This window comes from Pezoporus occidentalis, unplaced genomic scaffold (assembly GCF_034315485.1).
Source record: "Pezoporus occidentalis ecotype Australia unplaced genomic scaffold, CSIRO_AGI_Poc_V1 ctg166, whole genome shotgun sequence".
Lineage (NCBI taxonomy): Eukaryota > Metazoa > Chordata > Aves > Psittaciformes > Psittacidae > Pezoporus > Pezoporus occidentalis.
The window spans coordinates 629576-917933 of record NW_026913488.1 but is presented as its reverse complement, the minus strand read 5'-3'; positions in this window follow the sequence as shown (position 1 = coordinate 917933).

Sequence of the window (288358 nt, the reverse complement as noted above, 5' to 3'; positions counted from 1 at the left end):
TGATTTCTTCCAGGGGAAAACTTTTATGGTCTTTCTGGCCAGTCAATTGGAGTATTTTTTCTGGCATATAGCATCACTTCATCTACTGATCTAAAATGTATCAATACATTAGATAAATAGGTCAATGTATTTTAATATTTACTGTCTATAATTTTGTCAATGGATTGAGTGGATTTTTCCAAGTGATGAACAAGAGATATCAGTTTTGGTTTTTTGAAGGTGAATGAACTGATACAAGGAAAATCAATATAATTTTACCCCGGGGGATACAGTCTGAGCAGTACCCAGTGAGGCCACTCAGGTACGTGTAGGTACCATTTTATACTTTTAAATTGAAAAATAAGCATATAACCAGCACCTGAACCACTCATTGGGAGCCCTCACCTCTTCTATTTTCACCTCAGCAGTACATGTACTATGGATTTGTCTATACTTAGATTCTTATTTGTCTTTTCCTCCCAACACATAATCAGGTTGGCACATGGGCATATAGGAAAACAAGCTTTAAAACCCAGCCAACAACTATCCATCTTTCTTTTCTTTTAGGACAAGAAAATAAATGAACATGCTACTGGACATGGGAGTTTTCTAATAAATCTATTGAAGAAAAAATATATTTTCATTCAAATTTCTGAGCTCCCAAATCAGATTATTTTTTGTTTACTTGAGATTTCTGTCATAGAAGTTTATTAAAAATGTTCAGCTGTAATTTCATTTTCCTCATTTTATTTCTCCTTTTCCCCATTGAAAACTGGGGCATGGGGCAGATGAAAGATAGAAAAAAAAGGTATAAAAAAATGGGTGGAGGGATGAAATATCCACTTGAAAAAGGGAAAAATTTGAGGAGAGACAAATCAGTATGAGGCAAAATAATTTTCTCCAAAGCCCTTTCTTAGTTTTGAAAAGGAGACAGTTTTATTAAAAGCATCTTTTGTTTGAAAACTTCTGTCTTATTTTGCTTTTCTTTCACTGTTGATTTTGGCTACATCTCAAAACCTTCCCCATGTGTTACCTGCTGTATTGTGGAAGCTGGGCTTGGATGCACACTGGCTACCTTTGCTCATGATATCTTGTCTTCTGTGTTTTTATTGAGTTGGTTGTTGCATAGCCCCAGGTCTTGCAAACTGTTCTTTACTACTTGAGGTTCAGTGACTGTGGCTGATACTGTACCAAAGTGTCTAAATCGCAGCATTCGGTGCTGAAAAATAACTGAAAATGGTGATCACTGTCCAAAAAGTTGTGCTTTTGAGTGATAAGCTGAGATATCTAGCTTTGGAGAACTTTTTTGCCTGTGTTTAGAAGCTGCTCCTTGTGGGTTTGGTAAAACCGATAACCTCCAGTTTTGGGTCTTGCTGCTTTATGCAGCGTCCCCAAGCAGGATCAATCCCTGCATGTCAGCGTTTCCACAGCCTGACAGTAATCAATGTACATTTTAATTGGATCAGATAGTCTTCCTTTTTTTTTCCATTTATGAGTGACAATTTCTCTTTCTACGAGATTGAGTTTTACATTCACCTGTTTGGGAAGCATGAAACTGCTACCCAGCATGTCATACAGCATCAGGATTGTCTACTGTCTTGCATGAGGTTATTATGACAGGTTCCTGTGTTTTTGTGGCCTGGCTCCATGAAGCGTGTCACATTTGATGAATGTCTGACAAACGTGAGTTGCTATTTGTAGGCGTGATTTAGATGGGAAGGAAGTTTTGCTGGGAGAGCTGTTCCCCCTGGATGTGATCTGATTCCAACCCTTTCAGTTCAGGACAGTCAGTCTGCAACCCTGACTGAATGATGGGTCAATATCCAATAACTCATGATCAAAACCTGAAGTCTTCTTAGTCAGCAGAGCTTGGGTTTTCTTCAGGGGATGAGAACACTGTGCAACCACTCTGACAGAGATGCTATTTCCATTTTCATTTAATCTGAGGACACTACAGGCAAAGCTAACCTCGCATGAAACCTTCTGTATATTAATTGCCACAGCAAGATAAAATATAATAGTATATATATTCTTGTGCCCAGCCAGTTAATATCAGACCTGATTCATTTTTGGTCAAAGCTACTCATTTAGGGTTGGGTTTTCTTTAGGATGTGTGTTTTCCACTTAATTGATCTATACTATCTGCAAGTTAACTTCTTTCCATACAGCTATGTGCAGGAATATTAATAATGACAAATTGATCTAATCTATCGCCATTCACCATGGTATCCAGCTACAAAGCATGAAAATTTATGATGGTCAAAAGATTTTGCCATAAAAAACCCTGCTGTCTTCTGCCCTGTTGAGCCAGCATTGGAGATTTCTCCGTCTCCCTGGTTAGAATGAGTCAGGTGTCAGACTTGACTTAAGCTTTGCTTTGGGGACAGTATCTTTCAAAGGTGTGTGACAGAGTATTTCCACATTTGGCCAACATCTTCCTAAACTGTTCAGACCATATTAATCTTAAATTGCAGATTTGCCTTCTCCTTTCACGGCTTATTTATTTTACAGAAGGCATCTCCTATTGTTTAATGATCAAGCGATTTTTCAGGCATATCATTTGCAGTAGTCAGCATTATTTACAGAAATCTGTCATTTCTCTGATACTGCTTTGTTAAGCTTGTCTTGGAGAAATTAGTCCAGGTGTCTGCCAGATGAGGATGGGAGAAAAAGATTTTGCAGAACTTTTGTCCTTCTGAGTCCTGGACTCTAAAAGGGAGAACAGCACCAATGAGGAACTTGCATGTGGCAACATGGTGGTAAGGCAAAAGAGCCTTGAGGGTGTGAAAACAAAGGGCAAACAGCACTAATTAGAGCTAAACACAATGTGGGGAGTTATTTAATGACCAGTATTTCTGCTAACTCGGAGGAAAGTGCCAAATCACATCGTGAGTTGACCAAACACTGGACTTACAATTTACATGTCCCAGTTGACCATTCCTTCTTTTTAACAGATGGAAAGAGACTCTGTTAACAATAAAATTTTTGATCACCAAGTTTCCAGGGTACATCTGGGATAAAGGCAGCTCTCCCATGAGAAGGAGAACTCATTTTGTTTGTACCTGTAAACAGACCATGGTCTGACATTGTTGAACAACTAATGCCAAAAGCCATCTAGCTTTGCACCTTGTCCTTTACATTTCTTCCTGTTTTTAACTGTTACTCATTTTTACAGCACCTCAGGTGTGTAAGGTTTTCTGAGCTATCATAAAAGCCAAGCGGTCCCAGTCCATTAGTGACGCGTTAAAGCTGTTTGCAGTTTTATGTCTGCTAGTTTAATCGACTTTTCTGCAGACTACCACATGGTGTTCCTTCCATTATATCACACTGAGGTATAGCAAGAGAGCATTCAGCATCAATAGGATCAAAGTACAATGAGCAAGTGCCATATGAGAACTGAAGAGCTGCTATATGAAAAGCATTTCCCTTTTAAGTTGGTTTTAAGAAGTGGTTTTAAGAAGTTTAAGACCCTCTCCTGCCTCTTGTTGTTAAAGGTAGATCTGAGTGGGACACTGCAGCTTTGCATAAGAATCAGAAAACCTCCCAGAGAACAACAGGTATCACATTAGAAAGGAACCTACAGCTTGCTGCATAGCCATTCTGACAGCACAAATTGGATAACTAAAAGAAATGTGTTACAGCTAAAGTCAGTGGTAGAAAATGGGGCCACCAGTGACATTGTCTCAAATCAGAGCCATCTCCCTGGCTGAGAAGAGTGGAGTCAAGAGATAGATAGTTCTTGAATGGGGAGAGGAGGGTGACACACAGCTTAATGACTGCAGTGCAAGACTGTGGGTCCTCCATTTGCCTTTTGCTTAAAGAAAACTGAAGTCAATCCTGTCAATATCAAACATTAAATCATCAATTCTGGTGACTCAAATGTGCCTGAGAAGTCCCAGAGATCAGATCTGGGTCTATGGTGATATATATGGTCCCCCTATAATTAGAGGGATCCAAGCTACGTACTAAATAAGGGAAAAAACAGTGTTCTTATAGTAGGTGTAAAGATCGTTAAGGAAATTCTTCACAATCAGGAAGGCAGCCTGTATCATTGTAGATACTTCTCTGAAAACATTGGCTCAGCACTCAGCAGTAGTTGAAATAGTTAATAGCATGTTAGTAATGAATAGGAGAGGAAATGGTAACTGAATGGAAAAATCCTGTGCTTGCAGGATGTTAATAGATCTCCCTGATAAATTCTGGGCAGGAGGGAAAACGGTAGGCTACGAGTCTAAAATGCTGCATGCTGTTATGCTGTTTTACTTAATGCACTTAGCAGAGAGCTCACTCTACCATTCTAGTTCAGCAGCACAGTTTCGGGAGTAAAAATCTGCCTGATCAAACTCAGTTTGCTGACAGTCTTGGACATAAAAACTGCCTGTGAATATCAGCAAGGTAGTAAAAAACAGACAAGAGACAGGAATCATTTGGGTCAAGTCTTGCAGAACTAAAATAGCAGAATGGGGGTCAGGTGTGGAATATGTAAGATGCATATTTTGCCTTTTGGCACCATAAAAACGGGAGAGTTGGCATTCAAAAGAGAAGTGTTGATAAATCTGCCTTGATACAGAGATGATGAAAATTTTTCCTATCATGTAGGTAGATTGTAGGAGCTCTGAATCTGGTTCTCAATCTGTTATGACAGTTTGCATCATTGTTGCTCCATTTATTCCAGGTTTATGCTTCAGTTAGCATAGGCAAGCATGAGGATTCCCAAAGTCCTACCCGTGTTACTAAATGTTCTCAGCATTTCTGCATTCACCCATGTGCGTCTGGTGCATATCCTGTGGTTCTGTGGGCTGAGATGCCTTACTGCTATTTCCCATTGAGTTGTTTCATTATTTATCTGTCCCTGGAGGAGGATTTGTGGAAACGACATTGGAGAACTGTCAGCACTTATATGTTCCTGTTTGCATCCTCTTGGCAAAGTGAGTTCCAGATCAAGCAAAGCACAGCTCAGACTGGAAATCATATCCCAGCTAAGCGTATGTACAGAGAGCAAAGACCACACACTTCATGGTTTTACACGCATTGGGGAGGAGGAAGGGAGAAAAGCAGAGAGTGTAGGCTGCAGGTTCATTTTTTGTCTAAGAGCACAGTGCAAAAATAAGATGTAGCCTTCCCTGGGGAGAATCAGCAGATGACACATACATCATCTGTGAACATTTCTGCAGTAAGTGCGAAGCAAATGGATTTTCCTTCTCCCAGTTCATTTTGTTTTCCATTTCATTCTGACTTCTGAAAGGCCAGAAGAAACCTCAGGAACTTCAAAACTGTATCATTATCCTGGACAAAGGGTAGGAGAATCTCATCTAGTGATAGGTACTAAAATTGAAAAGCTAGATGAATAAATAATAGAATCATAGAATGACAGAATGCTTTGGGTTGGAAGGGACCTTAAAGATCATCCAGTTCTAAACTGTGTCACACCCTCTTGTCCTGTCACTACCTGCCCTTGTCAAAAACCCCTTTCCAGATTTTTTGTCTTCCTGAGTTGGACAAAGGACTGGGGGGGGGGGAGAGGGGGGGGCCTCCCCAGAGTGCAGCAGAGAGGGAGAATCCCTGAATCCCTTCCCTGAGCTGCTGCTCATGTTGTGGGGGTGCAGCCCAGCACACAGCAGGGGGGTCTGAGCTCAAGCACACACTGAAGCCTGGTCATGGAGAGCTTCTCACTGACCAGCACCCCCATGTCCTTCTCCTCAGGGCTGCCTCATCCATGCTCCACCCAGCCTGTGTTTGTGCTTGGGATTGCCCCGATCCAGGTGCAGCATCTTGCACTTGGCTTGGTTGAAATTCATGAGGTTCACACTGTCCCAACCTCTTGAGCCTGCCTGGATCTATCTGGATCTCATCCATTCCCTCCAGTACGTCAACCACACTGCACAGCTTGGTGTCATTGCAAACTTGCTGAGGGCACACTCGATCTCACTTAGTCTTGACAAAGTAATTGAACAGCGCTGGTACCCACTGCAATCCCTGAGGAACATTACTTGTCACTGGTCTCTGCTTAGAGATTAAGCCATTAATCACAACTCTTTGAATGCAACCATCCAGTCAATTCTCCACCCACTGGTGGTCCATATGTCAAATCTGTGCCTCTCTGGTTTAGAAATAAGGATGTCGTGTGAGACAGTGTCAAATGCCTTGCACAATTCCAGGTAGGTGACATCAGTTGCTCTTTTTTTAACCACCAGTGCTGTAATTCTGTCACCACGATTTGCCCTTAGTGAAGCCACGTTGGCTGTCGTCAGTCACCTCCTTATCTTCCATGTGCCTTACTGTAGTTTCGAGGAGGATCTGCTCCATGATCTTACAAAACACAGAAGTGAGAATGACTGGTCTGTAGTTAACTAATGATCTGGGGACAGAAGATGCAGAAGTGTGGATTCTGTTTTTGTGCTGGTGGTCTTGAGTGAGCAGCTGAGCCACTCTAGTCCTAGAGTGACAAATCTAGGAAGATTTGTAATGAATACAGTTAATATTGGAAAAGCAGTAGGCAAAATGTCATGCAGCCTATAAACACACAGGGAAAGACTAAGACAGCTAACTCGAGTATCTCAGAACTTGGAAAAGTAGAAGCCTGATAGCAGCAGTGCAATACAATTCAGCTCTAGATTCAGACCCTTAGATGTAAATGTTTCCATCTGTGCTGTAGGTCTGCTGTAGTCAGCACAGTACAGTCAACAGTCTTAAGAGATATTCTTTTAACTACCTGATACTGTTGGTGATGAGCTACTGCTAGGCAAATGCCGGTATAAACCTCAGGGTGGGTTCAATAGCACTCCATATGCTGCTGACTGAATCACGACTGCATATAATGAAAACTCAGGCTGCTAGGCTCAGCTGTAGGCATTTCCAGATAGACTCAAAGCATGAAAGCCTAAATCTGGCCTGACATGTAACCAAGGTCATAGTAACTTCTCGATAACTAGGGGGACCAATCTCTCATCCGTGATCCAGAAGTCAGCTACGTGGCAATCATCAGGAGCTAGCCAGAAGGAAGGCGGAGGTGCAGAGTATGCCCATAAGGTTTCATACTGCTGGCCTTGAGTTTGTGAGTTGCCCCTCTTTACTCAGAATGTCCCTCTTAGCAGGGAGTTGAGGGTGACGTCACACTTCCAATTGGTGTCAAGCTCTCCCAAGAGACAAGTGTACTCCTTTCCAGCCAGTGGAAAACCCTGAACTCCACAAGTGAATCCTTGGCTTTAGGGAAGCTGGTGACCTACACTTCTAATTTCTGTGGGGCAACCTCTCCAACCTATGAATTAACTTAACGGCAACACTAACAAGTCAGATGGTCAGTGTTAGGAGCCTGATTTATCCAGTATTGCTGTCAGCATGTTACATATCATGTAATCTATGTTGGCTTGGAACAATCAACACATTGCTCTCGAATTTGCTTAAAACTGTTGGAGTTGAACCAGTCATAGCAAGAGTGCAAAACAATTGCAAAATTTCCCCTTAGGTACACAAACTCCTCCCTCCCCCTTGCATGGAAAGCAATGAAAGTAATGGCTAGATTCCTGTCTCCCAGGTGTTTAATGAGGTTAATGGGCCCTTTATAACCAGTTTGAGATCTTTGAATGGAAAATGTTACTGCAGGCCTAGGCATTCCATTAGTATTCTTTCTTTTCCTTTTTGAAAGGGGAATGTACCCTTCAGAGTGTTCTGTTCTGCAACTGCATTGTTGTGGTTGTTGGTGTATAAAATTGGTGCTTGGTGTGTATAATTTATAGCCTCTAAAAATGATAAATAGCCTGAGAAAAAGGAAGGATTTGTGTATTCAAGTCCTAGGAGTTTCAAGAAGGAAGAAGTTTGGGAAATTGTAACTTCCCACAAACCTGCTTCTTAGCAGTGATGTTTCTACTTACACCACTGGACTGTAACTTTGAAGTCATCCTAACTCTGATCTGGCCGGTAGAGTCCATCCAGGCCTGCTGCAGTCAGCAGGAACAGAAGATTGGGACATTTTCTAGAAGATGTCTAAAACTCTGTGGGTTCAGATGTCACTGGCATTACTGCTATTACCAAGATCTTTTTTTTTTATGGGGATATACTAGAAATTACTATATTTAGGCCTGGAAAAGTGATAAAGATTGTATCTATTAGAGAAATATGGCTTTGGAACTTGCCTCCTGTTGGAGTCAACTAGACTCAACAAGGCTTTAAACAATGTTCAGTACATTTTTATGTGGGACTAAATCATAAGCTTTCCTGAGAAAATGGGGAACTGGACTGGATTCTTTCCAGGCTAGTCTTCTGATCTGATGCACCTAATTTGGATACTGGCTCTCATGTTTAATGGGCTGGCTCTGTTACGTCGGACTCAATAAAAACTGCAGCTGTCCAACTAATTATTAGCACATAATGTATTTGGTGATTGTTGAGGAACAGTGTCAAAAATGTGTTATGAATCGGATTAACTTTACAATGTTCTCTAATCGCTATTCCAGACTAAAGAGGAGGAAGAAAGACAAGCCAAGGCAAGACAAGGAAAGATTTAAGTAAAATCTTGTTACTGTCATCAGTAACAAGTAAACACAGAATCACAGATTGGTCTGGGTTGAAAGGCACTTTAAATGCTTGCAAGCCCCTGCCACGGGCAGCTTCCACTAGAGCAGGTTGCTCCAAGCACCTGTGTCCAACCTGGCCTTGAACACTGCCAGGGATGGGGCAGCCACAGCTTCTCTGGGCACCCTGTGCCAGCGCCTCACCAACATGACGTGAGTTTTGTTTTTTCTGTTTTGGAAATGTCTTCAGATTTCTGTGCACTTTCACTGTTATTACTCCAAAGAAAATTTAGATTTTTAGATTTCACTGATATGTTTTCATAAAATGCTGAGCATATCCATAATGTTAATGGAAGTAGAGACTATTCAGCAGCTCAAAAGTTCAGGCCCAAAATGGTTGCATTTGGTTATATAAAATGCATCAACCTCCTAACCTCATTTTACAAAAGTTTCACATTGTTATGAAATCAGCTTAAATGATTCTGTCTTAATGGAGCTCTTGAGTAGTGGTTACCAGAAGCTCTTTCACAGGTCAGCAAAACACTATTATGTTGATAGCTCCTGCTGACAGAGACTAGCAAGAAACAAGTCTTCACAGATGATGAAATGCATATTTCATTGGAAGAAGTAGAAATGTTATGCTGTATTTCAACTTGCTCAGACCTACACTGCAACATTTAACCTTGTGATTCCGTGTTCTTCCCTCTGTAAAAGCATGAAGTATTTGCACAAAAAGCACTTGTTTTGTCATGAAAATGGGATGAATATATGAATCCAAAAGAAGTTTTCTAAACTTGCCAGCATCATTATTTGCAGAACTCAGAAAATTCCAATTATAAGAAAAAGGTATAGGGGCAGCTGCATTGGCTTGGCAACTGCAATTGGTATAAGAAGAAATTCCTACATTATCCTGTTAGACCTTGTGCATCCAAATCATGTCTAAAACCAACTACTGATTTCAAAACCTGTTAGGAATTTTTGGTAAAAAGTTCTGCTTCATATGAAGGTCTGTAGGAACCTATCAGGTTTATGTGGCTGGTGGATCAAGGGAGGAGAATGAGCAGATGTCCCAGGTCTCTGAGGTCCATGCGTGGAAGGGGATTGTGTGATGTACCTCATTTAAAGACATACAAGTAAGTGCTGATGGAGGTGGCAGCATGTTCCATTACTGTTTTCCATGTCACAGACACCTCAGGGCATAAACAGTTTCCATCAGCTATAATGAACATAGTACATAAACAGTAAAATGATCACTTGCATCTCAACATTCAAAGGCAGAAAAACTGCTTTGTTACCTCAGCATTTGGTAGTGTCCAAAGAAGACCGAGTGAGGCTCTTTTAACAGTGGCATAGAGCAATTTAGGCTTACAGGCAGCATTTTAAACATACCGAACTCATACAATGCCAAATGAAAGCAAAGGTAGGCACTGGATTGTCATAATTTACTCAGCTGGTCAGGAGCCAAACTCAGCCCCGGGCTTGCAGAGCAATGTTATGAACTCCACGCACAGATACACCAGGGAAACGGGTCTTACAGTGAGTTCCATTTAGGTTCCAAGTGTCATTTGAAGCTTACAGAAGTCAATAATTAATGAGATGCCTGGCCCAGAGGTAGGTGTCTGTATATGTCTTGGAAGGTTTAGCTTCCCAAGCTCATTCCAATTTCTTTTCCCTGTGTGCTTTGAATCATCTGGGACAATTTTGGGTGTTTAAGAGATCCACATCAGTGTCACAAATGGTCCAGTATTGATGGGGACCTGTAGTTTTTTGAGGCAGCAGTGACAGCCAGGGGCATCTCTTGGGACATTTCAAATGGACTCAGATTTCTAGTCATTCAGTTAAGAAAGGGTGCCCTTCTTTGGTCTCTTCTCTACCATTCCTAAAGTACCATGAGTGTGTTTTGTTGCATTAACAAGGACTGTATTTCAAATATCATTCTCCTTTTTTTTTTTTTTTAATTAATCTCCTGGAGGTTTAAAAGGTAAAATGGAGCTTTCCTATTCAACTGCTTGAGTTCAATATTTGCTTGCACACACAGGGTGCGATTCTTTTCTCTGTGGCCACAGGCTCACTGATGGCAGCGTAGTCTCTAACTTAGCTGTTCACTCTGTTGTCTACACATATATATAAAAGGAAGAAAAAAAGCTGGCCTCCTGCTTCTGGCTTTGTTTCCATTCATTACTTGGTCTCCTCTCCCTTAGTGGGAATCACTAAACAACAGTAACTCATTTGTTCTTAAACTTTAGGTGACCATGAGCAGAGTAATAAAAGGGAACTTTTATAAAATTACTGTATTCAGGAACCTGCAGGGGAGAGGGAATTAACACTCTTACACCACTGACCCGTTTTTATTAATGGTTTTATGTAGGTAACATCTAAAAGTCAACAGAGGCTCAGGAAGCAAAAAGGGGTAAAAAAACAATTTGTTCCTCATTAAGGTGCTAGAAAAGTCCAAGATAAACCTGTTTAAAATTGATCTGATAAGCTGGGGAGCTCTGGTTCACTGATGTGCTTTTCTCTGCTAATGGTCCTTTGCTAATATTTATCCATTACTGTGAGTAACTATTAATCTCCTAAGTTGAGAAACAGTACAAATGCAATTTCTAGAGCATTTAACCTTTCATGTTTGGTGCCTCCAGAGTTTGGGTGGAATTGGATACCAAGCACTACATTTAACTTAGTTTCTATGAGCTTTAAATTGCTAAAATAATTGCACAAAGAGTATTTAAAACTAGATTTTCTTTTTTTTTTTCTCTTGACAAAAATATGATATTTTTTCCCAAGCGTAATGAAGTTGAATTCACTTTTTCTTTCCCACTTGCTAGCTTCAGTCTGTTACTGAAGCTCCCTCAATTGCCATGTGCTTGCAAGTATCATTTTTTTCCTCCATAATTTGACATCAGAAATGGCCACAGAGGTAACAGCTCAGCAGCATGAATGTCTTTCTAATGATCTCTTGGAGAAAAAAGGAGAAAAAAAGTATCTCACTACAAGCCTAATAATTCTAATATCCAGCAATAAATCTTGATTTAAAAAAAGAAAAATTTCCATAAACTTCCTCATATATGCAACCACTCAAGTTTATCTTTGCACATCAGAGGTTCTGATCCTTCCCTTTTTCTCTTCCTCTTTTTTTTTTTGTTTTTTCCCTTTTCCATCTCCCCCTTTCCCCCCCATTCTATTCTGGCCATGACAACTAAAGGCTTTTGAAAAAATGGCTAAGGCTCTGAACAAAGCCTGTTGTTGCAGGTAATTGTTGAAATATCAAGGGTATTCCGTCCTCCATTACTTAAGCTTTCATTTGTGGCTTTCATGGTTTTGAGGAATGTTTATGGCTGACAATCCTTTCTTTACGGCTCTATCCTTCAAGCTCTGGCTGATACCGCTGAGAATGACCGCATGAGTGACTGATAAAATGTCAAGATGCCATTGTTTCCAGGAGAGTGTTTGGAAGCAATAAGATCCGTTTCAATTTATCTCATCCACCTGACTTTAAGGCTCTAGGTTTTACTTCTTGGACTGCTACAAGAGAAAAAAAAAAACAAAGCTAACCTCCCCCCACCTCTGATGAGCAAAAAACTTGTGGCTTTCACGTGCTCCAATGTAATATTATGCAGATGGGTTATAATGGCAGCAGTGCTGTGACATTTGAGCCATATTTCACAGAGCACATCGGTACAATATTTTGGACTTAATTAATAATCTCTGTGAAAGCTGGTTTATGGGTTGTAATAACCGTATTTTTAAAACTTGTGGAACGCCACAACAAAAATGCAATCCACAAGGCAGATGGTGAAGCCGGGTCTGTGGAGCAACAGAACAGAGAGCTTCACAGTGAGTTTCAGAGAGTCTTCTGCTAGGATTTAGCCCTTGCCAAAACTGCTCCGCATCTCAAATGGTCTCCAAGGGTCGCCAGACTAGTGATAAATCCAGGTGAAGAGGAGGCAGCAAAACAAACTGCCAGATGAAATATATTGAAATATGAATTAATACTTTGCATAGATGGTTTTCCAGCGCCATTACTCTAAAGCTGTTGCAGTCATTTAAAATTAAATAGCAATCACTTGTTGTAATTCAACTGCAAGCTTTCTGAAGTTGCAGTTTTCTGGGATGTGGATTGGAGTTTATACAGGGCCTAGGGCAATGTGGGGTTTCTTCCTGTCTGGTACATGTGGGAAGAAATGGCACAATCCTGACAGTGTTAGTAATAGTGGTAAAACCACACACCTGTGGTGTAAAAAGCCCATTCCTGTTTAATGTGGTGCTGTTCTAGTGACGTTTTGGCCTCCACTTCTATGTGTCATGAGGCAGTTTGTGGTCCTTCCCTGTGGAAGGCAATGAGCAGCTGAGCTAAGCCACATCCATGACTGAGGATGGTACTGGAGAGCTGATGGGTGCTCAGATTTGCCCTTTGTCAGGACAGAAAGGTGGTTCACATTGAAGAGAAAACCTGCTGCTCTTACTCAGCTTTTCCAGAGGCATTTCAGATACATCCTGTCCAATGTGTAAGGTACTCATATGCTACAGTGATTAATCTGAGCTACAAGAATGTAATTAACTGTCATTTAACTAACAACTGCAGTTAAACTAGCATTTAAATTTGCCGAGGCATGGATTTGATAAAAGGTCCTGAGGTGTGGCAGAACTGCTGAGGCTCACAAAAAGCTGATCCCAGCCTGGCTTAAATTAACCAATCTGGTTTTTAAACCTCAAACTGGTTTAAAGAAAATAATTATTCTAGTGAGACTCCCCATGAGTCTGTACCTCAGATCGGCTTCTAACTCACCCTGTTTTATTAAGAAATTGTAAAACTGGGCTGAAGACTGAGTGCTGTGCTCATTTTCCAGGCAATTTTAAAGAAGGCATGTTTTCCTGCCAAAGAAACACTGGGCTGCTTTTTGTTTGAAAATAGAAGGAAAAATAGAAATGGAAAGAACCTCAATCTCCTTTTGACAAAAAATAGTTAGTTTTCATGAAGCTGTTAAGCTTTTTTATGAACAAGATGCTTTATAACAGGCAGATTGGCTGCCACCAAGCCAAGGATTAATTTAGGTCAGCCTTAGGAGTATACTTTTAGCTGTACAAATCAGCTGGGATGATTCAGTGGTGCCCCACACAATGAAAAGGAGCTGCAAAATGCATCTAATCAAATTGTTTACACCCACTGTGAATGCCCAGGTAAATGATAGCAGCAATGGAATAGCTATCCAGGGCAGTGGAAAGTCAACACTAACTAACCCATCCCATCACTTTATTTTCACCTTTATGAGCATAATGTGAGCAGAACCAAATTTAATGCTTCAAGTGATGGCACAGGATTGCCTTAAACATTAAAAGAAGTCTGCTTTTTCTTATCTATTTAATTATGCATACTTGCATGTTGTAAATACAGCTGTGTAAGTAGCCACACCTATTTCCTGAGTGTTGTGGTGGGAAATAATCTGAGTTTCACTGCTACAGGCAGCACAGATGGGAACCAGGACCAGCCCAGTGCATGGGCAGGGACAGGAGGAATAGCTGAGCATCTGCTGGTTTAAGTGATGGTGGAGGACATTTATAGCAGATGTGGTAGAAGACTTCGATAATTAGCTCTGCTGAGAAGGACTAGCTCCTTAAAGAGTGTTAACTGCTGACCCATACAACTCTTGCTTTTGCAGTAACTAGACCGGGTTTTCACAGATTGAAGAATAAAACTGGACCACCAGTAATCTGCAGCCTACTTACTTGCTGCTTACTCAGGGATGGCCTTGTTTACAGGTAATTTGACAGATGAGATGGGGGAAGACTCATGAAGTAGCTCAAACTGTTCTCTTGTGCCAGTGAGCATCACACTCTTTGCAAGGTCTGAATTTCATCTGCTGTCATCATCTAGGCTGCTTCGTGTCTCTGAAGACCCTCTCAGTCTTCCTGAATCTTGACTTGCTATGATGTTAAGTAAAACTCTCTTCTGTGAGAAAGAGTGACAGTTCAGGCAAGCTTAAGCATTCTGGCTGTAATTCTCAAAAGATTGTTTTCCCTGCACTCAGCTTCTTAGGGTCTCCAAAACTGGTTTTATTTTGTCCATTTAGAACACAAAAACGTCAGGTTATGAGCTCTGAATGACATGTGAGGTGATCAAGTTCACTTACTGGATACCATTTTTACCTTCCAATGACATTTTGGACAGCAAGTAGAAGTCCTGTCAATGTTTCTTAGAGAATCTGCTCATAGATTTCTGGTCTGATTTTGCAAACTGAAGCAACTAGATAAGCATTCAACCAAAAGACTTCTCTGAACATACAATGGAATTCTAATGGTGATTACTCATAATTGAATGGAGAAGTCTCCTCCAGTATCAGGGGCTCATTTGCTGTACCAGACAGATCGGATGAAAGCAGGTAGGTGAAGTGAAACTGGCTACAAAGCAAATTAATGACAGAAACAAGATTCCTGACTTCTACTCCTGTAACTTGGTCAGTGAAGCATTACTTACCTTCCAAGACCAAATGCCTATGCTTATGTCACCTCCTACTTCATGGTACAAAGGTTTCACTGAGGCTTGACCTATACTGGGGCTATTAATGAAAACAAAGGTACAGGTTAATCAACAAAACAGAGTTTCAAACTTTTTAAGGGACATCAGTTGCTGTTGCTGGGCTTGATTCTGCCATCTACGACCATGCAAGTCATCCTGGTTAGTTAGGGTGGCAGAATCTGGTCTAGGAACATTTAGCCCTTTGCCAGACAGTAATAATTTACTTCCTGGGCATGTGTCATCTCTAACCAGATGCACTTTAAAATAGAGTAGTCCCTTAAACTACAGAAAAAGTTGTTGGGTTGTTTTGTGTTGTTCTTTTTTTAACTTATGTGAGTATAGAAGAAAAAAAAATAATTGAAAACCACTTACCTGGTCAACATTATTTCATAGGGTGCTGAAGTATAAATCAGACATAGTGCGACCTTCATAGAAATTTCAGATTTATTTACAGTGGTTTGCACTGATCGCTTTATCTACAAGGAGCTCAGTTTCCCCTTGGTGACTCATAAGTAATGTGGTCCACGCAAACTCGTGTAAATAGATCCAATATTTCAAGGAAGGTCATGCTATATACTTTCTTTGTTTCTCAAGAATAGATGATGGCTTACTGCAGGGCTGATATGACATTTATCTTCATGAGTGAGGAGGTTGATTGTGTGGCCCAAAGGGCAGTAGTCATGGCTGGTGGGCACCCAACGGGAATGAAACACACCCCATAAAACTCTCTCTATTTTTGTGTCTACATGATGAAAGCTCCTTAATCTCCTGATAGTCTGCAGAATACACTTAGCGGTAAAGAACCATTTTCTTTCAACATAAGAAAGAGAAAGGAGATAAATCCTTGTAATTCCAGGCTTGAGAAGACCTCGACCTGCTGTGGGAAAGGAATAAAGTTCCCTTGTGGGAGAAATTTCTTGAACCCTCTTCTGATGCCTCTTTGGTTCTTGTCAGATGGCATATGGAATCACATCAACCATTGGCTTTATGCAATCCAGCACTGCCTGTATCCCCTCTCTTCTGCAGACAAATTCAGGTCTACAGGTTGGGCATATCACCTGGAAAGGTGTAAATCCACAAAAACGGATTCAAAGCCCTTGGGTTTTTTTTTCTTTCCATTTCATTTGCATTGTTGTGATTATTATTTTAGAGTCTTATCTTCTCAAATAGAATGACATTACAAGACATGTAGCTTACCATAACACAACGTGCTGAACAGTTTCCAGCTCACTGTCACAACACCCATTGGTTAAGAACGTGGCCCAGACCTTGTTCGCAGAAGGATCATCTTCAAATATAGTGAAGAACATAAGCATCCACTATCTCCCTCTGCTGTGTTTTTGAATGGACACGACAATGCCAGATTCCTTGGTATAGGTACATATAGCACATGTCTTCTGCACATTGAAACAGCACATAATGCTGACAGAAGTGGATGGTTTATAACTGCCCTGCTAGGGCAATTTTTCCCTCACAGGAGTCAGCTGAATAGACTGAGTCTTCATACAAATGATGAATCCAAATTGTCCACCAGTTAAAAGACATACCTACATAGTGTAATGATTTTCCTCAAGGTATCTAGGTGGTGGTATATTTCATCATCTCAATGATGTCACATTTATCAAAGCATTTTCACCAGTAATCCAAATGTTATGTCTTGCATTCTCTCTTAATTTTTTTTTTCTATATAAAATAATGAGTTGGTTTTTTGGTTTTTTTTTTAGGTTTGTTTTTTTTTTTTCTTTGAAGTAGCAGTTCTGGAAATCAGGATTAAAGTCTTTGTTTTGTAACAGATCTTCTGGGTGAAATTTGTGGAATTCTTTAAATTAGAGCACTGCAAAGAGCACTTCCAGGTAGTTGGTACCCGTGGCTGATTTCTCTGTGCCTCAGTTTCTCATATGTATCTATATTTTTAAGCTATATTGTTATATCCTATCCCTTATTTCCGTTCCAATTTAAATCTTCATATTACCTGATAGACCTCGTTTGTGCTGATCCTATTATAAGGGAAGCTAGTAATAAAACTACCTATCACCCAAAAGAGAGATTTTGGAAATGAGCAGTGGTGTACAATAGCAAGAGTATAAATCTCCATTGTGTTAACAACTTAATCCCTATAAATAAAAGATTATCACCGTGTCCTCAGGCCTCTTCTAGAATACTTTTAGGACTACATCTGTGAAAGAAATAAGATGCATAATACCATTAGCTTGCTGTATTTTAATCAATTCTTGCTCTGCGTGTTTTCTGATCAATGGCTGCAGCACAGACTCCTCATGTAGGAATTTTGTCACTTGGTCCATGTTTATTTTTAAGAGATATGGGCGGAAAAATTAAAAAGGTCAGCCCCACAAGGCTGTATTCCATTGTTCAGGAATCCCAGCCAGGTCTGACAGCTGGTGAGGAGAAAGGTCAGCTCCTGCTGACTTTTGCAGTGGTGGGAGAGAGTCATGGAGAGCATGAAGATCAGCAGGTGAGTGTGGTGCTGACAGAGACAAAATAGATGACTTTAGGGTGAGGGAACATAGAAAGATTATTTAAAAACCACCCAAACCAATAAACAAACAAAAAATCCACAAAATACCCCAAGATTGCAGTTCGGGAGCTGCCTGACTGACCTCAGAAATGTCAGCAAATAGGGGAGGAGTGGCCAAAGTAAGCAGGTAGTTGTTAGAGGATTTCTCAAGATGCAGAGTACGTAAGTACTATGATAGGTCTGTTAGTGGTGAGGCTGTTGAGACTGACCTCGCACACACGGCATCTGCTGAGGATTCTGCTCTAATTTCAGCAGGGAAGATCAGTCTTATTTGGATTCACTTGCAAAGTAAATGGAGCTTTATGAATCTTGCAAAGTGTTTCCTGTGACTGGTCCTTTAGAAGTGGAGTGAATACTCTGCATCACCATTCGGCACCCTGTGGAGCTTGCTGTCTGCCAAAAAAAAACACGAAAAATTGAGTTTCACAGGCACAACTACTTGCAAGTTTATCTCAGGGTGGGTGCGTGACTTTTCTAGTTGGCAGGTTTGTAGACAAAACATTATCTGTGGCCAGGTTTTTGCAAATGGCATGTTATAGAGGTTCTGACGTGTCTGGTCCTGGATGCTTCTAAAGATCAGGTAGATGGCTGTCAGGTCCAGTAATACATGATTTTGGCAGATGAGGCTTTACGTATACGAGTAACTACATAAATAATGATGCTTTACAAGCCAGTATCCATTGGCAAGACTAGTGGTCACCATGACAACGCTTTAAAATAAACATGGGTTGTTCTGAATGTGGGGTGACGGGTCATATAGTAGCTTATTATAAGTATGGCAAGACAGACCCTGACCACAGCTCAAAGGCCAGTGCTGGCTGGCATCCTCCTCCCATCCCTGGTGCAAGTCTCCAGCTCAAACTGCAGGCTGCAGCACATCTTTGCTGCCCTGTGACCCTGTGCTAGACTCACCAGACCACGGTGGGCTGCAGGGTCACGGTGGTGGACAGAGGCTGTGACAGCATGCTTCACTTCAGTGTCAGGAGATGAGGTATCAGGAGATGACTGCAAGGGATGCTCTGAACCCTGGAAAAGTCCCACAAAGTTCCATCCTGTTTGTCCACTTCCCAGAACTTCAAACTCTCCTTTCACCTGGTTATTGCTATGAGACATGATTGCCTTTGCTGGAAAAATAACAGAATTGAAAGGGCAATCATGTGGCTTATTAGCACAAGCACTGTCCTGCTATGGCTGCCTCTGATGCTGTGTTTGCTGGGTTGGTGTCAGCTCCTTGTCACTGGCATGGCATTGCTTTGTGCACATGAGAAGCGCCTAGGAGATTCTGGTGACAGAGTGGGTGCATACGTGCTTCAACCGTCTCCTGCTGCAGGACCCACCAAGCAGAGCTTTACAAAGCCTTACACAAGCATTAGAGTACCTTATAGCAAGAGACTTCTAGTTATCAGTTTTGTGGAGATACAGAGTTAATGCCGGAGGAATACAGGGTAAGCAAAGGACAGATTTGACCCAGTCTATCTTGGGTCATCACAAACCTCTCCATAAATCTAGAGCAGATAAAAATAAATAAAATAAAACAAAACCCCAGACAACCAGAAACCACCCCAAAACCCTGTGCAGAAGAAAATAAAAACAGATGCACAAGCTGAGCATTGGGGATGCTGAGCAGTACAGCCCATACAGGCATCATGGATACAGCAGATAGCTGCGTGCAGGGAAGGAATGTCTTGCAACACAAAGATGCTCTCCTGCCTGCCTGCGGAGCATTCAGCAGCAGGCGGGTTAATTTAGCAATGTCGCACTCAGAGCATATCCGAATGTTCCACTGGTCGCTCTTGAGTTATTCTGTGTCTCAGGTGTACTCTTCAAGTGTTTTAAAAGGGGTAATGATTTTTTTTGCTGGTAGCGAGTACATCCAGGCAGATATAATTTTAATATAAAGGGGAAGTTTACTAGAATAGAATTTAAGAATATTAAAAAGGGATTTGGTTCCGAAAGAAATATTAGCAGTAAAGGCAAGGATAAGGATTTTGGAGAAATTTAATTAAAATTTAATCTTCTTTCTAATTAAATTTCCTTTTAATTAAACTTAAAATTAAATTCGCTTTGTTTAATTGGAGGAATTTAAAAAGTATTACCTTAGAGTGTCAATCATTTTTTTTTTTCACGCTTTAAGAAAAAAAAAATAGTTTACTCTGGTTTGTCTAGTTTAAAAGATGAGATTTCACACTGAGTGAAAGGAAAAAAAAAGTAATAAAAACATAACATTTAAATGTAAATCAATTTACTCCTCAGTTATCTTCGACCTCCTTCCCTTCTCCCCCTCTGCCATCCCTCTTACCTACCATACTGTAAATAAGGACAAAATGTTCTTCCCTGTTGGGAGCCTGTGTGTGTAGGCAGGGAATGCCCTAACCCTTTTGACATCTGGCCATTTACTTGTTATGGGACAGAACTGTGGGCTGTGACAGCTCTTTGCTCTGCTTGATGCCATTGACTGTTTTCTTGCTTTGATAATCATAATTTCTCCTTTTTTTTTGTTTGGGACTTTTTTTCTCTTTCTTTCCTGGGAGTGGTGGGGAGGCTTGTGGATGAGAAAAGAAACAAAGGAAAAGAAGGATCTTCTGAGCAAGTGGTGCCCTGACGTGGCTCTGTGACACAGAAGTCCCCTAATGCCCTACATATTGCAGTTGCCTCTCAAACTCCACAGCCTCCCTCCGTTTCCTCCCTGGTCTCCAAAATGCCAGAGCATGCCTCATTTCACCTTAAATTCTGCTCCTCCTGCTTTCCAGTTTGCTCTGCTCTCTGCTTGCTCTCAACTCCTCCCCTCTGCTGAAAGCCACCTGGGCAAGGCCATTAGTGACCTCCTGTCCTGAGCTAAACCAAAAAATGATTTGTCTGGTCTCAATTTTCTTGATCCATATTGCTTTCTTCATCTACTTCCTCCTCCTCTGTTTCCACTTCACTGATGTGGATGACTATCACTGTAGATCAATGGATACCTTTCCATGGCTCCTTGCATGTAATTCCCCTGCTTATAGATTGGCATCTTGCAGGCTTTTGTGAGATGCTCTATTTTAACACCCTCATCCCTCCTTTTGGCCTCATTGAAGTCCACAATTACAGCCATATGATGGGTCCCACTGCCTCTGCCTTTACCTTTCCCCAGATGCAGCCCCCCTTCCTCTCAGACCTCTCCCCATCTGCATTTCTTCTGCTCTCATTTTTTTCCTCATTTGTTCTTAACCCCTTTTTTATCATTATTTTCTTTGCTCTTTTCTGTACCTTTGTGTTACAGGGTGTGTGCTATTCACTGCATTCAAAGGCAACAACATGCAGCCAAACTTCAGGCTGTGGATCCAGTGAACCTGGGGTAATCAGAGAGGTCTCTACACACTGCACCTTGCAGCCACCTCTCAAACCGTGCAAAGGTACAACTTTACCATTGCTCTACAGACAAGCCCTTGGACCTCAGTAATACCTTTTTGCCTACCTCCTTAACTTGAAAAACCCTTGAAACAATCTCTAACCTCAGAAGAAGAATGATACTTTGCCTTTCATACCATCAAACCCAGCTTTTCCTCAGCATCAAAGCTATCCTCGCAGCATCAAAGCTATCCTCGCTGTAAACTGAAGCAGGTTTAAGAAGCTGAAACTGTGCCCTTAGAAAAGATGTAGCATACAAAGAATAAAAGAGGCAAGACCAGAAACTGAAATGTCACCAGTAAACTAATGGACAATCATTTTTGTGCTTTGCTGTTTGTGCTCTGAATGGTTGATAGCATGGAAATATGAATCAAAGTAAGGTGAGCGGGATGTCACAGTAATCAAGATGGGAGATAGTGGAACTGGATACTGTCTAAGCCTGAATTTACCAAATCAATTGATAAAAACCAGTTTTCTCCATAATAATATAATCAGTCTCCTCTCTAAATATTTCAGGTGCTGAAATTGCCTTCTGTACTTGCATTTATAATAATAAGAAATAATAAAAAGCTCAAGCAGAAGGATTAAGCAAGAATGAGCTGCATGTACGTGCTCTATGCAAATTGGTGACACCTCTGTATTCATAATTCATTGCAAGTGGTTGAAGGTAAATAGATTTTTATTTTTATTCCCTGTGAATTTCTCCCATAAGCTGGAACTATCTCTTTAGAACATTCGCCCCCCACCCCCCACCCCATTTTATTTAAGTTGAGAAAGAAAGTAAACAGATGACTGTAGCAGCTCCTGATCTCCCATTGTATGAGAACCAGTGTTAAGACCCTATTCAGGTGAATCCTTTCTGCTTGCCTCTGTCTCAAAGCAGAGCTGGGGCTGAGGACCCAAGGACGGTGAATATAAGAGGGTGGCATCCCTCCCCCAAAATTACATTGGTTTAAAGGGGAATTTGTGAGAGAATGGTGTATTAGATCTCCCTCATCCTCACTCATCCTCACTGTGTTTTCTATATTAAGACCTATTGTGATTTCTTTAAACAATTAAGCAAAACCATAAAAGCAGAGCAGACCAGGGAGTCATGCAGAGACATAGTTATGAGACCACAGTACGTCCTTAGCAGGAGCATTATGCATAACAGGGCTTGGGAGCAAGAAAGAGAACAAAGAATTCAAATAAACACTTTTATCTTGATGACCCTTAAATGAAAGGACAAGGAAACAGTATGATCAGCTAGCAAAACATTGGGAAGATAAGAGCCCTTTGTCAGCACTGAGGGCCTGATTCTCCCTTCCTCTGTCATTTGCATCTGTGCAAGGAGAATGACAAATTGCAGCAAAGATGCTACCAAATCTGATCAGTTTAAACCAGCCGCTGGCTTTGCATGTGCCTTAATGGCAGTACAAGGTGAACAGAATTGACTCAATCCCAAAAAACGATCAGTTGATCTGAAGTCCGAGCTACAGTTGTATTAAATATTAAAATACAATTTTTCATCTTGCTAGAATTGAAACAAAAAACCCAGTGCTGTAATATAATGCTAAAGGGAATATTGAAATATCATTACACACTTTAATAAAGAGTTCCTCAAAAGTACATATTTAATTTTCAGACTTCTGTTTCCTTTTTGATACCTTAGGATAGTAAGATATTTCTACCATGAGTTGTTTTCTGTTTCAGAGAAGTTTAGTTTCATCTCAATTATCCACTAAGTAAAAGCAAAAAAAATACCCCAAAGCCCCCAAAAGCCCTTTACAGTATTTCCAGAAGACTAATATAAAGCAGATGTATCCTGCTGAGTTCACAGTATATTTTAAACAAAATGACCCCAGTGTTGTTCTGGATCTTACAAATGATGATATATATGAATACCTTTCCGTGGGGGAGCATTCTCAGGAGTATCCAGTGGGTCAGGCTTTCCTTGTTTGAAATGGTAATCATATGCATGGGGTTGTTTTTCAGTTTCATTTAGGTCCTTTTTAAGTGTTTATTTTTGCAATGCGTTGTCCTATATTTTGTTATCTTTCCTGTACATTTCTTGAGTCTAAAAATAATACATGGCAATATTTAACTCTTGTTGAGCACTGACTGTGACAGTCCTCAGAAATATAGGTGCATATTTGCCACTGCCATGCTGTAAGTCTCCAAAGGTAAATCATCAGGTGTAAATAAGGCGTGAAGGAACACCTGCCCAATTTCCAAATGTAATGTATGATCTGATTCTAAATAGAATATGAAGTGCAATTTCTGGGAAATTTAAGTAGCATGAGGGCCAAACCCAGAACTCCACCCTTTCTCTACCACCAGGTTCCCTCTGAGGTCCCTAAGGATGGGATAGAGCCTGAATGAGAATTTAGGTGTCTGTGTCTGCACCTGAATTTAGATGTCTACAGTATGTCTGTGAGTGGTATGCAGTTCTATCAATCTAGCTGAGTTGTACCCAAAATGTCTAAATGAGAGCACTCCTCCAACTCCCAGGCTAGGGAAAGTGGACATCCCACCAACCCCCTGCTGTGATCTAAAAGCAGTCAAACTCTGCTTAAACCTGTTTGTATTTGACACGAAACGCAGGAGTCTTTTTTTCCCAGATTTCTATTTTTCACCCATCCACAGGTCCCATTCTGAGATACTTGGGTGTCCCAGCCTGATGAACTTCAGGACCTACACAATCCCATCATTCAAACAGAATTGCCTTCAGCTCCTACAGCAAAAGTAGTGTTCTGCTTTGATGTCTACCTGGGGTTGGCTTTGTCTATAGAATAGCCTGGTTGCCCTGGTCAATAATCACAGAATCATAGAATCAGAGAATGGCTTGGGTTGGAAAGGACCTAAAGATCACCTAGTTTCAGTCACCTGCCACAGGCAGGGACATCTTCCACTAGACCAGATTGCTCAAGGCCCCATACAACCTGGCCTTGAACAGTGCCAGGGATGGGGCATTCACAGCTTTCTTGTCTTCAAATTTATCCATAAATGTGTGAGAGAGAGAGTCAGGCCCAGTAATATGAAGTGTATTTGTTGCAGCAAGTACATCACTGCTTGTAGTGGACCAACTGTAAGTATTTTGGGAACTTAATCCTCTAAGATTTATAAGAAGTCAGTATTGACTTTGTGCCCCATCCTAGGAGGAGGCAATTAGTGAGGACTGGCTTGCATCCATAGCTTTCAAAATGCCACCGACACTCAGCACAATTTGGACACAGGGAATATATTGTGAGTTTGCGATACAGATGCTCAAACTAATTATCTTTTCTAATTTATCTTTTTTTTTTCTTAGTGAGAGACATAATTTGTGTCCCAGATAATAATCTGGTGATCAGTCCCGTGATGTGAACCTCTCTCAGTTTCCTCAATATTTCATATTATTTGAGAATAGGTCTAAGCCACCAAATTAACGTGAGCATTTTAAAGATTATTACTTTTTCTCTTGCTGATCTGTATCCATACCCATATCAGCTGGGATAGAAGGAGGATAGACATTTAATTTTACATATCCCAGTTTTGTGCCTTGACTGCAAACCCAAATGCCTCCTTCGCTCCTGGTGGTGTACACAGAGGTGGGGTACTGACAGCAGCCTTTAATAGACTTTCAGAAAGCACAGCGGAAAAAGACCTATGAGGTCATCTAGTCCAGTTCATAGCCAGAGCGGTAATTCAGGCTGTTCTCACCAGCAGAGGTGATAGTGCTCAGTGGCAAGTCAAACATAAATTCCAAGCCAAGGATCCCTAAATTTTGCTGTACAAGTTTCAAGAAGATAGAAAGTCCAGAGCAGCAGCAGCTGAGTATTTAACTACATTTATTTGACCGTTTAAGTACAAGAAGGCTTGTTTGCACATTTTATTTATTTTATTTAATAATAACTGCTCATGTGTTTTGGATTCCAATTACAAGAAGCCACCTTTTTCTAAGGGGTCACAGAACTTTGAGTGGTGGGCTGGGGACCTGAGAACTGGGGTTCAAGGATCACATCAGTATTGGTGTTTGACTACTGCATCATTAAACAGAAATAGTTTAATATAGGCTACATATCTGATGTCCTTAGGTTTTGGAACTATCTGTTTTCATTGACGTGATCATTTCCCACTTACTGAAGCTGATGTATGACACTGCTGAAGATTCAGGCAGGTGTTATTACATCAGATCCCACTCATCTTTCATAGCAGGTTTTTGTGTGACTTTTTCTTCCCCCATGGATATGAGCTTTGAAATCTTTTCTCTGTAGAACCAAACCGTGCAGAACAGAGGACAACTGTCTCAGCACTCTCTGCATAGGTATTCAAAGGCCTCATGGAAGCCCATACACTCAGTTCTGTTCATCAAACCTGTCTCCTCAGGGTTTAGCTGTTCCAGCAGTATATGTATGTGTATATGTATATGTATATGTATATGTATATGTATATGTATATGTGTATGTGTATGTGTATGTGTATGTATATGTACGTTTTTTTTCCCATATGTGTGCAAGAGATGAGTCACCCAATCCCCAGCAGAGTGAACCCAAAGCTTTCCCAAGTGAAACAGTGGAGAGGAGGGGAAGGAGAGGAAAGATCTCCCTCTTTCCCTGCCTGGCACAGTGGCTGCATACCCACGCCAGGCTGTTCTGGGCTGAGTGGCTGTGCTATGCTCTGGCTTTGCCTGGAAACCTCACATTTGTTGAAATGAGCATGCATATTTAACAGAAAAAAAGGAGTGTATGGGGCTGATGAATCACATTCTGTCAAAGACTCCAGACACTGAGGTGGAGCATTGCTGAGTGTCTGGAGCTCTTTAATCTTTTGCATGTTTTAATCTCTTACAGAATTTTCCTTAATGCCATAAAAATGTTCCTTTTATCAGGTGCTTTCCCAGCTCTTTCCCTTTCACCCACCCAGCTCTGCTTCTCTCCCCACCTCTCCACAGGCACTTCCTGATGCTCGTCACCCCCTCCTTATTTGACATCCCAGCTACACACTTAGTTATTCTTCCACAGAAATGCTACAATTAGGGGCTTATTCACAGCTTTGCTCCATGACACAATATTACTGATTTACAAGTGTGTGTCCCTGGAGATCAAGGAGGTGACTGGTGTCTGTTCGCCTCGTACTGCACCTGCCATATTGGGAAGGATATGGAGAAGGGAGGCATAAGCCAAGCAGAGGCCAGTTAAAGCCTAAACCTCCTCCCCACCCGTGGTTCTCCTGCTCATCTCTGACTCACAGACAGATATGGTCCCAAACTGGGAGGTTTTACTTTGGTTTTGTGAGCCAAGATTTGTACTGACAGAAACACAGTGCTGGGGAGGGAGTATAAAGTGGGAACTGTTTTCCTTGAGGGCCCTGTTCCAGGCTTGGATTTATCTTGATGGTGTTTGCCAACCAAGGCCACGACCTAAGCTTGCCAGGGAAAGATGTTCTCTGAAGGGCCAAACACAAAATAACAGACTTGTGACTATGGTGAAAAGCTCATTTAAAAGCAGTATCAAACCATCCCATACCAGGCTGAGAGAGGGATGTATGTCAGCATCTGCCCTTGCAGCTGCAGCACGACAACAGAGCTGACCCTGCTCTTGTCCTGGTTTTGGCTGGGATAGAGTTAATTTTCCTCCTAGCAGCTGGTGCAGTGCTGTGCTTTGGCTTCAGTCTGAGAACAATGCTGGTAACACACTGATGTTTTAGTTGTTGCTCAGTAGCACTTACCCTGATCAAGGACTTTTCAGTCTCATGCTCTGCCAGTGAGGAGGAGCACAAGAAGCAGGGAGCAGGTAGGGACAGGACACCTGACCCAAATTAACCAAAGGGGTATTCCATACCACAGCATTTCATGCCCACTATAGAAACTGGGGGGAATCACCCATAAGGGTCCCATTGCTGCTCCAGTTGGGGTTGGCATCGGTCAGTGGGTGGTGAGCAATTGTGCTGTGCATCACCATTTGTTTGATTTTGGGTTTTTTTGTTGTTGTTGGGTTTTTTTTTGTTTTTTCTCTTTTTTTTTGGTTACTTCTTTTGTCATTATTATTAGTAGTAGTAGCATTAGTGTTATATTATACATTATTTCAGTTGTTAAACTGTTCTTATCTCAAACCCCAGGTTTTAACATTTTTTCCTATTCTCCTCCCCATCCCACTGTGTGGCTATAGGGGGAGCAAGGAAGTGTCTGTGTAGTGCTTAGCTGCTGACTGGGCTTAAACCAGGACAGCTCTGAACAAGGTCTCATGCTAAAGCCCCATAACGAGACCAGGGCTCAGATCAGCCCTGGGCAGGTCTCTTCTGTGCCATGGGCACTGCGACAAGGCCACGTGTCCCACGACCCATTACACATTCACTCATTAAGAGATATGAGCACTTCAATCAGTCACACAGGCAGATTAATTGGCCATATTTGTATTACTTAATTAAGCAGTGTTGGGTGCTGGAGCTTTACTGTCTACACCAATAAATTGACAGTGCATTTTTATCTCAGGCAAGCATGCACTCCCACAAACTGTGTTCGTACACTTTTTGGGGTCATTCAAAAGAGGCAGTCAGGATGCAGCCACATGGAGGGCTGGAGGTTTCAATACTGATGGGACCCGTTGCATGCCAGCTGGCCTCGGTGTAACACTGTGGGATAGGCATATTTAATTTAATAGCATTGACAAAGAAGTCACACAACCTGGCTTTTCAACAGCCTAATCGGTTTGGACAGAGGACCGCTCCAGCATGGCTATATTGACTCTGGTTCAAAAGATGGCTCAATTGGTCCTGTCTCAGATCTTTACCCAGACTCCAGTGCCGTGCAGACATGGCTTTATAACTCCTGCTTTCCATTTCCAGAACTAAACTCAGAAGTCAATGATGATTTTCTTCAAAAGCCTGGGATACGCCCTTCACCTTTTGCCTCTGTCTTGTTTGTTAAATTCTTGAATCTTTTTTCTTTCATAAATTGTGGGCACTACTTAAAGGCAAGACATGAATTTAGCTTGCAGTCCCAGGGACATCAAATACCAGCTCTTCTGCAAGGGAGAAAGATGTTTTTCATAGCAACCTGTAAGGGAAAATCTTGTCTCCCAGTGCATACAGAATAAATGCAGTTTTAATGGCTTTGACTTTTGGAACGGCAGCTTGGTGAGTTGTAATTAGGGCTGGTCATTTGTTTTTAATGAAATCATTTTCCAGAGGTGGGGGAAAAAAGATGCAGCTTTGCCCAAATCAAAACGTGTTGTGAAAATGTGCTGATTTCAGTGACATTTTTATGGAAGTAAATCCAAATGAATCATTTCAATCTTCTTCTTGCATTTTGATAATGTCAGAATGTTTCATTTCAAGAATATTGAAACATTTCATTTTATCAATGCAGTAGGAAAGAGCTGTGGAGCTCCAAGTAATCTTGTCCTCAGGATTTGTAAAGCAGAGAGTTTAAAGTAACAAAAGATGGCAGGACCCAAACCTGTTTTTCTGAAGCCAATTCAGACATGATTGGCCCTGTATCAGGTTGATGGGCTCCTTCGACAGGTCATGAGAAAGCTAGAATGAATGAATGCAGAATGACTGGAATTTCAAAAAATATTATTTTTTTAATTGAAAAAAGTAATAAAAAAACAAGTACAACAGATAACAGGCAATTAGCATTGTTTTCACTTTGCAAGTGTTTCTCTCTATGCCCACATGCTTCTTTTATTGCTTAATGAACCTTGCTTTGAAAGGAAATAAACCCAAACAGATCCAATTATTTTAGAAGATAGAGAGCTACTCAGAAATAGCCATCAACCTTCCACTTCATGTTTTACCTCGTTCTGAGTTCATTTTCCTGCACAAACATTGGCCATCCTCCCTGCCAATCTGTTTCAGAAAGCTTGACATTGTGCAAATGCCTACAGATGTTCCTATTTGCCATTAGTGTATACTGGTATTAAGTTACACCAAGGTATTAGGTGTAACCAAGATAATTTATAGGTGACCAAGAGTCTTATAAGAGGGTAGGTAAAGAAAAACCTAACCCATTAGAAATTAATGGAGGTAAGTGACCTAAGCACAGTCCTGGAAAAAGGAATGAAAGTACTTAAACCCTGTAATTTAAAAGAGGTTATTAAAGGATTGTTCTGAATGGAGAAATCAATGAACATTAGGAATCTTAAATCACAATTAAATTCTATTATTTGTCAGCATTAACCCAAACAAGCTTGTTTTCTTTTTAGCTGCCATACTTTAAATCATTTAGGAACTATCTGGAAACACTGAAAATAAATTAAAGTACAATAATGCATTTATTGTATCATCAGGAAAGTAAAAGAAAAATAAAAAAAAGTTTCAAACAAACTTTGCAACAGTGTTTGGTTGCAAATATATCCATGAAGTCAGTGGCTTGGGATATAACTATCATTGCACACCTCATGTGTACATAAGTATCTCCAAGTTACCTCTAAAGAAGCTTACTCACACCTGAAGAGGGCACAGTTTGACCTGGGCTTAATTCAGCATCTCACATGGCTTTAGTGATCCATATTTCATTGAGTGCTCCCACAGTTGTACCCCTGGAAGTGTCCAAGTCAGTGAGTTTAACCCTAGTTTAGGCATGATGACATAAATCACACGGAGCTGTGAACCCAGGGCAAAACTGGTCTTGGTCTTGTCCTGAAAGCAACATCATACAAGTAAGTATGTCTTTCCTGGGGTTTTGACAAGTCTGCTTCTTGTCCTTGCTTTAAAATTTTGGGAAAATCAGAGAAAAAGTGAGATCAGAAACTACTGAGCTGAAAGATATCATTACATGGAAAAGATTAGAGCAGAGTTTGTTGTTGGCTTGATCCAGAAAGGTTTGTAGTCTCCCCTTGTACAATTTCACTGGTGGAGTGGCATACCTCTTTTCGGATAAGGGTGGATTTAAATATGAGCTTCTGTCATAGTTGGTTGGTTTGGCATCTTGATGGAATAGTTCTTTCTGAGTTGTCAGTTTATGAATATATAATCCTTTAAGGCACATGTAATAGGGAATTAATTGCTTTTGCTCTTTGGGAGGACACATTCAGCATATCTTTAGAGTTTTAACACTTTTTTCTATTCTTTCCATTTTCTATTTAATTTCATCAGTTATTAATATGAGTGGAAATTCTATTTGAAATAGGTCAAAATAATCTTATGTCCTTTTTTTTTTATTTTCAAATAGTCTTTCTAAATATGGAAAATTGTTGGAAAATTTCAGACCTTAATAATCACTAATGTTATTGTCCATCTATAGCAATCTACAGAACAGAGACTCTTTATTCTCCTAAGTTTATTAAGGAGGCTATGGCTTACATACCAAATGCATAATGAATTCTGCTATGAATAACAATATGCTAATGTTCACATAACTTCTTATATTAGTAACTAATGATCACCTCTAATAACACTGCTATATTTGTATATAAACCACCTTCCTATTTATATAGCAATTGCATCATGTGTCTGCTATTTGAAACTTTCATTTAAATACAACACATTTCCAAATAAGCAAATGCATTTATGTATCCAGGTGCAAGCAGACACAAATTCATTTCACACATCCACTAAGCTGGGGAGATGGTGGTTCACATGGCACTGGGCTCTGTCATCTGGTACAAGCTCATGGCTTCTGAAAGACTGTGTCCTAGCATGGCTATACAGCTTGTGCATCTGACTTAGCTTCTTTATGGCCACTTAAGTGTGCCAGTGGCCTTCTTCATTTCTTTCTGTCTACAAGAAAGTAAAAACCTGCAATGTGAATGGGAAATAATACACGGAGGTAAAGTGACTTGATGCTCCCTCTGCCATTAGGGTTTTCTTACAGCAAGAAGAGACAGAGTCACATTTTGAGGGAGCCATTTGTACCAGGGAATTCCTTTTTCTGCTGGTTCCCACCTGTGGAGATGCAGTTGGTTGACGGCTAATGAACATATGATGGTGGGAACACAGTGAGACGCCATATTACTGTTGTGGATAAACAAGGCTCAGAGGGTAATGGAGAAGAGCAATTATCTGTGTTTTCCTTACTCTTATAGGAAAGCATTTGAATGTATTGAATCCCTTTTAGAAACATTGATAGAGCTTTTCAAGAAATTTTACAATTGCTTTTTCTTGTGAATTTCATGAGGAGAGATACAAGACAGAAAACTCAGCTCCTGTGGCCTTGGAAACCAGATTATATACATTTTATGTCTATGAGATACTAGGAAAAATAATTTAATAACATTCCTTAACAAAAATGAGATTTTTTTTCATCTTTCTGTGAGGAAACAGAAATTGCCTGTGAATTTCTGTAATAATACCAACCTCTCATTCAACAGAACACTTAATAACATAATAGCAATTCTTCTAAACCTGGAATTAAATATTTATTATTCCTTAAGCATCACATATATAAAGGTATTTATAAACACTTCTTCAAATTTAGGGAGGGGCCATGTAACTTTGTCCCAGCCTAAAATAAATCATTGTAATTGTGTTAAAATGCATTGTCACATCAAGACAGAGGGTTAGGCCTCCTAACAAAGCCGTTGCTTTTTGACTTTACCATTTTGAATCATTCAGTTTTGACTTTCAGGTTATACTAAAATGCATCTTTGATATGCTAGGCAGAATGAGCTGCTTAAATCTCTTACAAGGCATTTCTCTAAACTCTCTAATATTTTTTTCTGGCTCTTCACTGCATCCTTGACAATTTCTCAGTATCTTTTCAAATGTGTACTGATATCAATCTCACCAACGCTGTAAACAGAAGTAAAAATCACTTCTCTTCATAATGATTTTGCATGCTGCCAAATTCTCTGGACCCACTTGTTGTTTCTTATTTTTTGTTACTCATATTATAGAGTGGATTCATGGATACCCCAATGGACCTGAAGGGCAGTGATTTGCCCCCCAGAAAAAAGAAAGTGTCCAAAGCAGGAATTCACACAGAGATTTTTTCCACCAGACCCAGAATCTTGAGAAATTACAGCACAATGTGTTTAATTTCAAAGTACAGTGCTCTGGGCCAACACCAGCACCACTGGAAATTGATCTTCCCTCACCCTCCAGGGCCTGTCTAGAGAGATACTGCTCTTCTATAAGACTTGTATGTATGTATGTATGTACGGATGGATGGATGAATGGATGATTCCATATGGATACCAGATACCTTAGTGCATCTCAAATGTCATAAGCCTCCTCTGTTTATACAACCACACTCAGACCTTTGGTTTGCTTTGCAGTCAGGGAAGAGACATAGGAAACTCCAAGGCTGGCTTAGCCTTCCCTGCTATTATTTACTTTGTGCCTGCCATCTGGTAGCCTCACTTGCTACATCTCAATTCTAGTGTTAGAAAGAAGAATGAAGTTTTTCTCTGCTTACCTTTGCCATGTCATCATCCCACTTTTCTTTTTTTCCCCAGGGCTGACTCTCAGTCTTTTTTGCACGAGTTGTTTCATAACTTTCATCGTTCTTGTCATCCTAAAGCATTCCTTGCCATCAAATGATTAATCCCCCTGAAATTTAAGCACAATAATGAATTTCAGATGTCTGTCAGATTTAAAAAAATAAGAAAAAGAATCAGCAGTATTATCACTTTTTGAAGGGAAGACTCTTCAGACTCCCCTGAAACCCACAGGACTCCTTCCCTTGACTTCAGTCTATGAGCTCAGCACATGCAGGCATAGAGTCTGGTCCTGGAGTAAAAAAAGTGCACTTCAAAAGTGCAAAGAAAGCAAAAATCTGAGACTTCCCCATTACGGGTTTAATCCGGATCCTTAGACATTAATGATAGTGTTTCTTTTTACATCAGGGTTTGTTGGACGAGGCCCAGGCTGTCTGTAAAAATGCTGAGCATATCTTTTATTGAACATTTTGTTATTTAATGCGCCATTTTCTGATGTATATTTGATAAACAAATTTGTTACCAGAAGCGTTCTTGTTACCAGTGACATTTAAACACAAATGCAGATTTATATATGAGTAATTGTGTTTCAAGAGTAACTGTGTGCATAAGTCAGCATTTTGCAAATGTTACAAAAATGCACAAGCCCAAGCAGAAAAAACTACTTGCCCATCTTCTGCTACATTTGATGTAATGAAAGGTAATTACATCCTATTCACACATTAAAGGAAAGCACTCAGCTTGGATAAGGCTGTGATTGGAAAATCTGTTGGAGCTAATGGAAGTCTTTCAGTTGGTTTTGGTGAAATGTGGCTCAAGCTTTTAGGAGGAAAGTAAGGTTTCCCAGAGCTGCTGAGAGTTCTCTTGGGATTATAAATGAGGGTTCTCACCACAGTACTCAGGTGCTGTAGAAACATCTCCTCTTCTGAGAGTCTTGCCTCTGGCACTCATCTTCTTGTGGCACTAACATAAAGAAGGTGCTGTTGACTCATATCTACAAGGGGTGAAAATCCAATTTCACATATGTCCTTGCCACATAAAAACATTTAGAAAAGAAATACATGTCCTTAAAATTATATCAATTCACCTTACGTGACTAAGAAAGAGGCCATCTCTAAAGGATATTGATTAAAATGGAAATTCATTCAAATAAATGGATTCTTGGCTTGAAATAACCTTTACAGTAAGTGAATGGTCTATTTTGAAAGTATGATGGGTGTTCTGTGGGGCACTACTCTATCTTAATTTTATTTCATTGCTATAGTTTTCTCTGTTTATGAAAATGCTATGCAAAGTGAGATCTATGGATTTTAGAATAGGGAGGAGCAGGAAATTTTGTTTTAAAAAGACATTTGCCTTTCCATTTCTCATCATTCTTTAGTATCACCAAAGACTCAAGAGAAGATGAAATTTCATAGGTACCCTATCAAACACAAAATAAAAACAGTCCCTTCCCATGAAAGCTCATATTTTAAATGAGTAAGGTAAAGATGGGACCAAGGAAGTAGTAGAATTCCTGTTGTAGTGACAGGTGCCAGGAGATCTTTATCTGGTCAAATCATAGAATCATAGAATCATAGAATCATAGAATAGTAAGGGTTGGAAAGGACCTAGAGATCATCTAGTTCTAACACCCCTGCCATGGGCAGGGACACCTCACACTAAACCATGCCACCCAAGGCTCCATCCAACCTGGCCTTGAACGCCACCAGGGATGGAGCATTCACAACTTCCTTGGGCAACCCATTCCAGTGCCTCATCACCCTAACAGGAAAGAATTTCTTCCTTATATCCATTCTAAACTTCCCCTGTTTAAGTTTGAACCGCTTACCCCTTGTCCTATCACTACAGTCCCTAATGAAGAGTCAATCCCTAGCACCACAGTCGCCCCCCTTCAGATACTGGAAGGCTGCTATGAGGTCTCCACACAACCTTCTCTTCTCCAGGCTGAACAGCCCCAACTTTCTCAGCCTATCTTCATACAGGAGGTGCTCCAGTCTCCTGATCACCCTCATGGCCTCCTCTGGACTTGTTCCAACAGTTCCATGTCCTTTATATCTTGAGGACACCAGAAATGTACACAATACTCCAAGTGAGGTCTCACAAGAGCAGAGTAGAGGGGCAGGATCACCTCCTTCAACCTGCTGGTCACGCTCCTTTTGATGCAGCCCAGGATACGGTTGGCTTTCTGGGCTGCGAGTGCACACTGCCTCCTCATGTTCATTTTCTCATCAACCAACACCCCCAAGTCCTTCTCCACAGGCCTGCTCTGAATCTCTTCTCTGCCCAACCTGTGGCTGTGCCTGGGATTGCTCCGACCCAGCTGCAGGACCTTGCACTTGGCAGGGTTAAACTTCATAAGGTTGGCACCAGCCTATCTCACACATGTGTCAAGATCCCTCCAGATGGCATTCCTTCCCTCCAGTGTATCAACTGAACCACACAGCTTGGTGTCATTGGCAAACTTGCTGAGGGCACACTCAATCCCACTGTCCATGTCACCAACAAAGATGTTGAACAGGACCGGTCCCAACACCCATCCCTGAGGGACACCACTCGTTACTGGTCTCCAGCCGGACATTGAGCCATTGACCACAACTCTTTGCATGCGGCCATCCAGCCAGTTCTTTATCCACCAAGTGGTCCATCCATCAAATTGATGTCGCTCCAATTTAGAGACAAGGATGTCATGTGGGACAGTGTCAAACGCTTTACACAAGTCCAGGTAGATGACATCAACAGCTCTACCTCTGTCCATCAGTTCCGTAACCCCATCATAGAAGGCCACCAAATTGGTTAGGTAGGATTTCCCCTTAGTGAAGCCACCCTGTTGATTTTCATGTGCCTTAGCATGCCTTCAGGGAGAATCTGCTCCAAGATTTTGCCAGGCACAGAGGTGAGACTGACTGGTCTGTAATTCCCTGGGTCATTCGTTTTCCCCTTCTTGAAAATGGGGATTATATTTCCCTTTTTCCAGTCATTGGGAACTTCACCTGACTGCCATGATTTTTCAAATATGATGGACAGTGTCTTAGGAACTTCATTTGCCAGCTCCTTCAGGACCCAGATTTCCTCAGGTGCCACGACTTGTGTACATTCAGTTCTTAAGATGGTCTCATACCGGATCCTCTCCTACAGTGGGCGCAAGGTCTTCATTCTCACAGTCCCTGCATCTGCCTTCCAAGACTTGGGTGGTGTGGGCAGAGCATTTGCCAGTGAAGACAGAGGCAAAGAAGACATTCAGAACCTCAGCCTTCTTCAAATCCAGGGTAGCCAGTTCTCCTGATAGATTCCAGAGGGTGCCCACAATGTCCCCAGTCTGTCTTTTTAAGGTCCTCCCCTGTACCCTGGAGAATTGATGAAAAGGCTATCTGAGCTCCAGAACCCCTAACCACCTCTCCCAGGGCTCTGTAGTCCTTCCTTATGCTCCAGGCTACTGCTATCTGTATCACTAGCACCCACATGGATCACTAGAAGTGAGTAACAGTCAGTGGGACTTACTAGAGCAGGCAGCCTCTCTGCAACATCCCTGATCCGCACCCCTGGTAGACAATGCACCTCCCTTGAGACTGGGTCAGGCTGACAGATGGGTGCCTCTGTGCCTTTCAAAGCAGAGTCCCGTACTACTACGACCTGCCGCTTTTTCCTGGCAGCACCAGTAGCGATCTTCTTTAGCAGTAAACCAACTTGTTCTCCTCGTGTAAGGGTGTTTCCTTCTCAGCCGCCTGCAGAAATGCAAAGCTGCTCTGGGTGGGGACATCAGATTTAGAAGGACGCCCTTTGCTGTTAATTCTCCTCCTCCTCTTTTTTTGTTACTATTTCGAAGCTCCCTGGGTTAACGGCCTCCTTTTTTCCTCCATGAGCTACAATGGACGTTTGAGGCCCCTGCACAGTTTGGGCCTGGGGCAAACAGTCCTGCTTCCCCTCAGCTTCCCTGACATCTCGCAGCCTATTGACAGAGTCCCGCAGCTCAGCCCCTGCTGCAGGAGCACCTCCACCAGGGAACACCGAGTGCAGCCCTGCCCATTGTGCACCCTCCCCTCACCAGACCGGTGCAGGCACTCTCTACACCCCGAGCTCTGCACTGCAGCCTCCCCTCTCATCGGCTCTGTCTGGGTGCCTACGCTGCCACCGCCGGGGCAGCCAGCGCAGAGCTCCCGGACCGGGCCCTGCTCATACGACAGTGCTCACCAGCCCGCTCTCCTGCCCGCGCCAACGGCCTCGACCCGTTCTGTTTGCCGGGCTCCTGAACACTCGCGCTCCCTGGGCAGGTTTTTACCCCCTCAGGGCTGGTGCCGCTCCTCCTGGCTCCGCCCCCTGTGAGTCCCTGCTCGCCTCAGCGGAGCTGCCGGCTCCTGGGCAGGTCCTGTCGAGGACTTGAGGCTCCCCCGGTGGCTCTCGCCGCTCTGAGCTGAGGCTTCTGGACGCTGAGCTTCCCCCGCTCAGGTGCTGAAGGCGTCCTCTCTCGAGCTGCTCATCTCAGCAGTTGACCCAGAAAAATCCAGAAAAGCCATCAAGAATCTTAATTAGGTAAATCTCAGCTGCGCTTACAGTGAAACGATTTTACAGCAAATTTCTTGATAAGCAGAGAAAAATCTAAAGGAGCCATTAGACAATCATGGAGTTATGGGGGACTTATATATGTTCTGAGCAAAGCACTTCTGAAAGGCTGGCCACGGCTGCACCAACATGAACCAGGTAGTCCCCATCATCTATGTCCATCCATCTCTTTTGCATTTAGAAGCTGGTCTTTGCAGTTGAGGCTGAACTGCTGTGTAGGTCCAATGCAAGTAATACAGATTAGAAAATGCAAAGTCTTAGGCTGTTGCTCTTGGATGCTGAGTGTCAAGCGTCATCTTCCAAGTTTCCTTGGTACTTCACTGGGGAAATTAGAATCATAGAATCACAGAATCACAGAATGGTTTGGGTTGGAAGGGGACTTAAAGCTCGTCCAGTTCCAACCCCCTGCCATAGGCAAGAGCACCTTCTGCTAGAGCAGGTTGCTCCAAGCCCCGTCCAATCTGTCCTTGAACACTGCCAGGGATGGGGCAGCCACAGCTTCTCTGGGCACCCTGTGCCAGTGCCTCAGCATCCTCACAGGGAAGAACTTCTGCCTAAGAGCTCATCTCAGCCTCCCCTGTTTAAGGCTGAAAGTTTTGAAATAAAGCTGCTTGCATGTTTTCAGACATCTGAGCTGTAAGAAAAATGCTTTTACATCAGTGTCAGAGACAGGAACTTGAATTCTGCAGGAGCTGTCTGGTAATTTGTTCAACCCTTTCCCTGGATCAGGCCTCACTTTTTTTTTGCAGAAATCTATACAGGGACTGGGAACTGAACTCACAACTTCCAACAGCTATTTGTTCAACATAACAAACTCCAAAAACCAGAAGCAGAAGCAACACTGGTTATGGGTAGGAGAGAGTGTTTCTCCTTGCCACCTAGCAATGTCACATGGCAGACTAGAAAGAGGGCTCTGAGACTGACTTTCATCCTCAAGCATGGACTGCTAAAAGCTCCTGTTGGAAAACTGGACATGATGTCCACAAGTACTATTCAAACAGGAGCAAGCTATTGCCTGTGCCACTGGGTGTTTGCCTGATGTTAGTATATGATACAGTTAGTTGGTTGGTTGATTTTCTGCAACATGATATCTCTTTACTGCCAAAAGACAAGGATGATCAAACATTCCAGATCCTGAGCAAGAATATGAAAGTCTCATGCTGGCACTAATGCACAATTATAAATTAGAGCTGAAAACAAAATATAGAGAAGAATAAAGTAGAGCTTGAGGAGGCAGATTTGTAGAAAGATGTAAGTCCACTGCTTCATCCTTGCCTTCAGAAACTGTCTGCACTTAGGGGGCTTAGAAAGCCCCAAAATGCCAAAATCCTCATGAACTTTAAGGACAGTCCAGGCAGTGTGGACTCTAGAACACTTTCTGATAGATTCAAGATGCTCCAAAATGTATTAAGGCACCTTGCATCTGTGTTTCCAATTAACTGGGAGGATCCCCAAAGACTTTATGAACATTGCAATGGTAGAGCACACAAGAGGTTTTACTGTAACAATGGACACTACACAATTTGGGAAAATTAAGGCTCTTACCAGTGAAATTTGCCAGTAAATGAGTTTGCTAATGACAGCACCAAGGGCTGCACTGAAACTGTGGGTCTAAATGTCCAAATACTCCTACTCTGTCCTGTTGTGCTACCCCCATGTGAGACTTCCCAAGCAAAGACAAATGCTGCTATACATCCAACCAGTTTGTTATACATCCAACCAGTAGGCTTTTCTAGCCTACAATTCTATCTGCATTGAAGCAAGTGCTAAGGAAACTGTCTGGCATAAAGACATTTGTACTTATTTATAAACTGGTAACTATTTCTAGGCAGATCCTTAATCAGTGCACTGATCATGAGAAGAGTTGAAAGCAGTACTCAGATGCAATTTTGGCTTTAGTTTGAATGCACGCGAGAAGAAAATACACTGCCCACTGCATGATGCTTCTGTGACCATAACATATGTATCCTAAAGTGACCTTGTGTACCAATTATTATCTTGGCCTTTTTCCAAATTTGATATTACTTGTAAGGTGAGTTTCTTTGACAAATAGCAATACTGCTCAGTATCTACTGGTGTTTCCAGGCAAAGATCTTAAAATACTTCACCAAAACAGAAACTATTATTCTGAATTTCTGAGTCTGCAAGCCATAGTATCACCATTTCAGAAGTAAACAAGTACCAGAAAGCATTAAACAGCATTTCCAAACATATAGACTGTATCAAATATAGAATCATAGCATTGTTTAGGTTGGAAAAGGCCTTCAAGGTCACTGAGTCCAACTGTTAAAGCAGCTCTGCCAAGGCTACTACTAAACCTTGTCCGTAAGTGCCACATTTACATGTGTTTTAAATACCTTTAGGTATGACAACTCCACCACTGCCCTGGTCATCCTGTTCCAATGCTTGATCACCCTTTTGGTAAAGAAATTTTTCCTAATCTCCAATCTAAATCTCACCTGGCACAGCTTGAGGCTGTTTCCTCTTGTCCTAGTGCTTGTTACTTGGGAGACCGACGACACCTCACTACAACCTCCTGTCAGGCAATTGTAGAGAGCAATAAGGTCCTCCCTGAGCCTTCTCTTCTCCAGATTAAGCCCCCCAGGTCCCTCAGCCATTCCCCATCACTCTTGTGCTTCAGGCCCTGCACCAGTTCCACTGCCCTTCTCTGGCCCTGCTCCACTACCTCAATGTCTTTCTCATAGTGAGGGGCCCAGGGCTGAACACAGGATTCGAGGTGCAGCCTCACCAGTGCCCAGTGCAGGTAGATGATCTCTGCCCTGGCCCTGCTGTCACACTGATATTGATACAGGCCAGGATGCTGGTGGCATGCTTGGCCATCAGTCATTCAGTCTTGGCCTTTCATACCTCTGGCCATACCCCATTGACCCAGTCTGTCCAGATCCTTCTGCAGAGCCCTCCTGTCCTCAAGCAGATCAATGCTCCCACTGCCCAACTTCCTGCTGTATGCAAAGTTACTGAGGGTGCACTCGATCCCCGCATCCAGACCTTTAACAGAACTGGCCTCAGTACTGAGCCCTGGGGAACAGCACTTGTGACCAGCTGCCAAGTGGATTTAATTCCATTCACCACCACTCTCTGGGCTTGGTCCAGGTTTATACACATCCAAGCCATGAGCAGCCAGTTTCTCCAGGAGAATGCTGTGGGAAATGGCATCACAGGCTTAACTAAAGTCTGGGTAGACAATGTGTCATGCTGTGTGATGGCACTCAAAATGATCTGCTCCATAACCTTCCCTGGCACTGAGGTCAGACTGACAGGCCTATAGCTCTCTGGATCTTCCTTCCAGCCCTTCGTGTAAATAAGCATCACATTTTCTATCCCCCAGTCAACTGGAATCTCCACAGTTAAACCAGGACTAATGATACATGATTGAACATGGCTTCTCTGTTCACAAACAACTGGTCCAGCAGGTGCCTTCCCTAGCTGGGTCATTCTCTGAGTCAGGAAGTTCTCTTCCACAAACTACAGGAGCCTCCCAGACTGTTTCCTCTTTACTGTATTTCCAGCAGACATGGTAAATTGAAATCCCCCTTGAGAGCAATGACTAAAGATGATGAGACTTGCCCCAGCTGAACATTAAGGAATACTTCATCTGCTCTTCACCCTGACTGGGTGGTCTGTAATAAACTCCCACCATGGTATTTGCCTTTTTGCCTTCCCTCTGATTCTTACCCATAAACACTCAAGCCTATCAACACTATCATTAAGCTCTATGCAATCAAAACACTCCCAAACACATAGGGCTGCCCCACTGCCCAGTCTGTCTTTCTCTCTGATAAGGAATATATCCTCACATTTCTAATTTTGCTTCAAACTCTTGAGAATTTTTTCCCCAAGGCAGGAAGATAGGTGCTGCAGTTTTAGCAGATGACTTCCTGGAAACAAAAATGTTAAAATAATGTTTCATAAGAGACAGGAAGAATCTGAGAAGCACCCTTGTTAAATTTATGAAATCTCTCATATGAATCCCATATGAATAAAGTGGCTTGTGGGCTTGCAAATATTAATCAGCCCACAAGCCTTTGAAATAAATGCATTTATGACTGAAGGTGCTCAAAGTTGTTTCCTGCACTTCTTTGCAGAAGGAGGGGAAAAGAAGATACACAGATTAAAAAATAAATAAAAAAAAAAGCAAAGCAAAAAAAAAAAACAACAAAAAAAAACCCCACAGCTGTTTGGGCAAATTTCATGGGGGTGTACACAGGGGATTTTTCCCTATTCTTAAAATACAATGTAGAGAAGGTATATACTTCAAGCTCTGCTTTATTTTCACTCATAGTTCAACTCCTCCAGCTCTCTTCTTTTCTCTGAATTCCCTCTAGTTTTCCAAATTCCTTTGATAGGCCATGCCCAAGAGTCTCTACATTCTCAGCTGTGGCTGTCCCCCCAGCTTGTATATGTACATACAGAAAGTATAGATAAATACATTGTGATTGTGCAGCTGTTGCTATTTAGGTTATGACAAAAGCTTAAGCCAGGAGCTCCTAGGACCAGTAACATAAGCTTTTACAACTTGTTCCATAAAATGGTTCAGTACCACAATATTCAGCTTTGCAGCATCTGAAAAAGATACTGAGTCCACAGTACTCTGGAGTCTCAAGTTCGTGTACAAAGCAAAGGGAAAAGCACTGTCAAGGAAACGCTGAAGCAAGAGAAGGGAACTAAACGCACCCAGACCTGGGCCTAGATGACCAATGAAGGCCAGCCTTTGCCAGTAAAATGCAACAGTCTTTGCCAGTATAAAACCTTGATTGCTCAATAGCTTAAGAGTGCGTGGAGACCTCATAGTAGCCTTCCAGTATCTGAAGGAGGCCTACAAGAATGACAGTGAGGGACTGTTCATCAGGTAGCTGCAGTGATAGGACAAGGGATGTTGGGTTCAGTCTTAAACAGGGGAAGTTCAGGTTAGATACAAGGAAGAAATTCTTCCCGGTGGTGAGGGTGCTGAGGCCCTGGTACAGGTTGCCCAGAGAAGCTGTGGCTGCCCCATCCCTGGCAGTGTTCAAGGCCAGGTTGGATGGAGCTTGGAGCAACCTGCTCTAGTGAAAGGTGTCCCTGCCCATGGCAAGGGTTTGAAATTGGATGAGTTTTAAGGTTCTTTCCAATAATAGCCATTTTATGATTGTATAATTCTGATTCATTCCTCTTGGAAGAAGTTTCCAGGTTTCCCAAGGAGGAAATTGCTGTGGTTATTGGGCTATAGGAGCAGTCTTGGGTTGTTTTTTCCAAGTCAGGAATGGAGAAGGAAAGTTTTGGAGAATAAGGTGGAGGGAAGCTGAAAGGAAGCTGCATGAGTTGGCTGTGGGTCAGGTTCTTTGTAATAAACCAGTGTTCAGAGTTTGGTGTATTCAATACAGAAAGCAATGTAAGAGAATTGCAAATTTTCACTTCCAGACTACCTTCGTCAGAACTGTGGGTCCAAACGCATCAGATAAAGAAATGATAATAGAGCAACCCTGTGGAAAAAGACCTGGGAGCGTTGGTCAATGAGAAAATGAACATGAGCCAGCAGTGTGCACTCGCAGCCCAGAAAGTCAACTGTATCCTGGGCTGCATCAAAAGGAGCGTGACCAGCAGGTTGAAGGAGGTGATCCTGCCCCTCTACTCTGCCCTCATGAGACCTCACTTGGAGTATTGTGTGCAGTTCTGGTGTCCTCAAGATAAAAAGGACATGGAACTGTTGGAACAAGTCCAGAGGAGGCCACGAGGATGATCAGGGGACTGGAGCACCTCCCGTATGAAGACAGGCTCTGAGAAAGTTGGGGCTGTTCAGCCTGGAGAAGAGAAGGCTGCGTGGAGACCTCATAGCAGCCTTCCAGTATCTGAAGGGGGCCTATAGGGATGCTGGGGAGGTACTCTTCATTAGGGACTGTAGTGACAGGACAAGGGGTAAACGGTTCAAACTTAAACAGGGGAAGTTTAGATTGGATTTAAGGAAGAAGTTCTTTCCTGTTAGGGTGATGAGGCACTGGAATGGGTTGCCCAAGGAAGTTGTGAATGCTCCATCCCTGGCAGTGTTCAAGGCCAGGTTGGTTGGAGCCTTGGGTGACATGGTTTAGTGTGAGGTGTCCCTGCCCATGGCAGGGGTGTTGGAACTAGATGATCTCTAGGTCCTTTAACTATTCTATGATTCTATAATTCTAACTGAAATCTGTCCTTCTCCTCCTTAGTGAGCATTGTAGCCATCACTCTGGGGCGTACACATGCAGTTATGCTTTGTTCATCCTTACATCCATCAGGTGTACACCTCTGTCCTGGGTTCAGCAGTAGCAGTCATTTTTCCCCTTCTTGGTAGCTGGTGCAGTGCAATGTTTTGATTTTCAGCTCGGGGACAGAGCTGATAACAAGCGATGTTTTGGTTTGGCCAAGGACTTTGTGAGCCTCATGCTCTGCCAGGGAGGAGGGGAAGCCGGGAGGAAGCAGAGACAGGACACCTGACCCAAACTGACCAAAGAGGTATTCCATACCACAGCACGTCATGCCCAGGATGTAACTAGGAGTTAGCCGGAAGGGCTGGGAGACTGCAGGGTTGGAGGAGGTATCGGTCAGAGCTTGGTCGGGCTGGGGGGGCGAGTTATCGGTCGGCTGGTGGTGAGATGATGTATTCTCTTCCCTTGTTATTTCCTTTATCATTATTATCACTGGTGGTAGCAGTAGTGATCTGTGTTATACCTTAGTTACTAAACTGTTCTTATCTCAACCCGTGGGAGTTGCATTCTTTTCGATTCTCCTCTCCGTCCCTCCGAGAGCAGGGGGAGGGCAAGAAAAAGGGGGGGAAGTGAGCGAACGAATTACCTGACTGGGTTTAAACCACGACAGTTCTTTTTTGGCGCCCAACGTGGGGCATCGAGGGGTTGAGATAACGACAGATCTGACTGGATTAATAGTCACTCGTCACAATGCTGATTTATTGGCTCTCAGAGTTGTTCTTGTTGATCTCACAGCTTCAGAATGTTGTAACTTACGTAGAGCCGGTATTTGCTGTGATAGTGTTTATCAAGTATGGGGCCTGGGCTAAGGTTCTTGTCTCACTGTGCTTTATGGCAATGGCTTGTAATACGGGTGGGCTCCAGCAGCAGGGCGGGACGGACGTGGCCGTGGACTTGTACCTGGCCGTCCGGCTGCTCTTCACCGTCCTGGCCCTCACCCTACTCTCCATCTTCGTGAGGCTGCGGGGAGCCGAGGGGGAGCGGCCCCGGGAGCCGGCGGCTGCTGAAGCGGCCCGGGAGAGCGGCCCCGGGGACCAAGCGGCGGCGGGAGCGGGGCCGGAGGCCGCGAGGGGACGGCTGCCGGTGGAGGAGGTCGGGGCGGTCGAGGAGAGGAAGGAAGGGGCTGCCGAGCAGCGGGAGAAGGCGGCGGAGGAGCCGAGCCCCGCGGAGGAGCCGAGCCCCGCGGAAGAGCCGAGCCCCGCGGAGGAGCCGAGCCCCGCGGCCGAGCCCAGCCCCGCGACGGCCGAGAGCGTTTCCCGGCAGCCGCCCGCCGAGCCCCAGGAGGATGCAGGAGACCAGGCAGCATTTCCCAGCAAGGCAGAGGAGGAAGATCTGGACTCAGGAAAAGAGAAGCGGGCGGTGGGAGAGCCGGCAAGCACAGCAGCTACACCAGCCCCAGTGACAAGTGCAGCAGCTACACCAGCCCCAGTGACAAGCACAGCAGCTACACCAGCCCCAGTGACAAGCACAGCAGCTACACCAGCCCCAGTGACAAGTACAGCAGCATCGTTTGAGAGTTCTGAAGGTTTTGAATGGCCTTTGGGCATCCTTGGGACCTGCCTGCTGATTGTGATGGGGATCAGCATGTTGGCACACACACAGACTGTGTGCTACCCACAACCATTTTGTCTGATCTCAAAAGTTAAGCAGAGTCAGGTTTGGGTCTTGTCTGGGGTTAGATGAGGATATAGGGGGACCAAGAGGTTTTCCCCAAGGCTGGACAGTCATGAGTGGCAGGGTGTGTGGGACAGTATGGGCAAGTATCTAGTCCACTGGGCCCCTCCAGTGCTTTGGAAGCATTGGAGATGGAAGGCAGCTGTATGGAGTCCCCAGCAGCAAGCTGCAGAAACTGCTGAAGGGGACAGTGAATTATTTTGAGCCTGGTGGGCCCAATGCACTTCAGGCCATCAGAGCAGAGATGCAACACAGAGATGGACTTATGATCGAGGGGTGGACTTAGCAATGGACACTATTGCCCAGGTTATTCACGAGTGTGAACACTGCACACAGTCTCTCCTGCTCTGAAAGACTGTTACAAGAGATGGAGCCTGGCATCATGGACCAGATGGACGCAGCAGCTTTATAGGGACTGGTCCATGCACTTAGATAAGAGTGATGGTATATTGAAAAATGTGGGACGTGAGCATGACGTGAATGGTATGGAATAAGGGGTGGATAATGTCCTGGGTTCAGCAGTAGCAGTCATTTTTCCCCTTCTTGGTAGCTGGTGCAGTGCAATGTTTTGATTTTCAGCTCGGGGACAGAGCTGATAACAAGCGATGTTTTGGTTTGGCCAAGGACTTTGTGAGCCTCATGCTCTGCCAGGGAGGAGGGGAAGCCAGGAGGAAGCAGAGACAGGACACCTGACCCAAACTGACCGAAGAGGTATTCCATACCACAGCACGTCATGCCCAGGATGTAACTGGGAGTTAGCCGGAAGGGCCGGGGACTGCAGGGTTGGAGGAGGTATCGGTCCGAGCTTGGTCGGGCTGGGGGGGGCGAGTTATCGGTCGGCTGGTGGTGAGATGATGTATTCTCTTCCCTTGTTATTTCCTTTATCATTATTATCATTGGTGGTAGCAGTAGTGATTTGTGTTATACCTTAGTTACTAAACTGTTCTTATCTCAACCCGTGGGAGTTGCATTCTTTTCGATTCTCCTCTCCGTCCCTCCGAGAGCAGGGGGAGGGCAAGAAAAAGGGGGGGAAGTGAGCGAACGAATTACCTGACTGGGTTTAAACCACGACAACCTCTCAGCTCTGTCCCCATGGGCACGGTGGAAAGTCTGGTGTATACAGTCAGAGTGTGGGCCCTTGGAGAGCAGCATGTTGGTCAGGGTACTGAGGTCTGCATCCTTTGAGGTCTGGTGACCTGCAGTGCCTTGAAGACCAGGAAATGAGTCCTGAGGATCTAAAACCACAGGTTCAGCACCTAAAGCTATACTTAAATACACTGGTGCTTTTGGTTCTTCAAATCCCAAACTGTGTACTTTGGGGCTGTAAGACATTCAAGTATTCTGTGGCCTGGGAGAGGGGTAGGTAAGGTGAACTGGACTGGTGGCTAGACTTCTGCATAAGCCACTGTTTTCATAGACACATCACATTGCAAACAATATTTATTTCATCATCCATTATCCTCTCTAGACTTTTCTCAACATTACAGCTCGCTTTCAGCTTTTCCTTCCAGATGCCTTTGAGTTTCAAATTGTCTTCCCCAAGATTGATCTAATTTTGTTATTTTCTTCTCTTATTTCTAATTTCTCTAAATCTGCCAATATTATTGCTCTACCCTGACGGGGCTCACTACTCCTCCCAGTTGAACATCATCTGTAAGCTTCATTAGCATGCTGTTTGCTGTCTCGAGCAAGGACTGCTTATTTTCTTTTTTACCAAGTGATCAAATTTCCCCTCATCATTCCTTGCTGAGCCATAACCCAGCCTTCACATCTGCAAAAGCTGGAACCAAGGAGCAAACTGCCTTCCTGCCAACACTTTAGCAGGACATCTGTATTTTGTCAAAGTCCCCGATATTACCATGCAACAAGGGTAAGTAATGCAAGTCAAGAGTGAACCTTGTCAAGTTTGGACATGCAACTTGGGGCTGTACCAGGATTAATTATGCCTTCTGCTGCTTTACACACTCATGTCATCAATAAATTCTAATAAACAGGAGTAGGATGTTCTTATTCATGTCATTCCAGAGGAATTAGAACACAGTAGTGTTATTTAGCAATGCAGATGTTTTATTATTGTGTTGTTTATGTGAAAGTGGATATGACATGAAGAGGTATATCAAATGAGCAATAGAGAGAAGCGAGCTGTGCTCCCTTTTTGATTATGCATATTTATTCATACTGCAGAAGTTACTGCATGTAGCAGAGTCTTCAAAGATGGATTGCTCAGTTTGGAAACCTAGCCTCCTCTCTTCCACCCCCCCCCCTTTTTTTTTATAAAGTTTAGATATGTCAATACCTTTGTACAGTATTTATGAGTTCCTTCTTTAAATTGCACCTTAATTGGTTTAGTCACCACAATTGCAAAACAGGAACCTAATCACCAGAAGCTAAGTAAGCAGAAAAAAAATAATGATTTGGAGCTGTCTGTCTGCTGCTGCCTAACAGACACACTGGGCACGGTTTAAAGCTATAATTGCATTGTGGCACTGGCTTGCTGTTCCCAGCACATGCATAATGTAGCTCCTAGTTGTAGACTGCCACATATCCTGCTGTATTTACCCTCAGATGCCAGCAGAGAACATGCCACCCACAACTGCCGCTTCCCAACAGTGTAAAACTGTCACACTTTCAATTAGATGCCCCAAAGCATTTTATTGCCCACTGGAGGGCATAGTCATACCTTGATGGAGGAAGATTATGGGCTAAATGCATCCATAATAGTTCTCCGCAGGCTGCAGCAGAATTACTTTGGGTATGAATTTGGATGAATTACACCATTCATCCTGTTGATCATAAAACAGGGCTATGCACTGCTTCTTTCTGAGGGCACAAATTCTTGACCACAAACAGTTAGGCCAGTATATGGCCTTATTACTTCCCTGAAGACTTCCACAGCCAGAAAAGACAAAAAACAGAGGTCGCAGGGTATCTTGTTGCCCTCTTGTAGCTGTCTGCAGCTGTGTATTGCTGTGCACGTAGTCACTACAAAGACTAGCTCTGCCTCCGCAGACTGTGGGCAAATCTGCCCCTCCACTTAATTTTTCTTCACCTTCCAGGTTTGTGTCTCTATGTACTGCTGCTTGCTCACTCACAGAGGCACTCCATGCAAAACTTTCATGGCTATCATCTAGGCTTAGAAAATTGATTGTATTTGAGGGAATTAAAGATGTATTGCATTCCAGTAACCTCTCTTAAAGCAGTGTTGTGCAGTTTAAGCCATCTCACATAAGCTCATGACTGGAGAAGGCTAAGAGCATGTGTGTGGATAGGAAGTTGTTAGTGTGTGAACAGCCATGCTGGCAGATGGCTAGCAATTTGCTAAGCCAACGTAACTTGATTGTATGTCTAAATCTGTGCATGCAAAAATGTAAAGAAGAAAATTAATAGTGTATATCTCAATAGTGAAAGTTTTATCAGCATCTAGCCAAAGAGAGAGACAATATTTTGGAAAATGGGTAGGAGAAAGGTGTATAAATGCTTATAATCAAGAAATGTTAGTCACACTGAAATGAAAGCCACTGAGCCCAAATTTAATAGCACACATAAGCACATATGTGGTTTCGGGAATAAGCAGAGCCTCTTCACTTGCTTCCAACTGAATACTTAAGATTTGCATGTGTGGAAATATCTTAAGTTCCTTGAAGGGAATTTCCATTAAATCCTTCTCCAGGACAGGCATGGCTCAGCTCCCAGTCTGGATACCTAAATGAATCTACCCCTGTCTGCAGGTATCAATATCGAAGTGAATTTCATGTCTGAGGTCCTACTGGAGTCAGTGGAGATTCAAGCAGTGAAAACCAGAAGTGTTCCTCTGATCAGCTGGTAAACATCCCCTTCCTGATGACCTGAATCACTCTTGGTGTGCCTCTACCTACTAGATTTCTGAGAAGAAACCCTAGGGTAGACACCTATTTCATAGATATGTGCATCTGGTGGTCTGGAGTTTGTGAAATCTTTCTTTCCCTCTTTATTTCTTTCCCCCCTCTGAGATGGCATTTATTCGTATAGCTTCTCTGTGGTGACACTTCAAGTTTGCTCCAGAAATTGAATTAGGCATCTGAACTATGTCTGAAGGGGTTTATATTGCTAATGTACTTAGGAACTTTGCTAAGCCAGAGTTCAAGATACACGTTTAAGTCCTTTACGAGATCAGGGCCTTGCTTAAATAAATGTGTGTGTTAATTTGAGCCTAATTGGCTGAATATTAACACCATATGACGATTAAGAATCGATTTAGTTTTAACACAGAGCATCATGTGCATATCTAATTTAGAAAGCGCAAAGAAATTGAATGCAAACAAGTCTGGGACTGTATCAGTGAAGTTACAAATTTAAACACACAAGAGCCAGGTTACAGAAACAGTGAGGTTCCTCCAGCGTAGCAATAATAATTCAAACATATTGTATCTATATAATATTTTTATTACCAGTCATACTATTAAATGCATACTTAAATCTACGCACGATATGCAATGTGGGCAAGTCTATTGTTACTCTGAAAACTATAGCTTTTTCATTTCCTAATTGCAGTTTCATGGCACTGCCAAGGTTTTGTGTTTAATTTATATAGGGATTTCTATGGTCCTTAGAGCTGTTAATAGAATGGATTCACAAAGACCCCTACTATAAAGAAGGCAAGACTGGTAAGAATGCTATTCATCATACCACCTTTCATCAGCAGGATTAAAAGAGTTTTTATCTACATTTTGCAAAAGGGAATGGAGTCACAAAGCAATGACCTCATTTACCTACTGCTGAGCAGCAGGCCAGTGGAAACACTAATAATAAAATCAAGGCCACCCAGGTCCTAAACCAATGCCTCCAGTGAGGCACAAGATAGGTTATGAATCAGATATCTATATATATTTATACATGACTCTACAAGGACAATATAAATGCACAGGGCCAGGACCAAGGCAGGTCTGCTCCTAGGACCAGCTGCCTTTAGTAAATATAGATGTAGCCTCTCAGTCTGACCAGTTCCTTAGGTGCAGATCCAGTGCTTATGCAGCGTATATAACATGTCAAACGTGCCTGCATGTATCTCCACATAATCCATAATTGGCAGAATTTCAGCTTTCTTTTGAAACTACCCTTTTTTGTTTTGCAAGCAAACAAAATCCTTTCCAATCATGATGTAAATGAAACTTGTAAACATTTCTGTAGCCTCAGGTTTCAGGCTGTGTGAGTGCCAAAAATATTAGCTTAGTTAACAGTATAGTTTTATGGCTTGGCACCCATTAGCAGAACACCTAGAGACATATTTTACCCAATTTGTGCAATAACAAAGGTATGCAAGGGCTTTCTGGAAAGCTAAGGAGAGGAGTGTGAATCTAGTAAGTCCCAAGAAAGAACAGAAACCATAAAGTATCTGTGTCTGACCACAGCAAAGAACTTGCACAGGGAGAAGCTAATGGGAAAAAGAGCTAGAGATCCCAGAGCTAAAGATTCGGTGCCAACCCACAACTGACACAAAGAGTTGTGGGGGCACCTTCAAACACTACATGGTGGGTATTATAATGTCCCACGAGTCCCCTCAAGGATCCTACAGTAAGTTTGTTCTGTCTCATGAGAAACTGTCTCTTCTTATTAGTTACAAAGTTCTGACTGACTGTCCTCAGGCTCTGAGTGGTCCCTTCAATGACCATCATTCAGTGATCGGAGAGCCTGGGTGACACGTGTTGATGTTGTTATTTGCTGTTCCTTTGAGTTTGTGAATCTGGGTGTTTAATTTGTTACTTCTGTTTGTTGTCCTAGTCTGTAATACTGAATGGCATCAACCAGATTCCTGCAAAAACCAGACGTGCTTTACTCCACATATCCATACATGTACCCTGAATTAAAACTATTACGTGTGTGAGAGGGCTGAGTCTTGATGCCTTACTGGCACTGTGATAGGTTTTCCAGAATGATGTTCAGTGTCACTGTTTAGACTAAATACCATAAAATGGCATTTACCTCATCCAGATGTAGACGAGACTATATGTCTCCCTGGGGTGACCTGGACCTCTTGGAAAAGGAGATAGCCTGTGCTTCCAGCTTGCTGTTGGGCTTCTCAAGCGTGAGCAAATGCATGGGGTAAAAGCTCATCAGAGGAGCTCCCATCTGGCCAATGTACAGGCATGAGCTCAGACTCGAGGGAGGAAGAGATGGCACTATCTCTGAAGCCAAAGTAGCCTATCTATCATCTTGCCTGAGCTTTCTAAGCCTGTGGCTTGGTGCTGTTCCAGTGCAGAGCAGCTGAGTGCTACAGTACACCCTGGGTGGTCATTCTTTAGCAAGGTTGCAGTGCCAATGGTTAGTTCAATGCTCAGACTAGATTAGCTCGGCTGGCAATGGTGCCAGCTCCTGGGCTTGTAGCAACCAAAATATCAGCATGTGTGATTCATGTCACCTAGCCTTAATCATTTGAAGGATTGGCATCTAGTCTAGGATGATCATGTGAGCTTCCTGTGGGTTTCTTCTCCCTTAAAAGACAGAGGAACCTTCCAATGACTTGTCCCACCCTGAGGGAGGTGATCTTGTTTAAACCATCTTGTAGAAATTGCTCTCTTTCCTTGCTTATACGAAGTGCTAAGATAGCTGTGATTAGTTGACCTATTTCACAGTGCATAGCAAAGTGAGATGAATCCCACCTTAGACTAAGAATCAGATGTTAAAACTGGGGAGTCCATGGGAGCTTCCAAATCTGTATGCTTTGTCTAATCATAATAAGGAGCACCCTGCTTTATTCCCTTTAAGCCAGTGGTTAATGTTTTGCCATGCGTTTCCTTTTGCTCAGTCGCACAAAATGAGTAGTTATATATCATAGTCACTGTTGCACCATGCCTCTATTTTGGTCAGATTTTCAGACATTTCCTGGTAAACAGGTTATAGCTTTAAGAGATGAACATAGTCCCTAAGTTCAGGTTTCTAAATGGGAAGAAAGTAAGAAATAATAGGTTGTCAGCTTGCTTTAAAAAGGTGCATGCATCAGGAGAGAAAATAAAGACGCTATTGCCGTGCATAGGAGACTTCAGAAGCATTCAGATAATACTTACATCTGCTTTAATGATTCCATTTAAGCTGTCATTTTCAGCATTTACCTAGCAGCATTCAAAAGCAGCTACACTTACATGTTCTCAACAGACTCAGTGCCAGTCCCAGATAGAAGGGTGGGGGAGCAAGGGGGGGGAAGGAAGAAAAGAAATGAAAATGGAAAGTGCCATACAGTATGTTTCAAAGAGCAAATTTCTTGCAGGAAATTAGCAGTAATTTTGGGGCCACTGCTATTGAACAGAAATAAGTTTCAAGAGAAAAGTGAGCATACTCTTTTTTTGTAAGAAGTAGCAAAAGGCAGAAGTAAAGACAGGCCCATTACAAGGCTTAAAGGGGCACAGACAAATATTTTGGAACAGGAGCTCTGGAGTCAGGGTCCTTTTCTCTGTAAGACCCTACATAAATAACTTCTCTTCTTTCACCTCAGTGTTTCCGTGTGGTTTGCAATAGTGGGAACAGTGAAGCCATGCTTGGGCTGGCTCTGGGGAGCTCAGGTTTGCCTCTGCAGGTTGAGCCTTGTGGATGAAGCTCTGGGCTGCAGTCTGGTTTTGGTTCAGTGTTGACACAGCTTTCCTCCATGGCCTTGGGCAAGCTGCTTAATCTGCTTGTTATTTCCAGCTTTGACAGAGGTGGTCTAGACAAACATTAGCTCACATCCCAGCATCTCAGCTAAATCCCTCACAAGCCTTGTTTGTATTGCAATGCTAACCTATTCAGCTGACTCTGCTGCAAGAGGAATAATATCTAATGTAAAGGCTATCTGAGGGCCAAAGGGGTGCATATTGCCCAGAGAAGCTGTGACTGCCTCATCCCCTGGTGGTGTTCAAGGACACGTTGGAGGGGCTTGGAGCAACCTGGTCTAGTGGAAGGTGTCCTTGTCCATGGCAGGGAATTGGAACTGAGTAAGCTTTAAGATCCCTCCCAACCCAAACCATTCTGTGATCTATGATCATGAGCTCGATAATCTTCACAAGACTTAGCTGGACTTCAAACTCCCATCTGCAAAAATGAGTTGAGAATAACATCCCTTGAATAACATCCCCTTTGTCAGGCTGCTCTCCACACACCTCTTCTGATTTTGGCATGTCAACACTACAAGACTTGTACAAAGGCTCTATGCAAATCAATGTAAAGCTTAGGGGACTCCTGGATTTACAGGGTTGGTCCTGTGAGTTTGTGTCCCCTAAAGTGGCCTTAAACCATTCAGCCTAGAAGTCAGGCTAAACCAATTTCCGTCTCATCTTGAGTCTGTTCATGGAAATGTTTGCTTTGCTTTTAGGAAGTAGCTCTTCACTTTCAGGTTCCTAAGTAGGAAAAGCATGAGATAAGCAATTCGTTCTCATTTTAAACCAGGGGAAATAGGAGGCTCAAACACTATAAGATGTTTCTCTGTATCTAAATAATAAAACAGATGAAGAAGGTAGATGTTACATATTTATTGAAACATTTCCTTACCCTGTAGCTCTTTGAAGAATTCATTTATAACCAGACCTTTTGGAAATTGAAGTCCTGTGTTTATGGAATAAGAGGGATAGCCGAGGTTAAATACCAAGGGACCTCCCTAGGCCATGGGGACATTAATGGCATCCTGCTGCCTGCAAGACACAAGCTCCAGCTATACAAATGTGTGAAATTAGCAAAACCACTTTCTTTTCTTTCTTTCTTTGGATCCCTTCCAACACCACCTCCGCCTTCTCTCTCTGGATGTAAACCAAAGACAGTAGATGCTACAGTGTGTATCCTCAGGAGCACCTCTGCAGATTAAACGCCCGCAGCTATTGTGCATCCAAAGTCTCTGCTGAAAAATCCTTTCTGTGACAGAGGAAAATTAAAAATCTAAATTCAGAATGGAGCCAAATTACCTACTCTTGCTACGGGAAGTCCGACATATCATTACAAACTGGTTTACTTGTCCGTGTCCAATTTAATGTGCCTGGCTTTTCTTATGGGGGGGGGGGAAGAAAAAAGAAAGAAGCCACAAAGCAAAACAGAAGAAAAAAAAAAGCAGGTAATGATTTGTTACCTCTGTAGGAGGTGTGAAGTGGACATAGTAATGCGAATTGATGGGGCTTCAACCACAGGAGATGGGTAGGGATTGTAGGTTCCAGAGCTTCATATTCAACCAGGAAAGGGTTATGAGCCACTGCCTGGTGTTTCCCCTGGAGTGGCCGCTGGTAGCTGCTTCAGAGGCAGGCTTACGAAACCCTGCGGAAGGCAGATATGGAATAACGGGCCTACAGGGAAGTTTCTTCTCCAACTTCTTTAATTAGAGGCTAGCTAAAAGCCTTGGAGGGGGAGGGTTTATATCCCAAGACTAAGCAGTGATGAGAAAGAGCTGCTGGTCTCTGTCTGGGTCAGGAAGTGGCAAGAAATGTCCCTGAAAATCTGTTCCCTGTCAGAAGGATTGCTTCTCCTCCCAGCAAGGTCGAGTCCTCTGGACCATGCACACTTCTCCAGAGCAGTTCAGCCCTTCCAGGGGCACAGCCTGGGCCTTTTCTCAGGTCTCTACTTCTCTGCAGAAGCGGTTGTGACAGCTCCAGTCCATGGCTGGCCACTCCAGGATACAGAAAATACCTGAGAGAGGCAATTCTCCCCCTCTACTCTGTTCTCATGAGACCCCACCCTTCCCACGGTCCTGGTCCAGCTATGGGGCTCCCAACACAAGAGGGACATGGAAGTGCTGGAGCGAAGCCAGAGGAGGCCACAGAGATGCTGTGAGGGCTGGAGCAGCTCTGCTCTGGAGCCAGGCTGAGAGAGCTGGGCTGGGTCAGCCTGGAGAAGAGAAGGCTCCTGAAGGGGAGACCTGAGAGCAGCTCCAGTGCCTAAAGGGGCTGCAGGAAAGCTGGAGAGGGGCTTGGGACAAGGGCCTGTAGGGACAGGCCAAGGAGAATGGCTTTAACCTGCCAGAGGGGAGGCTGAGATGAGCTCTTAGGCAGAAGCTCTTCCCTGGGAGGGTGCTGAGGCACTGGCACAGGGTGCCCAGAGAAGCTGGCTGCCCCATCCCTGGCAGTGTTCAAGGCCAGGTTGGACACAGGGGCTTGGAGCAAGCTGCTGTAGTGGAAGGTGTTCCTGCCTGTGGCAGGGGGTTGGAACTGGGTGAGCTTTAAGGTTTCCTGCAACACAAACCATTCTGTGATTCTGTGATTCAGTGAAAATGGGTATTTGGCTGGTCATCAAGGTTTCATTACTTATGAAGTGCCCTATATCACCAAGTAACTGACTGTGGCAAAGCTGTTGAGGCAGTACTGTACCACAAGCAAGGACAATCTGTCCCTGTTCAGAGTTCATCATACCATTAGGAATGAGCTAGGCATAGCATCTCTCCTACCCCTATGGTATCCTGGGTCAGAACACTGTATGGAAGATATTTCAGTCCTAGATGTGGTTTGCAGAGCTGATGATTAGATCAAAATGCTGGTTTTCATCAGAAAACTTGAGGTCTGTTTGACATGTTGATGGAGCAGTTAAAAGTGAAATACAACTTTTCAATAATGTGCAGGCAATTTAGTCTCAAATTTTCAGAACAGGAGGCATTTTTTATTCTTTCAATGTAACTTTTCACAAGGACTCTCATTGTTATTGTACAGCAGCTTTTAAAATGTACAAATGTTTTAAAACCAAACTGAAATATTTCTATTTACTGTCATTAAATGTTTTTATTGACCAAAACTTTTGTTTTGCATTAATTTTAAAGTATGTTTTTCTAGAAAAAACATCCTTTTTTTTTTCAGGATTGGAGATGGGCTAACTGCAATTCGGAGCAGAAAAACAACTGTGGCAGACTTGCAATGTGTTTAATAGAAGGGGACATCTGGTTCCCATGTAATGCTAATTTAAATTATTCAGCACTTTGACAGGTGGAGCCTGGAATGGAAGGGGGTGGTGAGGAGTGTGGGAAGCATAGAGGAGACTGATAGGGTGTTAAGGATGGTCAGGTCATGGTAACAGGGAAATCTTTCCTTTTAGGAAACAAAATGTTTTAACAAAGTTGCTTTGGTTTGTTCTTCATCAAAATAAAGATTTGAGAAAACTATTTGTGATTGACTTTTTGGAGAACTCGGTTTACAGTGATATAAATATGTATAAAATCAATTCCCGGTTTCATCTGTTTAAACTGAATGCAGGCCTCTTTAAGAAACTATTCATAAAATAAGACAGAACAAAACAAAACTGCAACACAGAACAAGCAACCAACCTCCATTCTCCTCTAAAATTAGACTCAAAGCACACTCTTTGAGTACAACAAAAAAAATCTGCAAGTGCTTTTTTAACTAAAAACCCTGTCTTTCTCTTGGGAAAACATGTTTAGACAAAAATACATGGGCCAAACTGATAAATACAATTGACCTGCTGTGATGTTAACTTAGAGCTCATCTATTTCATTTCTGATGTGCCACAGCAGCATTCATTTGCAGTGAGTGCTAGCTACGACCCTTTCATTAGTGCTGCAGCGGCTGGATTGCAGCTTCGGGCTGGTCAATGCAGATGGGCATAGGCTGACCTGGGCTCTTCTGCTCTTGCTTCTGCCTGTCCAGCTGTGAAATAATTAGCTAACGGCAATGGGCTCTTATTGTGAAAGGCAGGACATGTTAACCCAGGTACAGTGCTGGCATAAGTACGAGGCTTCTGAACTCAAGGTTTACATTGTGACTTGATGTTGACAAAGGAAAAAGGTAATTTTAGTTAATCCTGGTTATTTACTGTAATCAGCCACTTTTAAGACCATTTTTGAGAATCTAGCCAAGTATCTTCCAGTAATGAATTATGCATTTCAATAAATGGCTCACTCTCTCCTCCATGATTGCTAATTTGGGATCTGGGTCACAAAACTGAGTGCAACCCATCGGGATTCACTAACTCTGACAAGCTCAGCCCCATTGGGTCACTTCTTCATTCAAAGGCCGGGAGATGAATGGGTTGAGGCAGATGCTGCTCTCTCTGAAATGAGCAACTCATCCCACACAGGGCTTCATGAAGATGATGAGTCTGTACCTCCTACATCTCAGTGCTGGGAGGCACTTGGATCTAACAGCAGGTTCAGCCCAATTTTTATTTCTTTATCTTCTTATTTTTCTAATAAAATTGTTTAGCTGCAAAATTGCACATCTGAATTTAGGTTGGCCTTTAAAGTTTTCTGAGCTCTGTTGGCTGCATGCTTGCTCCCTCCCTGTCCTCTCTCTAATTTTGTTAATCAGGAGCCTGCTTGCACCACACAGTTCATAACTGCCTGGGAGAGCAGTGACAAGTAAATTTCAATCTCTCAGCGGAGCTGATATTCTTAGAGCTGCAGGAGCAGTCATCATGAAGGGGAAAGCTGTGAACGCCAATAAATTATTGAAGAAAGCAGGAGAAATATTTCTTTCTGCTGACACATTTGCATTCACCTTTGGGAATGTAATCATGGGAAAGGTAGACAATCTTTTGTCATAGGGACCTTTCTCTTGGAGAATTCAGCCTTTTAAAACCTTAGAAGGGAGCCTGCAAGCTCTCAACATGGAAGGGATATCCAAGCTATAGGACATCTTCAGACAGGCACGTTGCTCAGAAATGACAGTGGAACTGAATCAGCTCTGCTGCACATTAAAACATGCTCGATGATACAACAGGAGATTTGCTGGGTAGGCAGTAAACTTCTCTGGCTCCCTGACCCTTGGGACAGGATCTGCTTAGGAGTGGGATTGTTTTCTATGAATTAAACAAGGCAGCATTGAAAAAAAACAACAGTCAGAGCATAAACATGGCAGAATGTAAAACTGGGATGAGAGCAGGAGGTGGAATCCAACAGGGACCTGTTAGTCTAAGGCAGAGAATGAACAAGGGCATGTCTGCCAGGAAGGACCATTCCCTCTTGGGCTGTTTGGGGAATGACTGGGGCAGGACTGGAGAGCTGTGATTGTTCAGGGGTTGTTTCTTCTCACCTGAAACTCTGGCTCTCCCTCCTCCTGCCACCACTGACAAACATGAAGCTGCCCAGGCCTGGCAACAAGGAGGATTTGTTCCTCTGAATTTTGAATTCTGCTTGGAAAGACATCAAATTAGCACTGATGTTTTATTTCAACATCAGAAACAGCAGGGAAAAATACCCAGGAGCTCCCTGGATTTAAATCCACAAAATCAGCTCCAGTTTTGTTTAGACAATATGAGTGAATAACCCCCCTCCTCAGCATCATATTTGGCTCAAATCACCAATTTACTCATTTACAAAAAATCTAAAACTGCCCCTCCGGCAAATTAAAGGATTACGTCAATCACTCAAGTCCAGTCTACCTGACAACAGCACGCAGCAACAGGGCAAAAGGTTTGATGCTCTGCTGGAATGTGATAAGGAGAAAATGCCAAATGACACATAGGCAAAGTTATTACCAGTGAGATGAAGACAAACTGGAGGGAGTTCAGAGAAGTGCAACAAAAATGATTAGAGAGCTGGAGGGGTTGATTTACAAGGAAAGTTTTACAAGAACAACCGTCAATATGCACAGCAGGGCTGAGCAACATTTGAGGGGGAAGAGAGAGCCTGTTGCAGACGTCTGAACAGTGAAAACATCCAGGGAGGAATGGAATTACCCAAGGGGGAAATAGCTAAGATAATGGGCTGAAATTAAGAGAAAGAGGATAAACATCAAAATAACTTCTCAGTGGAAAGACTGTGTAATAATCTAATATGGAAAGACGTAGAAGTCCGAACCAAACAAGCTATAAATTCCTTTCCAGAGACTCTGCGGATACAAACAGCAGCAGCAATTACCTTTAGAAACCGAGTATTTCTAAGCAACAGGTATCAGAGCTTTCAGAAGAAGGCAGGTGTGAGAAGCGGTTTAAAAAGCATGGTTTCCAGATAACCAGTGATAATTTTCTTGTTGTTTAAAACCATGTCAGGTAGGAATCAGAGAAGGCTCTTACCTTCAGTCTGGTGGGTAAAGTGAACACATTAGAAACCCCCAAAGGTGCAGCTTTGGCAATCTGGTCACTAACATACTCCTCAACGAATAGTTTTCTGGTTGAGATAGTTTGTTTAAATCTGCTTCCAGTCTGGAGTGACTGGAAATCAACACCAGATAATGACTGCTTGGTAGAAGATGTGAGTTAATGCACTCAGTTGAATTTCTACTGGATATCAGACATGTGCTCACATTAGAAATGCTTTGAACAGCAGGATCAGCATTAAATTAACATCTATGCTGACAATCTTTCCAAAGAAATCCAGAAGGGGATGGACACCAGTAATGAACTGCATGTTCACCTTTGGCATGAAGTCATTAGCAAGGTAAACTTTACCTTACAGGCTCTGAACCTTGTCTCTACCACCACATCACCCAACTCCTGTACAGGATGTTAGTTTGCAAAGCAAAACATTTAGGATATTTACTAAAACGTCTGCAATTAGAGAAAAGTTACATTACAGAAATGTGGGAGTTTTTTGTTGTCGTTCTGTTGGGTTTTTTAGATGTTATTATTGTTTAAGTAACCATTTTTAAACTGTTTCTTGACAGGGAAGGCATGAGTTGTTTGTTGCATGTGGCCTAACACATCTGCTTGTATAACTGGTAGTAATAGCTGCAAGGAGTAAGGAAGCAGCATGGGAATCTCCTACAGAGTGGTATTTGAAGGTCTGGCCACTTAAGCCATTTCTAGTTTATTGTTGTTACACTTTGGTGTGGCTTTCCAGTAATTTATAGGGGTGTTTGTTGAGTTCATGAGCTCTTGAGACCTGCATGCAATAAAATAGTGATGTACTTTCTCTTGACTGAAGGCAGAAGCATATATCATTGCGTGCAGTGGGCCTGATATCATTTTATGTGGGATGGGGAAAAAGGCTATAAGGCTTTAGCCTAGTCAAAAGAAGGGGGAAAGTAAAGAAAAATAAAGGACAATAAAGGACACTGCACTGTGAAGGGCACCATTATGTTTCTAGTCTCCTCAGCTTGACATGATAAGTTAGCAGGCAAAGAATTTGGTAGGTTAATCTTATACTTTACTAGAAGATCCAATATTAGTTTATAATCTCTTTCTGGGCTTGATATAAAGCCACAGAAGTTAATGAGCAGCTGTTAGATTTATCCTTATTTATATACACATACATATTCCCATAAATTTTCATCTGTATTTTTAACATTTTGAAGATGTAGAGTACTAATCCTTTATACCCTTGCAGTGTTAACAACAATATCCTTTTAAATTTAATTAACATTTTAAAAAGTTCCCTCTTCCTCTACCATTAGCCTCTTGCCCTCTACTAAACAATAACTGATGGATCAGACTTAGTTGGTTAGCTATGCAGAACAGGAAAAACACCAAAAGAGTGGGGTTTATTCTTAGAATAACTTTTTTCTTTCCACCTACAGGCATGTCTAGATATACAATGGTCAGGCAGCATGCAGAACAATCCTGTCATGTAGGAAAGAGCTCCAAATGAGCATTAGTTCCTAAAACTACTGGGTGCCTCGGTGTAAAATAAATATAAAAATCTCCTTGCAGAAGACAAAGCCAGCAGTGCCTTTGCTGGTTTTCTTAGAAGTCTAAGCTCACTCACATATCAAGAAAAAAGACCCAGGAGCCTTTCTGATGTGATATCACCTGGTAGCATGGCCTGCAACAGTGATTTAAAGACAATCTTCAGATGCAGACACTACTGGATCCCAGCTAATGACAACCCAACTAATGACCCCGCAGCAACTTCCCACAGAGGCTGGAGCAGAACTATTGTGGATTTGCACATCTGTGTGAAATAGTAGGTGACTTCAGTGGAGCAAATATTTCTGTTGGCCAAATATTTCCGTTAACTTGCCATTGCCCTGGGACAGAGTGATGTGGAGGCATCACACTTGGTCACCAGCACCAGCTCCTCCATGGCATCAGCAGAAGGTGATGCTGGTCGGGTCATAGACCCTTCTCAGCACTCTGGGATCCCAGCAGTAGGATCACAGGCATGTGTGTCTGGCTATGGGCCATTTGGAGGGAGGAGGAATGAGTGGAAAGATTTTTTGTTTGTTAAATTCAGCTTGGGATTTCCCTGTGACTGCTACCAGTGGAAAGTGTTAGTATATGAATTATTTAATATAAACTCAGGGACTGTAGTAAGTCTTCTGACTGTCTGACTTCTGCAGAGATTTCTTTAGCTGACAGTTTATATTCCTCTGTGACAGACGCATTTTCCAATCTTAGATTGTACCTTGTGCTGGCCCAGAAAAGGCAGGTTCAGCATAAAAGCAGGGAGACCTTAAGAGAAAAGGGCTCTTGTGTAGAGAAATAAGTTAGGACTTAAAGCTCTTAATTTCTGTTGTTAAATCAGTTTTAAGACAGAATTAACTCATAATTTAAATTAAAGGTCATCTTCGATCTGTCTCCATCTCCCTGCTTTCTTGTTATTCCCTTTGTTCAGGAAAGGAATAAACCCCGTATTATTACTCAGATGTAAAGCCTTAAAGGGAGCACAGGCTATTACAGATTCATCAGCTGTATTTTGCATCTTTATCTGAAATCAGGGAGCCTTTCTAATACCAACTGCAAACACACATAAGTACAAATAGATGTTGCTTTGAAGAACTTATAAAGGTAAATGGACAAGAGGCAGAAGAACGGAAGCAGTTGCTGAGATGGGGAATTGAGGCGCAGCAAGGTTAAGTGGCTTTCTGGAGGTCGCTCAGGAAGGCTAACATGGAGCTGGGAAGAGAACCAAGCTCTTCTGAGTCATCATCCCCTGACAAGGCCATCCTTCTTCTTTTCCTACTAAATGGAACAATCCTGCATTGGTTGTGGTATAACGGTCTACATGACCGGGTAGGTCTTTTCCATTTCCAATGTCTATGATGAGAGTAATTCTGCTTAATGGGGATGCAGTCAGCTGGTGCCAATGGTTAAGTGTTGCTTAACCAGGTGTTAAATAGGTATGAAATTCCAAGCTCTGGGCTTTGAATGCAGAAGTTGCCAAATGAAAATGAAAATAAAATAAAATAAATAGCAAAGGAGGGGGCGGGGGAGAGAAAAAGGAAATGCCTTGGAGTATCAGATCCACATGCTTACATATATTCAGTCTGTTGTTTTTCCTTCAATTTCCTTATTTCCAAAGGGGTTTAAATAGCATGTTTACTTAATAGGGCTAACAGACTATACAATCCCAGCTCTATTTAAACAGATTCTTTCTGCTTTCTCTCTTTAAAAAGTATGCTTGATAGCTGTTTTTTTATCATCTGTCACTTTCTCTTGCAATGTCACCTTTAACTTGCTATTGAAACTCACTGTTCTGGTGAAGTCTCTCTGCTTTCCATTTGACATGTTTATTTAATGTCTAGTAACAAAACTAGCAATTGTATGCAGGCATCAGGCAAGTAACAGACTTCCATCTCTTTGCCTGAAGTTATCATAATGCTTTGTTTAGCCATCCTAGACATTGCTGTAGAAATCATATCTTGTGCCTTTATACATGTTACTTTTATAAAGGTTTATATGGCACATATATAGTTCATACTTGAGATATGTTCAAGATGACTCTTCATCTTCACTGATTTTTCTTTTTTAGTGGGTAAATCTCACAAAATCCTTTGTCTTTCTGCTGGGGAATCTCACATTGGTCCATTTCTCACTTTTCATCCCTTCAGTGCTTTAAAGTTTGACACATCTGAAATCCATAAATTATTTCACACACATCAGTGTTTCTTCCCAGGTTAAATTATTTAATGGCATTGTTTTATTGAAAGGTTCAGATTAGCTGCTGACACTTATTGACAGGAAGAAACACATCTTTCCACTGGGATAAAACATATTTTTTATTAAAGAAAGGAGGGATGCAGGATTGGGTTCCTGTCTTCTTCTCACATGAGAAAGAAGAAATGAAGACATTTGTCCCTTTAAATGACAGTGTGCCACTGTGACATGTAGCACTGTCCTTTATTCTCTTCCCCTGTCTCTTTTTGTCTCCAAGTCCTTTATTTTAATGTATTCATTTCACTTTTTCTATCCTTCAGGTCCCAGCCTTAATCCCAAATAGTAGCTGCCCCATGGAGAGAGCAAGATTAAGAGATATCAGCCGAAGAGAGGAACTCTAAGCTTTGATTTTGGTGGCTTTCCTTGTGTAGCTGGAGCTGGCTCCCCAGGATTTGCAAAGCCCTGCAGCCATGTTGCTCACCCATCCCAAGCCAAGCCCCATATTGGAGTGTTTTCCTTTCCCTGTGTGGATTGGGACCCAGATGCAAAAGCGATGCCATGAATCTAACTTGTGTTCTGCTTTTCCTTGACAAACAGCAGTTTGATCTCAGGTTGCTCAAAGAATTTACTACTGTTCAGTGTGTGAAAGTAGAAAAAAGCCCTGCAAAAGTACCCCTGCAGGCTCAAGCAAAAGGGAAATAAAGCACACACATGCACACACATTCAGATATATGTATGTGCCTGTATGTATATAGACGCACACACAAGCACACATATACATAAGCATTGTAGCAAACAACACTTTTCTTCCTTGAATTCAGCAGACCCATTCTAGCTTCACTGTACAAAATTCAGCACTTGACTGCAATGCTACACAAAACAGCACAGATCTCATCATAAGGGTATTATGAGATCAGTTTCCTTATTGCTTCTTTCAGAAATTAGTTTGGAAGAACTGGCTGAGTTTGGGAATTCATGCCAAAACACCTCCAGAAGCACTGGGGCAGATCCGCAGGAGATGTAAATCAATATAAACCAATGGACTGGGGTGGTGATGCCCTGCTCTGTACCAGCTGAGGCTCCTGGCTGTGTGTCCTCATTGAGAGGGATGTGATGGGGTGAAAGAAGCCTTTTTTTGGTGATTCGGATCTGTGTGAAGGGAGGGCAGCAGATGGTCTCTGCGGGGAAGGGAAGAGCAGTGATGGAAGATGTGGTGGTGGCTGGTCTGGGCATTGCTTTGGGGTCCCAGCCTTAGTCCATAGACCTAGTCTGGTTTACAATGTTATTAGGTGAACAGGAGGAGGAAAGGGATAATCTTCTATCCTTGATCTTTGCAGCAGTATCTGCTGCACCTGGGACACATATTTCCATCTCCTTGTATGGTTTGTCCCTGCCCAAACAATTAAAATCTGTATGAAGCTTGTAGCTGAAATAGCAGTGAAGTTCATGCTGGTTATGCTCCAGGTATGTTGCTGCAAACCACCTCTTGCACCTTTGGCACATGCAAGAGCCTTTCTCCAAAGCACGGGAAAGGAAACACAGAAATGCATTATTGACAGCCCTTTTGATTCAATAAACCATAACAAAAACCAAACTTACATCTTTTCTACAGAATTTGTGTCCCTTCTCTTGACCCAGGAAACATTTTGGTTAGTGAAAGCATCTTTCAAGCACAGAGCTCAGTGACGTTTTTACTACACAGAATTTTTTTGTCTCCCACTTTGTTTTTAAATTGAAAGTAAAAGAAAGAACAGTAAAAGAAGAGTTTTCTGGTCTTCTGTCTTTTGGAAGGTGGGTTTGAGTTTCTTCTCTGTCTGAGAGATATAGAGGCTTGATGCTGTGTGTCCCATTCACACTAGAGTGCTCTAGCTATGGAGGTACTGCTGGGTATAGCTAGTGACAGACCCATTTTCCTTCCTGTGAGTGAGAAATTCTACCCTTAACAAAAAAAAAAAAAAAAAAAAAGCCTTTCTCCTGCATATTTTCATTAAAAACCCCATATTGGAACAAAACATGTTCTTCTGATATAATCCTGGCCATGGGTTAGGAAGAAGAGAGGTCCCTGGGTGATGGCACAGCCCTACAAGGACCCAAGCCCCATCTTTTCTTGCTGAGAGCAGAGTATTCAGCCACAGCCAAGGAAAGAGCCTTGTGTACATGGTACCCTGCAGGATGTGTCCCTGAGAAGAAAAGCAGAGAAATGAAAGAAGTGGAAAAGGATGCTAAAGCTGCTCTCTCTTTCTCCACTGATTATGTCTGTTCTCTCTCTGATCTGAAAGGAAAACATCTGTATTTCTGTAGGACAGCTTAATGCATCCATGATCGGATAATGTGCATTACTGCCTTCTTTACTATTCTCAGAAGAGTGCTCTAATGCCCTGCTTATACATAGGACACACACATCTGTGAGGAAAAATACTGTGTCCTTTGGTTTCATCTTGGATTTGTTTGTAAAGTAAGTCTACGCTTGCAGCCTGCCTTGCAGGAGTGCGGATGGGAAAAAACATCAGAGCCCATGTCTCCCTGACTTTTAGGTTAAAAATGACATTAATATGGCAAAGCTTCTTTCAGGACTTCATCGTTTCCACCAGCGGAAACGAGACGAAGGCCCCAGTCACATATGTGCTCAGACGTGCAGGAGCAAACGCCAAAATGAATTAACTGGAATAGCTCTATTAATTTATGCCTCGGCAGTAATGACCTTAAGACACAGAAGAATTATATATTAATTTGTTTCTAGTGTATAACACTGCTAAGCTAACACATTTAGGAGAATACACTTCCCTAGCCTCCTGCTGCGGAGGTAAATGAGGCAGTGTCTGCTGGTGACAAATCAGACCAGCTTTCCACTAGATGGCAGCTGGTGCTTGCACATCCTCCAGGCATATTTTGGTGCAACAAATCCTTTTTCAGTGCTAATCATCTCACAAGCTGGAAAATGGGCCATTTCTCCCCTCCCTCTCCCCCTCTTTGTTGCTCACTTATTGGGGAGGAATGGGAGAGGAAAGGGGAGAAGGGGGGGGGAGGGAATGATTTGACCGGAGTGGGTTTGTATCAGTCCTCCATCTGCTGCGGAGCTGGCCTGCTTGATATTGTAAGCTGGCATTGGCACCGCATGTGCAATGGGAGAGATAAGAGCATGTGTGTGTTTGTGAGTGGATGTGGGCAGGGGGAGAAGGGGCTGAGAAGTTTTCCTGGAGGGGTTTGCAGCGGGAATGGGAGGCAGGCTCAGATCCTTGAGCTTGTGCATTTTTGAGCATGGGTTTGTGCCCCCATGAAGGCATGGATGGGGTGGGCGAGAGAAAGACATGGGTAAGACGGGGAAGACCAATCCTGCATGATGCCCTGCCATCTGCATTAGCCTGAGGGATGCCAGTGTCACAACAGTGGAGTCGAGTGTCCTAAAGTTTGGGATTGCACAAAGATGCTGTCCCCATGCTTAACCTCACTTCTGGCCAGGCAACAATGGGGAAGAGAAGCCTCAAGACTGATAAAGAAAATTTCCTGCTTTCCAACAGGCCAGTATAAAGCACTTTAAATTCATTTTTCCCCTTCTGCCCAGTCTGCCTTCCCAGTCCTAAATAATAGTAATTTCTACAGAAGTTTCCACCCTGCAGATTTTTAATATAAGAATGATCTCCACCTTGCACAGAGGGAAACTGAGGCATGTGTCAATGCATTGCCCAGAGATGTACAAAAGTCTTGTGGCAGAAACAGGGCACAGCCCTACTCTCTTGTTTTTCTCACCACTGCATGAAGGGCATTGCAGCAGACCGAGGTGGAGAGGTCTCTAGTACTGCAGCCTTAGGGAGGAAGACAACAAGACAACACTTACAAGGTTCCCTTGAGGGAAAAGGAGGTACACAAAAGTGTTGTCGATATGGAGTATTTTCTTTTCCTCTGCTATGGGAGATCAGGATGGTCAATTTTCCTGTGTCCAACAAGCAGGTTGCAACCAGCATTTTTTCTCCTGAGCTGGTATCATCCCCAGCTTCTTATCCCAGCCCTTGCCTGGCCACACTGAAGTTTCTACCCCTTTCTCTAGACCTGCTGCTGCTGCATTGCCAACACCAGCCCTTTCTCTCCTATGCATCACCCTCTGCAGCATTTTCTCAGTTAACAGATTGTCACAGTTTTATTGGCCTTACCTCCTCCTCCTCCAAAAAACCCCAAACCCAGCCACCAAACCCCAACAACAACATCTCTGCAGCTTCAGGGTTGCTCCAGCTCTTTGGCTGCTTCCGAAAAGTTCTGTGCATCAGGCAGGAGATGCTGCGACATGCCAAAACTCCTCTGACTAATTCTGCCTTGACTTTCCCAATTCTTCTCTCGTCTCCTGTTGTTTGTAGTTGAGTGCCTTCCACTCGGTCCCAAGACGGCTGATATACCCCCTCGGGGCATTGCCAGCTGCCATATATGAGTTTCTCCTATAGGGATTGAATGAAAACATACACTGTGCTAGAGTGTTAACTTGTAATGCAGCTATCAGCAGAAGTACATATCACTCTGGGTGGCATTAGTCAATTATGACAGAAAGCCCATTGGCAACACAAGTCAATTGATAATAAAGCATAATCTCTCTTTCCCCCATCACATATTTACCAGCCATGAACTACTGTAGCATATTTCTTATTCACAGATGAATGCTCCCACCATTCAGATGGATATTTTTCAGCGCCAAGTGCAACCTAAAGGGTTAACGGCTTCAGTGCAACGGTCTGAGGATAAAGCCACTGCAGGTGCACAGCTAAACGGGAAGTTAATTGGGTAGCAGGTGAACATAAACAGAGAGCACAAAGGGTGTGGAAAAGGCTTTAGTGAGGAGGAAGGACCAGTGGGAATGCTGAGCCGTAGAGCCCCAAAATAAAGACGTATTGAACTTTCCTTCCCCGTGCCGCAGTCTTTGTTGCACACAGTCTCTTCTCTTTGTATATTGTTTGACTCTCCAAAATGCTGCTGCTCTTGCTGTCGGGGCTCCCAGCCTGGAAATCAGGCAGGAAGCATCTAAGCAGCTGCTGCTGGAGGACAGGGCTTACGGGGCTTATCAGCAGACGTTTCATCTCGCACCACAGGGACAGGGTGTGAGTCGGGGAGGAAGGCTCCCTGTGATGCTGGAGATGGGCTGGTATGGGGATACAGAGTCTGACTGCTCCACTCCATGCAGGGCATAAAGCTGGATGCTGTGAGCTGGAGAGGGGAAAAAGAGGCAGAATCAGGTGGCTGGAAGCAGCCGTCTCTGCCTTTCTTAGCTGGAGAGTGAAGTGAGCCAGAAGCCAGGCAGGGATGCAAGCAACCAGGCATGGATTGTGGAGCAGGCAGTGCAAAGAGTGGGGAAGGGGAGTGGAGAGAAACCACTTCCAGCAGGCACAAGGGCCCTGAGGAGCCAAACTAAAGCAAAACCCATAGGCAGGAATATGGGTGGTACAGGCAGGTCTCAGTCATCCCTGGTGAGGTGGGTGCTCTCCCCAGCCAAGCTCAGAGCAGGGATGCCACTGCCAACCAACTCTGGGTTGTCCATCGCAAGCTGTGGCCAAAGCCAGCCATTGCAGGGGTGGCTCACCGGCTTCTTGAACCCACCACACCTTTGGGTATTGGTGGAAACTCCCCACCATGAGGGGTCAGGGACATCAGGGTGTCCCCCATGCCTGTTGTAGGGCAGCAGTGCCTATGGAAAGGCCAGCTGTCCCCCCAGACTGAGCAAACCCCCGCAGATGACCTCAATGTCCATCTCCCCCTCCCATCTCTCCTGAGCTTTCCATGGATTTGGTGCTGTTGCTGCTAAATCCTGACTTCCCAAAGCTTGTGAAAAGGAGCAGAGTGAGCAAGCACTGCTAGGCAGTGGTGTGCTGGGGGATGGCTGTTGCACTGCTGGTTAGAGCTACCTGAAATAAAGTAATCCTGATTCAATTTTGTTCTGTGTGTCCTTAAATCAACTGCTGCAGACAGGTCAGTGCTTTTTAATGAGACAAAGGGACCAAGCAGGGTGTTTTTTTTCCCCTTTGAAAGTCAGATTCTTTTAATTAGTGTGGCTCTTGGCTTTTGTGAGAGCTCATCAGGCTCTGGTCTTTCACACTGATCCTTCAGAGTCACACAGCTGATGGTGGGACACTGGGGAAGCTGTGTCCTTGTCCTGCCCCACAGTGCTCCTTCAGAGTCACCCAGCTGATGGTGGGACACTGGGGAAGCTGTGTCCTTGGCCTGCCCCACACTACTCCTTCAGTAGCATTCCATGCTCCCCTCACTCAACTGATCCCTGCCCCTCTCCATCAAAGATCCAGTATGCACAGAAACCTTCTTCCCTGTGCGGGATGGAGCTGAGCAAAGGGTGCTTCCAGGGACAGCCATTGGAGCTGGGTCCTCCCAGCTCTGGAGGCACGGCAGCAGCAGGCCACCTTCATGGTTGAGTTCCCCTTCACAGCCTGTGCTTTATCTGGATATTGATAACTCGAATTGCTCCTCTAATCAGCCAGTAATGGATTCCACCGGGAGTACCTTATTTATCTACCGCCTCTTCTGACTTGAGTCCTCTGTCTCCTTGCAGTCTCCCAGCCAGGCCACTGCGCTGGGCATGTGCCTCTCATTTTTCAGAGGAGGGCGATGCTCTTCTGTTGCTGACTCCCTTGCGGCTGCATGTCCTCTCCCAAGTACTTCCAAGAGGCAGACAGAGTGGTTTCGGCCAGATGAGATGGGGGATTTGGTTCTTTTCTCACCTAATGGGGATGCATTAAGAAGAATAAACGCATCTTTTCTTTACCCTCCCTCCTGGCCACACTGTGCTATAGCTGCCACTGTGAGGAAGGGAGAGCAACATCCTCTGTTTTCACATCTGTGTGTGCCGACTGTTGTGTGCACACTTGTGCGCTCTTATCAGTCTGTTTCTCTAAAACTGGGAAATCTCATGCTTTTTTCTGCTGCAGCCCATCAGGGGATGGAGCCACCCCACATTCCTGCGCTGCTTCTCAGTGGGTGCATCTCTATCGTGTGACACAGTCCTGTGCACCCTACGATCTGTGCAGTGGCCACACTATGTCTGTAAATGGTGTCTTTATATGGCTTTGGAGATTTTAAAAAAGCTCGGTCAGCCTCTATGCTGACTGTTACATGTAGTATAGAAATGCTTTATTTTATTTTTCTTTCTGTGTTTTCTGGGTGCTGTCAGAGATAAAGGGAGCTTGGCCACTGATTTCAGGAGAAGCAGACTTTTACCCTACAGGCAGCAGACGGTGTCTGATGTTTGCTTACCCAAAGCCCAGGCACAAAAGCAACTCCTGCTCTGGGGTGTGGGTGATGTTTGGTCTCCTGAAATACACAGGTTGGTCTGTAACCCCCTCAGTTAAGCCAGTGGCTACTGACACTGAAACACCAGCATGGGGAAGGGAGATAAAAGGTGATTAACAACTCCTCTTTTGTTTTCTTCTTTCCTTCATTTATTTTTCCTCCAGTCAAGCCCTGCATACCAGCAGAAAAGATTAAATGTGGCACAAGAACAACTCATTAGCTTTCTGCCTCTAAAAAAGTTCTTTTGTCCTGGAAAGTATTTTCTCTATGAGTGCTGAGGAGTGCTCATAGAAATCATCTTGTCACACCCAGGAGAACCTCACCTCCTAATCCCTTTTTTACAGCTGAGGAAACTGAGGCATAGACAAGTAAAATGTGCTATCCGCCATCACACACCTGGGATCAGCAGGACTTGTTTTTTCTTACCTTGGAAACAGAGACTGATTTACCTGGAACGGATGGAGTTTTGCGACTGTAAAATTGCTGTGAATGAGGATGAGTTTGGGCTCCAGGAGTCCTGCCTCCCAAATCCCTGTTCTAAATAGCGCATTGTCATAAAAAGCTGACTTTAAAACTAGCTTGTGCAACTTTTTGCATGGAGAAGCCAGCAATTTATACAGTTGAGCAAATCATAGAAAACTCTAAATGTGGAGTAGGAAAATATTTACACTTCCAAGGCCTGGCTGTAAATTGGAGAAGTACATCCCATTAATGGGAGTTTACGCACATTGATACATTTCATTTTTTACCTGCAATGCTGAAAATGAAACACCGAGACACAAATGCTCCAGAGGCTGATCTGCTCCTGCTTCTGCGCCTGCTAGCCAGATGACATAGCAGGTGTAATACTGACATATACTTCATGCATTGCCTTGACACAAGGAAAGGCAGAAAGTGGCAGAGGTGATTTCTTAGCCATTTCTTGTCATTTTACCCTGTGGAATTGCCCTTGATTCTAATCCACAGAAAGGATGTCATAGCTGGGCTTCCCAAATCCTTCACTCATGCAAACCCACTGGTTCCATTTGCACCAGATGGGAATCTCTTCTAATACTCTTAAAAGTGAAGCATGAAGTAGAGGAAGAAGAGGACAAATGCCAACCCTCAGCTTCATCTTGCTGGTGCTTATTCCTACAGCTCCATAGACAACCTGTGTCTCCCCCACATACCACAAGAGTCACAGTTCAGCCTCACCTACCAATATCCACCAATGTCCCTGACAGAAGTGTCAAGTCCAAAGTTAAACACGTGCTGGGAAAAACCATCAGAGCTCAGCAGAAGATGAGCAAGTGGCATAAAAGCCGATGTTCAAATTGGATTTGGACTGTGCCTAAGAGCAGCTCTGGTTTGGATTTCTTATTTCTAGTTTCAATTTCATTTTCCTTCGTTGTTTGTATCTTCTCTATATACATGCATAAGCTGTTGCTACTGTATCTACTATAGCTTACTTATATGCCTATATACCTGTAGCAGCTCCCTGTAGCAGCTCCCTGTAGCTACTAGAAGAAAGTCTGGAGATTTACCCTAATTTATACCAATCTCGTATGTCTTTGACATGGATTCAGCTCACTGTTGTAGCTGTATTTTGATTGCTTTTGGTGTGCAGCTATTTATGGTATACAGTTGTTTTCAGAGTTGGGCTTGCTAGTGTAGATATTGTTGAGATCATTTGCTTAGTAGCTTTCATCTTTGGAAATCAACTTTTCATCAGTCACTCTTCACCCAACATGATAGCTGATGCTGAGCTAAGATAATGGAAAGCTTCCTGGATGTGTGTCCTTCTCCATGCTAGCTTTAATCTAAAATGAAAAGACCCATAAGATGTGACACTTCTGCCAAAATGCTGGAGAACTTCACAGAGAGCAGTCTCTGCCTAGGGGAAATGCCTTGGTGGAGGACATGTGGTGTTCCAAGGTGTTGGGGTGACCTTCCCATTTATCAACATGGGGTTGGAGAGTTAAGAATCAAGATGTCTAAGGAGGGGATTGGAAAGCGGGGAAGGATTTAGCATAAACTGGTATTGAAACAGAGTCAGGAGAAGATAAGAAAACCCATGGAAGAAGGGGACCTGAGTGGAAGTGAGCCAGCAGTGAGATGGAAGTGACAGGTGACAATAGGAGCAGAGTCAGTTCATTAAGACAGTCCTTAAAATGTGATGCTGGCTGAAAACCCTGTGTGACAGGTTGGGAAATGATTGACACCAATCAAATCCTCACCTATCCTAACAGAAGACGTCTAGTATGGCCAAAGCGTTAAATCCCCAGCAATATCCCTGGCCATAGTGTCACAGCAGTCAGAGGCAGGATCAGACTGAAGGGTGCAGACAAATCATATAAGTTTGATTTAAAACACTGGGAATTCATCATAGTTTGCTCACCAGCTCTGTTCTGTAGGTGAAGCAGGATTTAAGACATGATCAATACTTCTGCAGAAGACCTTACTGCTGTGGGTGGGGACAGGTAATAGGGCTGGAGCAACAACTAGATCTAACAATAAAGAAGCTGCTCTTCTGCCTTACAGTGGAGAGAGGGGCTTTTTAGGTCTTGCCCTTTCCTTTAGTCTTGTCCCCATCCCTTTGGGGCCTTTAATTGACCATTCAGGGACAGGGGTCAAAGTGTTGATACAATTAGATAGCTGCTGTTGGTTATACGTACACGTCATCTAGAAAATGATATGTGACAGGAGTTAGGAGAAGGAGGATAAAAAGAATAAAATGAATAAAAATGATTGCTTTTGCATTTAGAAGATGCCTTATTGGCAGCAGAAAATTGCTAAGTCTCCTGTAATTGAACTGCAAGACTAAACTCTAAGGGTACTTCTTTCTTTTAGGAACTTGCACTGAAATACAACATCTCCTGAACATTTCTGTTCAGACTGGTTGCTGTTATTGGTTTTGTCATCTTGTGAGAGACAAACAGCTCTTTTTTTCCTTTTTTCCTTATTTCTCCTAACATTTTTTAACCTAGCCATTGTTAAAGATTCATCATAGTTATAAACACCCAATGCTTAGTTCTCATTACTCACTACCTAAACCACTGCAGAATCCTCTTAACGGTTATTTATTATGCTCATCTTGTAGACTGCTTTCTGGGCCATAGCGAGGTTGTAGCAAAGATTTCAATTCAGGCTTTACGCCCATGCAAGAGAGTCAGAGCTGCCTTACTCCTGAACTCCAGGCCTGCTGACTGTGGATGTGGGAGCAGAGAAGTGAAGAGAGCTGTGTGCTCAATTTGCACCTTCCTAGGCATGGGTGACCCAGGAGAGGTGAGGAGAGCTCTAAGTTAGTGAGATCCTATGAGCTATGTGGTAGGGAATATAGGATAAGTCCTGAATCGCACGCCCCACTTCGCAGATGTGGGTGAAGGTTGCATTTAATAAAAATAAAGAAAGAGAAGGAAAAATCAAGTTAAATCCTTGTGGGGGACAGTGTAAAGTTGATGCAGAGTTAAAACTCAGGGAGGCTTAAAATTCTTTATCTGGTCCAGAGCAATTCTGGAGCCAGATGTTGCTGGACAGCTGTGTTGCACTGAGCAAAGTATTTCCCTTCTCATCCCTCACTTTCTTCTGTAAGTGAATCACAATGCTTATTCTTAATATGCTTTGAGTTCTTGGTATGAAATATGCCACATAATGGCTCAGTACAATTACCTGAGGTTGAATGTTGTGCTTGCATAGTGTCCAGAATATATTTTCATCTGTAGAGGAGATACCTATGTGTCATGCTGAGACATGTGGATGAGCCAGTAGAAGCTGGAAGCTTTTCCAGACATTGCTGGGAAGCTATTCTGTAGGGAAGCAGAGGCTATCTATCAGCACCTTTCAAGGACACTAAATGAAACAAAAAATATTTAGATGAAAAGCCCTTTAATACACTAAACAGAATGTCTGGAGGAGAATGTTTCTCTTCGTCATTTAATGCAGACCTAAGCCAGAAGTTTTAGCTTGACATACGAGGCTGAAGGCTCGTGGAGCACTGAGGCACTCACAAGCTCTTACCGTGCTCTCTGGAAAGGATCACTGACGCACTCAGCTGTCAAAAAGCATTGCTGTTGTTTCAGACCTGTTGGCCACAAACTCCACTTAGGCTTTCCATTACCAGGTGTAAGACAATAAAAGCCTCTTACAAAGACAGCCACAATTGCTAGAGAAATCTTTTCAAAAGCGCAACCTGGAATTTTAGCCTTTGGGAAATTTGCTTTCTGTTGAGATGTAACTTGCGAAGTTTTTAAAGAGCAACTTTGGATTTTCAGCTTTAAGGGGTCTTTGAGGAAAGCAACAAAGAAGAAATCAAAGAAAGAAAACTTCCTCCTGCCCCAAGTATGCTTCTCAACATGTTTTTGAATGCTGTAAGAAATGTGTTGCCTGTTTGTCAATATATAGTCTTCCTTTGCTCCTTGGAAATGTGAGGAAGAGATTAAAATTCAGATCTCCAGAAAGCATTGGAGTACCTCCCCGAGGCTATCAACAGCTCTTTTTTATCTGGTGTCAGCACAGCGCATAGAATACATGGTTGAGGACTTCTCATCCTGTCCTGAAAAGGCAGATATATGTTACCCAATTTAGGGTGTGATGTTCAGAGCACCCTTTGGATAACTCAGAAGGGTATCTCAAACTCGTGGAAAACTTTGAATTTGTGAGACAGGTTTGTAATTCTTACAGAGAGGCAACTGATTTTACTGAGGGCTTTCTCAAGAGAATGTAGTTTTTCTCACACGTGTGTGAGCAGCTCCCATTTTCCCAGACTTGATGAGAGAGAATGGACAAATCTTCCCTTCTGGGTGCTCCATCCAGCTCCATCAGCTCTACTGAGTTGGCAAAGGGCCATAATTGCTGCTGCTGTAGGTCAGACACCAGGACTGTATAGGAATTTGAAAGAGGAAAGCAGCAGCTGCACCAGGGGCTTTGAGAAGGAACAAGGCCTCTCAGAGCTGCTGTCTACATATGCTACTTTTTTCCCTGGAATTCCACTTGCTTATAGGTGCATTTTTCAGCAGTGAAGCACTGGGAAGTAAGACAATGCAGGGTCAGTATGTACAGGTATGTGACATGGCTGTAGGTTCAAGCAGCGTTTCATGGCAGAGGCTAAACACTTTCTTGTCCCACAGCCACCTTTCAGAAAAGGAAAGTGCAGGTGTTCATGTACAGTGTTTCACATGCTCTGCCAAGCTCCTGCTCTCATTTCCATCAGCAGAAACTCTGGTGCTGGTTGAGCTGGCATCAGAATCAGGCCCTTCCTTTAATTCCCTTCCCATATTGATAGAGAGCCATGTCTGTGTGCACACCATACAGCATGAATGCATTGCTGTCCCTTGAGGAAAGAGACTCATTGAACAATCCTTTTTGTTTAGTATTATTAAGTGGACCATGGACCTTATTTTGCTTGTTTTGCTGTGATTCCTTGGGGACGAGAGAGGTGGCCTTGCTCACACCACTGCTTTCCAATATGGTGAGCAAGATTTAAAGAAACATAAATCCGCTTGAGAGAGGGAGGGCTACATGGCAGAGCTGAATAATGGGACTTAATAGGCAAACCAAACAGTTAAATAAAAGATGCACACGGCATGCTAAAACTTAAGGAATGCATATTCAATGCAATGCATTATTAAATACAACGGTGAACATATGGGTGCCTACAATTAATGTATATAAATAGCTGATAAAATTGCTCAGTATTAGAAAGCTAGCGGCAAAAATGACCTCATATGTCAAGCAGACAAGCAGGCAGTTACCATTTTCTTTGTACACCTTACAGATGATAAATTAGTTTTATGGTCTGCATGGGGCCCTTATCACATTACAGCACCAAGTGTTTGATAAAGAAAAAAAATGCCTCAGCTAAAAATCGAACTGAAATTTGGAGTCCCAGTGGACCTCATTTTTTTAACGTAAAGAATTTTAACCAACTTCCTTTTGGAAAGATTTATTGCTCTAAAGAGAAATGTGTATCTCTATCCTATGTGTTTTTATTACAACTTCTTCTCTTCCCTTCTTCTTCTTTTTTTTTCTCCCCCTGACATTAGATATAATATGTGTCTGCCATAACAGATTCATTATTGATTGGGGGATTTAGTGGTTACAGCAGAGGGAAGGGGCCAAGCAGCACTCCTGGGTTCTGCTTCTGTGTTTTCTACTGACCTTGGGTGAGCCGTTTCAGCTCCCTGAGACTCAGTTTCTCCATCTCCAAAATAGGGGGGAGCAGGCAGTGACTGTGAGGCAAAACTATTCATTGTGCCTGGAATCCATGGAGAAAATCCAGGGGCTTGGCTTGTCCTGCATACAGTGGTGAAGAGGGACTCTTCAAGTGAAGACTGCGCCGTGGGACATGGTGCTGCAGCTTAGAAATTAGTTTCCCCCTCCCAAAGGGAGATGGGTGCAGAGATCAATCTTCCAAGAAATCCATCAGTTTTGCCTCTGTTAATCCTCCTACTGATTCTTTCATCTCTGATGTGTTGGCACATGTGGTCCCTTATGAGCTTATTTCCCAAGCCTTATATCCCTTTTCTGGAGCTGAAATTGTTTCTGAGGCCATGGGAGGGAGAGGCACTCATGAGCCTGTTGTTGAACTCATGGTCAGCATCTGGCCACACTACCCGGATGCAGTGGAAAGGCAGATGGCATCAGGTGCCACAGTTTTAAGAGGGGGCAAAACAGTTTCACAGAACTACATGGCTCCTTCTCCTCCTTCTGCTTTGGAAATGCTCTTTTCAGAGGTGGTCTCCAGTAAATACCAGGTTTTCCAGCTTTAAACAGTTATTTTTTTGGCTCCAAGCCCTTGATTTTGCTGTTTCCCACCACCCTGTGCCTGGAAGAGGGACTCTGAAGTGAAGGCACCAAGGATGCCTCAGAGGCAGCACCGAGGTTCACACCCTGACCTGCATGGCACCAGGGATGAACTTCCAACACAATTCACTCTGCAATTTTGCCCATAACAATACACATTTCTTTCTTTTTTTTTCCCAACTGGTGTTTTATCTTTTAAGGAGATATTCTGGGTGGTTTTACTACTACATGTGTGCTCCAGTGACCACTGGCATACAATATTTCTGACATATTGTCAGATAGGATAGTGTCACACTGCTGAAACAGTAATGGCTATGGCAGAGATTATGCCAGGCAAATAATTGGTTCCCAGGTAAAACACTGAACAGGCATTTGTTTAAATACTCTATGGCTGAGCTTAGTTATTTAGGTGCATCTCTATTTGTCTGAGTCTCCCCCACCAATGTAAATAATTAGCTACTTGTTTTGTGGCTTTTTAGGACACTGTGGATGGGAAAACACTGCTTACATTTAATCACTTGCTGAAATCACTGCGATTTAAGCACGTGCTTAAAATTAAGCATAGAGTTAAACACCTTTATGAATTAAATTAACACGTTCTTGACATGCAATGAAGTTGAAAATACCTTTGAACATCCCCCTATAAAAATGAGTAACACCGTATTTCCCCACAGACAAATCTCTACTGAAACGCCACACAATGAAAGAAGAATTTATAGCTGTAAACATGGCTTGTGAAGAGGGAGGCAACTTCTAGAATTTAGCAATCACATTTGTTAAGGTTTCTCTAAAGCCTAAACTCCCAATTAACAAGCAAATCATCATCAGACAGTCAGTGAATGGCAAATTCATTCTATTCAACATCTTTTCAGAAGTGGATTTTGTGCACTTATCTCCATGAAAACCCAGCAGGAAAGTTTTCCATGAGAATGATCCTACATCTGCCTGTTTTTAATGACTGTAATGGCAAGCAATATTCTACAATTACTTTGGTGTTCTCATTTCAAGCATGCAAATCATATTATTTAAGAGCCCAGCAAAAGTCATTTATTTCTTGGAACTGCCAGCTAAGTTTGGTAGGGTGAGGAAACACTGCACTTGGACTTAAAAGCCCTGATGTCTTGTAACCCTCCATGGTGAAATTGTAAAATTTGTCCAACAAGGTCAGACAGAGAATCCTGATAAGGAGTCAGGAAAAGAAGAGGGGGGGAAACCCACCACTCTATAGTGTTCATTACAAAGTCATACCTGTGTTCTCTTAGCTTAGATGCTGGACGAAGAGTTCATAGGTAGTTCATCACATTGGACGCCAACTAATAGCAAAAAAACACTGACCACAAAGTCATCCCAGACAGATATCTGTGTGAATGAGAACTTTTAATTGCCACTGTGACCATTCTGAAAAGCTGACGAATAACTTTTTTGGTTTTATTGTCGACAAGGTTAGGTTTTTTTCAAAATTCACCCTGAAGCTTTCAGGTGCGTATATTGTTGCATTTATGCTGCCTCATACATAGAGATGCACATAATATCTTTGCTGTCTGTTTCCTGTTAGTTCAACTGTCTGTATGTCTTTACTGTTCTTTTTGCATGGGATGGAAAAGACAAGGGTGTTGGCCTAAGGAATCTCAGTAGCTGTCAATGACTTTTTTTACCATAAAGAAAATATAATTGCCATAATGGAATTTATTTTCAGCTCACACTTTATTTATTTTTTTAATATTGTCTGTGTGTTTGTTTGCTACTTTATCCTATGTGGAGAATCAGTGGTGTGACAAGATATACATGACAAGAATGGTTTAACAAGATATAGGATACCATTTCACTTCAGGTTGCCAATTCTGTCTAAGCCTGATAAATGCTGAAAAAAAAAATAGATTAGTAGCTTCTAAAAACTTGGGGGTGTAAGGAAATAAACTTCAGCCACTTTCTTTGCCGTTCTGTCCCAACTGTTTTGCCTCTGCCCCAGGTCCCAGTTACTTAAGGAAGGTGTGAGAAGGCCATAGAGAGAAGTCTTCTGCTGCAGTGCTTCATAGAATCATAGAACGGTTTGGATTGGAAAGGACCTTAAGATCATCTAGTTCCAACCCCCCTACCATGGGCAGGAACACCTCACACTAAACCATGTCCCCCAAGGCTCCATCCAACCTGGCCTTGAACACCACCAGCGATGTAGCATTCACAGCTTCCCTGGGCAATTCATTCCAGTGCTTCATCACCCCCACAGTAAAGAACTTTCCCTGGTTTTGGGCTGTGAGTGCACACCGAAGCCACCTCATGTTCATTTTCTCATCAGCCAACACCCCCAAGTCCTTCTCCACAGGGCTGCTCTGAATCTCTTTTCTGCCCAACCTGTAGCTGTGCCTGGGATTGCTCTGACCCAGGTGTAGGACCTTGCACTTCAAGACCTTTCATATCAAAGCTTTGAGGAGTTATCCCATAATCATACTTCATAGTCACCTCACTTTATCAGAGCTACAAGGGAAGAGATTTTGTGGCAGGGTGGAAACTTATTATCAGTTTCACAAGTGACAGCTGATTTAAATATGGCTAACCAGACTACTGAGAAGGATTTCTCAAAGTGGGAGGAGATATATTCCTTATCATGAGGTTAAGAAAGCCCTGGGCCTGGGGCAGGGAGGGCATGTCTTAAAAAGCCATGGGGATGGTTGTTCTCATCCATGTGCTTTTTCAAGTCTCATCTTTCCATCCTTTGCCACTGGTCTTGCTTAGGAAAAATTCAGGCTAAACTGTCCTTGGCTGGCGAGCTATGGGAAGTGTACCAGGTGTGAAGACAGGGGAGTTATGTGTGTGAAAGTACTAAAGCTTTGCATGGGTACCTTTTCTTTCCTTTTTGATCCATCACTGGTCAAAATGAACAATGTTAGTTATGTTCTCACTCACAAAGGTGTTAAATCACAATAAACTTAGGACTTTTCCACTGAAGTGTACCAGATTGTTATACCAAATGCCTATTAGTTTAGCATATTTAGAATCCTAAGCTTTTGGCCTTCAGCTGTAGATCTCCAGACACAAGATATTTTGTATTCTTACAGCCACTGAAATCAGTGGGGCTTAAGCTCTTTGATATTTTTATAGGTCTGAGACCTTTACTGTTGAATTATATTGCCGACTTGTTTAGTGTCTGAGCACAAGTGATTAAAATACTGCATCTTTGCTTACAGAGCTTTTGTTCTGCATCATTCACCCCAATGTGGAGTCTTCAAGTCTCTTTGTCAGTTTAGTCTTCTTAGCTTAGCCACTGTGCTTCAATGACACAGTTTCAGCCAAGTGAATGACCTTCGTTTTGGTTGTATTGAGGATTACAAAGGTTTGGGGGAAAGTGCTGTTCTTTATTATGCATATAATAGTATGCAAGGTTCTTCAGAAACAAATTAAGGGCACAGATCTTACCCTCAAGAGTTTATGATTTGAATGGATCTATAACATGATGAATGAACACAATAGAAACAGGAGGAAAGAAAAATATAAGGTCAAGAATCACTAGAAAAATCTGTGTTGTTTCATTGATGAATTACATATACATTTACTCAAGTGTTACGGACTGTAATTAGTATTGTATGTACATATACATGAAAGATGGCCTAGAGATAAGATTGCTAGAAATCAGTTGCTGCTGTTAATGCAGCAAATCTGTTATATGTTTTATATATTTATATATATATATATTACTAAGTACATAAGATCATTAAATATGCTTTGGAAAGATTTAGTCCCCTGAGTGACTGGCATCTGGCATGTTCTCAGGGGCAGATCGGACAATCTTGGATGACACTCAATGCAACTAGCTTTTCGAAGAATGGGGATGCCGAGGTTTTAACACAAAAATTACTTCTGCCGAATGTGGACCATTAATTCTGTTCTTTCATTAGTCACTCACATTTTGGACCCATGACACATGGTCTGCTTGACCTTACTTACCCCATAGTGGAGTTCACGGTAAAGAAAGCAATCGACAGCCAAACATCAATAACTGCAAATACTTGTATCTATCAACCCAGAGATAAAAGACAAAAATTATGATTTCAGTTAGTGTTGTTAACCCATAACTGACTTTGATTATTAATTTCATACATGATAATTCTTTAATTAACTAAACCAAATATATCTTATTCTCTATTTGAAGGACTTAGGAAATGTCTTGAAGATCTTAATAACATCCTGGGGAGATGGCAAATCATGCTTCTGCCAAGAATTTTTTCCCCTTGTTGGGCTATGTGCATTTATCCTCTTAGTAATTTCAAGGTGCTTTTTCCCAGGAGAACACCAACTTTTGTTGGTACCAGGTACCAAGTCACAGTGAGGAAACACAGGATAACAGGAAAATAACTGTGGAACATATGAGACAAGAGGAAAAGCCTGTTGGGTTAAGGTGGCTAGAGCATAGCAGGAAGGTGTGTGAGTGTATGAATAAGCATGAGCAATTGAGATTTTTGACTCAACAACCAGTTGTCTTCCTTGCCTCATGGAACTGCTAAAATCTTCACCGCTGTCAACTATGTAGATGAATGACTGTATATAAACCCATATTTAGAATCTGCCCATACGCAGTGTTGAGGTTGCTGAATCTTAAATTACACATAAGCCATTTTTACAAGTCTCTGCTACACACAAAGACATGGTTGGTAGCTGTGCGATTCTGGGCTAGATTGAAAGTGGCCATTAGATACAATAGCCGTGTAGCCATGTTAGTTTAAAGTTTGGGCTGTAAACCTTGCCGGAGAAGGGAAAAGGAGGGAAATAAGTATTGTGACATTAGTGCATCTGAGCTCTGACATGAAGAGCTACACGAGCAGCTAAATCAAAACTAACTCAAGGTGGATAGATGAGTTATAATCAGACTTTTGACTGCAGTAAAAGCATTTTCATTGGGAACATATATAAAGTAAGGTGAGATGCAATGTGAATAAATGCATCTGGTCTGAGTGAAAGGCTTGAAGACTTTAAGGAGCAACTATTGCTAGAACCAATATAAAACATATGAATATACAAATATACAAACCAGTCAAGAAACATAGACCTAAACTAAGTTTTTCTGATCTCCAATCTTTTTTTTGCAATTAAAAAAGACAAGAGAACTTTCTTCTTATATTTATGCTTGCAAGTCGGAGACCTAAGCTGAGAAACCTGAGCTGCCTTAACCTCAGTACAGTGTACTTGTGTTTGGTCTGTCTACCTGCCTTTCTAGCTCTCCCTTTAATCATGTAAAACCACAGAATGAACTAACAACAGCTTTCCCAGATAGAAACAAGTGTATTATCCTTTTATATTTCCTGAAGCAGGCCAGCATTTCATCATTTCACTATGTTCAGTTGTTATGTTAGATTGTTTAATGTAATAGAATGATATGACACAGGTACAGCAGATACATCAGAATTATGAACGCTGGAAAAAGACAGTGATAAAGTGTTTTGAGACACATGCAATCCTGATAGTGCTATAAGTTTCTGCAATTGATTAAAGACATTTCCCCTGTGCCACCTCATTATCACATATCAAAGGGGAAAAACAAGGGCAAGCTGGATAGTGAAAAAAAAAAAAAATGTTTTTGTATCTATAGAGAAGAAATCCCCTAGATATGTTAAATTAATTTGTATATACAAGTATAAGTAAGCATGAGAGAGAGACTAAAATAGGTTTGGAGGGCAAAAAAACTTCATGTTGGCTGTCTTGTTGATTGACATATCTGGAAGAGAGATCATGGGGAAGCATCTGAGCAAGTAGGAAAATGACAAATTCAGAATTGCTGTAGAGATCAAAGAGCTTCCCAGTAGCTGCAAGAATGACAGAGATGCTGAACATCCAGACTGACTGTTAGGGTAGTCCCGAGTCCTGGTGTTGGGCTGGCATCAGAGATAAACTTCTCTACAAGGTGAAGGTGCGCAGGTGTTGCGTTAATGTTTGTTGGCAATTAAGATCAGATTGACCTGGGATATTTGGCACTTGGCTTATTTCCATATTTCTAGAAGGAAAAAGGAAAGTTCAGAAGTCCTCCTCATCTCTGGGAATGTGAATCTGAGACATTCCAAATTCATTTTTAAAAGTACTCAATGTATTCCATTAACATACAGTCATAAACTAAGGGTTTTGCAGGTATGGAAGAGCTTTGAGCTGGCCTGAGAATGAATGGCACTGTTCTGAGCTCATGCAAAATATCCCCAAACATTAAATGGCTGGATTTTAATAGAGTTTGAGAAAATCTGTGGAAAATATCTGGGTAAAATGAAGGCTGGTTTATTCACTAATCAAACGAAATACCATGTTTAATGGAAGTGCAAGGAGATGCCAGAGTAATTCAGGTGTGATAAGTTCAAGAAGAAATGCTCAGCATGGTAGATATCATTGCCATTTTACATGTGACTTTATTACAGTCCAAATTCTCAAGGTACCAGAGGAGCTCTAATCCTCATTGTATGAAGTGATGAGCAAGAAAAGAAACAAGATCACAGGAAGAATCTGAACTAATTACCTGAGAACTGAACTTGCATAATTTGGGGTTGAGCCCCATGTTTTCATAGTCAGATAATTTCTTTCCTTACTTTGTTATTGTATTCTGTATCCCACACCCTTCCTTCCCCCGAAAGGGAATGCTTGTTCATAACTGAATAAATCCTTCAATGAAAAGCCACTGAGCATCTTGTAAAATCTGACCACCATTTATACCATTGTGAGGAAGACCTCAAGAGGGCTGACACAACAGAATATGAGATTTCATTGAAACTCCTACCAAACACTCGGTAGCTTTCATGGTCTCTGCTTTGTCTAAGCTTCTACCATTTGGTCCTAACTGAAATAAGAGGACAACCTCTGGAAGAAGTCAAAACCTGAGCTCACATCTGAAAGTAAGCTCCTTGTTAGACACCGATATTTCTCAACTGGGTAAAAGCCCTCAGGTCAAGTAGCCTTATGAAAAAGGGTTGGTGAGGCATTGGCACAGGTTGCCCAGAGAAGCTGTGGCTGCCCCATCCCTGGCAGTGTTCAAGGACAGGTTGCATGGCTCATGGAGCAACCTGCTCTAGTGGAAGGTGTCCCTGCCCGTGGCAGGGAGTTGGAACTGGACGAGCTTTAAGGCCCCTTCCAGCCCAAACCAGTCTATGACTGATTCTACAACTCTATGATTCTACGAAAAATTAGCAGTTGCTTCCGCTTCTACTCATGCTTGGGGACTATCAGGGGAGCATCTGCCTGCAGAACTATTTGTCTGTCACCTTTTCCAATCAATTTTTCATGAAGAAAAACACATTTTACAAGTTTTTGGAGTCTCAAAATTTCTCTCTTATTTTCAAGTCATTATTTTTTCTCTTAGCATTGACTCATTCAGGTCTCATGTTTTAGCTGAAGTTCTTATTCAAGATTGCAAATATCACAGCAGTGGAAAGTGTTTTTAATAAAAATTCTGCATGACTTCCTTTAATGAAACATCCTCCCTTCCTCTTCAGGGGAAGCGTAGGAAGACATCTCGGTAGAAGATCTAGCTAAGAGAGACACTAGAGCCTGTGTCATACTGCACTGTCAAAAGAATTTACATGCACTCCAATATATATTAAAAAAAGAGTTCTTAGAAATAAGGTATTAGCACTTCTGAATGTCCTTCATTATAAGGCAGGACAAAAGCTGGAACAACACTTTGTTCATGACTCATTCGCAATAAAGACAGGTCATTGCAAGTGTCAACTCAAGAAAATTATTTTCCCAATCATAATCAGATAAGCCCTGAGAAACAGGAGTAGATTCATACAGTGTTTGCAGAACTAGCCAATGGGGAGCCTCCTGTCTATTGGCGAGACCCTTACTGACGTCAGTAAGAGCATGGTAGAGCACAGGATGCAGCAGAGGAGACATTAGGGATACACAAATACCAAATAAAAATACCACAGACATTTTGCTCTTCAGCATTAATAACAAATGTCAACAGTCAAATGCTGCTTCTTCAGTATGAAGCTGTGATATCCAGCCAGTGGGTAATCTCTCAAGACTTCGCAGAAGCCATTTATAGCTTTCTGATAAGGTAGAGGATTCATTTTGTTAGCTTGTCCCAACCTTTCCTTCTTCAAAACAGTGGTTTTATTTTGTAGAAGCGAAAGTATGGGGAGACATCAATTGCTGATTTCATAGCAAGGTAGGTACAGAGACTGGGGTACCAATAAGGGATTAGGAGCACCTTGCTTTAATTGTCAATCCGGTGATATACTATTTATGGCAACCGAAAATGTATTCACACAGATACTTAGCCATCATGTGATATATATCTGAATTAGCCCTGTGTCAGTAGAAACTCAGATTATCATATTTAGGAAGAGATATTGGCCTAAGGAAGGGATTTTACTAGGGTAAATAGTAGAGTTTTAGAGCTCAGCTTTGTCAGAAATGGTCATCCACCCCTGGTGAAACCATTGCCAGAAGGGGTATGTGGCCACACATCAGCTGATATGGTTCACCTTTCACAGTGTTTCAGTTCCATCCCAATCTTTGCTGTTAGTTTCAGTTAAGCTGTAGAGTTTTCTGTGGGGATGTCTGAGGTGTAAGAACGTTTTCTTTCAGCTGGTGATGATGTCAAGGTAGCTTGCCAAAAGCAGAATTGCAGACAGTACAAATAATTCAAGTTACAGTGAAAGATTTCCTAGAGCTTTTTTGGCTAGAGCATGGCTTCTTAAGTATTTGGCAGCCCAAGTACCACTGATTACCCACATCTTTGTGAAAACTGAAAATTTGGGTCGTAATCTCACTTTGCCTAAATTCACCATCCATAAAGCAAGAATAATGATGCTGAGAAAATAAACATAGTAAAGACTGTGACACGCTCAGTGCTGTAGAGCCAGAGACCCCCTAAATACCACTGAGAGAATTCCATGTCCAGGGCCTTAACCATCAATCAAGGCCTGAGTTAACCACCCTTCCTTCCTGTTTTGAAGTCTGGCGATTTCACTGCATGAAGCTAGACTCTTGGCAGCCCCACAGAGGTTTTTCCTCTCGCTTTCTGGTGCTGTTTTATTCTATGAATTGTTTGCACTTCAGGAACAAGAGGATGAATTGGTCTCTATGGAGCGTTGATGCCATTTCAGACTGAATAGGCTGGGGGACAGCTAGCCCACATGACAGAATAAAATACAAAGAAGGCTTTATTAGTGTTCCTCTCCCCTTTTAACCTTTTAAATGCCTCTATGTGAAGAAACCATTGTCTGCTCTTCAGAATTGAATCATAGATGAGGAGAGACCAGTGTAAATTCTAGCAGGTGGAAGGGTCACAAAGGAACCAGTCTTAGCTATGCAAACTTTATTTGTATTGGAAACTCACACTTGGGAATTCACTTTTGCTCTTCAGCTCACTGCTTATGAGGTTGAGCAACAAAGCCTAGTCTTTATACATATGGGTGTGGGTGATGGCAGAACTCCTGTTTATGCTATACTCTGGAAGGTCCCTTTATGTGGTATCCCATACTGATGAATGATACTTTGCATTCATAGCTCATTTTAATTTTACTAGTTTGATATCCTGGTTTAGCTTCCCACCCCTCAGGTATATGAAAGTGATTTCTTGAAACCCTTGCAATGCAAAATGCCCAGTCTTCCTTGTTACCTTAAAAAATGCCCATATTTCTGCCTTTCACAACACGTTCATCTTTCTGCCTCAGGCTTCTTCCACTGAAGTTTCAGAGAACCAGGCACGTTCTGTCTGGAGAGGAAAAGACTAAAGGGAGTCATGATGAATGTCCATAAACACATAAAGGCATGTCCCTGAAAAAGGAGAGGAACCAATTATCCTCATTAGTCAGTGAGAACAAAAAAAAAAAAAAAAAGGAGTGATAGGTTCTGGATGAAGTACTGAATATTTAGGTTGACTGTTATGGAAAACTTCATAACTATTAGTACATTTAAGGCAATGAAGCAAGTCACCCAAGGGAGGTAGTCAGATCACCTTCATTGGAGATAGTCAAGGGAAGGTTTGACACTCATCCATCAGAGAAGTGTTAGAGATAATTAAGTCAGTCTTGCCCCAGGCGAAAGGATGGACTAGATAATTCACCAGTGCTCCTGTTCAACCCAGCAGATTCTATATTTTTTCCTTTTTAATTGGAAAGATATGTATGTGTGTGTGTGAGTGTACCTCAACTCCAAGCAATCTGATTTGCCCATGGAATATCCGAAGAAGTGACATTTCTTTCCTTAGCTTTATCCTCCCCATTTTGAAGGGTTTACTCCAAATTGCTTCAGTAGATTTTCAGGTGCCTGTTCATAGTATTATGAAGAGGACCAGATACTAGTTGCTGCTGGTCTTAATTTTCCCACTTGACTGGATTTGTTTTGCTACAGTTTAGCCCTTAAAATAGATATCTAGACACAAAGAACTGGCTCCTTGCCTACCTTGACTGCTCAGTGCCACCTGCAGACTAGACAGGCACCTCTGGAAAGCACTTTTGTCCTATCCCTAGGATGGGTTAAAAATCAATGTGTCTCTGGTATTGCCTGTCTCTTCCTACTGATTTTATAGAAAGCCTGCATATCTCTTACGTTATTAGATATCTACAGACAAGACTAGACATGTAAAATGAAGCATCGTGAACCTGCCCTTCGCAGCCTGCACAGTCTGTTTTCCCATGCCTCCGTTTCCCTGGTGATAAAGCAGGGTAATGGCAATGGCAAGGTACCTAGCGTGCCATGCATGTTACCTATTACAATTATCATGATTGTCTCAGTGTTACTTTGTGCTTCTCCATCTGTTTCCAGCCTCCATCTGTTGTCTCTCCTCTTACAGTCAGGTAAGTCTAAAGATTTAGATAAACCTAAGTGTTAGGTTGTAAGTTGTCTGCGGCAGCAGTCACTTATTTTATGTTCTGGGTTTGCAACTACACAGAAAGATTGTGGTGCTTGACCGTGGCCCACATATGCTACAGCAACACAAGTGATGTTAATAGCAATAACAGTAGAGTTCCTTGATCTTGCTGCCCATGTTCCAAGAAATGCTGCTATGGCATAAATCATATACTATCTCATTTTCGTTGCTGATAATCACAGGACACTACAAAGACACCTTGGAGAGTAAGTTTACAAAGGACTTTGAAATCTGTTGTATAGGCACAGAGTAATTTTGATATTCATACACTGGGACAAATCCAGAGCAGTGGGAAGCACCATCACCTTTGGCAGCTCAGACTGAGCACCCCTTACTATAGCTGAGATTGCAATGCAAGGGTTAAGTTCTTTGTTAAATGTACAAGCTGAGGGTAACGCTACTTGAAGAGTCGGCTCCGAAAGGCAATTAAAACTTTGCACAGTGAAACTTTACAGACAGCATAGGAAAGAGACCACCACCTCCTTTACCTTGATCTTTACAACCTTAATAATACTCACCACACTGGGAGAGCTGTGTGGTCTTTGAAAGCAAGGACTCCTTTCCAGTGTGTGCAGCAGCAAGGACTATTGTTGCCTGGACTCACACCTTGGAGAGAGACCAAATGCAAATTAATTGTATACAATAACTCAGATCTGAGTGGGGTCAGCAGCAAATAGACAGATGGAAAAAGATTTTCTGCCCTTTCGTCCAGTTACTGTTACCCAGTGTGTCACTAATACCCTCCCTCTGGGGCAGCAACCTTCCCAAATTCTCTGATGCTCCAAGGCCACTGTAACACTGAATATAAGATAATTAAAGAATTTCTCTTAGCTAGTGATGTTCCTTTCTTCATACCATGCTTTTATTGCTATGTGCAAAAGCTAAGCTGAGTGTAGGCCTGATTTATAGGACTAACAGTAACAAGTGAAAATGGTGGTTATTTACTTTTATTCTAAAGTATCCTCAGGGTGTGTTGTATAGAATCATAGAATCACAGAATATTTAGGGTTGGAAAGGACCTTAAGATGATCTAATTCCAACCCCCCTGCCATGGGCAGGGACGCTTCACACTAGATGATGTTGCCCAAGGCTTTGTCCAACCTGGCCTTGAACACTGCTAGGGATGGAGCATTTACCCCTTCTTTGGGCAACTCATTCCAGTGCCTCACTACTGTCACAGTAAAGAACTTCTTCCTTATAGCTAATCTGAATTTACTAGACTGAGTGAAAACCTTTACTCTTCACAGCCTGCAAGAAGTCATAGCAAGATATATTGAAACCCACACACCCATGTCTTAACTCCTCCTCTTGTCTTTATAGACGTTCCTGGCTGATAGTCCATCCTGAAGCATTAAAAAAATCCCAACAGAAATCACACAAGAAACTTTTGGGGGAGCATATTACTATATCTGGTAGCTCCCATTGACTTCCAAAGCCAAACCAGACCAGCTTCCTCTGTCCCCAGCACACATGCGAGTGGGAACAAACACAATGTCTTTGTAAAGCAGCATTTCAGGCTACAGCAAGAGGTTGAAATGTGGTTCTCCAGCTGTGCTAAAGCACAGGTTACTAGGGTCTCTAGCAGACTTCTTTCCTCTTGGATTAGACACACTGCATTACTCACATGCAGTTTATATACTCCCTGCATGCAGAAGAAACTGATTCCAAGCCTCTAAAATGGGCTGTTGGGTTAACCATAACAGGAATCAGTGCTAAATGTGTGGCAAGTTTAAGAAATTGTTAGTATCCATCCTCTGATTTTCCAAGCTTATTCATTTTATGATAATATACTCTTTCAGTGAAAACAAGCAAACAAACAAAACACAAATCCCTGATGATAACTATACCACACAAAATGGAGACTGTTAATTTGCCTAGTTAGGAAAACAGAACATCACTTTTATATTTTACTGGAGCTATCATCTTGCAAATACTTAAGCATGGGCTTAACTTTAAACCTGTGAGGCCTTTTTGGAGACAATGGAGCTATTTAAGTACTTCAGTGTGTTGCTTAGTCTTCCTGCGATTAGTGCTGACATTAGCAGCCCTAACTTCCTGACAGTGTAGTTTCCTAGTTTTGCATAACAATGATGGTAAGTTTCTGTCTGATGTGATTTACACAACCTATCATTTGCTTTTGTCTGCGAAGCTATAAATCAATGTGTATTTTTTCCCCAGACTGATCTTCAGTCTGATTCTCTGGGCTGTAACTGTGGTTATGCCTGCTCCCTCTGTTTCCCCTTCAGGTTTTCTTGGGTGGCTTCCACAAGGCAAACACTTTTCATCTAATCGGGACAATGAACTTTATCTTTTTTCCCTTCAAAACTTTCTTTAACGATCTTTCTTATAGTTAGAGACTGCAATTTCCTTTAATTACTTGAAACTGTCTAAAATAAACAATTTTAAACCAACAGAAGAAAGAGCCATTTGTTTTGCTGGTGCCCTCTCTCCATTATACTTCCATTCTTATCGCTAATGGTACTGAGAGATTAAACTTCATTCTACAGGCAGCGACCTACTCTCCTGTTTCATTTTAATTTTTCATACCCTTCCCCCCTTCCCCCCCCCCCCCCCCCCCCCCATTTTGGCTGGCAGTCCCCCCAGGTTACACCTTACATCAAAGTATACATCATTTGCTCTTACTTCTTTCTGCATGCTGCCTCTAGGCTAGGAAATCTGCAGAACGCTGCTGCTGTTGCTGCTGAGAACTAGCCATTTTCCTCTAGTCAAATGTTTTTTAACTTGAAAATGTCAATACAGAGATAAGTCATAAGATCAACTCATAAATATTCACAGGCTGCTTCTCTGTTTTGTTTTGTTTCTCTCTCCAAGTCACAGTGTTTTCCAGGGTAGTACTTTACTGGATACCTTGCATATATTCCTGAGCAGTGTTTCCTTCATTAGCACTTAAAGAAGTACCAAGAGTTAAATTTTTCATTAGCAATTCTTGTGCAGTGTAATATCCTGCATGTATTAGATACACAGAGATATTTCCCTTATGGAAAAATCCTATAGGGCTTCATAGAAAATTACAAACTTTCTCATATAATTTTTTAAACCACCTTGTAAAATCAAACGCACAATGAAATATACTTCTATGAGATGGTTCAAAGAAAACCTGTGGAGAAGAAATAACTCTTTAATAAATCCTGAAGGTCTTTTGAGTAATTTTTATAACCCTAGTAAGTTTCTTTAGTGCTCTGTCGGTTCCAGCCCTATGCATGTCCATAGACTCCTTTGCAAAGGGCACAGAAATAGGGCCAAAAGCCTCTTCTGCCATTTATCTCTATGGAATTATAAAATAAGATTTTCCTGCTGCCTCCAATCCCCCAGCAGCTTATTGAAAACTCACCTTCGCTCTCCCAGAAGCTCTTTTATTTAGAAACTTGCTTTAAACGATTCTTGTCTCCTCCTTGCACACCCAGCTCATCCATCCTGCAGTGGTGGGAGTCACCACAGATCCACCAAATTATAGAGATCTATCAGCAAAGTTTTGACCCCTCGGCATTTGTTTTTAGTGGCAGCATGCATCTGGAGTCCCAGGTTCCAGGCTTCACCATGGGAGCATGCCCATACTTAAACTCATGGTGCACAAGAATACATCAAGCTGAATCAGAATGAAGTCAAGATGAAGGTCAGTAATGAAAGGATTAGGTCCCCAACAATGTGAAGAAGTGAAGAGCCAAAAGTTTTAACACATTTTATCACAAAGAGCTGATTCCAAGTTACTTACAGCCTACCTGCCTTAAGCATTATAATGGACAACAGTGACACAGGCGAAGGGACCAGATGATATCTTGCCATCTTCTGTTAAGCTATTCTTACTGCTGCATAATTGAGAGCAATCACTCAAATGTTTAAAGGCAAATGCATAGTGGTATTGGAGGTTAGAGAGGAGTGAAGCCCATTCTGACATCTGGTCTATGATTATGATATGCCTCTGTTTCCCCAGGGATGTTTCTATCTGGAACTTTTTAAAATTAAAAATTTAAGGCTGAACTCCAAGTGTCTGCTTTGCATGGGATGGGCATAAGAATTCCTATGATACTGTCTGAAGCAAAAAGCAAATAGCATGTTTATTGTTAATAATCGGCATATATTTCTGAGTAAAAACAATTATGTGATCTCACCAGCTGGTTGATTTAATATAAATATTAAAATGCAGAAACAGTTTATTAAACAGATTGGAAATCATCAACTTCATTATTGTAATAGAGCAAATACAGTATCTTGATTTTCAATAAATGGAACAATCTACCGTATGCCGAGTGACTTGCTGTCTGTTGCTATATTCTGTTAAAAAGAAAATAATGATTCTAACAGAATGTCGTGCAGCCACTCCAGGAATTAATAGAATTAGTGTAGCAGCCACAGACAGAATATAGATATTCTATTGAATTATCAATTAAACCCCCACAGCAATAAAGGTAAACTACATCAAATAAGTGAACAGAAATTACAGACTACTTCCCAAATTCTTGTATTAGTCTTCATCTTGAGGTTGGAATGAACATTCTTGAGAGTAACAAGTATATAATTACTTGACATTTTTCTTCTTCGAGTCATCTTAGGAAAACAAATTACATGATCCAAGTGCAGCTCTTTGGATTCATAAACTGCTAGCATAATGAAGAAAACACAGTGTAGTTATTATGCACTGAGCATTCATTGATGTATATTTTTGCTCAAAAGTTTGAGTCATAGATAGTTTTTCAGTTCCTGATATGAGTCTGCTGAAGTTTTGTTTCCATCAAATACTGTTCATCCCTGTTGTAGGAAGAAAAGTTTTGTTCATTTGCCTGATTTGGATGGACTTCTTTTCTGGCAGCCACCTACAGCAAAATATCATCCCTACAGACAACAACTTCTTCACAAGCCAGTTGTGGTAATTAGCTGCAAGAATCACAAAGGTGAGTCAGAGGAATTCTTTAGGGTCATATGTAGGCATGAGAACAAAAACTTTGGAAAGAGACAATATCAGAGAGAAAAATTCCTAATCTCTGTCAAATGCAGGGATTGTATTCATATGTAATTTCAAACTGAATATCCAAATAGATGGGGCTGACTGCACTGGTAGGTATTGGGCATTACAAACTAATAAGGGTTTCCATTTCTAGTTCCTCTCATATTCTGCAATATATTGAAGATATTGAAGATGCATTACAATAATTCTTGGCTCCAGAAATGCAATAATACAGCACCAACCACATGACAGTATTTTTCAGTAATATCTGACTGCTGTTATAATGTAGAAGAAATGAGTAAGGATGCAACTTTGCTATTTCTCCAGTCTATCCAAGAAGGAAAAAAAAAAAAAAAGAAAAAACACAAATAAAGAGGAAAACACCAAAGTGCTATCCAAAGGAAATGGCACTAAGCTGTAGAAAATCTAGATGCTTTTCTGATTCAATCTTTAATATAACCTGCCTTAGAAAAATAAGTTTTCCTTTATGCACTTCCATTTCCTTTCATATTCCTTCTCTTTCCAATCCAGCTTGATTGCAGGGCTTTTCTAAGTACATAAAAGTACTAAGCAAGGGAGTCAATGCACATAAGATTTTCTGCAGATTGAAACCAATCCTTCATTTCAGTGATATCACAACAAGCCCTACCAATGGGGGTTTAAAGGCATAAGTTTCAAGACATAAAGACATAAGGAATAGCTTTGAACCTGTCCCCTTAAAGGTTTTACATGCACACCTATTAATAGAAAGGGCCTGATTTTATTTATTTGCTTCTTTGAAAAATTATTTCATAAAACTATATTGTTTACCTTTTTTGGATAAAGATTGTTAAAAGAGAAAGCATCACAGTGAAGCAAAACTTTGAAACAATACTTAGAAATACTTAGATTTTTAACTTACATTGTTATACTATGCCTTTCAGAATTCTAACTTCAAGCTCAAATTGAAATGGGAGTAATTCAATTTAACTTAATTTTATGTTATTTAATTTAATTATTTGATTTTATTCTTTCATTTCCTTTTTCCTTTCCTTTCCTTTTTCCTTTCCTTTCCTTTTTCCTTTCCTTTCCTTTTACCTTTCCTTTCCTTTTTTCCTTTCCCCTTTCCTTTCCTTTCCTTTCCTTTCCCCTTTCCTTTCCTTTCCTTTCCTTTCCTTTCCTTTCCTTTCCTTTCCTTTCCTTTCCTTTCCTTTCCTTTCCTTTCCTTTCCTTTCCTTTCCTTTCCTTTCCTTTCCTTTCCTTTCCTTTCCTTTCCTTTCCTTTCCTTTCCTTTCCTTTCCTTTCCTTCCCTTCCCTTCCCTTCCCTTCCCTTCCCTTTCTCTTTTCTTTTTTTTTCTTTTTTCTTTTTTCTTTTTTCTTTTTTTTCTCTCTCTTTTCTCTTTTCTCTTTTCTCTTTTCTCTTTTCTCTTTTCTCTTTTCTCTTTTCTCTTTTCTCTTTTTTTCTCTTTTTTTCTCTTTTTTTCTCTTTTCTTTTCTTTTCTTTTCTTTTCTTTTCTTTTCTTTTCTTTTCTTTTCTTTTCTTTTTTTTCTTTTCTTTTCTTTTCTTTTCTTTTCTTTTCTTTTCTTTTCTTTTCTTTTCTTTTCTTTTCTTTTCTTTTCTTTTCTTTTCTTTTCTTTTCTTTTCTTTTCTTTTCTTTTCTTTTCTTTTCTTTTTTTCTTTTCTTTTCTTTTCTTTTCTTTTCTTTTCTTTTCTTTTCTTTCTTTTCTTTTCCTTTTTTCTTCTTTCTTTTCTTTTTTTCTTTTTTTCTTTTCTTCTTTCTTCTTTTTTATTTTTTTTTTCTTATTTTATTTTACCTTTATTTTACTTTTATTTTATTTATACTTTTTCACAAAAAGAATATAGTTTTGCCTACCCTGAAATTTTGATTCCTATCTAACCCTCTCATTACCGCTTTCATGCAGTTCTTAGAGAGATTCTTTTAGGAAGTCACTTCTGTCCTTATCCCATTGAACCCCAGAAGCAGATATTATTAACACATATTACACTGGGGATAATCTTTGCTCAACTATCAACTCACAAAGGGCATCCCTCAATGCCTGTTTAGTCAAACTTGTGAAAGTTATTTGAAAAACAGCTAAGGGTTGGAGGAGGTCAGGAAATCCATTTCCTTGACAAAATTTAAACAGTCTATTCCAGTCTTTTCAGAACAAATTTATAATAGACAAACAGTTCATAAATAGCCCTTACTTGATATCATCATGATGGAAGTTTTACTTTGTGTTTACTTTCCTAATATTTCTGAATATTTCTGAAGATTAGGAATTTATGATCCTGACCCAGGTATAATATGACTATATAGATAGATAGGCATACAAATTATGCAACATGACCCATCACACATTCTCACAGCTCCAATCCTCTGTACAAGTCTTGATTTCATGGACTGACAGAATTCTTTGTGTTAGAAAGATAATTTTAAGGCCGTCTAGTCCAAGTCTCCCGCCATGAGCAGAAACATCTTCTGCTAGATCAGGTGACTCAAAGCCCCATCCAACCAGAACTTGAATGTTGATTATTTTCTCTTTTCCCTAAGTTTTGCTGCCTGGCCCAGTAGTTTATGTCACATACAGAGAGGAAAAACATGAAGCCCATGCAATTTATTCTTAAAGTAGAGTATAAAATATAGAGCTGTTAAGAAGAAAGTCTGATGCACAACCTTCCCTTCTCACTTTTTTCCTCCCAAGTGCTGTATCACATAATTCCCCACAAAAGTAAAGGTAACAGATACAGTTCTCCCAGCCAACATGCCTCTACATTTTTGTGCACAACTTCACTGTGCAGTCAACAAAGAAACATCTTCCTTCAAATACCTACAGGCAGAAGTGCCGTCAGACATATTTAGTGCTTAAATCTAACCACAAGGTAGTGGAAAGTTACTTGACTCTGTCAGATACCTTGGGCTGCATCTGATGTGGAGGCCTGATTTGGTATCTAGTCCCAAACTTTTAGTTTTATGCCAGACACTAACCCAAAATAAAGCCCTAGGCATGTTACTTAAACTATCCTTGCCTCTGTGCTACCATCAACAAAATGAGATCTTCCTTCTCTGGGGGAACTGTGAGAATTAATTAGCTTATGTTTGCCAGAACTTCTGAAGTGCTAAGCAAATGCTGATTAGAATAATTTTACAGGCTTCAGAGGACTGCATATCTCAAGGGATCATGTGGAGAACTCTCGATGGGGAAGTAATGCAGCACACTCAAAAATGCATTTGCAAGACTTTAGTCTATGTTTCACTTGAGTGGATTCATATTTTAAAAATCTTATGGCTCTATTCTTTCTAACCCTGCATACTTTATATCGACTTGTGTTTAATCTTGCATGCAGAGGGTGAGGAAAGTGTCTATAAAGCGGTCCTTCCTCACACCCCTAAGGAATAATCTGCGCTCATCATTGTAGCATGTAACTGCAAAGACCAAAATAGCCTTGCAAAGAAATGAATGTTAAGACTTACCATGGGGAGCTAAAATGGGGAAGACTAAAGTCTTGACCAGAGCACAGGGGGTTATGAACGTGGTAACCTATGCAAGAACAGAGCAGCTACTTTCACTGTTTGCAGTTGTGCAGCGTGAGGTTGGCCTCGGGGAGTGTCTCAGTGGCTCAGCATTTTCTCGTGCTTCCCTCAGGCTTCTTTGCTTGTACAGTCCTAACAAAGGAAGACTTATTAGCTCAGACTACAGAGGAGTGCCGTTACGGGGCTTTGGGCAAAAGCTGGTTTACGTTGGGCAGACTCGGAGCAGGAGCAAGGCGGGCTGAGCCTCCCTGTGTGCCAGCACAGCTCTACCCCAATGCTGTGGAAAGCACAGTCAGGAATGAGCAGCTTCATATGCCGCGAGCATGAATTCTCTCTCTGGGAACACTACCAGTTCAGTGTCTGATTGTTTTACTTTTTTTCCCCCTTTTAAGTAAAATTAAGCCATAGTAGACTTTAAAAGTTACTTAAATTTGATCTAAATGCACTCATTTATATTGCTCTTCTTTACTGTAGCCTGTTTCTTATTCCAGCTTTCTAAAGGGATGGCTTTGGACAGTCAGGTGTTTTGAGTTGAGCACAGGATTTCTCGTCAAGTTGGGCTTCCATGAACATGAATTGGGGGGTGGAACGTGCCCTTACAAATTAACCTGTGAACATCCTTTTTAAAACATGTCTATTATTTTCATTTGTTGAAATAAAGTTACCCATGGCTGTCCTGAATGCAGCTGCCGACCCTCAGGCTGCACAGGCAGGACTGTCCAACATTCAGGATCCAAATTTGAGACACAGGAGAAGCAGAATCAGTTCCAGCTTCTGCTATAATCAACCAGCTTCAGATTTGCTGCATCCCTCAACCTCTCTGTTTCTTGAACTCTGATCAGCAAAATCTGAATAATAATGTTTTTTCTTCCTCACAGAGTTAGTGATTAAGTCAAAGAAATTCTGAAACTCTTAAAATTCTGCAGAACCTTAAATTCTTGCTGGTTTGTTTTTGTTTTGGGTTTGGTTTGATTTGGTTTGGTTTGGATGTTTTTTTGGGGGGTGAGGTATCTGGTTATTGGATATTTTGCCTTAAGAAGTGGGTTTGATTTTGTTTTTTTTTTTTCCCAAATATAACAACTTACTGATAGTGAAAGTGACTAAAAAAGACAAATGTAATTTCCTTTAAGAAAACCCCAAACTCTTTCCTAACCCAAAATTTCATAATTACTAAATCTCTATGCAGAAGTGTAGCCCAAAACTCACAGAAATTAATGGACATCTTTCCATGTATTCAGAATCAAGCTCTGTGAAAACAAAAATCGTGATAATTACATGATCAGTACTAACTTGCTCATTAGTAGCCATTCTTTAATTTTCATTAAAGAACAGGAAGATTTCCACAAGAAAGAAAAAATCACTACTTGGTTTCTAATTGTTTAGTTCTGTCCTTACATGCTCAGGAGTGGAAGCTCTGTTCTTGGGCATGATGTCCATCTCTAGACACTACCCAAGAATCCAATGTGACTACACACACCCTGCTGTAACCAAGAATAAAATGCATCCCCCCATTTTTAGTAAGGTTTTTGTTGAAGAATCTTCATTACCCTTAACCCAGAGCTGCTGTTCCTTCTTCCTTTTCTGCTCTGTACTTCAACTACTCTACTCAGTACCTGCTAACTTGCCCAGTGTCCCCAGATAAACAACCTTTAGGCCTTGCAATCTCCTTTCTTGTATTTTTGTTGGTTTTTTTTAATTCTTTTTTTGAAGGCTTCTCCTTAATGAATTTTACTTACAAATAATTCATTAGAAATCTAGGAAAGCAGCCCAAATCATTGTCGAGAAGTCTCCTCTGCTGTTGTGCCAGAATGGCCTCCGGGTGAATGTTACACCTGCATTTTATTTCAATAAATTGTGCTGAGCCGTATGTGCTCCTTAACAGACGATGTGCTTTGCAAGTTGCGAATGAGCCCTTATGCAGGGAGGGCAGCAGAGAAAAAAAATTAGTCCTCCTCTTTCTTCTCTGTGACTTATTTGACCTTGAGACTTATAATGGCATCTCAGACAAAATGAACATAATCTAATGGACAGCGGGGAAGAGGGAACGGCTGGGTACATCTGTCGTATTACTGGGCTGTCTGAACAGTCAATGAAGCAGGTCCAAACCATAAGAGGCCTGTTCAGTTTAGCTCCAGGGTCTGCAGACAAGGAGCACAATCATTTATCTTTATTTACTGAACTCTGCTTTCTGTTTTAAAAAAAAAAAAGAAAAAAAAAAAAAGAATTGACAGGTTGACAAAAACCCAACTTGGCGATGCCCACTGCACTGAGATAAATGCTATTCATGCTCTGCAAAGACAAGGACAGCTTCTCATGCCCTTTCTCCCGTTCCAGTAGGCACCTATTATACAACGAATAAAAGCAGCACAAGACACCTGTATACTGCTCGCTGTACTCGGCTAGTTCAGCTGCTCCAGGAACAATGTTGTTGTTGGGTTTTTTTTGTTTGCTTGCTTTTCTTCTTTGTGTTTCTTTAGGAGATACACACACAAATATCAGAGCAACTGACATTTCAGAAACTTGGTGTTTTTTTCTTTCCTGCCCTTTCTTCCTTTTCTTTCATTATTTCTTCCCTTTCCTCTTTCTTCCTCTCTCCATGTCTCCCTCTTTCTTTCTTCCTCTCTGCTTACAAATAAATCAGAACAGAGAGATGCATCCCACAGAGACCCTCTGTAGCAGATAAAAGGAGCACAAACCTTGGGGGAGGACTGTGGGCTTTCTTATACATGCTGCATTAAAGACCAGTCAAAAATGCTGCTTAGTGGCCTGTGGTGCTGGTCCCACTGTATTTTTATTTACTTTCGCCAAAACATGAAAGTAAAGACATGAAGGTTGTAGGATGAATTCTATTCTTTGCTAAGGAGGTGTAAATCCATTGACTTCCAACCTATTTCTCCTGTTTCTAACCATTATAATTAAAAGCATAAGAGAATCATAGAGATTTATATTCAGGAGGGAGGTGGCATTTTTTAGCACTTATATTCTGAGGGGGAGATTTCCTGCAGTAATGGGAGACATGAGGCATTCAGTGCTCACTGACCTTCGCTGGAAGTTGGGTATCTAGCTATTCTTTCTTCATTTGAACCTCTCCCTTCCCCCAAGGTGATTGACGGCTAGAGGGATAACGAAATACAAGCCTAAGTTTCTGACTCTGCCACAGACTTGTGTGACCTTCAGCAAGTCACTTCATCCCTGCAACCTACATTTTCTGTGCTGCAAAGGAAGGTTGCCAGGCCTGTCTCACTATAAGCCAGCATCAACCCCACACCCATGCTGACAAGCAATAGTTCCTACTGATCATCTCACTGGCTTCAGTGGGACACAACACACTGCAGCCACATCATGTGCCCAAGCATGGGTAGATGTCCAGCCTGGCTGCCTGGTTCTGCTAGGCTTGGTTATTTCCAAGTTGTTCCAAGACTTTAATCGCATAACACTTTATAAACATGAGAGAGGTTTTCATTATTACAGTTATTTAAGCATCCAGTGATCGAGACCATGGCTGTTTAATCTAATAGATGTGCATTTACAGCTGAGATATTTTCAAGCCTCCCCTAGTAAGCTTGAAGAAGCTTGAAGGCTGTGGTGAGCCTCCTTCAAAGAGTTAATTTTGCAGGCAATATGGTTTGCAAGAAGTCAGTTTATTTTTTATTATTATTTTTGCCAGGCAGGATGTTTTCTCTCCCGCCTCCTTCTTTCCTCCCATATCTCCCCCTGCTGCTTTTCTCTTTCCTCCAACCCTGATTCATATGGAGCTGAGAAAAGAGACAGCTGGGAAGGATTTGAGCAGAGAGGTAGGATCTGTATCCGAAAGTAATTTGAATAGTTTGTGAACCATGGTGTCCATTGGTTTGTAACACCTGGCTGTGTCAGCTGTGTCAGGTTATGTCATATTGTGGAGCTCAGCTTGACTGATGCAGCTGGATGGAACTGGGCTCAAGCTGTTATTGCAACAACCCAGGAAAACTGAAAAGACAATTTTCTGTGAGTGTGCCTGAAAAAAACCTAGAAGATCTTTGCAAATCCGAACCAATGAAGATTTCTGGCTGAGCTTGAGTTGAAAGGGGAGCAGCAGCACGCTGGCAATCTCTATGCACTCAGGACTGGTTACAGAGGACATTGCCAGACACTCTTACTGATGCAGAGCTGTGTTTTACCCTCTGGTCAGCACCACAGACCTACCTGAGCAGGTCCGACAAATGGGAGATGACAACCTTGCCCTGAGGCAGCAAGGTTGCATTCAGAGCAGCTGCACTGTTTCTGTTGTGTAGGTATTTTCAGCATTTGGCAGCTGATTTTAGAAGAAATTGAGCTTCTGTACAGAAGCAAAGAATATACCCCAATAGGCAGCACGTAAAGATAACTAAATAAATGTGGGAGTCACCTAGCAAAGCCCATTTTCATGAGGAGCTATGTTTCTAATAGAAAGGAGCACTTAATACCTTTTATTTACACTTGGGAAACATCCAGTATCCCCTGTCATAGCATCAAAGTTTTAAACCTTATTTGAAGCTACTGTTGTAGGAGCCAGGGTGCTTCTGTCTTTGGGAAGTGTTGTGTTTACTGGTCTTGACTCAGATTCAGTAGGGTTTGCTAGAAAGACTATTACTTGTCAAAGACAAGACAGAGTGCTCTAAACGTGCAATTTCCTATTTTGATATAAAATAAGGGATGTTGAAAGGGTGAAGAAAAAGAGTTTGAAAAAGCCCCACTCTGCATAGCAATGACTCAATTTCCCCATCTGCAAAATTCCAAATGAATAGTACCACCACGATAAGAGAAAATTATCAAGCTCAGTCTGCTTTCTAGCAAGCCTAACTCCACTAGTTTCAGTGAACTATCCCTCTCTCTAGCAAAGTAGCATGCAATTCAAACATACCTTCAAAGCAAGCTCAAAATTGAGGAGCAGTAAATACCTTATAATAGAAACCCGTTATATATTCCTACAAAACAGTCTGCAGACTGGCTTGTCACTCATTTCCTCTTTAGATATACAACGTAGCTGGAAATTCACAAAAAAAGAAAAGCTTAGAGAGCAATTTAGCTATTTATAGCTGCCTTTAAAGCCCTGGTCATTTGAGCATTGAGGGAAAAGGAGGGAACACTAATTTCATTTTTGCAATACAAATTTATATTTTAAGTACGTTTCTTCCACAAGCAAAATAAAGTTATTCTCTTTTCCATTTACTGGTAATGATAATTTTAATAGTGTGACCCTAGCAGAAGCACAGCACTTCACAGAATAGAAACCTCTACAGTTAAGTAACTCATGTAAAAACAGTATATCTAGAGTTTTTAATCTTCTATAATTTGATATATATATTTGAGATATATATATTTGAGAGAGAGAGAGGGAGATACTATTAGCGCTACACCCCTTTTAAGAAGAAAAGAGTGTTTCATTAGTGCTTTTTGCCCATGCAGAGTCTCCACGGATGAAGATTTTAGCATCTGTAGGTAAATCTGATTCCATTATTATGTGCCCTTCAGATCTGAGACAATCTCTCTGATAATCTCTCTAAAGCTGCCAGTTCCCGTTTGTGAGGCAAGGCAAAGATGAGAGCATTCAGGCAGGCTGTGGATGGAGCCAAATCATGAAGAAATATTAAGAACATGTTTTCTCTTGCGAGGATATGACTGTGATTGAGCAAATTGCTTAAGCATGTGCTTAACTTCAAACACATCAGATATCCTTTTGCATTTAACTATGCACCAACTTAAAGTTAAGCACATTTTCAAGTGTCTTTATGAAAGGTACATGAAAAGGGAGGGACAACACTGATGTCTATTTAAGACAGACTTCCTAATAAGCCATTAGATCTCAACTAGCGCAGGAAACTTTTTCCTTCCTGTGAAGCTTAAGGATTTATGTGAAGATATTTTTTTTTACCCTTAGTAATTAATTTGGACCCCAACAGTGTGAAGATGGAAAGAAAAGGACCCTATTAAGACTTGATATTAAGTTAATAGCAGGTGACAGTGACTTCATCAAAAGCCCTGTGCAAAACATCAAGTAGATGGAAATTTCAGTTCTGGTACATTACTCAGCTGAGTATCATCAGACCTGCTTATCAGGGTCACAAAGATTATTTGTACATTATAAAAAGGAACTGTCCATCAAAGTCAGTTTAAAAAAAAAAAAGGCAGATGCTGCTTTCCATTTCATATTCATACAATCAGACCCAACTAGGGATGATCAAACCAAACCAGGGGATGTTTTCTTAATCCCACTAATGAAAGTAACCTTCCTTTCAGGGTTCACATCCATTAAAGGATGCCTCTTGGGTGTGGGGTTCAGATACCAAACACTGAGCATCTTGCCTGCTTATGTACACTTGCAGTAAAGGAAAATTAAGCAGCTGGGACAAAGCACTGCCAAGTGTCCTAAGAACAAATATAAAGGACTCAGATATCAAAAGCAGAAAAGAAATTCATCTTTACTTTGACATATTCAGTCTTTAGGAGTGCCTGGTAAAGGCAGTGGTTTAGAATTAAACACTGGTTGCTTGTAAATCCTTACATGTAAAGATGACTCTTTAATGTTGTTAGTCATAACCAACAATACTTTAGGTCCTTCATTGTGAATCACTTGTTTTGCATATTATAATTATTTCATCATTATTATTAGCATTTGTTGTTTTTTTTTTCTTCATTTTCTGTCCTACTAAACTGTCTTTACTCATGAGTAGATTGATTTCCTCATGATTCCCTCTTTCATCACACCAGGGGGATAACCAAATAGGTGGCTGCGTGGGGATTATTTGACAGCTGGGCTTAAACCACAATATATCACTAGCCCAGCTCCAAATGTGCTGGTATGGCAGTGTCATTGTGAGCAGGAGCAGTGCTGCACCTCACACTAACTCAACATGCGCTGGGTACCACACCGGCATGACATAAAGTTATTATTACAACACTACCTTACTTAGCCTATAAGTCCTATAGGTATATATATATCACAGTATCACAGTATCACAGTATGCTAGAGATTGGAAGGGACCTCGAAAGGTCATCTAGTCCAATCCCCCTGCCGGAGCAGGAACACCTAGATAATGTTACACAGGAATGTCAGTAGTATAGTATATACAGTTTAATAGTATAATATATACAATAAAAAATTACATATGGTTTTAAAGTATATACATATTTAGGTATCATTTATATATCCTTTGTAGTCACACACATCCTCCTCCTTTTCAGGAGTGTATACAACAGGAAGTGCACCCAGCTCTAAGAAAGTTTTATCCTTAAGGCACCAAGTCATGAAACATCATATTTGAAATGTCTGACTTCCTCCTACTTTTGTTCCTTTTTTTGTCTTCTCACAGAATCTGTAACTGTTTTCTGATGTTTCGTTTCATTTTTTGACTTCAAAACCGATTAAGCATTATGAAGAATATTAACTATTGGGGAAGGATGGGTCTCATCTGTTTTTATGTGTCCCGTCAACACCACAAGGTCCTTTGAACATGTCTCACGTCCTGGATATGCTCTTATTAGAACTCTGTCTTGCTAGCTGTCATTTTTAATAGCTTCAAATGTTACACCTTCTTCCAATTCTTGCAAACTGACTGTTGTTGAAATACATTGGGCTTGATGGACTTCTGGGCTCATATCTGCTAAAGTTGTTCCTGTGTTTCAACCTCTATGTGTGCCATATTGCAAAACAAACACAAAAAACTGTCGTAGGGCTCTTTTAAATATGGCGTATCTTTATCTCTACCTTGCTTCTGCCCTTCTGTGTCACACAGAAGCCAATAGGACAGTTCTGATTAATACAGTAATTATGCAGTTATTAAAAACAGTAATCATCCAGGAATTATCCAGTGTTGTAAAAATCCCATAGACAGAAAATATATGAACATTTTTAAATTGAGCATTATAATTGTCTGCATATGCAAGAAGCAAAATGACACATAAAGAATTTTTAAGATCCCAAGGAAGTGCTCTGAACATGTTAAGAGAAAATAGTATCCTCAATCAGGATGGAAGTTATCACTGTGCAAGGAGCCAGATCCTGATTCACCCTCTTGAAGGATGTTAGCGGCTGAACAGTAGCTATTAATGAAGAGCACCAATTTATAGCACATGTGTTGGATAGACTTGCACAAAATTGGGACCATCTTAGGAGCTTATTCATCCTTGCATAGCTCTTTCATTTCCAATTTCTGAGCCTGTTTTAATTTGTTATCAAAGTAATCGCTCGCTCCAGCTGGAGTCAGCAGTGTGTTTTGTTGTCTATGGGCCTGGCAGACTGTTCACTTTGAATAGCATTCTGTAAAGATCACCTGTTCTGCATCTGTGATGGTTTTCCAGGTGCCAGGAGGTACTGTTTTCAGATGAGAAACAGTGAAAGGAATATGCAGACAATACGGTTCTGCAGCTTTTCAGATCTGCGTGGGTTTCATCAGCCACAAGCAACAGACAAAGAGAAAAAGGAAACAACCACGGCAAGTTAAGAAATGTAACAATGCAGCAAAATAATCTAGTTGCTCCTGAACAGCAAGGTAATGTTAACTCAGCCATTTCCCAGATAGCCTGGGTTCTGAAAAGAGCAACATGTTCTCTATTGCTATATATTTAAATATGTATGAATTTCACACACTTATACATAATTACAGATATTTGCATGCATGAAATACCTGTGCAAACAACCTGTTTACTAGTAAGTTTTGAATTTAATTTAGGTCTAGCACAACTCCAATTATAGATCACTGGAATGACAGTCAATGAATAGCTTCAAAAGAGAGAAAAAGCCCCCTGTGCATAGTCTTCCACAGGCTAGACCCTGAAAACAATGCCTTGGAGCACCTCAATCTAAAGACTGTCATCACCTTCCAGTCTCATCAAGGGAGGAGGGATGTCAATTCCCCCCCCCCCCCCCAAAAAAAAAAAACAGGGAACTGATTGACCTGAGTTTCATTTAGGAGGTGAAGAAGCTCTATTTATCCTGAAATGCAGCTTATCTGCATGATGCCCTGTGGTGATCCCAGACGAGAAACCTGTGGCAGCCCTGCATGCAGCAGCCAGATGAAGGACCACCACTGCATGGTGGACACAGTGTAAAGGTAGCCAGGCCAATTCAGGGCTCGAGGCGCAGTAAGCTGAGCCCCAGAGCCACTGGGCTAGCTCAGGAGCTTCAGAGGAGGGCCTAACTGGGAGAAAACCAGTCTGAGACAGGACCATTTGGCGTATTAGATTGGGTGAACTGAGCCAGGAGGTCCAGACCTGCTCTGGATTCCCCAGCTCTGGATACAAAGGTATCCTGAACGCCTGCAGATGCAGGAGTTCAGCTTTCCTTCAGTTTGCTGGGCATATGACTGTCACTAAAAACACAGATGTGGTTTGGACGTCTGGGAGACAGCAAAGCCAGTCACTCAGTGCCTATAGGCATGATCTCATTGGTCCTGAGAGCAATACTGCTCCTGCCTCAGAGGTGCTGTTGTGGTCTGGCACACAAAAGCTGTATCAATTGTACATTCACCATCCCTCCAGTCCCAGCGGAGAATCGCTAAAAGAACACATTTTTAGGGAATTTAGCCCCTGCAAAGCAGAGACGTCATAGGAAAATCATCCTGTGTATTATCAGGATGAGACCTTTTGTAGGCAGAGAGCCCCATTGAGTGACTATGTCATGGCTTCTAGGGTGTGTGTTGCTCTTCTAAGTTGATGAAGGCTTATCACTCAGGCCTGGCACTTGCATTTCAATTGTGCTGTTTCCACAGATAGCCAAAAAAAAAAAAAAAAAAAGAAGAAGGATTTGCTGGAAATACAAGGAAAAATTGTACATTTTAGTGAAAATCCGTAACAATGTATTGGAGGATAGGAGACATCCTTTGTTCCTTGGCCACAGAGGAAGATGCAGGAGTTTATTCATGACCCTGGGACACTAGCTTTGCATTAAGTCTTGAAATTTAAAATATGCACCACTGGTTGGTAACATATTTAGTCAGAAGCAGAAAATCAACCAACCAAACCAAATGTGAGCTTTCCTGGTGGTTTGATTTTGTATAATCCCACAAAACAGGATCTGGCCAGGAGACAGAAGCCATAGAGTATCTGTGACCTTGCTTCTGAGGTGCCATTGCACCTAACAACCTAAGAAGGGTGCTCAAGCCTGGGTCATTAAAACCTGAAAGACTGGAAAAACAAATCTGTGTATGCTCCTGATGACAGAATTTCAGCTATTCACAGTTGACTAGACAAGATTAGTCAGGAATTGACCACAGCATTTAGTGTTCCAGATGGTACTGGGTCCCACATCATTATCATGCTGGCAGCCATGTCTGTGTCTCACAAAAGGACAAGTTTTTCAAACTCTGTTTATGGGGAGGAGCAAAGGAAAAAAAATGATTTTCAAGGCCCTAAGTTAGCAATACTGAGTAATCAACGCAGTTCCAGGACTGGCCCTCTCAGTTTCTCTGTTTTCCAGTTTCATACACTACCCAGCCTATGGTACCCACAACAACTGATCTGAGCACTGAAGAACTAGAAACAAGTGGAGCAAATGGGATACTTGACATAGTTAAAATAAGTACAGATAGCCATTTATGCCATTTTTGTCTTTTAACTGATTACTCGGTTATTTGTCTTTTAAAATCCATAAGGCGATAATTATGCTTACTTTGGGAGTTTAATCTTTTCATAAAGCTGGTTATTTCAGAAAGCAGTAAGGTGGAATAATGACTGATGGGTCCATAAGGTTTTACAAAGGATAAAGAATAAAATCCTGCATAGTACATCATTTGATGTGAGTACTTGAAGAAATCAAGTATAGGGAAAGGGTACTGAAAATGCAATAATGCTTTTATCTGTGGTGAAGGTAATGGCTTGAGTACTGCTTTTTTGTGGGCATGAGATAAGTAGAAAAGAAAGATAACTCTCAAATGGAGAAGCCATGAGTGAGTTTTCAGGTCTGTGCTCACACCTGAAGATAAAGGTCAGAAGAGAGAACAGCTATCAGCTGATACACACCATGAACATTGTTTTTCTGTGTAAAGGTCTGCTGTATCAACTCTCAGACACCTCCTTAAGGGATTATTTCTTCCTTTTCTTTTTTCTCATTTAAACTGACACCATGTTTTTTCAAGGGGAGAGCTGCACTATCGTCACACTGGTCTTTTCAGACTCTCATAACTTTCTCATTGCTCATTCTGTGTTGCTTTAAGCAGAGGCTCCTCCACCTTCTCCTTTGTGACTGCACCAGAGGGATCTGTCCTCAGCCCTCTCCTCCTCTCCTGCTATAATATCATTCAGAAAGCAGAAATTGAGGTCTCTTCTCTGCACTGAGAGATCACAACCCTTTCTCCCCCTACCATCATTAAAGCCAGATCTGATTTGGACATTGAGGACAGGGGTAAAGTAGATAAATAACAGTTAAATAAATTATAATACTACCTAAAACTATTGTCTTTCTACCTTGGCCTGGGGCCCCAATATTTCACAAATTGTCTTGAATGCCATAGTTTAACATATTTAATTCACCCTCCAGCCTCCCAGATTGGTACTGCCTGACACAGAGCTCACAGAAACAGGGCTGTCACCTTCCTTTTCCACAAAAGATTAAAGTTGGGGGAAAAAAGAGAGGAAAAAAAAAAGGAACTGAGAGAATTTGGGCATTGTTATTCTTATTATTCAGCCAAAATAAAATTCCTCATTTTGAAATTGGCCTTACTATTGAAATTCAGATATCACTCATTTTAGAAGCAATGAAATGCTTAAATTATATAAGATGAAATGCTTCATGTCAAGAATGCCCAAATCTCGTGTATGATATAAGCTGTATTACAGAGAAAATAATAATACAATTATGGCAATATGAAATTCTAAAGAAGTGCAAATGAAATATAGAAAAGAGCATTTTGTTTCAGCACCTGCCTTTTGAGAATGTCGCGGGTTTCATACTTTCCCAGAACACTGTGTTTTCAATGAAACTTTTTTTTCTGATAAATAGTTCGGTTGAAAATGCCTTGCCTGCAGTGTAAAATCACCAAGATAATCCATACACTTGCTGGCAATTATATCTGACGTAGGAAGAAATGACCAAGCATTGAGGCTGAAGTGCTGCTACCACCGGAAATAATTTTTCCAAGTTAAATTTGAGACACTTTGAGAGGATAGCATGACAGAAGTTGGCACTATTTTCATCCATACTGTGCAAGTTCTGTAGTTTGATAGAAGACTTCAATTTCCAAGGCTGTCATTTCAGCACCATTCATGAGTATCAGATTCATTAAAGTATTTTAACAGGTACCACAACTGTCTCTGAACACAATCCAATGAAGAGCAGCAAAGACATGCTTTGGTGAATTTGGCCAGGCATCATGATATGTTGGTAGCATATTTAGTCAGAAGCAGAAAATCGACTTCCTTCCCCTTGAAGTAAACACATACCACATACACTGGCGATTGTAGCAAATTAAAGCCCTAATAGTGCCTGCAGGGTGGGCTTGTGAACTTGTAACCTTGTTGTTTATTTATCCATCTCCTACGACTCTCAATTTCTATCTGCTCTTTTATTTTCAGGGAGCTTTACTCATCTTACTCCTTCCTATTCCTTTTGCTGGGAGGCATCGTTTTCTTGTACTCTCCACATGTTTATTCTCCTATTTGGTTAGAAATTGTTTCTCCATTTTTCTGTACAGGATTGTGTATTTTTTTAACATGTAAAATTAATTGAATTTAGAAAGAAAACCATTCCTTTTATCCCAACCTGAACTTCAGACTTAAAAATGAGTGAAGCACAAGTCATCTCCTTTTTCCCCTTTCCCTCTTTTTGGGGAACTGAAAAGCTAGGATTAATTTTTTTTTTTTCCCACAGTTTGGCTAAAGAAGGAATATTTTTATTGATTCTTCCAAGAGAATGAACATCTATCACTGTTCCAAACTTGCAAAAAACAAGGAACAGAATGAAATTCTGAGATAGTCTTCACAAAATCCCTTGCCTGATATTTTGGGGCAAAATGATTGCAGTAAGTTTGAATACCACACTGGGCACGCTTACAAGACTGTAGTTAAAGCTGAACTTAATTTTTCATGGAAATCAGTTTTTCAACCTCTTTGCAACATGAATAAACATACCCCAGCTCATGATATGCCCAGAAAAAAGCCAGTGCTCATGTTTTCTGAATACTGACTCCACCGTGGCTGCAAGGAGACATAAACAGGTGATGTGTGAACACATCTGCGGTGCAATCTGGATCTATACCAAGCTGGGAGCTCTGCTAACTTGCTTTAATTTTACAATGTTAAAGTAGAGGAATACAATGACAGCAAAGACATTTTCAGACTTTGTTTTCTCTCTCTAGTGCACAACCCTTAAGTTAAAGAAAGCGAAAATGGGGTATGTGGGAACAAAGTAAATCCTCTCTTAAACTAAGGTACCAATGTACCAATGTATGAGGACGGACGAGGCAGTGCCTCATCTCCTACACTGAGGGACTGCAAGGCTTCACCACAGAAGTGCTGAGTGCCCTCTGACTCTCTGAAACACCGATCGGTACAGAGGAAGCTTCCAGGACTGATAATGAAAAATTGCTCTTTGTAATGGTATTGGCTTAAACCGAAGGCTGCAATGCCAACGTTTTTGAGTTACCTGTGCCAGCCACTGAAGTACAGTGCTTTTTTTCCTGAACTCCCCAGAAAAGGGCTAAAGAATGAGGTAGCTGAGCACAGGAGGATCTTGTGTGCCTAATAGCTCTGTTTTATCAGTGGTTAAGGGCAGAAGCAGGGAGAGAAAATCTCAGTTCCTTTCCAATTTTATGATAAAACTAATTTTATTCTTACACCTGCTAGCTCTCCCCCCTACCAGGTCTCCGCTCCCTAGGCAGAGAACTAGCAGTGCTCATAAATGCCTCTTCAAATAAAAATTTCTGTTCCATTAAACATATGAAAAATATGTTGCATTGAATACAGTTGGTTTGGGAAATCTGTTTTTATCCATTCTAACCAATCGTCCATACGAACTGCAGCTGCCACAAGTGCATGGAATCTATTTTCTACTGCAAGGCTTAGGAACAGTGATTTTCTTCCAGAACATGCAGGCTGAAGGTGTCCAGCATGCTGCTCCTCAGTCATCAGCAGCTAGAAAGCAATTTCAGAGTCTGTCTTTATAAGCCTTCTCTTCACTGGGAAATGGTTTTAGGTATCCAAGACTGCAGGATATGGCCAACCTTTGACAGAATCACAGCAAAGTTGGTTAGACGGGTGGTGGAAATCCTAGATCTGAGAAACCCTGTTAGTCTTGGACATACCAACCTGTGATGTCTATGACCATGTATTTATGTCAAGGATGGCAAACTGAATCTTGACAACTGAGTTTATAGTTGTGAGGTGTGAATTTCTGTGTTATTCTAATCTTCCTTTAAATGTATTCTTACCATATGCTTTCAGTACTTTAGTTCTTTTTGGAAAAAAAAAAGGTGCTTTTCTTTAGACATGGAAATCATTAGCCATACTGCCCAAACACAGAGCAACTATAACACACCAGTGTCAGCAAAGTTGACCCATGGTTCCCTCCCCCCCTTCAAAGAAATATTCAACATGGTTCAACATTCCAAAGTGTTTTGAAGACAAAAAGAGGTCTAGGCTTCTCTAACAGATGTATGCTCTGCACAAATCCAATGCGAAGCTCAGGTCCTGGTAAATTACCAGCTCTAGTTCTGGGCAGCGTTTTGTTAATCCTTAAAACAGTGTGCAGCAGATTTGCTGTGTTTTGTCAGAACAGCAAGGATCAACGGAGAACTAGCTACAGTGCATATTTCTCAAACAGTGATGCTGAAAAGTGACATCTTAGGCTCTATCATTTACTATTTTTAAGTAATAATTAAATGAGAACGTCACTGCAATTTTATCCCAGCCATGACATTGAAAATGTTTTCAGAACTGACACTGCCCTTGAGAAAACATTTCCATTTCAATCAAAGCATTTTCAATACAGAGGGTTTCCTGAGCTGAGGACCCCTCACGTCTTGATTAATAGGAAGGGGTACAAAGGCTCAAGCAGTTCAAGTGTGGTCCAAAGTCACCAAGGTCCACCAAGTTTAACAGGAACAAGACCTATCCTTCAGTCTTTCTTCTTCTAAAGTAAAAATTAATTATTCTGAATTTGCATATTTTTAAACCCAGATTAAGGTGTTTTCAATTGCATCCCTAATAGTCTTCCCAAAGAAGCCAAGGTCAAAGTTATGCTTTCTCAGCACTTAGATACTCTCTTCTGGCAACTCAAAATTAAAATGACTCTTCCCTCAGTCACATGCTTTTGTGACAGGTACATCCGCAAATGTGGATAGAACTGGAGTTTGTTCTTATTTTAGTTATGGGTGCCATAGACTATAGAATCCCCTCCCCAAAAGGACCATTTTTACAATTGCAGACTGAAGCACTTTTCTGTTCATAAATAAGAAATGATGCAATTTGAGGCAGTTACAGCTGGCATACTGCTGTATCCATCATTGCCTGCTTTGCCGTGCAAGAACTGGGACTAAAGAACCAAAGTAAGTTGGCCACTAACAGCTTCAAAACAATTCAAAAAGAGGTGGTTGTACATAGGATAAGCACCGAATGTTTAGAACATCTTGGCCTAAGTTGTATGTACCTGAAATATTTTCAACGTTTCAGATATTTTTTGGATAAATTTATGTTTCCCAACAGTTGTGGTTCAAGGTGCATCTGAATGACACTCTAGTCATAAGGTTTAGTTTCAGGTAGTCCTGCGAGGAGCAAGGAGTTGGATTCAATAATCCTTATGGGTCCCTTCCACCTTGAGATATTCCGTGACTTTGAGTGGAAATTGAGCAGGAAATTGCAGGAGTTGAGGGAAGTACCCTGAGGAAGTGTCGCTCTATGAAGGTATATATTTCTTATGCAAGTAAAAGTTCAGAAAAGAGGCTCCAGAGAAGGTTAAAGCTTAAAAGAAGTAATACATTCAGGTCAAATAAATACATTTATTTATGTCCAAACTTGGTAACCCAGTCCCAGCCATTCCACAGAATCACAGAATTATTTAGGTTGGAAAGGACCTTAAGATCATCTAGTTCCAACCCTCCTGCCATGGACAGGAACATTTCTACTAACAGAGTACTATCATGTCAGCCACCTTCTCCAAGCTTAGAGAACTGTCTTGATCTTTGCACTAAGCTTTCTACTGTGGGACCCAGAACAGCAACAGCATCAGAAGGAATTCATGGAAAACACCTGCATGTTACTGAATGCTTTTTCAGCTCTTACACAGGGTGAGGGTGGTGTTTCTTCAGGCTCCATGAATAGTTATACAGAAGGGTGAAATGTTTTCCAGAGCCTGACTTCCCTTCCTCCCTCCCTGTGAAGCCACCCACTTCCTCTTTGGTCTCAGAGGTGAAGTGAAAATACTGTTTTAGCAGGAGCAGATTACATCATCACCTGCTACTGCTCTGGATCCTTGGCTAATGTCTTGCAAGGCAGATGCTAAGGCCATTGCTTCCCCGCTTGCTTGAGGGAGAAAGGGAATAGTGAAGCATAATGTCTCCTAGCTCCTACTACCTCCTAATGTTGATTCAGGACCTGGTTCGTACAAAGGTAGGGGTGGTACCTCCTTCTCAAAATGAGTCTGGGCAGGGATAGAATGTAATCACAGCCCAACCTGCCTAGAGTAACCAGTCAATTCTGTTTTAAAAAGGTGGTCATTTAATTATCAGATATTTAGTTGCATCCTTTGGGGGTGAAAAAGAAAACAAACCTGTAACACTGGGTAGTATCTAAAGCACTAGGGCTTTTAAGGAAATTAAGGTCCAAAACGTTGACTTGTACTGAAAATGGCAGCTACGCAGTAGGCAGCCTTGGACCATCCTTTACAGCCTTCACCTTAAATAGATAAAACCTGATAACTCACTATGGAAAATGCAGCTTTTTCTGTTCTTAGCAAGAGGATTTTCCTCTCATAATATCTTATCAAATGTGCTTTCTGTTTCTGAAAGAGGGGTTAAAGTTTTCTGCTCTTCATTCAATCACAGAGGTTTATGAAATAGGAGAATCACAGGAAGGAACGATGGGAGAGATCTATTAGGTTATTTTGTGCATCCCTTTGCCAAAGGAGGATTGCTCCCTGGGGTATATTCCAGAGTGCTTTGTCTAGTCCAGTTTTAAATGACTCAAGAAACTAGGCTTTCACCACTTCTCTTGGGAGACTATTCTGCAGTCTAATAGTCCTCATTGCTAGGAAAGGATTTTTTCCCTAACTGTCAGCCTTTTCTTTCCTTAAATTCATCCCATTTGTCCTAGTTATAGTCTCTTTGAGTAGCTTAAAATTCCTTTTTGTGCTTAAAGTTCTTCCAGTGCTAGGCAGGAGTATGCATACTCCTTCCCTGTTTAGTTATATTGAAAAACTCTTAAAGCCAGAAAGACGATTGTGGTGAGAAAGACAACTGATGGCAGAGAGTTAACTTCTAATCTTCCCACAGTGAACTGTGTCTGGTGTGACTTTCAGCAATCTACTTAGACCTTAATTTTATTCCCACTGAAATTAATAGAGTTTTCTCATTGATTTTGACTGATGCAAGGTGGGCTGTATGGGTTCTAATTTTGACATGAACATGAAAAGGTGCTCGATGAGCCTTTCTGACAAGATAGTCATTGCATAGATCCAACTGGATCCTCAATTTCTGCATTTTCTTGTCTGTAAAAAACAAAACAAAAAATGCCCCCCCCAAAAAAACACAAACCCAAACCACAAAAGAAAATCCAAGAAATAATTTTATCTACTGTTTTTCCCATTTCCTCTTTAACATTTTACTTTTCTGAAAGAGCCCACAAAGAAAATGTATGCAATGTCTCATAAAAGTCTATAAATGCTTTTTTAAGAACTTCAGAATTCACTGAGATCCTAGAATAGAAACTCAAGTGGAAGGAGAAAGTATTAGCCTTATTAACCTTTCCTCCTGAGGAAAGCTAGTGAAGAAAGAAACCATGCAGGGAAAACTATTTTAAATATGCTTTAGGGTGGAATTCATGCACCATGTAATTCCCTTTTATGCTCGATATTGCTCGTTCTCTGCACAGGGGTGAATATTGCCCCAAGGTCTTGTCTCTCAAGGGACGTCAGACTGGTTTAACCGAAGTCAGCTCTAAACCAGATACATTTAAACCTACACAAAGCCATATGCTGATATATGTGGAGTTACCAATCTCAAGTTACCTTAAATTGACTTTAAACACTTCTTTATACTGAAAAGAAGAAAGTTATACAGTCTTTTGCACCACTTTTCATCTAAGCTTTAAGTTACATGTGTATGACTTGCCCCTATAGATATTGCCTTAGTTGGCAATTCTGAAAATAGGAAAGATTTCTTATCTTCACCTGAAAGCAAATGTCATATCTAGTTTTAATAAAAAGAAGCTTTATGAAAGATTTTATGACCAGAATCTTCACCCTCATCAGCCTGAGCCTTCTTTTACAGCACTTGTTTTTTGCCCTTTCTAAAAAATGAGCAATGCATCCTATTTCAGATTTAAGGGAAGCTCTTGATTCTCATTTTGGTTACCCTCTGTATATCCAAAGTCATTTCACAGGTTTCCATAACATATATAGAGGCCACAAAACATCCTTAGGTCATTTATTCTGTAAATGAAACCACAGTTTTTCCTAGTTTTCTTTCGGTTCCATTTTCTATGGAGTAGTCAAGGATTTATTCAAAACCATGTGATACCTAAAATAATCATTATTCCCTATATTATGGCTAGTATTATATCCCATGCACTTTCACTTACAGGCATGTCTGTCAAAGGGACCATTTTTCAGTCTCACAGTTCCCATGGCTCTGTCACTTTCTTACTTACAGAGGCCCAAAATGGAAACTATTTTTCTTTTCATTATGAGCTGTCACTTTTTCATCTTGGCACTGCGATGATAGACTTCCATTCATCTTCTATATTACCTTTCCTGAAGCCTCTGACACAGACTGACACAATGCAAAATGCAAGAGATCTCAGAGCATACGTTGGCAATTTCTGGGAAAGGCACTTGCTTGTCTTGGTTTGTTGTTTTAAATATATATTGAAAATGCCAAGCCGTATGGTGCATTGGAAATGTTAACAGGGGATTCTCTGTTTATTGTGATCATTACAAAACAATGCTCTCGCATCCTGAGTACAAGCAGTTAATCCAACTGCTTGTGTGTGGGATGATGTTGCCTTCACCTTTTCTAAGGGCAATGGGGAAAAAGTTTGCCGCAAATCAATGTTGATGCAAGGGGATAAAAGAAAGGTGGTCAGCAAGCCTTCATGCAGTGCTGCACACTGTAACAACCAAGCTACAGCCAAATGGCGCATCCAGTGGAAGCACCGGGAAGTGGCTGCTTAAACTGTGGTGAAGTGACTGAGTTATTTTGAGAAAAAGGAAAGATTTCAATCAGCCTCAGAGCAGAAAAATCAGGCACCCATTCACATGCATCAAGACTATGTGAAACCTAGGCACAAACCTTTCTCAGTGTTCAGAAGAATGCATTCATCACCACGATTTCTGAGCAGCCAGTGTAAAAGACAACATAGGAACCCATAGTAATGATGCTGTAAGGTACACATTCTCTCTGCATTGTTTATGCATGTCAGCCTTGAAATCCATCCAAATGCTGAAAGAGCTTCTGTTCTCACATCCTTCAGTAAAGCCAATGTACAAGCCACAGCAAGGGAGGAAGGCAGGGATACAACTTTCTGTATCCCAGAGATCCTGGGATCTCCTGGGTTGAAAAACCATTCAGTTAGGAATTAAGCTAATATTTCTGTAGTTTCTGAAGATATATTACCCAGGCATAAAAGCCATAGAAGGCAGAGTTAAAGGCCAGCAACCATCACCTACCTATCGTGAAGTAGGGTCATAGTATCAAGTTTGGTTCATAATTCATATTAGTCAAAGAATTAGTAAGCATGAACATGGTAGGGATCTTGTGGAACTTTTGTGACCTGTAGATCTTCAGGTATCTTTGGGTGATTTTTAAGCAGTCAGTAGAAATCAAGGAATTCTATCTCCACGATGGTGAACAAATCAGCTCCTAGTAGACCACCTGGGAGCAGATCGTCCTTACACCCTTTACATAGTATCCTATACATCATCAACACGTTTGACGTTATATAGTTGATGCTGTTGCCTGGATATGTATTGAAGTACTCCACTCCATCAGAGATGAAACCAAGCAGTGACCTGCGAGGAAGAACATGTTGAGATAGGGTCTTTAGGCAATGCAGTCTAGGCTCTACTGGCTTGATCTTTCTGCTCTGCACAGTTCTTTGTATCCAGACAGTGCCATGTGCTTAATTACAATTTTCAGGGGGACATAACATATAGTTTCATTTTCATGCTTTAAAAAAATGATCTAAGGGGCTGCAACAGTTTTAGTTACTTTGGCTGTGAAATACGACAGAAATGAGACACAGAAACAAGAATTATACCTTAGACCTATAGGAGTGCAGATAGGACCCTGAGAAGACTTACGTATAGTGTGGATATGGCAGTGTAGAAGATAGAAGGATATGGCAGTGTAGAATGTGGAAGGATATAGTAGTGTGGAAGGGGGTATGGCTTTGCTTTGTGTAGGTGTGTATCACTGAAGCACTTGTATTGGAAGCCAGGAAGGATACTCTGAAGTGCAAACTTTTTGCACATTCGATTAAGCCTATGAAAAAATGCCTTTTTGGGTGGCTTGGAAACACAAGAGTTTATACTTTCCCTGTAACTTTTTAAGAAGTCAAAACCATTGAAAAGTAGTAATATAACATACTTGGCTCTCTTTAGACAAAATCAATATATTTCTCATAACAGATATGTATCTAACTGTTCTTAAAAACTTCCAGTGATGGAGGGTGCACAACTTTACTAAGCATTCAACAGTAGTACTTTCCTGTCTCTTCTGTTCAGAAATGTAATTTACTGAAACTTCTTTCTGGTCCATTGATATGGAGAACAAAGCTTCCCTTTCCTATTTTCAACAGCTTTTCATACACCTGGAGACTGTGACTGTGTTTCTCTCAGTCATCTTTTATAAAACCAAGCAACTCTATGTATTTTGATTTTATATTCTGATATATATAAAAATATACTGATTTTTCTTCATGGGTCTTGCTTTCTAGACCTCTGATAATTCTTGTTGATATCCCCTGGACTTGATCTAATTGTCTTACCATTTTCTTGAAAAAAATATTTCCGCACAGGACATAATCAACACAAATAGAGTAGAACAATCACTTTATGTGTCTTTCAGACTATATTGATTTCTTATGGTCTTGCTTTTGCAAGAATGCATAAATGCAAGTTTCTGTTTGTACTATCTTGTTTTAGTCTTATCTGATAAGGATGAGAATACCTGTGAAAGGGTATTTTGCCCTTCAAGGGTTGAAATTGGAACTTTACATTTGTTAAGCATTCTGATTAATTGTGAGGGGTTTGCAGGGCTGGCAAACAAAGGTGAATGTACAAGTTCCTGTCTCTTACAAGACCCTCCTAAGGCTATCAGGATGATACATTGTCCTAATTTTGATTACATATATTAGCTCATGTGTTATACTGCATGAATTACATAGTTTTATTCAGAGTTGGTAGTGACAATTACTCTGTATTAATTATCACTTAAGAAACCTACATTTTACATAGAATAGTATTACAAATAGATAACTGCACCTGGAAACCAAGAAGTAGAACAAAAGGAGGTGAATAGAGGGCAAAGAATAGAGCACAAACTCCAGCACAACTGGAAATTCCACTGAATATTCTACATATGATTGAAGAAATGTAAGCCACCTCTCAGAAAGAACTAAAGAAATTTGAAGACATTTTTGATCTTGGAAAGAATTTAACTTTTGAAAGAGATTGGTTTCACAGAAGAATTTAAGACTTTAGAGAGAAACTTTGGATCCCTTGTAACAGAGCTGAGGCAAAAATGCATAAGTGGTTGGAATAATTTCAGAGAGTTCAATGGCTCTCCGATGGGAGATCAGATTACAGTAGAAATCAAAGACTGAAAAGTGAGACAAGAGTCCTAGAGCACTCTGACCTAAACTTAGAAAAATCCATTAAAATTCATCAAGTAAAAAAGAATAGCAAGACAAAAAAAATCAAGTTTTGGCAACAAAAAATAGTATAAACTGATACCAATATATGAAATATATGAATACAAAACAATGAAAAATCTGCATAAGAGTCTGAAAAATGTGACATGACTTTGTAAAATGCATTATGAAGGACTGCAGAGACCATGGAAGCAAAACCATGTGAGTTCAGTCTTTTGGAAGCAGTTATTTTGTTTATACAGATCAAAAGTGTTTTGCCTAAGTTCTCAGACAAAGACCGAAAATACCTGAAAGGAAGACAGTGTGTCTGTTGTGCAAAGAGCTCTTCGGAAAATAGTCTTTGAACAGTGATTGAACTCTTCTTGTTTACATGATTTGCAGGTTACTAGAGCTACTGAAGTTGTGGCAAAAGATTTTTTAAGAAAATTAGTCACACAGGGTATTTACATTTACTCTGGAGAATCATGTTTTCTGGGTATAAGTGAACTAGACGTGAAAGTTTGGAAATATTACAGAAATGTATGCCTTTGGAAATATATCAGAAATGTATGTCTTTGGAAATGAGTGGGAAACGCAGAGACAGGAATGGAGGATGTATCTAGGAGATGGAAAAGTAGCAAAAGAGGCATTTGGCCTGGTTGTGTAGAGAAGGCAACAGCAGTCACACATACTTCAGTATGTGGATAATGTCCGTGATGCATTTTAAAGGCTGACTGTGGTTTGAATAAGTAGTCTGTAGCAGACCATAGCCAGAACAGTCTAATGATCCAAGGACTTACCTGAATTCCAAGCGTTCTTTTCAACCTGCATTAAAAATTCTGACAGTCTGGGGACAACCTACTGAGTATAAGTAATCAAGATCATTCAAAGACACTAAGGAGTTTCCGCATGAGCTCCAAACACTCTGTGGGCCATCATGTGCAGATACCTCACACTACCCTATGAGATTGTTCGTTTATGCTGTTCAAACTCATGCTTTAGGCTTTGGAAGAGGCTGCTGTAAGAAAGTTCCCTGGTTTTGTCCTTCCAAAAAGAAATTCACAATTAAATAATTAAGTACAGAAAAGTAGGTAGATTGACTACTGACTTCCTGGAGATATAGAACATCTTTGGAATACAGATGTGATATTCTACTTCATCTTTACTTATCCAGTTCACTTTTATTAGAGTTGATTAAATTTTGATTAAATGTGAGTGCTGTAGGGCTTCCCTGTATTGTTGCATTAACACATGAACTGACAATTGTATCCTACTTTGACATGTACATTAAAAATTGATTAAAGCATAGAAAAGAAAATATATTATACGCTATTGCAAGGACTTCATTTATGTGTGGACTGAAAAGTTGCCAAATTTAAGGAATGATGAACTTTAAAGTCAGCCTGAGTTTAGCTTCAAACAGAAAAGAGTATGGCTTTTGTGTTTTCATACCATACCTCCTTAGGACTTAATTTTCGTGGTATGTAGATGAAGCTTCTATTACTTATCTCATTATCTGAGTGTTTTCTCCAAATACAATTTTTCCAAGTTGCTGAGACATCACTTAGTGATTACTTACATCACAGTGATTTAGTTTGTGGAGTTTCTGAAAACTATCAAATTTCCATAACCCAACTTGTTCCCAATATCTGCTGAGCTCAGTGATGTTCTCAGCAGACCTGGTGCTCTGATTATGGAGGTCAAGAACCTGGATGAATCATTCTGCAGCTTATTTCCATCTCACTGCCTGGGTTTTCTTTCATGGAAGACTGAGAAACAAAAGAAGGTTGTCAAAGTATGGCAGGGATATACCCCAAGCTGTAAGAGGAAACACTTGTGCAACTCAGTCTGTCTTGCCCTCTACAGGCAACTTATCTTCTAATCTACTTGAAAAAAAAAAAGACATAGAATGGCAATGGCTGCTGAAAAAATATGAAAGGCAGTTTTTAGTATGTCTATTGGGCTGACATTATTTTATGATACACAAACATAGTCCCTGCGGGCTAGACTCAAACCACTGGTCTAACATTGCAAGGCAAAAGAAAATCACTTCTTCCCTATTTTTAGTTGCAATGAATGAATACTGACTTTGGTTTTACATCCAGTCATCAGTTCCAGTATCTATAATTTTTTCATTTGTTCATGCATAGTTCAGACAAACACTGGCTTTACGTAACACTAAAACAATGATACAGGTTCTGTGTACAGCTGTAAGGACACAGCCTGGTCTGCTGTGTATGAAAGGAGCCAAGGTGTCAAAGCCTTTGTTTTAAGCAGAGGATGGGATCTATATGTCTTTGTTCTTAAATATGTCCCATATAAAGTATTTAAAAAATGAAGTTCTCCCATCTTTAAAACTGTTTGTTTTACAGTGAATCTATAGGGTCTTTTTACTTAGATTCCATGATTAAATATGCTGTTGAACACACAGAAAGGTCTAAAGAGATGGCCACATGCACACACATACATGCAAACATAAAATATATAACTGCACATATTTCTTTTTCTTTAATATTTTCCTTTACATTTCCCTTTAATCAAATCTGGAGGAAATCAGAGAAGAGCTATTTAGAAAGTTAGATGTTTCTTAAACTTCAACTTGCTGGAAATTATCCCCAGAGTATGTAACTTCTTGTGAGATTAGTTATTTGTGGTTTTGTGTTCCTGGGTTTTTCTTTCTGGAAGGTAAGGAAATGGTTTTGTTGAAATGTCCAGACCTGTGTGTTCCTGGTTAGTGAAGATCAAAACCTTAAAGAGTAATTTTCTCGTACCATTTTGCCACTTCTATTATCAAAGCATGCATCTGAATTCAACTTAAACTTGGTACCATACATAGGTACTAAAGTAAGCAGAGGTAATCAGAGAACATTTCTGGATTAAAGAGTTTCCTTGATAATTGGAAGCTGAAAAACATATAAGGATTGCCCTCAGTTAACCTGTGTTAGGAAAAGGTAAGGAAACATCCCAAAAGTTGACCATGCAGCACAAGACAGAACTAGGGCAATTTTCAGTTCTCAGGACTCATGGGGTATGAAGGAGAATAGCCTTAAGCTCTAAAGTTTGCCTGCAACTGGGAAATCCATCCACTATTCCAGAATACAGAGAAATCAATGTAAATTTGGTCCCTGTAACCCTCATTTCATTTTTCCCAGTGTTCAGGAATTAAGTAATAATGCAGAAAATTAGATCTCTCCTCTTTTTGTAAAGAAAACTGAAGTCTTGGTCTCTATCCCACTAAAACTATAAAAAAGGAAACGTTATTTACTAATGATATGACTGCATAGGCAGAGCTACAGTGATGCACATTGCAATGGAAGAGTTTTTTTCCCTTCCTCTGTCATAGGAAGAAGATTGTAGGAGACTGTAAAATAATACATGTGAAAGTGTACTTGTTTTATTTCAAGACGCAAAGGAAGAAGGTAGGGGAAGGAGTCCTGCAGCAAACCATAGGCCCAAGGGTAAAACAGGAAACCAAACACAGAGCAAGATCAAAGGATACCTTGGAAGGACCAACAGAACCTGCACTCCAAGCAGTCAAGAAATTGAAGCTGACACAAAGTCAGTTAAATAAAGTGCAGAGCTCATCTGCTGTCGGCAGCAAAGGGTAGTCACTACTGTATTTCCACTTGTAAATAAATTTGTGTGTATTACACAGAAAGAGAAAAAAGCACAAAGAGTATCCTGTCACTATAAATAAAACTCACCTCTTCACACAAGGGGCTGTGTTTGTATCATGGAAACTCCCAGGTCAGCTTCAGCTGGCACACCAGTGTAGTGTTACATAAATAGAAAGAGAACATTATTAATATGGAAGGGAAGTTACATGTTCTATTGACAGCAAAAATGTCTCCAAGAAACTTAAATAAAATTCTTCTTTATTTCTCAACTTTTGCAAACTTTCTTGAAGTGCCCACTCTAGTGTAGGTTTCCAGGATCAATGGAAAAGGGGATGATAATCAAGGTCTTTATATTTTAGAGCTCTAACTTGTCCTGATAATTGCATCTGTACTCACATCTGTACTTCTGACTGTACATGGGCAAGGTATGAGGAAGGGAGAAAATGAAAATGCATCTTCTGAGGGGAAAGAATCCAAGTTTGACTAACCAAGAAAGTGAACAGCACATTGGAAAGCGCTCTGACACCCCTGGAAATGCGGATATTGAGTAAGTACAGCTGGTAGAGATTACAGTACAGGCCAGGTGACAAAATGGAGCTTTCCAGTTGAAGATGAAATGAAGAACTCCATGAACTACGTATGAAGTGTATTGATTAGCCCCATGCTGAATATAAAAAACATTTTCTTCAGATATAGACATATATAATTGAGAAAGTAATATTTAATGAGTTTAATCCTATCCTTGCTTACTCAGAGTTGGATGGTGAAGCTCCTTCTGTACAGAGATACAGTCACCCTCTGGAGATGGTTTGATCCCTTTCTGCTGACTACAAAAATAATGTCAGTGGCAGCTCAGTGGCAGTTTAGCTAAGACTTAGCTGCTATGTCTCAGTATCCTAAGTTAGTGAGATGAAATACCCTCTTGTTAAACCAGGTTCTTTTACCCAGGCAAAAGTAGCAAAAAGTGAGAGAAAAAAAGTTTGGCAAGGATTTTCTCAAGCTTCATGCAAGGTTGGGCTCAATTTGGAATAGATGTTGAGCGAGAGAGCTAGGTCATTTACTGACTGTATAAACCTACTACTCAGGTTATCTGGAATGAAATAGATTGGTTACCATTGATCACAGTCAAAGATACAGGTGTGGTGTGTCCAAAGTAGCGTAGCATGGCATCAATCTAACACAGTCGCTATGCCATACTACCTGGCAAACGCAGGATTTCTTTCGCCAGTTTTTGTTTGGTTTACCTTTTTCTTGCTTCCATTAAAAAAAAAAAAGGCAAAGAATTCTGGGGGTAAAAAGACTTCTTTGCCTGGCTGCAGACCAAAAGAAAGTATACAAAACAGGGCTTACAGGCTCTTAAGATGGTTATTGCTTATGGAACTGTTAAAGCATGCCATCATTTCAGACTAGTCCACCTAAGAAATTCAACTTCAGTAAACCCGAAGAGTGACTGAAATAAATTGGGAGATCTGAAAGATTCAGAATTGCATCAAGCCTAGATGAGCAAGAGGAAGTGAATCAGATAAATATATTAATACACACATGGTGACGGATGAGGCAGATGACATTTTATGCTCCTTTAAACTGATTGATGAAGATCAGACAAATTAGAAATAGCTGTGGACAAGTTCAAGAACGTCTTCTAACACGCACCGAAAGGGAATCTTAAGGAGAGGATATCAAGCATATGCATGGAAAGGAGAAAAGAATCCCAGCAAGAAAATACTGTGGTGCCTTTGAAAGGTTTAGTGAGATGTATGAGACTGCAAGGTGAAGTTAGACACATGGAAGGTCTAATAGGAATAAAGATAAGGACTTTTCAGTGAAAGGAATTACATTTACACTTTAACATAAAGATGTTTTGTAAAAAAAGAAAACCTCAAAAAAAAAAAAACCCTGTTTGTGAGAAATTGTCAGAGAATAGCAAGCTGTGTAAAAAAATGGCAAGACAGTTTAACTAAAGTACCTGGTACAATCAGTGATCTCTACAAATGAAAGCTATATTATGAGAGGAAGTGTGACATTATTTGTCCTAGGATCTAACTGAGGTTTAGAAATATTTCATAAGAAAAAAAAAAAAGACCTTATTGGAAGGACATTTTTATTGCCATTGGCTAGCTTTATAGATGGATGCATAGGAACAGAGTGTTCTAGTGACTTTTGTCGATCAGCCTGAATGTGGAATCCAGATGGCATTTCATTTATAATCAAGTTGTGGCATTTTGGCTCTATTCCTGCATTATCCAAAGTTATGACTTTCTGCTGCACATCAGCTAGGAAGAAAAATATCCCCCCAAAAAGGAGAACAAATATTTAAACAAGACAAAGTTTAGTTTGTTTGAAATGTTTGCCACACTGTAATTACTTTTTAAGGAATATACAGGAATTGTTCTTACAGCTACCACCGTATTAGTTTATGTGTAATGGCAGTCAATCCAATACGCTTTGAATAGTTCCTCTTATGTTTTCCACCTGAAAACCTTGGATTCTTTCTAAGAAAATTCGGATATTTTTTTTACTCAGCGTTTCTGTGAAGAGCATGATGGGTCAGCTACTGTACACTGCTGTACACTGAGTGTAGGCATTCAGGTGAATTGGTACCACTCTGTATACGGAAACATGGATTAACAGAATTCATTGCTGCCCACAGAGATTAAACCAGATCATGTGTAGTGGCAGCAAAATAAGTACCATAGAATAGCAGTTGAAGTAGACGAGACATGGACTGTCTGTTTAGTCAAGCAGGAGAAAAGTCACTGCAGCATCACAGCAAGGAAAGAAAGTCAAGGCATATATTTAGGGGAAAAAAAAATCAACAGCTAGTGGTTACCTTTTGAAATATTGTGTCATTTTGTCTTTCGTTTCTTGAATCAAGATGTTTTCCTTATTCTAAAGACTCACCTACTCTGAGAAGAGGTCTGGAGACAATCTGTTCCATAGTCTGTCTTCTCCTTGCTCTGCAGAGCATGATTTTTTTATTTTCTTTTTATTATTTTTTTCATATTCTTTCTATAGGTTTCCCTGATTAGTATCCAATGAGTGACAGTGAAACAAATTTTCATCTGCTTTTTATGAAATCATGACATCTTGGTATTTCTGCATCTGATTTTCAAATCAATTGCATGAGAATCATGACAGAAGGAAAAATTTCAGTGGCTGAGTACAGGAATATATTTTAATTTATTGAAAAAAGAATATGAAAGATCAACTATTCTCCCCAGCTTTATGGTCTGTAAAAGCATTTGTTATGGTAAAACGTAGCTTTTACTTCAACTGGATAGTGGGCCAGCAGTGAATTTCAAAAGCCATTTAAAATGAGAAAGTGAAGTTTGTAAAAAAATGGTTTAACTTTTGTAGAACTGTTTTCTCATAACTTTTAAGCAGAAGCTCTTCCCCAAACTTGTCCTGACTTGTAAATAACTTCAGACTTCATAAAACTGCGATTTTTTAAAATTTGTTATGAAACAGATATAAAACCAAACATTACCTTATCCATAAACTCTTCAAATAAGACTGGGAAAGCAGTGTACTCAGGGCTCCTGAAAGCAGACATAATTTAGCTATTTAAATACAAATTTAGAAATCCAAATTTATGCATGAATGCATGAAAATCCTGAACATAATCTTTTAAAGTTTTAGCCTACAAATATTGAAATCCAGATTAAGGAAATTCGCTGGTCTAAATATAACCGGGGTTGCCATATGTCATGTAGAGTATGCATATTTCATACTTTATTTATCCTAGACGTTAAATTTAGAACTTATTCCAGAAAATGAGGATCTCTAGTTAAAGTATTTTAAGTGAGGCTGTCAGCAACACTTCCCTTAAAGATTCCGCATGATTTTAATAATAATTTTGACAACTTGTATGATCAGGTTGAAATTTTCTATGGTGTGTGGCTGTTTGTAGATGCTTTTGCATGTCTATTTATATGCATATGTATGCATGTTTCAATTATGAAATCTCTCTGTGACTAGTTATAGGTCATTCCAAAATTAAATTATGTGCTTAGCAAAGAGCTTGTCTTAGAATTCAGCAGTTGGAATAAAACAATATTTCGTCTTGACCCAAAGCTGTTAAGCATGCTTTGATCCGGGTGCAGGCAAAAACAGCTGACCAAAAGGCAGAAAAAATATCTTGTTAATATGAGGTGTCAGCTGATCTGGAGCTGGAGGGCTAGGAAGAAAGCAATTTATCCAGGCTGCAGTGTGATGTAACATTTTAATGTACTGGAACACAAAGCCGGCCTGAAGGATATCGTGAGGGGAGACCTTATCGCTCTCTACAGCTATTGATAGGAGGATGGGGCGAGGAGGTGCTGGTCTCTTCTCCCAAGTAACAAGTAATAGAACAAGAAGAAACAGCCTCAGGCTGTGCCAAGGAGTGTTTAGACTGGATGTTAGGAACAATTTCTTCATGAAAGGGTGGTCAGGCATTGGAACAGGCTGTGCAAGGCAGTGGTGGAGTCACCATCCCTGGAAGTGTTCAAAAACCATGTAAAGGAGTCTTTAAATGACGTGGTTTAGTGGTGGACTTGACGCCCCTGGGGTAAAGATTGGACTTGATGATCTTGAAGGTCTTTTCCAACCCAGCTGTTTCTATGATTCTATGGTATGAAAAACATACCGAGACTGGGTGTGAAGTCTGAGTTTGAATATGGGAGGGTAAGACTGGTGTCTGGGACAGGCATACACGGAGAGTTATTGAAAGGGATTAAAAAGAGCAAGATGTAATTCACTGCATATTTTAAAAGCAGAAAGGGAAGGGAAGAATTGTCCACAACTGGGTGCTGGGGCCTTGTGGACACTCATGGGCTTTCATGGGTCTGACCAGCCTCAGTCAGGATCTCCCTCACCCCCTACCCATGACCCCAGAGCCCCATTTCAACTCAGCCCTGGCCCCTAGTGCTAGTTTACTCACCTCCTAGATTGTCCCCTTTCTTGGTGCAGCCCCTAACCAGTAAAAAAAGCAGAGGTGGAGGCTGTATAAGGCCTCAGAAATGATTATGACCATGTCAAAAAGACTAAGAGGAAAGACTGGGTCATATTACTCTCATATAAAAGCACACACTCAAATTTAGATGACATATTTCAATTTACCACTTTAACACCTCAATATCTTCACCTGTACAGCACATTGTTAGTTTCATTGTGAAGATATGTATCAAATGCCTCTGGTTATAGTGACTCCACCAACTTTCCTGGGCAGCCTGTTCCACTGGTTGACAACCCTTCCAGTGAAGAAATTTTTCCTAATACCTGACCTAAACCTCCCCTGTTAGAACCTGAAGCTTCCTCCACTTGTCCTACCTCTGAACTTGCATGACAGACCTGAATCAGGATTTGAGCTGCCCAGCAGATCATTTGAGCAGCTCTAACAGTTGCTTATGTAAAAACTTATTCTCACCTTAGTCGGACCCAGAGAGGAGCACAATGAATTGCCTTAACTCTCTACGGGTCATGTTTAAGAAATCTGGTTTTCCTCAGGAGTCTTCTGACCTTAACCGAAACAGCTGAAATTACTCAGGCGCTTTGTGTTTCATACATTAGCTCTTGTCAGTTGTTCAGTATATATTCCTGAGCCTGTTTAAATAGTCAGAAAAATCCTATTAACTTTGTTATAGGCTCAGCCTTTTCTAACACTTGCTACATTATGAACCTCGTCTGGGGTAAGAAAGTAGCAGTTGAGTCACACAAAGACTAAATTATCCCTTGGGCTAATTTTATATTCCACAAACACTCATCTAATCATTACTGGGATATTTTGGCTTTGATATATACCTGTTAATATATGGGTAAAATTTACTGTTGACATTGCTATAAGTGACTGTTCATTCCACTGTGAAGAATGGGACTGTGAGTTAAGGCTCTTTACTTCTTTATGCATAGATTCAAATTACTGCCATGTTATATTAAATCCAAAATTTGATAAACAACTGTGATTTATCTCAAATGAAAGTAAGCAAGCAGGGAAAGCAGTAGAACCTTTTATTTCCTACCCCTTTTCTTTGAGGTGCTTGACATCTTGCTGCTTTTCATTCCTGAGCTGAGTTTGTTGGCACAAAGTTGCTTTCTTTTTTCCTGCTTTGTGTGTGTCTTTGGGTGTTTGCTTTATTTTTTATTTTTGTTTTTCCTCCTAGAAATTAAACTGCTTGTCAAATGTGATAATGGTAGAGTCATGATGTAAATAGTTAATGATGCTGTCGTCTTCAGAGGATTTCTCTGAGTGTAATATCCCCAATCTTTATGCAACCATACACTTGACTTGCACATTCCAAAGCCCTTCACAAAGGGCAATGCTGCTGCTTGTCTAAATAGTACATGATTACCTCGGTTAGTTTTGTGACTGTGGTAATGTTCATTTTATGAGCTCAATCTGGTTCTGAGCCATCTGAACTTGAAATTCCAGATGCCTTATCCCTAGTAGTACCAGCTCATATACTGTGTACACATGTGTACAATTCAAGCTGCATTGGAAAGGCTCATGTTTGTTCTCAAAGTCACACCATGCTTTCCTTCAAACCATACTTGCAAACTTTACAGGAAAAGGTGTATGAGCTTGGGGAATAAAAGGAGCTGTTAATAGGAGCTCTGCACATTCACCAATACTTCCTTTATTATAACAGGAAGCTATCTTGTTTTAAAAATCCCTTTGTTCACCACTGAAGAAGTGACTTCTTACATTATTGTTGCATTGCCACGTGACACACAGAAAACAACAAATATAATGGGACTTGGAACTAAAGCTGCCATGAGCTATTGCCTGTTTACCCAGTAGAACAAAGGAATAGGAGTTAAGAGTTCCTTCATTTACCATAAGTGTGTCTTTGAGCTAGTCAACTCTACCTGCCTGCTAACTTGGGAATAATAAAATACATACCCTACCCCACAGGGATGCTGGGATGCTTAATGAACTAATTAGTATTGTTCAGCTCTCTGATGGGAGGTGTTACCTGTACTTTTGTTTAGAGCAGATGTAGCTAGCACTTTATCTATTGATAAAAAAAAAAAAAAGACAAAATTTGCTCCTCATTCAGGAGTTTTTACACTACTTACATCTGTAGAAATGCTCTCAAGCCAAGCATCAAAGTGATCATAGTAAGAGTCAGTGACTATAAAGGGGACTAGAATTTGCCTGAAGAGTGTGTGAGCAATCATACATTTCCATGGACGTGTTTGTGTATGCATGTAGCGATACATCAAAGTATTGTCACCCAGTCGTGAAAAGTTACTGCTTTCTATACAGCACACAAGAACTGCTTTTTCAATGGATACTGCTGGTTCTTAACTGTGGAGGATAGGAAAAGGTGCAGAAGGTCTGTACTGGAAGCTGCAAGAGGAATTTAAGTAACTAGATGGTAATTGGCCTCGTCATGTGGCAAAGAGCCTAAGGTCAAGCTTTCCTTCTTATAAAATGATTAAGAGGTCTGTAATGGCAAGGAAAGGTCTCAGCTTTATCCCTCATCCAAAAAACAATTACTCTAGTGACACATAATGCCCAGGCACAATCTGGAAGATTCATTCAGCATTTGGCTACCTACTGAATCATCAGGACCATTACAAATCTCTTCAATTTCTTTGCAGTTCCTCTACAGAGCTCTTTATTATTGTTGTTGTGGTTACTATCATTACTATTATTATTGTTATTACTGATATGACTATTATGCTAGTACGGAGTTTTTGATAAATTCATTTAACTTTAGGCTTCTAATCTAAACCATGAACAGTGAAGATTTAGTCAATATAGAGAATGGAGTCTAGGGCGTTTTTCAGTTCTCCAAATGCAAGTGACTATTTCAAGATGGAACGAGTAGCGTTCTAGATTTCACTGATTGTTTTGGCTAGTATTCTATTGGTAACATGGCTAATCTATATCACTCAGTCAAATGCAGAGATGTAAAATAGGTACCTTAGGTCTTGCTCGAACACTGGCTTTCCTCCAGGCAGAAGAATCTTGCTAGAAGAGTTATATGACCATTTTTTTCAGTGTAGCCTGATGAATTGAAATCTGAAGATGAGAACACCAGAGATGGTGAATGTAAGATTGTTTCTATCTCAGGCTGTGTAGCCTATAGATAAATAAAGAGGCAAAACCTGGTGGCAGAAAAAAAAAAAGCTTTCTGAAGAGAAGATGCAGTCTAATGAGTAATGGGTTAATACAGATAAGGTTCACATTTTCTGTGCTGCACATGCTCTGTGAGACATTGAATTTAGCTCCCAGTCCTTGGAATAATTTATGCACCTGACTTTCATTAAATCCTGTGTGAACTGTGGGAATACAGTTGAAGACTTGTCCTTTAACTTCCTCTATCATTTAGACCATAGTTAGTAAGATAACAGTTGAGGCAGTGGTGTTGCCTACCTCACATATAATGAACGTTTGAACTCAAATGATGTTTCAATGGGGTAGATGAATATACCTGTTCCACATGAGGATCTCCTTTTTGTTAGCATAGAAACTAGAAAGACTTGAAATTGGGATGAGACTGTCCTAGAAGTTGTATCTCTGGAACACAGATTTACTTTAATAACTACAGATTTGGTAAGCTCTTTTTGGAAGACACATAGGCCCTGAAACATCTTGTGCAACCATTAGTATTTAAGTGGGACAGACCATGTGGGACCCTTCTGCATCCCATGGGGAGAGCAAGACACTGTGAGGAGAGATGGAGCTCACCCAAGGTTCGCACCAGCCACTGGAGCAAGGTGGATATTTCTTTCCATTGACTGCAGAGGAAACCAGGGAGAATATGGACCTGACTCAATTCAGTGTTTGGAGTCAGGTGCATTCAATCCAGAGTCAGTAACTCATATATATATACTAATAGCCACATAAGTTTACTTTTTTTACAAGGATAACTTCATACAACAGCATGGCAGATGATGACAAGGTATGATTAAGGCTCCCTTAAAGACGGTCTTGCATATTCTGACTTGGAAAGAGGATTCAGAAAACCTTCTAAATGAGTCTGAGCAGAGTTAATCTCCCACACCTCTCAGATATTCTGGGGTATGATTGAAAGCACTTTTATAGACATGGACTTGTACAGATAAAGAAGTGTATTGATTCCTCTGCCTTCTCCATGGCATGGTAGGCTTCTTACCTGAGACCATTATCCAATGTACTGTCGGCAATTAATCTTCTGGGCAGTGTGTAATCACCCAAGGTGTATGGGGCTGAGTTTCAAGTAGATAATGATCCAGAAAGGGGGGGGGGGAGTAGAAGGGGGAAGAGAGAGGAGGAACACCAACTTACCGTTTGTTTGCTGTGACAATCAGAAAAGAGGTGCTGGCAAAGACTGTTTGGTGTCCAGAGGGTCAGGGTTTCAGACAGGGTAAAGGCCAAAACAGCAGTCCTCTGGACTTAGTATTAAAATGAATGTCTGTCTTTTCAATGTATTTGTACCGGAAGGAGGGGAAAAAAGAAAAAAAAAAGGTGAAACATTCCAGATGCTTGCCTGCAGTAAAGCATTTCTGGCTGTTAGTTCCAGTAGGTCATTACTGCATTAATTTGGTGTTTAATTAAATGCCTGTGCAACAGACCATTTATTTGTTATCTAATATTAGCTTTAGTTCTTATCAATTAAACACTAGCTGAGGGCTTGATTCACTTACGTTTTATGTCCCCTTACCCTCTTATTTTTTATAAACAAAAAACAAGAACTCTGTGCAGGGGGAAGATTTGCACCCCCAAATTTCACAGTGTGCATCATGCTTTATGCTGAAGTACTTAAGAGGAAGGTTCTGAGACCGGAGATTTTTATTAAGAAAAAGTAACTTAGGCATTTTGTTTTAAAGCAAGTGAGAAACAAACTGAGACACATAAAAATTTCATTTTAGGAAGTGTTTCCAAAGATGGCTTAGAATGGATCATGCACACATCTGATTTTTGTGGTTTTTTTTTCGTTTGTTAGCTGGGGACTTTTCTGTGGTTTTTTTCTTTTTTTTTTTTTTTTTTTTTGTGGTTGGGTGTTTTTGTCTTTTTTTTTTTTTTTATTATTATAGAAAGTCTTATTCAGAACAATATAATTTTCCAGTTAGACTTATTTCAGAATACTCACAATCCTTTGTTCCCAAAGCAGGGTAGGCTCTTATATCTCTTCAAAAGCCAGGCTCAATTATCACCCTGAACCTCTGCTTTTCATAGACTTTCTTGCAGGACTTGACTGAAAAAGGATCTGTTATGTTGAAAAGTCACCCATGTTGGAGTTTTTTCTGCTATTTATTTTCCATAGTGGTTACACAACCTTTGTGTCAAATTGAAGTATTAGCCAGATTATAGAAAAGTTTGGCTGTTATCACAAAGAGTAAATTTTTAGAAAGATTTCAGTCCAGTTGTTCCCACTAAAATCATCTAGCTAAAGTAAGTCTGGAGTACTAGTTCTGATATATGTTCTTGGTTGGAAGAGTCTCTAGAAGCCTGCCTACTAAACATTCACACTATAGTTAATGTATCTGTCCTTGCAAAATTAGAGCAGTAGAATGTTTCGTATGTGGACATCTTTCTAGACAGTAACACATGTGCAGTCCCACCAGACTGTCTTTGGATGCAGCACTGAATGTCTCCAAAAGCCCAGGTTAATTTGGTTTGGAGGGTTTACTCATTCTGCATCTAGATTTTAAGGTCAAGTGACTTTAGATAGCAGAAGTGCCATGATAGTAAATGTACAGGGCACTACTGATGCTACAAAATCAGACTGGTTGGAAAAATTTTTGCACTCCATTTTTTACTTTGTCCACCACAATATACTACATAACTTGTTAAGTCCTGTGTGTTTGACAGTAATGGCCTGTTAATTGAGTGAGGAAGACACTTCAGAAAAGTAATTATTAAATTTTATTATCAGAGTGCACCTTCTTGTAGCAGGAACATTTTTTTACACCCAGTTTGGAAGATGTGCTTTCATCTGTAATGCAATCTAAATGAATAGTCAGATCTACCTAGCTATCTTAAATTCTCAAGAGTGGTGGCCTCTATTTTGTCTGTCTTTCTTCTGCTATAAATGCTGAATGCAATTTTAGAATTGAGCCTATTCTGCTCCTCTTTCCTACAAGTAACTATTTGATTCTTTTCAAATATATGTTATATTATACATCTAAAACAAATTTCCCATGAATTTTCTGAAAATCATTCATTTTATGTGTTTGAAATTGATTTTCCTAACTGGCATAGTAAAACCTAGTAAAATCAGATTGTCTGTCAACATCTCAGTGTTATGAAAGACTATATTCAGAAGCCAATCATTATAAAATTGTTTTTTTGCAGTTTTTGAAACAGTTGTTTAAGAGTTACATTTTAAAGGACATAGCTGAAATTCAGGCTGTATTCAAAACACAATCACGTACTTTACAGAATAGCTTACAATGACATAGCTAAGTTCAGAATCATATATTGCAGACCAAGCACTGGAGAAATATGAGTAAGGCAAAACATTTTGTCTTGTCCATTATAGATTTATCTTCACCATTGTCATCACATTATTATTTTGGATTTATACATTTGAATTCTTAAACAGTTTGTAAGAAAACAGTTGATAAAATTAGCCTATTTACATGTGCACGGTGGTTTCTGCCTACAATTCACAGGCATATATGGTCGCAAAGATGTCAAAGAACAAGATCATAAGTCAGCACCAGATTTGACCAAAAGAAAGCACTTAGTTTCTGTTGACATCAGGATCACCCTGAGGAGGCAGAGGTCAGTTAATCTCTAGGGTATTGGAAGGCATTAAATAGTATGGTACTATGGGAATTACAGTACTTTATGTAGAGTAGAATTGGATCAAATAGAATTGAATCAAATCGACTGAAATAGCAGTCTTGCAGAAAACAGCAGATGTTTACATGATTTGCTTAGCTGAGATCCAAAATGTGAGCTACAACAGTGACTGAGAAACACCAAGCAAGGTCAAATCTTCTGGTTCCTAATTGTGTGTGGTTCCTAATAACATTTATATGAGTACAGCCAACACAATTATCAGACCGATGGGGACCATTCTGTCTACTGAAAGACATTTTTGTGTGGCAGTTAACAAGGGAGAAAAGAATGTAAACAAACAAAGGGTACAGGGAAAAGAAGTAGTATTCACTGAAAAGGACTCACAAAGCAAAAGTGATAAGGTAAGTAGAACTGGAGAGATTTGGAGTAATAAAAAAGTGGATTTCTGGGTCTGAAAAATGTGGGGAGCAGAGATATGTGGGGTTCAGGAATAAATGTGGAGGACAAGCTAAAAGGAAAGATGAAAATCTCCCATTATTATATTATACAATGCTGATGGGAAATATGTTCGTGAATGTGGAAAGCCAGAATGAAGCGCAAAAGGAAGCCTGAGCCCTCACTCTCCCCTCCAATGCAAACTCACATAGGAGCAGACAGAGCCACACACAAGGAGAAGCTAATACAGAGGATGGAGCTCACAAAGACAACATTTCAATAGTAGAATAAGTGGGAGGCCTCAAAAACAGGGAGAAAAAAATGAAAACACTTTGTAGAAGAAGCTCAATGCTCTGTATTAAAGCAGGCTGAGAGAGTGAAAAAGTCCTTTACTTCTTCTGATGAAAGTCCCTAGTGAAACAGATGCAGTGAGGAAGGGAATATGTGCTCCAATTAAGGTCTGACATGAAAGGACCAATGTGTCTCTCTTGTGAGCTCATCCAAAAGGCAAGGTGAAAACATTCTGGGGATGGAAGTTCAAGGGGGTCTACTGTGTCGAATCTCATTAGGTCCAGATGGATATCAAACTGGTGGATGTTTTCAGAATTATCTGTGTCAAAAATGTTGACAATTCTATGAACTACCGACCCTTTTGCTTCTGTGTGGTGAGTATAATGTCACCTTCCTATTGCTGTTTTCGTTTTAGTCTTTCTTGTAAATCCTGATTGTGGAGTGGTTAATGTACCTTAAAACTCTGACTGTAAAATCTTGGTGGATTTCAAACACTAGATTTTCATTATGAGGTAAAGTAATGGAATGTAATGCTCACCTCTCATACCTATTTCCCAACAAAACTTCTGCTTGTTCTTCACATAGATAAGCTGAACTAATTAGCTTGCTTCTAGCAAAATAAATAAATAAACATATGCACCACTTCTGTGAAAGAAGTCAATGAAAACAGCAAACTGAAACCCTAAGTGTAACTGGAGAACTGGACCTCTCTAGGCAGAAGTAGAATTTAATTTCCTTCAACTTCAAACAACTTTAACTTTTGAACAGTGGTGGTAATTTTGTTGTTAATGTAAATGTAGATGGATGAAAATAGGCATCATTCCTAAAATCAGGGAAATAAGCAGCACATAAAATATCATCAATACAAGGGTTTTCATTTCTCATTTAAACCCATCGTAAACAGAAAGAATGAAATTTGAATGACTTTTAGATCACATATTATTTGCACAAAGTTTTGTCACATATATAATTTGGAGGGCTCTGCTGGTCTTAATAGACCAGTTTTCAGTAAAGTGTGTGACACAATATTTGTGCCTTCAATGGAGGATAGCATGAATGGATGTTTTTATCCCCACTCTGCACTCTTGGATCCTTAAAAGCTCTCATCTGAGAAACCTGACAGCTCAGGTATGCAGCAACTGAAAGGCAGATTACATCCATTGTCCTTCTTTCTTTATCTGCGCTGCTTTTCCTTTCCAGATTAGGGTGAGGGAAGCTGGTAGCAGGAGAGGAGCTATGTAAATGATGACATCAAAGACTGAGATATTCAAATATCAATATTCATAGCAGACATGATACAATATGTTAAAGAAAAAGGAAACATAACGTGCCTTCAACCTTTCCCTAGAAATGCATTTCAAAACTTATCTATCTTCTCATCCAACTGGTTTTGAAGTAAGCAAGCTCATGTGATTCAGAATTAGATCAACATGAAAATACATGAGGAAATTAATAAAGAAATAATTCACATGACTTTAATTTCACAAAGACTCCTTCCACTGATGTAGAATTAGCTGTTCCTTGCCAGAAAGATATAATGCACTTTTCTCTTTTGTCCTAACCCTCTGTGTACTATGTGGCTCTGTTGTCCATTTCTCCTTCCCAACTGACTTACCACCAGAGCTTTATCAGCCCTGTTATTCTGAGAGCAGTCGCCCATAAAAAGAAGATAACAAGTCCCAGCTTCCAGCAAGCTTTTCCTTGTCAATGAGAGATTAAAAATAACGGTCAGGGCTATCCAGTGATATTTGCAGCTAACTTTACAAATTTTCATCCAGAGCATCTGAGAATTTTTACCTCTCTCTAATCTTCTGTGATAGCTTGAATTTTGTCTCATTAGGTTTCATTGCGGGGAGGACAAAAAGGTGGCATATGGCTTTTCTGCTCATAAAATGTGTCATTAAAATAGGCATGCAGGTTATCATATCGGTGTAGCTCCCTGCATAGGCAGATTGAAAGGATTTTAGGTAAGCTCTAAAGTTAGGAATATGAAATATTCACTGTTGCTTTAGAGTTTCCTTACATAAACCAGCATGTGGACTGACAAGGAAGGTGAGGAAAATGAAAGTCCCCACTACTGGTCAGTCTACATCCCTTTCCTGCAGGTTTCTATGAATGCAAACAAATAAATGTATATTGTTGGGATAACAGCTTTACAAATTCTCTTCAGCTTTGTTCATCTGTTAAGAAATAATCAACGTCTTTTCGGACAGCTTCCTGTGAAGGAATTTCTCTACTGTTTTTAACGCCCCTCTCAGGTCAGACACACAATTGGCAAGACTCCCATAATCCTCTACCTATTAAAAGCTCTTTAAAAATCTCATATTTTATAAGACCAAAATTCAGACCAAATCCTAGGCTGTTACTCCCTCTCCCCCAAAATCCTATATAGGCGTTACATTAACCTGAGTGGTCTCCAGATAAGATTATTCAATGGTAGATTTGATAAGGCATGTTCAGATTGACCCAGCATTTGACTGCAAAAGGTTTGTATCTCAGTAAAGCAATGAGTTACCTTCATCTAACTACTTAACATGTTCTTTCCAAGCAAGTTTTCTGCTTAAATCCTGGGTATCTCAGATTTCCACAGTCAACTGACTGGTCTCTTCACCTTTTAAAGAAACAAACATGGCAGGTTTGTGAGAGGAAAAAAAAAGAAGATGAAGAAAGCAACAATTGCAGGTTACCCTGCAGCACTAACGATGATTAGAAAATGAGATATTTTCAAAAAACAGCATTTCTTCATTTTAATAGATGCCCCTCTTACTGTTAGAATTATAAGCATTTCACTTAGGCATTGCCAGAAGCTCAAAGGTGGTTTCTGACAATTTTTAACTGCAAGAAGTAGCAAAATTAACAACTATGCCTTCCTGCAAGTGCTGGCATGTATTGGCCAACCACGTATGACTACGGTTTTTAAAAACTAGACTCTTACAATATTTAACAAATCATCTTCCAATTTCAGATGAAACATCAGTGGGTCGCTGATTACAGGTTGAGCTACTTTCTGCTGGTCCAAACAGCTTAAAATATCCTCATCTAAATCATATAAACTCCACTTAGACAACACTGAAATATTTCCCAGAAACTTAGAGATTGATTCAATAAGGATCAGCAATATATCTCAATTGCAGCTTGTACTTATGCCTGTTCAATAAGCGCATTATTTCGGGAAGCTATGATGAAATGCAGTAAAGTGTTTGGGTTTTGTTTGCTGTTTTTTTTTTAAGCATCAGAATCATAAAACCTGAATTTTGTTTCTTTTCTCTTTGTACAGAATTGGATTTGTTGAAGTCAGAATGAAGATGAACACTAGCTAGCTACTTCACTCAGCTCCTGCCTAACACTGAAGGATAAAGACATGTTGTTGCTGCATCCAGTATCACTCCTCAACCTGTACATAGTCTAAGCAAAGTGCTCCCCTCTGGATTTTTAGCTGTGTTTGATACCTGGATGCTTTATATTAGTCTAAGCTTGAACCAGAAATGCATGAGGTATAACGGTTTGGATGAGACAGCGGGATTTGACTATGGTCTTTGTTTTGGTCAATTGACTTCAAACAAATTCTATAATACCATACAGAGCAAAATACTTTGTGCACCACCCTACAGAGGAACCACCTCACTCTGCCCAAGTATCTCTTTTCCACTTAGACGGTGTGTTTATAGTTTACTGAAGCACCAACAATATCAAACGGTGGCCATATCCAGAGCTTGAAGTGACACTGAATATGCTCAAAATTGTTCTGATTGGACAAGAGCTCCTTTAGTGATTGATTGACGCTGATTCTTTGTCCTATCTTCCCGAGAGAAAAATAAGGACAAATTGATGTACAAAATAGAAAATCAGAAATGCAGAAGAATGACAGGCATTCAGCTGGTAAACTGGGTCTTGTCACAACCAAGGATACAGCCTTAGGGTTGGGTTAACTTCATGGTCTACATCAAACATCTCTGCTGTCAGGAAGGCACATGTTTTTGACTGTCATGAATCATATACAGCCATGATGCTCAGGTGAAGTGACTTTTAAACTCTTATCGGTGACTGAGCTTTTCCACTGTGGATGGGTAGCACGAAGAATAACAATGAAGCCTTGTTCTGTTTTATTTATCAGTGGAATTACTGCAAGGTTATATTTCCAAAACATACAGGGAGAAATTCCACTGCACATCGAATAAACAAAGACAAAATTTTTATATTTTCATTACGTTTCAATGAAAAAATAGTCATGGCCAATTGTAAAGAAGACAGGCATAAACAATGTGAGGACATAGTCCCAAACTGTGGTTGCATTTAAGTATAAAAGTGAGATCAAGTTCATTTTGAGTATGCTAATCAGAATTTAAATGTGCTACAAAAAAACCATAAAACACCATTTTCTAACCTGAAATAGTCTGATAATCAGTAGCTGCTTGAATGTAAGAGACTTAATCTCAGATTCCTGCACATTACCAGATCCTTGTGTTACTTATTGTGGGATAAGTAACTTGAACCTTCTGTAATATTGTAAGCAAGCAACTTTATACCTTTTCATTTGCAGACACCTTGGACATTAACCAGGTTTCCAACATGGATCTTGAAAATATTTTAATTCTCTTTCCTTTTCTATCTCTCTGTTTTCTTCTTTTATTGGATCAACGTTTTGTAGTGGCAAGCTCTTTTGACCTGCTCAGTAAGAAATTTGTAGGGTGGGGAAGAGATTTTCCTAGGTCACCTGTTAAAATCAAACTAAATGATGTCCAGGCAATTAGAAATCTTGAAACACATAATGATAAGGATAAAAAAACCACTCAGCACTGTTGCAAAAACTTTTATTCATTTGTAGTTGCTAAACACTGATTTAAAAGGAAAACCTTAACCAATTACTTTAACCTTCATTCATCTTTTAGGTTGAACTCAGATGACTACTGCTTTTGGAGTGCGACCAGAACACATAAATTAATGACACTTCTGCCCAATGCCCAGCTGCTTCTTAGAGTGACATGAATCTGGGGGTTTGCCATGTTAAACACTGGCAGAGGAAAACACTCAAGAGAAGGAGCCAGGCTTCCCAAATTCCATTACTACTTTTGCTGTGGATTTACATGAGAATTTGGGTCATCCTTTCTAAAGCATGTGGTTTGATATTTATCAAGATAAATGGTTTCCTGGTTAGGTTAATGAATATTCCAGGCAGATATTTAGCTTCAGATTAAACTCTCTACATTTTGGTGACTGAATCATACTTTTGTGTCCATGGATGGATGGAGGTGAAAGTCCATTACCCAAGTGTCGCACCTCATGATATTTTAAGTTAATCTTTCCTTTTCCTTCCCCTGCCCTCTCGCCACCTCTTCAGAAAGGCATTAACCTCCTGTAGGTCTTCTGCCATTGGTGGAAGTCTCATGCATGTGCCCCAGAGGTTAAGGGGTGTTAGAAGTTGCTCTCAGTGTCTATGCATAGGTAATCAAATTTCTTCTCAATGTGGAGCTATCTTGACTTACATTCAATTATACTGAGCAAGGTTTTTGCCAGAAAGCTCCTATAAGTTTTAAAAAAGGTTCTTTCCCCATTATTTGAGAAACGCAAGGACAGAAGAGCTAAGGCTATTACCCTGCTTAAATAACTTAGTAGCCTCTGCACTTTTAAGGCCCTAAAACTAGAATTTGGTTGTGAAACTAAGATTTTTGGTCAGGTGTTCCAGGTGATGTCCAGTCATGTTCTACCTGAAGTACTGCATGGTCACATAGCACTGAAGTCAGCAGAGATTTACACCTGGGCACTTAGGTGGCTCTGTGGTAATTTTGGCATCCAAGTAAAGAGCTGTTATTCTGGCATCATTTGAAGCCAACAGTTTCCTCCCCCTCCAAAATACATAAATAAATAAATAAAAAGTAGAACAAAATGTTATATCTTTATTGCTAAGACTCTTTGAAAATGAAAATTATTGATTATCTTATCATTTTTGCTGGCAGATAAGAATCTGGACAGGCAGTAATTCAAGGTATTACCCTTTTTTTTGTGCAGAAATTTATTGTATTTCTGACAATGAGATACTTGGGAGATCTATGGGGATTTGTTTGGGGTATATTGGAAAACCCTGGGGTTCAGCTTGCAGTAGAAGCTTGCTTTTTTTTTTTTTTTTGCAAGAAATCCTGGGATAGAAACAGTCATAAAGCGCTGTGCTGAGTATGTGCTGTGAAGGAGCACAATACAGTCAGAAACTTCCCTCAGTGGGGAAATCTAAAATGTAAGGAGTAGAAGTAGCACAGCTACCAAAATACAGAGCAGTAAATTTCTGGGCTGAGTTTTGAGCTCTGCTGTTCTCCCATTGCTTTTTGAAAATCTACTTAGTCTCTCCATTTAGTGGTTTACTTCCTCAGGAAGAAAAGATATTTTTTTATGGCAACCTTAGGAACAGAATTGTGATCTTTGAGTGGAGCCCTTTAAGTATTCCTTTCCCATGACTGGACTTGTGTTCTTCAAACACAGAATACTGGAAGACGGTCTGAATGTGTGTGTGTAAGAGAGAGAAAGATACAAGGAAATAAGTTGAGATCACCTCTAGATCAATTCTAGACTTAACATCCTTCACCAAACATTGTTCTCTAATGTGTACCAAAAGAAGGAGGTCCAAGCAGAAATGTGAGATCATCCACTTCGAGTACCTGCTAGTTTGCTAGTCAGCTTAGACAGTGTGATGTTTCTTTCATTAGAACTTGCCATCCGCCATCCCAAGGTGATGAGATATTCAGTGGTATAAAGCTATCAAGAATCCAGGACCAGCCCAAAATGTTGTAAAACAAGTATGAAAATATAGGGCCATGCTTTATGACATGCAGTGTTTTGCAGCCAAATATTCAATTGCAGATCTGAGCAGCACAATATAATTTAAATACAAGAGCATCTGTGTAGCCCTTATTTATCCATTCAGTGTCCTGCCTTCTTTCAGATTCCTCTCCCAGTTTTTAATATTTGGATTATTTTTTATGTTTGGCAGCAGCAGATGGATCCTGAATACCTGTAAAGTTATTAGTTTAATAACAGGATTGGTAAGTACAGTCATTCACAGTGAAGGGCACCTGTTACAATTATCTCACTAATTCCACTGTGTAAATGCATTGTGTCAGGGACAGTATCTGAAAATCATTTAATACATTTGAATATCATATTAGTTATCAGTAATATGAATGTCCTTACTCCTTGGCCTACATGTAGAAGAAAAGAACAAATAACAAAATCAAAAAAAAGGCAAGAAAAAAACCAAAAAAAAATAGACTCCCAAAAGTCTTCACTTTAAAAAGTTAATTATAAAATTAGCTGATGAAGAAAATTAATCCAAACTGACTTGAATTTGAATGCTGTCAGATGAAGTAAAAAGTACCCTAGGTATATAAACAAGATTTGGTAACAAATAACAATGTAACAAGCCAAGGGGAAAGTGTTTACAAAAGGAATTTGTGTTTGGTGCATTCTCATTTGGCAGTCTCATTAATGATTTAGAAGAAGGTGTAAACACCACATTCATGATTTTCAGAAATGCTAGTGTGCTACAAATGCCAGTAAGGACAGACAAAAAAAAAAAAAGAAAAAGGAGAAATTAACCAAGAAAATTAATTCTGTGAAGAGCCTCCTTTTTCTCTTCTTCCATGTTGCTAGATTTTCTTCTACTTTATTTTCTCAGGATCTCTACAGTTCCCCAGAACTACCTTTATGTTTTTTAGACTGCCTTCCTGTAGCAATCCAAGTTCCTCTATTTTTTCTCAATTAACCTTTTGTTGGAGTTTGTCAGATACTTAAAAACTAGAGTAAAATAAGAATGTGGAGATTCTTATTAAGTGGTAAACTTCTCCACTACTGTCTTTTGTGTGCTAGATGATCAGTGAGATGCTGAGTTTTGGTGCACAGACTTCTAAACATAAATGAGCAAAAACTCATAATAAGAACGTTGTCAGCAGTAAATAGTCAAAGCATTTGGGTAATAGTTAAAATGAATGGTTGCAACTCCTGCAATGGAAATTTAGAAATCTGGAATGGTACATACATCCACAGTTTTAAGATATCACCCAGTTAACATATAGGGCCATTTTAAACTCATTTGGACCTGACAAAACTGGCCAGTGGCCTCATTCCATGCCTTGCTGACTTTTACATAGCTGTTGTTTTATTGTTAACTACTGTTCTCTGGAGGGAAACCTTAACTGATTATAAGCCAGCTCTTTCTCTAAGGTCTACAGCTGCCTGATTTATAAAGCTATATTATTTTATTATTATAAATATTATAATATTATAAATATTATTAAAAAAAAATATTCTAATTGCATTTTGTCATTTGGATTCCCTACTTTGCCCTTTTCTTTATCTTATGCTAATAATGTGTAGGGTTATTTTAATCTTTCACAGAGTCATCTGTATCTCACTAGTAAAAGTGTTCATTGAAGAGCAGAACTGAAAAAAACAGCAATCCATGGACGATGTTACATTGCTAAATTTACTTTTTCCTAACTGTTCTTGAGATAGTTCAAAATACTGGTTGCAGTTATCCATCCTCAGAAACAAGAATGAAATTAATCCTTAAAACAAAAGAATTTAGAAAGGGATATTGCTCAGATCGCTTATGAGGGCTGAGATGAAGGATGGGGCTAGAAATACTTAATCCTTCTATCAAGTATCTCTAATGGCACTGCAGATTTGTACTCCTCTGTCAAGGTCTGCTCAAAAGCACACTGAAGGCAACGGAAAGTGTCCTGCTATTATTGCCAATTGCCTTTAGATACAACTGAAGCATTGGGGAAAAGTAAAAATGACCTCTGCTGCTGCAACCCACCTGCTGTTTCTAGATGCTGATGGCTTCTGCTTAATCTAATTTTTATCTTAAACCAGCAAAATCTTTGCCCATCCAGCAGCTTTCTCTCTTTCAGAAACTGTTTCTACTCTAACTGCATTCTCATATAAGCATTAAACCAATCTCTAAACTCTGCTGCTTCTCTCTTACCTAACTGACTGAAAATTACTTTTCTGTCTGTGCTGATTTATTTTCCCCTTTTAGCTAAAGAACTTATCTTCCTTTCTGCTTCTATGCTAGCACTTCTTCTTGCCTGCTCCCTTTAATTATTTCCCAGTCTTTCTGCTTGAATCTTTATTTCTCTACTGCAAAATTTTCTTACCACTTCTGCCCATGCTCCTCCACAGCCTCCGATACATTTACATGACAGCCTGCAATGTTTTCCATGTTCAGGTGTGACTCTAGTGCTGCTGTTTTGTGACCCTCCAAACACTGCAGAGGTACCTGTTTCCAAAAGATAAACCTCCTGGGTCTCTGTGCATTTTTGCTCACATGTATATATATACACCGACAAATATATACATTTCCCAAATATACAGATAAACACACACATTAATACACATATGGCAGACACAGGGACTGTGAGACTGATGACCCTAGGCCCACTGTAGGAGAGGATCTGGTTTGAGACAATCTTAAAAATCTGAACGTGCACAAGTCCTTGGGTCCTGATGAAATCCACCCGTGGGTCCTGAAGGAGCTGGCAAATGAAGTTGTTAAGCCGCTGTCCAGCATATTTGAAAAATCATGGCAGTCAGGTGAAGTTCCCGACGACTGGAAAAAGGGAAATATAACTCCCATTTTCACGAAGGGGAAAACGAATGAGCCGGGGAATTACAGACCAGTCAGTCTCACCTCTGTGCCTGGCAAAATCTTGGAGCATATTCTCCCTGAAGGCACGCTAAGGTACATGAAAATCAACAGGGTGGTTGGTAACAGCCAGCATGGCTTCACTAAGGGGAAATCCTACCTAACCAATTTGGTGGCCTTCTATGATGGGGTTACGGAACTGATGGACAGAGGTAGAGCTGTTGATGTCATCTACCTGGACTTGTGTAAAGCGTTTGACACTGTCCCACAGGACATCCTTGTCTCTAAATTGGAGCGACATCAATTTGATGGATGGAACACTCGGTGGATAAAGAACTGGCTGGATGGCCGCATGCAAAGAGTTGTGGTCAATGGCTCAATGTCCGGCTGGAGATCAGTAACGAGTGGTGTCCTTCAGGGATAGGTGCTGGGACCGGTCCTGTTCAACGTCTTTGTTGGTGATATGGACAGTGGGATTGAGTGTGCCCTCAGCAAGTTTGCCGATGACACCAAGCTGTGTGGTTTGGTTGATACCCTGGAGGGAAGGAATGCCATCCAGAGGGACCTCGACACGCTTGTGAGGTGGGCTGATGCCAACCTTATGAAGTTTAAGCATGCCAAGTGCAAGGTCCTACACCTGGGTCGGAGCAATCCCAGGCACAGCCACAGGTTGGGCAGAGAAGAGATTCAGAGCAGCCCTGTGGAGAAGGACTTGGGGATGTTGGTAGATGAGAAAATGAACATGAGCCGGCTTCAGTGTGTGCTCGCAGCCCAGAAAGCCAACCGTATCCTGGGCTGCATCAAAAGGAACGTGACCAGCAGGTCAAAGGATGTGATCCTGCCCCTCTACTCTGTTCTTGTGAGACCTCGCTTGGAGTATTGTGTGCAGTTCTGGTGTCCTCAACCTAAAAAGGACATGGAACCGTTGGAACAAGTCCAGAGGAGGGCCATGAGGATGATCAGGGGACTGGAGCACCTCCCGTATGAAGACAGGCTGAGAAAGTTGGGTCTGTTCAGCCTGGAGAAGAGAAGGCTGAATGGAGAACTCATAACAGCCTTCCAGTATCTGAAGGGGGCTATAGGGATGCTGGGGCGGGACTCTTCATTAGGGACTGTAGTGATAGGACAAGGGGTAACAGTTTAAAACTCAACCAGGGGAAGTTTAGATTGGATATAAGGAAGAAGTTCTTTCCTGTTAGGGTGGTGAGGCACTGGAATAGGTTGCCCAGGGAGGTTGTGAATGCTCCATCCCTGGCAGTGTTCAAGACCAGGTTGGACGAGGCCTTGGGTGATATTGTTTAGTGTGAGGTGTCCCTGCCCATGGCAGGAGGGCTGGAACTTGATGATCTTGAGGTCCTTTCTAACCCTAACTATTCTATTATTCTATCATTCTATGATTCTGTATACAGATGCATATGCATACACATGTGCATATACATGTGTGCACCCTCAAACACACACACATGCAAAATTTGGAAACCTTAGTGGATATTTCAGTGTAGTGGGGACTATTTAGGTATTTTGATATACCATCTTTTTGCTGATATACTTCAAGTCAAACTGGAGAATATTTAGGAAATATGCTATAAGCCTCTACTCTGATTTTGAGAAGCCCTGCGTAGAATGAAAGACTTCTAGCATCTTTTGGTTTATGTAGACGTATGGTTATGCTACTAGCTGTGTTCTCCCAGATTACATTTACAGAGAACTAATGCAAAAAGAACCTGTATGACGTATATTCTTTCTAAAAAAGAAACAAGTTCTCTTTGTTTATCAGTATTCAAGAATATATATTTGTCTTGAATCCTGTATGCTCTTTCATTTGATACTTTAAGGGCTTACTTGGTATTGAGCATAGATTTTACTGCTTCAGAATTTAAACCTCATTTTGTTTGAGTTAAGAATAATCAAATCCTAAGACTTTTTGGTAAAGGGATTAAAAAGATTACAGAATAGCGCTTTCTTAATTTGTGTAGAATTACATGTGTGAGAAAATGGACACTGAGCTTGTCTAAAACACCACTTGCATTCCATAGCGTGACTCAGAGACAGGAAACTGAGCTTATCTCAGGCACCATTTGATTTGACCATGGGAGGCCTTGAGTGTAAATGGAGAGAACAACAAGGATGTTGGCTCTTGATGATGAGTAGTTAGGATTGTTATGATCACTTTATTCCCTGCTATTCTGTTCAGATGGCTGATTGGTGACAACTATGGTCTTCCTTCAGTACTGTGTTAGTAAGTCCTTTTGTTTTGATGATGGGTCAGCTGAAGTGTCACTGCTCTCAGGAGTGGGAATTGCTGGTCTGCTTAGTCTTCATCTTGCAGAGCTCCAAGAGCATCAGTCTCAGCGGTGTCAGGCATGAACTGTCTGTCAGGGAAAAGGTCTCATCCTACCCAGCTGCCACCCCAGTAGCCAGGGATGTGGGGAGGAACTTTCAGATGGAGCATGCTTCAAACACCTGGGGGATCCAGGCACACTTCTCTCACAACAGAGGAGATATTTCCCATCTCTTTCTCTAAATGATGTACCTTACCGAGAGCAGAACACCTTGGTCATCTTGTAGGGCTTCCTGGGAGGGTTCTTAAGGACAACACCCCAAGTAGGCTAACGAGAAGCCACTGCCAGCTTGCATATGAAAAACCAAGGAATCCTCTTGGAGAGGCAGCCGAAGTTTCCCTGGTCCACCAGCTGTGACAGCTGCATCATCAGTGTGTTTCTATCACCAGGGTATCCTCACCTTATGTTATACTGGTTAATGGAGAGTTGACTGTAATTGTGTCTTTATTATTATAAGCACTTAGACTTCTACAGGATCTCTGTAGTCATAAGAAACCTCTTCCAGTAGGAAGCCTAATTACAGACAGAGAAAATGAACCACTGAGCATTTAAGTGGCCTACTACAGAAAATAGGGCAGGACAGTGACAGAGCCAGTAACAGAACCTGGGAGTGGCGGTCACCTTTCCTAATTGTTTGAAACAGTTCAGGAAAGGTGAAAGATTGTATTTAATGGAACAAGTTAGGACTCAGCTTTATATATTTAGGAAGAACACTTGAGGACATGGTGCCTGACACAGCAGGAAATTGTGTTCAATGGTTTTGGAGGTCCCCACCAAATTTTCCCTGTGACAGGTCATTCCATTATTGCCCACTAAAGACTTTCTTACACTTTTCTCTGAAGCATTCGACACTTAATTCAGAGATAGGATATTGAACTAAATGGATCACTAGTTTGATCTATTATGTCAATTCTTATGTTCTTAGAGATGCAAACAGTACGTAGGGTGTAGGTTTTCCTTACTGTACACAAAGTCAAATGTAAATGTATGTACTGACCGTGGCAAGGGAGAACTGGCTCAGAGATGAAGGAAGTTGTTGATACTCACTCCATTTTGTGGCTGCTCAGGAACTGAAGCAGAAGTTTACTTTGTAGAAGAAAACCCCATGTACACTGTAAATGTTGTTGGCCATGTGACATCACTGTATTCTTCCACGGGCAGAAGTCATTTTCTCCCATGCCTATATTTGATTTCAATTAAAAGAAGACAGCTTGCTTAATCTTTCCGAAAAGTTGATATGGTGTATACCTGAGTGAACTGGCCAATTTCCCTTATAAATTATGTATAAAATCCACAACTGTATTCTCTCTCAGAAACTCAGAGGAAAATTCAATTTCTCTTTTAGCTTATATTTTTTCATGGTTCTTGGGATATTCATTTCATATTTTCTGCTCATTTTTATAAATGTCTTATTTATTCAAGCTCTTCATAGAGGAAAGTAATGCCATGCATTGCTGATTTTATTACTTTGGACAGCTTACAATATCTCTTCAGAACCTAACATGTTAATTGATTTTAAATTTTTTATAAATTTCAGCCATGCTTTAGGATTGTACATACTGATGCTAGGAAGACTTTTTGAAGCATCTTCTCTGGCCCCACTGGAGTTTATCTAGGTGTGCATAGCTCTTCTTTTCCTTTTCTCTTCCTAGAAGAAATAGGAGAGGAATAAACTGTCGCTGTTCAGGATCCTGTGTAGGGACAGCAGCTAGGGTCAAAACTAGGCATGGGATCCCCGTCCTACGTTCTGGCTCTTAAAAGTGGGGATGTTCACCTAGTATTATACCTCCCGTGATACCCTTTATTTCTTGTTGCTTAACAGTGAATTTCCCATTCCAAATACATGATTCTGCTGCACTTCATGCAACAGTTCCTACATATTATAGTTATTGTATATTTTATAATAAAATACATGACTGCAAGTTATATTGATCATGTTTGCAGTACATAAATGACAACAAAACACTGAACTCTCAATGTCCCTTTCTATCATGCAACGGTCCCAAAATAAAACCTGGAAAGAATTCAGTGAGAGGAGGCTCATCCTAGGTTGTTGCAAGGCCTCAATCCTAATTACAAAGAAGATTCCCCTGAGACATTACAAGTATATCAAGTTCTGTTTGACTGGAAGCACAACTGACTTAATCTAGGGCTAAAGGTCTATGAATGAGTGAGGAAACAATTAAAGAGGATTCTGAGTGATTTCATCAAGGAAATATTCCCCTAAGGGAAGACTTTTTTTTTTTCCTATTGGGAAGCTTCCATTTACACATTGCATTTCCAGTACTGCTTAAGATTAAAACAAAACAAAGCATCTGACTTCTGTATTTCCCATGCTACATACACAGGCTGTTATTACACTGGTAATTTCAATATCAAGGTGCAGTGCAACATGTTATCTATTACCATGATGATATATATATATATATACTTACTCATGCATACATGTATATGTGTGATACATATGTTTACATGGCATCTGTATTCCACAATAATGCTACAAGGAAAAACTTTTTTCTAATTATTGCTGTTGCAAAAGCACTAAGACGTTGTAGTCTGGTTCTAAGCCTCAACACAGCTGAAGCAAAAAGCAACATGAGTTAGTCTTCACCTTACAAGTCTTTCTGTTCTGATTAAAACCCAAACCAAACACCAAATCCGAAGAAATTGAGGCAAACACAGCATATATAACAAGTTTGTGTGAAGAATCACAGGTTTTTTGCTCTCTTTTTGTGTTTATATCTTGCATAGTTTTAGGATGAGGTTGTATTTACTTGTCATTTGATAACTCGGATCACAGTAAAACAATCTCTCAAGAAAAAAGGAAAACAACCAAAATTAAGGCAACAGGGGTGTCATAAGGTAGCTAGGGCTCTGCTGTTAGCTAAAGACCTGCGTGGATATCAGGTCAGGAGCCCAGGTAAGTCCAAGTGGAGAAGCCAGGTAGACCTCCATAGGCTTTGTACTGTGGTTAGACTTTTCTGGTTATCTGCTTTCTAATCCGATCTACTCCTGATTTCCTCACATGTAATGAACCAGTTGCGGTTGTCTGTGGTTCAGACCTGAATCTGCTTGCATTTAAGGACTCTTTTTCCTGTGATGAAAGGGTTTCGGACCCTATCCTGTGTAGGATTCCTAGGACCATGTAAACACATTTGTTACATTTGGAAACCATCCACTCAGTAAGTCTCACCTTTACATTAAGAATATCCAGCAGGACAAAATGTCCTCATAGACCCCCTTGCACGGGCAGCCTGCATTATCACACCAGGATGTTTAAGTGTTCTATTTGCATTATACTACTTAGTATTCCTCTTCCCTCCCACCATACCCTTGGATGACAGCAGAGGGTTAAAGAAGATTTCATATGTGCTTTCAATACCAAAATGTGCTTTTCAAGTGGCAAGAAGGCAGTTTCAACATTCAGCTTCCACACCTTTTAAAAGTATTTTCAATTTAATTAAGCCTCTGTTTTATCCCTGGGTACTGTATTGGCTCTAACATCTGCTTGCTGATGTTAAGTCACAGGATGGCCTTTCCTTTTCTTATTTCATGGAACTGCCTTCTCCATTTGTTCCTTGTTGGCGTAGGAAGTTTCTGAATGCAGGGCTTCTCACTGCCCATAAATGTAATTGGTCATAATGCATGACTGCGGATTCTGTACTGGCTTGGTATTTTGACTTTAGATTCCTTTTAGAGTTGAAGTGCAGAATTTGAAAGACTTTTAATTGTTTGGTTTTTTTTTTGTTTTTGTTTTTTTTTTTTTTTTTTTTTTTTTTTTTTTTTTTTTTTTTTTTTTTTTGTTTTTGTTTTTGTTTTTTTGTTTTTTTGTTTTTGTCTTTGTTACACCTGCAGAACAATGTTTATGTAACTAATTTTGGAGGGTTTTGAGTCATTTCAGCTATGCTGGCCGTAGTACCTCAGAACTTAGCCCTGGGTATCCACCTCTGCTTTGTGCAGTACATTACCGAAGTTTGTGAAGTTCATTCTCATCTTGCAAAGGTTGGAATATGAGCTGTGTTCACCTCTGCATTTACGTTTCTTTATCCTCAGAAATGAAGTTAGCAGAAAGCTCTCCTTTTGGATGCATGCCCCTATTCCCTTGTGAAATTTTAGAGTATCTTCTAAGTGCAAATAACAGAAAGAACAAAGTCCCTGGTGAACTTCCTGAAGTTTCACTGACTTTTGTTCTTTATGCGATATACACATTTTCAGTGGATTAGATGTTATTTTAGGTGGTGGAGAAACAGGACATGGGAGTAAACATGGTGTGTATGTCATTTAATTCCCAGAAGTAAAGCAACCAAGCAAAGAAAGAAAGAAACCAATAAATCCACCCCCTGCAAAACATCAGATCATAAAGAATCACATCTTAAAGCTAACCCTCTGGAGAACCATGTGCAAATGCTTCTCTTCAGGTCTCATTTACTTTGTTCTCACTCACTGATGTGCTTCTGGGGGACAGGATTTCTTATAATAAGGGAAATTTCAGCCACTGCTGAAAACCAGATCGGTTTTAAATTGACAGGCTAAAGAGCAGTGTAGAATCTGGGAAAAAAGATGAGTTGTTCTGGCTGCTATCCAAACTACAGACTTTTTAATTATTGCTGTTATTATTGACAAAGGGCTAATCCAGCATGAAAAAGCATTAGGATTTTAATTTTTTAATATTTTCACAAAACATTATAGTAGCAATATCAGTATCATAGTACACATTTTTTAATAAATAAATACAAAACTAACAAATATTTTCACCAAAGGCATTTAAAAATATTTTCTTGGATTTTGTACATTTGTTTGCTTGAGGTTTATTTTCCAAAGAGCAGTGGGAAAAGGAATGAAAAGCACATTTTATTTTGCCTTTGTAGATCTGAACACGCATACATGCATGGAAACTAGATGCACTTTAAGATTATCACAGTGTTTCTTGGAAGATCAACGTTGTAAAACTACAGTATCGCTACTAAGTCACAGGTTGGGTTACTTGCCCAAGAAGACTGAAAGTACTTCTGAAGCAAGTGAAATTTGATCACATAGAAATCAACCTTAAAATGGAAACAAAAACTTGAAAACTACCAACTCCTGTCTTTAGCTGGAGAAATTCAACCCCTGTCTTGAAATTCAGTTGTGTTCTGTTAAACATTTCCTGTTTTGCTCCTTCAGTGCATGTCCTTTATTGATGAGCAAAATAATAAACAAGCCTTACAATTTTGGAGGTATGAAAATGAATTATATCACAGAATCATAGAATCATAGAATAGTTAGGGTTGGAAAGGACCTCAAGATCGCCTATTTCCAACCTCCTTGCCAACCTCACACTAAGCCATCTCACCCAAGAAGGCTCTGTCCAACCTGGCCTTGAGCACCACCAGGGATGGAGTATTCACAGATTCCTTGGGCAACCTGTTCCAGTGCCTCACCACCCTAACAGGAAAGAACTTCTTCCTTATATCCAATCTAAACTTCCCCTGTTAAAGTTTTAACCCGTTACCCCTTGTCCTGTCACTACAGTCCCTAATGAAGAGTCCCTCCCCAGCATCCCTATAGTCCCTTTTAAGGTACTGGAAGGCTGCTATGAGGTCTCCACTCAGCCTTCTCTTCTCCAGGCTGAATAGACCCAACTTTCTCAGCCTGTCTTCATACGAGAGGTGCTCCAGTCCCCTGATCATCCCTGTGGCCCTCCTCTGGACTTGTTCCAACAGTTCCATGTCCTTTTTATGTTAAGGACACCAGAACTCCACGCAATACTCCAAGTGAGGTCTCATGAGGGCAGAGTAGAGGGGCAGGATCACCTCCTTTGACCTGCTGGTCACGTTCCTTTTTATGCAGCCCAGGATAGGGTTGGCTTTCTGGGCTGTGAGCGCACACTGAAGCTGGCTCATGTTCATTTTCTCATTGACCAAAACCCCAAGTCCCTCTCCACAAGGCTGCTCTGAATCTCTTCTCTGTCCAGCCTGTGGCTGTGCCTGGAATTCCTCCAACTCATTTTCATAGAAGGATCATTTTCACCTGAGCACAGTATCATGATCTGCACCCTTCCAGTTGAGCAAAGGGACTTAGTTGCAGCAGGAGTGTCACAAGCGCATCTATACATTCAATTCCTCCACTTTTAGAGATGATTACTTGTTTAGTTTATCTGTTAGACAGTCTAACCACTCTGCAGGTAATGTAATAGGCACTTGTCTGCAGGACATTCATAACACTGTAACATTTCAACTTGAGCTGGACTGTCTGAAGAATTATGCTGCAGCAGGAGAAATTTACAACCACATTGCAAATAACGCCACAGCAATCAGTAACTCTCTAACCTTTGTGCGTGGTGACAGAATAACCAAATTAGATCTCTGCTGCTCTGGAGCCGATGTATCAACCATTATCCAGCATCGGTGTCAATGGCTGATAACTCTTTCCACTCTCACTCCCAGTCAACCCAGGTATAATCAGTCATATGGGTTGGAAAAAGGATGTTTTGAATGTCATGGGTGCAGCTAACTCAGAGATACTTTTCATTCATTAGCAATGGTAAAAATAGTGGCATAGACATAGAGGAAAAGGATTCTTCAACTGCTCCAGGTGAGACAGACTGACTGTGTTTAAACTAGTATATTCAAGTGTTCCTGGGCATTGAAATGCGATGACATTACTAAATGTCTGGACTGTTTCCTGACATGAATGCGGACCATTTCAATTTGCAACCTTCCAGCTGGCTGGAAAGTGGTAGATTTTACCAGCATAAAGGCAGACTGCTCCATGCCAGTTGGCCTCAGAGCCCAGGAACATTCAATTTACCAGGACAGACATACCCTTTGTGTCCATGTGCTGTCTGGGACTGAACTCAAGTTAATAAGTCCTTCCACTCAGACCTGTGTTAAAGTCCACCTGGTGCCACACTGCTGGATGAAAACAATCCAGGATTTCACTTTTGCAGCATTCTGCTTCAATCTTTTTTGTAGCATAACATACATAGAAATATGATACCAGCTGTAAAATATATGCGTACTTCTCCACAGAAATTAATGAATCTTAATGACAGAATCATAGAATCATAGAATAGTTTGGGTTGGCAGGGACCTTCAAAGGTCATCTGATGACATGAAAAAGCTTGTAGAGGGTTTTAAGCTTCAGCATACTATTTGCCACTAACAGAAACCTGAACTTTTCCTCCTGTGCAGTAGCCCAAAATAGGGGGTGAGACAGTGTCTGCGTCAGGCTGGTAATGCTGATTACAGTTTCCTGGGAACTTGCCTCCCTTTCTCAGGGCTAGCTATATCAATGACCAGAAAGACTTCTCTGAGGGTGTCTGCTCTTATTTCACTCCCCAGACTAAAGGTTTGGGCAAACGCCACCATAAAGCCTCGTGTGTTTCTTTGGAGAGAGGGAGCAGAATGAAGAAAGGGATTGCAAGCCATTTCTAATTACCTGTTAAAACACAATGAATTGTTGGTATATGCAGAACTCTCAGGTAAGACATTATCAGGACTTGTGTAGGCAAAGACAGTGGTGAAGTATGTTTACCAACTGGTAAATAGCTGTCTATCTAGAGGGGCTGCACCAGTCACACTGATATTTGCATTGATGCTTGCGAGCAAATGTGCATTTCTCTCCCATCTGCCTTGGGAAGGTCTGATCAGAGAATCACATTATACTGGCTTGGTGGAGCTTTCCCTGACAGAAACATCATGCCAGTTGGATTTGACTTTTACAGACAGGCACCCCACCTTTGTCAATAGCTTTTGCTGCTGTGAATTCAGTTGAAACAGAGCTTGCTCCTTCTAGTGGAAGAAAACTAGGGAGGTGCAGTGAATAAATGTAGAATCATAGAATCATAGAAGAGTTAGCATTGGAAAGGACCATAAGATTATCTAGTTCCAACCCCCCTGCCATGGGCAGGGACACCTCACACTAAACCATGTCACCCAAGAGCTACTCTGACCTTGCTGGATCAGAGTTTGCTAACACTCTGACAGGGTACTTCCAAGGATTTGTGCTCACTGGAGAAGAGCAGAGGCACACTGGAGAAACATCTTGCCTCCCCCATGCAGGCCTCAGGTCTGAGTTAAGGTAAATTCTTCAAGGAAGACTTGAGACACTTTTTGGAGACTCAATTTTTTTTTTTTAAAAGAAAAATCCTATTTTTTAAAAAATAAAAAAGAAAAAAGGATTGTGTCTAAACCAACTATCAGATGTTTTGTTCTTCAGATCTCATTTGTATCCCCTTGCATTCAGCAGAGTGCATTAGGCTTGTCCACCCCCATCCTCATATACCCAGGGTACTTGGGAGAAGCTGCTGCATTGACTTCATGCCCGTCTTGGGAGCAAGAGACATTTTGGGAACAGAATAATGACAAAATGGATGTAAAACAGATGATGAAGAACTGCATCTTGATAACCATAAAGCCCCCATTAAGCATCATGCTGGGGAGTCATCTGTATTAAAAGTTAATGAGAAGACCAGCAGATACCAGGAGTACACTGAGTGTGCTGTTTTCAAGCATCAGAGTTTTGACTCTTCAGTATTTTTTCTTAATGTCAGCTCTATGATTTTCATAGGACCTGACTTCTCATATTAAACTCTTAAGGATGCTAATGCTGCTTTCCTGTCAGGAACAAAAAGCCATGCTTATCTGCCAAGGCAGTTAAGGTGGATGCTGCTGGCTCTGCTTTGTGTGAGTAACATTTACCCTTGTGCTAACCTTCTTCACAGGAGAGAATTTTACGCAACACCAGCCTTTACATCGTGTGCACACCACACCTTTCCAGCTAATCTCTAGGCAAAGTGTGTTTTTCTCTCTCTGCCTCTGCAGCTAATAGGTATTGCTAAATGATGCCGGCCAGAGACTTCTGCTGAATGTCCTGCTTACTGACTGAGAAAGGAAATGCTTCCTCATGATTTACCATCATTTCCACTTATCTATCTGCATAGGAGATAACAAGTGGCACAAGAATTTGTATGCGTATTCTAACAGTCTTTAAAAAAGAGACTGAGTGATACAACCAGGCATTGGCACTGGAGGGGAACAAATTAGATACCAGCTTCACCATAACTGTTAATTTGCACCCTAAGAGTGAGTGGTTTAAGTTAACTCACGTCTGCTGAAGGGTGTCTTGGGATAAGAATGAGCACGCAGCTACCAGAGAACTTCTGATGTTTTGTAAGTTATTACCCTGCAGTGACTGGTTTGTGTATCAGAGTCCTTAACCACATTAAGGCAGAATAACTTCTGTTACGGAGTGTGTTGGAGGCAAAGGTGCTGATATAAAAGTGTGGGAGATTGCTGTTCAAGTTTTCCATTAAAGTGCAAGTTTGATGAAGCTGGGGTGTGTATTGCTTTTGGGCATCTGTCAGAGAGGGAAGTGAAAGCCTTATGGAGCACTGGAGCATGTTATTGGCAGTGTTGTAGGCAATACGACAGTGGAAAGGATTGCACAAGCTGCTTTTACACTCCTTTAACATGTTCATCTGGATGGGCTCTGTTTTGTCTCTACTGAAAGAATAGAGAAAGTAAAAAGGATGAGGGGAGAAAAAAACAGATAGTAAAAGGAGGTGAGAAGACAAGAGAAGACAGGGGAAGGAAAGGGAAGGGTAAGGAAGGGAAGGGAATAAAGGAAGGGACAACTTCTGTGTGAAAGTAATTCAAAATTGTGCTGCTTGTCTTTCTCAGAGGGACGCAGGGACAGTGTTACAACAATGGCAAGGCAGCGTCAGTGAGAGTTGGAGGACAGAAGTAAGTGAGGTGCCCCCTTCTGCTGGAAGGTGCAAGTCACCTTCTCAGGGTGAAATAATCCCACCCACATCTTAGGCAAAAGAAAGACACTTTCTGATAGACTTAGCCTGAAACAAGGTCCCACACCTTCAGAGATCCCCTAACCACCACGCCTAAGGACGTTAGACCCCTCTTCTAAGGCTGGGCACAATTCTTGAGTGAAGTGTTAAATACTGGCAAACTGAGATACATTTAACTTGTTTCTCACTGACTGCTGTGCTCTCAAGGGTTTCTAGATAATTCTATCAATACTCAAATCCACTGAAAGTCAGTTTATCTGCTTTTGAACTTTCTATTTTCTCTTTCTGAACTATTGTTTTCCTCATATTGCAGGGGGATAAATCTCTAGCTAAAGCCAGCTTGGCAACATTTAGTATAACATGACTGATGATCAAAAATACTGTAATCACCAGACCAACTTCAAAAGGCTTCAGTGAGGACAGGCTGAATGAGAGGTGATGTTAACCTGGAAGTGTTGATCAGTCTATCAAAATTTTAATAAATATGCATCTGAACTATTTACTTTGTGTTTCAAAACCAAGATAATGCTACTTTGTAGAAAATAAATGCAAACTCAGGAAGTTCTGTCAAGCAGATAATGATTTGTCTGACTGATGTTTATTTCTTTTGCCTTTATCAGGAAATGTGATCCATACACTTTAGATAGTGCTACTATGTTTCCTTGCAATTCACACCAAGATTTTCTTTCCACAGTAAAGAAGTTGAACAATGATAATTTTAATTAAAAAATTACCCACAGTCAAAGCGCATAAAGTTGTGAATCTAATAGATATTATAATCTCTTAAGTACTGTCAAGGATGTTAACATTTTGGATCAAAGAAGATCAGGGCAAGTTAATACTTGGAAACAATGCTATTAATGTTATACTGCAATCTTAATATAGTTCTGGTTACACATAGATGCCCAATTATACTGCAAAGGGCAGTTGTGCTCTTGGATATGTTATCATTCAGCTGTGACATAAAACTGAGGTGCTGTCCAAACACGGTCATGGTGATACTATAGTACTTATGCAATAATTTGCATATTGGAGTTGTCTTGGACCATCAAATTAAATGACATTAATTACCCTGCCTCTGAAAATCTATGTGTAATTACAAAGTAATAGTAGGATGTTCTTGTATTTTCTCCTAAACTTTACTATACCATAGATGATGTTTCCACTTAACTTTGAGCAATTATTTCCTGGAAATGACTGATAATTATGAGGAGAGGTTAAATGGTGGATGTTAATTTGGGTGCATAAATAGTAAGAGAGACTGCAATTTTGCCATAGACTTTGTGTGTGACTTTCAGAACGTAACACTTCTAATCAGTTTCAAGGTAGGATTTTAGCTTTTAAAAAAAGCTTTTCCTTTGCACAACAAAAGAATGAGGGATAATGGACAGAAATAGCAAGGCCAATTACTATTAGGTAAAAGGAAAAATTTCTTCACTGTGAAACTGGTCAAATGCTGGAGTAAAATCTCAAAGGCATAAAGGAATCTCCCTTCTTGAAGATATAAAAGTATGATCTGAATGAGGCTCTGAACAACCTGATGCATGGGAAAAACGGGGTGCTGTTTGAGCATGGGGCTGGACTGGATGTTTCCGAGATGTCCCACCCAACTGAAATTATTCTGCATTCTTGTGATTCTGAACTTCCAGATTGTCCATTTCCATAGCCAATCTGGAGCCACCCAGAAGTTCAAAGTGTCCTTTTTGGGCAGCTTAGTTCAAAGTCCAGCTGGTTCACATTGAAAGGACCAATCTTTTCTCCACAGCATCCAACCACATCATTGTCTACTGTTGACTGGATATATTTCCTTACAGACCTCATTCATATGCTAAAATAAAACTCCAGGGGGAACAGAAATTTCATGAGACTGCTAGTGGATAATGGAGTTTCTGAATGCCCTTTCTGATTCACTGTAGTCTTCACAAGCATTATAGAGGGGGACTGTGTGTTTAAAGTAATTTTTTCATTATGGAGACAGCAATCTTACTTTGAGTATCCTGAATTTCTTGTTGGATCTACCCATGAATCACACTCATTTCTCACAAACAAAAAGGGACTATAGCATTTAACTTTCTTAGATGCATGTAGTGAAGATTCATTTATATGTTTTTATGATACTTTAGACATTTGAATACAACCTGGGATGCAAAAATAGAGCTACAACATGATGAAAAATGTGAGCTAATTTTTGAGATTATGAGAAGAAATAATTGCATTCAGAATATGCAGGAAAAGTGTATTATTGAGGGTTATTTCTTGTATGTACTTCATCATTTTTCTTCCCTTCCCCTGAAAGCATCTCCTCCCTCTCTATTCCTGCTGTGTATGAGTATTACCTTGCTGTCTACCTTTGTTAGGCCTCTGTAAGAAAAAAGGCAATTAATATTTCAAAAGGCCTCCTTGTAAAATAAAGGTTAAATCAAGAAAAAAAATCACAATATAAATAAGTTATGAATTCTGATCTTGCTCTGGAAAAGTTAGCACCATGCAAATTTAAAGCCAGCATTGTAACATTTTCATGTTGCATTTGATAAGCTACAGGGTGTATACCTGACTGCCTGAGTTCATCTGCTTTGTGGACAGAATTTGAATTTAAAAAAAAAAAGTTGATGGTCTTCTATTTTTAATCTCATTAGTGTTGTGATTATTAGTAATAGTGGTTAACTTTTGTACTTAGGGTGTTCTAACAATACAAAAGAAAAGAGCAGAAACTCAAAATGAACTTCAAGCAACAGGTAAAGGGATGCAACATGGAAGGTGATACACCCAAAGCTGTAAGTTAGAGAATTAATTTTGCTGCAGCACCTTGGGAACCAATACTAGGAAGAGAAATATTCAGTGACACACTCTAAAAATGAATGAACAAGGCATAAAAAGTTCAGAAAGGTCATTGGAATGTAAAAGTGACATATGAAAACATTACCTGTCAGGTGTGAGGTACATTTCTTGTGTGGACAAGAAGATGGATCTGCTGCTTTGCATGCAAGCTGTTGGACACAGCACACTCAATGCTCTCATCCTGTGACCTGAATAGGCTTGCTCACAGAGCCTATTAAAGTTGTATATAGCTTAAGAAATGAGTTTAAGGAATGCCTAATGTTTCCAAATTTGGGTTCCCACAAATAGATATCAAAGTAAGTAATCCACATTTTTCAAAGGGACCCTGAAGGTGTTTGGGTTGCATGAGAGCCACGAAAAGAGATGTAGTTTCATTATAGGTGCCATATAAGTGTGGCGTATCAAACTTCGGGCAACTCTAAAAATGGTGAGCTCTTTTTAAATGAACTGGGAATAAAAACTAAAAAAAAAAAAAGAAAAAAATGTGTCATCAATGCTTGTTTGCCTTTTTTTTTTTTTTAAGAAAAGTCAATCCTTATAATACTAGGGAGCAAAATAATAAAGTTTTCAAAAGGTTTCATTCAAAGTAACCTTATGCTAATAAATTCCATATAAATATTAATTTTTAAAAATTAAAGAAAAAAAATGCATGTTTTTGCCTTTCGGGAATAGTATTTAATGATTGTCAAGTAAATTCATTTGGCCAAAAAATAATCTTGCACTTATTCCCTGTTTTCAGAGCAAACATGAAGGGGATGTTCAAATATTATTTAATACCTGAAAAATATTCTCTTAATTTAATTTTTATTTTAATTTAATTTTAATTAAATCTTGGCTGTAATAAGGAAAGGGCAAGGAAGTTCTAACTGTACAGAAATCCTACAAAGTGCACCATCCATCTAATTCATCCTTGCACTGATGAACCAGCAGGCTTGGTTCCCAGGCTGAATACAAAGTTGACGGTTTTATATTAAACATGACTGTGGTGTAATTGGAATTACACATGCATATATTTGGCCCAATGACTTTATTAACTTTCTTCTATAGGCAGTTATTGAAAACAATATTGTCAGCCCTGCTTATTTAAAATGAAGCTTCCTTTCAGTTTTGGATCCTTCTTGGATGAGAAGAAATTGAAAAAAAAAAGGAATAATTTGGTCTGTACTCAGGTTCTGAACACTGTATCATTCAATTTCAATTAAAAGTAATAGAAAAAAAAAGACATTTTTTTTTGTTGTTTACCAAAACATGAAATAATCCCAGGGATTGATTTCTGCATCCTTTCTTTCAGATGTGTATTTTCCAGTATTTCCAAATGTTGAGACTCGCTGTCACATTGAACCTTCCTGTCACTTGGACTAATATTCTTTTTGTCCTGTTATCCTGTTTTACCAGGTTTTTATCATCGTGAATAAGACAAGTGTTCTTCTTGGTGTTTGAATGATGATGAAAATAAAATAGACCTGAGAAGTGTGGAAGACAGGTACCATCTCATATAACTTCAGAGCTCCGTGACAAGTATCCAGTTCTCAGCAGTGAGCCACAGCAGTAGTTGTATCTCTCCTTCCATGATGAAAAGCAGGCACGTTAAAGGTGAAATTCATCTGAGCCAACATGGATACCTACCTTAATATGATATGGACCACTTTCTACAACTGCCTGTTCCTTCTATTGCCTCTGAAGAGAAAAGAGTGTAGATCAGATGCAGATTTTGGCCCCTGAACTTCTACCTTTTAGCTAGATTAATCCCAAGGTGCTTTTCTGATTTTACTGTTATTGTAGTACTGCATGTCCTAATTGAGGTCAGGGCTTCATTCTGTGGGCACAGTCCCTAAGAATAATGGGAGAATATTTGTGTCAAGAAAAGCTGACATCCTAATAGAGAGGATAAACAAAGATAAACGAGATTAAATGACCTGCCTCAGGTTAGTAGCAGAACCTTAGAGAAAGCTAATGTCTTGGTTCAGTACCCAAACTATAGAAACACATTGCCATTTGGGACACAAATCACTGAATGCAAGGCTTGGATTGTACTAATACAGTGTTGCTGCACAATGTCTTTCTTACTAGTAACCCTTACAATTAGTGAAATTTTATTACTACTGAGTGATACTAACCATAACTATTATTCTTCTTTCCAAACACTGAGTAAATATAGAGAGACAACTCCTGTCATGCAGTTGGCCGCACCATAATCTTAGGAAACTATTTGTTGGATGGTCAGCAAAGAGCCACTTCTGATCAAAAAAATAATTGTGACCTATTTGTGACCAAAAAAAAATATTGGGGAACCATGGGTCAACTGGCAGGTCAAGCTATTTGGTGATCTTACAATAAAAGGGCCTATGAGGGAATGAGCACTGGGAGAAGATAGAGTTCCCCTATGGTGGATGGAAGATGGCACTTTATTTTAGAAACTAGTGACATTATAGCATGGAGAGGGGAAGGCTGGTGTGTAGAATTGCTGCCTTTGAGTGACAGTTTAATAAGCAAGCATAACTGCTGATTATATTGACAGAGTTGATATATGATATATGAAAAAGCATTAAGAATAGCCAAATTCCGGTGATTTACTAGTCACAACTACTTGCAATAAATATAAGAAATACTGCATTGGAGATGCAAGGAGTATAAAAACAACCACTCTAGGAAATTTCACACCAATTTTCCACTCAGTTTTTCAAGAAAAAAGTAACATTTGTGCCCAGAATTATAATTACAGAGCTGCATTCATGTACCTCTGGAACTACTGATGAATGATGATAGAAAACACTAGGAAAAGAAGAAAAAAAAAAAGAGAAAAAAAAAGAGAAAAACCCATGTCAGTTTTCAGTTGTCAGTTACTTGGTACTTATGGATCTCCAAAAATGATGGGAGGAGAGTGGAAAAACATCCTAGGCTTGTATCTTTATTTGAAGCTCAAAATGTCACATATAAGCAAGGAATAGTACATGAAATATTAAGCAACTCTAATGCTGACTGGGATACAGAGTTGGAGCTGTCTGTCTTAAATCATGCCCTCAAGTTATCTGTGCTTCATCTCGCCTAACTTGCATTCTCTGAGGGCAGTGCAAGTTTTTAATTCTGTGTATTTATAAAAAATTTAAAAAGGCCTAATTTAAACACTACATTAAGATAATAGTAATAATAATGATAATAATCTGAGACGCACACAGAGGGAGAGAAATGCTGCAAAAGGGAAGGTTTACTAAACAGCAGTTACAAATATATAGGCTTGTTCCTTCTTTGTTTGTTTGCTTTTTAATGAAAACTGATGTTTTCACATCTAGAAAAATAATTATTTGGTGGCTTGTTGTTTTCTTAGGAAGAAATGTTACTCTGTATTGTTATGGTTGAAGCTAGCCTTCCATTACAGCTTTAATAATGATTCTCTACCTGTCACTGCCAGCAAAGTCAAGTTCACCAAAGTATCTTACTAGCTTACCATTGACTAAAGGGTTTGATTGTTTGTTTGTTTGTTTTCTTTTGTTGTTATTTTAATCTATTTTATTTTGTTTCTTGGACAAAGCTGATGCAAAATAGGTAAGGTGCCCAGGGGGTGTGTGCGCAAAGCGAGGTAAACTCATTTTTTGTATGCACCCTTAACACCCCTCGCATCCAGTATCCAAAGACTTCGAAGTTTCCATATAAGCTCAAGATTTGGTGATATTTGGTACTCTTGCATTATTTGATTAGAGGACTACCTGTGGGTTTACTATTATCCAAAACAGTGTAACCTCCCCCTACCCCAGTTTGGGATCCTAACTTCTGCTGCTAATTTCCATTCAGTACAATGAGCACCATAGGTAGAGTAGGGCCAAGCAGGGGACATCACACCATTTATTGGATGGAAATAGTAGAGGGAAGACAGGTTTATGTCTGAGAGGAAATTAGCTTGAGAGCCAAGGCATAAGCAGAAAAAACAAAGACATCCATCTACACTTACAGAAATTTCTGTCTGAAAAAAAAGCCCAAACAAACCAAAGCCACAAACCAAAGCCCCCAAAACTTTACATGTTCTTTCGTGTGAGGAATGTGTAAGGAACAGTAGGATAGGAGTCAAATGGAAGACATCAGTGTGTTAGCAATAATGGGAGTTCTAAATTCAATGAAATCTGTGTGAGGGTCTTGAAATAAAAAACAATTAATTTCAACTAGCGACCTTTTGAGGGAAAGAAATTGTAAAAATGGGAGTTACAACTTCAAGATGAAATAAAGTTTCTGTACAAATGAGATTGATTTGCAAAGTTATCAGTGTCCCATACATATTTGGAGAAGGAAAACAGACTGAGAGGTGGAAGACAGGAGGGAACATGCTAAATTCCAAATGGCGCACTACGGTGAACTACAGCATCTTCTCACCATAGACTATTCTGTAAGATGCATACCTCTTCCAATCCTCCACATGCTAAAACTGACTATAACTCTGCGGAAGTGCTCAGAAAAGACAGTTCAGTGTCTATTAGAGGCACAGGGAAAATACTGTAAAGTGGATATTCATTCTCTTTGATGAAACTTGCAAAGAAATTCTTATTTTTCAACCCTTTGTTTCTTGTTTTGAGATGAAAATGAATGTGAAAATGTTGAACTAAAAATACTGACTTTTGATCAGCTCATTTTTTCTACTTATGTTTTATATTCATCCTTACTTAACTGTGATATGGAAATCTGAAGTTCCTTAATGGTTACATTGTGCAAGCAGACAAGGAGACTGTCCCTGCCCAGAATTTCTTTAACCTTAGTGATTTAAAAAAAAATGGAAAAAAGGAAGTATTATTACCCGGATTACTGATAAGGAAATTAAGCAATTTAATTTAGAGAAAGCAAAGCAAAGCTGTGGCAGAAGTAGGAACCACTTGTCACAAATTGTTCTTGGTGCTCTGCATTCAAATAATCCTTTTTTTTTTTTTTTCTTTTAGCTAAGATAATATTTGTGGCACATGGCCAGGCCTGAGAAGATCCCTCTATTACCAGAAAGGCCCAAATGTGCTGCTCAATCCCCCGTCAGCTCCAAAAGCCCTATGCTATGAATCACACAGGGATGAGAAGAGAATTTTCCTGTGGAGCCTATAACGTATGGAGTTGCCGGTCTTGACTATTTCCCTGTCTTCCTTAAATACAAGATGGTGTTACTGAGTAACCAGGATTCATAGACGACAGGGTGGAAAAAGAGAAAGAAAAAAGAAAAGAGACAAGGTTCCACCCCATTTTGTAAACTGAAAGGACTTCAGCTAATGCTCCATAAAAACTGGCTTAATATACAGTTATTACAAAGCTTCAGTTTTTTGACAGATTAAGTGCTATTAAATCACTTTGCTCTGAAGGCACTAAAAGGTCACAAGATGAATTAGTTCAGACCGTCTTAGCCTACTCCTCACACGTTGCTCCACTCAGAAGAGAGGGGGTTGAAAAAAAAAGAAAACTGAACTGGAAATTATGACCCTCTAAATGTCTACAGGATGCGAAGCTGTGAAGAATGACAGTGCCTTGTCAAAAGCTTTTTGACAGCTTTTATCAGCTTGCAGGGCAATTTTCTTCCCTTTTTTCCTTTCTCTTTTCCTTTCTTTTTTTTTTTTTCTTTTTTTTCTTTCTTTTTTTTTTCAGTAGACTCTGATCCATAATGTTGCATTCTGCCCTTTAGGAAGAATTTTCCAGTTGAAAAGATCAGCAGGCATAACTTAGCCTACTGCTCAGGACATGTACTCAGGTTGGATGCAGTAATTTCTTTAACAATACAGTTGGAGCATATAAATTTTTTTAAAGTGGCTGCTTTAATAACAAAAACTTCTCTTCTGAAGATTTTGTGGGTTGTGGTAAGGATGGCATCAGACACCAATGATATTTTATTGTTCTGTTTTTTATCAAGGCATTTACACACTGAAAGCAGACAAAGACTGTAGGCGTGTATTGTTTCCACTACTGTCTTCTCTATACAGATTGATCACTGCCCTCAGTAAAGTTATTCCAGTTTTACAAGGTCAGTGTAAATGGGATCAAAACTGAATCTTTGATGAAGCTTTCATTAAATCACTGATGTGTTTTGGGCTTCAGTCACAGCAGGAATGGCCCCTGCCTTTGGGAATTGTATGCTGACTCTGTTAGGGGTTTAATTTCACCCCAGAAAGCAGAAAAATTCAGTACTGAAGAACACTTTGTCCTTAATTCACCCTACTGGGGCCTAAAAGTTGTCGATTCCACATTGTATTTCTCTACCCAGCTTTTGAGAACAGCGGGAGATCTTTACATTCAATAGACCATGAGCTGCATTACTTCAGCACAATTGATGAAGAAAGGATGGATCAGTGACCTTTGCTTTTTGGATTTCTTTACATTTTTATGGATGAATCTCATGGCTGTCACATCTTTTTAAAGCTGTTTTTTCCGTTATCATCCTCCTTTTTTTCTTTTCTTTCCACTTTATGGATCTAAGCCTTACTTCCTACTCCTCACTAACGACTTTTTCTCTGCAGGTCAGATGGAGTTGATGCTCTTTGTGCTAACTACCTTATTTTATAATACAGAACAATCTTGACTCAGCAAAATACTCAAGTATGTCCTCACCTTTAAGTACAATAATAGTGAAAGTAAAGTCAATGGAAGTCATCGTGGCTTACATTTTGACATGTGCTTAAGTACTTTTTTGTATTGTGTCTCATTGTGATTTAAAAACCTGTTGTTATGACAGCACCTCTGCCTCAAAGCCTCTGAATCAATCTTTATCACAGATAGAGGAGTAATCATGTAAGCAAAGAACTGCTGAATAATTGGTCTGAAAAATGAAAATCACAAGGGTTTTTTAAATGAAATAGTCCACACAGCATCAGTTCCATCTTTAAAAACAACCCAGGTACTTAAGTAAGTAAATGTACATTGGTTTAAGGTGAGCACGTTTGCAATAGCAGTGTAGGACTAAGGTGAGATCAAGGACAATGCAAGACACAGGTGAAAACACTGGCACACAAAGACTTAGCTTCTAAAGCCAGCTGTCCCAGTAAAGCTACTTTCTGATCCCAGTTTCCACTAACAGGAATTCACTCTGACAGGCATTCTTTTTCCTGATGGAAACAACTCCAACTTTAAACCTGCATTCACCGAATCAGAGCTTTGTCCATGTACAAAAAAATGCAGAAGAGTTATAAGAAGCATGTTGAATGAGGAATAATTTCCATAAAATTTTCTAATTTGACTTACTTATTAAAAGGAAGATTCATGAATAGTAACAACTTGGGGAATAGAATTATATTTCCAACTGGATTATGACTTCTGTGTTATGTTATAATAATAACATTCAACCATTATTTATTTTCTACTCACAAAACACTATTGAGCTCTGTTTCTTTGAAAATGGTCCCTTACTTGATGAGTCCTGTCTCCTAGCAGACAAGTAAGGACTGACTAAACTAAACTTTCCTAACAACCAACTGGATGCATTAAATTAAAGTCTGACCTTCTCTGGACAGTCATCACCATAGACAAGAGAATGAAATTATCGTTAATAGGACTTCAAAAGGGATGGATACTTTTGCCTAATCTGGAGACTCAGTTTGTAGTCTATTTTTCCTAAAGGCTTCTCTTTCCCTTTTAGTTTCAATGGCATTTTGCTACATCTTTTACAAAATTAATATTTTGTAAATTAAAATATTATTGTGGGTTTGTTTTTTTTTTTTTTTCAGGAAAACTGTTGATTCTTAAGTAAAACTAAAGATTTTCCAACCTGAAATTTTAAACTTTAATTGAAAATTGTGAGTTTAGTCCTTACTGTCACTTTAAACAAAGCAACAATCATGTTTAGATGTAAAGCATGTGGGCTCAGAGTGTATAAGATGCAAAGAGGCCCCATTTTGAATCAACTGTAGTGCAAGGTTAGCCATAGCATCTGGCATTGAATGGAACCTACTAAGACCTTATCATAAAATTCTGATAAGTCTTATGTAAAGAAACTCTGGGGATAAACAAGATAAATGAGCAAGAATTGTGCAGTAATACTTCAACAGTACTGAATCACATTGAACAGATTAAGGCAGGTGTTCTCAATGTGGTTAATTTATAGAATCATAGAATAGTTAAGGTTGGAAAGGACCTTAAGATCATCCAGTTCTAACCCTGCTGCCATGGGCAGGGACACCTCACACTAAACCCTATCACCCAAGGCCTCGTCCAACCTCATCTTGAACACTGCCAGGGATGGAGTATTCACAACATCCCTGGGCAACCCATTCCAGTGCCTCACCACCCTAACAGGAAAGAATTTCCTCCTTATATCCAACCTAAACTTCCCCTGTTTAAGTTTTAACCCGTTACCCCTTGTCCTATCACTACAGTCCCTAATGAAGAGTCCCTCCCCAGCATCCCTATAGCCCCCTTCAAATATTGGAAGGCTGCTATGAGGTCTCCACACAGCCTTCTCTTCTCCAGGCTGAACAGCCCCAACTTTCTCAGCCTGTGTTCATACGGGAGGTGCCCCAGGCCCCTGATCATCCCTGTGGCCCTTCTCTGGACTTGTTCCAACAGTTCCACGTCTTTTTTATGTTGACGACACCAGAACTGCACACAATACTCCAAGCAAGGTCTCATGAGAGCAGAGTAGACGGGCAGGATCACCTCCTTCAACCTGCTGGTCACGCTCCTTTTGATGCAGCCCAGGATACGGTTGGCTTTCTGGGCTGCAAGCGCACACTGAAGCCGGCTCATGTTCATTTTCTCATTGACCAACACCCCCAAGTCCTTCTCCACAGGGCTGCTCTGAATCTCTTCTCTGCCCAACCTGTAGCTCTGCCTGGGATTGCTCCCACCCAGGTGTAGGACCTTGCACTTGGCATGGTTAAACTTCATAAGGTTGGCATCAGCCCGCCTCACAAGTGTGTCAAGGTCCCTCTGGATGGCATTCCTTCCCTCCAGTGTATCAACTGAACCACACAGCTTGGTGTCATCGGCAAACTTGCTGAGGGTGCACTCAATCCCACTGTCCATGTCAGTGACAAAGGTGTCGCTGTGATGTCGATGTAATTTGTCCAGCTGAAGTACTAACATGGTCCTATTGGCCCTTGCTCCTGTTCTGAGCTATTACAGACAGTGAGCATGTGTAGGGCTGAGTTGCATATACATTTTCTGAGGTGAAGATGCTCTCACAGCTGCATTGAAGAACCTGTTAATGTCTAGTACCTGTTTGTCTGATCATTTCTTCAGATGATGAAAGGTGAGATGGGGCTAAGAAACAGAAACTGTTGAAAACTAATGGAACACCAAGAGGAAAATAAAAAGCTACAGCAAGATAAGGAAAAGTGTAAGAGGCAGAGGAAAGGAAGGCAGGGAATGAAAGGGAAAGATCATTTCATGTGTCAATAAAGTGGTTAACAAGTATCTGGATTCCACGAGGACTCTCTGACCATATTCTATCCTTGACCTTTGTGTACTGCCATCAGCTGATCTTTTCCTGTAGTTGGGAGTGATATTACTGTCTCCAGTTTATAATCCTATTCACAGCCTTGTATAAAAGAAGTTTGACTCTTCTGTCCAGAAAATATGATAGCTATGGCCTGGGAGAATCAAGAAGGAAAAGCTGGGGTAGCCAAGTAGCTGTCATTTATGAAAAGCTCAGTTCAGCTGCACAAGGTGAGTGAAATGCAAAAGAGCAAAGAAGAAACTCAAAATCCCAAAGTTAAAAATAAAACCCAGCTCCTCTAAAAGGTCTTTATGACATTTCTCCATAATTTTTTCATAATTGAAGATGACAGGATTTAAAATGCACAAAAAAAACGGTTTTCTCTCTGTTTTATCAAAAAAAAAAAAAAATTCAAGTACAGGATGCACCCTGAACAAATGGAGCAGACAGTATTTAACCTAGTGAGACTTTCATGTGATCTTTCTATTGTAGAGTTGATAAACAACATGAAAATTTATTTAATTCAAGGTGAAATTTTTATCCTGCTATTATCCATTTTAAAGTCTGCATATATTCTATTTTATATTTCTCCTTATAATCACTGGTACAAAAATTCTGAATTTTGACAAATATCCAATTGCAGTTTTAATCCACCTCAGGGAAAAGGAAAAAGATTTCAGCAAGTAAAATTAAACTTATTTAAACATTTTTGCTCTTTAAATGAATTCTGCTGCTTAAGAATGGGCAAAAGTTCCCTGACTACAGGAGAGATGGATTTTCTCATTAACGTTGTGAATATTTGATGCAACATTTTTTGAACACAGACCTCTTTGCTAGGTAAATGTTAGTCAATAAAGAAGCTTTATGAAAGATTACATGCAGGCTTGTGTGCAAACTGCTCACTGACTTTAAAAAATTTAAAAGAATCTACACGATAGCCCAAAAGTTATTAAAATACTGCAAAATAATGTACATAAGGCTATGATAATCATGGCAAATCATGAAGTTAGGGGCCACAAAAGCAGAAAATAAAATAGGAAAAAGGGGTTTTTAGAGCTTGAAGTGACTAATTTCTTCAGGTGAAATCTGTAAAGAAAACAAATCCACTTGACAGTAGCAATGTCATTTAATATACACTGAACAAGGAATTACTGGGGCATTCTCTTAACTGGGATGCATTGGAATAATCCGCCTTCAAGGATGAATTTTATCAAGACAGTGAGTTCGCCACAACAGCTCATCCAGAAATGACATTATAGTGTGCCATGGGGGTCTTACAGGTGTATATAAAAATCGCTAATCTTCCCCTGTAGCCAATGGAGAACAGAAGGACTGTTCCAAAGCACTGAAGCTGGTGGAAGCATTGAATGATCTCTGGTGAGGAGCCTGCCTCTGTCCATTGATAGACGCATGGCCTCAAAAATTAACTTCTATTAGACTTACCCTTTGTCAATACCAATTTGATTTGACAGCAACACAGAGGCGTCATTATTTTTGCCTGCATAAGATAGTTAACACCCAGTGAAGAACATTAGCAGCTCAGACTGAAACAGTTTAAGGCCAGTGCTTTTTCCCTGACATGTACATGTAGAGAAAGTGAGCAAAAAACCCCAAACAGCAACCCAAGGACACAAACATTGAGAGGTAATTTTCTGAGGGTTTCATATTCAGTTCAACAATCCTGTTTCTTTATGCTTCTGGACTTCCCTTATTTGTTCTATTTTCTCCCTCCCTCTCATATTCCCATCACTAAAGGTTTATATCCTAATTGATCTAGATTTTTATTTTTTGCTACATCTCCCATCCTTTCCCCCTTTTGTTTCTCCCATATTTTTATCAACACATTATGTTCTTTTCTCTACTACATAACAAAAATCAGTAAAAAGTAACCAGTAAAATTATTTTTTTAGTGCTAAGATCATCTGCTATGCAGTATCATTCCTAATTAGCTGGTAAGTTCTCTGAGGACTCAGGCATTTGAAGAATACATGATTTGACTACAGGCCTGATTTAGCCCTCTAGGCCTAACTGTAAACAGCAATTCCTAGGTGCTTATCCTGTCATGGGTCTATAGGATACAAACTGATATTTCTGCTACCAACAAGGAATGATATGCATGCGAAAAGAAGGAAGGGTGGCAAAATCTCTTTATAGTCTGACTGTTATGCTTCTTCTTCAGATATATGTAATACCAGGCAAATAGATTTCTTAGCACTATTGTCAAAAAAGTTGCAGTTGTGAGGCAGCAAATATACTTGCACTTCAGTGGAGTGTCAAAATAAAGTTTTCTTTGTTTCTTTATGAGAAAGATATGCATTAAAAAAATCTCCTTTCTGCATGATCCTACGCATTACTGAAGTCAATGGGAATTAAAAGAACCCAGCACCTGATAGCTATTACAGTTTTTCTTGTAATTTTATCTTGCCCTCCTGGTCTGGTCTTTTGGTTGTCTCTATATTTTGCAGCTGTCAGTAGGATGTTAATGTGTTATGACATAAGCATCATATCACAAAGGAAGAAATGATTCATCATGAAGATCAGACCTGTCATATAATTATACATTGAATATAATAAATCAAAATAAATTATTCCTTAGAATATACATGCCCATTATACATTGACTACACATGAGCACATGTGGGCATGTGTGTGTGTTGGGAACAATAAAGTACAATAAAATTAGAATTGCAAGGAACTGGTAGCTGACATATTTAAAAGATAAAATATTTGAAATATATTGTTTTTTTGACAAGGCAGGTCCTACATCTCCTTCTTCTTGGCATGTCAGGTTTGCTTGTGTCTAAAATTCCTGGGTCTACCATAGCTCACAGGCACACACACATGCACCACACACACATATTTCTCCTGAGGAAAGACTTCAACTTTGTGGCAAAGCTGAAGAAAGCATGTCAGAAGGCTGTCGGAAAAAAAGCAGCTTCTTCCCTACAATTGTTTTTGGACTCTGTCCAAAATTCACCCTCTCTGCCTTTTACTCTTGACACATTTTCCCTATGGAGTGAAATACTTTTTTATATTATTTTTTAAACAACTGGCACATTTTAGGTTGTGCGCCTCCATTGCCAGTCTGTGAGTCCATGATTCAAAGAACAGTGACTCTATATTCATGTCGATATTAAATAAGCATGGCATTTAAAGACAACTGTGGGCAACTTTTTCTTTTGATGTTATCTTGGGAATTTTTTTAAAGGGCTTTATATAAGACATCAAACAGTTATGAGGAATGTGGCTGTGCTTTTTATAACATAAGAAAGGTTAACAGCAGAAATCTTTATAGACATTGTAAGAAGTTCCAGGGGAACAGAAAGCTCTGTGGACTCAGAAGATGGATTTCACCTTCAAGACTAGGATTCAAGTTCACCAGAGGAATCTCAAAGTAACAAGTGTTTTGATCTCAGCTCAGTTCTTCAGGGCTTAGTGTGTGTACGTGTGTGTGTGTTGGTTTCTCAGAAAGAGCGATGTTTTGCATCTAATCTAAAGAGGTTAGATCCCTATAGACTAGAATTCAAATGGCAGGGAAAATACTTAAAGCTTCTCTGTAGTTTGAACCCATTCAAAATTTCTGGGGGAGCTCACCTGCTTCCAGATACATCAGGTCCATACACTATCATTAATTGGCTTTGGTGCTGTTTCTCTTTCCCATGTGTTTAGTTGTTCAGTCTGTTCCTATCTCTTGTATGTTGCATGGGTATGCAACCATTGAGAATACACAAGTATCCTAAGATAGGTTTGAGTTTTGATGTAAGGAAGAGAGGAATGAAAGGAAGCCTTGCGCAGGCATGCAATGGCAGATCACAATCCTGGAGAAAAAGGGACCTTTGGAGAAGGAAATTACAGCAAAGAATGTTGGCTCCATTAAAATTGATATATAGTGCCAGGCCAGTTCATGCAAGCACAAAAAAGTCTTGAAAGTAGAATGTGGGCCTGGTGACAGGTGAGATAGTACATAGATAGGCAGTGTACATAATGTCTGTAGTTAACTGCAGTTATGAAAATCTAGATAGGCATTTAGATGACAAAATGTACATGTCTGCTATGGGGTAAACTGGATTATTCTTTAAACTCTGCTGACTGCATTGACTAGATCTTCAACTATAAAAGGACCTTGGAGAAACAAAGTGAATATATTCATACTCCTACACTAAAACCACCTAAATTTTGCTGTTCTAACCTACAAAATGAATCCCATCTCTTTAGAGTAGGGCTAAATTAATTGGCTTAAGCATAGACACAGTCCCATTTGAGAAACCCTGTGCTATGTGAAGCATCTTTCTAGGTATATGTGACAAACATGATAAGACTATGAGAAGCCCATGACTTTCTGAGGAGGTGGTTGATGGCCTAGTGAGTTTTCCTAGCGCAGTTCATATGGTGCTAGTCATCTGTACGAACAACTGAATCAAGCTTTGAGTGACTGAGCTGTAATCAACCAAATATTGACTACAAGTATATGAATAGAAGGGATGAACCATCCCGAAACAAATAAAACTGTCAAGGAATGATGCCCGGTTGTGGTTTTGGAAAATTACATTAGTTCTTACTAACAAAATAATCATTAGTCCCTGATTATGAGTATAAGCTGCTCATAATAACAAAAACAAGGGCTTTTCAGCATGTGCTGTGACAGAGGCAATATTAAATTGAAAAGAAAGATGGTCTGGGGATTACCATTCTCACTCTGGGACTTAGGAAATAGAGGTTTAATTGCCAACTCTGCCACAGATTTCCCATACCACTCTATTATTTGTGTTACTGTAGACTCAAGGACACCTAGTCATGTTGTGCTTTGAATTCTTTGCCCTTTAGTTTTATGACCCCAGAAGTTAGAACAACAATTATTTTTTTTAATTGTTACATGTTTATCATGTCTATTTTGCTTGCAAAAGCTTTTGCATGGACTCTGTCTCAAGTCCTAGTTACACAGAGAGAATTTCTGTGCTTAGATAGCACCCGTCACCCTGCCTCATACGCCATAGGGCAGTAGAGTCACATTTATACTGGAATAGTTTGTTCATATCTGACAGCAGTGTTTTTATGATTTGGCAGCTTGCTTCCAGGGCAAGATGCAAGTCCTCTGACCTAGCTCTTCTTGTACCACATTATTGGACCTGCTTGAAGTTCTGTCCAGTTTGCAATTGGCATGGTGCTTTCTGCGCATGCATAGAGTAACCCTACCACATGATTTCCACCTCTCCAAAAAATACCCAGGCCTTCCCAGATGCAGCAGGCTTACTTTACTATATAGAATCGTATGTATTCTTACCCTTATGTTCCCACCTCTTCAGAGGGAAGAATCCACCTTACTACAAGATATAATAACAAGTATCCTCAGGACACTGTCCCTACAGCTTTCTCCAGGTAGTACTCACTGCTGAGGAATGTGTAATCTTTAATCCGCTTGAAGATGGTGAACTTCATGGTGACTTACATTACAATACCCCTGTGGGACAAACAGTTGTGTTTCAAAGAGGTGCATTTTAAATTCCTCAGAAATAACTTGGCAGAAGAATTTTTTATGTTTTATATTTTTTTACCTTGTGGGACAGCTGCAGATGGGTCTGCAAAATCAAAGTAACAGAACAACACCAAACTACTAGAGATAGTTACACTGTGGTGTATTCTGACACAAGAATAGTTAAATGGATTGATTCGGGATATAAAAAGGAAGCAGCAACTCTGAAATATTGTAATTGTTGACACAATATAATGCAGATGTTGGCAAAATATTGTGCTCCCAGGGAGGACTGAGTCAGTCCACACACCATCTGACCATTTGTTACACCGTGGAAACCTTTGGAGTGCATTCAGTACAGCAAGCACAGCACTGTTCTAGCTGATTAAGTTGCACCCTGTATTTCAGGCTCTGAAGGCCACAAGACAGAGATGCCAATTTTAACAAAAAGGTTTTTATTCTGCAGGAAGAAAGCAGGGTATTATTATATATTACATTTCTTGACAAGGCAACTGGAAAAAGTGCCTGCATTTTCTGTGATGCAGTGCCAGCTTGTTGTTTGGCTATAAATGAAGGGATGTGGAGGAATTTGCCTGTCTTCAGACTATCTAGGAACAATGGGGCACCTTGTCCTGTGTAATGAAACCCTTTTGTATTTTGCTCCAGAGTAACCTTTAGGTGGTACCATGAAGTGAAGAGAAAATAAAGGAGATCAAAGTAAAGGAAATCAAATTAGGGTGTTGAGACATAGGTGCAGCTTGCTCAGAGAAGCTGTGGCTGCCCCATCCCTGTCAGTGTTCAAGGACAGGATGCATGGGGCTTGGAGCAACCTGCTCTATCCAGTGAAAGGTGTCCCTGTCTGTGTCAGGGAGCTGTGACTTCCTGAGCTTTAAGGTAGCTTCCAACCCAAACCAGCCTGTGACTCTGATTCTATGAAAGGATGCCACTTTCAGTTCACTAGACACCTTTAGTTAAGTGTGGATTTTGATGATATCTGTCAGTGTTACGAACTGAGAGAATTACTTAGTCTATGGGGTAGATGCAGATGAAGAGATAAGACACAAATTTCAACTACTTAAGTTTTGGAGAAAAATGTCAAACATTTGGGGGATTTTTAATGCAAAATGAGACTGATAACTCTGGCATTATTTCAGGAGACAGGACACCTCTTTATGTGAATGATTATTTACAAGGAGGGAAGTGTAATAAGAAGGATAACTCAAGATTTCCTTCTACCCTTAAGAAAGCCCCTATAAGCTAAAGGACAATGAACTCTCCCAAAAGATAATCAAATTTGTGTCTCATTCTTTCTGTGGTGGGTAACAATTGAGATGCTCTCAGAAGCAGGACAGCAATTCATGCTTCTAGTTTGGTGAAAATCTTACTTTTTTGTTTTAATTCTTGAAGGTGTACTTCACACATATTTCCAAGTGATTATTCTCAACAGCAAGGGCTAAGAAAATGAGCTGAAAAGTGATATAGAGATTTTAATGGCTTTTATGATTCTGAGAGATAAAATCTCCTCCCTGCCCCATATTCTGCCCATGAATTTCTGTAGCATGAGCTACAGAAAACACTAAGCCATTTCTGCATACCCACTTTCAAAGATTTTTCATGGGTTTACGTAAAAATTATGTTAAAATTATCAAAAGATGAAGGGAATTATAATTTTAAGTGTATGTGTTTGAAAATCAATTGTTTCAGCTATGTGATACATTCTATGAATGATCTTGCTCATATATTAGGAATCATATACTGTTAAAACTTTCTTTTAGAATAACTCATAAAATTCAGGGTTTTGTATAGATTTGTACAGAGCCCACTCCGTGGTAACCAGAAAATAAATAAAAAAAAAACCCTCCCAACAAATAAATAATAATAAACATCACTCATGGTGTTCTCTGAACCTCTAAAGCAGTCTAGCCTATAATAATCCTTTTTCCTCTGGCAACTGTTGCTCTAGTGATGCATTTCAACACACTGAAAGAACAGCTTACATTTTTGACATGTTTTTTTGTAATATCCAGGATTGCTGCTGCTTCAGTGGTGTATTATTGTAATACTTTATCAAAACAATGCCTGCCAGGAATTTACGTCCCAAGAGAAATTTTATATAGTTCTTTTAAATGACAAGAAAGAAAGCCCAGTTTATAGAATTTCTCCACGATCTTCACATGATCATGGACTCCACAGAGTCACTGTGGCTAGCAGCATTTCGCTAGGTTGTTTTGTTACTTCATTGTAAAGGGGCAACCCAATTTAACAGAAGAATCACTGAGGAAAAGAGGTGAATACTTAAAGTCTGGTGATCTTTCTGAGATCTCATATTCCCAAGGCTTTTTAAGGAGGTGAAAATGAAAATGATCATATTGGTTTCCATCTCATCAAACAGGTTATTCACAGAATAATAGAATGGTTTGAGTTGGAAAGGACTTTAAGATCATCCAGTTCCAACTCCCCTGACATGGTCAGGGACACCTTCCACTAGACCAGGTTGCTCCAAGCCCCATACAACCTGACCTTGAACAGTGTCAGGGATGGGGCATTCACACCTTCCTTGAGCAACCTGTTCCAGTGCCTCACTACCCTCACTGTAAATATTTTTGTCCTTTTATCTAATCCAAATCTCCCTGGTTAGCTTTGAAGCTACCACCCCTTGTCCTATCACTTCAGTCCCTGATGAAGAGTCCCTCTCCAGCATCCTTATAGTCCCTCTTCAGATACTGGAAGCTATTCTGAGGTCTCCCCAGCCTTCTCTTCTCCAGGCTGAACAACACCAACTTTCTCAGTCTGTCTTCATATGGAAGATGCTTGAGACCCCGATCACCCTCGTGACCCTCCTCTGGACTTGCCTCAACGGCTCCATGTCCTTCTGGTGTTGGGCACTGCAGAACTGCATACAGTACTCCAAGTGGGGTCTTGTGAGAGCAGAGAGGCAGAATCCCTGCCCTCTACCTGCTGGTCACACTTCAGGATATGTTTTGCTTTCTGGGCTGCAAGATTCTTGTTCAAGAATAAGGTTTTGCCCTAAGACTCTTTCAAATCCATTTTTTTTTTTTTTTTTTTTTTTTGCCATGAGGTCTTCCTTATCTTGATGTGGTCTCTGTGCATTTAGGAACCATCAATAGATTTTTCTTCCATATACTTGAGCATTGTTCCCTTGAATATGTTGAACCTTTTGCTAGACAAAACCTCCTTTGGAATGGAGTAACAAGTATTTCCTCATGACTGGACTTCTAACTGTATGAAGAGTGAACTCCTACTACATATTCCATCCTTATTTATCATCATGATATAACATTTCTTTCATAGGCCCTCTACACCATCTGCTTTCCAAAGTGAAAAGTATAAGCTCAATTTCTCATAACACCAGTGGAAAACACACTTTACCTGTTATCATCTGTTTCTCTTCTGTGAATTGCTTAAATTCTCATTATCGTGAAGAGGGCAGTAGACTTGGTTGAAAAATCGCTCTTTGTCTTGAAACATCTAAACCAATTTTCCATTTCATTCTCTGTTATTTCCTAATGATTTCTCGCATTAGATTTGCTTTCTTCAGCTGTTTCTGAGCACTGAGCTGACATTTTCATAAAACTTTCTATCATAACCCCTAGGTCTCCTACCTGGATGGCAATGATCCTCTCGGAAAAGTGGTACTTAAGAACTTAACTTACACTGGACTGTATAGACTGTATGTAGTATAGGACTGCATAAAATACTGTCCAAACCTGTATCAGCATTTTGGCTAGCCCGAGCATCTTAGGGTCTTAAATTTTTTTGGCTCCTGCCTGTTAGGCAAACCTACCACTTTCTTGTCTGAGTAACTTGATCACACACTAACGGGGAAGCATTGAATTCAGTACAAGGTAAAGGGTCCACAGCTAATTTTATTAAAAAAAAAAAAAAATTCTAAGAAGTTCCACTTTTATAAAATAAGTAACAGCCAGTAGTAGGAAAGCAGTGTATTCAGTTCTCCTGACCTTCAGGTGTGCAACCGCACATTGTCCTCAAGGAAATTATCTAACCCTTAAAAGGCTAAGATATAGAGACCAATATTGTGCCTACATTTCTCACTCCCCTTACTATTGGATATGATCTATTGCATATATGCAAAATAAATTAATGAACATAGGCACATATGTATGTACATACACCTATATGTATATATACATACATACCTTACACCTCTATGCATATACGCGTACATACCTGTCAGTATATACCTCAGACAAGAAATGGATTCTACAGACCAGTGGAGATTTCTCTAATTTGAAATAAAAAGAAACTGTCTTCCTTCCCCAAAACAGTAGTCCAGTGATGAGCATAGCTGTGTCTAATACATTTAAATCTAATCTCAGCAGGTGGCTTTTCATGGCTACTCCAGGAGTATTCCAGAGGTTTAAAACTCCTGCAGACCCCCAAGGGACTGAAATCCACTGCAGCAGAGATAGCTGAGGCCCGAGATCAAAGGGGCTGCTGCATTAAAAGTCAAGAAACAAAGTTCAAAGCAGTCCTCAGTTCATGTACTACAGTCACTTCTATCTGTCCATTTTATGCAACGTATAGAAACAGGCATAGTGATATAAGTATAAAGAGGTATGGCTACAGCTAGAGCTAGGTACAGGTACAGTTATAAGCATATGCTGAGTTTTGTTGCAGGTGTTCTTAGAGAATAAACAGGTTGGTTTTTTCAGACTGCTTAAAAGACCTTTTGAAAATATCTACAGACTATAAATTTTTTTTTTTTTTTTGTCTGGAAATTGTCACTGTCCTCAAATTGTCACTGTCCTCAAATAGTCACCCCAATATTGCAACCTATAAGTTGGAGGCTTGTGGTTAGATTCACCCATAGAACCATAGAATGGTTAGGGTTGGAAAGGACCTTAAGTTCACCTAGTTCCAGTCCCCCTGCCATCCTAATATTAAAACATTTCTAAAATAATAGAAAGAACTAGGGAGCAACAGGTTACTCTGTAGGGTGAGTCAGGAAGCAGAAGGAAGAATCTAACCTCGAAGGAACCAATTTCTCTGCCTTGACAGAGCCAGGCATGTGAACATGTTTCTAATTGTTAGTTTCTTGCAGTTACACTCCACTCCATGCTGACTAGCTTCCAGCAGCAATTGGTACCAGAGCTGATGATTAAAATGGACAAAATAGCATGAATATTGATTTTAGGACAACATCATCAGAAGAAACCCAATTTTACAAAAACTGAGGATCTTAAAATCAATAGTAAAGAACTCATGGGTGAGGCAGTGGGAGTGTGTGGATACAGCATCTGTAAATCTTCACATTGCTTTTGAAAGCTTGTATAAAATATGTTGTAGTTACAAACTATGATTGGGTTCAATACAACTATAATGGGATAAAATATTATGGCCTTTGATGTACAGGAGGTCAGAATAGCTGCTTTAATGCCTTTCTGGCATTACTCTATGAATATATGAATCTATGAAAAATAAATCAATATTAGTGAGAAATAATGCATTGGAACTAAGTCACTCTACTCCTGTTTCTAGCAAGTACACTTGTACTTGCCTCCTAGGACTTTTCTGAGACTGACAGTCTTACCACTGAGTTTAACGGGAGCTAAGAAAGGCTGGTAGTAAGACCTTTTAAAAATCATGCCATGAATCAATTAATATTTCTAACATCATTTAAGTGGCTTTCACTTGCCTATCTTTTGTCATATTTTTCCTTCTACTTCTTCATTTTTTTCTTTAAAAATATAAAATGTGAAAGTCAGATAGAGCTACAGAGTTGTAGCTTGCACCTGACATACAGGATAGCTCAGACTGTCAAGTGACAACACTTGACAAATATTACCTGAACCAAACATGGTCAAATGTTTAAAGAACTGTAAAGTTTCACCACAGGCCACTATATCTCAACAGCAGGTTACTACTACGCTATTGCTAATATACACTTTGCTACTTCTTAATTCATACTTGTATATATATATGTCTATTTATTTCTATGAATTTTCACGCAGCTTCAGCTAATGTATACAAGCATATCTTGTCACTACTTAGTATCAAACCCACTAGTTTTATGACATTTAGGATCAGTTAATGATTCAAGACACCAAAATGATCATAAAGATCTGATGTCTGAGTGATTTAGAGCTTGCCTTAAAACAAATAAGACTATACAACTATTAGTAACATTATTGTTTAATTCTAAGATAGAGCAATCTTCTGCAAGATGCTGAAGTGGCAGTCTGTATTTTCCCACATTTCACCATAGCTACTTTTCATCCTTTATGAATGGCATCTTTCTAATGTTTTGGACCTTCTTGGTATAAAATCCTATGTCTAATTAAGACCACAGAACAGCAAAATACTTTTGACAGAGGGTCATTTTTTACATCTAGAAAAGGAATAAAGTTTGATTTTCAGAAGTCCTATGTATAACACAAGCTTCTACTCCTAGTACAACACCAGCTCCAACATTTAAGCAAACTGTTTCAAGAAGATCTGTGAGAAGGATGAATCTTGTGAGCTGTTCAACCTGATTTTTTCTTCAGAACAATTGACACAAAGACAGAAGGAACTTCAGAAGCACTGTCAGAGATTGTAGTTATACTTTCAAAAGAAATCTGCGCAAACCCAAGGGTGATCACCACTGCTGAAAATGTACTTGAACCCAATCTTCTATGGTTGCCTTGGGAGTACAGGTAAAGAAAATACTGACTCATAAAAGTCAGACTGAGTCAGTTGTCCAGTTCATGGTTAAAAGAGGCAGATAAAACTTGGTAAAACATCCTTGCACTAGACCAAATTGCTAAAGCAGCCAAAGCAAACTAAGAGAGACAAAACAAAGGGCACATCAACATAATGTACATATTGTGATGATTCTTGAAGGTCAGAGCATGCTCTTTTACTTCTTAGTGACATATAATGCCAATATTTGTCAGACCTTGATGAAGACCAAATCTCAGTCAGAAAAAAATACGCTACATGACATTTGTTCTCAGACCTCTACCTTTGAACAGACTTTATTGTAGTACTAGACTATGCACACAGTTTATAGCTTAAAGGAAAAAGAAAGTCCGGGTATGGCACTGGGAGTCAGGGAGAGGGCTTCGACTGTTACGTTTTCATGTGATGGTGAGTTGAAGTCACTGATGAATAAAACAATCATGCAAAGAAGAGGAGGGTTTTCTTTGCATAAGCATCAAAATAAACAGCAGGCTTTATCCCAATTATTTATTTTTTTTTACACCAAAAATCAACTAGAGAGTGAATTAAAAAATTATATGTATTTACTCAAATTTCTTGTAGAATGTAATGAAAATGTTCAAGAATTTAATTTTAATAAGCTACCTAAACATAATAGATTTTCCAAGTCTTTGTCTATCTCCTAATATTCAGGATGCAGACCCCCATATAGACATAAATGTATTCAAATATGCATTTTTTAAAATTACATAGAGAGTTGTTGCTTTTATTCTTTGGTTTTCAGTTGGTTTGTTTGCTTTTAAATTGAACTAAGAAGAGCCTAAATCACACTTGTGTACTAGAACCAAATATTTCAGTAAATTGTGAGTCTTTGAGTTTACTTGCACCTTGTGAAAATGAAAATAATTATGTTTCAGAAAACTTTAATTGTTATCATTTGGGTTTGGTTTTTTGGTTTATTTTTCTATTTTTTTTTTTTTTTTTTTAAGAATTTGCATCTATGGAAACTGGTTCCAAAATTAAACCTTTTTTAAATCTGATGGCCTTCCGATTATACTGTAAGGACCATCAGGATAGCATAGTACAAATAAAGCACTAAAAAAGTTAAGGTTAAAGAACTTTAGTTATTATTTACAGCAATGACTGTGATTAAATAAATACTCTGAAGGTATAAATTTTCTTTTTTTTTTATTTCTTGCTAACATTGTTCACTCTACTGAAGAATGAAAATAAGATGACATAAAATGGTATGAGATAAGATAAAGTATAAAACAAAACAAAATAAAAAAATAAAATAAAACAAAACAAAATAAATTTAAAATAAAATAAAAAATAAAGTAAAATTAAGTAAAATAAAACAATCCTTCTTCTATCTAGAACTGGAACAATGCAGAGGCTTAGTTTTGTTGCAGAAAAACTGGAAAATTTCTAGGGATTGAAGAAACTTGATTTGAACCATGTTTTCAGATTTCTAGGGATCTCAACAAACAGGTGAATCTCCAAGTCATATAAACAAAATCAAAGTTAATGTCTTCTCAGCCGCTGTAAACAGAATGCATTATTGTTTGGAAAGAGTTGAAATACTTCAGTGCAAATCAATAAAGATGTTTTTCATTTCACTTTTTTCTGAAGAAGTAATGTAGCAGGAAGGTCACTTATGGTAAAGTCAAAGGTACTGGATATGTGAGATCTGAATGCCAGCTTATCAGATCTGTCCGGAAGTTTTGCAAATGGTTTAGTTCACAAGCTGACAACTAAATCTACATTTTTTGCCATAATAAATAAAGAATATCTTTCTTGGCCATAAAACCTATTATTAAGAACAGTACTTCCTTGTAAATTTGATCTAGCATGACTTTATTTCCCTGTTTACCCCAAATATGAAGAAGTGCTGAGTATATGTCTGCTGTGCACAGGTGTGTGCTTGTAGCTGTCAGACTCCTATTTCCAAATCTGAGCGATCATTAGACGCTTTTACCCAAATCTGTTCATGGAGAGACATTTGAAAGTTTTGATGTTTTCTTGCTCCTTTTCAGACCATTTCCATTAATTTCCTCAGCAAAAGAAATAACGCAGAGTATCTCCAGTCATTCCAAAATTAGAAAGCCAACAGAAAGAAAGTTAATATACATACCTTAAACAAATGTGGTTACAACCAGAATGTGAATTAATCCTTCAATCCAAAAGAAGCAAATCAGTTGAGTGTATTTTAGAGGCACCTTGACATTAAAAGGGATTTGAGGATGACGTCTTCATGGTTTGATGCTGCAAGTTCACTGGCATTTACAAGTGCTCAACATTTCATGGTATTTGGGTGCTTTGTCAGGATTTTTCTGTGAAAATGAAGAAGAGACTTAAAAATGTAATATAATCCATGCCTATTGTCTTTTGCATAGCAAATACCTTTTTGTTACTATTGGTTAGTTAAGAAACAAGTCTACATCTTATCTCCACACCCAGTTTTGGTAAGTGCATTAAAATGGCTATGACAGATGAGCAAACATGTATGACAGTGACAGTAAATTTTCCAGGTTAATCTCATTCCATCATGAGCCATGATCAGCATTTTATCATTTCAGTTCCAAAACGACTCACAAGCATGGTAACATGTAACTGACTGATGTCACTCCCAGATTTATTGTTTGCCCCTTGCTTCCTCTGCCTAGCATTAAAATTTTCCTTTCAACCTCTGAAGCCAGGCAGAGTCGTTCATTACCTTTCGGATGCCACACCAGTTTAATCACGTTGATAGAGGGCTATGCAATCAAAGTGACAGTTCAATGATGATTTGCATCATGCCTGACTCATTACTTTGTGAAGGATTTGGCATGCCAATCAATGAAAAATGATGTGCAGTCCCTTGAAAAATGACAGTAATATATTTTCCACCAATTGGCAAGAGAAGTCCTTGACAGACTTACAAGTTAGGGCCAAAGCCAAATATTATTTGGCATGTTTCTCACTTTGCTGCCATTTTGTAAATCCTGGGGGTATTTATCAAAGCAGTAACTTTTTTTTCTTTAATGTTAAAATCCTTATACCCTTCAGGATTCCCTTTTGTCTTCCAGGAAAGCCCTTGAATGTACAGATGCTCAGTGCGTTCATGTTGAATTCTATTATGACATCAAATACTTCTAAATGAACATTGTCAGTTGATAACATCCTAATAATGCTAATAACATCCTGTGACAGCATTGATAACGTCCTTCAATAGCAATCCTTGTCTAGTTCCAAGAGCAATTACATTTACCCTTCTGCAGAAAGCTTTGCACAACTCCTTGATGCTTCCTTAGGAAGATGTTGAATGGAGCTTTCATGGTGTATCTGCATTCAGGAGCCACTTGCAATGGACTAACAGAACGGGCTGCCCAATTCTTTCATTCATGCTTAATTCTGAGTTAGGGAGGAGTGTTCATTTGGGATTTAAGAGAAAACACAACTTTGTTATAACTTTGAGTGCATGGAAAGTGATAGACATTTCACCAAACATCCCAACAGCTGTGAGGACAGTGAGCACTCTAGAGATCCATTGTGGAGATCTCAGTTAAGCATTGAGTTTAGGGATGAGTGTTAATTTGGAGTTAGCCTTGTGTTGCTCTGAGCCTGCATGATTTTGAAAACTCAGTAAGCTATTTTACATAGCCTCCAAACCCCAAAGTAAGAGCACGGGAGATTCCAGAGAAAGGAGGATGTGCCTCTGTTGTTAATTTTAGGATGCACGAAATTCCTTCTTAAAGGTCAGTCTTTGTCCATTAACTTTAGAGACATCCAAAGTGATGAGGTTAAACTATTATTCCATGTTTATTCTTTTAAGCTGGCACTACGTACAAGTACAAATGCTTCCTCTGCTTCTTCTACAGTGTCCCTAACCCTTTGCTTTTCTTTCTGTAATGACAGTTCAGTCCTGGACATGTAAATATTTCTGAGGCTGTGCTTATCAAGAAACTAATTAAAAAAAAAAAAACAGAAAAAATAATAAGGAAAAAACATTATATTTCTGATGTTGCAACGCGTTTTTTTAGATGGACCAGCGTTCTGCCTGAAATTTTTTTTTAACTCAATAAATAGTCAAGGTAGCGTAATACCAAAATTCATTGTGGTGTTGGATCAGGAAAAATAGATAATACTATGGTGTATCTGAAAACTATATTAATGAAGTTAAATTTATGCTTAGGTGGCATAGGTAAGCATATATGGTGACATTGGTTTTGCTGAGGATTCCTTTCTCATGTTTTAAAACGAATATTATTTTAGTATTGGTACACATAGTGCTTATTTATATATACGATAAGTCTAAAATGGAAAACTATATTCTGTCATCTATGTATCAAAATGATCTGGTAAAATATATTACTGGAAAAACTCTTTGTATATATGTATACACAGTCAGCAAAAGGAGCTACACGCACTCTAAATATGATATTTATTAGCATCTCTTATTGTTAAAGCAGTGATATATTATTCCCTACTTATATGCACTTGCTGTCATTGGTTCACAAGTCTGTTTTTGAGATGTAGTATTTTTACAGTGTTGCTCTGCAATGATGATTTTAAAATAAATACTTTCAGGCAGCTCTACAAAACAAGTGAGTAAGGGAAAAACATGTTTTTCTCAATTGGAGACAGTAATTGCCACATTACTTTCCAACATAGCTAACAGAAAACAGTTGAGTTTTGCATTTTAGGCTTAGTATATACATCGATAAATATTATTAAGGAGAAAATCTGCAACAATTTTTTAAAATAAACTGGTAAAGTAAAAATGTTTCAAAATTCTAGCCATTTGAAGACAACAAAAGGGTCGAAAAGGAGAGAACGTTTATACGCTTAATATTTTTATCCAAAACATGTACAGCTGATTTGAAATCTATTTTGTAGGAAGAAATATAGAATTTCCAAAATAAAACCTTAGCAGCCCACAGTGGGATTTTCTCCTTTTTTTATTTTTCCCAGTTAGATAGAGAGTCCTGTTCTCAGAGGCAACACAGAACCATCCATGTGTAACACTGTTATAAAAATGCACATACAACTCTAATGTTGACAGTTATGGTTCAAGTACCCACTTTGCCAGATTCAAATCCAGACTCTGAAATTCCATTTCCCACATTCCAGATAACTGCAGGGTTAGCAGGAATTTTAGGTACTTAAGCTTCTCACATGTTGTGGTTTGTGTTTTTCTACAAAAAAAAAAAAAAAAAATTGAGACAGCTTGTATTTTCCTGTTAAAAATGTTGAAAATGTCTTTAGGGCAAAAAGCTGTTTCTTGCCTAGCTCTTCATATTGATTTATTCAAATATATAGGTCCATTCTGCAAGGGTTCAACTTGTACATCATTGGAGATAAATAATACTGCAAAGAGCTTATGATATAAACAAGCCAGATGAATGGAAAAAGAAAACATTATCCCTACATAATAAATAGGAGATTGAAAACAAGTAACTTGCCTAAGGAATTCTGGCTCAGTGCTGAACTTGAATCTTTTTATCAGGAATCCTGATTCAATGTCTCCAACACAAAACTGCCATCCCTTGTGCAAAGCCTATAACCCTAGTTTTGATATACAGCTCAAGCTGAATATTTTTGAGGAAAAAAATAAAATCAATCTATTCTACTCAGCCTGTCACTATCGTATTATACAGCTGAATTCTGATTTTGCATATTAGTTACATCGCATTGACACTGATGCAACTTGAGCATTTTTGTTATCTAGCCTCTTTACCAGATGATCATAACTTAGTATAGAAATCAGAGGCAGTATTTATTAATGAATGATAACATTAATTAAATATGTCCAACTTCCCCAAATTTGGAAAGGTTATGTATTTTACATGCCTGACAGGTAGCCATAATGCTAGCTTAGTGCTGTGATGTGTATTTATTGCTCAGGCATCACAGAGGACCTATGCATACATTCAACAGAAAGCAGGAGAAAAAAAATATATTAATTCTTTGCATATTCCAATATGTATTCACAGATTTATCATCTGCCTTCATTTCTTTGGATACATTTGCCAGTCCTTTTCCAAGGTCTGAAATGGAAAGGCATAGGCAGCAATGAAGTACTCAAGGACAGAATGTGACCTTATTCCCCTACTAGAGAATAAGGAGCGTTATTGTAAAATGTTTCATATGCTTAGCCAGAATATTTCTGTATTGCCTTGCATAAGCTCCCTTTTTTTCTCCTCTGTGAAAGGGCACCAACAAGCCAGAATCCTCTTAATCCAGTGCTTTAGAATTCCAGTGTTTGTGCAGTTGCTTCATTTCGTACAAAGGAAAATAAATGGCGACAAATGAATTACAAGGTTGTAAATCAATTGAGTACTTCTGATGATATCCATCTCAGGGACACTGCATAACAGCAATGTTAACAGAAAGTGGATGAAAATACAGGATATTTGCTACTGATAATTTGTATTTTCCATCATCAGTCTGAGAAATGTTTGGACTGTGGTGCTGTGTCAGCATAACTATTTGATGTTTGTATTTGAGAGTCATTATCACAAGGGTGATGTTATTCATATAGAGAATGAATGAAATTTGAATGCTCCTGAAGCCTTTAAGCAATGCAAAACCTAGGCTGGTTTACTTCCCTGAAACACAAAAGCTTTGTAACTTCCCAAAGAAAGAGGAATTCTAACGCTTCCAGGCTATGAATGAAACTCAAACTTTGCTGCTTATTATTGGGTGTGTATATGGGGTAATCTATACTTCTCTGACTATGAATTACTACAGGTACTTCTGTGCCAGGGGTTTCCCAACTCACAGAAGCACATCCAGAGTTTAAGCTGTTCAAAAGATGTATTATAACCATCAACACTGAATAAATGTCACTGCAAACTCTCTCTTCAGCTGTAACTGACTTCAGGTAGAGTCTATATACAGGGAGACACGTTAAAGAAGTATGTATGTTTTTTTCATCTGAGTCTAAATTTCATTGGATTGGGTTGCAGTGACAAAAGTAGCACTTGAAAATAAAAGGATCTGATTATTAACACACAAGTGGAAGAACACCAAACATCACCAAATGGAAAAAAACAGAGTGGCCTCATTATCTCATAGGAAATACAAATGGAAATATGGATCCCTTGCCCTTTCAAAACAAGCAGAGAAGAAACTGCTGCCCAGAGAAGCTGTGGCTACCCCATCCCTGGCAGTGTGCAAGGCCAGGTTGGATGGGGTTTGGAACAGCCTGCTCTAGTGGAAGGTGTCCCTGCCCGTGGCAGGGTGTTGGGACTGGGTGAGCTTTAAGGTCCTTTCCAACCCAAACCAGTCTGGGATTCCATGATTCTAAATCTCTTCCTGAGCTGGTCTCACAGGACATTGATCTGGCATGTGGAAGAAACTCAGGGTCTCAGGTTGTCTTTTGTGCCTTTGAGCTAGTGACTTCATGATTCTTCATGAGGCATCCTATTCCTGGGTTGTGCAAACATTGTCAAATCTCCCACCTGGTTGACATTTCAGCTATACATGTAAGCTGGACAGCTTCAGCAAAAGAAATTGATTCTTGGCTCTATCTTAAACCCTACCTTGCCTAGTAAACTATTTTTTTTTTTTTTTTTTTTTTATATCTTAATGCAGTTATTGTGATCACTCTGTTTTCTGCAAGGGACCCTTCAGGTTAGAAAGGCATAGACAGAAAGGGAGGTGTTGATATGGGTATTAGATGGCCCAGCATGGTCAAGCACATGCAGAAACATTGACCTGCTATTGATCTTGTGATTGGTTTTATTCAATGCCAAAGTCCTTTCTAAAACTGCAGCAACTTGGCACAAGAGTTGTACTTCCCACAAATTCAATGTGTGTGCTTGAAATTGTTACCGTAGCCTAGCAATTTTTTCTAATGACCTGCTTGACAATGTACATTTTTGAGCAGCAGAGGCAGAATAGAAGCAAAGCACATGAAACACATGAAACAATTGACTGGTTTCTGGCTGACAGCTCAGGTTCACTGTAGAGGCCTATTGTCTTAACAGTGTTATGGAAAAGTTTCGGTAAGCTTTGTTCTTTATAGACATCTCCCAACATAACAGAACTGTAAAGAAGTTGAGTTTTAAAGAAGTAACCACTTACGGCTCTTTTATCAATGATCTGTTTTGTGTTGTTTCAGTACATTTCAAAAGTCTTTGGTGGGATCATTTACCCATCTCAGTACTGCACAGCTTGTACACATTTAATACCTCTACTTTAAGAAAACATATATCATAGAATCATAGAATGCTCATGGCCTGGATAGGTGTATTATTTGCAAGGTAAAAAACTGGCTGGCTGGCCGAGCCCAAAGAGTTACTGGTGAATGGTGTCACATCCAGTTGATGCCCAGTCACTAGTGATATCCCTCAGGGCTCAATGTTAAGGCCAGCATTGTTTAATATCTTCATTGATGATCTGGACGAGGAGATTGAGTGCACTCTCAGTAACTTCGCAGATGACGCCAATTTGGCTGAGTGTTGATCTCCTAAAGGATCTGCAGAAGGATCTGGAAAGTCTGAATCAATGATCCAAGGCCAATTTTATGAGATTCAACAAGGAAAAGAGCCAGGTCCTGCACTTGGACCACAACAACCCCATGCACTGCTCCAGGTTTGGGGCAGAGCAGCTAGAAAACTGCTCATGAAAAAGGACATGGAGGTAACGATTGACAGAGCTAACATGAGCAGCTTGTACCCAAGTGGCCAAGAAACCACCATCATCCTGACCTGTATCAGCAATAGTGTGGCAGCCGGGCCAGGGCAGTGATCATCCCCCTGCACTGGGCACTGGTGAGGCTGCACCTCGAATCCTGTGATCAGCTCTGGGCCCCTCACTACAACAGAGACATTGAGGGGCTGGAGTGGGGCCAGAGAAGAGCAATGGAGCTGGTGCAGGGCCTGAAGCACAAGAGTGATGAGGAATGGCTGAGGGACCTGGGGGGTTAGTCTGGAGAAGAGAAGGCTCCAGGGGGACCTTATCGCTCTCTACAACTGCCTGACAGGAAGTTGTAGTGAGGTGGGGGTTGATTTCTCCTCCCAAATAACAAGTAATAGAACAAGAAGAAACAGTCTCAAGCTGTGCCAGGGGAGGTTTAGACTGGATGTTAGGAGCAATTTCTTCACTGAAAGGGCGCTCAGGCATTGGAACAAGCTGTACAAAGCACTGGTAGAATCACTGTCCCTGAAAATGTTCAAAACCCATGCAGATGAGACCTTTAATAGCATGGTTATTCATGGACTTGGCAGTGCTAGGGTAACAGCTGGACTTGATGATCTTAAAGGTCTTTTCTAACCTAGTTGATTCTATAAGTCTATAATAAATATATCCAGTCTGATCCTTGCTGTATAATTTTTTTTTTTTTTTTTGAAACAAACATAAAAATAATGCTCTATTCTTCACCAAGCTCTGCCTGAGACAAATATTTTAAAGGCACTAATTTCAGACAGCAAAATCAAATAAACTAAGCAACATTATACTAATTCTAGGCATACAAAAGTTAGGTTTGGCCTGTGAGCATAGAGCATTCACCTCAGAGAGCCTTTGGTGCCCCATTGAAATTGAGCCTATAAACCAGAATATATTGTTAACAAGACTTTAGTTTGGATTCAGAATAAATTCTGTTTTGTTCTGTCATTGTTATAAATTTCACCCAGTAAAATCAGTCATGCAGCTACCGGTGGGTGAAGAAGAAAATTGCATTTAAAAATGGAGGATTAAATCAGAAAATAAAAAGTTACACAGAGGCAATGTAATAATAAAATAATAATAAAACCCCCAGAAATAAATAACAGCCAACCAGAAATAGAATTTTAAAACATAATTGGAATTAAAATAAATAAACAGGTTTTGCCCTCATCTAATCTATCTCTTGAACAGTAATGTGGCCTTTGAATTAGAATGTGTAGTTGGATGAGAACAAATCCATCCTTACTGTGACTCCATTAACACCAAGTGTTACACTATGTGGTCTTTGGCAGGAATATGCATAACTACTAGCACTAGGAAGATGAATTCAGTAATGGGCCAAATCCTGCCAAAGTCTCTTTTCCATTAGCTCAAGCTGGGTCTAAGCACCAGCAGTTGTACACCCAAAAAAACCCTGGAATAAATTGGTGGCATTACTCCTGTGGAAATCTGAGGAAATGTAAGGTGATTAAGCAATGTATTATACAGAAAATTGGTGATAAAGTTGTGAACTGATCCTAGCTGTGGTACCTGTCGTCTGCCTTCTTAAACACAGGAAAACCTGCCTGCTTTCCATATCCAGGGCAGTTTCTCCCAACTTCTGTTTGTCTTAGGTATTTGTGTTGTTACCCCAGCAGTGCTGGGACCCTGCTTTGCCACATGATCGTACAGCATGTGACACAAAATGCCCCATCTTGGAGGGGGCTTTGTGGCTACAGTGCAAATAATGCTAATAATATTAATAATACTACCAATAACAGACTGAAAAGCAGTGGTGTAAATATTTGCTTTAAAAGAAATGACACTGTATGTTACAGATGGAGCTAAGCATTTGTGTCAGCCAAAGCAGATGTTCGAACTGGGATTTTCAGAGCCTGAAACAATGCTGTTTCTGCAGTGCCAGGGCATGAAAAGCCACACACTGTTTATAAATAACCAGTGCAGTCACCAAATGCTACTACCTGTGAATCTCTATCTCCTTTTCCAGTGCAAAGTCTACCACAAATTCCGTCTAGGGTTTGGCCCATCACCTTTTGGTGCCTCAGTTTCCCTGCCTATAAGGCAGAAAGAACTATCGTTGTCTAGTGCAGTCAGAAAAAGAGAAATTAATCTGAGCCAGCTGTTTTGCAAATGACTGCATGAATGTGATTCTGTTAAGTATAAAATTTTATTAACAGGTAAAAAGAGAACTTCTAATTTACCATCAAAGTAGACCAATTTCTTTAAATCACATTCAATTACTTCTTGATGGGTGAAGGTCCAGTTTCCCATCCCCGTCTCTGGATCCTCATCCTTTCCATATCAAAATCCACTCTAATCCTTTTACTGTGGGGCCTTAAAAATAAGCTGGGGAGTCATAAAAATTATCCCTCTCCACAGATTCAATAGTCAGCCTAATAGAAAACAATTATCTTGAACAATAAAAGACCAAATAACATTTGGGACATTAATATTTTCATCAGAGATGCACATTGCCATTGCAAAGTCCTGTGCAAGCCATCACAATGTTTGTGGCATCTGTCTTGCACCATCGAAGATCAGAAAGCACCTTGAGACACAAACTTTTTGTAAGCTAAACCAGCAGCAGAAACAGAAGAGGTTTACTGACTACCTTCGTTGTTTCATTGTACCCTAGTTTCCATGATACACTCTTTATAAAACAAAAGGGATTCTTCCGATAAAAATATCTCCCCATTTTATAATGTAAAATACAAGCAATTTTATCAGCATTAACGCTGATTGGCTTCCATTAGCCTCTTGCCTTCTAATAAAATTTATGATACCTTTCAGAAGCACAATTTGATAGAAATTGAAGTGATTACACCCTGCTCAGATATCTCTCCAGCATCTATTCCAACAATAATGCGGTAATTTTATGCATGAAATAGCACAATTGGCATAAATAGTTATAATACTGAGTGCTGTCTAAGGAACCTGGCTGCTGGAAAATTAGAAAGAGCTTCACACTTTTGAAACAGGTAATTAGGATTTCTCTCCATGCTCATAGGAGGCAGACTGGAGTTTCATTTTATATTTCATGTTTCATTAAAATATATGTGTTAAAAATAAATGTTGAATTTAAAGCTGCACAGATTATGAAAATTAAAGGTTCAGCACTACTGCAAAAGGTAGAGTAAAATAGGCCTTTTTAATTTCTAATTTTGGCTCTGCCAAGAGTTTTAACATTTTCTGACAGGTAAATCAGGCTTCCAGTGTTTTCAAGTGTTTAATTCAGCAATAGCTGCATACGGCTGTGGTCAGCAAGATAGAGTTTTACTGATGTAGATTTATGTCCCTATAGCTACTCGTAATTTTAATTTTTGCCTGCTCAGAAAAACGGGTGGTTAAAGATATAGGAAGCTCCTCCAGATTAGGAGTTCCAGGGCACTTCTCCCTGACCTACCTCTTATTTATCATTTGGTTTATCAGGGACTGTCTACAATGCACTTTACCTCCCATCCCAGCCTGCAGTACCCCCATTTTTGGGGGCACTCCCACAGTGATCCTATTTAGCCCTGGTTTCAAGCCAAGATTTTTGTCTTGCTGTGCCAAAGCCTGTGGATGTATTGTGGCTATACAAAAGGAATATACAAAAAATCTTAGTAAGTTAATATTAGAGGGTAGGAGGAAAATCATGACTTCTTTTCCTAAGACTGGACTTCTTACTTTCCTCGTCTCGTATCAGATTAAATCATTGATTGTAAGATTGAGGAACTCAGTAAGTTCCGTTTCCATTTAATATGTTTTGAAAGTGTTCCTCATAAATCAGAGTCAACCCTTTCTTTTTCTTTTTCTAAGCAGCTATAAAATCTTGCAGAGGCCACATGAAGTGGTTCAAAGAAAGATGTTTTTTTTTTTTCTTAAATACAGTTAATATCATATTCTGGAATTTTAATTTACAAAGACATTTCTTCAACTCTTTAGCAATGTTTACTTAAGGAAATAATGCAGTAAAAATAATATCACAGATGCTTATTAAAAACAAGAACCCCACAGATCACTAACACTAATTAAGAAGGCTTAGACAATGGCGTCTTACAGAAAATTTCCTTTGAACTCCATGATTTCCTTATTTTCTTTGAACACAGTGAGGGTCACACACTAAATTAAATGGATTTGCAAAGACCCTCTGGTTTAAAAACTCAGGAAGACACTTTCAGGCAGACAAATTAATTTGTGAATTTGGCAAACATCATCAAGTTGTTTTAAACACTCCTGGAAGAGACAGAAGAGTTCCCCTGAACCACAGTAATCCACATATTTTATCTTAAAATGTTGATGTTCATTGTTCTATTTTGAAGTAATATTTCATGGTAAAATGTAGCTACATCACCACTTTCCAAAGAAAACAAGCAAAAAATTACCCACAGCAAAATGACAACAACCACACACACAAAAACCCCAAACCAAACCCAACCAAAAAAACAAAACCCCATATAATTCCCAAACCTATCCACAGTGAATGCTTTAGTTAACCTATATGAAATGTATAGTTTGACTCAAAATCCCTATTTACTTTCTCTTCTTGCCTCTAAAATTTGAATATTCTCGTGACTGCCTGTGAAAGATTTTTCTGCCTGCCCTGTACCTGTTTTATGTGAACCTGGTTAGATACAACCCCACTGAAAAACAAGCAAGTTGGCGATGACTGTGGCTCAATTATCACTTAGAACTGCAAAATCAAGGCCTATTCATTGTGGTTCAGAGCTCCCCTTTTGCAAGGGTGCAAGGTGCATTTCAATAGACTGATTGGGAGGAAATGTTGCTTAGTTGTAAGGGTTTTTTTTTTCCATGTAGCCAAGGTTGGCTTTTTACTCAGGAAAACTTCAGCAAGGAAGGAAAATAACTACCTTTATTGTAATAGACAGGGAGAAAATACTCCTTAAAGAAACCATCAGCAATGGGGGCACTTTATTATCATTTTCTTGTCCGTACTCAAAATCTGAAAGATCTGACTGAAATTAAGTACCTGTTGTACAAAGAAAAAAGATCAATGCATTTAAATCAATGATAAAACTGCTTCAGTTACACTGAAGAGGGAATAGCTCTTCTGCTAGCTGCAGCAATCAAGATGACACTTATCCAAACTGCTCTTGGTCAGTTGAATTCGAAAGAAATTTATTGCAATAATATTAAACTATGAAGAAAAGGAGAATTTCTCTGTGTGTACCCATGAACATACTTGACTGTGGTCTGGTAAATAAATTATAACATAAGAACCTCCTGACTTTGAAAATGAGAGCAACATTTCATAATGCTGGGCTAAAATCCAACAAAGTAATCTTACATTGAGTGCCTTAGATTTCAAACTTTCATTGCTATTGTTCTCTTGCCATCTGTAGGGTCCTCATAGAAAGCAGGGAAGGTAAAACCTCAAAAGCTAATATGAACAGAAAAAAAAAACCTACAAATCCCAGAAAATAGCCAGCTTTAAACCAAAAAAACAATGGAAGAGAATAGAATAAACTGTTCAGTTATTATTTACACATGAAGCAATAAAGAGCAAGACTAGATTTTTTCCTTTTGCCATGAAGCTATAAAGGTCAAGCATTCTTCTTATATTCTAATTAATGAACAATAATTTATTATTTTTCAAGTTGTGTTTTCTCCAAATAACTTTACATATTTTGCCTTATTTGTTGGGTTTGGAGGTTTCTGGTGTTTGTGTTTTCAGTTTTTTTTTAACTTCTCTCTCCATTGCATATGCTTCAGCACTGATTTTATCAGCTCTTGCTTGTAGGAAACAGCTTGAATGCTGGGGCCCAGCGCACAGCACATCTGGGCCTTGGTCTCTTCAGCTCAGCTTGGAGGGAGGCAAGGTTTTCTCTAGACATCACAGGTTATACTCCAAACACTCACACTCTGTTCTGCTTGGGACAAAGCCAACTTCCACTAAATGCACAGTACCTTTCAATAATGTGCCACTGAGAGAGGCTCTAGAGACTACACAAGAAAGATCTGAATCATTTTGGGGGCATAAATAATTCAGAACAGTTAGCCTTTGTTCCCAAACCATTCCTGATTGCTATGAATGTGATAGTTACTCATAAGTATTTACCAAATAGTTTATACAAACAAATTGCAGCCTATGGATCACTTGTGAATTATTCACTTCATCTGTTCATCCTCTTTTATTCTGCAAACTGCGTTGTGTCCCTGAAATCATATGTTCCCTGATTGGATGACTAAAAAATTGCATCTCATTGCTCTCCCAGTAGATAACTGAACTCTTCAGAAGAGGGGAATTACATATAACGAGCAGCAAACAAGTCTGAGGTTCAGTATCACACTTATTTTTGGGTAACAAAGCTGACTTGTAAGGTTCCTTCTCTCCTTGACTCCTCATTCCTGTCTTTATCCTTCTTCAGTCACCCAAATTTATCATATCTTCAACTACTTTGGCAGCTGAACAATTCTGAACGCGTGCATGCTAAGTACACTTGCCTCTGAAAGGCTTCAGCAGCAGCATTTTGTGGCTAATACGGGTAATACTGACTTCGAGCATAGGAAACTGGGGCAACAGTAACCCTGTAGCCTTATAATACAGTATTGTCATTGTTGTATTGTTATTATCATAGTGAAACTTTCCATGCATGGTAGTATTCTTTGTCTCTGTGCAATTAGACATAGACTAATAAGGAGTCTCAGATCAGACTGTTACTATTTCGATTTTGTTAACAATAAATTCTTGACTTTATATATGTATAAACATGTATTTATTGTTGGCCCATAAATAAGGTTTTGAGCATAATGCAAATGAGAGCCAATCTCCACAAAGAGGAATTTTCAGCTCTGGGTTTACACAAAACGGAAAAACGGCACAGCTGATGCTGAGGAAATATCTAGCCAGAAGCACTGGGCAAAGGGTAACAGGACAGGACCATCCCTTTTGTTGTCTTTCATCACCTTAAACTGGTTATGAAATGCATCTTTCAGACAGTGAAAAATTATAGCACATGTTAGTTGTGAAAGTATGTTACTCTCAGAATGTTTTTTACAGGCAAAGAATAAGCATATCTTAAATATAAAGCCAAGAGTTTACTGTTAATATAATAGTGTTGAGAGATACTAGTTGTTTAGCATAAATAAGTTTTAAATAGAATGAGCTATAACTTGATAAGATAAGAACAGTTAATGCCCTTGTTATATGGAGATGGAGAAAGAATCCAATATTGGAAGACTCCAGACCAAAAATCGCCACTGAACTAAACACATGAAAGGCAGGTGCATAAATACTAAGGGCATATAATTGAACAGGGATTTCTCTTTTGGGGGTCTTTCTCCAGAGGCACCCAGATAGAGCTGCCCTTTTGCTGTACCAGTCAATTCTTAAGTTATTTTTCCCTGGAATTTGGTGTCTGAGATTCTGCTTTGGGAAACATGGGTTTGAGCTTAAAGGAGAAAGAGTAAAAAGGGGCCCCAGTCAGCATACTGGAGTTGCCTACTGCCAGGGGTCTCTGGTCCTAGAAGTTAAAGTCTCAGCTCCTTGGATGGTATGTGAGTGGTCGAGCAGTGTCTTCTCCCCTAACAATAAAATCTCAGTTGTCTAGTCCTTACCAGTCTTGATCTAATTAGTCTGGAAAAAGAAAGAATACTTCCATGCAGGAAAAGATTCAGCACTAATAATGACGTGGTTAAGAATGCCATGCACACACGTGAGTTTGTCTCCTCTTTTCCTGGGATTATGCCCACTCATGTCTCACTCTGCAGGGTCCCAAGGCCAGTGATTTCATTCTGGTGGTGGCTATGGTGAGTTGTCAACATCTGGACTCCTTTGTCAGTAAAAACAGGGTGGTGATGTTGGTGGTTTCTTCTTGACTTTCAGATCCACTTGTCATTCTTACATCCTTCCTAACGCACTTTTCCACCTTGCTGTTTCTTCATTTATTTGCAGCTACACATTCAAATGTACTAGATATACCTTTCACGTAGATGTTATTTCTTAATTTCCTCTGTTTTCCCTAATACTAGTTTAATCCATCTCCAGGTCTATATTTCCTTCACTGACACTGAATGCATTGTTTATAGCTATGCAATTAGTGCCACCCCATACCTGTACAGTACTACATTGCATTGCACATTCCCACTTCTTAAGGTCTCTGTTGTCATACCAGGACTGCATTTCTCTGCATGCTAGACTTGATAAACCATGTTGGTAGCATACAAAGATAAACAAAAATAAACCAAATTAGCCATAACCCTCTGGTCATTACAAAAAATTGCAGTTACAGCTAAACCGAGTAACAAGAAAGCTGTAGGCATGTCAAGAAAAGTTCAGACAGAACAGACCTGACAAGACAGGTCTTGAGGTCCTGCAAACCTAACACAAAGCTTAAGGCCTGCCACTAGCAATAGCAGTATGGTGTTACAGGGCTATGGGAAGGGAAATGTTAGGGCAATATTGCACTGCTGTTTTATTTTCTGGGTGAAGGTATTTTGTTTAATGGAGGAAAAAGGGTATTGTTGGGATGTTTTTTTTGAGGTGGTGGGTTTTTTTCCTGTTGGAGAAAGGTTTCTATATGAACCTTTCTTCAGAAATTTTTATGATTCGCTACGTGCTTGACTATTTTGTTAGTACAAGCACTTCTACCTCTGTAACAGATACAGAGAATTCTAAACTCTCTTGGACAGACAGAATATATACTTACCTTACATCTTTGGCTTGAATGCCTGGAAATTAAAGGTGAATCTGTTAGGCTGATTCACTAAGAGGTCTGTAAGGATGTTTTGTCCCCACCGCTGTATATGCAAGCCTAGGAAAATTAAATAGTATTTTCATTCTTAAAAGATACGTGTTGGAATAAAAGGTGAAATAAGTTAACTGTTGGACTCACGATCTTAAAGGTCTTTTCCAACCTAAACGATTCTGTGACCGCAAGATTTATGTTCTCCTTTACCTAAGCAAGATACAACACCACAGAGCCAAGAAAGCCATGAGGAAATAAAAACATGATACCTTGTCCCAAATGGAAAGGCACTCAGAAGGACCATCATCATACTGTTTTACTTCATATTGTCCAAGGGGAGACAAAATTCATCCTAGACACCATAAAAACATCACTTGTCATACAAATTGTTTATAAACCAGCCTGAGCAGAAGACCAATGGTTGTCTTAACTAGATGAATGAAAGAATAGCATCTCCTAAACATATAGAAAATTCACAATTGACCTTCCCCTAACTGCTCCCTATGGGAGACTGTTCATAAAGAACACTCTCGGAGCACAATGATATGAAAAATATCTTTAGAGAAACCAAGAGAACAATGACAGATTATTCCTTCCTTAGACTTCTCTGTTTCATTTTAAACTCTGTACCTACAATTTTGCAAGTGCAAAACTGTAAAACATTACCAGGAAAACTTAGTTCCTGAAAAAGCACAGTTTATTCGGTTGAGACTTAGGGTGTAGCTCATTCCTGTAGAGAGGGATTTCTCATACAGACAAGACTGCTTGCCCTTTGATTTTCAGAGCGCTACACATTTCCAGGGGCTTTCCTTAGGGATGGGGGGTCAGATTTGAATTCTGCAGTTCATTCCTGTCCTCCCACCCAGCTTGGCTCTGGCCCCCACCACTGCGCAAAGAAGGGGTGCAATTTCATATCCTGATTCATCTTGCATTCACCCTGCCTCCTTTTGCTATTGGAGTGGCACATGCCTCTTCCTCCAGCAGCTGGTGGGCTCATCTGGTGCAATGTGCAGACTGACTCTGTCTTTTGTTTTCCTCTTGCTACCCCTAATAACTTTGCCAGGCTTTTCTGCACGCTGGCGATGGATGTCATAGAAATGCCTATCAACACATAAATTAAGTAAACACTTGGGGTGTCCTAAAGAGCTTTGCAAAGTAATGTCTGAGATGCCAGTGGGGTTGCGTTTGAGTTAGGCACAGATTATTATATACCCAACAATAGAGCTTATACACAGCTCTGAATGAAGAACAGGAACCCGAGCAGGTTGCCGGCCATCTGAATTTTACTTGCTGAGTTATTTCCCCAGATAGAGTCTTCAGTCACAGCCTGGCAGCTGCCTCAAGCACTGCCAGAAAAGTCGTACTACTTTATTAGCATAACTAATGCCACTGAAGAGAATCTGCAGATATGGAAATCATTCAGCTTCATATGAAATTTCAACATGCCATCATTTAGGCTGTCCAGCCAGCATCACTTAGGGGAGCAGCTACCTGCAGAGACTGTCCTCTAATATCTAGAAAGGGCAGGAAAACTGAACACTCACATCACCTCTTCCCCCCTTCTGTCTGCAGTTCACCACATCTAAAGTTAAAGGGGCACAGGAAAAATATTTCTGCACTGCTTTTTTTAGGACTAAATGCAAACAAAAACATTTCAGGGCTTGGGTAAACAGGACAGAAAGATGCCTTATAAGCTGCTTCAAAGAGTCAAGAGAAAGACTTTTAGATAGAGGCTTTCCTTCTTAAAATATCCTGATAGATCAGAGAAAAGAGAGGGGGTTCCCACCTTAAAAATGAAAGGAAGAAGAAAGCAAATGTTCTCTTCAAGTGGAATTTCAAACTGCATTGATTTTTCTGTGTTAAATTATATTGTAACAGAACATCCGCACTTCCCATCCCTCATCCAGCCAATGGACCACCCAATCTACCATGTCTGTCAGCAGCCAATACCAGCTGCTCCCAGAGAAAGTTTTAAACTCTGTGAAATGTTCCTAATTGTGGCACATTGGGCTGTACCTGACCCTAGATACTGATCAGTTTATGCCCTGAAGCATGAGAATACACAGCTCTTGACATTTTTATCCCAGCTAGCAAAACTGCAGATGTTCTTTTTCATTTAAAAATGTGCTGAGCTTCCCACATTTAGCCTGTATGTCCTTTATGCTGATGCCTTGGGCAGGCCATATCTGCATTTCTGAGGGGACATTGAATACAGTGAAACAAGAGAGAGAGAAAGAGGGAAAAATGGACAAATCAACTGATGGATTCTGGGTTTGCAATATGCCACAGCTCCAAAACTCTCCTTGTAATAAGCACATCCGTTTTTTTTCCCAGTAGCAAGACAGTGCTGAGAAAGACAAGTATGCAATCAGAAAGTTCCAAGCCCATAATGATGAAATCTAGGAGAGGTTAGGTTTAAATGATAGCACTTATTTTAAGGCAAATTATTTGATGCTAGAAGTGCCTGGGTTCACATTTCTCTGCAAATAGCATATATGACCATACAACTAGTTACATGTCTTTGGGCTGCTCACTGGTGTTGTTCTGTCGTTCTGGGTATATGGACTGTTTATATATGCTTATATAAATATATATACATGCACTCCCAGAAAGCAGAGGACACTCTCCTCTGCATATACTAATGTGTTGCTTTCACCTTCCTTTGCATTAATCTCTGTGACTAACTGCCAAGTAATACCATGGGGTCAGGAGGACTTGGGGAGGAAAGATGGTATTTAGAGGAAAGAAAAGTCTATGAGTTTTGTAAACATGCTTCTTCTAAGTTTGGTCTAAAGAGATTTTAGGAATAAAGTAATATTTGTTTTTCCTAGGCTGAATCTCCTGGTACTAGACACTGTAAGAGACAGGGTTAAAGCAATTGAAATTTTGATCTGCCACAGCAATTTCTATTCTCTATTACAGAGTCCTTTCAGCTGCTACAGTGACACTTTTTCCCATTTCCTCTCTGTAGCTACCATAATGTGTTTGCATACTTCATAAGACCATCAGCAAGTGCTCGCTCAAACCATTCCCATTCATTCCCATTAATGTCATTGCCACTATTGAAAGATCAGCCCTCTTGTGAAATGCTGCAATGTGTCCTTGCTTGTAGCTTTCAGTACTGGGTTGGGGATGCTCTGGAAGAAGAAGCACTGATTTTCCTGCTCTAAGACTTTAAAGTAAGTCTTAGAAGCATATAAATTAAAAGCTATGAAGTCATGCTATCAGTTTCTTTTCCATTTGGAATTATTTATCATACAGGCAAATTTATTTCCCCTCAGCCCCTGTCTCATGAGTATTTCACACAGTCATATGGTGTCTCCTGGGACACTTCTCTCCATCCCTCCTCTTAGACTCTCCTTTTTGTATGTTTCAGGTCAAGATCTTAAAAGTCTCTGTTTATTGATTTTCAGAACTCCCAAATATTCAACTACTTCAAAAAAAGTTAGTGGGAGATGCACCATAATTTCAAAGATCTGATCTGAAACATGATAAGAAAAGGAAAAGCCAGTTTGGAAATATTAACCTTTTCCTGAAATGGCATTTTTATTTACATATTGTAATAAAAAGATCGCAGATAAGCCAGATTAATCCAAGCTTATGAAATATTGAAGCCACAAAGGGAAAAATATTATAAGAGCAAGCAATTCCAAGAAATAATTAATGCCAGAAGATTCAGCCTGACCAGAAGGAACAAGAGAAAATGGATTAAAAAAAAACAAAAAACAGCAAAAAACAAAACACTGAAAATACAGAATGTGCAAAAAACTACAGAATGACAGGAATAGGAAAATGGCATTATATCTAGAATACTACCATTCTCTATCACCTTATAATAGATCTCTGACTAAGGAGAAGACAAAAGTGTGCACCTTGTCTGTTTCCCTTTCCTTCAGTTGCAGGGGATGGTGGGAAGAGCCAGGACAGAGATGGAGAAGGATTGTGCACCACATGCAGAGCATACCCACCTCTCCTCACCCAGGACAAGGGTGTGGGGGATATCGAGGACGCTACAAGGACTTAGTCATGCTCTTCTCTTTGCTTCTGGAACAATCCTACCCTTGACTGGGAGGCTGATTTAACTGAATCCTCTTAGCTCCGGTGGGATCCTACTGCTTCTCTGCAGACTGTCAGTCATGAAGTGCTTTGGACACTTATTGGCAGGTAAATCAAGAACTTGTTTCACCCATGCCTCTGCTCAGCTCGAGGAATGCAGAGACTGCCTGAGGGCTGTATTTCAAAAAGTAAATTCAAATGTGATGCAGTCCCATTACAGGTTCAGTGTGCTGCTCGAAACTGGGGAGAGTTGAAAGACACCACTTGGTTGGGGAGAGCAATATGGATTCAGCATCACGAGAGAAATCTCATGGCCTGGCCGTTCCATTGTTTGGCAGAAAATATCCAAAGGCAAGTGCAGAACATTAAGTGACTGATATTTCTGGTTATGCTGTTCATGCAGTACTGTGACTTTGGTCAAGGCAGTTAAAACTCAGTGTTTTACACTGTCAATAAGGAAATAAGGGAAAAAAAAACAACAACCAGTTGCAAACTCATGTCAGTGAAATATCCTTCCTAAGAGCAAAAATCATTTATTGTTGCTATGATTATAATACTAAATTGAAATATTCCATGGAAGATAGGTGCATAATTGATAGCTATGACTTTCACACCAAACTATACTTTTCAAGCTAAGCAACTGGTCTATAGTTATTGATGACATGTTATTGAATTATTTATCACAGCCTGAATGAAGGAAATTATATTTGCTGTTGAAAACTACAGTAATGATCTAACAATGGCAATTCTTAGAGGAGAAGTGCTAATCTTCATGCTTGGAGAATATGTTAAAGCAATATGCAATGTACATAATTTGAGATGTAAGGGGAGGCTACCAATTAAGCAAATTATTAAGCCTAGTAATTTAAAAAGAGAAAGAGAGGGATAGAGGAGAAAATAGGTGCATTAGCAAACTCTTACAACAGATGGCAAAGTGCCCTCAGATCCTCTAGTGGTAAAAAAAAATATATATATAAAGTTTCAAAGAATATTTCATATAATGATATCACACTTACTCTGAGGACTCAGAAAGCTATCTAGGAGACATTCAACTAAATTATTTAACACAGGATGACAGGAAAGAATTAAAGTAAGAAATTTTCCTATCTGGAAGTTAAAGCAACAATCCACTCTGTATCCACTGTTAAAGCTCAGGGTCCAGATGGTTGCCCAATAGAATTTTTAGCAAACATTTGGAGAGATAATAAGGCCTGTAACAGTAGATAATTACTCACTTCTATATGGCTCAGTGCCCCCTTCATCTACATTTGTTTCTGTAGCAGTTTTTTGCCAAAAGAAAGAAAAAAAAAAAAAAAAAGAAAAAAGGAAACAGACCCTCAGGGTTTTTTTCTGTTATCATTCTCCCTCCTCCTTCTCCTAATTTGTAATATCCTCTCTGCTTTTTCAATGCAGATGTCAAAATCCAAGTGTCTGCCATTTTCCCATACATGGGCCAATCTTGACAACTTTCAAAAAAGGTGAGCCTGCATTGAATACGGTGAAGTTTGGTACTTTTGTTAGTTAAAAATAAACTAAAATGAAATGTAGCATATGACTTTACATTTTCTTCATTATTTTCATCATCACTCAGTCCGTAGGAATAAACAAAATGTGCCACAAAGGGAAGAGAAGATGGTGAACTAATTCTCTACAGTAAGCTAAAGGAATACTACTGTGGTTCAGACACAATATATAATGTGATATGGTGACACTCCAGTAGATATCTAGACCAAAGGGTTCAGATCAGATACTATCTCTAGTCCTTCCGGCAGCTAATAGGAAAAAAAAGTCTCAAGTCTTTGCTTTAAATCCTTAGGTGTAAAACCCTTAACAGGGTTACCAAAGTCACTTAATGTTTGCAGCTACAATCTATTTCTTAGCCTGTAAAAGCACTAATGCAAAATATATGTGCTATGAACCAAAAATAGTGTTACCATCAACAAATTGAAGTGTAAAAGCGGCATTGTTATACTAAGTTAATGGAGCTGTGACAGTGTCCTAGATCTTACTGTTTATTCTGATTTTTTTTTCTTCATAACCAAATGTGCATATATAAAGCGTAAAGATGCTGCTGTCTTTGAGAGGGTCATCAGAAAGAAAACAGATCTTTGGAAGCTGATGCCTTTGTCTTTTCCTTAATTGCATACTCCTCATATGAAGAGCCAATACATACCCAACTTTAGTTTTAACGTATTTTAGATAACAAACTTTAGGTGGGTGAACAGATTGGAGATGTGCTTTCCTTGTGCTCTGATTGAACCGAGCCCCAGGCTCAGATTCTCGACTGGTGTAAACTGGCAGTCTTTCAATTAAACCAATGGTGCGGCACCAATTTGCAGCAGCTGATGGCCTGACCCCTTCATTCTCTCGCCCTCTCAGCTGCTAAGGAGGGAGAGGACCATTAGTCCAGTTGTTAGTGAATCATCTGGACAAGACAGTTGGAAGAGGATATTGCATAAATAGATAAAATGAGAACTAGAAGAATTGCTAGGGATTGGGGGGTGCAGGGGTGGGGAGGTGGGGGCGGGAGAAAGACATCAGATCAAAAAAAAAAGGGGATGAAACCCATCATTTAAAGGAAGACTGGAGAACATAAAGAATTCTGATTTTCCAATATGCTTATACACTTAAAAAATAACACAAAGCTCTGAAGAGGGATTTAAACTAGCAGTTATGAAGACTGAAATGCTGGCAAGTTGGCAACTGATATAGAAGGCTTTAATGTACTTTTTCAGCCTCAGACAGGATAAATTCAGTGGTCAAAACAGTTTCTGGATATTTTAATTTGAAACACAAACCCAATCTCCACATTCTTTTTTCCTGGGTCTCCCTGGTGGATCTGAAATAAGGACTTTCACCGAGCCTTCGTACCAGCTACTGCTCCATGAGGTCAGTCTCTGTGTAGCCACCATCCTGCTTGTTTACATCTAGCCCACAAACTTATGTGACATGTGTGATACAGGCCCTCAGCACCCATGCTGTAAGTCTGATTGGTTCTTCCTTGAGACACAATATGGCTTTTCAGAAGTGTCCACACAGGAAAACCCTCACCTTTCCTCTCACCACTTTGTGTCTCATTTTCTGTGACATTCTTTTTATCTGCAGACAACATTTTTCTTGACGGACAGCCTGGGTTTGTCTCCCTTTTTCCTTCATCTCTTTCACCCTCTGCCTGTTGGCTCTCACATCAAGTGCAAAAGACAGTCATAGCTCAGGATTGGTTCTGTACATAATTTCTCATTTGCTGTCAAGAGATTAATTCTGACTTCCAGTTGGCATATGGCATTTCACCTGCATTATCAGCTTGTGAAATTTTCAATCACTTTGTACTTTCCACTGTACTTATTCTCCTGGGGTTTCATTGGCCTTTCCTATAAACAAGAGCCATAACATCTCAGTATTCTCCTTTATATCCCCCCTCAAAGCTCTTACTTACCGTAACACCTTTACAGAAAGCCTGTCAATATGTTAACAACAGCAATAACCAAGAGTGTTTTGTTGTTCCCTGTATTCCTAAGGGGCTCTTTAGGTTTTACCATTCTCTTGCCCAGTATTTTGGGAGCATGGGCCACTTTTTTGTTCCATACCTATAAAGTGCCTGCCACAATAACATGCTTCTGTAATTAAGGTGTCCAAGTCTGTCAGTGAAAGAAGTAATAATGAACATCTGAGGACTGTCAAAGTTGTTCAAATCACTTCTTTCTGTCAATATCAGGATAAACTTGATATAATGTTCACAGACATAAACACAGTATCTGATCACTGAAGTCATGAGGATATCCTAAAAGAATGGAGGAAAATCAAGCAAATGTAAAGCTCTAACTGAGATGTCGCATGACTGAAGTTATTGCTTGGGTACCTTTGATTAGTGGTTTAAACTGAGAGAAGCAGTGACATTCCTTAGAGTTTTTGTGCTGCAACTAGATAATCAGTGCAGATTCACCTGGGGGATACAACTATAACTATTAATTTCGTTCCCCATTTTCTTGTATTTGCTGAATATCAGAGCATCACAAATTACAACATAGAAAACTTTTTCTGCACTGACTATAACACTGTCAATGTTTTATGATATTAAGGAATGTGAAGAATTACATTTATTAACTAAATTCTGCATCTAGATCAAGCCAAATTCAGCCTCCATCAGAGGGATTCATTGCCCTCTGTAGGTATTTCACTAACTTAGACCTGCAGTTATACCATAAGCTATGAAGAAAAGTGATGAGGTTATTAATATCTGACTGACTGCTGAGTCAAACCCCAGCACATTCTGACATGGGAGTTAGAATATCTGATATTAGACAATGCTTTGAGCACTTCGTTTCAGACAATTAATGGCACTTTTCTTGCAAGAATTTCAGGCATCAGTCCTTGTAATTAGACCACTTCAGGAAATATTCTTTCTGAGATGTCATATAGGTGACACTGTTTTGGTTGCGTATAAGCTTCATCCCATTGATCATACTGTGGCATAATTGCTGGAGTAAGGAGTCATTCAGCACCATTGCCCTTAGGACTGATTGTTGGTAGTTGTCCCTTCACACTGGGGATGCCTTTTGGAAGGCAGGGTAGATACACAGCAGAATGCACAGGTTCATCTGGGCACACAGACCTGTAGGCTTTCCAAAATAAAGTCTAGACTCTGAATCCAGACTTTCATTTTGAACACAAGGTATGTCCTGTCTTCCACTTGTCAAATCACAGAACTGAGAACTTCTTTATTTTTATGGTTACAGTGGAACAATAGAAAGGGATCCCAGTGAGGACACAGGTGCATTCTGACCCACACCAAGAACATGCTTCTGGCCCCATATAATTTGTCAGACACATAACTGAAAAAAGACAGGAGACCTTTTTGTATTCCTTTAAAACAAACACTTGGTTGCTCAGAGATGAACCCACAAAGGTGCTAGCCCCATGGTGACAAGTATCCTTGTGAATGATGGAGTGTACTCGTACACAAGCACAGGTACTTGTGACTCAGCTACTTCAGAGTGACCTCTTGAGTGAGCTGGAGTTGATGTTGGCTGTAATATTATGCAGGGGTTATACATACATATGTCCATCTATATATGTTACAGCTATTGTTATTTCTACATTACCATACTGAACAGTTACTCTTCTGTTTTTTTCTCCCCTTCTCACTTAACTGCAGAGATTTTTTAGCATATATGACACACAATTTGGCAAAATTCAAAGCAGGACAACACTATTGAGTCAAAGTGATAGCAGTATGTGCTGAGCCTAAGGCTAAAGCCAGAAAGCAGCTGTCAGTGGATGAGTAATAGATACCATTGGAAGACAGAAAGCCCACACAGTTACAAGAAGTGGCACATTTCTCGCATATAGTAACAAATAAAATGGCCAGTAACTGTGAAGCTTAGCTCACTAACCCGCCGGCTTTCAATTCACGGATTTCATCGAGTTCTTTTCCAAATCCTAATTGCTTCTTATTAGTAAAATTGAATTTATAACTGTCTAAGCAGCATTTCTCTAGGCTACAAACCACACCTTTAGGTAGTATTTAGTAGTCTATATGAAAATAAGAAGCAGGTTTAGATGGCATCTTCAGATTTAAGGTCAGATTTTGTGCTAACACTGAACTTTCTGAATAGACAAAGAGTTCTCATTCCTAACTTTGTCATTAATTTTAATAATCTCTTTCATTCATGGCTTTTAGCAGAGCTGATGCAAAATAACCCACATAGCAAGAATTCTTATTGCATTTCTATGCCAACCTGACAGAGAGAGTGAAGGGATGGTACTCTACCCCTCTGAGTTTCATCTCCTATACATGCTACAGAGCTGCAAATTTTCATGTTGACCTAGCAGGCACAAAGGTATGGCTGGGAAAACACATTTGTGTTTAATGTCTTTGCTCTGAGAAGGGGACATTAGTATTCCTAATCCTGAACCCAGCTTTGGTCACTGTCACACAAAGCTGAGTGTTCACAGAAAGGCACAGTCAGTTTAACCAAGCCAGTTATTTATATCAATAAATATCTCCCAGACCTTAGCCTGAGATAACTTTATGCCCTGAAGTATGGCTCCTGTCTTGTCACTTCAGGAAAGATAGGAGCAGATGGTTTTGAAGCTATTGTGTGGGTGTGTTCTGGAGATTGATGCAATGAGGTGGAGGAGTCCAATGGTTACACTCCAGTGCTCTATGTAGAAGCAGCACCTGGACCTGCCCCGTTTCTATGTACCTGCAAACACCATGGCAGAAAGCGGAGCTACTGGTAGGTGGGAAGAAGCGTCCTCCCTGTTCTGTGTGGATTTAGCTGGACTGTGTATGTCTTTTTCCAGACTTTTGGAACATTCCCCCATAGTCCACCCACCAGAGACCAAATCACAGAGCATCACGTTTCCACTGCAACAGGCTAAGGTGGATGCAACATTCCCTCTAAGTCAGACATCTGTCCTCTAAACATTTTCCATGTAATAGGTGGTCTATATTGAGCAGTCTTTCAGATTGTTTAGAAGGGATAAAAAGTATCTTGAAATGGCTGCAGAATCTCAAGAGCAGTAATAAATGAAGCTTGTTGTCCTTATACTACTGCACAATGCTCACTGTATCTCCTAACAACTCCTGCCTTATGCAGTCGCTTTCAAGTGGAATGCGAGTTTTCTCAATTATGAGATAATTTTACTGAGATCCAGGGTTTCCTTTGCTTTGAGGTCTTTTTCCCATCAGTAACTTTTTTTATGTTCTCGTTTTTCCTCAGTGATGAAGAAGTTGTTTGATTGCTTGAGTTTCAACATGATGAGGTTGCCTTTGCTCCCCACTTATGAAAGCAGGTAGGAGAACACTTTCCTGTATATTATATCTGATGAGGTTTGCATGAAAAATAAGCCTACAGCTGCTGAAGGGTTCTCTATTAAAGCAGTTGTCATGAAATTTCTAGTAAAGAGAAAAATGAGAACAGTTGCCTTTATCAGCAGATGCAAAATGATAACTTTCTTGTGACAATGGAGAGGCAACTCATTTTTCCAAACTTTATGAACTAGTGGAGAACCTCACATAAAGTCAACAGAAAAGTTGCATGGATATTGCAGAGGAAAAAATAGGCATGTCTTGCCTCATTGAACAGAGGTCGTCACACAGATGATATCAGCAAGGAAGGACAGTTTCCTTTTCATCTGCAGCTCTGAGGAAGGTACGTGCCCCAAAATATTTAATATCACTGCAATCACTGTGGATAGAAATAAACGATACCTCTCATCTTTCTCTTTCTCCCGCCCCTAGTCATCTAGCAACTCTCATAACTGGCATATGCTATGGCTGAATGACCTGGCTTCATTCACAACTAAATCAGTACTAAAACAGTCAGGATGATAGATAGCAGCTTATCAATAATTGAAAAGAAAGGCTTAGAGATGTCCCATTATCTGAATAATTAATGCTGCACATGGGCTTTGTAATTCTTTAATAAAACTGACTGATTGATTTGCTTAATTAATTCCTTCTTTGACAGGCTTATTGCTTTCTTTGGAGACAGAGCTGGGCAAAAGAAAAAGAAAAAAAGAAAAAATCAGTAAAAGGAAGACTCAAAATTAAGGAGAAAAAGAAAGATTTAAAATCTTTCATAAACTTTAACCCTCCACTAGAGAATAGAAGAGATGTTTAAGAGTTAATTCTGCCTTACATCCCAGACTCTCCCCAACCTCCTCCATCTCTTGTAAACCACAAAAATAGCTCCACAAATGGAAATATCGACATTAGAGAAAACACCCAACAGATTTTTTCCACCTCCTTTGCATTTCACCTCTCTTCATGTCCCACTGCAACTGATCAAACATTATTATAAACCATAAAGTGTCCCACAACCACATCAGTAGTAAACTTGGCTGAGCCTTAAACACTTTTGAATAAATCGATCTGAATGAAATGTTTAAAGCCCACTTCAGTTTAACAGCAATAATTACTTTGAAAGTTGGCTGCTGCCACCACTGCACTGCTCTGTCATAAAGGAAATGCTTCCTCAGGTTGGGTGGTTTACCTTAGGGGAAAAAATTTAAGTGTTGGCTTCAAATCAGTGGAAGCTGTCAGCTTGTTGTCTCTACTTTTTAACTTTGTTGTTTGTTGTGTTGAACATACTTAAACTGCTGTGGGACTAATGTTATGTGACATGAACTTCCTCAAGTACAAGTGGGTTCACCCTTTCAGCAGCTTCCTATCTGGTGCCAGATGCCAGGTAAAAACAAAATGTATTTACAAGGGTCAAAGAGTATGCACTCACTGAAACCTAGCCATAAGGGTCATATAAGCAATTTCTACATTGTGAACACACCCAGAATATGACTTATGCATATGTGTTTGAGCAACGGTTTTGATCTAAACATGTGTTCTTCACTACTTAGTAGCAGAGCAATACTTGCTGAGTATTTGGCTCCATGCAAAAAATGAATTTATCCCTAAAATCTGGAGACACCTTATCCTACAATTTGGCAGCATGGGCGTGAACTAGAGATTAAACCAATTTCCATTTATAGCAGTTCCCTTTTAACCTAGACAACACAAAGCCAGACCTCAGTCAACAGCTGCTGCTAAAAGGGTATTTTGTATTAAAATAATATCATGCACGGAAGGTCTGTTGATTTAAACTTGCCTTAGAAACATTACCCTTTTGTCTTCCCATTTTCTAGGTACAAAAGTACAAGAAATGCACTGAATCTGCAGAAAAAGCAAAGTCAAGAGGCTGTCTGAGCTCTGCAGTTGGAAGGCCAGCATGCCGCACTGCGTGAGGGTGCTCTGTGGAGAAAGTATAGATTACTGTGCAGACATGGTTTCTGGTCTAATTTCTGTTATATGCTAATTCAGAGAACCTTACAGTATATTGAAATCTGCAGTGCAGACATTCTTGTAATTTTTAACTGTAGAGAAAAGATCATTATCATGCTTTTGACAAGCAAGAGAAAAGGAATGTGTGGACAAGATGACTCAAATCAATATTCATCACAGTAACTTCACTGAAAAAAAGGACAATCATTTGACTAGCAAAATATATTCCAAAATTTCAACAGGATGAATAAGTGTCAGCTTTCTGTTTTTTTTTGAAGGTGGGTGGTGTTTTGTTTAGGGGTATTTTTTTTTTTAGATGGAATTTATTAGGACATTGTAAACATTTTTCTTAGAGCTCGGTGTCTGCAAGGTCCTACACCTGGGTCGGAGCAATCCCAGGCACAGCTACAGGTTGGGCAGAGAAGAGATTCAGAGCAGCCCTGCGGAGAACTTGAGGGTGCTGATCAATGAGAAAATGAACATGAGCCAGTTTCAGTGTGCGCTCACAGCCCAGAAAGTCAACTGTATACTGGGCTGCATCAAAAGGAGCATGACCAGCAGGTTGAAGGAGGTGATCCTGCCCCTCTACTCTGCCCTCATGAGACCTCACTTGGAGTATTGTGTGCAGTTCTGGTGTCCTCAACATAAAAAGGACATGGAACTGTTGGAACAAGTCCAGAGGAGGCCAGGAGGATGATCAGGGAACTGTATGAAGATAGGCTGAGAAAGTTGGGTCTGTTCAGCCTGAAGAAGAGAAAGCTGCATGGAGACCTCATAGCAGCCTTCCCGTATCTGAACAGGGGCTATAGGGATGCTGGGGATGAACTCCTCATTAGGGACTGTAGTGACAGGACAAGGGGTAATGGGTTAAAACTTTAACAGGGGAAGTTTAGACTGAATATAAGGAAGAAGTTTTTTCGTGTTGGGGTGGTGAGACACTGGAATGGGTTGCCCAGGGAGGTTGTGAATGCTCCATCCCTGGTGCTGTTCAAGGCCAGGCTAGACAAAGCCTTGGGTGAGATGGTTTAGTGTGAGGTTGTCCCTGCCCAAGGCAAGGGGGGTGGAACTAGATGATCTTAAGGTCCTTTACAACCCTAACTATTTTGTGAAATCATAGAATCATGGAATCATAGAATAGTTAGGGTTAGAAAGGACCTCAAGACCATCAAGTTCCAACCTGCCTGCCATAGGCAGGGACACTTCACACCAAACCATGTCACTCAAGGCTCCGAAATGAAAGGAAGCAGAAGACTGAAAAAACATGCAAATGGAGAAGGTTGATCAGATTTATTGTTGAAAGTCAGTGTATACTTTCACTTTGGTTTAAGCTTTGCTGGTTCAAATAGCAATGGGTTGAATATTGCATTCCTTTCTGAATTAAGACAACCATTGAAAGTGAGGAGAAAATTCGTACAGGCTGTCTGAGATGGACCTTAGCATTTAACGGTAGTTCTGACCCAGGCCTTTAGATACTTGGAGTATTTTTAGTTGTGGTTGGTGTTGTACCATTTTCTATCATGATGATTTCATAAAACAGTCAAAAAGGATGTTTCTTCTAAGGAGTAAGTCTGTACGACCTGGTGTGTACATTCAATCAGTTATTCAAATCTTGTGCATGTGCAGAGTATCTGAACCTCAAATGACACATTAAATTGGATGCACAGTTGAGGGAAATAATTAGCATAAGAAATGGCTTTCTTGAGACTCATGATGAGGTTTCCAGGCTCATCATAGAGGAGATTTTGACACAACCAAGACAACTCATTTTCAGCAGTTCTTCAGCTACATAATCCACTATACCTCTACGCAGCATTTCAAACCAGAAAAACACTGAGACTTACAATTTCAGTGTCTTTCGGGGCTAGTGTCTGACACCAGCATTACTCACTACCTGACATGATCAAGCCAGTTATTTCCTTCTGCCTCATTTGTTCAGGATGGCAGCACCCCTAGTAAAAAGGATGGACTTCTTAAGGTAAGACAGTGCTCATGCAGAAGGTGGAGTCTGAAAGTTTAACACTCTGTTTAAATAAGATTGCTTCTCTATTCTGTTAAAAATGGTGTGATGTGAAAATTGAAGCATTATCTAAGTTGCATGGTTTGAAAAGAGCTACAGTGTCTTTAATTTATAGCAAATTATTTGCAAGTATTTATCTTTCTTTTTCCCCATGGAAACAGGGATGCGATTGCAACAGGTCCAGGTTATACTAGATATTCTGCTTACACTTCTTCCTGCCCCTGTGTTACTCTTACGTGGATGCACAGGAAAGAGCTTTGTCTTTCTGGACTGGATTTTGAAGTTTACCCTTAACATAAATTCTAGATAAGTAATTGCAAATAGTTTCCACTTAGTTTTCAAAGTAAGCTTCCTAATTGAAAAGTAACATTTAATACTCAGAGAAAGGTTGTATAGCACAATAAACTGTATTTGAAATACCAAACTACTGAAAACTGAAATTACTGCACACCTACCATAGGGTTCCACTGTAAAACTGTTTGTATCTGTGCTAAACACTTCCCCTGTGGTCTTCGAGATAATTTCTCAAAGCAAGAAACCCTTTCAGATCTCTCTCCAGCAGTATGGAGCTGTTTGCTCTTACCCTCAGCTCAGCTGTGCAATGGATTGCACAAGGTCCCTGCCTCCGCTTTGGCTGCTTTGGCTCACATAACTTGTTTACACAGGCAAATAGAAGATTGGGCTCATTAGCAACCTCATGGGAGGCTGTCCTTGTGAATTAAGCTAGAACAACAGTTGCTGTTACCCAAAATAAAGTTCATGCTGGAATTCTATCCACAGAACATATAGATATTTCTGAAGCCATTTGCCATGTCCATAGTAAAGTCTCTCAAGGGTTTGGCTGTGCTAGGTCAGGTCCAAGACAAATGACAGAGCAAAAACCATGCCCTGTTACTCAGGGCTCCCCATTCCCTGCACTTCAGATGATCTGCCTAGTCCTGCTCTCTGCTTTCTCCTCATTGCCTTTAACGTTGGGTCAAATTAAGATTTCCGCCTCACATCTCCTGTTCATTTTATACTGTTGCTAGAATGGACTGTGATGCCTTATGGTACTGTGTGTTTTGCCTAAAAGATGTTACTTCTGCATAAGCTCAGAAAAGAATTGGCATTGCTTGTCAAAGAAACTTCTGTCTTATAAACACAGCCCTAAGCACAATATTTTGGGGGAAACTAGCGACTCATCTAGTCCACTGGTATGATTTTGCTTTCACTGAACTGAATAGACTATGGAGCTGAATTCCTGGCAGTAGAACTGCATGCATTGAAGGGGAAAAGAAATGAGCTCTAATTTTCAATTTACTGATTAGGATATTTGCTTATGTTCTGCCTTTAAGGCATCCTGTAACAGGAAACTATCATATTTTGGTTCTCACAAGCCTCTGCACTACAGAACAAAGATGAAGTGTTTTCAATTTTTTCTTAATGAAAAAGAATATCATTACATTAAGTTGCACTTTGATTGTATTGAAATGAAATACCCATTTCAAATAAAAAATTAACCTGACATTGTAACACAGGCGTATGTATGTGCATATATGCATGTATCTGAATTAAGAGACTTTCAGCATGGTGTGTATATGTATTTCTATATACATATATTTGCATGAGCTGTATGTATACATGTTTTTATCTATTTTGATGCTCACTGCCTCTTTTTCTTACCTGAAGTATTTAATACCACATTTGAAAGAAATTCAATTCACATTGTGAAAGTCAGTGTTTTAAGAAATTTACCTTGATGTGAGCTGCAGTTTCCTGGAAATGTAGCATTTTTTGCTAAATGATTAAAACTAAGTCTTTTTTCTAGAGGTGGAAAGAAAAACAGAAAATTAAAGAAACATTACGTTTCTTCACTTTACCATTACACAACTTATAGTTGGGCATGACTAGAAAGTGGAGTTTCTTTGAGTCTTCTCATATAGCAATATCTTCATTCTTTTAGTCCAGGAAAATAATTCTTGAGAACTTATAAATAGTGTAAATATATAGATTGTGGGTTTTGTTTCTTTTTACTTTTTTCCTTTTTTTTTTAAATTTATTTTATATATATATATATAATTGTTTCTTGGGGGAAATAATAAGGCAGTTCAGTGATGTTAGAGATTTTAGGGGTTCCATGTATGAAACGAATGCTTGCTTAATTGTTTCTGGTGTATAAACATGAACTGAAAAATGCAAGATCTTTGCAGCCACAGAGAAGGTGATCCTAAGGAAATTCTTCAGCTTTAGCTATGGGATAAGCCTTTTATTTCAAAAGAATTGGTCATGTCAGTGCATAGAGTATGACCTACATAGAATCACAGAATCACAGACTCATAGAATAGTTAAGGTTGGAAAGGACCTTAAAGATCATCTAGTTCCAAACCCCCTGCCATGCAACAGAAACAAATGGTGCACAGGATTACTGAGGAAATGGTGTAAAGGACTGAGAAAAACTGAGTCTGCTTAAGGTTGCTGCGCAGTTGAAGCAAATTTGGAACTTAAACATGAAGCTGCACAACATAGTAATGGAAAAGATGTCTCCAGCCTTTGAAGAGACATTCCCTGTCATACCTAGAGACAATACTTCCGGCTGATCCACATATTTATGGGTTTATTTAGTTATGGAGGATATCATATAATTAAAAAAAAAGTGATTTCGAAAGTAGTCAAATACAGCATTTATGGAAATTTGATTTAATGGTTATAGCAGATGCCTAATAATGATGAAAGTCTGAATATGTGCTTGGTGCATAGCTAACATTCTCTTGCATCAACAATCTGTGATAGACACATAACAAAAGATAACCAACATGAAAACAGTTCACAGTGCCTGGATATCTGTATATAAAGAGGACTGAGATAATAATGGCATAGCCAAAGTTTACAAAATAAGAGACATCAGAATCAACCTGTCAGGTAGGATTTGGACACATGCAAGCTTTTATACTTATGTGAACCCAATGTTTTTAGTTTTGACCATTGCCAAGAAGAATATTGATCCATACACTATTTCAAAGTGGAACAACGCTAAGCATTCAACTGAAAATTAATAAAGTTTGTTAAACCAGCAATTGCTGTCCAGCAACACTTAAGAATTTTTGAAATGGTGTTTATTGAAATGCAGATCACTGATACTAAATTGCACAGCCTTCATAACCATCATTTAAAAATTAATTGCACAGACCAAATCATCTCACTGCTTGAGTATCTGTCAGTTAAGATTTCTTTGACTTCTGGTATTGATAAATTGCTCTGGCCTCTCTCTTCCTATAACACATTCCTTGCTGACTATAGTCAGTCAAAAGGAATTAACCGGTTTCAGAGAAGTTTCTCAGTCTTAGTTATTATGTTCACTCACATATAAGGTATAGAGAGAGCAACAAAACCAACACGTTGAACTGCTGATGCCTTTCTCAATAAAGAACTGCTTCTGTCCTGCAGGATTAATACAGCCTGAGGGGGTTATGGGTTTGCCTAGTTCTTTAACCTTAAAGAAAGCAGTTTCAGGGCAGCTCAAATGAATTCTTCATTCTCCATGTCATTGTAGAGAGCAGAAAACAACCATAGCACAGTCTGTTGTGGCCAGCTCTCCTCTGCTTTTCCTGTGCAATCCCTTCCTCTTACACAAGACCCTCACCACAAATTGAGACTGAGGGTGAGATTAAACTCTTAGTCCAGGCATTCACTGATTGGAAAGGCCCCCAGAAGAAGTGAGGCAATCCATAGGCCTTTTGCCTCTTTTGTCCTCTCTGAAAAGAACAAATGTGGTTTTATGTAATTTAGATTTGAACCTGGTTTATATATATCTTTTCCTACCTTAATCTGGCTGCAGTCTGATCATCCTCCTAAATCTCAGTTTGGTGTATTCTTCAAAACTTCTCCTCATGCCTTTGGGAAATGCTTTTCATCTTAACTCCTCTAGTTTTATTCCATTTAGTGTTTCTCCTCTTGACTGACAAACATCCTCGCAGCAGATGAGTGAAGTAAGTGTCATGTTAAGTTAAACGATGCCACCGCAGCACTAAAAAAAACACAGCCCATTACAGAAGAAACCAAAAGCCGGAGGGGAACTCTGAGACTAGGATTCTGTAGTGTCTGTATATTGATTGCTTTCTACTAAGTTATTGAATAAAGAATATATTATATTATGACTCTAGCAAATCATAGAATGTCCATTAATGTTCAGGGACTCTGCATGGATTATGCTTTAGGTTTCTTAAAGCACTGGAGATCTCAGAAAACACACACAGTTCTTGTTGATTTTAAGACATTAATCTTTTTGTTCAGTTTTGGTTATTTGGGCTTTTTTTTTTTTAGTTTTCCACAGAAAAATGAAAGTTCTCGTAATGCTACACAGTGACTAATTATTTTGTGTAAACCTAACATCATTGCCTAATTATAATCCAAGTTAGCGAGTATGTCTTACATTTGTAAGAAAAATGTCTTACATTTTGGTTAACTTCATTTTAAGTTTCACATCAAAAAAAAAAAAAATATTTGCCACCTTTATCATTAACAACATTGGGAGTTCTTCTTGTTATTTACAAGGGTTCTATTCACACATCACAGATTCACTACAGCAAGGGTACAATAGAGAACAATAACTGATCCCACCTCAAATGCTATAGAGAATGAATTTAATGAGTACCAGCCTGACAGATAAATACAAGAAAATGACAAGTTAACATTTATGAACCAGGGACGTTGTTATAACCTCTAAGTAAAGGTTCAATTTGGTTTTCAGTAAAAGCTGGAATGAAATGTATTCCTTTCTTTTGTTAGAGCATAATGAACCTTAAAGCTAAATTCTGAAAATGGGCTACTGGTTTTGGCTGTTTTTTTTTTTTCTAGGTAGACAGTCAGGCTTACTTAAATAAGCCAGATTTTCAGCATGTGAGAATAAGGGCAACTGATAAAATGAGATATTTCAGATTCCTTATTTTTCAAAATTCAGGCCATATTTGTTAATAAAATTCAGATCACTTAAAGTGAAGATTTACTATCTGGAAAGTTACAAGTGAGTCCATTCAGGAGTTTGAAAGAGTTCATAATAACTCCTTTGGGACATTTTATGGACGACTCAATCTTTTTCATGCTTTTCTTACAAATGTCTTTATTTTAACATTGGTAAATATGGGTGCAAGTCAATTTTAAAGACGTTCGTGTGATTTGTTTTATTGCATAGGTTAATAAAACAGCAACAACCAAATTTAAACCAAGCTACTTTATTATAATTATCTTTACTGTTGATGTCATTTATGACAGAAAGTTAATGACAGTATCCTTGTCTTTCGAAAAATGAAGACAACCCCATTTAACTTTGATCCCTTAAAAGGAGAATTTTTGTTCTGGGTTTAAAGCAGAAGCAAAGGGGTTCCCATCTCTCCAGGGTAATAAAACACTGGAAGTCCAGGGTTGAAGTCAGATCTGCTCTGCAATTGACTGCTCATTTTGAGAGTTTGATAGATTTCATCCAAATGCAGAGCTCTCTGCCCCAGACTGCTGTGTGCTAGCCTCAATCTCCCCCTTCCTCTCTGAACCTTCTTCCTGAATAGAACTGCTGTGCTGTTCCCTCTGCCTCTCTATTGAGTGCACCCAATCCCTTAAAATTTAATTTCCAGTCATGCAAGATGAACACTTAAGCAGCTGTCTTATAACAGGGAGGTCTTTCCTCTTATACATCTTTTTCTCAGGAAAACAAAAAACAAAATTGTATGGACTTACATTCCTGAACAGGCCTTTATATAACACTTGACCGAAGAGTCAGACGCATACATCTTGGAGAGCTGTACAAGTTCTCTGCAAAAACAGGTCAAGATTTCTTTATTGACGTTAGTTAGCTGACTTGGTTCCCCATTTATTTTGTCTTTTTCTTGTGGGGACTCCCATAAGACCTCCAAGTGTAACTGAGGAACACTGTGCTTGGTTTCAGTGGAGCAAGGTATTCCTGTCAGTGTTTTTCCTGGCTTTCAAGACAGATATAGTGCTGGGCTTCAGTCAAGGTGCAGAAAAGGATGTGACAAGATTGCACTGCCTTTTTGATTTCTCTTTCCTGGCCTACTGGTTAGTAATGGACACTGATGCAAGGAAAGAGATGTCAAATCTTGGGATCCATTAACCGGGCAGTATACTAGTTGTACACTCAACTAGTGGCTTGATATAAGACATTTAATCTCTCATAGTTAAATTCCATCTGTAAAATGGATGTCAGGACATTCCTATAGCAGAAGCTGTTGTGAGAGGGAAAGGTTGTACAATTAATAGCTGTCTAGAGGCTGGATGGCAAAATTAATCGAATACTGGGTAGGTTCGTAATGAATTTCTGACCTGAGGGACAAACATCAGTGGTACTTCATTTCTTGAGTCCTGGGTTGAAGAAAAGGTTCTGTATCATTATGCAGACAGGAAGGAAGTCTGTAAATTGGAAAAAAGAGGGAGGTGAAGAATCATCTTTTTCAGCACTCTGAAGGGAACTGACCACAGTCTGTAGGTAAAGGTTCTCAAGCATTTATGGCAAGGTAAAACCACAGTTTAATCAATTTTATTTTTCTTTTAGGATTCTTGGTACTAATATAGTAAGATCTGTTTTACCTCTCTGCTTCTTTTACCCTCCCTTTTCACCCCAAATTCATTTTCAAAGTTTCATACAAGCTCAGAAAGTTCACCTAAGTGTCCCCAGGGTCTTGATTCAAAGAATGTAATCTGCCTGAGCCTACTAAGAATATTCTTCACTCCAAATTGTCTTTAGTTTAGAGGGACCCCAATGACTAGATTATTTACTTTTCTGTATAAAGTTAATTTTTAGCATTGCTTTCTGTGATACAATTGAATCTTTGGCTCTGGAGCTTACAGATTGAGTAGCCTTTCTGCATGCCCCAATTCAGAAATAAAGGAAAATTGTACCTAAGCACTCCTAATGCTCACTATCATCTCATAGCTGATTGCTAAACTTTAAGAGATAAAAAAGGAAAACGTGTTAAAGTAATATGGTAGCTGCCACCAGATTATTACAAGAGTATGATAAGAATATTTCTGTACTTAAAAAATTACAAAAATGAAAAATAAAATAATCTGCTGCTTATTATGGAAAATTAAATCAGTTGCAGAACTAGGGAAATCAAAGTATCTATTTGAAATGGTAAATTTGTTAACACAGATTATATTTGCACCTCACATGGCTAATCTGGTCATCTGTCTCTCTGGTTGTCCTCCAGAATTTATGTAGGGTGCTGTCCTAAATCCTAAAATGCTCAGCTGAGGAAACATCTGCCGCGGGTGGTTGCAGATGAATATACACATAGTCAGCAAAAGTTCAGCTGTTTCTGAACATAGAAATCTACTAAGTGCCAGCAAATACTATGAGAAAAAAAGAAATATGGGCATTATGAGCCTTTATTTCAATCTTCTGTGAATTTGTTTTCCTAAATCTTAATTTCTGTATTAGAAGAAGTTCTTCCCTGCAAGGGTGCTGAGACGTTGGTACAGGGTGCCCAGAGAAGCTGTGGCTGCCCCATCCCTGGCAGTGTTCAAGGCCAGGTTGGACACAGGGGCTTGGAGCAAGCTGCTCTAGTGGAAGGTGTCCCTGCCCATGGCAGGGGGTTAGGACTGGATGAACTCTAAGATCCTGTCCAACCCAAACCATTCTGTGATTCTATGATTGTCCTTCTTAAAGTAGGTATTTTTTGGAGTGGTAAAACCCCAAGGGCTTGAGGAAGATATAGACCCAGGCAGAGACATGAGTATAGCACTGGAACTGCTTCAAAATAGTGACAAATATGATCTCCTAGGACTTTAAAAACAAACAAAAAAAGCTTTATTTGAAGCTTTTGTAGGTTTTTTTTTTGGTCATTCTTAGAAACTGAATTCTCTATGGTAATACGGAGATTTTCTGCTGTCTCCACATTCATACTAACAGTAATGGCTGATAACTTTCCATCCAGGGGGACATGATTCTTTAGGGCTCAGCATTTCTGTTAGTCAAGGTGAACCAGCACTGGCCATTTCCTCCAGAAAAGCTTAATGCTGTTCTCAGGAAAGCAGCCCAAATGCACTGTTCCAGGGAACTTGTAGTTACTGTCACTTTCAAATCATAATGTGTATCTCAGTTTTACACCTTTGTTTTTTCTTAGTCTGAAGATGTAATCACCAACTTAACTTTGCATTCTTGTGAAGGTAGAGAAAAAGAAAGAGAACCTGCCAGCCAGCTGTGTTGAACAATTCTCATATAAAATGCCTTTGTATCAGTAGCTGGTGCTGGAAACGTGGGAAATCCTGGGTTTTGAGTTTTGGCTGTATTGTAAGCTAATTTCCAATCCTGTATTAAAATATAAAAATTGCTTTTGGCTTTTCAGCCCTTGAAGCCATAGAAGACAGAAAATGGTGCATTTTCATTCTCACATCTCAGGTAAATGAGGTTCTGGTTTACCCTGTAGCAGAATCTAAACATTATGCTGGGGTTATATTAAATAAAATCAGCTGTTCTAATTAAACCAGCATCAACAAAATAGGATGTAATAGCACTGCAGCAATGGCCTTTTTTTGGCTGTTCTTCATGATAGGGTCTATAGCAAGTAATTACCCACATCATTACTAAAACCAGTATTAAGGCATCACTTCAGGCAGATAAAACAACTTTTTCATGTTATTCCTTTACTGAAATGAGAAAATGGAATATTTCTGAGCAGAAACATGGGTTGTCAAGTGAATGTGAAAGGTTATCAGTAAGGGAATTTGGTAGAAGGTATAATGAAGTATACCTTCTGAAATATGAAGAAATAACAGTAGATTATTTATTTTCATGTTCCTTTTTGGAATGTTTTTTTTTATAAAAAGGTTGGATTATAAATCCTGTCACTAATCCCAGCCTTCTACTATCTGATTTACTATTGGATATATTGTTGTAATCAACATTGTTAAGCACTCTTTATCATCCACATTTTATATGTTTATTTATCATCCATGTTTTATATGTTTATTTTAGTTCTTTTGGCACTATTGTAGAACCTCAGTAGATTCTCACACTGTTCTTTTATCCTATTGAAAATACTTCCTTACTTCAGACTTTTTTATCCCACTCCTAATATGTGAATGGCAAAGAAGAGAACAACTGCAAATGGTTATAGTATAAATTAAATCTGCTAAATAAGTTATATAAAAAAATTAAAAGCTTCTAGTACACAGTATAATGCATATTTTATTATTTTCCCCTTACAGTGTTGTTAAAAAATACATAACCTCCTGATGTATGTATATTTCCTTGAGGAAGGTGTTCTGTAGCTCTGAGGCAGGATAAGTAGCATGTGATGTGGCAGCTGTAAGGTAACAACATGTTTCCCCATAAAAAGCAGCGTAAATGGGCACATAAATTCCATACAAACTGTCAGCATGTCAGCTATGCTAACACTGGGTAAGCTACTGCCCTGGAGCCTCACTAAGTTATGCACCATCATTTTTCAAACAATACACTTCAAGAACTTGTACAGCCCCAGTGGAAGCAACGCTCAGACCACCCTCCTTCTGGACACTTCAGCTGCCTTTGTTTCTGCGCAAGTTTGGAAGAGGGATGAGATCCAGACATTGTTTCCTGTAAGTGATGTTTTTCGTGGTGTCTGAAAGCAGGTCCACAGCACAGCTGGGAATTTAGCCACGTTTTATGATAGATTATCCCAGTCCAGGATTCATCTCATCTAGCTTCAGATATCTACTCAGCAGACCTGTACATCTGAGTAAGTCACCCCAGGCTCTGCAGTCACTCGTTGCAGTTAACTGGGGTACTAAGTACTTTTTAGGGAGCAATTCATCTGATCCTCTTTAGCTGTGTACTTTAGCTGACATGCATCACACCTCAAAAGAGCCTAGGGAGTTTAACAGACATCAACACCTACATTATGAATGTCTAAGTTAAAAGACATAAATCAGCTCCTGAATATCTTTAGCTCTATAAAATAACAGTTTTGCTAAGTTATTTTTATTTTTTTTTTACTTTACTTCTTTGATTGGACATATGTAAGTTGAGGAACCTCATATGCCATTGCAGCAGACCATGCCAAAATATCTATTTCATCTTTCTTGTTTGTGAAATAGGAAATACGCAGGGAGCTTGTGTCTTCCTGTATAGGGAGAACTGTGATCTGGAAAAGCCGGAGATAGAAAGAAGAAATTATGAAATTGATCTTGATGAATTTTGTGCAACATTCAAACACAGTTATATTCCAAATGCAATGCTTGGTGGACAGTTCAGGAATAAGCTGCAATCATGCAAACGCTGAAACCGTGCTAGGCCAAAATTTGCGACTGTGTTTTATCAGGTCCATTTTCTGTACTGCCTGTTTGAAGAAACACTTCTTGAGGTAGAGGGGAACTCTGATATGCTGCCAATTTTACAAAGATAATTTTCATATATTAAGAAGTCTTTCTTGTACGAAATATATGGCTAAAGAATTGAGATGGGAAGAAGAGCCCCATTTGTTGAAGTTGGAAAAGACTTTGTTTTCTTCATCTATTTCACATACGTTTTAGGACAGAGAAACCCTTACCCAGAAAACTTACCCTGTAATACTGAGGAATGCTTACTGACCACCTTACACTGCTTCCTATGTTGTGGGCTTTGATGTAATGGTCATGAAAGACAAGCAATGTCAGTTTGAGGGAGTTAAAATTTTTATATCAACAAAGGCAATGAAACTCTTCTACACTCACCCTTCCTCTTCAATGTCAAGCCTTCTCTGTTGACCTCTTGAAACATGCACACAACTAAATTATACAGGCATTTCATTGTTATCATAAATACATTATGTACTCCTATTTTCATAGTTAATGTAAGAGGGTCAGAGAAAATTTTTACTTAAATAAGGCAGGTCACTAACCTGGAAAGGTTGAAGAACACTGTTTTAGATAGATGGACAAGGAAAGTCTTTATGACCTGATTTCCACAAACTTTAGTGGAGTTTCAACTGCTGAAAAGGTATTTTAGTTTAGGGTAGAAAATAAGCAAATAAGCAAATATGAAGATATTTCCTTAGTTGCTATCAACAAGTTATTCAGCATTTCTGTATATCATGTTTCCCATGTGAACACTTCTGGTCTTTGATGGTAGTTTTTAGGCAGTCTTACAATGAAATAAAATGGCATGGTAAAGAAGACAACATCATCACAATGAATGCCTATAATTCCAGTATGTCCAAATACAGTTATTAGTTACTGGTCTAATAAATGCCTACAATTATATCTGCTTTTAAAAAGTAATTTTATTGATATGTAGTTCCATAAAAAATTATGATTTATTTGGGTTTGTTGGTGTTTTTTTTTTAATTTTATGTAGAAACTATTAGATTCCTGTCTGTACACTAACTTTGAAGTACTCAAATCTCTTATCACCTTGTTTCCCAATATAATGAGGCATAAAATTGGGAAAGACATTGTGATTATTCACTCCAAAGCATAGTGGAGTTCTGCAAAAGTCATATTCATAAAGTTAGCTTATGGAAAGTATCAAAATAAAATGTGCTGGTTATATTCCAATTACACCATGTAACTTTTCTTGACATTAGATAATAGAGTATGCAAATACAATAATACTAATTAAAACAGAGAAAGAATCATTGTTTGAGACAAAAAAAAAAATGACAACAACTTTTGATCCTGTTACCAGAATTGTTGAGGCGAGATTTATCTTTTCTTTTTGGCAATGGGGAGGTTGATCACACATCCCATAGAAACATCTAGTAAAAGATAAAGAAATTCTGAAAGCTGGATAGACTGTCAATAACCTTCATGCTTCTTCATGCCCTTGGGTTTGCTGGATTGGGTAGTAATCCTCATGAGAATCCTGTAATCCATTGGTAGGTTTATCTTTCTGTCTGAGGAAATGCATAGAGATTTAAAAAAAAACTCAAACGAATGATGTATTCCTAAAAATGTTTTTGTTTGCTTTTTTTTTTCTTGTAAATAAGGTTTTATTTTAGGATGTGATTTAAGTTTTATTCATATCTTTGGATGAATGTTTGTATGGTGTATCTATAGCTAAGCCTTCTCAAGCTGTGATCCCATCAGATCTCCTGGGGCATTTCCAGCTGTGATCCTGTCAGATCTCATAAGCTAAATAGGTTGGACCAACTCAAGCTGCGATGCTGTCAGATTTCATCAGCTAAGCAGGTTTGGAATGAGTCAGGGCTTGAACAGGAGACTTGCAATGAACAAGTTGGATTTGAAGGACGTGGTGGTGGTGATTAACACCATGCACGTGCATGATGTTTTCTTTTCCTTTCTGAAGGCACTGATCTTAGGCAGAAGCTCTGCATTACTAATACATCATATTGCTGAAAGACAGTGTTTGTGAAAAGGAAAGGATGAAACTGAGGTACTGTCCCAAATTTCAGTGTAAATATAGGAAAAGATCTTTGCTTTTTTGAACCTGTGCTATCAGTTTCCCATAAAGAAACCAGGGGAGAAGCCTATCAGACAGGAACGATGAGTGCAGTACAGATCTTGTTTGGGCAATATCGTGAGACCTCACTTGGAGTATTGTGCACAGTTCTGGTGTCCTCAACATGAAGACAGTCAGGGGGCTGGAGCACCTCCCGTATGAAGACAGTCTAAGAAAGTTGGGGCTGTTCAGCCTGGAGAAGAGAAGGCTGCATGGAGACCTCATAGCAGCCTTCCAGTATCTGAAGGGGGGCTATAGGGATGCTGGGGAGGGACTCTTCATTAGTGACTGAAGTGATAGAACAACGGGTAATGGGTTAAAACTTAAACAGGGGAAGTTTAGATTGGATATAAGAAAAGTTCTTTACTATGAGGGTGGTGAGACACAGGAATGGGTTGCCCAGGGAGTTTGTGGATGCTCCACCCCGGTGGTGTTCAAGGCCAGGTTGAACAGAGCCCTGGGTGATATGGTTTAATGTGATGTATCCCTGCCCATGGCAGCAGGGTTGGAACTAGATGGTCTTAAGGTCCTTTCCAACCCTAACTATTCTATGATTCTATGATCCTATGAATAACATGTATGTTATTTTCATTTTGGAAATGAAATCTTCTCCTGTGGCTCTGCCAACAAGACTCAATGCAGATGCATAAAGATGGAACTACTGCTTTTCATCTCAGGTAGCTTCCCTTGCAAGAATGTTAGGAGAAGACTTCTTAAGGATTGACCTTCCTTTCTCCTTAAGAAATGGAGGCTGTGTATCCTGGTGATATTATTCCATGGTGTTCAGAAGCTTCTTCAAGAGTCATGTTTGTAATGAACCAATGTGGTGAAGGAAACAAAATAGACAACTCCTCTCTTGAAGAAAAGGAAACTATGTTTTGAAGCTGTATTCCTTTTGCTGGGTTTATTTGGCTATTTTTTGTATGTTGATATTTGTGTCTTTTTTAATAGATATTTGTAACAAAATAATTTCTTTTTATATCTTTTTTTATCACCAAAAGTCTCATTTTCTTGTTATATGTTGAACTTCATTAAATAGATAAGGAAAAAGCAAGGTCTTAAAAATTAACTTGATAAAAAGAAGTATGCAATTTCAATGAAAACATTAATTAAAATAAAATAGAAAGATTACAACAATAAGGCTGTCAATTTTTTTTGCTCCACATTTTTTAATGAAAGAAAAGAAAAGGTATCTCTAATGAGGAAAACTGCTGTTATTGAGGGTATTATGACGAGTTTTAAGACCAAGATCCTGTGCTGAAATAACCTTCCCAACATCATCTCTGCAATCACACAGAGCAGAAACTGCTGAGCCCCTTATCAGTATTTGGACTTTGTTTTACTTTTACATGACTGCTAGGTTTCTGTGTGATCACCCAGGAACTTGCAAGCTCAGCATGTGCTACAACCCAATTTTGCACAGGGGACTGATGCCTGGGAGAACCAAATTCTCTGCCCCAGGTCCTGAAGCCTATAAAAACAAATGAACACTGCCCATGTGCAGAAAGCTTTCTACTTAGTTCTGCTTTAAAGTTACAGGGAAGTTTTCCACCCTCCTCTTTTTTATTCTTTTGTTTTCTTTTTTTTTTTTTTCTTTCTTGATTGTTTGGTTTGTGGGGTTTTGATTTCTTTTTTCTTTTTTTTTTTCCCACTGGATGCTTAGAAATTCCCATTTGAAATGTTAAACTGAAGATGAAAGTTCTCATGTTCGTGTCAAGATTAGCATGGCGGGTAGGAGGGAGCGGGAGATGTTTTCCTGAGGCACAAAGCCCTCAGCACAAGCGAGTACATCAATAGAGATGAGGAGAATCTAAGGCATAAACGTCAGCTTTTTAAATGGCTGAAGTTAGAAAGACTGCTTTTTGTGAAACTGGTCAGAAAGGGAGCAAAATTTCTGCGCCAGAAAGACTGAATGACCTTTTCAAAGTGTTAGGTACTGTTTATTTTCATTGAATTATGTGTGTATGTGCATGTATGTGTGTTGTGTGGGTAGCAACTGACAGATGCTGCACAGTTTTTCCCGAACTTGCTGAGTCTCTACTAATTAGAACTGGGATGGAACTGCATTTTGTAATTCACATTTAAGTTCTTAATTTTGAAATATTTCCTGAGCCAAAATGCATGCAAGTAAGCAATGTTTCGCCCCCTTTGAATCTGTTACCAAATTGATTCTGGAGGAAGTGTTCTTGGTTTAATTGAACTTTTCATTCCCATTTTAATTTACTTTTTATATCATATTCATGTTGTGTACTGTGATATTATGTAATATACAATGTAGGAACAAAAGCTACATCTATGCTACTAAATTATACATGCTCAGAACTGGTTTTCGATGCAGAAGCCATCTGGCACAGGTTGTTCCACCTCCTTAGTGGGAAATTCTTTTAACCTCCAAAACTGGGTGGCCACATCCAAACTGCCTACTGAGAATCATCTTTGGCCCATGTTGTCTCCTGAAATGTTCCCAGAAGTTGCCTGGGGAAATGCTGGATACCTGATGCAAAAACTGTGCTAGGGACAACACTAACAATTTAACTTTATAGGCAATTTTTTTTTCTGGTGCCTTGGAATATTTTCTGGCACTGGTTAGTTTGGAAATAGGAGCACAGTCATTAAATCCTTTGGACCGTGCTGCACTTAATTTGGTCAAATACCAAAAGAAGAAGCAGGTCTTACTGTGTTTCACTCAGAAGAATATCTCCCTGTTTTTTTTCCTTTGGTTACCCTAAAGACTGTATTCACTCTGATGGCTGACAGCTCCAGGTAATAAGAAAACAATCCTGTACAGCTCTCCTACACCATTCTCTGTAAACAAAGCTTATAGTTTGAAAAAATATTGTCAAGGAATATAAGTTGAAGGCAGTGCATGTCTGTGAACTCCCCAAATGACTCTTTAAAATGGAGATGTGCATCAAGACTCTCTCATCTTGCTGTTATGCACATGTAAAGCCAGTCTACCTTTGCTTTTAGAGAAAAAATGTCAGGTTCAGTAGATTACTCTTTTTATTAAAGTTTATTTTTGTTCTGGACCTTGTTGTAGGAGCAAAAAAAATAATCTGGTACTATAAACCAGCTCAGATGTGGACAGGTAAATAGATGGGGGGGGGAAGAAATTGCAACTTAACCGATTTTGTTCTGCTGAATAATTTTCTTTCAGGAGGTGAGATATCAAAACAAAGATATAACAAATATCTTTGCTTAAATGTTTCAAATCTTCCTTCTGCTGCACTAAAAACCTTGCTTCAGCTAGTAAAAAAAAAGCTGTTTCGACTAAAGGTATTTCAAAGAAACATAAAAAAATAATAACTTACTTTTCACATTTTCTTATCTTAGACATTACAGTACCACTGGTGTGATAGAAGCTCTGCAAAAGAACAAGATGATTAGAGTGACCCTAGGAAAACTGAAGAAGCTTTCTACCTGATCTACTTGAAGATGCTGCTGCTCATTGCAAGCAAACTGGAGAACCTCTAAAGGTCCCTTCCAAACCAAACTGTTCTATGATTCTATTCATCAGTCAGTGTGGCAGGAGTATTTCCCATGTGATTCTTATACAAGTCGAAAACCCACACCCAGAAAGGTATTTTAGGTGTAGACACTCATGGATCAGTATGTAAGAATCAGTATGAACTTGTTCAAAGATCTCAAACTTATCTGAGGCATTAAGTAACGGACATATTCCTAAGAACATTTAACATGTGGAATACTTTACAAAGGTAACTTTTATGTTTTTTCCTCTGTATGTAGAGGCTGAGTTGCTTTGAAATGTGGTGTTAAATTTAATGGAAAACAACACCACATTAACAACGATGTTTGGATGTAGTTTCAAAACCTGAATAATTTCTATTGATTGCTCTGGATAACAAAATTCATAGATGTCAGGCACTCCCACATGTCTTGGGAATCTGGGCAGTTGTCTTTTATGGTAAGGCACAAATTTTTAGTGCTCTTTTTGGCGGACTGCCAATTTTGGAAGAAAGTTTGTACATCTCCAAAAGATGCAGAAAAGCCACAGTGAGTCCATTTTAATTCATAATTGAAATCTTCCTCAGTCTAAATAGAAGCACTCCTTAAAATAAAATAAAATAAAATAAAATGCCACATAAAATGCAATTCCTACTACAATATAAAATGTGCTTTCACTCAGGCTCTCTGCAGCATTATCTCTAACTGCAGTGTAACTAAAACCTAATAACCACATTTTTAATTAGCTGGGCTTGTGGCATTTTGCACCCACCTCACAGTTCATTCTACAGTGCATATCATTATTAATTCTGAGTGTCTTCAAGGAGGTCTTAAATATACTTTGCCTTCTTTCTTCCTTTATTTCTCCTGAAAATTGTTTTTAAAACCCTTGTATACGTGAAAAAGAAGGAAAAAAAAACAAACAAAATCAACCTAAAAGTGATCTTAAACACAGTATGAGAGATTCTGATTTTATGTGGCTATTCTTTTTGTTCTGCCATTCTCTGAATCGTTACCTCTTTTTTTTTAGCCAATAGAATAAGAATGTATTTTTTAAAATATTATGGTATTTTATGGTGTTTCAGTCTGACTGTCCTAAAAATCATTAAGGTGTGAGTTTAAAACAGGAGACCACAAATATTACCCACTGGTTCACTTGATGTCAAAATAGTTCTGAGTAATTACAGAGGGAACACAATATATCTTAGCTTTCAGTTCTTTTAGAGCTGTAACGTATACTAAGGGCTGATATAAAAGGACACCCTAGGAATAAGTGTTCACTGCACAGCAGTGGTGCAACCAGGAAACCCTCTCAGATTACAGCTCTTCATCATGGATGTCAGAGTAGAAAAGACACACTATATGCATTTAAAGAAACTTTTAAGCCATTGAAAATCTGACCTGAAATCTACCTAAAAAATGAATGGGTCACACCACTAACCAACACTGTGCTTATAAGAAAGTGATGAAACCTGCAGCTCTGCTGCCTCCAGCTGTGATCCCATCATCTCTCAGGACCTTCATGGAGCTCAGCAGGGCTGTGGAGAACATCACGGGTGCACAGCCAAGCCATGGGTGGCACTGCCTTATGGGGCTGGGACAAAGACTGTCTTACAGTAGAAGATATCCCAGCCCACAGCAGGGGGTTTGGAACTATAAAGGTCCCTTCCAACCAAACCCACCCCATGACTAATTCTAAAACAAAAAATGGTCATGATCTGCACATAAAGAGTTGTGCCAGAGGGGTGAGTTACATTTTTTTGTTACTTTTAAACCATTTAAAGTATTTCCCACTGAAAATATTTCTTCTTTTTGACAAAATATTTAACAATTCCCTCAAAACCCATGTCTTTGTTCTTAGAGGGGAGTAAGACTGTTCATACCCCTGCTTCTTTGAAAGGATTTTGTTAGTAATCAATTAAATTTGTTGGTGTCTTCAGCATCTCTGCCTTCTACTGTGGAAGGTAAATGCTCAATACTAAAGCTGGCACTGTTTTACTACTTGGAAAATTTTCCTTCCACAAATTTATACAAAATAAGTAAAAGAAAGCAGAAACTCAAGAAGACAGTGGGAGTTATCTATGTTACTGATTTTAAGATTTTAGCTCTGATGGCTCAACCAGGATGTTGGTTCCTGGAAGACACTTCGATAATTCATTCCAGAGATGATATAAACTTTAGGTTCCTCTCTTGACCTGCTTCCTCTGGAATTTTATCTTATGCCATATTGAGAGTTTAATTTGAATGTCTAAAGTTGGCAGCATCTGCACCCTCTGCATAACTTACTAAAGCAAATCCGGTAAAAGAGATATAGGTTCTTGAGTTAAAGCTCAAATGTAGGGAACACATAATTTTCCTCCTATATGTTTTTCCTTGGAAGACCTTCTGGTTCCAATCACCTCTATGATCTGTACTATAATACATCAATCCATTTGGTCAACAAGCTTTTACAGAAATTCAAGATCACTGTCACATAGGTAATGCAATACTGACGAACAATGAGAACGTATCACATAGATTATGCAATACTGAAGAACAATGAGAACATATCTGGGATATATTTTGCCTCTTAAAACACTCAAGCAGATACCTTGCTTTGTATTCCTTTTCCATTTCTTAGCTCTCACTGACTGTCTCCTTTTTCTGTCTCTATGTTCTTCTTTTTTTTTTTATTAGATGGATTTATAATCCTGTTTTTAGAGTGTCCTTGAATAGATTTTTGTAATTAGCAATTATAAATAGAGATATAGTCTTGGGCTATGAAGTTTACTTTCATTGACTACAACAGAAGGTTTAAGTTCAGCTTCACCTTATCTGATTATATTTACCAGAACTGTGGGAATTCATTGTGCTATAAAAATGGACCTTGCTGCTATCTGGCATGCTTCAGAACATTTAAATAAAAATAGCAATGAAAACCCAACCAAACATTATTTATGTCAGTTAGATACCAGTGAAAACGAAGGCTTTCAGTAGTAGACAGGATCAATTTTTGAATTTTTCTCTCTTTTTTTTTTTTTAAATATGACAGAATGACACACTCTTCACTCAGCCACTCAAGCTGAAGAATGACTGAAGAATCCTGTGAAGGTCAAATGCATTTTCACCCAACTGACGCTCTTTTAAAACTGACTTAACCCTCCTTGTGCATTTCTGCACAGCATGGAAGTTAGTTCTGCAGCTCCAAATTAGGGGAAAGTGTGTCGAAACCTTCCTTTTGTAAAGCTCTTTTGTATTAAGCAGAACAAATTCCCTATAAGCAGAGCTGTAATTTGCACATTGGAATGCATTCTGCCTATAATGATCTTCCCGGCAGAAAGCACTGTCATTTCACAAATGGCCCCACAGTGCTCCCCAAAGCTAAGCAGAAGTACAGAAATACAAACTGAGAAGAAAACTAATACAAGCCCTGATTCTGCAATGGACATCTAGGGTACAATGAGGACAGCACTATCAAATCAGAGAGATTACTGCTCACACTAAGGAACAGTAGGCATGGCAATGTGGGATAGGAGGAAAAGAAGGCTGAGATCCATTGTGGGTCAGCAGAGAAACATGTCATTTTTGTGAGTACCTAAATATGTTTCAATAAGTGTATTTAAACCACAGAAACCCATTTTTTTTCAGGAAAAAAAAACCACAAACCAACAACAACACCTGGACACAGTATCTCCAGACCTGAGAACTTCCCAGATTCCCTGAGATACTTTTTTACCTTTTATTTCTTGACTTCCCTGTGCTTTCAGAGGAAAACAGAGACAGAACTCCTGCTGTCACAGATTAGAGATGCTATAGCTAGCGGACAGGTCTTTGCACTGCTAACCTCCTCTTTCCTGAGTAGGAGAACCGAGATGCAAGGGTACAACTGGCCTCATGCTAAAAGAAATCTCACTGCAAAAGGGATGCTGCTGTTTCAGGATATCTTCCACAACTCATCATGCTCCACAACTTTCAGGCAGTACATTTGTCCCCATAATATCAGTCAACACGTTGGAGAAATGGTTATGTTATATAGCTATATTCTCAAACATCTGGTGACAGTGAGCACAAGGGAACTGTTGGACTAAGACTAGTGATAGAACATTGCCCTGTAAATCACACTTCTACGCAATACAAGGTTTTCTTTTCTATTAAGACAGTGTTCAGTTCTGAGCATACACTGTCTCTCATAGAAGAACAATGTCCCGCAAGCTAGGAGAGTGAAAAGGCAGAATTAAAGAGATTTATGCTGAAATTTCTGTCTGGATCTGGGTATCTATGCTATGGTTTTGGGGATTCCCTTCTGAATAGTGGAGATTTCTGTGGAGAGGATGTAGGAGAAGGAAGAGATGAGGAATAATATAAAAACATACAAGACCCCAAAACAGTCAAAAAAGAATAAACTGTGTTCTAAGAAAAGGAAGTAGGAGAGGAAGGTGGGAGAAAGGTCAGTGCTAAAAAAGTATTCTTTACAAGTTACCCATTCTGATGAGTTTTTTTTGTGCTGCATCCTGCATCTGGTACTATAGAAAAAAGGCTTCCTTTTCACTTGTGAGCACATAAGGTAAAGATAGTAAAGAAAATAATATTATATTCAATACATTTGGGGATTTTTAAATTACCATTGCAGTGTGTGGGGATATGTACCAATCAGAATTTTTTTTTAAAAAAAAAAAAAAAAAAAAAGAATTAGGTATGAGATTTGTAAAATCTAGATTTCCTTTGGCTACAAGGTCCTGTGTTAGAATCAACCACACCAGTCCTGGGGATCTACAAAGAAGGTGGAGATTTTGCTCAGTGCATTTTGTATATCCTAACATTTGAGAGGTATCAACTCAGATATCCTGGTCTGCCAGGCCATAACATTAATTTCTTGTACATAAACCATTCGTTTCCATCTTGCTTCAGTTTCTTAGTTTTAAAATGACTGGCATTATCCCAAATAAATCTGGACATTTAACTGCAGTGCCAGATTTAGAAGTTTAGTGACTATTGTTATAGTGAGCAGAAGGACAAGGACATCTCCCATGGATAATTCAATCCTTTGATTCACACTGCTTACTGGATGTTCTTTAGTAACCTGTTGAAATTTTGTGGACTCTATCTATTTCCACTGGATTTAGCTAAACCCAGCAAATTCAGGCAGAGTGGCCCTAATTACTGTAATATTAAAGATCCCCTTCTCTCCTACGCCTCTTCCTCTAGAAAAATGAGCAACACTTGGACTTTCCCGTACTGCCCAGTAACTAAAATATGTCATGCTCACTACCTCATTTCTCTCAGCATACTCATCCTTCTTGTCGTTCTGTCTTCCCACAGTATCTCTTGGCATGAGAAAATACCAGGGAACCTAGAAGACAAAATGTTGCACGGTGCTTTATCTGCTCTAAGCCTTGCAATACTAAGGACCTTCCATCTGTAACCTGCCTTTCACTGCATTGCAGTAATATTTCATCAACACAACCCAAGACTTCTGTGGCAGTGCTTTTACAATGGCACCCCTAGTGCCTTTAACCACCTTGCGCTGTGAGATTCTAACATGGTACTTCCATTTTTTTCTTCAAAGTCCTTGTCCTTGACAATTAAATGACTTTGTTCTTCCTCTGCCCCTTCACCATTTGTCTTGTAGCTGTTTATCCTTACCTCTATGTGTAGAACCATTCACCCTTCACCCTGTAGTTTTTATTTTGCAGCTTCATATAGAAACAAACACATCTTAGCAGATAGAGAATAATACTAATTTTAAAATCCAGTAAATATTATCAATAATATACATGCCAAAACTTAATGGCCAATTAGGGTGCAACACCTGCACCTAATCAGGAATTCTCCAACCAGTACCAGTAGTGTCATAAACAGTAACTACCAATTGGAAATTGAGCAAGTCTTGATAAAAAGTATAATTGTACTGGGGAGAGAGCAAGAAAAAAAAAAAAAAGATTTTTTTTTTTGTAATTTTCAACTTGATCATTGTCATCACATTTATAGTTTATCACTTTTCTTCCCACCTGGATGTGAGGGAGAGAGTTTCTTTTTCCTGCCTCTTTTCTCCTCTTTCTTTCATCCCCAGACTAAGGCAACCTTGAAGTTTATTATGCCATCAGCTATGGCCCCTGTAATAAGCTGTGGATGTGTAAACCTACTTGATCTTCCATTGTGCAGCAAAAGAGGTGTATTACAAGCCACAGCCATGTAGAGAGCAAGTAGGAGGGAAGGCAGGAATGGAGCTGGATCTCTCTGCAGACCACTTCATATCATTGGCTTTACTTGGATCATTAAACCTGTGCCAGAGTCAGGTATCTACTAGGGAAATTGGAGCCATAAAATAGTTTATCCAAAAATGAGAAACTTCCCTTCTCCCTTCTTACCCACAATCTGAATCAGTAATCTGAACATCAGGGGACTATCACATCTCCAATGAGACTGTTTGACTGATGATACTTTCTCAGCCCTTTATGCTCTTGAACTCTTAGTCACCTAGTGGAAGAAGCATTTTAGAGGCATTAAGTTGAAGTCCAAGTGTAATTGTATCTCTTGAAGTTATAAAGGATGCCACTGACAAGTATTTCAAAATTACATCAAAGACATGTACAAAGGCATAACACCTTTAATGTGGGGCTTGTTTAGAAGTAGCACTGGGAAAGACATAGTTCTCTAAAACTCATTACAAATTTTACAAGAGAACATGCTTTTTCTTTTTTTACTAGAAATGCTGATATCTGGAAGTTAGTTCCATGAGAATGTGTCAATTACAACAAAATGTTTCTTTGATTAAAAAAAAAAGCAAGAAAGTGAAATTAAATGGAAACTGTATATACACTGAAGGCTTTTGTTTGTTTGTTTTTAGTTTTTTTTTTTAAATTTTTAGGTTTGAAATAGATTTGCTATATTCAACCATAACTTTAGATAGAAATTAAGTAAACTATTTCATTGGCTGCAAATAGTATTCTGTTGCAGAATCTTACTTCAGGATATTTCTAATTCCTGTGTCTGTTTGTGTGAGGATTTATTGCAATTACTGTTTGTTTTAAGGTACCATAGAAAAAAATGCAACAGAAATAAGCATATTCTTATTCTTTTAAACGTGGAGGGAAAGAGGAATGCCCACTGCCTCAAGTATCTTATGTCCAAACCAGGAAGAAATGCACAGGAAAACATACAGTTTGGACAGAACAGTCACTCCCAATCCGCTTTGCATCTGAGAGCAGTGAATAGTCAAGCTCAGTCCCCAAGCAGTACTGCATCTTCCTGCTTTTTCAAGTGCTAACCATCACTCAAAGGTGTAACCAGGTTGATGTAAATTGATACGGGGAGAAAGCAGCGTGCTTTGTACAGGGGCAGCCTCCCTTGCTTTCATACTGAAGCACCACACATACTTGGAAACTGATGCCTTTCTCAGATTCACTGAATGATCCCATGGATGTAAATGTCATCTGTTTCAGGAGTTAAAAAACCCCACCTCACTCAGCTCTTGTCTTCCCCTTCAGCTATAATATGATAACAACTAACAGGATCTCTTCTAAGCTGATACACTGCAAAGTTAACAGCTAACTTAAACCATCATCATTTTTGGTAATCTTAAACAGTTCAGCAGAGAAGCATTTTGATAGCACTTCTCCAACTATATCTCATATTGACACTGGAAAACAGTGGCTGAAATGAGGACAGCCCCTATCATGACAAGACCAGAGTTTATATTTTCTGCTTTTCTCTCAGGGACATTGTGGAGAATGAGGAAATGATGGATGCAAACAATATTCAGGTAAGCATATTTTACATTTACAACCCCAGAAAGGCTTTTCAAAGGGAAGGAAAACTGTGCTTTATAGGAACTCAATGTTATTAGGTTCGGTGTGCAAAGAAAAATATGTTCAATTGGAAAAAAATTCTAGAGCTGTAGAACAAGGATCACTCCTATGTTTTAAAACCATTTGCAAATATTAATAAGACTTTTTACTTACTACTATGCAGAGGGGACTGAAGTCTTATATTATTTTAGGACTATAGTATTGTTTAGGAATAAATTTTAGCTCCATGGATAGAAGGATGGGCAACTAATAATGGGGAAGGTTTCCTGTGTTTCCTATGGATCAGAGGAGTGTTCAGATTCTTAGGTTACTGGGTAAAAATAAAATTTTAAAGAAAGAGCTTTTAACGTCCTTTAGGTCTTTTTCTGTGAGAAAGGGAAACCTAGCACAGTCACTCAGTTCCTGAAGAAAATTCATAAGTGTGCCTCCTCAGTAGACAGAAACACCCAAAATACCTCACTCCGCTCTAGGAACAGGCAGCATCTATGTTGCACTCTTTCCCTATCATTGCTATCATATCAAGCAGCATGCACAACCAACTTTCCCTTTTACAATATCAGAGGGTTTTTGTTATGGATTGTTACCTCAAATCTATGTCTAGCTTATGTTCTAGGTGATGTGCTGAGCATTACAAATGCTTGTTTGGCTCTACACAGATATCGGAAAGTAAAAATAGTTGAGAGGAGAAGGAAGCTATGTGAGTAGGAAGATAGCCAGCCCTGGTCATTGCCCATCTCACCATTAAGTGAAGTGTGAGGTATACCATAAACATCTGCCAAGAATACGGACTTTCTTGAACCCTCACATGAAGGTTTTCTGTCAACCCAGAACAAAGTTTTAGAAAGGTTATTTTGTTCTTTCATTTTGTTCTGTTTGGGCTTTTAGTCAAATCCATGGACTTGTTCTAAAGCTTTCAAATAAGAGGTGCAATTAAGAATTAATATTTATTTATGTGTATAATTATGTCCTATTTAAGAGTTTAAACACAGCTCTTGAGGGGTTTCAATGTTGTTTGGATGAAGGTCTATATAATGTGAGAAGTTGTGAGACAGTGGTGGTGAGGTTTGCTGCTCAGCCTGACTCCATATACAAAAGTGAGCCCAAATTGCCTGCTTTCAGATGCTGGAACCTTCCTGCATACACAGCTTTAATGGGGAAATAAACCTTGGATTGGGGAAGTAAAAACTATTACTTCATGGGATACTATGAGTGAAGATAAACCTTCTGTGAATTAGAGCAAAGAATGCTCTAAAGAACAGGCTGTCTTGGGAGATTTCTGGTGAGTTTTGTTTTCAGCTGTGACTAAAATGCTGCAAGAAAAAAGCCATCTTTCCACACAGCTGTTTTTTACTCTTTCTCTTCAAACATCAGCCAATGCCAGAGACTGCAAATGAGACTGAAGGTGGGAATGTGTATCAGAAGTACATTGCAGAATTGTAATGAGATTTTATAAGCATGAATTTGGAGGAGCTGGAGTGCTTAGGATGCAGCAGAGCTGTAGGGATAGGATAACACGTGTTTCTGTTTCAGTGACATTAAGGCCGGGATCTCTGAACAAAAAAAAACATGTGGTGAACTGAACTTTGTATACAAATGATTTGCATTACACTAGAGAATTCTGAAGTCACTAGTTTGGCCTTTAGGAGATCTGGGATTAAAGACTTCCTTGCAACTTCAGGGTAGATCACACTGGCTGCCTCCATATTACTAGGTTTAAGAAGACCAGAAATGTATTATGGACAATGAAATTTAATCAAATACATTGTTTAATTGTTGTGAAGGTCTCTGGCCTGCTTTAGACATCAGAGGTTAATATGTACCATGTACATCATGTACAATCACAACCAACAACCAGCAAATGAGTGTCAGTGCAAACGTCAGACTTCTGGAGCTGTGTTAAAGTATTCAGAGTTTATCTTTTCTGCCTGTTTCTTTCTTAGCTTTTCATGTCACTTATTGCTTCTGAAAGATCTGATTTTACTTTTTCTCATGATGCACTTTCTTGGCTCTTTTTTAGTCTTGTTCGTAGGTTATTATGGACCTTGTTTGCTTCCATGACTTGCCTTCTTGATCTACATCTTGAGTCTCCTTGAGCTACATCTTTTTCTTGAAGAAGTTACACTGGGGCACACTGGGATCTCTATCCATGCCTTTGTATAGTTGCTGGGGATTAAATTTCCCTTAATTTCAAATTCTTCATATTTACCCCTTTTTGTATTTAAAAACCAGTGACCCTGGGCTTTACAATCCAAGATTTACTTGTCAGGTTACCCCACTCACTTCCAATTAAACACCAGTGACTACTGAACATATCAAATCCTAGTCGTTTTTCACTTGCACCTGTAGTTTCTGCAGAACCCTACTGTTTTCCTTACAAGCCTCTAGGTTTAAATGCCCTTGGCATTTAATGCCTATCAATGTCCAATCAGGATCTGAGGCACTGCTTTTCCTTACTTGAAGAAAATCTCCTGGTTGTCCACCACATGCTGAGTCAGATCAAACCCATCAGAAAAACTGTGGTGTCATGACTCTCCCTTTCATAATGACTGATGTCACGACAGAGACAGATGCTCACGACTGACTGCCCCTTGAAAACTGATCTAGTGATGAAACACTTCATCTAGGACATAGGAAACATGTTCTGGGTCTATGTGAAGCAAAGTCTTTTCACCCTTCACCATGATGCTGTTGTCCTGAATCATGTTATGCCTCTCAGGTTTATGAGGTGTGAGGAGATGTAATCTCTTCTGCAAGGAAAAGCATGAAAGATTCAGAAGGCAAGAAAACAAGAGTGCCAAATGTAGCTCAGTGATTAAAAACAGCCTGGGGATGAGAGAAGCTCTTTGTTCTCGGTCTCCACCTCCTTCAGCTAGCCTCACTTTAAATAGGAAGAGTGAGTTCTACTGATTACATAGAAGTGACTCTCCTCATGGGAGGGTTCTGGGATGAGGATCTTGAGAAGGCAGACAGAGTGACCCCTTCTGCAGCATCTCAAAGTCCTTGTGCCCTGGGCCCAGCTCTTCAAACAAAACATGACTGAAATGTCAACCCCTCCTGGAAGAGCTCACGCACACCAGAGGCACAGAGTACAGGAGAGTGGGACAAGACTGAAAACTGACAGGGAAGAGGGATGCACACTGCAACAGCAAGACAATTATGATTAGTGTAGACAATTATGATTATGATTTAGCCATAGGATCCCCAATAGCCATTAACATGGTACCACATTTTCCTGACAAAAAAATTAAAAGAGAAAATTCAGTGGCTAAGCAACAGTGCTGAAACCCAGGGGTAAAGGTTTGCCTTGAACAGGGCTGCAAGCCACACAGGAGAGACTAATTAAATGAGTCTCTAGCCCTTAGTTCTGTCAGAAATGAGAGAAAGGGGGTATTGTTTTTGTTTCTTTAACTCCCTAACTGGTGAAGGGGGGGGGGAGAGCGGAAGAAGAGGGGAAGGAATAACGATATTTGAGGGCAAAATAAGATTTCCAAGGTTTCTTTTGTTTGCAAGGCCAGCCAAAAGAAAGAAATGTTTCCCCTCTTCTCTCCCAAAGATGGAGCTGTTGCAATACGAGAAGAGAGGCTGTTTGGACGCACAGGCACACACGCACACAAAAGTTCTGCATTCTGCGGCAGGACTTCAAGGCTTCTCCGAAAACACACAACTGCTTCCTTTCTGTACGGAGAAATAAAAATCGGTATTATTATAGCAGCTGCGTTATTGCAAAATTCTACCAAAACACAGCGACTGATATTAAGTATCTAACCCCTCTTAATTGTCTATTTCATGGGCTTTAGATTTCTGGATTGCTAAAATAACCATCTGAAAACAAGACTTCGATTCATTTTGTTTTATTAGTATTATTATTTCCTTACAATAATAATAACAATTTACCCTTATACAGCACAGTTCATCCGCAGATACAGACAATAAGGACTGGATTGCTGCTGTTATCCTATCACACCCCACAAATGAGAGGGGATAGAAAATTCCCCAAGAAGCTGAGGCTGGGGGAGAAATTTCCTGCAACCTTGAGGCCCAGGGATGATTCAGAGGGAAGCGTGATGAACTGCATGACAGCAAGGTCAGCTTCTTCAGTGAATTTCTTTATTGATAAATCTTTTCAAAAGCTTTTGGGGCTATAATTTTCATTAGAATGCCAATTATAGAAACTCTTCCAGAGTGTCATTTAAGCAGTTTTGAATCTTAGAATTTGGGGTCTGGTTTCAAATATGTGTTCCAAGTGATGGACAGCTGGACAATGTGAAGGAAGGCAAGCTGTTATCTAGGACACCAGAATTGACAGTCAAAATGCCCCCTCTATTCTTAAAATATGTGAAAAAATAAATGATCTGGTTCTCCTTAAGTTACTCACTTATGGATTTAGTGGGGGCTTTTTAGAAGTTAATGGCTTTTGAAACATTTGTTTTCAATTGCATTTGTGTCTAGAAATACACTCACATTGTTGGGGGCAGTGCCAGGGACTGCAGCTTGTTCAGCCCTGTCTGCTCCTTGCATTGCAGCCTAGACAGAGACAAGTGCAGGGACTTAGTAAAGAAAAGGGAAAGGTGCAGGATAGCTTTTACCTTTAACATGCTCTAATATATGTTCTCCTGACCAAGCAGGCTACAACCCACTCACATAAAGAAGAGGGTGACAGCAAGCTCATTAGATATGATGTTATTCATTATGGTGCCTTTATCCCAGTTTACATGTGAGGAAACCGAGGCCTGGTTTAATGCTAACTCCTGATTTCTAAGTGGACATCTGAGCTCATCATCTCTGGCTTATTTCAGTACAAGCAGAAAAAAAAATCAGGCATTTTAGGTCATGGTTTATTTGCAATCTTAGCCAAGACATGCCTATTCCTTTCTACTGACAACTGTGGAAAACTAGATGGTTCAAATGAACCCCACCAGTAGCTCATTTGGGTTGCGAGAGGCAGAGGGACCATGCCTGTAAACTCTGTCACATGAGGCACAGACAGCCTTGAATGCCATCACTTTCAGACTGTCCCGCATAGAGCAACAAGGTGAAAGCCAAAGTCAGTCTGTGCAGGCAAGTACAGTCAAACAGAAATTACCCTCTGGAGGACACGATCACCATTGCATAAAGTACAAAGAGCTGCACCTTCTCAGCTCCACCTAAGCTGGGCAGCATCACATGGCAGTTCCATGGTGAAGTCAGGAGCGGAAGCCAGGTCTTGACTCTCAGGCTCTTCATTTAACCCTCAGTTATGTTTCCTTTTTTCGGTGTCTTTATTCAGTAGCTCCATGTGCTGCCTCCTGCCCCTGACACAAAGGGAGCAAAACTTACTGCAGGGATGGAAGCACATAATGCAGACTGCTCTGCTTATTTTTTAAAAATGAAAAACAAAAGAAAATCCATGCTCATATGACCCGGCACATGGCTCTCCCCTTCGGTGCTGCTATTATTCCCATCTTAGACTCTTTCCACTTTCTCTCTTGCCAGCAGGAAAGAAGTAACACAGAGATGTTTTATGCCACTGAGACAAAGAGGTATTGATCCTTTTTGCCTCTGGTAAAGGTTTCTAATAATTTCCAGATATATCGTAGATTGTGGTGCTGCTATCTTTAATTAAAACATGACACAGAATAGAAAGCAATTATTAGGAGATTTTTTCTTTTCTTTTTTTAGGGTAGGTGTTTTTTAAGTATAGATTCCTTTTTTGTTTTAATAAGCTGTGGTACCAGATCAAATGACTTGCAAGGTGATCACATAGAAAGTGGAGAGAGGAAGAATATTTACTCTTGTGTTTGTTATTCATGATATTTAAATATGATGTTTTGTACTTCATATTCAAAAGGTTCCATTATCTGTGGCTTGTTAACCTCCTTGGCCAGGAAAGCTGCAGAGAAGTAAAATCCTCTGTCCAAAGAAAGTCTATGCTCAGATCAACAAGACATTACTCTCTCAGCATTCCCCCTTCACAGTGACTGCAGTAAGATCCCCATGCACAAGCCTTGGCCCTGTGGATTTGGGAGATAGCTGTTGGCACAATAAAAAGCATAACATGAACTCAGAGTGACCTTCGTTCTACACAAACTTCTTCAGGCAGAAACAGAAGTGAAGAATTGACTTCCCTATTGCTGCAGTCAGATCAGAGCTTCATTCTGTCAAAATAGTGTATAAGATCCTCTGCTTAGCCATGGTAATAGCTATGGTAATAGCTATATACTGGTGAAATTTGGCAAAGGACATCAATTCCTTCATTATTATAGTTTCTTATGATGATGGCAAGTACTATTTCTTCAGGTTTACCAATGAATTGCTAAGGATTCTGCAATTCCAAGGTGGAGGAATAGCTAGAGCAAGGTTCTGTTACATCTTTGATTAAAATAACTTTTATAGAAACTCACCCAGCTATTATTTTCATCATCCATATGCTAAGTTCAGGTGTTTTTAGGGCTTCAACCTGGAAAACAAAACAAAACAAACTAAAACATGGGTTCAAGGTACTTAGTGTTCATGTAAATTTTAATATTCTTCCCCCTTTACAGAACAAACATCCTCTTCTAAATGCATCAGGCCTGAGATTTTGCTTTGTCCAAAACATTAATTACACTCCTTTCCAGAACTCCAGCCTTACAGGCATTTAAATTTATGATTAATCTGTTCAGGAGCATGTAGAAATTGAATCAAAGAAGCACTTTGCAAAACAAGTCTGTACAAAACATGGTTCTCTCATTAGCAGTACAAATGAATTTCATTGAGCATTTAGGAAAGAGCAAATACCTCCACAATGTTCTCCCCAATTCTCTGTGAGTCCCTAGGGACCCTTTGGCTAGCTATAACATACCATTTGATGAGACCCAAGGGAGCTCCTTCTGCCTTGCACCCACTTGGAGGTGACCTAGTGGGAGAGGGGAAGACCCTTCTGTCTTTTCGCTCTGCTCAGGTTCTCACATCCAGGGCATCTTCACTCCCTGCCACTTGATCTTTTACATGGCTATAAGCCTAGACAATAGATTCAGGTTTTTGGTTGCAGCTCCCCTGTTTGCCTAGAAGATGCATTAATTTATTGTGTCAGTTTCTCCCACTGCAGTGGCTACAGAAATGCTGTGCAGAAGTTAAAATGGAGGTGAACAATTTCCAATACATTTTTGCTCTAAACTGTTCCAAAGCATAAACTCAAGGTAGTTAAGTAATTTTGCTAATATCAGTGGGGAGCTGCTGACTTTAAAAGCTGAGGATAGAGTGTAGGAGTTTTTATTTATTAGCCCAAGGTTACTTCATTATTACATGCTGGTTGTCACGCTATCAAACCAACCATTCTTGTGGGATCTGAATAAGATTTTCATTTTATTATGGTGGTGAAAAAAAAAAAATTAATTATGGGTGCCTCTATTTACTTATATATATAACATCAACTTGGATATATATCACTGGAAATATTTCCCTCTCACATAAACTTACGTCCTTTATTTTGCTCCATATTATCTTCTGTACTTTATTCAACATTGCAATTAAATATAGCAAGGGTTTCAAATCATGTTTTTCTCCAGTATTTGAAAAGGATGCTGATTTTATATGCCACAATAATTAGTCAAGTGATGAGTGAACTTTCTTATACTTCTGGTTCAGACAAATGTTGATAAACATCCGAAGGATGTTTATTCAGAATTTACCTGAGCTAACAGAATCTTTTGAGTCTGAAAATTTGGTCTGAAAATGTCTCAGAAGCAGAGTTGTCTCTTGAGAATGTCACTAGCACTTTCTGCTTCCTAAAACAACAGGAATTTAAAAATTAAGATAATAAAAAATACAATTTTTGTGAATATCCGTGAATGATCTGTTAGAGGGGAATTAGCACTTATTTTACCTGAATTCATTCAGCCATCCCTTGCCTCAAACGAAACAGTGAGAGACACACAAAGAAATCCTACCAATTTCCCAAAGAACGAGAAACAATACACAAGCAAATAAATAAAACATTTGCTTAACACAAATGGGAGATTCTGGGCAAAGGGAAACACACAAACTACCCTTGTTGTTTTGAGATTTACAGATCTGTATTTCACAGATGCCCTATTGCTTTATTCATACTGTTGAGGGAGAGAGAAGCAGCTTCTAACCATCAACACCCATCATTAAATCATTACAAGCCCTCTCTTGTTAAAGAAACAGGACTATATACATGTATAAAAATATATACACAGCTATGTATATATTCATGTGTTAAAATTCTGTATGTAGCTAGCTGTGTGGAAATATGAAGAACTTCTTGAGACTGCTTAGCTTTACAGTGTAGCCAGTGCTATGACTTAAAAGAAATACATGTTTTCCAGTTGACACGTGAAAAGCAACCTTAGTATAGTTGAAATGACCAAACGAAAAAGAAAACAAAGGTGGAGGATTTTCCTTAGCAGTGGTGAAACAGAAAAGAAAGAAAAGCTGAGTGACAAAACACTGGGTGCTAAACTACAATGACAGCTACAGGAATCAGAGCAAGCTACACCATATAACTTCTGTGAAAAATAAACTTTTTACACAGTTTCAGGCATTAATGTTCTAGTTCCATGTGCTAGAAGTGATCTCAAGAATGCCCTGTATACCCCATGTGTCACAGGGGAGCAGACCCAAAAATGCTGTCTGAAGGATAAAAAACTCAGGAAAACTAAAAAGGGCAAAAATGTGAAAACAAGGACACTGATGAACCTGGCTGGTAGAGATATAAAATCTTATCCAAGGATCTTAATCCCAAAATCACCACTGTGACAAGGCCCATCAGCTTGAGTGGGCCTATGGATCTGGCCCAGCTGACCTTTTGAGGACACTCAATTTTCTCCTCCGTAATAGTAAAGAGCTTTGCTTGAAATCTTGAAGAATTACGGAAGGAATACACTTTATTTAAAACCATTATCAACTGAGCCAAAATTCCTGCTTGTAGCCATTACATTTAGAAAAAAGAGTGAAGAGTCTCAGTGTTAAGGAGATATAAAAAATAATCTCCTTCCCATATAAGTTTTCTTTCCGTCTATGCTATTATAGGTAACCCTTATTACTAAAACTTTAGTGGGTCTGCCCTTAACTCGTAGTCTTTCAAAACATAACTGGAAATTAAACAAATTTAGCAGAAGAAAATAATTCTTTTCAAACTTTCACAGTCTTATTCACAAATAGTATTCCAAAGCAATAAATCTCCCATGCTTTTGTATATTGGTGATATCTTGGATACTCAGCACTAGCCTGTAAGGGCACACTGGGCTTTAGTGATAGTGGCAAGGTGTGATGAACAGTGTGACTCTAGGCGTATGTACAGAGAGTAAAGGGAAGTTGAAAGATTCAGGTATGAAACAGCAACCCTCACCAAAGAGAAGTGAAAAGGAGATAAGAAAAAATAATTTGGTCATTATACACTCTGAAACTTCTGGTTTTAAAGGGATTCTTAAGAAACTTCTCAAGTGGGTAGCCAGAAGTCTAATGACTCCTACAAAAATCATACAAAGGCACTGAAAAGAAAGAAATGAATTATCCGTAAAAGAATTCATAACATATCTTACTGATTCTGCATCAGATGGGAATGTAATTTATGGGCAGAGGATAAAATGGAGAAGTTTGGTAAGACTGAGAATCCTTTTTCAAGCTTTATAGAGAAACATACTTGGGAACATTAGGAAATTTTAGAGAATATCTGACTTGAATTGAAACTGCATTTCTCTAATAGCAAACCAAATACTAATAATGCATATCAGACATAATAATGTGGGTTAGAAAGTTAAATTTGTTACTTGTTTTGAAGGATTTTTTAAAATTGTTTAGTACCCACCTGAGATTTATCACTTTATGATGCTGAGGTTATATGTGCATAGCAGACAACAGTTCAAATGTTTACACACACACAAAATGCAAAGGATTCCTTCTGTCTGTTATATGCCATCCTTTGTTGTTGGTAGTCAGGGTACTGACCACACTAACATCTGTTAAAATAATCAGCTCAAGGACATAATCCCTGTTCCCAACACTTCAGCAAGTAGGTACCCTCTGTATCCTGTATGAAGACACAGATGTACCTCTGAGCAAATCACCCAGGTCCACAAGTCAGTGCAGAGATATGGAAGGTCATTCCACTCACTTTAATGTCTCCTCATAACTATTTTGGTTCTCTGATATTCCACGTTGGGAAGAAGCAGCCATGAGTTTGAGACATTTGTTTGATGAAAACAAGATATACTTCACTGACTCTGATGATCTGCGTTAGACCAGTTTCCCAGACCTTCTGGCCCAGAACACCTGACTTCTGTGTATCTCACATGAATCTTCTTTCACAAACTTCTTCAAGACTATTTGTATATATTTATGATAAAATGCTTATAAGTATCTGGGATAAATTTAGGATATTAATCAGTACCATTGTCTTGGATTGTTTAGGGCATAAAGTCAACAAAGGATGCTGAAGGGTGGGGAAGGAGAAGGAAAAAAAGGAAAATTAATAGATCTGAGTCAGATAAGAGGAGGATTTTTCAGTTGAAGATGCTGTAAGGAAGAAAGTACAGTATGACTCCAAATTATGAAGAAGGCTGTACCATGTGGTGGGAAGTGCCTTGGTTATTTTTAAGGAGCTGCTGCATTTGTTGATGGGCAAGGTGATATGTAAGCATGAGCTTTTAAATTCTTTATATGTATGTCTTGCAGGAGATGAAACAGTTAAGCCAGTGCAGCCAAAAAAGAATAGATGAGGTCAAAGTACTGGAGAGGGGAAATATAAGCATTCCCTATTGCTGATGATAAGCTGTACTGAAAAATCTTTCATCAACTATTTATCTTGCACCTAAAACCTTGAAAAAATACTTTTAGTTATAAGGCGTTTCAAGTCGATGGACACGGCTTAGCTGGGTTTGTGAGTCCAGTGAGTAATTCACTACCTCCCCATTGATCAGGAAGTACAAATGTCACCACCTGGTTTAATAGTGACCTGTGTTCCAAAATCTGTTGAGCACGGATAGTAGAATCAAGGTTGTTCCTCCCACAACAGATGAAATCAGGAGCTGATATCATTATTCTTATGTATGAGTTCAGTTTTCTGTGGCTGATAATATAGTTGTCCTCCAGTACTTACCCAAATTGATCAACAAGGATCAGAAGACTATTATTTTCAGTGGGAATTATTTGACTTTGGAGACATGTCTGAAACTTATCTGCTTGTAATTAATCTCTGAGGGCTCAAAATTACTGATAGACTGTAAATGAAACAGCAGTCCATTGACTAAAAGACATAATTATGGGAAAGTTTCCATCATGCTAATTGAACCACACACCTTATTGACAAAACCAAGACTTTTCTTATGGACACTATGGACTTTGGTCCTTGGGAATACAACTGAGCCCTGTTGTATGCTCTGCCCCTATGCACTGTGCAAGAAGGGCAGTATGACCACACCGGAGCAAGCGGAGCAGATGTGAGAGATCAAGAAGTCACAGGGAGTAGGAAAATGCATTGTGTACATCTTGGACCAACCACATTGAAAAAGGAAAAGGTTTTCATCTATTTTAATGTCTTTGGAGCAAAGCAAGTGAAACACCTACAGTGTATAACAGATGCACAAATTTACCTTGGGTGATTAATGTATTTTGAACACAGAACTGTCATCTCAGGTCTTATATGTTTTTATCTGCTTTTGTGCTGCACACCTGTGGTTTGTTGATAAAGCATTTGCTCTGCAATGAAGACAACTGCCAGGTTTAGTGGTTTTGTCCCTTAATTACCATCTCACTTCACACACGTGAACATACATACACACCATAAATATTCTCAGATATTACAAAAAATAACAGAAGATGATGAGGAAAGGGGGTAATGAAATACCAGTCCTGTGCTGCAGCACTACAGGGATAGACAAATGCACCACTCGTGTGCAGCGAGTGCTAAGCAATCTTGTGGATCTGTGAGAAATCTGGAGGACTGTAACCTTGATCCATACCTATAGCATCGTCATACTCTTTTCCACAGTCACACCTCTGATTGGGGTATATTTTAAGTAGAGAAAAACTGAATAACCTGTTATCTAAGCATAGGAGCACAACTCCTCATCTTTAGGTAAGCAGAAGATCCCAACCAAATGACAGAACCAAAACCCAGGTGTTGGACTGAATCAGTAAGTTGCAATAATGCAAAGAAAATTGAGTGTCAATCTTTCTTTTTATCACCTGAATGGTGATATGCTTTTAAACTGCAGAAATTGTCCCATCTAACTTAAGAAATCAATTCTTACTTTAAGTATGAAACTTTCATTGATTTCCACTTCAGAAGACCACATATTTCTGATATAACTATTACTACTGCATAACAATTAAAAAGAAAAAATAGCACATTTTTGTGAAGGTACTAAAGCTGAAGACCTAGGAATTTAAGCTCAGTATGTAATTTGCACCAGCATTGAAAACAACATTGCTCATTGACAAATAACTATGCAGTTCTTGTGAGTTTATCTCCATGAAACAACAATTCTGCTATAGATCATAGTCATGAGGACCAAAATATTGGCCACTGCATTTATGCAACATGATATTTCATGACCTATCAAACCCAAACACTGCCATAAAAACAGATACATATGCATGCCTGCAATTTCTGGAAATTATTTCAGTAGGTTTCTTACCCTCAAACCTACTGTTATAATGCTTATATTGTAGTTGGCATTTATTAAAAATATATACTACAGTATATTTCATGTGTATTTACATACCTGCATGGTTTCATCACAGCAGGGGAGATATACAAGCTTAATTTAATCATTATTTGATTATTTGATTATAATACAGATTTTTTCCCTCTTTCTCAAAATGGTTAGAATTAACTCAACATTGCAATCTTAAATCACCAGCTGAGGTCTTCTTTGCTGCAGCTGTACTATTTACAGTTCACATGAGATACACAGCAACAGGAAGAAGAATAAGAAAAAAATTCCACTTAAAACAGTGCAAAATATACTAGGAAAAATTCACTCACCGGTCTTGGAAAACTTAGCTCTTTTATGTGTGTATGTGGGTACTTGTTCGTTCTCCAGTATTTTAAACTATGGTTTTCTGCCCAGGCTGTTGAATAGGCAAGAGATGGCAGTATTGACACATCTGTGAAAGGCAGCAGTTCATTGACTAAACTAGAATATTAGGATTCTTCTTCACATTTCATTTTTATAGTTTCTTTTTTGTGTTCCTCCCAACACACACACGATGTTACACACTTTCTAAAAGAACCCCCCAAAACCACAAACCCAAACCACCCTAATTCTCTCCCCAGCAACCCCCCTTGAAAAACTCTGCCCCTGCCCCTGTGAAACCAAGGAAAATAAATAGATTGGACATTGCAGAAAGATTTTCTGACATGTTGAAATAAAGAATCAAAAACAAACAAAAGCACAGGGAGAAGGAAAGGAGGGTGGGAGGAGGCAAGCATGATAAATTACTGATTACTAAATGGAATTGTTTCAATCAGGAGCTTTTTTTGAAAAAAAAAAAAAGGAAAAAGAAGGGAGGGAAGAATGAACTTGCTTCTTTCCTTGATTCTAGCTTTTTGCAAGAAGATCAAAGAGATTTATGACCTGTGTCTCTTCGAGTCTGATGCCAGAAAAGAACATGTTCTCATTAATAGTCATTTTCTCATCAAAATAGGGCTTTTATGTAGACAGTGTGCAAAGCTGTTTCAATAAGTTTCAGTGCAATGAATGGCACACAGGGAACAAAACTAAAAGGGTGGCTGATAACTTTTATACATCCTGCAGGAAAAAGCAAACCTGCCTTAAAAGCAAACTTCCCCAGTGAAACCTGGTAAGAATCACAACTGTGTGAGCTTGCAAGGAGAAAACCTCAATGTTTTTGAAGTAAAAATAAAAGCAGTAATTTTTTTTTCCCCTGTTTCTCTGAACTTTAGTAAAACTTCTCAAAACTGGAAATCTTGAGAGAATGAAGTTTTCCCTTGAGATTTCCTGTAAATCCAGGTTTCAGATGAGTTAGTAATACAGGCAGCTGGGGACAATATCCCATGGCATATTACTGCATAATTAGTTACAATATGGGGATTTTATTCCTCCCACTGCAGACTCCAGAGACCAGATACTGGGTAGAATGGGCCATTTGTTTGTTCTGGTATACTGGTCCTTGTTACCAAATAGCCATTCTCACTCTGTTTAGATAGCATCTTCAAATCCTGAATAATGAAGTAATGTGCAAATATAAAATCAGCACACAAAAATATTTCCAGTCACAGAGGAATATAAAAGAGGGAGGCGATGCATTTGGTTTTGAGGTTGGGGTGAGGACCTGGTCTGAGTCTTACCTTCATTGTGGTCCGTGTTAGAGCAGCAAATCCAGCTGAGAAGAGTCCTGCTCCTGCCTTCCCCCAGAAGTATTTCTCCTGGTTCTGCTTATGGACCTGAGTTTTTTTCTGCACTCTAATCTGGTGCTGTGATGAGGTCTGGTTTAAAAAAAGTATCAATCTCTTCTCTAAGGTAAGTTTTTGCTGTTCTTGTTTTCTAAATCAGCATTTTTCACAGAAGTTGTTTAAAGAACAGCAATGAAGTTTCTCTTGAAAGTGTTGGAATAGGCTGAAACAGAGACTTAAGCAGACACTTGAATCAGTTTTCCCATCCCCTAATTTGTATTATGAGACTGCATTTTTAGGTGGTGGTTTTTGTTTGTTTGTTTTTTTTATTATTTCTTTGACAGAGAGAAATTACTGAACCTATAGGTGTGCTAAAGTACCAACAAGTTTCTGCAATGCTTGAGGCTTGCAGGAACTGCTAATGTGTCCCAAATGGACACAGCATGACATGGTATAATGGTTGTAGCGTTGCAAATATAACTCATTTGGTGCAAAAATAGTTTAAAGGTATTTCTGCATGATGCAATTGCTCTTGGATGGGTTGGGACAAAGCCCTGGTCTATGGCTTAAGAACCAATAGAAGCTTCTTGAGCTTCTGCGCTTTTTGCCTGGCAGAAAAATGGCTTTAATGTATGCACTCTCATCTGTAGTGCAATGTAGGTCTGCTTACCTCAGGCCTCCACTTATCCTTGTCTAGGGGAATTCTCTTCCTCCTTTCTCCCACCACAGCCGTCAGTAGGGACCTAATTTGCCATGCCTGTTTAGAGTCCAGGTAACAGTACTAGGGAAGAGGCACTTGCCTAGATCACTAGCTGCTGCAGGTTAGGGTAGGAAAACACTGGAATTCACACACTGCATAACCACAGGAACTTCCACCTGGGTAGCTAAGCTGCTTACTGTTATTTTAGGTGTGCCTATGTCAATCTTCAGGAGAAGCTGGGCTGACAGAGAAGCTTGGATGAAAGCAAACTGGCAGAAACTATGGCAATCTGTTTCTCCAAAGCTTTTCTTTGGCTGGAGGAATTTAAGTAGTAAGACACCAAGCACAGCATTACTGAATAGTAATGAACTGAGGAAAAGCAGTTATTCCTAGCCCTTAAGGAACTTTCTAGGACAAGAAGACAAGGAAACACTTGTCTGTAGATTTGAATAAAGAGGATGTGACAAGTATTTAAGCTAAGTGCTTTTTTTTCCAAATGTTGTTCAGCGTATCTTCAGCATGCTCATTTCAGTACCACAGAATGCATTTGGCTGACAAGAACTTGAAGGACAGTAAAAGATTCGGCCTGCACTAGTGTCCTGATTTAGAAATTGTTGCAAGTATAATAGGTTTGCAATAATGATTCCTAGTGTTGAATATTTTTCTACACCATTAAAAACTCCTGACTTCATCACATTCTAATTTCATCAACTGGTGCAAGTGACATTGGTAAATAGCATCCAGGAAGGATGTAGAATAACAAGCAAAGACTGTTCTTGGGATCAAATGAGTGGTTGAAGCAATCAACCAAATCCTGTGCAGCTATGGAAAGAGCAAGTGGAAAGTTTCATGAGTGCTGACAAACGCTTAGTGACAATAAGCATTTCTTTTTCCCCCGAGTGCACTGCAGCAGAATTCTTTCTGCTCAAACTTAATGCACCAGGATCTACCAAGAGATGAGTTTTGTGTAAGAATGATGCATCTCAATGACTGAGTTGTGACTGAGTATAAGGATGTTAAAATTTAAGAAATGCCGTAAATATTTACAAAGAGAGACTGGATATAGTTTGTTGAAATTTATTCATAATTAGAAGTATCACCAGGAGTATACTCTTGTACCTTCCACATGTTACAGCAACATAGCTGTGAACATATTGTCACTAGGTGACAGTCCAGCAATTTTAGCTTCATAGAAGAAAGTCGTTGTCCTGAACAAAGTGAAAGCAATACTAATTTTAACTCCTCTGCTTTTCATAAATGGATGCGGAGTTTCATTTTAAAGTCACAGTGATTGTGGAGACACTGCAGCACTGCTTTTGAAAAAAAATCACTGTGCTTTAGAATTTTCAAAGGAAGACTACATTTCTACACCCTTAAAAGTTATTTTTAGAAGGCGGAGATGTATTATGTAGATAATTAAATGCTATTAAGAGTTGATAGATTCTGTAGTTAAAACTGTGACTGAAGTCTAATGATAAGTGAACTCGTATTAAAGTATATGTTAATGTATTTATATAAATATATGCCTTCAGACCAGGGTGCGTAGCTTATGATACCTCCAACTGTAGTCATAGACATACTGCTGGGTAAACTTTTCATAAGTACAAGCAGGGCTAGGAGAATTAATGCTATGTTCCTTCATTTCAGAGCTCACATAATAGAAGCAGGTAGTTGACTGTTATGATTTAGGAACAGAAGACACTGAAGAGATTGCACATACATTAATTTGTGAAGTGAAATAGTGAGATGCAGAATCCTCTCTAACACTTCTGCTACAGAAGTGAGATCAGTCCAGCAGTTTAGACATATATTTTATAAGGAGAGTGAATAGATGAGTGTTCTTACAATATTCAAAAGCCTCCGTATAGCACTTTTTATGCATGGAGTTAAAGTGTTTTAAAGTAAAAATATAGGCCATCATCTCAATATTATAGCTGGGCAAACTGAGGCTCAGGAAATAAGGATGCATGTATGAGAAGTGATTTTGGCAGTATTGTACAGGAAAGCCCTGTTTGAGTCAAAGCTAGAACTCAGCTATCTTATCTGATTTCTATCAGATTTATATTCACTCATGAACGTGCAGGGGGAGCACAGTAAGTCCTTTTCTTGTCTGTTTTTATTTTTTGTTTGTGTCACTCTTTCTGGGATTTATTCCATAATAGATCAATTTATTTTGCAATGCATTCTTTCATTTTTATTTTTATTTTAAACTGGTGACTTCTTTTTGCAAAGGTAGCATAAAACTACACAGATATTGTTTTGTCCATCCATCTGTCTAAGCCTCAGGGCCTGATTGTCATTTTCACTGAGACTACTTTATACTGCTCTAACCATGTCAATGAACCTTACAGTCATGGCCATAAATGTAATTTACACCTACTTGAGAGCTCCTATGCTTTGCCAGAAAGATGTATCTTAGGAAGCAAAAGGCTCTAATACACTTTGAAATCTAAATGTTGATCTCTTTTGTAGGAGCATTACTTGTATATTTAACTGCACTATCAAGAAGATGCAGGAAACCTGTTCTCTTTGTGATGTTCCTGACAACAATACTATAAAGCATCCCCTACTCCTAATCTTAAAAAAGTTATAATGGTCATTCATGTTAGTTTATAAGGCAATGACAGTAATGGAAGTGCAGGGAGAAAAAAATAAAAAAAATCAACATCTAGAATGCCTGGAAAACTCTCTATCCCCATTAATGTTTGTGACTGTGATAATAAAGTAGAAATACATCCAGTTAAAATCAGCTCTATGACAAGGTGACATGACAATCAGTAATTGGACATGAACTGGAGTTATAATTCTGTATTATCTTAGTTTCTAGTACACTTAGTTCCAGAAAGAAGCCTAACATGGACCAGCCAAGGTATAGCTATGCCCACCAGTCACTCATAGAATTGTGCTGGATAAAGAGATAATACTGATCTAAATGACCATGGTGGAGGCTACCTTCACTTATCCGCTGGAGTCATTCAGTTTCTTTATTAGGTGGCCAACTTCCTTCCATTTGAATTTTTGTCCAGAATCAATAACCATAGCATTCATCCACCACGTCTGATATTTTCAAATAGAAACATACTAACTGTAAATATTTTACAAAACAAAGATAAAAAGGCATTTTCTAGACCTGTGCTGTCTATGTGTTCAAAGAAGAAATAAACCTACAGAGATCTATTAGAACTGCCATCTTATTACAGATGTGTTTGTCTCATCCAGTAACGTATCTTCTTCTCTGGTCAATATAAACAGGTGCAGAATATTGTCTCCTAACCCCACAAACAAAAAGAACAAATACAATACCAAATAAAACCCAAACCAGCAAAATACCTACAAATATCTAACAACAGACAGACTATGAAATTTTTCTTTTCATGTCCACAGACTTTTCTTAATATTTCTTGATATTTGTGGTGTCTTTTTGCTCAGTGATATTCTGCACTGAAGAGTTCCACAGTCCTACAAATAATGTTTTCATGTTCATTAGTCAATAATGTGCTGGCTTTCAGATTCTATTCTTCTTCTAGGAGGTATACTCTCTCTGCCAGACAGAATGAAACATATTTTTGTTTTAGCTTCTTTTACACATCTCACAATTCTTCCAAATCAGAAGACAGAATCAAACAGACCACTGAATCATGGAATCATAGAATCATAGTTTAGTTACGGTTAGAAAGGACCTTAAGATCATCTAGTTCCAACACCTCTGCCATGGGCAGGGACACCTCACACTAAACTATGTCACCCAAGCCTTTGTCCAACCTGGCCTTTAACACCACCAGGGATGGTGCATTCACAACTTCCCTGGGCAACCCATTCCAGTGCCTCACCACCCTAACAGGAAAGAATTTCCTCCTTATATCTAATGTAAACTTCCCCTGTTTAAGTTTTAACCCGTTACACCTTGTCCTGTCACTGTAGTCCCTAATAAAGAGTCCCTCCCCAGCACCCCCATAGGCCCCCTCAGATACTGGAAGGCTGCTATGAGGTCTTCATGCAGCTTTCTCTTCTCTAGGCTGAACAGACCCAACTTCCTCAGCCTGTCTTCATACGGGAGGTGCTCCAGTCCCCTGATCATCCTCATGGCCTCCTCTGGACTTGTTCCAAAAGTTCCATGTCCTTTTTACATGGAGGACACCAGAACTGCACACAATACTCCAAGTGAGGTCTCATGAGGGCAGAGTAGAGGGGCAGGATCACCTCCTTTGACCTGCTGGTCACGCTCCTATTGATGCAGCCCAGGATAGGGTTGGCTTTCTGGGCTGTGAGCGTACACTGAAGCCGGCTCATGTTCATTTTCTCATAGACCAACACCCCCAAGTCCTTCTCCACAGGCCTGCTCTGAATCTCTTCTTTGCCTGACCTGTAGCTGCGCCTGGGATTGCTCCGACCCAGGTGCAGGACCTTGCACTTGGCATGGTTAAACTCCACGAGGTTGGAATCAGCCCCCCTCACAAGTGTATCAAGGTCCCTCTGGATGGCATTCCTTCCCTCCAGGGTATCAACCGAACCACACAGCTTGGTGTCCTCGGCAAACTTGCTGAGGACGCACTCAATCCCACTGTCCACGTCACCGATAAAGATGTTGAACAAGACCAGTCCCAACACCAATCCCTGAGGGACACCACTCGTTATAGGTCTCCAGTTGGACATTGAGCTGTTGACCACAACTCTTTGCATGCTATTCTGTCCCCCTTTTCTCATTTTTTGATGTTTCTGCCAAGACGGCACCTCAGAAAAATTCAGTAGAAAGCTTTCTCATTTTTTTCCAAAGCTGATGAGACCTAAGACCAGCAAACGTGAAGCTAGTCAGGTACTTCAGAGTATCTTTAAACTGGGGACTCCTGTAATAAGTAGCCAGATTAAAAAGTTGAAATTACTTTATAAAACTAAACCTGAAGGATCTTACTCAGGAGTACTAGAGTCCATCTGTGCATGGGCAAGACCAGAGGAAATTCTCCTAAACAAGTAGAAGAAATGTATTTCTTCAATTCTGAACCTAGGATTCCTCTACTTATCAGGCTTTCTGGCAGAAAGAAAGGGGCTTATCATTTTCCTAGATATGTCAGTGGAGGTGTAAAAAATTTGGCAAGGAACTTTTTGTCTTTCCAAGTCATCTGTTAAAACCGTGAATTTAGGCAACCATATCCGATGAGCATCCAATGAGCCGGTCATACCTCCACATTTTAGTCTTACAAAGCAGAAGTCAACAGAAATCTGTCAGCCTGATTCTTGTATCCTCTAAAATATGCCCATGACTTTATTTTCTGGTTTGTTAATATTAACTGCTCCAGCATAAAGACCTCCTTGGAAGTGTTAGTCATTGTTGAGAGTTTCTTGTCTGCCACCAAAACTGGGATGTCATTAGCTCTCTGCAGAAATCTTCCCAGTGGGGACAGTGTTGCAATGCAAGCCACAGCCTGGACTTTTAAAGTCAAGCCTGAATTCCCAGCTTTTTCATTATCAGTGTCATATGTTGTGTGACCCTGGGCAAGACACTTAATTTTCCACCCAAACCTGTAAAATGTGGTGATAATGTTTCCTTCCTCACACCTTTCCTCTGGCTCATCTGTTGGAAACCTCAGTCATGTAAAGGGCTCAGTGTTGGAAACAACCTACTGTAAGTTAATTGCAAGATCACAACTATAGATTGTAAAATCTTAGTGGGAAGGACTTGTGATCTTTTTTTATAGCATCTATCAGAATGGGGCCCTGATTTTAACTGAAGCCTCTAAGCCCCAGCATAGTTTTAAGCTAGTAAAAATAGTAATCCTGCACCTAGCATTCATGTCATGGGAACAGATATAATGTCTGGCTTTTCACTTGTCCCAGAGTCTTCCAGACCAAAGAGCAGTTTTCAGTTGAAGTTTTTCAGTTTGTTTCTTTGGTTTTAATTCTTTGTGTGTATCATCTCAAGCCTCATGAGGCTGTGTTTTTAGCAGAGAGTGACCAAATTGTAATTTATATCACATACAGATATATATAGTTATACAATTAGTTAATAGTTATTAGGTTTTTTTTGCATTAGTTATTATTATTTGATTATTCCAGAATAGAAGAAACAGAAAACCATGAATTAAAATCAGAGCTGGCTTTAAATGTCATACTTCTCTTATTTTTCTCTCTCTTTGGTTTCTTTCTGTTATTTCCTTTCAAAGCCTGCTTTCGTGCCAATAAGCCATTTTCCCATCAACAGGAATACCCAACAATTTGCAGCAAATATCCTATCCAGCAATTTGTAGCAAATAAAGCTGTGAACAAGCGAAGGAAAACTTTGTTCTCACTGTAGCATTCTGTCTCTTTCTGACACAAAAGACAGAAGGCAGCAATGAAAGAAAGGAGAAAAATAACCCCTTAAATCATAAGCTCTCCATGCATGTAAACCCAGTACTTAGTATACAGCCTCATCACCTTGACATTTATTCAGCTTGCTGGAGACTCATGTGCCCTCAGTCAAAGCTAATTAACACTTAATTGACTTCATGAGAATTTTGTTCAGCAGTTCTGATTTGCCACTCATCGTGAAACATGTAGCTGTAACTTTTGAGAGCTCAGCAGTTGTGGGAGGCTTGGCAGGTGTCAGGGGAGTCAGAGAGCGAAGGGGAAAAGGGGAGTGTAGGAGTTTCTGTCTTGCTCTTTTTTCCTTCTCTCTCATTGAAACTGATACAAGGGCACAGGAGTAACAAAATAAGGCATTCAATAAATTGTCATTGTGGATACATTTTGTCTAGCTAAAAGCACAATTTACAGTAGTTGAAGTTTGATTGATCTGTTGATAAACACTAATGTTTTGCAGTTGACAATTTTTCCATGTTAATTTCCTTAACTTTGGCAGTCCTAGCTGGCAGGACCCTATAAATAGTATCAGTGTCATCATCCTTTTTAAGTTATTAATGAGCCATCGTGTTTATAGAGGTTGGGATTTGGGGACAGGCTGTGCTTGACTGCAGTTTCTGACATTGATGCGTTAGCAGTTGGAACTGGGTTTAGATTAGAACAAGTAAGGGAAAAAATGGAAAAGGAAAAAGCAGAAAGAAGCCAGTGCCAGCCAAATGCATTTGGAGTGGACAAGAACTGTTAATAATTAAAAGATGATTAAAAGTATATAGAAAATTACAGGATACTATGCACAATCTGCTCTGGTGCTGCTGCCACTGGAAATACACGTCTGACTAATTATCATTTCACCTGTGATGGAAGATCCTTTTTTTTTTTCCAGCCCTCCTTCCCACTGTGCTATGTGTTAGCCTATGTCCAGACTTTCATGATTGCCAAGGACTGACAAGACACTAGAGAAGGCATGACTAATTAACTAGGCCAAGCCATCTACTGGCTGCATTCACAGCATCTTCAGTCAAAGCTGCCAAACATGTAAGTACATGTTTGGATAAGGATGTCCTTCTCCAATTGTGATATTCTAATGAGCAGTTAAATATTTGCCCAGTATTAAGTAGAAGGTGATTTGTGCTAGAAAGAAGCGTGCTATCACTATTTTGTATCCCTTGAACAGTCAGTGCATCTGCCTGTTTTGCGTCAATGGGCACATGGCAACCTTCTTCCTCCACTGACTAAATGACAAGCTCATGACATTGTGTTGGCCTCCAGACTTTCTAAGAAATGCTTGGAGTGTCCCTAATGCTACAGAAAGATGACATGCCAGGAGAGAAGCCTCTTTTCGCCAGGCCATCAAAAATCCTAGGTGCAAATCACTCTCCCAGACAAATGCCAGCTCTGATGATTCTGCTGGGAGGACATACAAAATGTGGTCTGCCTGAACCATTTTTCACTGTTTTCTCTTCCCCTTCTTTCTCTGTAATCTTCATTGTACTTATGGAGATACGTATCGTATATTTATCATTAACAGGATCTTTTTCTTCTATATATTATACATGTATGTGTGTGTGCATATGCGCATATGTATGTATGTATATATGTATGTACCCCATATAAACAGAAACACACATGCACATATATACACAAATCCAAAGTTATTTAAACAAGCCAAAATTTATATGAAAAAAAAGATGTGACAGTATTTACATTTCCAAAAATTATCAAAGCATTTTTACAATGAAGTATTGAATTTGCAAAGGTCTAGAAGAGACTAGTAACATCATCACATACAATGCTTTGAAATCAAAAATAGCCATGAATATGTGAATAAGATTACCTCATTTCTAGTCTTAACTAATGGTGTATTTATATTGGGGGTGAATGTTTGTTCGTTTTTTTGCTTCAATTGGATCAAGAGTGAATTTCTCAAACAAATTCCCTGTTCCTCCTCACTGGATATGCTTTGGTTCACATTATAGAATACATCAGCTAGATTGTCCACATATGAAACTACTTTGTACAATGTGCTTCTGGAGTGCATTCATTGTGATCCAACCATAAGCAAACGTTCAGACCACTGGGTTATGGCAGAGTTGATCTGAGGTGAAAAAAAACATACTTAATGGACACAACTCTTCAGGAGCTCTACAGATTCACTCCTGTTGATCCTCATGACTGCTAAAACAGACATATCCTAGCAGAAGTCTAATTTAATGGTTGTCTAGGCTTCCTGTCTAGTCAAAAAGCACAGATAGACACCTTCAAGGGTGTTGCATCCCACTCACTGTGCATGCTTACCTGAAATATGCTTCCTGTAAAGAAACTGTGCTTCAGAGAAGGCATAACACCTGAGAACTATTCATAGGTGAATTTAAGACAGATTTCTGTAAGCATCTATGTTTTCCTGGATCATGTTTCTGAGATGACTAATTATCCTCGTACACATAACAAAACCCAGATTAATATGAATTTCCTTTTGGAGATCAAGGGTGTAAAGTTTAGGCATCCAAGCACACAATTTTGTAAGAACTGATGTTACTTGTTAGATTTAAGTATAAATTCTCTGAGAAAGAGTCTATATTTTTTGTATGTGTGTATTTGCATAGCACACCTCACTATGTCATCTTCAATACAGAAGCATTTTACAGACTTGTACTAATATGAATATTCTTATTCCAGGGGTAAATAATCTTTTCTGGGATAGGAGAAGGAAATCTATAGCTTAAGGATAAGAATACAAAATGAAACTTCCATATTTTACATGGTTTCAAATGGTTAATTTGTTTGTGTGCCATATGGTAGAAAACTCAAAATCTCCATGAAGAATGAGAAAAAGCCAGTCTAGAATCCACTATGGATTGAAATTGAAGGTCCAGGGCTGTAAAAAACCCACCAAATGGTTGTGAAGTCTTACACATTAGTTTTATCAGTTTCATTTATTTACTTTGTACATAAGCAGGTGCTAAAACATACATCCAGCACCTCAGGCAACTCACTTCACCTTAATGCAATAAAAGATTCATAGGGAGTTCAATTATAGAATGATTGGCTAATTTCAATAGCTTGTTTTAGCTATTAAGCTCTCCACAAAGACTTTATGGATGTTCTAATGAATACCTTGCAAGACTTTCAGTGTAATGAAATTTGTATTAAAACACTATAAGGAGTGTCCCATAATGTAAGGTCACTTCCATTTGTTTTCATTACAGCCCTAGAAGGACAAAAAAAGAAGAAGAGAATATCTAGTTATTTTTTTTTCTTGCTTCAGAAGGGATGTTAACTTTGAGAACATAACTTGCAATGTTAACTTGCAAGTAATAACACCATTGGCTTGTGGTGACCTAGGAGGCTGTTGAATAATATTGTTACATTGAGGTAGACTGGACAAACTGACCTACTTCCTCTTCAGGCAGTAGTATAAATACAATTCCAGAACTAGGACTGAGGTACAGTACTTGGGGAGGTACTTAACAGCTCATACAAAGCAAGGATAAATGAGGAAGTGTAAGATTAGAACCAAATGATATTTGAATACCTATCTGCTTAGCAGTGAAAAGGAGTCATGAGAATTTCAAGATCATTGATACCATTTGAGAGATGAAGTACAAAGTCATCCTGACTCACAAGAAGTGTCAGGAGATTTATCCATAAACAGTAAGCCCAGTGGCCTATCCTAGAACTGTGGACCTAGGAGAAAAAGACACTGGTTAGACAATAAAGATGTGAAATATTAGCTGTGAAATATTAGCTATGAAATTTAGTACATTGATTCATATATTTTAAATAACTGTCTTTGGTTTTCATACAACCAATATGTTAATTAATTTTTTTTGTGGCCAATGACAAACAAGACTCCAGTATGGTAAGCCCTGCACAGATGTGTGCTCGGACACAGCTGATGCTTCAACTAGTTTCTGCATTGTTTCATATAAACTGAAGCTGTGGCTTTACTTTATGTGGCAACTCTAATGTTGCGGAAGTATAAAAGGTTTGTCTATACCGAGGTGAGACATAAAATTATGCTGAATTAATTTTTGAAGCGGATTATTTCAATCTCATTAAACTGTCACGTGGATCTCTGACTGAGAATTAACGTGGTTTTACTTTGATTCTGCTCGATTCACTTCCAAAGTTACACTAAATTAAGGACACTGGAATTTTGAGTAAGTGTCCAAACAGAGACCTTAGGCCATTCCACAGTAAATTCACTGTTAAATGCTGACTAAATTACTGAGTGGATCTAGGCATATAAAAGCAAGTATGGAACAATCTCAGGTTTACTGTATGTAGATAAATATCAATCAATCTTTAGAATTATTCTTTAAAAGCTGTTTTTATTTGAGCATGCAACAGGGGCAACAGGATTGCATGCATGTATGTGGTCAGTTGTACTAGCTCAGCTGATGAAGATAGATTAGTACATTTTTATGATGGATGGCGTCTCATGATCTATCAACTTTTAAAGTCACACAAAGTTATATTAGAATGAGATTAGTTTTTCTAAAACTTTGGAACCAAACACAGATTTATGAACCCCTTTTCCCTTCCCTTCCCTTCTCTTCCCTTCTCTTCCTAAATTTAAAAATTGCAGCCCTGACATCTACTTCCAAGCTGGCCAATGCAGGCTCCCTTTACGTTTAGAGAAAAAAGGGCACTTACATATGAGAATTATTTCATCATAACATAGGTATCTAAGTCTGACCAAAAATGGTTGTTTCAATCTGCTGATTATACAAGAATTCAAGATGCCTGTCTTAGGTACACAGAGCTAGTGCAGATGAAATAAATCTTACACATTTAGTTTGATTGTCTTGCTGCTGTGCTGCATTATTTGGTTATTTTTTTTCACTTCTGATATATTACAACCTAGTTTGCCACAAGTGAGGAATGATCAATGCATGACAAGTTAATTTTGAAGATGAAAAAATTCTTGAAGTTCAGTCTCCTCATCATATGGAGTGCTAGTTGCTAGTCTGTTGCTTCTTATCCATTTGCATATATAACAATATACCCTGTCAATAACACCTTTCCTGAAAGATATTTCCAGAAAGAATGAAGTCACAAAGTAGTGAAGGAAGTTACTTTAGACAGGCTATCATTACCTGAACAAAAATAGTATTTATTCTTACAGCTGATATTAGGGTAAGGCAGTCGTGAGACTCAACGCTGACATCCAGTTCATTCTGGTTAGGTTTTGAACAGCAATTACTCAAAGAATAAATGTCTGACTGAAGTCTGCTCCAAGTCCAAATGTCTGATTGAAGTCTGCAATTTAAACTCTGATTGCTTGGTTAGGGGAAAAGGGGCTGCAGCCCCAGATCATATGTTATAACTTCTATAAAGTAAAAATATTCTGAAATATGTTTTTTCTTCTTGAGTTATACTTTTCTGTTCAGTTCCAGAAAAGCACGATACTTTTTCCTGGAACACATAGCACAATCAGGCCCTATTCCTTTTTCATTATTTTATCATTGAAGCATAGGGTTGACAGCCAATAGATTTTACACTTAATAATGTTTACAATTTCTGCAGAGTTTTCTGTCTTCACAGGATTTTGCAAACATTGGCTGTGGGGTGTGACAAAAGCATCTGAAGAGGCCAAAATAACAAGCAAAGACTGTCTTAGAGAAAAGAATAAGAGGGCTTAGTTCCTGCACCTGCTTCTCTCTGATTGGATCATCAGTCATCACAGAGACTGCTATCATTAACAGATCTGACCAATAATTTTCTACCTTTTAATTCAAATTCTGGATAATTTTGGTTTTGCAAAAGATTTTCCAATATTGAAAAAGATCTTATGATATGTCTTTTGACAATGGAAGGACCTTCCATACATCTCCTAAGCTACACCTTAACTGCCTCTGATATTTCTCATGAGGGCAGAGGAGAAAAGATGCCTTTAAGACCTCACTATGGACCTTTAGATAAAGTAGCCTGCCAGGTGGGTGTGCAGGGATGGGCATACTCTATTGTGTCTCAACCTTCAGAGCCACTTAGTCATTGTGGTATGAATGGATCTTCATAATTCTGCTTTCCTTCCCCTCTGTGATCCTATTGTGTAAAAAAAGGCTTAATTACCACTCTGTTAATATTGATGTTCTCACATAAGATCCCGCTTTTCAATGACCAAATTAATTTACAGCCTCTTAAGCTGATATGAAAATGTGTGGTAAACACCATTAAATCAAAATTCTTCTCTTGTCACTCTCAGTAATGATATTTCCTCTGCACACTGACAGTTTCACAGACCACCATGCCCACACGTGTATGTAACTGCTTATTCCTCACCGTATGGCCTAAGCTCTGAATATGAAGGCAATATTATAAGGTCTTTGTTAATTTTATTATTTATCTCAAACCTAAGTCACCTTGAGAAAGGTTATATTAAGACACAGGCTTTGTATTGACTTGTTTTCTCAAAAAAAGACTTTTGTGTCGCCTGGGATATTAGAGAAAATTGTTGCTTGTTCAATGAACTGCATCCTCTTCGTGAACATCTTAGCATTGCAAACTGGCAATTACCATTAACTTGGTGATGCTAATTTTAGCCACAAAGTAAGCTGATTTGCCTAGAAAAAAGGGTCTGACAAAAGGTATCCTCCATTGCAGGAACACTGATGATGCTCCTGGTAATCCATGACCCTGAGATGCATCTTGTAATTTAAGGAGATTAAAAGACCAGAGAAATCAGGTCTTTCTGAAACACTGTTAATAGACACTCCCAACTCACCCCTTTCAGGCTTACAAAGAAACACATATCTGAAATACATGCCATAAATCACAGCACTGTAATCTCAGAGGGCTTAAAACTGCAACCGTGAGTGTACAGAAAAACATAATCATATAGAACCCTAAATTTAGCACAACCAGTGATATTGCCATGCAATGAGTACCTCAACTGAATTAGGTCTTCTTGAATATTCCTGGTATCTTCTATTTACATGTGAGAAGGAGAAACAGAAGAGGAGGGAGGGGAATGGAGAGTTCAAAGTGAAAATTTTGGTGCTATGGTAGTGCATAAATTTTAGTGAAAAAGTGCATCAGAGACATGACACTAAATTTTTTCAAGAAACACAATTGGACTCAAACTAGATGTGCACATTTCACTGGGAATAGCTCACAAATAATTCTTCATGGCCATATGCACTTCATTCAGTCTGGAGTTAATTTTGCATTTTGTTATCCTCAGAGGATAGCTTAACTTTAGTTCTCTTTTAAAGGATGTAATGAATAGCTAAAAGGGTGGTTGTGTGTGTGTAGACATGAAAGAGAAAATATTTGTTTCTTTTTAAAAAGAGAAAAGGAGAGAATGATATTGTTTTTCTCTCATCTTCTTTTGAGGAAACTGTAAGTTAAGAGTCTCTTGATTTAAGACAATTTACTGTAAAACCTAAATTAAACATATTTGTAGGCCTAAACAGTAGCTCCATAAGTCAGAAAGCAAATGTTTTGATATATACAAATCACAATTTCCCTTTAAACACTGTTTGGTTTTCTTATTTTTTTTTTTTTTTCCCACCAGCTGAAGTGTTTCCACAGTTCAGTGCTACTAAAGATATCACAGTAAAACCTGAATTTGCCACAAATAGGAAATTGACAGAAAGTTTTGTAAACCAAGGCTGCATATTTGAGATGAAATGTGCTAGTTTAACTTATTATGGGAGGCACTATCATTGCAGAGAAAGATGAGAATATCATACAGGAATAACTGCATGATCTTGAGGACGGGAGGAATTGAAATCAAATTAATTTAACAGAGTGAATTGCCAGTCTATTTGCTCCAAGAAGGATAGTAAGAATTTTTGCTTTTAGTATCAGGACTGATAGGGATGAAGATAATAATCTTGAGCACATCAATCTTTCTCAATTATTATTATCAGTTTAATGTGGATAGTTCTAAGATCTGGGTGATACAGGGAAGAACGAATGTCATTTGTACAATGTACTACTTTGACTCGATCTGAAATTCCAGGAATGATTATGGAACAAGATTGAATGAGAGAAAGTACAAAGAAGCACTGCTACAGAGACTGGGGAATGGAGAATCCATCTAAGTACAGGAGATGAAAGCGGTTGTGTGTTTTTAGCCTAGCAAAATGAAAGGTGAAAGAATATGACTGCAGTGAATAAACATTTTGAGAGGGTAAACATCAGGATATAAGACAGGCTACTTATGCTAAAGAGCAATGTTGGTGGAAGGGAAAATAGAGATTTAATAGCTGGGAAGTGAATAAACTGAAGATTTTAAAGGTATTTTATATGAACAGAAGAATGAGGGTCTGAAACCGACTAGTGTAGTCACAGGAGCAAAACAAAACTAAAATGGCTGAGTGAAAACTAAGAAGTGTTGTCCATATGTCACATTTGCTTGCAGCAAAGCTGGTCTGGCCTCTATGTTTCAGAAGGAATTTTCCTGGCTACATCCTGAAGCCTATGGTATCTTTTGAAACCTTGGGCATTTGATAGTGTAATTTTAGAAACAAAATTCTAATCAATACATAATCCAACCCTGGAGAACTACATAGAAATGAGATGGAATATGAGGGATGATACCTTCCAGAGTGGGTAAAAAGCCTCAGTAAGTGTGTGGTCCTGGAATAAGCCAGTTGACTGGAACTAGCTGAAATAATGCACTAGAAATTAGAAGATACCTCCAAAATCAGGAACTCCCACATAATTCTGTATGCCATGCACAGAGAAGTGCTGCATAATACACATGTATCATTGAGAACTGAAAATAACTTCGAACTTAATTTACAAAAATAGGAGTAAAATGATTTCAATCTTCAGTACTTATTTTCTTTTTGCTTTTTCATACTGAAAAAAAGATGTATGAACATAAGCAGAGCAAGTTTTTCTCTTTGATTTCATTCTAATTACCACTATAGTTATGGAAAATCCAGAGCCACTTTTTAGATATGAATGCAATTTTTATGGATTATTTTTTAAATGAAATAATCCCTAAACTGAATGAGAAAATTATTTTCTGAGATCTGGTATAAAATTTCACACACACAAAAAAAAAAAAACAACAAAAACCAAAACCCCCCCCCCCCCCCCCCCCCCCCCCCCCCCCGAATAAATAAGCAAGCTTTACTCCAGATTTGACAACTTTTGTGAAAACTGTTTTTTGGTTTCTGTGTAGCATTTGATGCTGCACAGAAGTTTCACATTTAGCACCTTGCTGCTTCTCTGCTTTTATCCTTCTGGCAAAAAACTGTTTTTTACATATAGTAACTACTCTTGGGACATTGGGCTAAAAAAAAATAAACTGCTTAAAAGCCTGACACACGTACTGAGCCACACTTGATTAAGAAAAAGATGCAGATGAAAAATCCGTGCTTCAGAGTGAATGAACAAGTCATGGACATCATGCCCTTTGTGTCCTGCAGCATCTTTACACAGAAACTTTGAGGACATATCCACCTTGGGATTTGAACGTGGAGACTGGTGGGCTGAACCTGAATCTGCTCTGAACTCTGTCTGGGTGACACACCAAAGCCAGCTTGCATGCTGATGCAAAAGGCACAGATACCAGGAAATTCTTTTTTTTTGTCTCCTGGTCAGGAGACACCACAGCTAGGAACCAGGCAGATAAATGACTCACCACCATCTATTCTTCTGAAGTGTGGTTCATTCAGAGTGTCACAAAATGTTATTCACTTGGAAAGCAGATAGCGCTGAGTGGGATACTTTCCTGCGTTGAGCTTAGTGGCTGATGCAAGCATGCAGTGGGAGAAAAGGCTATTGAAAGATAAGTGTGGGGATGACTGAGCATTACTTCTTAATTGTGGTATGTTCACGTAAGAAACGGTGATAAGAGCTGTTGACTTTCCTTTAAATTACTTTAGTCAGACTTGCTGCATAATAAAGAGCTTAGAGAAATCAGGATCTGAACAAGTCTGGCCCATATATTTGTTTTATCTATCTTGCTCCTCCAAAGGGCAAGTATCCCCTGCCCAGAGCAGAATATAAATATTGCAGAAAAATGGCACACAGCATACAAGCTTGTTTACCAAGCAGCACAACGTTTTCCCAGGTTTGTTATCATGGGAGAACATTTTTGTTCAATTGGGAAAAGAAATTAATAAACTTCCATTTCACTTTGCCTTTGTTTAGAAACACATATCCTCCAAAAACATTGCCTTTTATCTCACGTTAAAGGACACATTCTTTTTCTGCTGTTTGAACCAGATCTGAATATTAACAGCATAATATTGGTCTGATATTTTTCCAACATCCTCTGTTTGATGCTCTGCTAAAAAACCATAAAACTGTAGTGACAGAGGACAAATCTCCCTCATGTACAAGTTTCTGAAATCAAACTGTTGTCTGCTGTGCTGCTGTGCTCTTTGCACTGCTGCTTCTGTTTTCAACATATTTCCAAGGCAAAGAATCTTTTCTCTCTCTGCAGAAATTAAAGCTGTTACAGATGTGCTGGTACAGTTTCATATGGAGACAGAAAGTGACTTAATGAATAATATGAGTGTACCACGCAGAAAGAGTGACTTCCTGCTGTGACAAGTTCAGCAAGTCTCCTGCTGGCTCTGCTGGCAGGAGGCCACGCTTTAGCAGAGGGTCTATTATGTCCATACCAGGTAGAGCAACCTCCTAAGGACAAAGCAGGTTCTGGTCTGAGAGCTGGCCTTGGTAACACTTCTCCCTCATTGACTTCTTTGCCAATGAATAACAATGTAGATATGAGAGATTTCAGTCAGTAAAATGTCCAGCCCTTATCTTAATTGTCTCTCAGATTGGGGTCATGAAGTAAATCAGTTCATTTCAGTTCCCTGAATGATGTTTGTGGACAATGCTGAACAAATTCCTTCTTTAAAACCTTATCATCTCTCTCTCCCACCTTAACACTTTGGCAGCCAACAAAACACCTAACAAGTCCCCAAAAGACCCAATATTTGGCATTCTAAATAAATGACCTCATGTTCAAAAGGGCTAATTTCCTAGAAAAACATAACTCTGCCATCTTAACATATTTAAGGAACTGTACGTTAGGCTCCAGTTTCAGAAAATCTTAACAAAGAGGATTAACTAGAATAGGACAGGTTAAATCTGCTCAATTTCTGGCAACAACTGTGATGAATTCATTAGCAAAGAAAATGCAGTAACTGAGCTCTGCAGAAAAACTATTTTTCCAGAGCTCATAGTAAGGGCTGGGGGATACTGTCAAAACTGTTTTCTTTTTGGAAAAAGTGATATGAAGTATTTAATTTTCAGTTATCTATGGTAAATTGTGTTTTTCAAACCTGTTTGCAAGCTTTTGGTTCAGGCAAGTTTGTAAAATAATAATAACAATAATAAAAGAGATGTAATATTTGTGATTATCGCAATTTTTCTAATTGAAACCTTTGTTTTAAGGTCCACGATATCAATTGGTTCAGGCTTTCTGGAGGAGTGTAGTGGGTTTCTTTAACAAAATTTCCAGTGTGCTTCTTTTCATATTTAAAACTTCACTTCTATCTAAAACCAAAAGTATACAAATATTTGAATATCTGAAAGAAAAGGAGGTAATCAGTCATTTGCTGTAGCAAAGGATTTTTATTTTTTTTTAATACTCTAGTGACAAATATCCATTTTGTTTTATTTTTCCCCTTTGGTATCATAACTTCAACTGTAAAGATCAATTAATATAGTTTTTCATTGGACTGTTTTGTTATATGAATAAGTATGATGGGGAAGAACCATATCTCAAGAAATGAGATCTAAATGGAGAAGGGACAAATTTTGATGAGTTTCAGAAATAAAAAATCTCAGAAATGTCTCTTCACAGTGAAGCTTATTGGGTTGTGCAGTATCTCTCAAAGTAGAAAATTCTTGTCTTTAGACAGTTTATAGTACAACTGGAACAAGCAGTGCTGTCCACATTCAGTTCTGGAATTAGCAAGAATGCATAGATCTATCATTGCAATATTTATGAACTAAAAAGCAAGAGCAATCTTTTCCTTTGATTATCCGTTGATAGCCCATGAACTATACAGTTCAAGCTGCTTGGAAAGTTCTGTAATAGTTTTTAGTCAAAATTAAAGTACATATTTCCATTTGTGTTATGTATTTTACAGAAATCTTGACCTTTTCACTGAAAAAAAGTCTAATATATTAGTTTTCAAAGCTAGATTCCTCATTTTCTTTAAATGGGAAACAAGGAAAAGAAAAAGAAGGAATAAAAATACAGAGAAAATGAATGCTTTCTGTTACATGGGTAATCATCGCTTCCAGCCTCGATTTCCTCCCTCACTATTTGGCTTAAGTTAGAGGACTGTTTTCAGACTTGTTCAATAATTCCTTGGCAATCTGGACCAACTGCATAATGCCTGTACGGTCTGGGATGAAGAAGGTATTTATAAGCAAGTAATACTCAATTGCTGAGGTGAGTAGCTCGAGAGAGGACGCCTTCAGCACCTGAGCGAGGGAAGCTCAGCGTCCAGGAGCCTCAACTCAGAGCGACGAGAGCCACCGAGGGAGCCTCAGTCCTCGACAGGACCTGCCCAGGAGCCGGCAGCTCCGCTGAGGCGAGCAGGGACTCACAGGGGGCGGAGCCAGGAGGAGCGGCACCAGCCCTGAGGGGGTAAAAACCTGCCCAGGGAGCCCGTCGAGGCAGTTTGCGCGGCTGTTCGAGCGGGCTGGTGAGCACTGTCGTAAGAGCAGGGCCCTGTCCGGGAGCTCTGCTCTGGCTGCCCCGGCGGTGGCAGCGTAGGCACCCAGACAGAGCCGATGAGAGGGGAGGCTGCAGCGCAGAGCTCGGGGTGTAGAGAGTGCCTGCACTGGTCTGGTGAGGGGAGGGTGCACAATGGGCAGGGCTGCACTCGGTGCTCCCTGGTGGAGGTGCTCCTGCAGCAGGGGCTGAGCTGCGGGACGCTGTCAATAGGCTGCGAGATGTCAGGGAAGCTGAGAGGAAGCAGGACTGCTTGCTCCAGGCCCAAACTGTGCAGGGGCCTCGAGCTTCACCTCTGCCTCATGACGGAAAGAAGGAGGCCGTTAACCTGGGGAGCTGGGAATTAGTGACAAAAAAACAAACAAACAAAAAACAAACAAGAAAAAGAAAGAAAAGGACAACCAAAAGCAAGGGTCTTCCCCCTTGTCGTGGTTTAAACCCAGTCAGGTAACTCGTTCGCTCACTTCCCCCCCTTTTCTTGCCCTCCCCCTGCTCTCGGAGGGACGGAGAGGAGAATCGAAAAGAATGCAACTCCCACGGGTTGAGATAAGAACAGTTTAGTAACTAAGGTATAACACAGATCACTACTGCTACCACCAATGATAATAATGATAAAGGAAATAACAAGGAAAGAGAATACATCATCTCACCACCAGCCGACCGATAACTCGCCCCCCCCAGCCCGACCAAGCTCTGACCGATACCTCCTCCAACCCTGCAGTCCCCCAGCCCTTCCGGCTCACTCCCAGTTACATCCTGGGCATGACGTGCTGTGGTATGGAATACCTCTTTGGTCAGTTTGGGTCAGGTGTCCTGTCTCTGCTTCCTCCCGGCTTCCCCTCCTCCCTGGCAGAGCATGAGGCTCACAAAGTCCTTGGCCAAACCAAAACATTGCTTGTTATCAGCTCTGTTCCCGAGCTGAAAGTCAAAACACTGCACTGCACCAGCTACCAAGAAGGGGAAAAATGACTGCTACTGCTGAACCCAGGACATTATCCACCCCTTATTCCATACCATTCACGTCATGCTCAGATCCCACATTTTCAATATACCATCACTCTTATCTCCGTGCACTCTTATCTTAGTGCATGGACCAGTCCCTATAAAGCTGCTGAGTCCATTTGGTCCATGATGTCAGGCTCCATCTCTTGTCACAGTCTTCCAGAGCAGGAGAGACTGTGTGCAGTGTTCACACTCGTGAATAACCTGGGCAATAGTGTCCATTGCTAAGTCCACCCCTCGATTGTGAGTCCATCTCTATGTTGCATCTCTGCTCTGATGGCCTGAAGTGCCATGGGCCCACCAGGCTCAAAATAATTCACTGTCCCCTTAAGCAGTTTCTGCAGCTTGTTGCTGGGGACTCCATACAGCTGCCTTCCATCTCCGATGCTTCCAAAGCACTGGAGGGGCCCAGTGGACTAGATACTTGCCCATACTGTCCCACACGCCCTGCCACTCATGACTGTCCAGCCTTGGGGAAAATCTCTTGGTCCCCCCATATCCTCGTCTAACCCCAGACAAGACGCAAACCTGACTCTGCTTAACTTTTGAGATCAGACAAAATGGTCGTGGGTAGAACACAGCCTGTGTGTGTGCCAACATGCTGATCCCCATCACAATCAGCAGACAGGTCCCAAGGATACCCAAAGGCCATTCAAAACCTTCAGAACTCTCAAACGATGCTGCTGTACTTGTCACTGGGGCTGGTGTAGCTGCTGTACTTGTCACTGGGGCTGGTGTAGCCGCTGTGTTTGCCGGCTCTCCCACCACCAGCTTCTCTTTTCCTGAGTCCAGATCTTCCTCCTCTGCCTTGCTGGGAAATGCTGCGTGGTCTCCTGCGTCCTCCTGGGGCTCGGCGGGCGGCTTCCGGGAAATGCTCTCGGCCGTCGCGGGGCTGGGCTCGGCCGCGGGGCTCGGCTCCTCCGCGGGGCTCGGCTCCTCCGCCGCCTTCTCCCGCTGCTCGGCAGCCGCCTCCTTCTGCTCCTCGACCGCCCCGACCTCCTCCACCGGCAGCCGTCCCCTCGCGGCCTCCGGCCCCGCTCCCGCCGCCGCTTGGTCCCCGGGGCCGCTCTCCCGGGCCGGTTCGGCTGCCGCCGGCTCCCGGGGCCGCTCCCCCTCGGCTCCCCGCAGCCTCACGAAGATGGAGAGTAGGGCGAGGGCCAGGGCGGTGAAGAGCAGCCGGACGGCCAGGTACAAGTCCACGGCCACGTCCGTCCCGCCCTGCTGCTGGAGCCCGCCCGTATTACAAGCCATTGCCATAAAGCACAGTGAGACAAGAACCTTAGCCCAGGCCCCATACTTGATAAACACTAACACAGCAAATACCGGCTCTACGTAAGTTACAACATTCTGAAGCTGTGAGATCAAGCGAAACAACTCTGAGAGCCAATAAATCAGCATTGTGACGAGTGACTATTAATCCAGTCAAATCTGTTGTTATCTCAACCCTTCGTGCCCCACGTTGGGCGCCAAAAAGAACTGTCGTGGTTTAAACCCAGTCAGGTAACTCGTTCGCTCACTTCCCCCCCTTTTCTTGCCCTCCCCCTGCTCTCGGAGGGACGGAGAGGAGAATCGAAAAGAATGCAACTCCCACGGGTTGAGATAAGAACAGTTTAGTAACTAAGGTATAACACAAATCACTACTGCTACCACCAATGATAATAATGATAAAGGAAATAACAAGGAAAGAGAATACATCATCTCACCACCAGCCGACCGATAACTCGCCCCCCCCAGCCCGACCAAGCTCTGACCGATACCTCCTCCAACCCTGCAGTCCCCCAGCCCTTCCGGCTCACTCCCAGTTACATCCTGGGCATGACGTGCTGTGGTATGGAATACCTCTTTGGTCAGTTTGGGTCAGGTGTCCTGTCTCTGCTTCCTCCCGGCTTCCCCTCCTCCCTGGCAGAGCATGAGGCTCACAAAGTCCTTGGCCAAACCAAAACATTGCTTGTTATCAGCTCTGTTCCCGAGCTGAAAGTCAAAACACTGCACTGCACCAGCTACCAAGAAGGGGAAAAATGACTGCTACTGCTGAACCCAGGACACCCCTAAATCCCCTGTCCCCACGCAGAACCGCTTTGCTGTCCTGCAGGGGGCTAATGAGGAAGCGCACTCAAGCCAGAAACAGCCGACTGATGCACTGCTAAAGAAGATCACTACTGGTGATGCCAGGAAAAGGTGGCTGGTCGTGGTAGTAGGGGACTCTACACTGAAAGGGACAGAAGCGCTTGTCTGCCGCCAGACCCTGTCTCAAGGGAGGTGTTTGCCTACCGGGGGCACGGATCAGGGATGTTGCAGAGAGGCTGCCTGCTCTAGTAAGGCCCACGGACTATTACCCACTCCTGGTGATACATGTGGGTGCTAGGGACATAGATAGTAGTAGCCTGGGGAACATAAAGAAGGACTACAGAGCCCTGGTGGAGGTGGTTAGGGGCTCTGGAGCGCTGGTGGTCTTTTCATCAATTCTCCAGGGTACAGGGGAGGACTTAAAAAAAGCTAGGAGGATTAGCCAGGTTAATAACTGGTTAAAAGGGTGGTGTCATAGTCAGGGGGTTGGGTGTCTTGAACACGGGACCCAAGTTAGTAGGCCAGGTTTACTGGGTGCTGGTGGAGCTGGTCTGATGATAAGGGAAAGAGCAGTTTTGGTAGGAGGCTTGCCAGACTGGTCAAGGAGGCTTTAAACTAGATGTGTTGGGGGAGCGGGGCATCATTCCATTCCAACACACCCAGTCAGTTGCCAGAACCTATAATAAATGCTCGGAACAATGTAGAGATATCCCAGCTGCTCCAGCCAATGAGCCGGCTTCAGTTGGAGCTCGGCTCAGATGCCCATAGCATGGGGAACAAACAAGAGGAATTAGAGATGTGTGCACGTCTACGGGGGTATGATATAACAGGCATCGCAGAAACATGGTGGGATGGCTCCTACAACTGGAGTGTTGGAATGGAAGGTTACAGGCTCTTTAGGAAAGACAGGCCTGGCAGGCAGGGAGGGGGAGTTGCTATTTATGTTAGGGATAGGCTGGAGAGTATGGAACTCTGTCTGGGGACAGGTGAGCAGTCCACAGAGAGTTTGTGGGTCAGGGTCAAAGGGAATATAGCTCTGGGAGACATTACTGTGGGGATCTGTTACAGATCCGCCTGAGTGCGGATGAAGCACTCCATAGACAGATAGGAAAAGCCTCATGCTCGCAGGCCCTTGTTCTCATGGGTGACTTCAACCATCAACCATGGGTGACATCTGTTGGAAGGACAGTACGGCCCGGCACAAGCAATCCAGGAGGTTCCTCGATTGTGTAGAAGACAACTTCCTTCTGCAAGTAATAGAGGAGCCGACAAGGACAGGTGCCATGCTTGACCTCGTGCTCACCAGCAGGGAGGGGCTCGTTGGAAATGTGACACTCCAGGGCAGCCTTGGATGCAGTGATCACGAAATGCTCGAATTTGAGATCCTCAGGACAGTAAGAAGAGCATGCAGCAAGCTCACTGCCCTGGACTTCAAAAGAGCAGACTTCGGCCTCTTCAGGAGTCTGCTTCGGAAGGTTCCATGGGATACAGCCCTAGAGGGCAGAGGGGCCCAAGACTGTTGGTTGATATTCAAGGATCACCTGCTGCAAGCTCAGGAGTGTTGCATCCCAACCAGAAGGAAGTGCACCAGGAGGGCCAGGAGACCTCCTTGGATGGATAAGGAGCTCCTGAGGAAAACGCAAATATAAAAAAAGAGGCTTATAAAAAGTGGAAGCAAGGACAGGTGGCATGGGAAGAGTACAGGGATGTTGTCTGAGAACCTAGGGACCAGGTTAGGAAAGCTAAGGCTCAGTTAGAATTAAACTTAGCTAGAGGTATTAAAGATAACAGGAAGGGATTCTACAGGTACATAGCAAATAAAAAAACAAGACTAGGGAGAATGTAGGCCCCCTCAGGAAGCTCTTGGGAGAACTGGCTACACAAGTTTTGGAGAAGGCTGAGGTTCTGTATGACTTCTTTGCCTCGGTCTTCACTGGCAAAGGCTCTGACCAAACCATCCAAGTCTTGGAAGGCAGATGCAGGGACTGGGAGAATGAAGACCTTGCGCCCACTGTAGGAGAGGAACTGGTTCGAGACCATCTTAAAAATCTGAACATTCAAAAGTCCATGGGTCCTGATGAGATCTACCTGCAGGTCCTGCAGGAGCTGGTGAATGAAGTTGTTAAGCCGCTGGCCATCATATTTGAGAAATCATGGCAGTCAGGTGAAGTTCCCAATAACTGGAAAAAGGGAAATATAACCCCCATTTTCAAGAAGGGGAAAATGGATGACCCGGGGAATTACAGACCAGTCAGTCTCATCTCTGTGCCTGGCAAAATCTTGGAGCAGATTCTCCTGGAATCTGTGCTAAGGCACATGAAAAACAACAAGGTGCTTGGTGACAGCCAGCATGGCTTCACTAAGGGGAAATTCTTCCTGACCCATTTGATGGCCTTCTATGATGGGGCTACAGAACTGATGGACAGGGGTAGAGCAGAGGTTGTGAATGCTCCATCCCTAGCAGTGTTCAATGCCAGGTTGGACGAGGCCTTGGGTGATATGATTTAGCGTAAGGTCTCCCTGCCCACAGCAGGGGGGTTGAAACTAGATGATCTTAAAGTCCTTTCCAACCCTAACGATTCTATGATTCTATGATTCTAATACTTACAGTGGAGGTCTACTTCATCGGTTCTGCCTGGAAGACTTCATAATGCTGCATACTTTATATTATGTTTTGTCTTTCTCAGGCTATTCCAGTTTACTACAATATTTATCAGCAAAAGAGACTACCTCCTTGCAAAACAGCCTTTTGGGATCTTAAAAGTTTGGGCAAAGTCTCTCATAGTAATTGGAATATTTTCAATGCCTCAGTGTGCTTAGAGTCAGTTTTCTATTCCTTAATTCTCATTAGGAAGGAATGCATCTTACACAAGGACGAGTCATCCTGGTCACCATGACTGATTAAATTTTATTTACTGATACTCACTTAAGAATAGAAAGCAACAAATATAACCTTTCTAAGGCTATTGCATTATTGCCTTTGTATCAGAGCGCAGTGTTTGTAGAATATGAAGTCCCGGGCTGTCTTACTGGAACAAAGAATCCCCAAATACCTTAAAAGATTATGAATGCAGTAGGTGAACATACTACTTAAATGTTCACAATCCAAAAATATGTAATAATGATGTATTTTTGGGGCTATGAAGCCAATAGCTCTCCCAGATTCTCTAATTCAGAAGCTAAATATGCATTAACGTGTCTTGCTGTTTCCTTCTGAGGCTGTTCTTCATCTCCTCAAATTTAATTTCAAATATAGACACACAAACATATGTATATACATATTCAGTCCTTCACTCATTGACCCTCTTCACTTTTCTTGTTTTTCTTTCCTTTTTTTAAAGGAAGAATTTTTCTTTTTTCTTTTTTTTTTCTTTTTTTGTGGTCTGGATCCCAACCACTCACTGATTCAAATTTAATAGAGTAGGAAACTTTCTTCTATAGTTCTTTTTCCAGGAGGAATAGAAGGAAGAATATTGCAGTAATGAAGCAAGGAAATGTGTAATAAGGGCACCAGATAGATAGGAATAAATGAAATACATGTTTATAATTTATGAGAATTGTTAAAGAGATAATGATACAATATTGCATGTTCTATGTCATTATTTTCCATAAAGACAAAGAAGAATAAAGCCAATTGATTTTAATTCTAATTCTGTTTATAGTATTGGGTCTGTTACTCATTCCATAAAGCAGCAGAGAACACTGTGGTACAGAGCAAGGAATTAGACAATATTTCAAAGACACCTTTAAGTGAATAAACAGCCACATGCAGGAGAATGTATGCTACCATTACAGACAGAGTAAAAGCTATTCTTGAAGATTTTTTCAGGCTGAGAGCAATAGTAGCCTAAGATTTTTTTTAATAAAAATCAGATGTCTAAGAATAACTAAAATACCTAAGAATATAAGTAAATGTGTACAAATTCATGTAAAAGTGTGTACAAATAGATATAGGAAGACAAAAGAGGCAGTGTAGAGAAAAATGGGGAGAAAAAAAAACAAGAAATGCTAGACATGTATTCAACAGCATCCATGTTCTCAGGAAATGTTGCAGGTTATGTCACACAGATAAACACAGACTACTGTAAATCATAATATTTCAGTAAAGATCTGTATTATACCAGAATCCAGTTGCCTTTGTTTCTGGAAACTGAGCCCAAACTCCTCTCTACTGCACAAACATCCTGCTACTATGCAGCTTCTTGCAGAAAGGAGCACATAAACCATTTGGGCAGTGCACTGATGCAGCTATGTACAATAATCTGGAAGAACAAAACCAAAGGAATGGTACAATTTCTTGGCAGTTTTGTTTTGTGCAGGTAAGGCCAAAGTGTTAACAAATCCAACTGCAGATTTCTACCTATATTAGTGCAGTGATCTGGAAATGCTTCTTGTCTCCATTGCCTACTGAGACTTTGCATCACTTTAGAGGACTCCAATTAACCTTAGATAATTCAGAGTTTGCAGGAAAGTGAATGAAATGAATCCCATCTTAAAATACTCTTTTCTCTGCTTCATATGAGACTATATTCTTGGACATTCATATTTGGAAAAGCAAACCAAAACCAAAAAACAATACAAAAAAGGCTAAGATGACTTTACCAACCTCGTAATTCCAGAAGTTTTATTCACCTTGCCTCATAGATGAAATGCTTCCAATGGTTTCCTACTGATGCTTTTGAAAATGTGCCTAGCGAAGTTGTGACATGCAGACAGAGAAGACTGTCACAGAACAGCAAAAGATATAAAATAGCAAAAAAAAAACAATTCCACAGGAATCAAGAAATTAATATCTTGCCATTGATGGCAGAAGACTGGACTTAGTGACAGAGAACAGCTGTCATCTTGCTATGATTAATTGCTCTGTGTCAGTAATTTATTTCTGCAGCTGCTTAAAAAAAGGAAGTAGGTGATTACATTTTCTTTCTTAATGTTTTCCTGCATTTGTCAAACATTTCGTTGTTTGTTGGTTAATTAATCAAAATAACTCCTGACTATTTCTTACTTTCCTTCAGTATTTTCTCAACTCTGAAAATGCCAGATTCTTATTGTGCCAACATGTTGAAATATGAAAGAAGAAATAACTCTGGGTCAAACTTTATCCCTTTTACCTCTAAATTTTTATTATTGTTAAAATGGGCTAAAGTAGTATTAGTGTCAGTTCTGGGAATTTGCCAAACACTGAGATTTATGAGTCTATGCAACTTTTTCTTTAGGGAAATAGCACACTTCTCAGTCCAAGGATAGATGAATTACAGAAAACAATATAGTAAGAATTCATCGTGGAGATGTATGTTTCTTTTTCTTCCAAAAGGAAAGCTAGGGAAAAAATGGAGGAATACATTCTTTTTTTTTTATTTATATTTTTTTTATACAAAATATATTATGTTTTAGAAGGTGTGCAGTTATAGCCTGTATCTGGAACTGGCAGTGAAGGAGCCTTACTTTTGTAGGCCAGTGAACTCTTTTTCTGATCCTTTCATATCTGGTAAACTACTAAATTACAGTTATATAGATGTCAGCTATTATGCTGAAGACTCTTCTTAGCAACCTACTTGTTCTCTATGTTTAGACACCATTCTCAGGTGTTATGTGACTTAGGTGTATTTCAGGATGTATAATTACATCCTGATATCTGACATCTTCCAAAAAATATGTTTAAAACAACTCTTCTAGGTCTAAGCTCTGACCTTCTGAGGTTTCATCATACCTGAATGTTTCTGTTAGCTATTTTTTTTCCCTCCTGCTCCCTTCTTCTTTTCACAATTTATCTTCACACAATCTCACAAACTAGATTTCTAGTCGAGAGCTCAGCTACTCCTTCAGAAAACAATTTTGCAGACTGGTACCAATCCAAAGAAGCACTTAAATGTGTTCTGAACATCATTGAACTGTTCTTAGTTATTCATAGTTAAATTATAAAACGTACTAGTTAAATGCCTAAATGATTCATTAGCAAATACATAGACGGGTCTTGGATTTTCAAATCAGTTTTTCTGTATTTTTTTTCCCTCATCAAATATTTTTTTCCCAGATTTCAAATAAAATTGAGTTATATTTTTCTTATATGTTACTCTCTGTGTTCTCCTTTCTCTCTCTACTCTTATTCATTATTTAAGTTCTGTAGCTATGTTGTACACAAGAGTTTCTATAAAACTAAATTATATTGTGCTAGAGTAAATCAGTGGACTCAGTGGACTCTTTCTGTCAATGCCAAACACTATATACAATCCTGAATAACTTGGAATTTATCTTAATCCCAATTAGTCTGTATACTTTTCCCAAAGAATGAATGTTTTCTCTTCAGAGGAGCACCATAGGCATCTATTTATCGACTATGTTATAAAAGTTTAAAAGTGATGTATGATGTGCATCACTCTGTATTGTGTTTATTCACATATGGTTGCTATATCTTTGTTTGTGCCTTTATCACTCTGTTTTATGTTAATTATAGATGATAAAAGATTCTTTCTTTGTATTTGATAATCCTCAGTATTATCCAGGAAACACACAAATGCATACCGCTTTTGTAATTTAAGTTTGAAATATTTTCAACAGTTATACATTACTCAGTGCCAGCTAAATTAGTTTTTTAATCAGTGATCTTAGCCTATATCTCACATTTTCAAGTAAAAGGTCCACAAATACTTTATTTCAGATCATTAAGTAAATTACAGTAATTTGGGCAATAAAAAAAATGTGGGTTTTTTGGGAGGGTATTTTTTTTTTCTCCTGTAAATCTGGGAATTGGCTTGGCTGTGCATTTATTTACTTTTTTTTTCCTGTTTATCCTTATTTACAGGCAAAATTCTGAAGAAAAAAGGTCTTTTTTGACATACTTGACACAAACTCATGAAGTTAACAAGGCCAAGTGCAAAGTCCTGCACCTGGGTAGGGACAATCCCAAACACGAACACAAATATTGGATTAAGAGCAGTCCTGAGGAGAAAGACTAGGGGGTTTTCATTGATGAGAAGCTCAACACAACTCTTGTGGCCCAGAAAGCCATGCATATTCTGGGCTGCACTCAAAGAAACGTGACCAGTAGGTAGAGGGAGGGGATTCTCTCCCTCTACTCTGCTCTGCCCCACCTGGAGTACTTCATTCAACTCTGGAGCCCCAACACAAGAGGGATGTGGAGCTGTTGGAGTGAGTCCAGAGGAGGGCACAAAGGTGATCAGGAGACTGGAGCATCTGTGCTCTGGAGACAGTCTAAGAGATTTAGGATTTATTCAGACTGGAGTAGAGAAGGCTCTAGTGAGACCTCAGATCAGCTTCAGTGCCTAAAGGGGCTGACAAAAAAGCTGGGGAGTGACTTATAAGGGCAGGTAATGACAGGACAAGGGCAAGTGGTGCTAAACTGACAGAGGGGAGATTAAAGATTAGACATTAAGAATAAATTCTTCCCTGTGAGGGTGCTGAGGCACTGGTACATGTTGCCCAGAGAAGCTGTGGCTGCCCCATCTCTGGCAGTGTTCAAGGCCAGGTTGGACAGGGCTTGGAGCAACCTGGTCTGGTGGAAGGTGTCCCTGCCCATGGCAGAGGGTTGGAATTAGATGGTCTTGAATTTCCCTTCCAACCCAATATAAAATTCAAGAACTGCAGGATAAAGTTTCTAACCTTTGTGCCTTGACACATAAGACAATGGACAAGTGTTTGAGGGCACAGCTCTCAATTCACTGCTCACTGAATTCAACAGAAAACTTCTCATAGACTGAATGAGCTTGGATTAGTCCCATCTTGAATCATTATAAGATGTCAATTTGATTTTATTTCTGTCAAATACCAAATCTCTGACAAACCTGTCACTATTATTATGGTCATCTTACTCCATGAATGCTCTTGTTCATGTTGAGGACTGTGTCAGGATGATACTGGACAGAACATGACCCACACTCTGCAGAAGCACCAGCACTGAGAAGAGTAAGTTTTAACACTATACTGTTTTTTATTGTTTTCTTTTTATGGAAATAACCAGGACCTGCATTTCCTCTCATAATTTTTATATTGGTGCAGCTCTAGTGACAGTAATCATGTAGAACAGAACTGACTATTTCAGTTTCAAGAGACCTACAGCAATCCTGTAGTCCGACTGCCTGACAAATTCAGGGCTGACCGAGTTAAAGCATGCTGTTATAGGCATTCATTGCCCAAGTGCCTCTGGAACACTGACTGGCTTGGGGTATCCACCACCTCCCTAGAAAACCTGTCCCAGTGTTTGGCAACCTTCTTAATAGAGAAATTCTTCCTCATATCCAGTCTAAACCTCCTCTGGGTGCAGCTCTGAACCATTGCCATGCATCCTATCACCAGATATCAAGTTCAAGAGATCAGTTGTTTCTTATGTCTACTTGTTGACATGTGAGAACTAGAGACCAGATATGTGGTAGATAAGATCTCATGGCTCTGTCTTAAGTCTTTTCATCTGCTTTCCAAAATGCAGATCAGATGAATCATAAGAAGTTTTAGTTTCCTCTGGCCTTTACAGTAGCCTGTACAGATCCCATTCTTTTTTTTTTGAAGTAGAGCAGATACGGTAGCCTTAGCCCAGATACCACAGTGAAACATCTGACAAGATATAAGATGAAACTAAACTCTACTTCGCTAGCACTCAGAATCATTCTTTGGGAAAGATTGTTTTTTGCTCTGTAGACCAGAAAAAGTTGCCTTCTAATTTAAGCATGTAATGTAAGTGGGAATATGACTCTGCCACAGTGCCAGCTAATAGTGTGCATCTTTCTTTTATGTTCCTGTTGATACCTGTGGGACACTCCTAAAGAGGTTTTGCCAGGTCATTTCCCCTTCCTTTTTCAAAGACATAAGGAAACCTTCCTATTTCTTTATGACTGTATTATGCTCTGCTTAGAACTGAAGCTCATTTGTGCCTTCCTGCTTCTGAGATATTCCCTCCAGCTTCTTCTCTCCTGCTGTGATTTCTGTTGCACATATTTGAGCCCCAAAGGCAATACTTAGATAAAATTATCATCGTCAGGGCACTAACTTTCATTCCCATCTCTGCTCATTATTTACATTCTTTGTGTTACAAATTACACATCAGCAAAGGAAACCTAGTTTAATTTACCTACCTCAGAGTTATTCTCTGAGGTGTAATATATTAATAAAGAGAACCAAGTAATTAACAACTAATAAATTATATGACTAATAATTTTTTGGGTTTTGTGTTGTTTTGTTTTTTTTTTTTCTTCTCCTGGAATACCTACATCAATTCTAACACTTCTTGTCCTTGTTTCATCTGGGATAGAGTTAATTTTCTTCCTAGTAGCTGGTGCAATGTTGCTTTTTGGCTTTAGTGTTAGAATAATGTGGATAACACACTGATGTTTTCAGCTGTGCTTACACTAAATCAAGGCCTGGGGTGCAGAAAGAGTTGAGGAGGGACACAGTCAGGCCAGCCGACCTCAGCTGTCCCAAGGAATGTTCCATACCATATGGTATTATGCTCAGCAGATAATGCTAAGTGAAGAAGAAGAAAGGGGGACACATTTAGAGTGATAATGTTTGCCTTCCCAAGTAAACATTACATGTGATGTAGACCTGGTTTCCTGCAGATGGATGAAAACCTGCCCATGGGAACTGGTGAATGAACTCCTTGTTCTACTTTGCTCACATGTGCATGTTCTGCTTTACCTATGTTGTGGTTTAAGAGCTGAACCCAGGACAACCTATTAAAACTGTCTGCATCACAACCAATAGGGTTTCTCACTTTTAGCCTTCTGATTATCTCCCCCCCTCCCACTGAGGAATGGAGTGAGTGAGCAGGTGTGTGGGGCTTAGTTGGCAGCTGGGGTTAAACCACATTTCTGCTCACAATATACATTTAGTCAACACCTTTTTCCAGTCATTTTGGGTAGTATCGAGCTCATAGAGTCTCAGGTGCCAGAATGTTCAGTGTCTAGAACAATTTACTTTCTTAAGTTCTAGCTTTTTGTAGGAATACTTGCCTCAGACTTGGGTAATTAGTTTAGAGCAGGTGTCCTTGGGAAATCCTTATTGTTTGACATAAGGCTACCATGTTGCTGTAGTTTTTTTCCGAGAATTCATACTTTGCCATGTCTATCTGTTGACTGGATGAGAATGAATAGTGCTTCCTTGCTTTCTCTTCTACATTTTTTTCTTAAAAGGGTAAGATTTGAGGTGGGATGACACACATTAACACAGACAGACAGTAAGGATACTGAGCTCACATGTTCATTAGCTCAGGAGAGAAGCTGTTAATGCTACATCATTGCTGGCTTCCATGACCCACAAGTCCAAAAACCACTTGAGACAGTTCTATTAATCTCTTATGTGCCCATTAAAAATAACTATTTTTATTCATTAGCTAGTACAGGCAATCCTGGAATTTATTTAGATTTTCTTTTGTATTTCTTAACCAATTTTGATTACTTTTAATTAGGTCTTTTTTCTCTTCAATACCCCAGCAACATAACTGGAGAAGTAGTATATGGAAATATCCATAAATAAATAACAAACTAAGGACCTCTGTTAAATATTCATGGACTATTTCATGAGATAGCCTACTATTTCCACATTTAGTAAGTATTTCAGTTTATAAAATCAATTTATGTAATAGTTGATTGAGTCTTTTGTCTTTGTAGGGGACTTGAAGTTCAAATTTGGTAAGAGCATTGGTTCCATCAGGTGAAGGAGAAAAGGAAAATTGCAGGTCAACATTTTAAAATCAGGATACTTGGTGTCAGAAAATTACATCTAGACTATTAAAATCCTTGTCCTTCATGTGGTTACCTTTCCATGCTGACTTACAACAGAAATGCTGCTTTATTAGAAGGAACCCTTAGATCAGTTTTTATTTCAGTACCATGTTTCTAGTTCATTCTGTAAAGGAGACAAATATGATGAGGAAAACCACTTTTAGTTGTTATTGGAAAATTCTCTTTGACTTTTTAAAAAGCAGCTTGGAAGAAAAAAATCACAACAAACAAGCAACAAAAAAAAAGCCAAACCAAAACCAAATCCAAAGTTTTGGTTAGAATGGAAACAGGGCATATTGCTCTGAGAATGCAGGATACATCACTTATTCTTTATAAACACCTTTGTAATTAATTACAATTACCACTATGTTCATAATGTTCCGCATACAAGAAATCACAGCAATGTTATCAGCTTGTGAAGGTGAAGTAAAAAATCTTGCAGGAGCTGGAAAATGGCTACTTATGTTTGATAAATTCAGAAAAGATGAGACATATAAAACTGGGCTCTTTAAATATAAATAACCTAATAATGAACTCAAGTTCAAATAGGTTTTCTGAATTTCTTTCTTCTCCCATTTCTTTGCATACAATTTTTTTTTCTTGTGTAGCCAGGTACAATCACTCTAGACATAATACAGACTGGTTTTAATTGTGTTTATATCTTAGAGGTTGAAGTCATGCTTCACTTAGTTCTTTATTAGTTCACTGGACATAATATTTGGCCATAGGGGCTCAATTCATTGTTGTACCTATATGTGCTCCCTAACTATATATTCATTACAAGCCTCACTAGCTCTTTTGAGACTATTTACATGTTAATAGTTAAATACAAATGTCACAAATTTAGGATTTCAGAAGCAAAATGCTGCAAACTCATAAAGGTATTGCTTCCAGGACCATGCTCTGGCTTCACATGCTCAAAGTGCTTTTTACCAGCATATCAAACCTCATCTCCCACTGCAGTGCTGGAGCACACACTACATTTCAAAGGAGCTAGTTCCACCTTTCACAGCAAACAGGCAGACAGGCTTATCTGAACTCAGTTTCTTTTCTTAGCTATTTACCTTTCCCTAAAATCTTCTTCTTTATTTTTTTTTTTTTTTTAATCCAGAGTTGTTCAGCATCTTTCCTTGCAGAAGCCATATTATTTTCTCTTATACAGAGTGCTGTGTGAAAGAGCTACGTATGCTGAGCATGGATATTGACAATCTGCTGGTGTAATTACTCTATGTCCAAAAGAGCAATCGGTGTTCAATTTCTCATCCCTGCCAAATACTTAATGGGTTTGCTTTCTTACAAAAAAAATTAACAAATCTAAATCTTCTTTACTTTGGAACTAGTCTCTATGCTCCAGACTTGATGCCCTTGTGAAAGCTATTTCCTTCAGGACTTTAAAACATCTGTCCAATAAAACTACACCTTCCATTAGTTTAACTGTACCAAACTGTAAAATGCTAAGATGTTGCCTGCTGCATTCAGAAAATAATACACTGAGCTGTTTTTGCCTGGCATGGAGTTAATTTTCTTCCTAGTAGCTGGTATTGTGCTGTGTTTTGGATTTTGTCTGATGATGATGTTGACAACACGCTGATGTTTTAGTTATTGCTGAGTGGTGCTTACTCTAGTGAGGGACTTTTCATTCCTATGCTCTGCCAGTAAGGAAGGGCACAGGGGAGTTGTCCAGGTAAAGCTTTGACCTCTTTATCGTCCTTTTTTGCAATACTACTTCCAACTGATTTACCATGCTAAGTGAAAACAAATTGTGAACACTATTTGTATTTCTTCCTTTAATTTAAAATTATTCATCTGTGTGGAACATTGTCACTGCAGCACAGTGTATAGTCCAGACACATTCAATGTTTAGTATTGAACAAATTATGACTTCCATATTTTAGTATTCCTGTGTTTTAAACTGGGGAGAACACTTATCTAACTTTGACAGATGTTCAGAAGATTGGTTAATTCATTAGTCCCAAATTTTGCAAGACATGTTCTTGTATCCAGCTTTGCCTGTAAATATTACTGTGCAAATCCATAATGGCATATCCAGTCCTCTGCCTTGTTGTAATATTTAGTATTTCTAAATGATCTGCCTTGCCAGACTAAAAGACTATATGAAGCAAGGACTCTCATCTTAGGTAATTAGTCCAAGAGACAGTGAAACTAGTTGCAGCAGTAATTCTAATATGCTTTATTGCTTTGGGTGAAATTCTACCAGCTACATGCTGCCTATAAGCCACATAAGTCAGTCTTAAATATTATTTTGAGGGGTTTAGTGGGATTTAGGAGGTCCAAAATCCTTGATTTGGATTCTCCTGTGAGAAGGAATTTTTTTCTTAGTTTGCATTTAGGGTTTCAAAAACTATGGTGGTCTATCAGGAAGATAAATCTTTAATATTTGAAAATATACATTTGCAATTTGCACACTGAAATGCATATCTTACGTTCAAAAATATATAGGTGAATTCTCATATGCTCTATGTATCTATTTTTGTAAACTTATTTCATAACTCTTTCTACATTTTCTCCACTTCTTACCCTGACTTTCTTTCCAGCAATCTAAGTTGTGCTTCAATTTACATATTTAAATATGCAGTATTTCTGCCTGATCTCAGAAAAGAAAAAATCACTAAATTCCTGGCAGGATTATTTCTTTTCTCTTTCCCTGGTTTGGTTTCCCCCTCCCTCTTTGTTTTTGTTTTTTTTTTTTCTTTCTTTCTTTTTGTCTGTTTTTGGGGGTTTTGTTTTGTTTTTTAGCTAGGGATTGTGATTTGAATAACAACTGGGAGAGAAAAAAGTTCTGCAATGCTTTTCATAAACGAAATTAGCAAGTTTCTACAATTTAAAGGTTCTATTTGTAATTCTAAAAACCTTTTCCATTCCCTCTGCTTAGCTTGGGGCATGAATATAAGGGGGAGATGTTTGCTTTGCTTCTTATTAATGAATAAGAGATAACTAAATGCTGAATTTACAAAATATGTGCCTGTTGTGAGTTTTATGCATAAGCACCATATTAATAACATTTCCAGACCCTATATGAATAATATCTGTAAAGTCAGTTCACCATGAATAGGAAAAAAATCTACATTGTTTAACTCTATAGGCCTTTTAAATGATTTTCACAAGTATTCAGCATTAAAACCTTCACTTGGAATTTGAATTGCAAATACTGAATTTTCCATCCAATGTTCTAGTCTGTCACACAGTCAGAAACAGCCTTGGAATGGAAAAACAAAAAGAACTTTCAAATGTAATTAGAATGAAACCTTTTGCAAGGGTATTGGATGAAACAAAATCTACCAATTTTAAGTTGCAAATGATCTAGGTCAGGCAATGCTATTAAGTGGTTAGAGCCCAAGGCTCGTGTGCATTCTGATGGTAACAGTACAGTACTTTGTGAAATTAGAAAGATCACCTTGCCTTTCTGTAGCTACTTTTCTATTTCCAGAGGTATCTGTCTAAATGCCATTTTCAGACATAACCAATAACATCAATAGTTACATCAGCAATTTCTTTACCTAAATAATGCTAGTAATGCTTTTTAGACAGTATAGTTGCCTGTAAAGTCCACGAAACTGTTGAAATGTAGTCCCTGTCCCTCAGATGAGCCAATTAAAAAAATTAAAATGGGTCTCATTTACATACACTAGTGTATAACTTGTTCATGAATGTATATCATTAAGCACTGACTCAGACTCTTAACTCAGGTGGAAGATATTTCTGCCTGGATATCTAAAACCCTCTTCCATTTTCACTTGCAGAGTTTACTTTGATGTTTATATTAAAAGGTTACCTTTTTTTTTATTTGCCTAAAATTTAACTGGGGGTGGAGGGTGTTAGAGTGAATACTGCTATATCAGGCATGTCGTGGACAAGAAAAGCCCTGGTATAGTAAAAGTTGTCTCTCTTTGTCAGGACCAGGGGAAAGCTGGCATATCTCGTTATGAAACATGTTTGTAAAAATTATTCAGTCTTTCATCTTTTTACATTAAAACTGTCCAAGTGGGGAAGAGTGACTAAGGGAAAAACATTGTTTTCTTTAGTAGTGAAGTCAAAAATGATTCAGTAATTCATCTTTGGTTCCCTTTAATCTTCACAAATATTTCTGTTGTGAGTTACACCACCTTGAATAACATGCTTTCCTTTGCAAATCTTTTACCTAAGTCTGGGGCCATCACAGGTACTTGCTACTGAAATTCCCTCCCCTCCAGTGCCTTGCTTCTATTTGTGCCTTCATGCCTACTTACATGAGTTGCACGAGAGGCTGAGGGTTAACTTGTTCTCTAGCTTTACAGGCCAGGTTATGCCACCTCCATTTCATCAATACTCTGTTCTTACAAAGCTTGGTATATATTCTTTACGTTGACATTCTCATGACCTAGTTTCAAGGCAGTATAGAAGTCCACCTTAGCAATTCAGTTGTCTTTTTCTTCTGTTTCTTCTCCTATGACTCACGTTCCCTTAAGGTTTGAAATACTTGTTTGACTCCAATATTTTAACTTTTAACCAGTGTGCACTTTCTTTTACTAGATTACCTTTACTCCTCTCTTCTCATCTTCTCAAATTACCCTTTCCAGTTCTATTCTGTTCTTATGATAATTCAGTAACACATTTGAACATGGTTTAGTCTGCCATGCATAATATGACTTGTGTCTACTGT